The sequence below is a fragment of the Salmo salar genome, chromosome ssa03, assembly GCF_905237065.1.
Source record: "Salmo salar chromosome ssa03, Ssal_v3.1, whole genome shotgun sequence".
NCBI lineage: Eukaryota > Metazoa > Chordata > Actinopteri > Salmoniformes > Salmonidae > Salmo > Salmo salar.
The window spans coordinates 14,622,804-14,911,161 of record NC_059444.1 but is presented as its reverse complement, the minus strand read 5'-3'; the positions used below and the strand labels follow the sequence as shown (position 1 = coordinate 14,911,161).

Sequence of the window (288,358 nt, the reverse complement as noted above, 5' to 3'; positions counted from 1 at the left end):
TTCACTTAACACTGTCACCTTATCCAGCCGCGCTCATCAATACACAATGCAGGAGGAGCTGCTGCTGTGGTGTCATAGTAGGAGCCAGGGTCTGGGTCTTTGTCTTGGGCCTGACACTATGCTAATGCTGTGGTGTCATAGTAGGAGCCAGGGTCTGGGTCTTTGTCTGGGGCCTGACACTATGCTAATGCTGTGGTGTCATAGTAGGAGCCAGGGTCTGGGTCTTTGTCTGGGGCCTGACACTATGCTAATGCTGTGGTGTCATAGTAGGAGCCAGGGTCTGGGTCTTTGTCTGGGGCCTGACACTATGCTAATGCTGTGGTGTCATTGTAGGAGCCAGGGTCTGGGTCTTTGTCTGGGGCCTGACACTATGCTAATGCTGGCCTGCAGATGATGGGTGGCACGTATACTAAACGCAGGCTAGCGCAGCAAGGCCCAGCTTATCAGTTAATGCATTTCCCGCCTCTCTCAGCCAGCTCATTACCAGAAGCAGGTAATCTAATTAGCCAGCTGTCAGATCAAGGTAGTTAGTTTCAAATTCCATTGATTTACTAGCTTCTCCCTTTAGCTTCGTGGGAATACCATACCTTCTTTTACAATACAGTTTGACTGTAAGAATGATATATAAAAAACCCTTATCTCTATTCACTGAGAAACTCTTAACATTGGTTCTGGTCATGCCTTGTCTATGGGCTACTATGTGAACCTATCATATGAATATCAATGGTCTATTAAAGGGATAGTTCACCCCCAAATCAGAGTTTGGCAGAGGCTTTCATACCTTCACTGTGGTCTATGGGCAAGCTGAGTCCATACTCTGTGCCATCTGTTGTGTAGATTCTGCAAGCCTACATTATGCTAATTAGAAAGGGCCAATCTTTCCCATTATTTGGAAATGAGGACTGCAAATTTCTCCCTGTGCATTTAGCGGAATCTACACAACAGATGGCGTGGAATATGGACTCAGTTGGACTTTTGAGGTACTGAAACGCCTGAAACTCTGTAACCCTGTAATGATAATGCAATACAATGGAGAGATGAATACATTTCCCTACGACAAAGCGTAGCGCTCTTCTCTCATGGGGCAGAATGCTAACTTCAGTTAAACGTGCATAACTCACATTTTCCCACAAATTTCCCACTGACATCATTGCATGATTTATGGCTAAATCGGGGTTACGCACGATGTGCTGAAATTAGGATTCTGCCCATGAAGACAAAACCTAAGGAATGGGAACACCCCACACAAGGCTTTTGCTCCCTTTTCTACATTTCTATTAAAGGTCTGGAGAGATGCTATTTGAGTACTTGCATGTCAAACCTATGCTCAGCATTTCTTTCCCGTCCTCTTTTAGACACACCCAAACACACACACACACTCCGAATCTTTGATGCACAGCTTCCTTCTCTCGTCTCACAGAAGTACAATTTTAAGCCCTGAAATCCCTCTTTACGGCCGAGACTTTGCAATACAATCCTGCGCAGTTCATGATGAGAAGGCAATTGCTGTTAAATCCAATGGGAGGTTTCATGGAGATACAGATGAATACATCTCTCTTTCAGCCACATGACAGCCACCCACAATTATATCATGCAACACACGGTAAGGGAATACTTAACTGGCGGGGAATCTCTCTGTGGGCACACTTCACTGCTGAGAGTGCAACACCACCTGCCTTACTGCTTACTGCGGAACCTCCCTCGGTTGAGACTTTATCCGCTTCCTATGTAATATTTATTAGCTGCTGGGATATTCCTGACAACAAATCAATTTGATAGGCTAACAATACTCTGGGGATGGTTTGTGTGTATCTGACTGTGTGTGTGCATGCTTGGGTCTGAGCATGTGGCAGTTTTGATTTAAATGTATTTTTATTTGCATAAATTGCATGTAATAAATATCCCTCATCTTTAGATTTACACTCAATGGGCATAATGTTGCTGATACCTTGAGCAGAACACTGAATACCAGTAATGTTGTAAGTAACATACAGCCATACCATGAACCATCGGTGTGGTGCCATACCATGAACCATCGGTGTGGTGCCATACCATGAACCATCGGTGTGGTGCCATACCATGAACCATCGGTGTGGTGCCATACCATGAACCATCGGTGTGGTGCCATACCATGAACAGTATGGGAGCTTCTTTCCTAGAGACACAGTGATAGAGCACCGATGTCGTGACTGTGAGCAGACATTTCATAACACCTCTTAGTGTGTATGTGAAAGATAGTGTGTGTGAAAGAGAGAGAATTATTGAGTGAGAGAGAGAGAGTCTGTGAGAGAGAGTATTATAGAGTGAGAGAGAGAGACAGAGAGAGATAATGAGAGAGAGAGTGTGAGAGAGAGTATGAGAGAGAGAGAAAGAGTGTGAGAGAGTATGAGAGAGAGAGAGAGAGAAAGAGAGAAAGAAAGAGAGAGAGAGAGAGAGAGAGAGGTGGCAGAGATGCTGGCTACCAGCGTGAATCGACAGGGGACTCCTTTCTCACTCACATTCCCACAGTCTGTCATCCACACACAATGAGAAAACTCCCTCCCTCTCTCCATCTCCCTCTACCCCACTCACATCCATCACTGTCCATGTGGAATGGATAGTGAAACTAATTTCTTTCGCATACATTACGATTAAGAAAAGACTGGGTTTATACCGGGTTCGATTTTTATGTGGTGTTTCATAGTCACCCGTCATCGCACGGAGCACCACCCTTGTGCAGTGTGACCCCTGACAAGAGGTTGTCATGGTGCGCCATCAATCAACCATCAGTCCGGCAACACCGCCGAACTCTCATGCCCTGCCCGATACGCCACGGTGGGCATGGGCTGGATTCCCCTCGTACCTCCCCTTTACCTCCACAGAGGTGATGCAGACATAAACTACCATCCGTCATGTGAATGGTGTTGTGTAAGTGTTGTTTACTCAGTCATGTGAATGGTGTTGTGTAAGTGTTTACTCAGTCATGTGAATGGTGTTGTGTAAGTGTTTACTCAGTCATTTGAATGGTGTTGTGTAAGTGTTTACTCAGTCATGTGAATGGTGTTGTGTAAGTGTTTACTCAGTCATTTGAATGGTGTTGTGTAAGTGTTGTTTACTTAGTCATGTGAATGGTGTTGTGTAAGTGTTTACTCAGTCATGTGAATGGTGTTGTGTAAGTGTTTACTCAGTCATGTGAATGGTGTTGTGTAAGTGTTTACTCAGTCATGTGAATGGTGTTGTGTAAGTGTTTACTCAGTCATGTGAATGGTGTTGTGTAAGTGTTTACTCAGTCATGTGAATGGTGTTGTGTAAGTGTTTACTCAGTCATGTGAATGGTGTTGTGTAAGTGTTGTTTACTCAGTCATGTGAATGGTGTTGTGTAAGTGTTGTTTACTTAGATCAAAATGATCTCAGTAAAAGATCATTTAAAAAGAACCAAACTTCCCATCACTATTTGTGTACGGCTGGCTGGTTTTGTCTTCACTCACCTTGGGTCAGAGCCATTAAGAAAACATAGGGTCACCTCCTATGATATGGTATGTGTAAACCCCTACTGTATTGATATGGTATGTGTAAACCCCTACTGTATTGATATGGTATGTGTAAACCCCTACTGTATTGATATGGTATGTGTAAACCTCTACTGTATTGATATGGTATGTGTAAACCCCTACTGTATTGATATGGTATGTGTAAACCCCTACTGTATTGATATGGTATGTGTAAACCTCTACTGTATTGATATGGTATGTGTAAACCCCTACTGTATTGATATGGTATGTGTAAACTTCTACTGTATTGATATGGTATGTGTAAACCCCTACTGTATTGATATGGTATGTGTAAACCCCTACTGTATTGATATGGTATGTGTAAACCCCTACTGTATTGATATGGTATGTGTAAACCCCTACTGTATTGATATGGTATGTGTAAACCCCTACTGTATTGATATGGTATGTGTAAACCCCTACTGTATTGATATGGTATGTGTAAACCTCTACTGTATTGATATGGTATGTGTAAACCTCTACTGTATTGATATGGTATGTGTAAACCCCTACTGTATTGATATGGTATGTGTAAACCCCTACTGTATTGATATGGTATGTGTAAACCTCTACTGTATTGATATGGTATGTGTAAACCCCTACTGTATTGATATGGTATGTGTAAACCCCTACTGTATACAACAGGGGGCACAATGCCATTTGGTCCCATACAAAGGAGATGATACTAAATTGCACTATAGAATATTAAAGGTGAAATAAAAAAATTACAAATGTTTTAAAAAAGGATGGTACAGTACAGGCTCTTTGCCGTATGGACATATATTTTCGCCCACAAAGACAGAGGATATCGAAAGCTTATTTTACGAAACACTGTTGATGCTTGAATATTTCATTTATTTAACTAGGCAAGTCAGTTAAGAACAAATTATTATTTACAACGACGGCCTACCCCCTAACCTGGACGACGCTGGGCCAATTGTGTGCCACCCTATGGGACTCCCAATCACGGCTGGATGTGATACAGCCTGGAATGGAACCAGGGACTGTAGTGACACCTCTTGCACTGAGATGCAGTGCTTTAGACCGCTGCACCACTCGGAAGCCCATGGAATCTTTCAGAGTCTAAATCTGAGTAGAAATAGGGTTAAAGGGATACTTCTGGACTTTGGTAGTTTTGCGAGCCAATACTAACTAGCGTTAGCACAGTGACTGGAAGTCAATGGATATTTGCTAGCATGCTAGCAGATACCCATAGACTTCCAGTCATTGCTCTAAAGCTAGTTAACAATTGCACTAGCACTAGTTAGCAACTTCCTTAAAAATGCTCATAGAGACATCCGACTCTGGGGGAATAGATAAAGGGCCTCATTGCCAAAATCCAGAAGTATCCCTTTAAATAGACGCAAGAGGCAATGGGGGCCTGTGCATGGTCGCTCAGGGTAGCGCTCGATTAATCCCTTTTCTGCAAAAGTCAGGGGGATTATGATTTGAGAAACACTCCCTTTGCCCTTCACACTCGCAGGGAAAGTCACCAACATCTACAATTAGGCCAGATCAACCCCACTCCCACAGATCCCATCCACTTAATATCCTGTGAAATCATATTTGACTCCTCAGAGGTAAGGAGAGGAAAAAAACAGAAAATAAAATGAAGCCTTAGTTCTGTAATCAGATTTCCCCAAACCCCCAATCGCTAATTACCACACCACCCCTTCTTCTTTAAAAGCAGAACATATAAACTGTAAACCTGTGGACAGAACAGCAAGCACCTCTGATTGCAGTGCTGTGGAGTAAGGACTGAAGCGCAGAGGAGCCCAGTCAGTTTCTCAGGCGAACAGGAGACTAAGAAGACTAAGGAGAAGAGTTAGCTAATCCTCCACTGTGATTACTCAGCCAACCCCGTCAGGAGGAGCACACAGCAGCCTTACAATCTCTGCTACCACAGGGAGAGGATAAAACCATCCAGGGGCCAGATAGGATCTGGGGATTTTCATTAGGATGTAAGGCAGCATTATCGGCCACAACATCTGAATTTACCCCCCTCCTTTTCCACTTTCTATCGCTCTCCTCCCTCGTTTCTGATACAATCTGTTTTTCCCCCTCCCTCCTCAATATCAGGCTACCTCCTGTTTTTTATCCCTTACCTCATTGGACCTTTTCTTTCCCTCCCTCCATTTTCTTCTGTCCAAAAGTGTTTACCAACTGCAGGATTGGACCTTCATTTGGGGCTTGTGTGGAGAAAAAAACAAGGTTTAATTTGAATTTTGAGTCTCAGCTCTGCTTACAGACACAGTGATCCTGAAACTTGACTAAATAAACTAAGGTCTCCTATCGAGTGAGGTTGTTAAGAAATGACATCTGTTTAATTTTCATTAAGGTGTCCCTTTCACATTCAAGATACGTTATCATTACTGATCAATTGAAATCTATTAAAATGTGTAAACAATAAATTATAATAGTTTTGCACTGCGAATAGCCAAGTATGAATTATCTAGCTTTAAACAGGATAAATTAAAATCTAGGTACAACCATTCATAAGTTAGGCTATAATTTGGAAGGAAAAAGTCAATTCAGTATAGGTGAAAGTGTTTGAATTTTAGAAGGAAGTGAAAATTGCTACTTCCATGCAATTTAAAGATGTAGTCATCTTGTTGCCTACACATGCATGCATATGTAATTCAATCATGATGTATTTCATCTAAGATGAGTCACACAAACAATAACAACAACATGTGGTTAAATATAAGGCGTCGAAACCACAGTGCAATAAAGAGATAAACTGTATGGTGTGATGACAAATTGTCCTTGTTTGATTTTCTTGCTTTCTCTCACTTTATGGACGCCATCATTTTGGTTTCTTCAAACCGCTGTTGTCTTGTCACACACAATAAGTTCCCTAAAGCTGTCATTTGCTTGAGTTACATCCTGGTGGTTTGGCACACTTCCGATTATGTGCCTGATTGAATAATGAAGTTGGGTACTTATCTCCCACCTTTTATGATGTGCCGGGGAATCCCCCAGGGTCCTGACCCTGCATGTGACAGGGAAATCTGCGATGAGTCTGGCCTGAAAGCCTCGCAGCCAACACAGCAGCTGAGCTAAAAATAATCTGCTGGTGAGATCACCTCTCTATAAACCCTTCTCGTTGTCTCTCTCACACAGACAGAAGCGCAGTTTTTATTTTATTTTTGCAATTGGCAAAGCGAGAGTAAATCCTAGCTAGTGTAGTTTAGTTGGTGAGGATTTTGAATATGTATTTGTGCACTGGTCTGGTGTAGTTTGTTTTTGTCTGTCTTTTATTCCCCATGGCCATTTTTTCAAGACAGACCTGAGATGTGTCTTGTTTACCAGTGCACACAACCTTGGGAAGGAAGTGTGAGAAGTGATGCACTACCATGATTCTGGGTGGAATATTCAGATTTACAGTAGCCTAAATCAAATACAACTGATCTCGAGTAAGGACACACAAAAAAACATTTAATACTGTTTACTCAGTTGAAATTATATTTTAGGCAACCCTCACTGCTAAGTTTAGGTTAAGGTTATATCAATCTTCCGTCTACAATTCATATGCCATTGACTTCCAATCTGGTATTTTACTGTCTTGCGAAAAAGAGGCGTTGGCTATGCAAAGAAAACAAAACAATGGACAGCTATTATCAAAATACTATCTAGGCTTAAATTGCATGCATTCCGACATTTCAACGATGACCATATTTCAGAATTGTATCAAATGAATACCAGCAAAATGGCAACAATGTCAGCAGACGAAAGAGGCAAAAGCTCTCTGTGGAGAAAATGACACTGCACCCTTATCTGTTTTTCCATTCTGATCCAGTTGCCTGGTCACGATTCAAAGCCTCACGGTGGAGAGCTTAGTGTTCGTACAGCAGTGGGAGTCTGCCTGCATGGGAACCACCGCACCCCCTCCTCCACTGCCAACATCTAAAAATACAACCAGGAATCCCCACATCAATTTAGAAGAGAAACGTCACAAGATCATAAAACCCTCGCTGGTTGAATCAACGTTGTATATCAGCATGGATTGGTAAAATCAAAATGATACCGACCGTGTAAATCACACTGAACGCCCCATATCATTCATTTCATGTCAGGATTGTGGAAATAAGCTTTTTTAACGGACACACGCAAGCCCCACAATTAGGCAAATTAAAAAACATGTTTATGCTCTGGAAGCCTGTCCTTATCAAAGCACACACATCCCTGTGGACATAGACCTCATTTCAACTTCTAGTTGAGATTTTTGGTCGAGTTATCAAATAACGTGAATTCACCATAAAAATAAATAGAAATACTTCACGTCATTGGATTTAGGTTCAAAGTTGGGTGAAAAAAAATCGAAAATGAGGATTAGCAAATCCAATCAATTTTCCACGTTGATTCAACTTGAAATGAAGTGGAAGCAACGTAGATTCAACCATTTATTTGCCCAGTGTGATGCACGTGGCGCAACAATATGAGATAAAAAATGAACACCCATGGTCGGAATAATTAGACATAATAACGCTGCACTTCCAATGTTACAGTGAAACATACTTGGCAGCACAATTTAACCGGGTTCTTTCCCCAGAGCTCATTAGCACAGGCGACAAGAGACTGTCAGTGGGAGAGCCTATTCACCCAAAGTGTCTAGCTGGGTAAGAGTATTGATTTTCTTCCTGTCGTTTATAAGCTCCGTTGATGTGTCTTCCTCCAGGAAAAGCCTTCCCAACCCACAGACGAATCAGGTAGGATTTTTCTCTCACATTCTATTGAGAGAAATTATATTATTTTTACTAGAGTAACAGTAGAGTAAAGTAAAGTTGGGGCGGCAGCATAGCCTAGTGGTTAGGACTAGTAACCGAAAGGTTGCAAGTTCGAATCCCCGAGCTGACAAGGTACAAATCTGTCGTTCTGCCCCTGAACAAGGCAGTTAACCCACTGTTCCTAGGCCGTCATTGAAAATAAGAGTTTGTTCTTAACTGACTTGCCTAGTTAAATAAAGGTAATATATGAAGAAAATGCATGATAAACTGAATCTGAATAGAGGAGAAAATGTGTGATAGCAGTTACAAAGTACATTTTTAGCCCTCAAGGCTTGGCATATCATTTTGGATTAAGGGCTAAATTTGTAGCACTTAAGGCAGGAAGGCTGTTGTTTACTTTCAATGGCCAAGCTGATTATATGGCTCCATGGTTCTAAGTGCTTGCTTGCTGCGGTCAGTTCCGTCCTTTGTGTGTTGCTGTTGCTGCTGTGGCTCAGAAGGGATGAGAGGGTCGGGGTAAGTCTTTGAACCTCACATGAATGATTAGTTTCTCTTCTACCTCATCTCCATATTCCGCCCAGATAGTCTCTATCGCACACAGACCTCTCCACCAACACACACTTTGAAAGCAGTATTGTGTACAGAGCTTGGTCATGGCCATCTCTGACATCACAAGCCTTAGACCCCCATCAGAGTGGCCTTCTCTTTCATTGTCCTTGTCCCATTTAACGTCTCCACTCTCCTGTCTTTGACTATTCCTCCAATCTGCTTCCTCTGGGACCACAATTGGCTCAGTGGAGGGAATCTGATGATTCAGCCCAGTGGGGGGAAATCAAATCATAAGCAACGAGCATCAGGGAGCTTCTTCCTTTGTCGTTCACTGTACATTTTGGTTTGTTGACAGGAATCCCACTGCATTGCTTTATAACTATAATCCGCCCCTCATCCGCACTTCATCAATCCATCCACTCATTCAAAACTTCATACCTCATATCAGCACAGGGGACACCGACCCCGCACCCCGTCCCTAACAAGAAGACATGATCACGATCAGGAAGCGTATTGGCAAGGATGCGATCCCTTGGCCATGGTGACTAATTGGTTATTGGTTCCTTATGCCGCGTTCAAGACAACTCGGAACTCGGAAAAGTCAGACATATTTTACTTGGAAACTTGTTGTAAAAGGTTTCCCACTTGGTATTAGAATCAACCAACAGGAAGATCTACGCAAAAAAACAAATGTTAATTTTAACTCGGAGGTTCCGAGTTTCCGAGTTGCCTTGAACGCACCATTATCTTTGCACTGGCGTGTGACGTCATCCTCGTCACTTACAGGAGTAGGCTTCCTCTATCACATGTACCTGCCTCGCCCTGAATGATGGCGAGATGCTTCGTTATTTGAGTAGCCTTAGCAAATCTAACTGATGATCTAGCTGTCGGAGATCAATTATTTCCAACCATTGGGTGGTCGGCTGCCAGTGCTGCTGCCTGATGATATCTGCCTGGCCGACGATGCCTATGCCTGTCTCTCGCTCGCTCTCTCCCTCTCTCTCTCTCTTTCTCTCTGTCTCTTTCACTCTTTCTCCGCTGTCTGTCTGTCTGTCTGTCTGTCTGTCTGTCTGTCTGTCTGTCTGTCTGTCTGTCTGTCTGTCTGTCTGTCTGTCTGTCTGTCTGTCTGTCTGTCTGTCTGTCTGTCTCTCGCTCGCTCGCTCTCACTCTCTCTCTCTCTTTCTCTCTGTCTCTTTCACTCTTTCTCTCTTTCTCTCTGTCCCTCTCTCTCACTAGAGGTGTGGTGTGTGATGCTCTACCAATGCTCTACAAATGCATTACTTACACTGGATGTCACCTCGTCTGTGTGTCATAAAATTGTGCCAAGGACCCTCACCCCCTCACTGCTCATAACAATTACCGTTGTTAGTCATCGCACTCGAGTGAAGTCGTACAAATGGACCGAAGTCTATTTTAATCGGCAGAGAGCAATCCAAGATGGCTATCGCTCCTATCCATAACATTATTGTTAGTGCTACAGCCCCGTCGCTGTGAATGGGGGCATTCTGTAGTCCACGATCATCTCCTTTGTCTTGCTGACGTTAAGGGAGAGGTTGTTGTCCTGGCACCACACTGCCAGGTCTCTGACCTCCTCCCTACAGGCTGTCTCATCGTAGTCACTGATCAGGCCTACCACCAATGTGTTGTTGCCTACACTCAACACCTGGGGGCGGCCCATCAGGAAGTCCAGGATCCAGTTGCAGAGGGAGGTGTTCAGTCCCAGGGTCCTCAGCTTAGTGATGAGCATGGAGGGTATAGTGTTGAACGCTGAGCTGCAGTCAGTTAACAGCATTGTCATGTAGGTGTTCCTCTTGTCCAGGTGGAAGAGGGCAGTGTGGAGTGCAATAGAGATTGCGTCATCTGTGGATCTATTGGGGCGGTATGCGAATTGGAGTGGGTACAGGGTGAAAAGATTTGTCATGGGCCATCAGATCCTCAAAAAGTTCTACAGCTGCACCATTGAGAGCATCTTGACTGGCTGCATCACCGCTTGGTATGGCAACTGCTTGGCATTCGGCCGCAAGGCTACAGAGGGTAGTGTGTATGGCCCAGAACATCACTGGGTCCACGCTCCTTGATATCCAGGACCTTGATACGAGACTGTGTGAGAGGAAGGCCCTAAAATTGTCAAAGACTCCAGCCACCCAAGTCATAGACTGTTCTCTCTGCAACTGCACGGCAAGCGGTACCGATGCACCAAGTCTGGAATCAACTGGACCATGAACAGCTTCTACCCCCAAGCCTTAAGAAGGCTAAATAGTTAGTTAAATAGTTAACCAAATAGCTACCCGGACTATCTGCATTGACCCTTTTTGCACTAACTTTTTTGACTCATCACATATGCTGCTGTTACTGTTTATTATCTATCCTGTTGCCTAGTCACGTTGCCTACCTCAATTACCTCGTACCCTGGTACATCGACTCGGTACTGGTACCCTGTGTATATAGCCAAGTTATCGTCAATCATGCATTTATTATTACTTTTATTATTACGTGTTTTACTTTTCTATTATTTCTCTATTTACTTTCTCTCTGCATTGTTGGGAAGAGTCCGTAAGTAAGCATTTCACTGTTAGTCTACACCTGTTGTTTACGAAGCACGTGACGAATAAAATTGTATTTGATGGATTTATCTGGGATCCTTTGGATGTCCCTACCCTAAACCCTAACCCTCACCCCTACCCTAACCCTAACCTTAACCCTTACCTAACCCTAACCCTAACCCTAAACCTTACCCTTACCTTAACCATTTGAAATGTCAACTTCAATGGGGTAGGGACGTCCCAAGGATTCCAGACAGCCAGGACCAAAAGTCTTCGAAAGCCAAGTTAATAAACAGATCACTGACCATTTCCAATCCCACCGTACCTTCTCCGCTGTGCAATCTGGTTTCCGAGCTGGTCACGGGTGCACCTCAGCCACGCTCAAGGTATTAAACGATATCATAACCGCCATCGATAAAAGACAGTACTGTGCAGCCGTCTTCATCAACCTGGCCAAGGCTTTCGGCTCTGTCAATCACCGTATTCTTATCGGCAGACTCAACAGCCTTGGTTTCTAAAATGACTGCCTCGCCTGGTTCACCAACTACTTCTCAGATAGAGTTCAGTGTGTCAAATCAGAGGGCCTGTTGTCCAGACCTCTGGCAGTCTCTATGGGGGTACCACAGGGTTCAATTCTCGGGCTGACTCTTTCTCTGTATATATCAACAATGTTGCTCTTGCTGCGGGTGATTCCCTGATCCACCTCTACGCAGACGACCCCATTCTGCATACATCTGGCCCTTCTTTGGACACTGTGTTAACAAACCTCCAAATGAGCTTCAATGCCTCCAACTGCTCTTAAACGCTAGTAAAACAAAATGCATGCTTTTCAACCGATCGCTGCCCGCACCCGCCCCCCCCGCCTAGCATCACTACTCTGGACGGTTCTGACTTAGAATATGTGGACAACTACAAATACCTAGGTGTCTGGCTAGACTGTAAACTCTCCTTCCAGACTCATATTAAACATCTCCAATCCAAAATTAAATCTATAATCGGCTTCCTATTTGGCAAACAAAGCCTCCTTCACTCATGCCGCCAAACACACTCTCGTAAAACTGACTGTCCTACCGATCCTCGACTTCGGCGATGCCATTTACAAAATAGCCTCCAACACTCTACTCATCAAACTGGATGCAGTCTATCACAGTGCCATCCGTTTTGTGCCCAAAGCCCCATATACCACCCACCACTGCGACCTGTATGCTCTCGTCGGCTGGCCCTCGCTACGTATTCGTCGCCAGACCCACTGGCTCCAGGTCATCTATAAGTCTATGCTAGGTAAAGCTCCGCCTTATCTCAGCTCACTGGTCACGATAACAACACCCACACGTAGCACACGCTACAGCAGGTATATCTCACTGGTCATCCCCAAAGCCAACACCTCCTTTGGCCGCCTTTCCTTCCAGTTCTCTGGTGCCAATGACTGGAACGAATTGCAAAAATCGCTGAAGTTGGAGACTTATATCTCCCTCACTAACTTTAAACATCAGCTATCTGAGCAGCTAACCGATCGCTGCAGCTGTACACAACCCATCTGCAAATAGCCCACCCAATCTACCTACCTCATCCCCATATTGTTTTTATTTACTTTTTAAGCTCTTTTGCACACCAGTATTTCTACTTGCACATCATCATCTGCACATCTATCACTCCAGTGTTAACTTGCTAAATTGTAATTACTTCGCTACAATGGCCTATTTATTACCTTACCTCCTCACGCCATTTTCACACACTGTATATAGACTTTTTTTCTATTGTGTTATTGATTGTACGTTTGTTTATTCCATGTGTAACTCTGTGTTGTTGTTTGTGTCGAACTGCTGTGCTTTATCTTGGCCAGGTCGCAGTTGTAAATGAGAACTTGTTCTCAACTGGTCTACCTGGTTAAATAAAGGTGAAATAAAACACGATAGCAGAACCTTGAAAGAGAACTCCCTTCCATATAAGGTGATGAGCAGCGATATCTTTGAAACCTGGCGTCTCTTTAAAACCTCGAAAAGTCTAAGCCGTTATTTGATATGGAATTTTAGGACCCCGTTAGGTATAGCCCAGAGAAACACATTGAAATAAATGGCAAAAAAGACAGTCAAAACACATCATAAGGAATAAGGTTTCAGGACTTTAACCCCTTATTTTGTTGGCACAAAATTACCTCCCATACTTCCATTAATTTGTATTGGTTACCTTCAGACGAGTTCCATGACTCGTAGAGAAACAACGGAAAACACCATCACGTTCATGAGAGTCTCCCCTCCCCTTTCTAATAGTTTGTAGCCCAAACGGTTCGGATGCTACAGACAGCGTTACCGACTTCAGATGAGTCCCGTGGGGTTTGTGGGGGTCAGAGAACAAAACTGTCACGTCCTGGCCAGTATAAGGGTGAATTGTCATTGTAGTTTGGTCAGGACGTGGCAGAGGGTATTCGTTTTATGTGGTTCGGGGTGGTGTGTTTGTTGAAGGGGCATTTGATTTAAGTATTCCGGGGGTTTTTGGGCACTGTTTGATTTTCATGTATTCTATGTTTAGTCTAGTGTGTCTATTTCTATGTTTGGTTAATTGGGGTTGGGACTCTCAGTTGAAGGCAGGTGTTGTCTATTTGCCTTTGATTGAGAGTCCCATATATTAGGGTGTGTTTGTCATTGGTGGGAGATTGTTCTGTGTTTAGCCTTGTGCCTTGCCAGACTGTTTTGTTGATCGTTCGTTCTTTTGTTATTTTTGTACGTTCATTCTGAGTTAATAAACGTCAAGATGAGCATAAACATACCTGCTGCATTTTGGTCTCATCACTACGACAACTGTGACAACTGTGACAAAAACGGAGAACCATTCGGACGCTACAGACGTTTTCGTGAGAGACTGATTTTCGGGATGTCTCATGGTTTGACAAACACTGCTGTAGCTCAACCACCTTCCACCGCAGATGCAGAAGGCTGACATAGGAGGATGTGGTGGATTGAGACGCAGCCCATGCAAAACAAATATCTCTACCATAAGCTGACGGATTTTGATGGGAATTGTTTTATAATGTTATGCACGTGTGCATCAATAGACTCTTACGGTTTATTTAAATGTAAAAAGCACAGCCTCCCAGCACAGCCCCTAATCTCTCTCTTCTTTGCTGTTTCCACAACAGCTCTCGGCTCGACCGTCTCACACAGTGAGTATAAAGAGAATACGAGGGAGAGGGCAACTCTCATTACAAATGGATAGATTTACACAGAGCCTGTTGGACTCAGAGAACAGACAGACACTGTTTAACAGAATCATGTCATGATGCTACGCTGTCAGAAAAGAAGGTTCCAGAAGGGTTCTGCGGCTGTCCCCATAGGAGAACCCTTTTTGGTTCCAGGTAGAACCCTTTTTGGGTCCAGGTAGAACCCTATTTGGTTCCAGGTAGAACTATTGGGTTACATGTAGAACCCTCTGTGGAAAGGGTTCTACATGGAACCCAAAATGGTTCTACCTGGAACCAAAAGGAGATATTCAAAGGGTTCTCCTATGGGGACAGCAAAATAACCCTTTTTGGTTCTAGATAGAAAAAAAGGTGCTAAGATTGTACATATGCATAGGTATTGAGTCTGACGAGACATGGTGGGTTGTGGTTGGGGCGGGGGGCATACCTTTCACCTTCTTAAGCCCAGGTGATTCCTCCTCAACTCATATTGATTGTGAGATCCAGGCAGTGGATTTACATACCAAGTCAGAAGTGTTTAGCTTTACCACAGGATTTGTTATTACACCCTTGTTCATTTGTAATTACATGTAGTAGGAATTCTACTACTCTTCTCTCCTGATTCTACTACTCTCCTCTCCTGATTCTACTACTCTTCTCCCCTGATTCTACTACTCTCCTCTCCTGATTCTACTACTCTTCTCTCCTGATTCTACTACTCTCCTCCCCTGATTCTACTACTCTCCTCTCCTGATTCTATTACTCTCCTCCCCTGATTCTACTACTCTCCTCCCCTGATTCTACTACTCTCCTCCCCTGATTCTACTACTCTCCTCTCCTGATTCTACTACTCTCTACTACTCTCCTCCCCTGATTCTACTACTCTCCTCTCCTGATTCTACTACTCTCCTCTCCTGATTCTACTACTCTCCTCTCCTGATTCTACTACTCTCCCTCTCTCTCCTGATTCTACCTCTCCTACTCTCCTCCCCTGATTCTACTACTCTCCTCTCCTGATTCTACTACTCTCCTCCCCTGATTCTACTACTCTCCTCTCCTGATTCTACTACTCTCCTCTCCTGATTCTACTACTCTCCTCCCTGATTCTACTACTCTCCTCTCCTGATTCTACTACTCTCCTCTCCCTGATTCTACTACTCTCCTCCTGATTCTACTCTCCTCCCTGATTCTACTACTCTCCTCTCCTGATTCTACTACTCTCCTCTCCTGATTCTACTACTCTCCTCTCCTGATTCTTCTACTCCCCTCTCCTGATTCTACTACTCTCCTCCCCTGATTCTACTACTCTCCTCTCCTGGATTCTACTACTCTCCTCTCCTGATTCTACATACTCTCCTCTCCTGATTCCTACTACTCTCCTGTACTAGATTCTACTACTCTCCTCTCCTGATTCTACTACTCTCCTCTACTGATTCTACTACTCTCCTGTAGTAGAGATTCTACTACTCTCCTCTACTGATTCTACTACTCTCCTGTAGTAGAGATTCTACTACTCTCCTCTCCTGATTCTACTACTCTCTACTACTCTCCTCACCTGATTCTACTACTCTCCTCTCCTGATTCTACTACTCTCCTCTCCTGATTCTACTACTCTCCTCTCCTGATTCTACAACTCTCTACTACTCTCCTCTCCTGATTTCACTACTCTCTACTACTCTCCTCTCCTGATTCTACTACTCTCCTCTACTGATTCTACTACTCTCCTCTCCTGATTCTACTACTCTCCTCTACTGATTCTACTACTCTCCTGTAGTAGAGATTCTACTACTCTCCTCTACTGATTCTACTACTCTCCTGTAGTAGAGATTCTACTACTCTCCTCTCCTGATTCTACTACTCTCTACTACTCTCCTCCCCTGATTCTACTACTCTCCTCTCCTGATTCTACTACTCTCCTCTCCTGATTCTACTACTCTCCTCTCCTGATTCTACTACTCTCCTCTCCTGATTCTACTACTCTCCTCTCCTGATTCTACTACTCTCCTCTCCTGATTCTACTACTCTCCTCCCCTGATTCTACTACTCTCCTCTCCTGATTCTACTACTCTCCTCTCCTGATTCTACTACTCTCCTCCCCTGATTCTACTACTCTCCTGATTCTACTACTCTCCTCCCCTGATTCTACTACTCTCCTGATTCTACTACTCTCCTCTCCTGATTCTACTACTCTCTACTACTCTCCTCACCTGATTCTACTACTCTCCTCTCCTGATTCTACTACTCTCTACTACTCTCCTCTCCTGATTCTACTACTCTCCTCCCCTGATTCTACTACTCTCCTCTCCTGATTCTACTACTCTCCTCCCCTGATTCTACTACTCTCCTCCCCTGATTCTACTACTCTCCTCCCCTGATTCTACTACTCTCCTCCCCTGATTCTACTACTCTCCTCCCCTGATTCTACTACTCTCCTCTCCTGATTCTACTACTCTCCTCTCCTGATTCTACTACTCTCCTCTCCTGATTCTACTACTCTCTACTACTCTCCTCTCCTGATTCTACTACTCTCCTCTACTGATTCTACTACTCTCCTGTAGTAGAGATTCTACTACTCTCCTCTACTGATTCTACTACTCTCCTGTAGTAGAGATTCTACTACTCTCCTCTCCTGATTCTACTACTCTCTACTACTCTCCTCCCCTGATTCTACTACTCTCCTCTCCTGATTCTACTACTCTCCTCTCCTGATTCTACTATTCTCCTCTCCTGATTCTACTACTCTTCTCTCCTGATTCTACTACTCTCCTCTCCTGATTCTACTACTCTCCTCCCCTGATTCTACTACTCTCCTGATTCTACTACTCTCCTCCCCTGATTCTACTACTCTCCTGATTCTACTACTCTCCTCTCCTGATTCTACTACTCTCCTCTCCTGATTCTACTACTCTCTACTACTCTCCTCACCTGATTCTACTACTCTCCTCTCCTGATTCTACTACTCTCTACTACTCTCCTCACCTGATTCTACTACTCTCCTCCCCTGATTCTACTACTCTCCTCTCCTGATTCTACTACTCTCCTCTCCTGATTCTACTACTCTCCTCTCCTGATTCTACTACTCTCCTCTCCTGATTCTACTACTCTCTACTACTCTCCTCTCCTGATTCTACTACTCTCCTCTCCTGATTCTACTACTCTCCTCTCCTGATTCTACTACTCTCCTCTCCTGATTCTACTACTCTCCTCTCCTGATTTTACTACTCTCTACTACTCTCCTCTCCTGATTCTACTACTCTCTACTACTCTCCTCACCTGATTCTACTACTCTCTACTACTCTCCTCACCTGATTCTACTACTCTCTACTACTCTCCTCTCCTGATTCTACTACTCTCCTCTCCTGATTCTACTACTCTCCTCACCTGATTCTACTACTCTCTACTACTCTCCTCACCTGATTCTACTACTCTCCTCTCCTGATTCTACTACTCTCCTCTCCTGATTCTACTACTCTCTACTACTCTCCTCTCCTGATTCTAATACTCTCCTCTACTGATTCTAATACTCTCCTCTACTACTCTCCTCTCCTGATTCTACTACTCTCCTCTCCTGATTCTACTACTCTCTACTACTCTCCTCTCCTGATTCTACTACTCTCTACTACTTTCCTCTCCTGATTCTACTACTCTCTACTACTCTCCTCTCCTGATTCTAATACTCTCCTCTACTGATTCTAATACTCTCCTCTACTACTCTCCTCTACTGATTCTACTACTCTCCTCTACTACTCTCCTCTACTGATTCTACTACTCTCCTCTACTACTCTCCTCTCCTGATTCTACTACTCTCTACTACTCTCCTCTCTTGATTCTACTACTCTCCTCTACTACTCTCCTCTACTGATTCTACTACTCTCCTCTACTACTCTCCTCTCCTGATTCTACTACTCTCTACTACTCTCCTCTCCTGATTCTACTACTCTCCTCTCCTGATTCTACTACTCTCCTCTCCTGATTCTACTACTCTCCTCTCCTGATTCTACTATTCTCCTCTCCTGATTCTACTACTCTCCTCTCCTGATTCTACTACTCTCCTGTAGTAGAGATTCTACTACTCTCCTCTACTGATTCTACTACTCTCCTGTAGTAGAGATTCTACTACTCTCCTCTACTGATTCTACTACTCTCCTGTAGTAGAGATTCTACTACTCTCTACTACTCTCCTCTTCTGATTCTACTACTCTCCTCTTCTGATTCTACTACTCTCCTGTAGTAGAGATTCTACTACTCTCTACTACTCTCCTCTTCTGATTCTACTACTCTCCTGGTGCTCGTTGTTTTTTAATAGTGTGATCTTACACAGGCAGGAGACCAAGTCTTAAGAGCACTCTGATTTCAAATGCAATCTTTATTACAGAATGCAGTAGCATAGCTACAGTACAGGTTATACACATATATGATGTGAATTGATAGATCAATACAAAGTTACAATTTCCTCTGTATCCTTGTAGTTTTATCCTATACCGTACATCATGAGGTGCTTCATTTTCTTGTCTTTGACTACATCACAAGATATTTTCTATCTCGCTACTGTTCAATAGAATCTTTTAATTTTTGTGGTTGTTTCTTACCCCCCTTTTTCTCCCCAATTTCTTAATCTTTTCTCAATCCTGCACCTGCTCTTATTACGTACAACGTCATCACTCTCTCACGGAGAAATCTTTGTCGCTGCATTGCTCTGGCTTCGTCTTTCTTCTTCTTTCACTGTAATTACAGTCTTCTTATCTGCTTCCTGTGTTACATGTAACCCCTTCACTTCCCCTCATCCATGTTCTCTACACTACCATTTATGTGTTATTGGGCTTCCGCAGTATTTCTTACGGGATGTCACACAATATACTTCCTAACGCAAATGGCCAAGCTAAAAGGGATGGGTATCGGTATGTGGGCTCAATCCAAGAGGAATTAAATAGGCATGCCAATCTTTTGTTTTGCTGGAGAGAGAGAGGGTGGGAGGAGTGGAGTGTGTGAGTGAGTGTGTGTGCATGTTTGGGTATGCGCACGCTTCTGCTTGTGCTTGTGCGTGTGTGTGTGCGCTCATGTTCATGGACGTTTGAGTTTGTGTAAGAGTTGTAAAGTTTGATTTCATTATTTATGTGGCAGCAGTAACATTGCTTCCCAAACCAACAAATGAAACTCCATCTTGCCAAGGAACCCACACAGGTCACAACGACCAATTACTTAATGAGAATGGTCAGGTTTCTAATGTTCCTCTGGCCGGGACTACTCCGAATTCCTGCAGTCTTTCACAGGAGCGATAAAACAGTGTAGGCAAGCCTTCCCTCAACTACTGAAGGAAAGGATCCACATCTGCAGTCTGAGCCCCATCAAAACTCAAAATGGTTGAGCCAGCTTTGGAAAGTATTACTTATTAAGAAGTACTCCTAATGTACGATGAAAAAAGTTGTCTCCTTCTCTCTTGCCCACCCACTCCAGCTTCTACATAAACTGTCAAAATGTCATTTTTGAGTATTATGGTCAGTTAGGCCTATAGGCTATGGTCAGTTTTATTTTGAAATGTGTTTTTCCCTTTCAAAATAGATAGTGAACAACAACCCCATCCTTTTCTGTCGTATCACTGGTCATTCACAGACCATTTGGGGTTTCAGCCTCCCCCTTTCCACCCTCCTTGAGTGCTGTCCTTCAGCTAGTTGACATTGTCTATTTTTGTCGCGCGCTCATAGCTAACTCTCAGAACCCTGGACAGCGCTCCCCCTGTCTCTACCCCGCCTCGCTCTTTCCCTCCCTCTGATCTGTCAGCAGGTTGTCTCATAACGGCATACACAACACATCCTACCATGCTACCAGACAACAAAATGATTTTATATCATTATGCTTTGTGTGTAACGCAATACGAAGGTGTTTTATAAAGCCGCTGTGACCATCTCTGGTTACACATTTTGTTGTGTTCGACTATGCAGGCTGCGCGTGCTAGATCATGACACATTTTTCTGCCTGGTAATCCAAAACCATGTCTAGTCTTGATTAAATATTGAACACTGAACTGCAATTCTCAGGTATTATAACAAAGGATTTTTGACGATTATTTAAAACAATTTGTCGAAATGACTATGTGGACCTTGTGTAAATAAAGATGATGGTGCGTAAAGTCGGGTTAGCTGTCATGGGTTTTATTAACGGCTATTATTAGGCCTTTCATTTCCTGCTTATGTTGAATGATTGAATGTAGGGATTTATAGAAAACTCGTATTATAGACCTATAAACTATCTTAGTGATACAACCGAGTAAGTAGTAATGGTACGATATTTAAGGGTCACATTTGGTAGACACTATAAAAGGAGATTCAATTGGAGAGAAAGTGATTGTCTCCATGGTTGTTGTGGCAACAGTGGAAAGTCAATAGTGAAGATCCAATACGTTTAGATTGGTCTTATACTGTCTAGATCACTTTCATCCCTATTTCACAATCGCATCAAATATGAGAAATCTATTGCGCGTATTGTTTTCGTTAAGAATATCCTCTAACCTGTGTGCATATTTGGTTACCAATATTCTAACGAAGGCGGTGTTTTGTCCGTAAGGTGGCGTTTTAATGCAGGTCCTGGTCAAACCTACCAATGAGACGAGTCGGCTCTATTCTGCTGGGACTGATCGCAATGAACGGGTGTCGGAGCTATACAAGGCAAACGAGCAACCACAGCAAGACTCGGCTTTCAAGGGGATGCGGCATCGATACGCGGGAGCTGTCTATCAGCACCAAATCCCCGACGAAGAGCAAGGCAGCGCGCAGAGCCGAGACCCAAACCCAGTCTCTCCAGTTTTCAGTCTGCCGCCCCCTCCTCCGTCTTTCAGAGAGCGTTCAACTACCACCTCACACTACCAGAACCACGAACTGCCTTGTCTGAGCCAACCCTCTCGGAGAGGTATCCATGCCTGTCAGCCGCAGCACGGCGAACCCCCACCTCTGACAAACTACGACATCGCCCAGCGACCGTCACCAGGGGTCTGTGAACCCGACGGGCAGCCAGCGCACCTGAAGCAGAACCTTTGGGCCGCAGTCGGCTCGCAGCCGCAGTCGGAACAGCCTGTTAGTCAGAGCTGCCACTGCAGTTTTTCCGAGAAGGCGAACCTTTCTCACCAGCGCCAGCCCCTCACTCACCCGCCGCAGCCCCTCATTCACCCGCCGCAGCCCCTCACTCACCCGCCGCAGCCCCTCACTCACCCGCCGCAGCCCTCCCTATCTTTGCCGCCGCCGCCAACGTCGTCCTCTTTGCTGTTTTTGCAGGAATCTAATCGCGGGGAACATTTCCAAAGCAGTGCCAATTACCAACAGGCGAGCATCGTGGAACACTGCAGGGGAGGAGGAGGAGGAGGAGGGTACCGAGACCAGAAGCAGTTGTTGCAGCAACACAGTCAAAGACTCCGACACAGGGACCCCTCCCCTGAAGCAATCCGAGCAAACTCGCAGAAAGGGCGCACTGTAAATGTATGTGAGTCAATCGAGGCTAATCGGCGAGCATTCGAGTCCCAGACTCAGGACCTGCAGCAGCTACAGCAACAGCCACTATTGCGAGCTCAACAACAGCTACTGGTGGGGAGCAGCTTGCCTGTCTACTACTGCGCCAACGGCTCAGGAGAGCTATGTAGGAACAACCAGGCATCACTGCTGCAACAGCATCAGCAGCAGCAAGACGCACTGGGGCTATGTCCCCAGCGTCCGCAGCACTGTGACCAAGACTGCAATAAGCCGGGGCGAACGAACCAAGCCAATCAGTTGCAACAACATTGCCGCGACTCCCGTGTAAAGCCACCAACGCAGCCGTACGGGGGGAACTCGTCTGCGACTGGCAGTAGCAGTAAGAGCAGCCCTAACTACGGCTCCAGCTATCACCTGTGGCCCGAGAGCCCGCATAAAGGAGAAGAGCGGATACTAATCGATCATTATCAGGTACATTTCTAATTTGCTCATGCAACGTTGAGATTTAATAATTAGGGTCTGAGAAAGCTGTAACCTGTAAATTGACTTTAACCTATAACGTTTCTAGTCCATGGCCACGCCTGCCACATATTTTTTTTATATATATAACAGCGCTGTATGTGGGTTATTTGTATGGACGGAGACAGTAGTTATATGTTTCACAGATAATGTTTGTAAGGATCTATGTAACTGTGCTACTGCTTCTTCACAAATCACTCATATAACCTATGACACCCCTCGCGCGCACACACACACACACACACACACACACACACACACACACACACACACACACACACACACACACACACACACACACACACACACACACACACACACACACCTGTTCCATGTTGCAGGAACAGTGAGTCTTTTTTTTGCGTGTTGAAAAAATGTAATCTGTTCTCTCCCAGCCGGAGATAACTGTCTGTTGCATCTTCACAGTTGGCTTCTCTCTCCTGTTACACGTTTTGGCATAGTGCCACAGTTATGACAACACGTATTGTGCTTAAGCACCTTACCATAGTCCCGTTTTTCATTGGATGCTTTGTACTGCAATGTACAAACTAATGAAAGGTTTGGATACACATACTGTGAAAACACTAAGCGATGACATAACATACATGTAGCCTAACAGTAAATTCAGGGTGGAAAATAAATGCCCAAAATATCTTTGCATCAGAGATTGTGCTATTGTAAGTAATATAATTATTTTATTTAAATCTGGCTTTAAATCATAAAAAAAATGGCCCTCTTGTGAATTTCTATAGCTTTTACATTTTCAAATTGTGCATGCATTCTCACTCATCATAAAATGACCAGAACCAAAATCAATACAACTATTTTTGAATTACTTACATTATACAATCGTATTAAAAGCTTTTCTAGTCTATCAGACATGTTAACAACTACTGCAAGTATTCTGATAGACTCACATACTTATCTATTCATGTTTCCCTCGAGCTTCCTGCTTCAATCTTATTGACTTGCCCTTAATGAGGTTGGCTCCCCGTTTTGAAATCCCTTAAACAAAACAATTGTGACAGCGTGAGACAGATAGTGTATACAATTACAGTATCCTGCAACACACCCCGAAACTCAATATCTCCTCCATATTGATGGCAGTCTGATATTGTGTCCAGCCTCAATAACATTGGAGTTTTGAAAGGTACCTTGCTGGTCCCATTGTGAGCCTTGTGTAAGTACTCTTTCATTCTTTCTACTTACTGGTATAGAGGTGTCCCCTTGGACAGGACAGTGGCTCTGGCTGCTGACTGGCTCCTGTTGCCAGCCTGTATACCTCTAAAGGGAAGATGGGGTCACGTGTGTCATCAACAGGATGGATGGAGAGATGAAGGAGAAAGCTATTACACTATTACAGTAAAGCCTTTGTACTTCTCCTGACAAACTGGTTATAATCACCCTATATGTGCTATAGGAGGTCAATACTGTATATATCACTGTGCCACTGCCACCAACTTGATACCGTGTGACATATTGCTTGTATTTATATCAAGGCTGTGCTGCTGTGTTTGCACCCTTGTTGGCTTTCGCATTTTTGCTCAGTTTTTTTATGTGTTCTTTTGTAAAAAAACAGAAGCTTATCAAGACTAGTTGTTTTCCAAGAGTAGTCTAATCAAGTCTATCACTATTCGTGTTGTATTTCTGTTGGGTATGTGATTAGACTTAGTTAGTACTATTGTGTGATTCAAGAGCCTGTCATGTCGACAGATCCCCTATTTTGTTATGATTAGCGGTGCTGTTAAGGCTCCAACCTTTGCTAGAAGAAACGGATTTGTTGATTTAACTTCCTCTATCGGTCATCACCAGGCCTCTTGTATCGATCATCACCAGGCCTCTTGTATCGGTAATCACCAGGCCTCTTGTATCGGTCATCACCAGGCCTTTTGTATCGGTCATCACCAGGCCTCTTGTATCGATCATCACCAGGCCTCTTGTATCGGTAATCACCAGGCCTCTTGTATCGGTCATCACCAGGCCTCTTGTATCGATCATCACCAGGCCTCTTGTATCGGTAATCACCAGGCCTCTTGTATCGGTCATCACCAGGCCTCTTGTATCGATCATCACCAGGCCTCTTGTATCGGTAATCACCAGGCCTCTTGTATCGGTAATCACCAGGCCTCTTGTATCGGTCATCACCAGGCCTCTTGTATCGGTCATCACCAGGCCTTTTGTATCGGTCATCACCAGGCCTCTTGTATCGGTCATCACCAGGCCTCTTGTATCAGTGATCACCAGGCCTCTTGTATCGGTGATCACCAGGCCTCTTGTATCGGTGATCACCAGGCCTCTTGTATCGGTCATCACCAGGCCTCTTGTATCGATCATCACCAGGCCTCTTGTATAGGTAATCACCAGGCCTCTTGTATCGGTAATCACCAGGCCTCTTGTATCAGTCGGAGGGCCTGTTGTCCGGACCTCTGGCAGTCTCTATGGGGGTGCCACAGGGTTCAATTCTTGGGCCGACTCTCTTCTCTGTATACATCAATGATGTTGCTCTTGCTGCTGGTGATTCTCTGATCCACCTCTACGCAGACGACACCATTCTGTATACTTCTGGCCCCTCTTTGGACACTGTTAACTAACCTCCAGATGAGCTTCAATGCCATACAACTCTCTTTCCGTTGCCTCCAACTGCTCTTAAACGCAAGAAAACGAAATGCATGCTATTCAATCGATCATTGCCCACACCTGCTTGCCCGTCCAGCATCACTACTCTGGACGGCTCTGTCTTAGAATACGTGGACAACTACAAATACCTGGGTGTCTGGTTAGACTGTAAACTCTCCTTCCAGAATCACATTAAGCATCTCCAATCCAAAATTAAATCTAGAATCGGCTTCCTATATCGCAACAAAGCATCATTCACTCATGCTGCCAAACATACCCTCGTAAAACTGACCATCCTACCGATCCTCGACTTCGGTGATGTCATCTATAAAATAGCCTCCAACACTCTACTCAACAAACTGGATGCAGTCTATCACAGTGCCATCAGTTTTGTCACCAAAGCCCCATATACTACCCACCATTGCGACCTGTACGCTCTCGTTGGTTGGCCCTCGCTACATACTCGCCGCCAAACCCACTGGCTACAGGTTATCTACAAGACTCTGCTAGGTAAAGACCCGCCTTATCTCAGCTCACTGGTCACCATAGCAGCACCCACTCGTAGCACGCGCTCCAGCAGGTATATCTCACTGGTCACCCCCAAAGCCAATTCCTCCTTTGGTCATCTTTCCTTCCAGTTCTCTGCTGCCAATGACTGGAACGAACTGCAAAAATCTCTGAAGCTGGAGACTCATATCTCCCTCACTAGCTTTAAGCACCAGCTGTCAGAGCAGCTCACAGATCACTGCACCTGTACATAGCCCATCTATCTACCTACCTCATACCCATACTGTATTTATTTATTTATCTTGCTCCTTTGCACCCCAGTATCTCTACTTGCACATTCATCTTCTGCACATCTACCATTCCAGTGTTTAATTGCTATATTGTAATTACTTCGCCACCATGGCCTATTTATTGCCTTAACTTACCTCATTTGCACTCACTGTATATAGACTTTTTGTTTTCTTTTGTTCTACTGTATTATTGACTGTATGTTTTGTTTATTCCATGTGTAACACTGTGGTGTCGAATTGCTACGCTTTATCTTGGCCAGGTCGCATTTGCAAATGATAACTTGTTCTCAACTATCCTACCTGGTTAAATAAAGGTGAAATAAAAAAATAATAAAAAAAATCACCAGGCCTCTTGTATCAGTCATCACCAGGCCTCTTGTATCAGTCATCACCAGGCCTCTTGTATCAGTCATCACCAGGCCTCTTGTATCAGTCATCACCAGGCCTCTTGTATCAGTCATCACCAGGCCTCTTGTATCAGTCATCACCAGGCCTCTTGTATCAGTCATCACCAGGCCTCTTGTATCAGTCATCACCAGGCCTCTTGTATCAGTCATCACCAGGCCTCTTGTATCAGTCATCACCAGGCCCTTTGTTTTAGCTCCATTAGGCGTGCAGTGTCGTGCATGTTTCCATTGGTTACCTTCCAGTCCTCAAGCTCAGTGCAGCCAACACCTTGTAAGTAAACACACACCAATGAACAAGCATCACCCTCCTTCATTAACAGGGGTGGAACCCGGGCCACATCCTGTATGCTGGGAGTGAATGGCACGTTCTCTGATAACACATTCACATTGTATTGGGGAGGTGATGGGAAACACCATTTTCCTGTGCGTCCGGCATGAAGGAGGGAGTGAGTACTAACCCAAAGGCCTTCGCTAATTTATTGTGTTTTTTCCCATTTTTTTGTTCTGCATTTAAGTGCTGCTACTCTACGCTCGCTCACCGAAATAGATTTGTGTTTCCATATTTGTTGCTATGGTGAGGAAAACCTGGCATTGTATATCTAGGCCTCTCTATGGCATTGCCTGCGTACAGAGAATGAAGGGAAAAATGCCCTCCAAGGTTTGACATACATTGTACACTCACATTGGTCATACACACATTGCACACGCACGCACGCACGCACACACACACACACACACACTGGGCGACTGCTAGGGTCCTAATAGGAGATGGCTTCTTACCCTCTCAACAGTTCACATGGCTCTGTTGCGTTTCATCTGAGTGATTTTTGCACAAGAAGAGGTGTATTGAATTACGTGCAGAGTCCAGTTAGATACAAAGAGTGGGGGGTTTCCTCAATAGCCCAGAGCAGTACTGCCGTAGCCCGCCATCACTCTATATGTAAGATATTTTGCTCTGGTTACCCAAGTGCAATTTGTCTCGTGTATGTTTGACCTCTACTGCTTGTTCCGTGTATAGTTGACCTCTGCAGGTTATCCTGTGTATATTTGACCTCTGCTGCTTGTCTCATGTATATTTGACCTCTGATTCTTGTTTCCTGTTTTTAATACATGTTGTAACCTGACATCATTCTTTAGTTTCAATGTAGTATTTACATGTTTTACTGTGTCCACACAATCGCCATAGCACATTGCGTAACAAATGACCCAGGTTCATTTATGGTAATTTTTGTGCAATCGTAGCCAAGTTAAGTCAACCACATAATGTATCACAGCCATGCATATGCTTGGTGGCTAATTATGTAATTGATCTTGCCTACGTCCTGTGTTAGGGCCATGATCAGTGGTCAGGAACCCGGAGAGTATGAATAATGGCACTGCAATTTGATATTGATCATTCATCATGAGATAGAGACTGGAAAAACTTAACAGTGGGATGTGTTTCATTACACCTGCCATAGTGAAACCGTACCAGTTGGCAGGTGTTTCTGAAAAATTATTATAACACTAGTTAATTTTACAGCAAATTACAATTCACTGTAATACACTGTAAGATTGAATGAGATAGCCCTTACAGCAGAGATAGGATACTGTATGTCTCATTTCATACTACCGTGCCTCTTACACTAAATCAACTCACGGTTCCTTGACTGCACTAAAATATGCGTGTCTGAAAGCATCTCTCACCGTTGTGAATTACATTTAGCCCAGTTAGTGCATGTGTACTGTAGCGTGTTGCCATTGTGCGGCTACCCAGGCACTGTATTCCACCACTTTGGTTTGAAGTCTTAACCCCGGCTAAGGTCCTGGTGCCCTAAGGTTTGGATTTGACTGGAGACCACTTCATTTTCTTCCTATCAAACATAACGCTGCTGTTGTAAACCTCACCAAAAACCCTTGGGCAGATGAATACATATTCTGTGTAAAAACAAAAGGTGCAGTCGAGTTTTCATGCTCAAACTGCCTTGAACCACTGTTTACAAAGGATACGAATATGAGTTTGTAACATTTCCACAGAGACCTGTGGTAGTGGGAGGTTATTTAAACCCCTTTCACACTGAAATATGTATATTAGCTGTTTCTGCCATGGACTTACTATACAGACTGGACATGGTGTGGCATTTATTAGAATTTATAGAAAGCAAGGAGAAGTATTCAGAATGCAAAGAATAGTTACATATTTGTGTACCCATCATAGAACAAATGCACAATACATGCCATTGTAACGAGTATCACAATGGTGAATCATTGTTTGCATAGTGTTAAAACCGTTGTTCTTACTTGCACATAATTGGAATGGGACTCTGTCGATCCACAGTCTCAGTTGATCGAAGCATTGCAGTACAGTATGATTTCATTAGTGCCAGTATCTGTTTAGGAGATTGAATTGGATAGAGCATGGCGCTTGCAGTGCCAGGATAGTGGGTTCGATTCCCGGGACCACCCGTATGTAAATAAAAGGTATGCACGCATGACTGTAAGTCGCTTTTGATAAAAGCGTCTGCTAAATGGAACATGTTATGTTACGTATATAATTGTGTTTGTATGCGCCTGTGTGTGCATGCGAGATAGAGAAATACAGAGAGAGCGTGTAGGCTACTTATGTGTGTGGGAGGGTGTTAGAAGAGGTGCAAGTGCCCCCTCAGATTTGTCCTGTTTTTTTATTTTTCAGATGTTGAATTAATTACTAAACTTATTTTTTAGGCCCAGTTTTTATCATAATTATTAAAGAAAAATATCTGTCAGTGGTATTTTTTTGGAAGGGGCACACTGACTGGACAAGTAAGTGGTTCCTTCCAAAGTGCACCACAGAGCAAAGATATGCTAGATAGGACACTAGATACTCTAGTGCGCGCAGACTGTATTGTCACAGATAGTACAATGGGACAGATATTTTGGCCGACATTCTGAACATTCTCATCAATGGAACATTTGTTCTTAATCCAGTTTTCTGTTCCCAAAACTAGAATCTGTTATGAGTGGACAAAGTTTTGTAGGCTTTACCCTTTGCTAAAAAAAAAAAAAAAAATGCATTGCTTAGAAGGATTGCTAAGGCAAAATGAGTTATTGCACATGCTTACTTCACAGAGTAGGCGTTCTCAAACAGAAATATGTATGCTAGAACGTGCCATTAGGATCTCACTAGCTCGTGCTTGGCTCTGCCTAGCTCCTTGCTTGTTCTGCCCACTATTTGCTCCCATTGGAAACGACAGGCTGTGGTCAATCTTTGTCATAAAAATCTTTGGTATCGTCAGTGGAGGAGGAGAGAAAGTGTTGAGTTACACACAACGTTTGATTTGACTTTAGCTGCCAGTGTCACGGCCGTTGTATGAAGGAGACCAAGGCGTAGCGTGCGTATCGTTCCAGATCTTTATTATTTTGTGAAACTTAGCCAAACAAACAATAAACTATAAACAAAACACAAACCGTGATGACAGAGGTGCAACGTGCACTAACTCAAAATAATCTCCCACAAAACCAAGTGGGAAAAACAACTACTTAAATATGATCCCCAATTAGAGACAACGATGACCAGCTGCCTCTAATTGGGAATCATACAAAAACCCCAACTTAGAAAAAATAAACTAGAACACAACATAGAAAAATTAACCTAGATTTTAAAAAAACAGTCACGCCCTGACCTACTCTACCATAGAAAATAAGAGCACACTATGGTCAGGACGTGACAGCCAGTGATGGGCAGGCTTCACAGAAGGTATGTTTGTAAATTAAGCTATGTACCCTGTGATTCCTTCTTGATGAATAAATAAAACACTCATAACTAGCTACCGAGCATTTTCAGGTTTCAATCAAGTTAGAGTAGCTTGTCTAACTATCTTAGCTGGCATGCCTACTGGCAAGGTTGCTAGACTTTAGAAAATACTAATTGTCTTTAATTCTTGAGTTATGATCAATTTTAAACTGGGTGGTTCGAGCCCTGAATGCTGATTGTCTGACAGCCGTGGTATATCAGACCGTATACCACAGGTATGACAAAACATTTATTTTTTAAGTTGCTAACCAGTTTATAATAGCAATAAGGCACCTTGGGGGTTTGTGATATATGGCCAATATACCACGGCTAAGGGCTGTATCCAGGAATTCCGCATTGCATCGCACTTAAGAATAGCCCTTAGCCGTGGTATATTGGCCATATATCACACCCCCTCGGCCTTATTGCTTAACTATACCAGTGTATCAGTTGTACTAAACTCCTAAGGCATAATATATTCGACCTAGAATTAGGCATAAAGATTATAGCTCTAGGTTGCAGGAAAAATCTGTTTCCTACCTCTCGTACTTCATACATGGGTGCATGATGCCCCTGGGTGTTAGCATACCATTGTCCTCTCCATGCCACGATCTTCCCTTAAAAACGTTAAGGGCATATGGACTCTATTGCTCCCTACCGTCTGTTGAAATGCCCGTTTCCTCCACAACGATACTGGGATGCATTTCATTTGTCTTTGGGAAGATTCTCCCTCTGAGTTCTAACAACAACCTCCATATGCATCTCTGGCCATGTTGTCACAAAGAGGAGGGATTTCCAACACGATTCCTTGTGGTGATGTTAATAGCTACAGTGGCTTGCGAAAGTATTCACCCCCCTTGGCATTTTTCCTATTTTGTTGCCTTACAACCTGTAATTAAAATAGATTTTTGGGGGGTTTGTATCATTTGATTTACACAACATGCCTAACACTTTGAAGATGGAACATATGTTTTATTGTGAAACAAACAAGAAATAAGACAAAAAAACTGAACTTGAGCGTGCATAACTATTCACCCCCCCAAATTCAATACTTTGTAGAGCCACCTTTTGCAGCAATTACAGTTGCAAGTCTCTTGGGGTATGTCTCTATATGCTTGGCGCATCTAGCCACTGGGATTTTTGCCCATTCTTCAAGAAAAAACTGCTCCAGCTCCTTCAAGTTGGATGGGTTCCGCTGAAGTACAGCAATCTTTAAGCCATACCACAGATTCTCAATTGGATTGAGGTCTGGGCTTTGACAAGGCCATTCCCAGACATTTAAATGTTTCCCCTTAAACCACTCGAGTGTTGCTTTAGCATTATGCTTAGAGTCATTGTCCAGCTGGAAGTTGAACCTCCGTCCCAGTCTCAAATCTCTGGAAGACTGAAACAGGTTTCCCTCAAGAATTTCCCTTTATTTAGCGCCATCATTCCTTCAATTCTGACCAGTTTCCCAGCCCCTGCCAATGAAAAACATCCCCACAGCATGATGCTGCCACCACCATGCTTCACTGTAGGGATGGTGTTCTTGGGGTGATGTGAGGGGTTGGGTTTGCGCCAGACATAGCGTTTTCCTTGATGGCCAAAAAGCTACATTTTAGTCTCATCTGACCAGATTACCTTCTTCCATATGGTTGGGGAGTCTCCCACATGCCTTTTGGTGAACACCAAACATGTTTGCTTATTTTTTTCTTTAAGCAATGGCTTTTTTTCTGGCCACTCTTCCATAAAGCCCAGCTCTGTGGAGTGTACAGCTTAAAGTCGTCCTATGGACAGATACTCCAATCTCCACTGTGGAGTTTTATTTTTTTAAACAAGTTATTTTTTTCATTTCACTTCACCAATATGGACTATTTTGTGTATGTCCATTACATGAAATCCAAATAAAAATCCATTTAAATTACAGGTTGTAATGCAACAAAATAGGAAAAACGCAAGGGGATGAATACTTTTGCAAGGCACTGCATGTGGTTTGATATACAGTACAAGTCAAAAGTTTGGACACACCTACTCATTCAAGGGTTTTTTTCTTTATTTGTACTATTTTCTATATTGTAGAGTAGTGAAGACATCAAAACTATGAAATAACACATATGGAATCATGTAGTAACCAAAAACGTTTTAAACAAATCAAAATATATTTTAAATGTGAGATTCTTCAAAGTAGCCACCGTTTGCCTTGATGACAGCTTTGCACACTCTTGGCATTCTCTCAACCAGCTTTGTGAGGTAATCACCTGGAATACATTTCAACTAACAGGTGTGGCTTAATTTGTGGATTTTTTTGTGGAATTTCTTTCCTTCTTAATGCGTTTGAGACAATCACTTGTGTTGGAAGGGGTGGTATACAGAAGATAGCCCTATTTGGTAAAAGACCAAGTCCATATTATGGCAAGAACAGCTTAAATAAGCAAAGAGAAATGACAGTCCATCATTACTTTAAGACATGAAGGTCAGTCAGTGCCGAAAATTTAAAGAACATTGTAAGTTTCTTCAAATGCAGTCGCAAAAACTATCAAGCGCTATGATGAAACTGGCTCTCATGAGGACCGACCCCAAGGGAAAGGACAAACCAGAGTTATCTCTGCTGCAGAGGATAAGTTCATTAGAATAACTGCATCTCAGATTGCAGCCCCAAAAAATGCTTCACAGAGTTCAAGTAACAGACACATCTCAACATCAACTGTTCAGAGGAAACTGCGTGAATCAGGCCTTCATGGTCGAATTTCTGCAAAGAAACCACTACTAAAGGACACCAATAACAATAAGAGACTTGCTTGGGCCAAGAAACATGAGCAATGGACATTAGACCGGTGGCAATCTGTCCTTTGGTCTGATGAGTCCAAATTTGAGATTTTTGGTTCCAACCGCCATGTCTTTGTGAGACGCAGAGAAGGTGAACGGATGATCTCTGCATGCGTGGTTCCCACCATGAAGCATGGAGGAGGAGGTGTGATGGTACGGGGGGTGCTTTGCGGTTGACACTGTCATGAGTTATTTAGAATTCAAGGCACACTTAACCAGCATAGCTACCACAACGTTCTGCTACGATACGCCATCCCATCTGATTTGGGCATAGTGGGACTATCATTTGTTTTTCAACAGGACAATGACCCAACACACCTCCAGGCTGTGTAAGGGCTATTTGACCAAGAAAGAGAATGATGGAGTGCTGCATCAGATGACCTAGCCTCCACAATCACCTGACCTCAACCCAATTGAGATGGTTTGGGATGAGTTGGACCGTGAAGAAAGGAAAAGCAGCCAACAAGTGCTCAGCATTTGTGGGAACTTCAAGACTGTTGGAAAAGCATTCTTCATGAAGCTGGTTGAGAGATTGCTAAGAGTGTGCAAAGCTGTCATCAAGGCAAAGGGTGGATACTTTGAAGATTCTAAAATATAAGATATATTTTGATTTGTTTAACACTTTTTTGGGGGGTTACTACATGATTCCATATGTGTTATTTCATAGTTGTGATGTCTTCACTATTATTCTACAATGTAGAAATTGTCAAAATAAAGAAAAACCCTTGAATGAGTAGGTGTGTCCAAACCTTTGACTGGTACTGCGTGTTGTTATTATAAACACACACACACACACACACACACACACACACACACACACACACACACACACACACACACACTCAATGTTCAACACACAATGTTCATAGCTAGGTAGTTTGATATGCTGGTTTAAACACACACGACGTTGATGTTCATCGCTAAGTGGTCACTACGTGGTTTGATTATCACGGTGAGCAGTCAGTGTAGCTATAGACATTTCCATCTCTAAGGCCTTGTTGTGTTGTGCAACACTAAAACAAGTATAGATGAGAATAATATGGAACCTCCCCTCTCTGCGTTTCTAGATGAAGCCTCCATTGTGGTTCCATCCTGTGGTTCTGTGATACACCCCACTGGGCACAGACGCCAATTCAACGTCTATTCCATGTTGGTACAACGTCAGTTTTTTGAAATGCCGTGGAAACAGCGTTGATTCAGTGTGTGACCAGTGGGATACAGCTGCGCACCGCTCTGCATTAGGGCTTTCTGATTCTTAACCCCTTAGACTCCCTCACGAGTCCTTTTGTCACTGTGCCAGCTTGTTTTTGAACCCTTTCATGACCAGTTCCGGTGGTGTCCATTTTCTAACCGCCTCCATCCTATTTCTCTCTTTTCTCTTCTCAAGTGAAAAACCTTTTTAAATAATACATTTACACTAAAGGATCCCGAGGGCATTAAAAACAGCAGCAATTTATTTTATTACAATTAAAAACACATCATAGAAGCAAACTGTATCTGGGCACTGTGAGCGCAATTCCCAGAACTTTGTGGAATGTTGGACGTAATAGCCGGGCATTGGGAGAATGCTATGGAGAATATAGGGATTCTATTATATTTGGGCCTCCCAAAATCAAACAACACAGGTTGTGGAGTAGTATAGTGGGTTAGTGTACTGACTGTAAGTGTCTGGGGGGGGGAGGAGTCAGAGCCACATTACGTCACATGTCGTAAGGGCTTTCTCTTAGAATAGACCTGAAGGACAGATATCTTGTTTTGTCCTGTGTGTTTCTGTCATTTTCCATCTGGATTCTGAGGTATAGCGGCCATTGCCTGGGTAGGGTCTCGATGTACTATGAAGGTGGTTACAGTTGCACCAGGAACAAGGTTTGCAGCTGTCTTTTCCCCAAGAGAATTTAACATAAAGGTGAAAAGGGTAGAACTAATGTTACAAGGAGGAATAAAGCTTTAGGCTAAAGCCTACCACAAAAACAGGTGTGAAGCACTTAGTACAACCTGGGTCTAATCTCCATGTTAATCCATTGCTCTTTGCATTGCTGTCGCTCTCTCTTTTTCTCTCTCGCTCTCTCTCTTTCCCTCTCCAAACTAAAACTCTGTTTTCTTGTCCTTTTCATATCATAAATCTAAGGCTGGACGTATCCACAGAGTTCTCCAGTCAATCTTTTCTGAGTTTGTTATGGTATTGATCCATCCTATGCTATAGGTTGTTATGGTATTGATCCATCCATCCTATGCTATAGGTTGTTATGGTATTGATCCATCCATCCTATGCTATAGGTTGTTATGGTATTGATCCATCCTATGCTATAGGTTGTTATGGTACTGATCCATCCTATGCTATAGGTTGTTATGGTACTGATCCATCCTATGCTATAGGTTGTTATGGTATTGATCCATCCTATGCTATAGGTTGTTATGGTACTGATCCATCCTATGCTATAGGTTGTTATGGTACTGATCCATCCTATGCTATAGGTTGTTATGGTACTGATCCATCCTATGCTATAGGTTGTTATGGTATTGATCCATCCTATGCTATAGGTTGTTATGGTACTGATCCATCCTATGCTATAGGTTGTTATGGTACTGATCCATCCTATGCTATAGGTTGTTATGGTACTGATCCATCCTATGCTATAGGTTGTTATGGTACTGATCCATCCTATGCTATAGGTTGTTATGGTACTGATCCATCCTATGCTATAGGTTGTTATGGTACTGATCCATCCTATGCTATAGGTTGTTATGGTATTGATCCATCCAATGCTATAGGTTGTGCTGGGCACTCCCTGCTATTGATGTTTCGGCCTCTGTCGGACTTTAGTGGAGGCTCAAAATGACCACTGAAGTTGCGTTCCGAGACAGTAAGTTCAGCGCTGTGAGACAAAGTCGTGTGATTTCACCCAGTGCTTGACTTGTACTGAAATAGGTTCCGCTACTGTTTTATATACTGTTGAGCTAATATTCTATAAGAGGAATAGGAGCTTAAGCAGTAGAACATTTGAGGTGCCGGTACTCAGCTCCGGTGAGCTCCTGCCCAAGTCAAGCCCTGACTGCACCAATGAAAGGGTATTTATTGCCTGTTTTAATGACCTCAGAGTAGAATTTATGACTGTTTGTCCCTATGATGTCAAATAGTCATGAATAGTCAAAGGCTGCATAATAGGATGATGTAGTCTAATGAGTCGGCAAATGTTGTACATTTGAAAACAGAGGGGCCTTTACTGGTTTAAAGTGTGTGTGTGTGTGTTTGTGTGTGTGTGTGGAGGGGGGCCGGCTCATACTGCGAAAACAGAGGGACACGCTGGGAGAGACTGTTATTGTTCATGTGTGTCTATGTGTGTGTATTAGTAGGGTATTCCACCTAATCTAGAATATATATACAACAATCTAGCATCAATCAAGCAATCAAGCGGTAATTGGATTCTATGGAGGGGAATGGGCCAATAGCAAAGATTAGCAAAGAGGAACGTGCTGGAGAGGATAAGCAGAACATTAGAATGCTGGCCTCGTTGCATTTGCATATTCAACAGCAAGACTAAATTATACTAGGATTGGAGTCACACATCAATGTTTAGTTTGGTGAGAAAAGTCAGGATTTTTTATTTTTTTTGTCACATTCTGTCACATTAAAATTCCACATTTTGTGAGGACCATTGCAAATCTGCCAGCCAGTCTAGAGCTGTGAAGCATTATGTACTAATACCCGGGTAGCACCCACAACTAATACCCGGGTAGAACCCACAACTAATACCCGGGTAGCACACACAACTAATACCCGGGTAGCACACACAACTAATACCCGGGTAGGGCACACAACTAATACCAGGGTAGAACGCACAACTAATACCAGCACCCACAACTAATACCGTGTTAGCACGCATGACTAATACCGTGTTAGCACGCACGACTAATACCGTGTTAGCACGCACGACTAATACCGTGTTAGCACACACAACTAATACCGTGTTAGCACGCACGACTAATACCGTGTTAGCACGCACGACTAATACCGTGTTAGCACGCACGACTAATACCGTGTTAGCACGCACGACTAATACCGTGTTAGCACGCACGACTAATACCGTGTTAGCACGCACGACTAATACCGCGTTAGCACGCACGACTAATACCGCGTTAGCACGCACGACTAATACCTTGTAAGCACGCACAACTAATACCGTGTAAGCACGCACGACTAATACCGTGTTAGCACGCACGACTAATACCGTGTTAGCACGCACGACTAATACCGTGTTAGCACGCACGACTAATACCGTGTTAGCACGCACGACTAATACCGTGTTAGCACGCACGACTAATACCGTGTTAGCACGCACGACTAATACCGTGTAGGCACGCACGACTAATACCGCGTTAGCACGCACGACTAATACCGCGTTAGCACGCACGACTAATACCGCGTTGGCACGCACGACTAATACCGCGTTGGCACGCACGACTAATACCGCGTTGGCACGCACGACTAATACCGCGTTGGCACGCACGACTAATACCGCGTTGGCACGCACGACTAATACCGCGTTGGCACGCACGACTAATACCGCGTTGGCACGCACGACTAATACCGCGTTAGCACGCACGACTAATACCGTGTAAGCACGCACGACTAATACCGTGTAAGCACGCACGACTAATACCTTGTAAGCACGCACGACTAATACCGTGTTAGCACGCACGACTAATACCTTGTAAGCACGCACGACTAATACCGTGTAAGCACGCACGACTAATACCGTGTTAGCACGCACGACTAATACCGTGTTAGCACGCACGACTAATACCGTGTGCACGCACGACTAATACCGTGTTAGCACGCACTAATACCGCTAGCACGCACGACTAATACCGTGTAGGCACGCACGACTAATACCGTGTAAGCACGCACGACTAATACCGCTGTAAGCACGCACGACTAATACCGCTGTAAGCACGCACGACTAATACCGCGTTAGCACGCACGACTAATACCGTGTTAGCACGCACGACTAATACCTTGTAAGCACGCACGACTAATACCGTGTTAGCACGCACGACTAATACCGTGTTAGCACGCACGACTAATACCGCGTTGGCACGCACGACTAATACCGCGTTGGCACGCACGACTAATACCGCGTTAGCACGCACGACTAATACGGCGTTAGCACGCACGACTAATACCGCGTTAGCACGCACGACTAATACCGTGTAAGCACGCACGACTAATACCGTGTTAGCACGCACAACTAATACCGTGTTAGCACGCACAACTAATACCGCGTTAGCACGCACAACTAATACCCGGGTATTAGCACGCACGACTAATACCCAGGTAGTACACACTACTAATACCCGGGTATTAATACTTACTACTAATACGCACAACTAATTCCCAGGTAGTACACACAACTACTAATACCCGGGTACTAAACACTACTAATACCCGGGTAGTATGCACCAGGATTATCTATGTTTACATTTATCGTTGACTTGACTCCCTGAATGTGTTCAGCACATATGTCGTGATCAACTTATCAACACATTCAGGGAGTCAAGTCAATGATAACTTCCAGTAAATTACGTAATTACCTAAAATTTCAATTCATGACTTCATGAGAACACCTCATAGATCTATGGACAATTTTAGAAAACGAGAACTGAATTCCAAATCATTCTCTGAATTGTCTGGAATTGATAAAGTAAGACATGCTACTAATGAGTTCCTACTATATATTTCTCCCAAGAGAGTCCCACAACCTTTAGTTTGAACACTCTGATCACTCTTAGAAGAAAGGGTTCTATCTGGAACCAAAAAGGTTCTTCAAAGGCTTCTCCTATGGGGACGGCCAAAGAACCCTTTTAGGTTCTAGATACTGTAGCACCTTTTTTTCTAAGAGTGTGTGTCTTCTTTCGAGGGGACAGCTTTGTGTGTCCTAATTAGTGCACTATTGTGATGCTGCTGAACGCCCAGTGCATTATTAGCCCGAACAATGACCCTTCAACACGGGCAATATACCTGTCTTGTCGTCTCTGTTGTTTTTTTTCCTTCTTGTTTTGGACATAATTAATTGTTCTTTTCATCTCAGAGGAGACAAGGGGGATGATAATGCCGCTTCAGGAAGCCTGTAATTGTGCCTGTTATCAAACTGCAGTCATTTTAACCACAGGATTTGCTCAAAGGATGACCCATACTGATTCCACTGAGGAAAACTCCTACTGGGTTGTCTCCTCCCTGGGGAAATGCACGCTGACTGTTGTACATGGGATTGTACTTTCTTAGAAAGATTACAAACATACTGAACTAACATATAAACGCGATGTGCAAGAATTTCAACTGTTTATCTGATTTACAGTTCATACGAGGAAATCAGTCAATTGATTTCACTTGACTGGGCTGTCATGCAATGGTGGGCCTGGGAGGGCATAGGCCCAACCGCTTGGGAGCCAGGCCCAGCCAATCAGAATGAGTTTTTCCCCACAAAAGGGCTTCATTAGGGACAAAAATACTCCTTGTAAGTATGGAACATTTCTGGGATCTTTTGTTTCAGCTCATGAAACATGGGACCAACACTGAACATGTTGTGTTTATATTTTTGTTCAGTGTATATTAGTAAACCATGAGGCTATGCTGTTTACTGTGTACGCTGTACATACAGTGTAGTACACAGGAAGGATTCTATAAGCAATTGGTCACACCGTTTGCATTGAAACGTCGTTGTTATACTGTCTATCAAAGTAGGTTAACACCTTTCCTTAGACCATTTTCAAAGCCACATAGACAGGCATAGTATGAATGGGTGGTGGTGTTTTACATGTTTACTAGTAAGACATACAGAGATCCTGGCTGGCCCTGTTGGTTGGGTTAGACAGCCCAGCCCTGGTGCCTACTAGCCTGTCACAGAAATATGACAACATGACAAACCGTCAGCTATAGCCTATAGCTCTCCGTCTCAACAGGGGCAGGCTGAGGAGGCCCCCAGGGGTCTGTCCTCTCTTTATTTCCTTCCCTCTCTCCACCCCCCCTCGTGTCCCTCCATTTTCTCTGTATGAGTTGGCCCCCTCCACACATGTGCCACATGTCCGAATACACATATTATGCAGCCACACACAGCAGGCAGGCACACACACACACACACGCACACACACACACCTCTCTCCCTCCCCACCATTGTCCAGTTGAGCTTTTCAGTTATCCCTGGCTACATTGCCAGGCCTGGTCCGATACTTGGCCAAGACACGCACGCACACACACACACATGCACGCACGCACGCGTATGCACACTCACACACACAAACCCACATACACACGGGTTGGCTGTACAGTGCACTTTTAAAATTTCAGGGGTTTGTGTGTGCATTAAAAACGGCGGTGCAGTAGCTCCTTCACGTCCAAACGGAGGAGGGTCTTCTATTAGATTGGAGCAGGTTAAAGGGACGAGTAAAGGAGGAGGGTCTTCTATTAGATTGGAGCAGGTTAAAGGGACGAGTAAAGGAGGAGGGTCTTCTATTAGATTGGAGCAGGTTAAAGGGACGAGTAAAGGAGGAGGGTCTTCTATTAGATTGGAGCAGGTTAAAGGGACGAGTAAAGGAGGAGGGTCTTCTATTAGATTGGAGCAGGTTAAAGGGACGAGTAAAGGAGGAGGGTCTTCTATTAGATTGGAGCAGGTTAAAGGGACGAGTAAAGGAGGAGGGTCTTCTATTAGATTGGAGCAGGTTAAAGGGACGAGTAAAGGAGGAGGGTCTTCTATTAGATTGGAGCAGGTTAAAGGGACGAGTAAAGGAGGAGGGTCTTCTATTAGATTGGAGCAGGTTAAAGGGACGAGTAAAGGAGGAGGGTCTTCTATTAGATTGGAGCAGGTTAAAGGGACGAGTAAAGGAGGAGGGTCTTCTATTAGATTGGAGCAGGTTAAAGGGACGAGTAAAGGAGGAGGGTCTTCTATTAGATTGGAGCAGGTTAAAGGGACGAGTAAAGGAGGAGGGTCTTCTATTAGATTGGAGCAGGTTAAAGGGACGAGTAAAGGAGGAGGGTCTTCTATTAGATTGGAGCAGGTTAAAGGGACGAGTAAAGGAGGAGGGTCTTCTATTAGATTGGAGCAGGTTAAAGGGACGAGTAAAGGAGGAGGGTCTTCTATTAGATTGGAGCAGGTTAAAGGGACGAGTAAAGGAGGAGGGTCTTCTATTAGATTGGAGCAGGTTAAAGGGACGAGTAAAGGAGGAGGGTCTTCTATTAGATTGGAGCAGGTTAAAGGGACGAGTAAAGGAGGAGGGTCTTCTATTAGATTGGAGCAGGTTAAAGGGACGAGTAAAGGAGGAGGGTCTTCTATTAGATTGGAGCAGGTTAAAGGGACGAGTAAAGGAGGAGGGTCTTCTATTAGATTGGAGCAGGTTAAAGGGACGAGTAAAGGAGGAGGGTCTTCTATTAGATTGGAGCAGGTTAAAGGGACGAGTAAAGGAGGAGGGTCTTCTATTAGATTGGAGCAGGTTAAAGGGACGAGTAAAGGAGGAGGGTCTTCTATTAGATTGGAGCAGGTTAAAGGGACGAGTAAAGGAGGAGGGTCTTCTATTAGATTGGAGCAGGTTAAAGGGACGAGTAAAGGAGGAGGGTCTTCTATTAGATTGGAGCAGGTTAAAGGGACGAGTAAAGGAGGAGGGTCTTCTATTAGATTGGAGCAGGTTAAAGGGACGAGTAAAGGAGGAGGGTCTTCTATTAGATTGGAGCAGGTTAAAGGGACGAGTAAAGGAGGAGGGTCTTCTATTAGATTGGAGCAGGTTAAAGGGACGAGTAAAGGAGGAGGGTCTTCTATTAGATTGGAGCAGGTTAAAGGGACGAGTAAAGGAGGAGGGTCTTCTATTAGATTGGAGCAGGTTAAAGGGACGAGTAAAGGAGGAGGGTCTTCTATTAGATTGGAGCAGGTTAAAGGGACGAGTAAAGGAGGAGGGTCTTCTATTAGATTGGAGCGGTTAAAGGGACGAGTAAAGGAGGAGGGTCTTCTATTAGATTGGAGCAGGTTAAAGGGACGAGTAAAGGAGGAGGGTCTTCTATTAGATTGGAGCAGGTTAAAGGGACGAGTAAAGGAGGAGGGTCTTCTATTAGATTGGAGCGGTTAAAGGGACGAGTAAAGGAGGAGGGTCTTCTATTAGATTGGAGCAGGTTAAAGGGACGAGTAAAGGAGGAGGGTCTTCTATTAGATTGGAGCAGGTTAAAGGGACGAGTAAAGGAGGAGGGTCTTCTATTAGATTGGAGCGGTTAAAGGGACGAGTAAAGGAGGAGGGTCTTCTATTAGATTGGAGCAGGTTAAAGGGACGAGTAAAGGAGGAGGGTCTTCTATTAGATTGGAGCAGGTTAAAGGGACGAGTAAAGGAGGAGGGTCTTCTATTAGATTGGAGCAGGTTAAAGGGACGAGTAAAGGAGGAGGGTCTTCTATTAGATTGGAGCAGGTTAAAGGGACGAGTAAAGGAGGAGGGTCTTCTATTAGATTGGAGCAGGTTAAAGGGACGAGTAAAGGAGGAGGGTCTTCTATTAGATTGGAGCAGGTTAAAGGGACGAGTAAAGGAGGAGGGTCTTCTATTAGATTGGAGCAGGTTAAAGGGACGAGTAAAGGAGGAGGGTCTTCTATTAGATTGGAGCGGTTAAAGGGACGAGTAAAGGAGGAGGGTCTTCTATTAGATTGGAGCAGGTTAAAGGGACGAGTAAAGGAGGAGGGTCTTCTATTAGATTGGAGCAGGTTAAAGGGACGAGTAAAGGAGGAGGGTCTTCTATTAGATTGGAGCAGGTTAAAGGGACGAGTAAAGGAGGAGGGTCTTCTATTAGATTGGAGCAGGTTAAAGGGACGAGTAAAGGAGGAGGGTCTTCTATTAGATTGGAGCAGGTTAAAGGGACGAGTAAAGGAGGAGGGTCTTCTATTAGATTGGAGCAGGTTAAAGGGACGAGTAAAGGAGGAGGGTCTTCTATTAGATTGGAGCGGTTAAAGGGACGAGTAAAGGAGGAGGGTCTTCTATTAGATTGGAGCGGTTAAAGGGACGAGTAAAGGAGGAGGGTCTTCTATTAGATTGGAGCAGGTTAAAGGGACGAGTAAAGGAGGAGGGTCTTCTATTAGATTGGAGCAGGTTAAAGGGACGAGTAAAGGAGGAGGGTCTTCTATTAGATTGGAGCAGGTTAAAGGGACGAGTAAAGGAGGAGGGTCTTCTATTAGATTGGAGCAGGTTAAAGGGACGAGTAAAGGAGGAGGGTCTTCTATTAGATTGGAGCGGTTAAAGGGACGAGTAAAGGAGGAGGGTCTTCTATTAGATTGGAGCGGTTAAAGGGACGAGTAAAGGAGGAGGGTCTTCTATTAGATTGGAGCAGGTTAAAGGGACGAGTAAAGGAGGAGGGTCTTCTATTAGATTGGAGCAGGTTAAAGGGACGAGTAAAGGAGGAGGGTCTTCTATTAGATTGGAGCGGTTAAAGGGACGAGTAAAGGAGGAGGGTCTTCTATTAGATTGGAGCAGGTTAAAGGGACGAGTAAAGGAGGAGGGTCTTCTATTAGATTGGAGCAGGTTAAAGGGACGAGTAAAGGAGGAGGGTCTTCTATTAGATTGGAGCGGTTAAAGGGACGAGTAAAGGAGGAGGGTCTTCTATTAGATTGGAGCAGGTTAAAGGGACGAGTAAAGGAGGAGGGTCTTCTATTAGATTGGAGCAGGTTAAAGGGACGAGTAAAGGAGGAGGGTCTTCTATTAGATTGGAGCAGGTTAAAGGGACGAGTAAAGGAGGAGGGTCTTCTATTAGATTGGAGCAGGTTAAAGGGACGAGTAAAGGAGGAGGGTCTTCTATTAGATTGGAGCGGTTAAAGGGACGAGTAAAGGAGGAGGGTCTTCTATTAGATTGGAGCAGGTTAAAGGGACGAGTAAAGGAGGAGGGTCTTCTATTAGATTGGAGCGGTTAAAGGGACGAGTAAAGGAGGAGGGTCTTCTATTAGATTGGAGCGGTTAAAGGGACGAGTAAAGGAGGAGGGTCTTCTATTAGATTGGAGCGGTTAAAGGGACGAGTAAAGGAGGAGGGTCTTCTATTAGATTGGAGCAGGTTAAAGGGACGAGTAAAGGAGGAGGGTCTTCTATTAGATTGGAGCAGGTTAAAGGGACGAGTAAAGGAGGAGGGTCTTCTATTAGATTGGAGCGGTTAAAGGGACGAGTAAAGGAGGAGGGTCTTCTATTAGATTGGAGCAGGTTAAAGGGACGAGTAAAGGAGGAGGGTCTTCTATTAGATTGGAGCAGGTTAAAGGGACGAGTAAAGGAGGAGGGTCTTCTATTAGATTGGAGCAGGTTAAAGGGACGAGTAAAGGAGGAGGGTCTTCTATTAGATTGGAGCGGTTAAAGGGACGAGTAAAGGAGGAGGGTCTTCTATTAGATTGGAGCAGGTTAAAGGGACGAGTAAAGGAGGAGGGTCTTCTATTAGATTGGAGCGGTTAAAGGGACGAGTAAAGGAGGAGGGTCTTCTATTAGATTGGAGCAGGTTAAAGGGACGAGTAAAGGAGGAGGGTCTTCTATTAGATTGGAGCGGTTAAAGGGACGAGTAAAGGAGGAGGGTCTTCTATTAGATTGGAGCGGTTAAAGGGACGAGTAAAGGAGGAGGGTCTTCTATTAGATTGGAGCGGTTAAAGGGACGAGTAAAGGAGGAGGGTCTTCTATTAGATTGGAGCAGGTTAAAGGGACGAGTAAAGGAGGAGGGTCTTCTATTAGATTGGAGCAGGTTAAAGGGACGAGTAAAGGAGGAGGGTCTTCTATTAGATTGGAGCGGTTAAAGGGACGAGTAAAGGAGGAGGGTCTTCTATTAGATTGGAGCGGTTAAAGGGACGAGTAAAGGAGGAGGGTCTTCTATTAGATTGGAGCAGGTTAAAGGGACGAGTAAAGGAGGAGGGTCTTCTATTAGATTGGAGCAGGTTAAAGGGACGAGTAAAGGAGGAGGGTCTTCTATTAGATTGGAGCAGGTTAAAGGGACGAGTAAAGGAGGAGGGTCTTCTATTAGATTGGAGCGGTTAAAGGGACGAGTAAAGGAGGAGGGTCTTCTATTAGATTGGAGCAGGTTAAAGGGACGAGTAAAGGAGGAGGGTCTTCTATTAGATTGGAGCGGTTAAAGGGACGAGTAAAGGAGGAGGGTCTTCTATTAGATTGGAGCAGGTTAAAGGGACGAGTAAAGGAGGAGGGTCTTCTATTAGATTGGAGCGGTTAAAGGGACGAGTAAAGGAGGAGGGTCTTCTATTAGATTGGAGCAGGTTAAAGGGACGAGTAAAGGAGGAGGGTCTTCTATTAGATTGGAGCGGTTAAAGGGACGAGTAAAGGAGGAGGGTCTTCTATTAGATTGGAGCAGGTTAAAGGGACGAGTAAAGGAGGAGGGTCTTCTATTAGATTGGAGCAGGTTAAAGGGACGAGTAAAGGAGGAGGGTCTTCTATTAGATTGGAGCAGGTTAAAGGGACGAGTAAAGGAGGAGGGTCTTCTATTAGATTGGAGCGGTTAAAGGGACGAGTAAAGGAGGAGGGTCTTCTATTAGATTGGAGCGGTTAAAGGGACGAGTAAAGGAGGAGGGTCTTCTATTAGATTGGAGCAGGTTAAAGGGACGAGTAAAGGAGGAGGGTCTTCTATTAGATTGGAGCAGGTTAAAGGGACGAGTAAAGGAGGAGGGTCTTCTATTAGATTGGAGCGGTTAAAGGGACGAGTAAAGGAGGAGGGTCTTCTATTAGATTGGAGCAGGTTAAAGGGACGAGTAAAGGAGGAGGGTCTTCTATTAGATTGGAGCGGTTAAAGGGACGAGTAAAGGAGGAGGGTCTTCTATTAGATTGGAGCAGGTTAAAGGGACGAGTAAAGGAGGAGGGTCTTCTATTAGATTGGAGGCGGTTAAAGGGACGAGTAAAGGAGGAGGGTCTTCTATTAGATTGGAGCAGGTTAAAGGGACGAGTAAAGGAGGAGGGTCTTCTATTAGATTGGAGCGGTTAAAGGGACGAGTAAAGGAGGAGGGTCTTCTATTAGATTGGAGCAGGTTAAAGGGACGAGTAAAGGAGGAGGGTCTTCTATTAGATTGGAGCGGTTAAAGGGACGAGTAAAGGAGGAGGGTCTTCTATTAGATTGGAGCAGGTTAAAGGGACGAGTAAAGGAGGAGGGTCTTCTATTAGATTGGAGCAGGTTAAAGGGACGAGTAAAGGAGGAGGGTCTTCTATTAGATTGGAGCAGGTTAAAGGGACGAGTAAAGGAGGAGGGTCTTCTATTAGATTGGAGCGGTTAAAGGGACGAGTAAAGGAGGAGGGTCTTCTATTAGATTGGAGCAGGTTAAAGGGACGAGTAAAGGAGGAGGGTCTTCTATTAGATTGGAGCAGGTTAAAGGGACGAGTAAAGGAGGAGGGTCTTCTATTAGATTGGAGCAGGTTAAAGGGACGAGTAAAGGAGGAGGGTCTTCTATTAGATTGGAGCGGTTAAAGGGACGAGTAAAGGAGGAGGGTCTTCTATTAGATTGGAGCGGTTAAAGGGACGAGTAAAGGAGGAGGGTCTTCTATTAGATTGGAGCGGTTAAAGGGACGAGTAAAGGAGGAGGGTCTTCTATTAGATTGGAGCAGGTTAAAGGGACGAGTAAAGGAGGAGGGTCTTCTATTAGATTGGAGCGGTTAAAGGGACGAGTAAAGGAGGAGGGTCTTCTATTAGATTGGAGCGGTTAAAGGGACGAGTAAAGGAGGAGGGTCTTCTATTAGATTGGAGCAGGTTAAAGGGACGAGTAAAGGAGGAGGGTCTTCTATTAGATTGGAGCAGGTTAAAGGGACGAGTAAAGGAGGAGGGTCTTCTATTAGATTGGAGCAGGTTAAAGGGACGAGTAAAGGAGGAGGGTCTTCTATTAGATTGGAGCGGTTAAAGGGACGAGTAAAGGAGGAGGGTCTTCTATTAGATTGGAGCAGGTTAAAGGGACGAGTAAAGGAGGAGGGTCTTCTATTAGATTGGAGCAGGTTAAAGGGACGAGTAAAGGAGGAGGGTCTTCTATTAGATTGGAGCAGGTTAAAGGGACGAGTAAAGGAGGAGGGTCTTCTATTAGATTGGAGCGGTTAAAGGGACGAGTAAAGGAGGAGGGTCTTCTATTAGATTGGAGCAGGTTAAAGGGACGAGTAAAGGAGGAGGGTCTTCTATTAGATTGGAGCGGTTAAAGGGACGAGTAAAGGAGGAGGGTCTTCTATTAGATTGGAGCAGGTTAAAGGGACGAGTAAAGGAGGAGGGTCTTCTATTAGATTGGAGCAGGTTAAAGGGACGAGTAAAGGAGGAGGGTCTTCTATTAGATTGGAGCAGGTTAAAGGGACGAGTAAAGGAGGAGGGTCTTCTATTAGATTGGAGCAGGTTAAAGGGACGAGTAAAGGAGGAGGGTCTTCTATTAGATTGGAGCGGTTAAAGGGACGAGTAAAGGAGGAGGGTCTTCTATTAGATTGGAGCGGTTAAAGGGACGAGTAAAGGAGGAGGGTCTTCTATTAGATTGGAGCAGGTTAAAGGGACGAGTAAAGGAGGAGGGTCTTCTATTAGATTGGAGCAGGTTAAAGGGACGAGTAAAGGAGGAGGGTCTTCTATTAGATTGGAGCAGGTTAAAGGGACGAGTAAAGGAGGAGGGTCTTCTATTAGATTGGAGCGGTTAAAGGGACGAGTAAAGGAGGAGGGTCTTCTATTAGATTGGAGCAGGTTAAAGGGACGAGTAAAGGAGGAGGGTCTTCTATTAGATTGGAGCAGGTTAAAGGGACGAGTAAAGGAGGAGGGTCTTCTATTAGATTGGAGCAGGTTAAAGGGACGAGTAAAGGAGGAGGGTCTTCTATTAGATTGGAGCAGGTTAAAGGGACGAGTAAAGGAGGAGGGTCTTCTATTAGATTGGAGCGGTTAAAGGGACGAGTAAAGGAGGAGGGTCTTCTATTAGATTGGAGCAGGTTAAAGGGACGAGTAAAGGAGGAGGGTCTTCTATTAGATTGGAGCAGGTTAAAGGGACGAGTAAAGGAGGAGGGTCTTCTATTAGATTGGAGCAGGTTAAAGGGACGAGTAAAGGAGGAGGGTCTTCTATTAGATTGGAGCAGGTTAAAGGGACGAGTAAAGGAGGAGGGTCTTCTATTAGATTGGAGCAGGTTAAAGGGACGAGTAAAGGAGGAGGGTCTTCTATTAGATTGGAGCAGGTTAAAGGGACGAGTAAAGGAGGAGGGTCTTCTATTAGATTGGAGCAGGTTAAAGGGACGAGTAAAGGAGGAGGGTCTTCTATTAGATTGGAGCGGTTAAAGGGACGAGTAAAGGAGGAGGGTCTTCTATTAGATTGGAGCAGGTTAAAGGGACGAGTAAAGGAGGAGGGTCTTCTATTAGATTGGAGCAGGTTAAAGGGACGAGTAAAGGAGGAGGGTCTTCTATTAGATTGGAGCAGGTTAAAGGGACGAGTAAAGGAGGAGGGTCTTCTATTAGATTGGAGCGGTTAAAGGGACGAGTAAAGGAGGAGGGTCTTCTATTAGATTGGAGCAGGTTAAAGGGACGAGTAAAGGAGGAGGGTCTTCTATTAGATTGGAGCGGTTAAAGGGACGAGTAAAGGAGGAGGGTCTTCTATTAGATTGGAGCAGGTTAAAGGGACGAGTAAAGGAGGAGGGTCTTCTATTAGATTGGAGCGGTTAAAGGGACGAGTAAAGGAGGAGGGTCTTCTATTAGATTGGAGCAGGTTAAAGGGACGAGTAAAGGAGGAGGGTCTTCTATTAGATTGGAGCGGTTAAAGGGACGAGTAAAGGAGGAGGGTCTTCTATTAGATTGGAGCGGTTAAAGGGACGAGTAAAGGAGGAGGGTCTTCTATTAGATTGGAGCAGGTTAAAGGGACGAGTAAAGGAGGAGGGTCTTCTATTAGATTGGAGCAGGTTAAAGGGACGAGTAAAGGAGGAGGGTCTTCTATTAGATTGGAGCAGGTTAAAGGGACGAGTAAAGGAGGAGGGTCTTCTATTAGATTGGAGCGGTTAAAGGGACGAGTAAAGGAGGAGGGTCTTCTATTAGATTGGAGCGGTTAAAGGGACGAGTAAAGGAGGAGGGTCTTCTATTAGATTGGAGCGGTTAAAGGGACGAGTAAAGGAGGAGGGTCTTCTATTAGATTGGAGCAGGTTAAAGGGACGAGTAAAGGAGGAGGGTCTTCTATTAGATTGGAGCAGGTTAAAGGGACGAGTAAAGGAGGAGGGTCTTCTATTAGATTGGAGCAGGTTAAAGGGACGAGTAAAGGAGGAGGGTCTTCTATTAGATTGGAGCAGGTTAAAGGGACGAGTAAAGGAGGAGGGTCTTCTATTAGATTGGAGCGGTTAAAGGGACGAGTAAAGGAGGAGGGTCTTCTATTAGATTGGAGCAGGTTAAAGGGACGAGTAAAGGAGGAGGGTCTTCTATTAGATTGGAGCGGTTAAAGGGACGAGTAAAGGAGGAGGGTCTTCTATTAGATTGGAGCAGGTTAAAGGGACGAGTAAAGGAGGAGGGTCTTCTATTAGATTGGAGGCGGTTAAAGGGACGAGTAAAGGAGGAGGGTCTTCTATTAGATTGGAGCGGTTAAAGGGACGAGTAAAGGAGGAGGGTCTTCTATTAGATTGGAGCGGTTAAAGGGACGAGTAAAGGAGGAGGGTCTTCTATTAGATTGGAGCAGGTTAAAGGGACGAGTAAAGGAGGAGGGTCTTCTATTAGATTGGAGCGGTTAAAGGGACGAGTAAAGGAGGAGGGTCTTCTATTAGATTGGAGCAGGTTAAAGGGACGAGTAAAGGAGGAGGGTCTTCTATTAGATTGGAGGCGGTTAAAGGGACGAGTAAAGGAGGAGGGTCTTCTATTAGATTGGAGCAGGTTAAAGGGACGAGTAAAGGAGGAGGGTCTTCTATTAGATTGGAGCGGTTAAAGGGACGAGTAAAGGAGGAGGGTCTTCTATTAGATTGGAGCGGTTAAAGGGACGAGTAAAGGAGGAGGGTCTTCTATTAGATTGGAGCAGGTTAAAGGGACGAGTAAAGGAGGAGGGTCTTCTATTAGATTGGAGCGGTTAAAGGGACGAGTAAAGGAGGAGGGTCTTCTATTAGATTGGAGCAGGTTAAAGGGACGAGTAAAGGAGGAGGGTCTTCTATTAGATTGGAGCAGGTTAAAGGGACGAGTAAAGGAGGAGGGTCTTCTATTAGATTGGAGCAGGTTAAAGGGACGAGTAAAGGAGGAGGGTCTTCTATTAGATTGGAGCAGGTTAAAGGGACGAGTAAAGGAGGAGGGTCTTCTATTAGATTGGAGCGGTTAAAGGGACGAGTAAAGGAGGAGGGTCTTCTATTAGATTGGAGCGGTTAAAGGGACGAGTAAAGGAGGAGGGTCTTCTATTAGATTGGAGCGGTTAAAGGGACGAGTAAAGGAGGAGGGTCTTCTATTAGATTGGAGCGGTTAAAGGGACGAGTAAAGGAGGAGGGTCTTCTATTAGATTGGAGCGGTTAAAGGGACGAGTAAAGGAGGAGGGTCTTCTATTAGATTGGAGCAGGTTAAAGGGACGAGTAAAGGAGGAGGGTCTTCTATTAGATTGGAGCAGGTTAAAGGGACGAGTAAAGGAGGAGGGTCTTCTATTAGATTGGAGCAGGTTAAAGGGACGAGTAAAGGAGGAGGGTCTTCTATTAGATTGGAGCGGTTAAAGGGACGAGTAAAGGAGGAGGGTCTTCTATTAGATTGGAGCAGGTTAAAGGGACGAGTAAAGGAGGAGGGTCTTCTATTAGATTGGAGCAGGTTAAAGGGACGAGTAAAGGAGGAGGGTCTTCTATTAGATTGGAGCAGGTTAAAGGGACGAGTAAAGGAGGAGGGTCTTCTATTAGATTGGAGCAGGTTAAAGGGACGAGTAAAGGAGGAGGGTCTTCTATTAGATTGGAGCAGGTTAAAGGGACGAGTAAAGGAGGAGGGTCTTCTATTAGATTGGAGCAGGTTAAAGGGACGAGTAAAGGAGGAGGGTCTTCTATTAGATTGGAGCGGTTAAAGGGACGAGTAAAGGAGGAGGGTCTTCTATTAGATTGGAGGCGGTTAAAGGGACGAGTAAAGGAGGAGGGTCTTCTATTAGATTGGAGCAGGTTAAAGGGACGAGTAAAGGAGGAGGGTCTTCTATTAGATTGGAGCAGGTTAAAGGGACGAGTAAAGGAGGAGGGTCTTCTATTAGATTGGAGCAGGTTAAAGGGACGAGTAAAGGAGGAGGGTCTTCTATTAGATTGGAGCGGTTAAAGGGACGAGTAAAGGAGGAGGGTCTTCTATTAGATTGGAGCAGGTTAAAGGGACGAGTAAAGGAGGAGGGTCTTCTATTAGATTGGAGCAGGTTAAAGGGACGAGTAAAGGAGGAGGGTCTTCTATTAGATTGGAGCAGGTTAAAGGGACGAGTAAAGGAGGAGGGTCTTCTATTAGATTGGAGCAGGTTAAAGGGACGAGTAAAGGAGGAGGGTCTTCTATTAGATTGGAGCGGTTAAAGGGACGAGTAAAGGAGGAGGGTCTTCTATTAGATTGGAGCGGTTAAAGGGACGAGTAAAGGAGGAGGGTCTTCTATTAGATTGGAGCGGTTAAAGGGACGAGTAAAGGAGGAGGGTCTTCTATTAGATTGGAGCAGGTTAAAGGGACGAGTAAAGGAGGAGGGTCTTCTATTAGATTGGAGCAGGTTAAAGGGACGAGTAAAGGAGGAGGGTCTTCTATTAGATTGGAGCGGTTAAAGGGACGAGTAAAGGAGGAGGGTCTTCTATTAGATTGGAGGCGGTTAAAGGGACGAGTAAAGGAGGAGGGTCTTCTATTAGATTGGAGCAGGTTAAAGGGACGAGTAAAGGAGGAGGGTCTTCTATTAGATTGGAGCAGGTTAAAGGGACGAGTAAAGGAGGAGGGTCTTCTATTAGATTGGAGCAGGTTAAAGGGACGAGTAAAGGAGGAGGGTCTTCTATTAGATTGGAGCGGTTAAAGGGACGAGTAAAGGAGGAGGGTCTTCTATTAGATTGGAGCAGGTTAAAGGGACGAGTAAAGGAGGAGGGTCTTCTATTAGATTGGAGCGGTTAAAGGGACGAGTAAAGGAGGAGGGTCTTCTATTAGATTGGAGCAGGTTAAAGGGACGAGTAAAGGAGGAGGGTCTTCTATTAGATTGGAGCAGGTTAAAGGGACGAGTAAAGGAGGAGGGTCTTCTATTAGATTGGAGCAGGTTAAAGGGACGAGTAAAGGAGGAGGGTCTTCTATTAGATTGGAGCGGTTAAAGGGACGAGTAAAGGAGGAGGGTCTTCTATTAGATTGGAGCAGGTTAAAGGGACGAGTAAAGGAGGAGGGTCTTCTATTAGATTGGAGCAGGTTAAAGGGACGAGTAAAGGAGGAGGGTCTTCTATTAGATTGGAGCAGGTTAAAGGGACGAGTAAAGGAGGAGGGTCTTCTATTAGATTGGAGCAGGTTAAAGGGACGAGTAAAGGAGGAGGGTCTTCTATTAGATTGGAGCGGTTAAAGGGACGAGTAAAGGAGGAGGGTCTTCTATTAGATTGGAGCAGGTTAAAGGGACGAGTAAAGGAGGAGGGTCTTCTATTAGATTGGAGCAGGTTAAAGGGACGAGTAAAGGAGGAGGGTCTTCTATTAGATTGGAGCGGTTAAAGGGACGAGTAAAGGAGGAGGGTCTTCTATTAGATTGGAGCAGGTTAAAGGGACGAGTAAAGGAGGAGGGTCTTCTATTAGATTGGAGCAGGTTAAAGGGACGAGTAAAGGAGGAGGGTCTTCTATTAGATTGGAGCAGGTTAAAGGGACGAGTAAAGGAGGAGGGTCTTCTATTAGATTGGAGCAGGTTAAAGGGACGAGTAAAGGAGGAGGGTCTTCTATTAGATTGGAGCAGGTTAAAGGGACGAGTAAAGGAGGAGGGTCTTCTATTAGATTGGAGCAGGTTAAAGGGACGAGTAAAGGAGGAGGGTCTTCTATTAGATTGGAGCAGGTTAAAGGGACGAGTAAAGGAGGAGGGTCTTCTATTAGATTGGAGCAGGTTAAAGGGACGAGTAAAGGAGGAGGGTCTTCTATTAGATTGGAGCAGGTTAAAGGGACGAGTAAAGGAGGAGGGTCTTCTATTAGATTGGAGCAGGTTAAAGGGACGAGTAAAGGAGGAGGGTCTTCTATTAGATTGGAGCAGGTTAAAGGGACGAGTAAAGGAGGAGGGTCTTCTATTAGATTGGAGCAGGTTAAAGGGACGAGTAAAGGAGGAGGGTCTTCTATTAGATTGGAGCAGGTTAAAGGGACGAGTAAAGGAGGAGGGTCTTCTATTAGATTGGAGCAGGTTAAAGGGACGAGTAAAGGAGGAGGGTCTTCTATTAGATTGGAGCAGGTTAAAGGGACGAGTAAAGGAGGAGGGTCTTCTATTAGATTGGAGCAGGTTAAAGGGACGAGTAAAGGAGGAGGGTCTTCTATTAGATTGGAGCGGTTAAAGGGACGAGTAAAGGAGGAGGGTCTTCTATTAGATTGGAGCAGGTTAAAGGGACGAGTAAAGGAGGAGGGTCTTCTATTAGATTGGAGCAGGTTAAAGGGACGAGTAAAGGAGGAGGGTCTTCTATTAGATTGGAGCAGGTTAAAGGGACGAGTAAAGGAGGAGGGTCTTCTATTAGATTGGAGCGGTTAAAGGGACGAGTAAAGGAGGAGGGTCTTCTATTAGATTGGAGCGGTTAAAGGGACGAGTAAAGGAGGAGGGTCTTCTATTAGATTAGAGCAGGTTAAAGGGACGAGTAAAGGAGGAGGGTCTTCTATTAGATTGGAGCAGGTTAAAGGGACGAGTAAAGGAGGAGGGTCTTCTATTAGATTGGAGCAGGTTAAAGGGACGAGTAAAGGAGGAGGGTCTTCTATTAGATTGGAGCAGGTTAAAGGGACGAGTAAAGGAGGAGGGTCTTCTATTAGATTGGAGCAGGTTAAAGGGACGAGTAAAGGAGGAGGGTCTTCTATTAGATTGGAGCAGGTTAAAGGGACGAGTAAAGGAGGAGGGTCTTCTATTAGATTGGAGCAGGTTAAAGGGACGAGTAAAGGAGGAGGGTCTTCTATTAGATTGGAGCGGTTAAAGGGACGAGTAAAGGAGGAGGGTCTTCTATTAGATTGGAGCAGGTTAAAGGGACGAGTAAAGGAGGAGGGTCTTCTATTAGATTGGAGCAGGTTAAAGGGACGAGTAAAGGAGGAGGGTCTTCTATTAGATTGGAGCAGGTTAAAGGGACGAGTAAAGGAGGAGGGTCTTCTATTAGATTGGAGCAGGTTAAAGGGACGAGTAAAGGAGGAGGGTCTTCTATTAGATTGGAGCGGTTAAAGGGACGAGTAAAGGAGGAGGGTCTTCTATTAGATTGGAGCAGGTTAAAGGGACGAGTAAAGGAGGAGGGTCTTCTATTAGATTGGAGCAGGTTAAAGGGACGAGTAAAGGAGGAGGGTCTTCTATTAGATTGGAGGCGGTTAAAGGGACGAGTAAAGGAGGGAGGGATGGAGGAAGGGAGAGAGAGAGAGAGGGAGCTAGAGGAGGAGATAGGCAGAGAGTTGCAGTGCTTCATCTAAACTGTTCTGCACTGAGGCTTTTCAATTTGATTAGGAGGCTCCGTTTCATACGGGATGGATGCTGTGTGCCATTCAGAATGAAATTGAAGCGTTCGCCGGGGCAGACAGCCATCCTGTGTCTCCTTCTGAAGGAGGATCAGCGGACAAGGTCAACCGCGGCCTGTTGTGTCCCAATGGCACCCTATTCCTCATTCAGTCCACTATACAGGGTATAGGGTGCCATTGGGACGCAGCATTATTGTCGTGGGTTAGAAACAGGAAAGAGCACCCTCAGCAAGGCAAAGAGTGTGGTTTTAAGTGGATATTATTAAATGCATCATATGTTTTGTTTATTCTGTTTGGAAGTCAAATACGATTAACTGAAATGCATGGGAATTCACCAAAATGAAACGCATCACAATAGAGAATCAGTAGTTAAAATGTAAAACTGTATATTATGTGTTGTGAGGAAGGTACAGTGTGAGCTCTTTTGGGATATCCATGTGAGATTTGCCTGCAGAAAAAGGTTATGTATTACTGTACCTCCATCTTACCTTCTTGTATTTCTCTTGTGCTGTCTCCTAGACGATATGGACACCCCCATCTAGCAGTCAGTCAGTCAGTCAGTCAGTCAGTCAGTCAGTGGTATATTTTCAATCACCAAGAGAGTCTACAGCATAATGGTCAGAAATGGAGACTGAAGCCAAGGGCAGAAGCGCATTCTTCCATCTCTCATCTCTCTCCATCAATCCTGTTCATTATGTTATTGGAATAACCTGCCATGGCTGCTTTTAGTTGACTTCCCTTGGTCTGATACGGCAGTCAAGTCATGTCTATTTGCTTTGATCGATTGCTTTGTTCAGTGATTAAATGACAATCTTTGTCATTGTGTTTTATTTTCATTAAATAAAACACATGAATGGTAATTTTACTGGGGGAATTAATGATGACAAATAGCCGTCGCTAGGGAACTGTAATTGTCCCACCTTTGTAAGCGAAAGGAGAGGTGCTAATATCAAATGAAGTTTAAGATCTTTCAAGCAACCTTTATTGGTGCTGCGTTTATAGTAGGAATGCGCCACTATCTGAGATATGTTTCATAGAGAGAGTCTTAATGGCTCCGATGATGAAGCTATTTAAAAGAGTAAAGGAGATTAGAACACTATGGTTCCCTCTAATCCTTAACCTTTAGTCTGGTCTGGTCTGTGTCAGCAGATAGCGTCAGTGGGCCGGACTTACTGTAGTACATTTCCATTATGGGGAATCAGAGTTTATTTCCGAACACATTTAGAGGCATTAGGGAGCTCACTCAAGCCAAATGAAAGGCAGTGTTGTCAAACACCCCCCATTATTTCAGAAAATGCACTGTTCCATGTGAAGTTTAACAAGCCATTATGATAATCTAAGTGAAGTCCCAGAAGATGCCACTGGAATGCACACTCAACTACCATTGTACATGCCTCTACACTTCCAAGGTCTGTGGAACTCCTCCGCTCCTCTGCTTTCCCACCAAATTTAATTTTCACCTCTCCTTGAACCTGCGCTGCAATACAATCTGGATCAAAGATTTACATTTTAATCATTTAGCAGACACTCTTATCCAGAGTGATTTACAGTAGTGTGAGTGCATACATTTTCATACTTTCTCTTATAGGTCCCCCGTGGGAATCAAACCCAGAATTCTGGAGTGGCAAATGTCATGCTTTATCAACTGAGCCACACGGGACGGCACAGAAAGAGCTGAGCAGGATCCCTCTTCGATTTAGATGCAGTTTTTGATATACAGAGAGGAGACGAAGACACATCTTTGAGTAAAGAATGCTCTTGTTTTCCCCTTGCAGAAACTCTTGATTCAGTTTTTCCTGCGTCTCTGATTATAGAAGCACCACTCATTCAGTCACTCAGTCTTTTTGGACACCACCATCTCTGGGCTCTGCAGGAAAGAGTGTTTCTTTAACAGGAAACAAGGTCACGCAGCACATTAATCTTTCATGACTAAATTTGTGCTGCGCATAGAGGACATTTTCTGCACTTTGTAGGGTCCACTATTAGTTATATGGCTTTATTTATACATTCATCTCCATTCATTATTCATGTGCTTTTGCCCTGCAGATCTGGATGCGCTTTTCTTGAGGGACAGCTGATATGAGTGCAATGTACAACAGAACACAGAATACAGAGATTGCACTGATTTAGTGCAGGGCAGTGTTTCTGGTTCGTGCTTCTGGGTTGTGGACCGGCTCCGGTCCATGGGACATTAGTCAAATTGAAGTTATAAAGGAAAGTTGCTCCTCCCATTCTCTGACACCAGACTGATTGGTGGTTTGTTTCTCTAACAACCTCTTGTGTTTTTGTTGCCAGGCAACCACTGAGCAGAAGAAGCTGAGCCATGCTGGATCCAAGCTCTGCCTCTCCGAGAGCAGCGGCCAACTCCCTCAGATAGCCATGAACACCTGCAAGTACAATGGCGGCGTAGTGAGACCACTGGGCAGCCTGGCGTCGTCGCGGCGCAACCTAGCAGAGCTCGACTCGGAGACGCAGCCCCTCCAGACGTTGCACAGCTCCGGCCTGGAGGTGGTGGTATCCAAGGGCAACGGCGAGGACCCCAGCAAGGCGTCCAACGAGAGCCTGGTCAGGGACGGAAATGGTGCTCCTGTGAAGAAGAAACAAGGACATTGGCTATAGGCTCGGCCACCGGAGGGCGCTCTTTGAGAAGCGGAAGAGACTCAGTGACTACGCCCTCATCTTTGGAATGTTCGGGATCGTCGTCATGGTGACTGAGACTGAGCTGTCCTGGGGAGTTTACGGCAAGGTAATTAGTGTGGGTGGTCTTTTTGTTTGTTGAATTCCTCTAATGCTGCAATTCTCTGAGTCGCTATACACAATTTCCTCACTGTGGGGGAAAACACGAGGGAGTTCTCATAGACCGGTAGCAAAAAAAGCCTCATGTTGCTTATGAATGCATTTCACACTACTTTTGAATTATAATTGGATTGTAAGGCTCGTATGAATGTCCTGCTTAATATATTGTTTGTGTCATCCTCACAAATCAACTGCATTACACTTAAAAACTTCAAATTCGACTAGTAAAATGTCAATGAGCATTAGCATTCTAGCTAACTGCTGCATCCAAAAATAGGATTTTTGCAACTATCACAACCAAATGTAATCTTAGCAACTGTTCAAGCAATAATCAAAACAACATTGTAATCCTATGAGAGCTCCCCCAAAAATGATTTAGTTTTGAAGTTGTAACTACGTAAATCTAGGATATGTTTAATGGCTGCAGATGGCAAACGGCAATTGTTTTCCCCCATACTTGTTTATGACGTGAATAACGACTCGGAGTATGCTATGTTTAGATAGGATGTCATGTTAAACATGGTGAACACATAGTGAACTTCAGAGGTATTTGTGTAAGTAGAATGACAATGCTTGCGATTCAAAAAAGGTCAGAGCTTGGCCAAAGGACTGTTTTCACTAGGCTGCTGCTGGTATTTTGAGAGTCACTTTGAAGCCTGCCCTGCAGCCAAACAACGCTGTCCAATCAGAATAGAGAGAGCTGCTTCAAAGTGACTGACATTATCTCGAACCAGCACGTGGGAGTGTCAGGACAACCCAACATGGCGGCAGGCTGTTGTCATTTCAGGGTCGCCATGACCTGGTCACGACTCCCTGACCTATCATTAGCTCCGTCAACCAATCAATTTGGATTTGGGCAGTGCTTTCTGTACCAAACATTTGTCACAGTGCACTTAGGGAAAGGTTTGGCCCCAATGTTTACAAGACTGCACTGTTGGCTAGCGTCACCACATAGTCAATGCAACGAGCCAGCATTGATTGGCCTAAGTAATAGCTGGAACAGCTACTGAATTTTTTACAACTGCATGAGGTAAAGTAAGATTGAGCAGCAATGTTTTGGTTAAGTCCAGCCAATTCTACACATTTATTTGAATTGTTAAATTCAATATTGCATATAGGTGTCTATAAGGTTTCTATTAACCAATTTTTGTAGTAAATTTAGATTAATTGTCGAGTTGGTCTGAGTTTAAACTGAGCTGATCCTATCCCTGAGTGACACAGCACTCCTACCATATAGAATGCGCTACAATAAGGACGAATCATTTTTCATCTTGCATGTCACATCACATGGACATGTGAGTCAGTCAAGATTTTTCCCAACCCTTAAAGAGGTGTGGTGGGGGGTTGATGTGTTAAAGGGAGTGAGCTTTTGGGGACTGAAAAACCCTTATACTTCTGTCAGGTGGATGAATTGGTTTTACTCAATGTTATTTCACTGGGGACTTCTCAAAACAATTTGAGACATTATAGGGTCGAGAGGTGCCAGAGACCTAAGGGGCAAAGCAATCTAGTTGATTGCTAAAAATACATTCGCTAATTTTCTCCCTGCCTGTTACTATGTCTTGTGGCGGCATGATCAGTGTAATGGCTCATATTCTAATGCATGCTTACTTGACCCCACCCCAAGAGAGCATATCAATATCCATTTACAACGACTTGGACGTCCGCGGGCCTTGACAACATAGCAATGGGCAGCTTTTACAATCGCCCCTGACGATTATTTACAATGATTCCTATTGTTGTTTTTGTCACTGTTGTCAGGATTGTGATTACAACATGTTTTAGTCCCCACCATTACAGCTGATTCATCAAATCACTTTTTACCCACAGTGGGAAGTCTAGTAGTGCAGGTCCTTATTCCAAAGATCTATGACCCTTTATAGGCGTTGCAGCTCTAGCGTCCAAACGATCAATTCATCACTCGCACCGCTCACGGTGGGTTGCTTCCTGCTAACGCTACTGTAGAAGATGCACAACGTAACTGCTCTGTTTCTGCATCTAGGCTACTATTAGATTGAAAATACCTAGTGGTGGGTTTGATGAATAAATCGTTTGTGTACTGTTTAGAGCCAATGTTTGACCTTTACTTCCTGCTACTGTCATTGTTTTGAGACAACACTTTGTGGTGCTGTTGTTTTTAGTTCAAACCCCTTTCCTCAGCTCTCTCGTTTTAAGCTAACAATATGTGGTGTTTTCATTGTCAGTGTTCCTCTCCTTACTACTAGTTACATTCACTCCAGAGGGAAACCTTTATGGAAGATAGAAGTTAGATGGATTTATTTTGGTCTTGTTAGCTCCATCCAACAATATTTCAAAAATCAACATGTTTTGCCCACCATGAAGACTGCCTAAATTATTTCACACAACAACAAAATAATCTAAGTTGAAGATTTCTTATATTAATGCTTTTACATTTACAGTTCGGAGGTGAAGCCTAGGTATGACCACTCCTCTGAAAGTCAACATAGGTTGCACATGCTATGTAATCGTCAATAAATATTCTTAATTTATTTTATATATTTATATTTCTCCTCAATATCACTGTATCTCTAAACTATATTTATTGTGTGTCTGTCTCTCACTACAGGAATCTTCGTACTCATTTGCACTGAAATGCCTTATCAGCCTTTCCACTGTTATATTGCTTGGTCTTATAATAATGTACCATGCCCGGGAAATCCAGGTGAGTCGAAATAATGCAACAATTTGGCAGGAAATACCATTTCATTGTTATAATTTATGGGCTGGTGTGGTGATTGCCTGAATTGCTTGAAAATTGAGTTTGATTATTGAGTGTGATGATGCCTATTATTGATGAATTGTTTTAAGTATTCAACATTTAAACAGGTCAACATAATTGGGTATGTTAGATACTTTACAGTCCTAATTCAGCTGATTTATATTATGATATTTACAGAAAATGACTGAAATAACTGGTACTTTTTTTAAGGCTCTTTAAAATGTGAAGAGTGGCATCTATTAAATCTGTAATCCACAGCGGTGAAACTGCCACGTCTGTTTGCAATATTACAACAACAAACAGGTTACTTCAAACAACCAACACTGTTTTTTCTCTCTGACATCTTGAACATCATTACACACGAGATAGAACAGCAGAGTATGTACTACGGACTGTAAAATAAAGTATATAACTACTGTAAAATAAAGTATATAAAGACTGAAAAATAAAGTATATAACTACTGTAAAATAAAGTATACAAAGACTGTAAAATAAAGTATATAACTACTGTAAAATAAAGTATATAAAGACTGAAAAATAAAGTATATAACTACTGTAAAATAAAGTATATAAAGACTGTAAAATAAAGTATATAACTACTGTAAAATAAAGTATACAAAGACTGTAAAATAAAGTATATAACTACTGTAAAATAAAGTATACAAAGACTGTAAAATAAAGTATATAACTACTGTAAAATAAAGTATACAAAGACTGTAAAATAAAGTATATAACTACTGTAAAATAAAGTATATAAAGACTGAAAAATAAAGTTTGTAACTACTGTAAAATAAAGGAGGTAAAGTCTGTAAAATAACGCATAACTAAGCTACTTTTTGCTTTTCCTGCAGCTGTTTATGGTGGACAATGGGGCGGACGACTGGAGGATAGCCATGACGTACGAGCGCATCTTCTTCATCGTGCTGGAGCTGCTGGTGTGCGCCATCCACCCCATCCCGGGCCATTACCGCTTCACTTGGACGGCACGGATCGCCTTCACCTACACTCCGTCGACGGCCAACGCCGACGTGGACATCATCCTCTCCATCCCCATGTTCCTCAGGCTCTACCTGATCGGCCGTGTCATGCTGCTGCACAGCAAGCTCTTCACGGACGCCTCGTCACGCAGCATTGGCGCCCTCAACAAGATCAACTTCAACACACGCTTCGTCATGAAGACGCTCATGACCATCTGCCCCGGGACCGTGCTGCTGGTCTTCAGCATCTCCTCCTGGATCATCGCCGCCTGGACGGTGCGAGTCTGCGAGAGGTAAACGGCTAGGGAGTTCCCTAAAGAGGGAAAGACCCAGCCAAGCACCACAGAAACACACGCCCCCATCATTGTGCACTGTGTGTGTCGGCACTCCCCCTTCTCTCTCTCTCTTCCTCCTTCTCTCTCTCTCCCTCCTTCCGCCTTCTCTCTCTCTCTCTCCCTCCTTCCCCCTTCTCTCTCTCCCTCCTACCCCTTCTCTCTCTCTCCCTCCTTCCCCCTTCTCTCTCTCTCTCTCCCTCCTACCCCTTCTCTCTCTCTCCCTCCTTCCCCCTTCTCTCTCTCTCCTTCCTTTCCCCTTCTCTCTCTCTCCCTCCTTCCCCCTTCTCTCTCTCTCTCCCTCCTTCCCCCTTCTCTCTCTCTCTCCCTCCTTCCCCCCTTCTCTCTCTCCCTCCTTCCCCCTTCTCTCTCTCCCTCCTTCCCCCTTCTCTCTCCCTCTCTCTCCCTCCTTCCCCCCTTCTCTCTCTCTCCCTCCTTCCAACTTCTCTCTCTCTCCCTCCTTCCCCCTTCTCTCTCTCTCCCTCCCTCCCCTTCTCTCTCCCTCCTCTCTCTCTCCCTCCTTCCCCCTTCTCTCTCCCTCTCTCTCCCTCCTTCTCTCTCTCTCCCTCCTTCCCCCTTCTCTCTCTCTCCCTCCTTCCCCCTTCTCTCTCTCTCTCTCCCTCCCTCCCCTTCTCTCTCCCTCTCTCCCTCCTTCCCCCTTCTCTCTCTCTCCCTCTCTCTCCCTCCCTCCCCTTCTCTCTCCCTCTCTCCCTCCTTCCCCCTTCTCTCTCCCTCTCTCTCCCTCCTTCCCCCTTCTCTCTCTCTCCCTCCTTCCCCCTTCTCTCTCTCTCTCCCTCCTTCCCCCTTCTCTCTCTCTCTCCCTCCTTCCCCCCTTCTCTCCCTCCTTCCCCCCTTCTCTCTCTCCCTCCTTCCCTCTCCCTCTCTCTCCCTCCTTCCCCCTTCTCTCTCTCTCCCTCCTTCCCCCCTTCTCTCTCTCTCCCTCCTTCCCCCTTCTCTCTCTCTCCCTCCTTCCCCCTTCTCTCTCTCTCTCTCCCTCCCTCCCCCTTCTCTCTCCCTCCTCTCTCTCTCCCTCCCCCACTTCTCTCTCTCTCCTTCCTTTCCCCTTCTCTCTCTCCCTCCTTCCCCCTTCTCTCTCTCTCTCCCTCCTTCCCCCCTTCTCTCCCTCCTTCCCCCTTCTCTCTCTCCCTCCTTCCCCCTTCTCTCTCCCTCTCTCTCCCTCCTTCCCCCTTCTCTCTCTCTCCCTCCTTCCCCCTTCTCTCTCTCTCTCCCTCCTTCCCCCCTTCTCTCCCTCCTTCCCCCCTTCTCTCTCTCTCCCTCCTTCCCCCTTCTCTCTCTCCCTCCTTCCCCCTTCTCTCTCTCTCTCTCTCTCCCTCCCTCCCCCTTCTCTCTCCCTCCTCTCTCTCTCCCTCCTTCCCCCTTCTCTCTCTCCCTCCTTCCCTCCTTCTCCTCCACTTCTCCCTCTCTCTCCCTCCCCCCCTTCTCTCTCTCTCCCTCCTTCCCCCTTCTCTCTCTCCCTCCTTCCCCCTTCTCTCTCGGTCTCCCTCCTTCCCCCCCTTCTCTCTCTCCCCTCCTTCCCCCTTCTCTCTCTCTCTCCCTCCTTCCCCCCTTCTCTCCCTCCTTCCCCCCTTCTCTCTCTCTCCCTCCTTCCCCCTTCTCTCTCTCCCTCCTTCCCCCTTCTCTCTCTCTCTCTCTCTCCCTCCCTCCCCCTTCTCTCTCCCTCCTCTCTCTCTCCCTCCTTCCCCCTTCTCTCTCTCCCTCCTTCCCTCCTTCTCCCTCCGCCACTTCTCCCTCTCTCTCCCTCCCCCACTTCTCTCTCTCTCCCTCCTTCCCCCTTCTCTCTCGGTCTCCCTCCTTCCCCCTTCTCTCTCGGTCTCCCTCCTTCCCCCTTCTCTCTCTCCCTCCTTCCCCCTCTTCTCTCCCTCTCTCTCTCTCCCCTTCGCTCTCGCTCCATCCTTCCCTCCTCTCTCTCTCCCTCCCCCACTTCTCTCTCTCTCCTTCCCCCCCTCTCTCTCCCTCCCTCCCCCACTTCTCTCTCTTTCCCCCCTCCGTACCCCCCCTTTCTCTCTCTCTCTCCCTCCCCCACTTCTCTCTCTCTCCCTCACTACTTTCTCTCTCCCTCCCTTCCCCACTTCTGTCTCTCTCCTTCCCCACTTCTGTCTCTCTCCTTCCCCCTTCTCTCTCTCTCTCTCTCTCTCCCTCCTTCCTGCTTTCTGTTCTCTGTGTCCAGTTGTGTTGTGGTGTTCTGTTCATGCTCACTAGCCCAAAGTAATGTCTTGATGTGTCGTACCCCCACACACACCACTGCCTGGGTAAAAAAAAGAAGGGGGTTTCATTAGCTCAGCGATCACTCCACGAGTCCCTACTCCTTGTTTTAACGCTATTTTAGCAGATTTTCCATAATTCATGAGTGTCTAATTGTTTGTTTGCTGAATGGTTTGTTTTGGTAATACTGAGCAGCCCCAAGGATCCCCGTTCACATCAGGCTTTTTCTCAAGGGGGCGGTGGGGATTCTCACAGATCTCTGAGTAAAGGGAGGAGGCAGGGAAGAGCACGCTTTTTCAGACCAATTAGAAGTTTATCATTACTTTGATGTTAAGTTGTCTTCCTTGGTGTGTAGGGGCTGAGGGAGGTGGGATGGGTTGACGTCAGCTCCTGTAACACTTCCTTATGACAAAAGGGCTGTAAGTCAAAAAGTCAAATCAGTCAACAGGAACACTCGCTGCCAATCTTTCAGTCAGTCAGACAGTGAGTTGCTCTCCTACGTTTTGCTTGCTTTTTATTTCCTCCCTTTCCATCCCATACTTCCTTGCTCTCTTAACCCCTCACTAACCACTTCCCCCTGCACCCTGGAGCCACGTAAGGACCAGCAGAGAAAACAGTGTTTGACCTTTGGCTCCACCTCCACATGAAACCGAAAAGAAGTAGCGTGAGGTGCAACTCGAATCCAACTTCACCAAATAGTTTGTTGGCACATATTCAAAAGAACACTCTGTTCATCAAGCCTACAGGAATGAATAGTGTATTGCTGAATGTACTTGCATAAAGCCTTAAAGTGATACCATCACATGGATGGACACACTGTTTTTTTCCTGTCTTAGATTTAACCATGAAAGATACAGGTGTTGCCAAATACTGTGAAAAGCATGAATAGAACGTATGGATGACATTGTTGATGGTGTTGTATCTGTCTGGTAATCTATCAACATTACAAAGGAAAACCATAGAACCACAGGGAAATGTAACCAAGCTCTACAGTCGGATGTCTATGGTACTTGGACGCAAAATGCGGCTGGAGTCAACACCATGAAATATCTAGAGTGGCTAATGGGGTCAGGATAGATGATATGCCCACCACACGCTCCGTGCCAAACTAGTCCGCAGCAGTGCATGCAATATAAGGCAGTCCAGTTATGGTTTCAATTTGAAAATAACATGTTTCCGTGTGTTTGGGTGTGTGTGTGTGTGTTTTGTGTGTGTGTGTGTGTGTGAGTGTCTATAATGTTATGTTGTACTTTCTATTTCCCTACTATGCTGCTCCATAGGGATACCATGTGAGTCCTCGCTCTCTAGCCGTGGAAAACCTATCATTTTGCACCGAGCTGGCGCCACTGCTGCCCTGAGTGGGTGAGGGATGGGGGTGGGATTGGGCGAGGGGCAGCCCCCCCAAAAAAACTGCTATCCTTTCCAAACAGAGTAAGGCAAAGGGGGACTAGGTATTCCCCCCTTAGTCGGCATGAATGTGTCACCCATCCTCAAAAACCCAAAAATATATCAACAAAGAAAAATACATTCAGTGGCTAGGAGCATAGGCGAAACCTATGATTTGAGCAGCACTTTGAACCAAGCGTCTCTTCTAAACTGTTTTGTGGTAGCGAGGAGGAGGAGGAGGAGGAGGAGGAGAAGGAGGAGGAGGGAGTTTGTGCTAAAATGGAGCAGCTCCTTCAAGTCACCTTCACCAGCAAGCCTGAGGGCAATTGTCTTTTTTCATTCCTCTTCCTTATGTAATTGTTATAGATCCATAATGTGCCCACTCTTTTCAGCATCTACTTCCAAGATTTGCTGAGGAACAAAAGCTTTTTAGTCCTTTGTGTTCTCGCACATTACCATTCCATTATGTGTCTCCTCTCGAATAATTGATTGAATGATGTCGTAATCGTTAGGTATTCTACAGGCTTTTGTCACTTCTGCCAGATGATTCAGTTTGCTCAAGACGTGGCAAAGGAATTTAATCTGAGATACATATTCATACAAAACATCCGTGCTTATTTGAGGAGAAAACAAATATCAAGTCATTTGTCTGGTACAAAGTCGTTAATGTGGATTTAAGCTCGATTTAGATTTTTTTTTAACCAAAGTTCTAACATTTAACCATATTATAATAACCCCATTAACCCGGAAGTGTTTCACAAAAAGCTCTTCAGCTAGGATGATGAATAGTGAGGGTGTTGCTATCCGTTCTAGCACAGTTTCCAAAATTGAGTCATGAGGAGTTTGTTTCTTCAAGGCAAATGCAGTGTCTCCAGTTTGAAGTTTCATAACATGGACTGAGTTCTCACCCGTGGTAAACAATGAAACAGCATGGGAGTCTTCATGTTTACTGCTCTCGATCCCATCACTCCAACCCACTCAGAAAAAGAGGCGCTTGTTTTCCAAAGTGCTGTGCGTGAGTTTGGAAATGAATCTGCTGATGCACTGTTACATTGACCACGCTCCTGAGCCAAAGGGCAGAACGGTGTGAGATTGGACGAGCACGGAGTCTGTCTGGAATAGACGGGTGAATGAAAGATACATGGTGGGTGGAGGGGACAGGAGGGGTGGTTGGCTGAGTGGCGGTGTTGGCAGGAACCATGATGGTACAGTAGAGGGAAGCAATGCTGGTCACTGCCCCCCTTGATACAGCTCCAGAGCTCCCCTACTTTATTTAAGATTCTCAGTCTTTTGGCGTTCTTATCAAACTCCTCCTCTTTTGCATCATGATCCTTTGCATATTTCCTACTACTGTACCCATCTAACGTGGCATGCTTGCAGTTTTTCCTCATCCCCTCCCCCACTTATTTATCTTTCCTTATTCATAACCAGCAGGCCTAATCCAGTCAGAACTCAGATACACTTGCATGCCTTGCCTGTCCCCCCTCCGGTCCTATCTCCTCTCTCTAACTCTCTCTCTCTCTGAAACTAAACACTTTTTTTCCCGAGGTTACATGAGACGGTCGTTTCTCACCCCGGTCTTCCTGGGGACCTCTGGCCATGTAACAAGCTTTGGAAAGTTAAGAGACTTTCCCTCACCACAGATTAACAGGGTTGAGTTACTGGCCGGTTACTGACCGATATCATGTGTGTGTTGTCACTCGACCTGAAGTCACAGTACACAGCTTCATGTCCAGCGGAATCCTAGCCAGAGATACTTGTGCGCTTGAACTTTCACCACAACTAAAAGTTTTGTGTAAATCACACATTAGTGTCCGTGTGAAAGTTCTGTGTGCTTTTCTCAGGTTCGGATTTAGCTGCTAATGAACTGCAGGCCATATCGTGACATGAGAGATGTGTGTAAAACCTTGAAATTCCAAGGAATGATTATATGAAGGAATGAATTGCCTAGACATTCATAAACTTGCAAAATAATCTTTCTCATTATGTTGTGATATAGAATGATCTGTACACACACTAACTGTACACACTGAATGTTGTGTGACAGATGGTCCAGGTAGACTTTCAAGCAGAGTTTGAGTTGTATTTTGTGTACCATTGGAGTATACCTCCACACTGTGTTCTTCATGCCTGTTGATATTCCATGCAGTAGTTATTACTGACAATGGACAAGCATGACCTAACAAAGTTCCGGAACACGACGATGTTGACGTTCATCAAAGAAAGCTTTTGAGGCTGTAAGGCTATACAAAAGAGTTTTAGCTTTGCTCTTAAGACCACAATGGCTGTTTGAAGGAGATATCCTGTAGGGAAGTTCTGTGTTGTTATGTCTTCTGATACTTTTACTTTTGCTATTTTTAGTTGTGTTGGCTGTGCTACGGCTTGTATCGCTTGCGTCATATTGTGAGACTTAGATTCAAATACATTTTATTACCATTTTGTTCTGTAAATGATAATGAAAAGAGACTTTCATCTTGACTCGACATGTTTGCTAGAATCCATTTGGAATGCTTGCTTTGCATTTTGGCTGGATGATGCGAGCACAATTAGGTCTGCAGTTTTTTTAATTAGGTCATCCCCAGTTGAGTTTAATCCTATCTGTATGTTTACCGCCTCTGACACCCTCCCCTCTTACATTTCAACAAATTTGTCCCAAAATAATCTCTGCCACTGCTCAAATTCTCATTTAAATCAAGGAGACTTGTTAAAATTCTTTTAATGTGCTACGATGAGTTTGCTTGATATGATGAATTCCTGTAGAAAAGACTGTTGTTAGTACATGGACAAGCTAAGGCATATAAAAGTCCCCTTTTAATGTTCTTTCCACTGCAGTGGCTTATATTAGGAGCAAATTAGCCTGTCCAACCATTTGCCTGCTCAGGGTAATACTAATAAAAATACTGCTTGCTGCTCAATATACAGTATTGCGTTCTCAATAACTGGTTAAACCAGTTTTTCTCAATTTCAGGTTTAATCTGACTTGCATGCCATACAAGGAACAAATAATAATTTATTTGGCATTATGGTCTACTCCTGTATAATGTTATCTTTATAGGTAACAGTTATTGATATCTCAAACAATTATTTCCAACCAATGTTTTTGGCAAATGTTTCTATGTTACTTTTTAGTACTACAACTAACAACAGGGTTTGGAAGATTCAGAATACTCATGTCATTTTGATTTCATTCCTCAAATAGCTTAGATCAGGGTTTCCCAAACTCGGTCCTTCCCAAAATCTAAAGCTTAAGCTTCAACCTATAATATACAGCATAGACCCGGGTATTCAAATCTATGTCGTGCTAGGGCAAAAAACAAAACATGTACCCAGGACCGAGTTTGCGAAACCCTGGTTTAGAAGGCACATTGTCAGGCATTGCCACTGTATGTCCCTGGGACAAACCATCTGTTTCTTTCATGAGCTCATCCACATACGGTAAGAGATGGAGATAAAGAATTCTGGGGGAGATGGCCAGGGTTAACAGACCAAATTACATGAAGAGATGGCCAGGGTTAACAGACCAGATGACATGAAGAGATGGCCAGGGTTAACAGACCAGATGACATGAAGAGATGGCCAGTGTTAACAGACCAGATGACATGAAGAGATGGCCAGGGTTAACAGACCAGATGACATGAAGAGATGGCCAGGGTTAAAAGACCAGATGACATGAAGAGATGGCCAGGGTTAACAGACCAAATGACATGAAGAAATGGCCAGGGTTAAAAGACTAAATGACATGAAGAGATGGCCAGGGTTAACAGACCAGATGACATGAAGAGATGGCCAGTGTTAACAGACCAGATGACATGAAGAGATGGCCAGGGTTAACAGACCAGATGACATGAAGAGATGGCCAGGGTTAAAAGACCAGATGACATGAAGAGATGGCCAAGGTTAAAAGACCAGATGACATGAAGAGATGGCCAGGGTTAAAAGACCAGATGACATGAAGAGATGGCCAGGGTTAAAAGACCAGATGACATGAAGAGATGGCCAGGGTTAACAGACCAGATGACATGAAGAGATGGCCAGGGTTAAAAGACCAGATGACATGAAGAGATGGCCAGGGTTAACAGACCAGATGACATGAAGAGATGGCCAGGGTTAAAAGACCAGATGACATGAAGAGATGGCCAAGGTTAAAAGACCAGATGACATGAAGAGATGGCCAGGGTTAACAGACCAGATGACATGAAGAGATGGCCAGGGTTAAAAGACCAGATGACATGAAGAGATGGCCAGGGTTAACAGACCAGATGACATGAAGAGATGGCCAGGGTTAACAGACCAGATGACATGAAGAGATGGCCAGGGTTAACAGACCAAATGACATGAAGAGATGGCCAGGGTTAACAGACCAGATGACATGAAGAGATGGCCAGGGTTTAATGAAGAGGAAAAAGCATCACTGCATCCATTTTAATCAATTTCCATTACATTTTAGCAGACACTTTTATCCAGAGTGACAGTAGTGAGTGCATATATTTTCATGCTGGTCCTCCATGGGAATCAAACCCACAACCTTGGCTTTGCAAGCACCATGCTCTAGCAACTGAGCCACACGGGACATACAGGGGTGAGTTGTGTACTTCAATACCACCCAGAACAGTGACTTGTTTATGATGTTGACATTCTTCAATGGTCTCTCTTGTGTTGGCTGATGCGGTAGATAGATTGCAATGTGTCACCGGTTAGGTTGTTTTCAACACTGTGAATCAAGTGGTATTCCTGTAGTCTAACACACATTAAAGCCCTTTCTGGAAGGAATCGTTTAGGTCTAGTGCTCTCATATGTGCGTACTTGCAAATAGAGTTGCTGACAAAGTAAGGGAACACAGAGTTTTTTGAGGGAGCGATCTTACAAACAATGACATGTCTACAACACGAAGCCTACTTCTATGGGATGTTTTGCAAGGGTGGGAGACATTTTATTTCAGACAATTCCTCTGGTCTCACAATAGGTCGAAAGTGGTGCCAGCTCTTGTCCATGCTATGCCAACACTCTACACAGTATATTGAGAGCTTCAAAATGCCATCGACTGGTTCTGCATCCGTAGCTTCTAGTGCCCATATCACTGTAGTCTATGGACATTTGTCTGAGTCCTCTTCAAGATTCAAGGATTTGGGGGAAAACCTATCTACAGTTTTGTACGCATCTAAAAACAAAAATTCCACATCAAAGCATGTCCAGTCATAAATGTAGAGATCCACAATAAGAGTATTCTTAAAGCAAATACATCGTGATACAGGGAAACCATACACTGTGCAATGTTACACCATTGCGGAAATGGAAAACAAACCTCTAGCATTGTCGTGCTCTAATCGCTTTCACCAGCCTAAAATAATTTGGACACTACGGCACTTAAAGTACTCCTCCTACAAAGGCGTAATTGGTGCCGTCAAGAGCATCCATGCAATTTGAGACAGTTCCAGTGTGTAAACCAGATATTTACCCAACCCTGATGAAGCCAGTGATTGAGTGGAACTCGTCATGATACAATAAACAATTAACACAACTGTAGAAGAAAATAACTTTCAGGACATATTTCACCTCTTTCTTTACAACTTAAGTTCACATGAATCACATGAATCAGAGGACAAAATAAGAAGCAATGTAATATGTTGACAGACACGACTTCCACCAGGTTCTGTCACAGAGTTAGTGATCTGGAATGACTCATGTATTTGCCTGTTTTAGTCACAGAATGTCTAAAATGAGCGAATTAGTCACTATAGTGTTGTCCCCCTTGCTCTAAGCCTTGTCAGAGAGGATGCTATTGAAGGCTAACGTTGCTGGATTCAATGCGTATCGCAGAAGTATCACGTTATAGCTCGATTGAAATTTAAAGGCAATGTTCCCTCCTTCGTGGAGACTGCATTCATGGTAAACGCTGCATATGTCGGGCTTTACATTTACATTTTAACACAATTTTTCCTCCATACTTCCACGATACGGATTGAATCCAGCCCTAACAATCCAGGTGAAAGAGACAGGGAAGTCAAAAACATTGAGCTTATTAATGCGTTTTTACTGGTCTCCAGCGTACAGATAAGAGACTGGCTATATAAATATTCAACCCCCATCCACTTGACAATATTGTGATATTTGTCAAGGATGGTTTTCACTTTGTCGTCTTTTGCTCTCAATATACTGGCTTTTCAGCATGCAGGATGCAAACATCTTTTTAATGCCTGCATGGTATTGTATCGACGTGCTTTTTTGCATGCCATACAGTCAGTCGCTTGAACCCACACTATTGACTCTGAGGAAAAAAGGATCATGTTGTTTTTCCTGACATTGAGCATGAAAGCAGAGTTGACGTAAAGGAAAAATCCACTCAAAAACCATCCTTCTGTATTTCTTTAATTAATTCTTTAATCCACTGTTGATACAGTCCCAAAATGTTTTGGATGTCAACAGTCATGTTTTCAAGATGCTGGACTTTCAAGAAGCAAAGTGTCACCGGCCACATCATCATATAATGCATTTTGGATCATCATGATTGGGGTGGCAGGGAGCCTAGTGGTTAGAGCGTTGGACTTGTAACCGAAAGGTTGCAAGATCAAATCCCTGTGCTGACAAGGTATAAATCTGTCGTTCTGAACAAAGCAGTTAACCCACTGTTCCTAGGCTGTCAATGAAAATAAGAATTTGTTCTTAACTGACTTGCCTAGTTAAATAAAGGAAACATATATGATATGGCTGGTGACACACTGTGAATTCAGCAACTTGACATGCAAAATATTTTGCGACAGTATCATCAGTGGACTAATGATAGAAATACCAAAAGATAGTTTTTGAACTGAGTTTTCTTTTAAGGAGATCAGAGTTCAGCAACACCTGCTGAATGCATGGTTAGTTCCTTAATGAAAGTGAACTGTCTAGGAGGAGATTTTCAAGAATTTTCAAGAGTTCCAAACTTGGTTCATCTGCACCAGGTGTTACAAACTGTATTTCTGCATTGATTAGATTAAATTGTTCCAGCCATTTTAATTCCACATGCTGGGTTACTGCTGGATAATCAAGTCATTAGCATATTCCTAATTGTTTTAACAAGGATCCCTTTCGAAGAAAATCTCTGGGAGCAGAAATGTCATCCTCTTTATCCTTAATAGTCATCCTGTGTACTTTTGAGAGCTGTTAGTAATCCAGCTGAACAATGAGCCTCAGTATTATGACTCCTCCTAGACAGCACCTTAGCCAATCAGGGATGTAGTATGTAAAGAATGGTAGGGTTGGGCTGGATGGGTTAATTTTGGGACTTTATCCCACAATGCAAAGGGGATGGTAATGTCATCATCAATGTTGACATTTGTGGTGGTCTTTTTTATCTATCTGCTGTGGTTTTAGGGTTAGTGCTATCATGGATCCTTGGAATGTCCCTACCCTAAACCCTAACCTTAACCCTTACCTAACCCTAACCTTAACCCTTACCTTAACCGTTTTAAATGTCAACTTCAATGGGGTGAAGTCAGTTGGGACGTCCCAAGGGTCCCGTTTAGACGTTGTGTTTTAAGGGGCATTGGCTATCGCATGGTTTTCTGCCATTTTCAGTAAACAGAATGATGAAATGAAGTGATACATTTTGAAGGGATGATGTTCATAACCAAACCTTTTTTGGGGTAGTTCAAACTCTTCACATTACAGATCCAAAGTAGTTTTTCCCCCATTATGTTGTAAGAAATGAGAATTGACACTCTCCTTTCTTTAAACAAAATGATGTCGATGGTCAAATATATTTTCCTCTCTTGTAGAGCAAATGCAAATTATTTGGGTGCATTGATTTAGAATTTGTTGGGGATGAGTGCTGATCAAAGTGGTTATAGTATTTTAGATTTCCAGTGGTTAGTTTGGATTCAAATCCTGTAAGACTCAAACTTAAAAGATCAATTGCCTGCGGTTCTCATAACGCTTAAATGCATAGCTGCATAACTTAATGTATGTCACTTTCTTTATTCCAATCATCTGCCATAATAGTTTAATTTCTCTGCTAATGAGTAGCAGATGTATGTCTGGATTCATGTCTATTTTTAAATGCTTCTCAATTGATATCATCCATCGTCTCAAGTTGTTTAATAGACACTGATACATACAGTAAATGTTCAGTGTTTTGCTGTGGAGAATTCTCAAACCGCCATCAGCATTTAATTAGATTCTTTAAAAGGATTATTGAAATCAATTATGTTTTCCCTTCCATATCATTTTAATTTGGCTACTCATTGAATGATTGAATGTGCATCTTAATTTACCACAGAGCATTGACTGAACAGCTACAGTATATTGGAATGTGACGGCACAACTTCATAACGTTTCACCATTTTGTTTCCAACATGGATTGGTTGCTTTTTAGATGTGTAGTGCAGGCATGACAAAAGGTGAAACACTATGCACATGTCATTTCTTGCTTCTTCAACCACCTCTGTTAGTTCACGACCTCTCCAGCATGCTCAGGTTTCCTTTACAGTATCGGATGTCACTGATGGGTATCTTCCTCTGTTTCTCTCTTCCTTACTTTAGGTATCATGACACACAGGAAGTGACCAGTAACTTCCTGGGAGCCATGTGGCTGATCTCTATTACCTTCCTCTCCATTGGCTACGGAGACATGGTACCTAACACGTACTGTGGGAAAGGCGTATGTCTGCTTACAGGGATCATGGTATGTTACTTGTCATTGGAAATTCATTTTTTGGTGTGTGTTTCATGCAATATTGCAGGACTAATAGACATATTATTCCCACGAAACAGCCATGTTTTAAATCTGACATGATGTATTTCTTCAACTTGTTGCTTTATTCTAGAGCAGCTCAACATCTTGAAATGTTTCCCTCCAAGCAGTCACCTCACTATTAATACAATAACTCAACAGTCACCCTTCACATTATTTCATTTCTGGGCCTGACTATGTTTCTGACCAATAGGGAGCTGGCTGCACTGCGCTGGTGGTCGCCGTGGTAGCCAGGAAGTTGGAGTTGACCAAGGCTGAGAAGCATGTCCACAACTTCATGATGGACACACAACTCTGCAAACGAGTGAGTCACTCACACTCTCATTCTAGTGGCATCTTTGATCTTCCACCACTGAGCACTACTGTAAATGTCACATCCCTTACTGTACGGGAGGTTATATTACAATAATACAATAACTGTCGTTTATGGTTCCTGATGGAACAGGGTAAAACAAATTCATGTCCCTGGTAAGAAGTTTTTTTTCATCGGTTTACTATTCTCAATTCCCTACAAGTTTACCTTTCTCAATTCAGTTTACCTTTCTCAATTCAGTTTACCTTTCTCAATTCAGTTTACCTTTCTCAATTCAGTTTACCTTTCTCAATTCCCTAAAAGTAAATCCACATAGAGTATTATGTTATGAACAGGCAGTTGTTCGGGACGCCCTGCCTTTCCCGAGGGTTCACATGCGTTTCCTCATTGGTCGGCAGGTAAAGAACACAGCTGCCAATGTACTCAGGGAAACATGGCTCATCTACAAACACACTAAGTTGGTCAAGAAGATTGATCACGCCAAGGTGCGGAAACACCAGCGCAAGTTTCTACAGGCCATCCATCAGTAAGTGTTGTTTCCCAAAGATCATGACTCCATCGTAAGCATTGTCTGAAGCCTACATGGACACATAGTTGTTTTTACCACCTGTTGTTAAGTTGTTAAATACATGTTATTGTCTTTATTGCTCTTTGTTGTAGAGCTAGTAACAGTAGTAGTGGTTTTAGTTGCACTGCTAACAGTATTTTTGTGTAGATGTGCATCAGTGGAGGCTGCTGAGGGGAGGATGGCTCATAATAATGTCTGGAATGGAGTCAATGGAAGGGTATCAACCGCACGGAAACCACGTGATTGATGTGTTTGATAGCATTCCATTGACCCCATTCCAGACATTATTATGAGCCATCCTCCCCTCAGCAGACTCCACTCTTGTGTATTCTTAACAACACTCTTACTCAGCGGTGTCACTGGTGGTCTTTGTTATAATGTCCTTCCTTTCCTACTCTCAGCCATTTCCTGTGACGATATTCTGTGTGTTCGGTTAGCTAGATGTGTTATTTAGTTGTGTACTAAAACACACACACACACACACACACACACACACTGGATACCGCACCTAACAAATGCTATGTACACACGCACACCCTAAAACACACACCCTGTAATGTAATGGTCCTCCTCCCCCTGCCCTGCCCTTCCCCTCCTCAATCCTTACCCTGTGCTTACAGTGAGAAGTGTAATGGTCCCCCTGCCCTGCCCTTCCCCTCCTCATTCCTTACCCTGTGCTTACAGTGAGAAGTGTAATGGTCCCCCTGCCCTGCCCTTCCCCTCCTCAACCCTTACCATGTGCTTACAGTGAGAAGTGTAATGGTCCCCCTGCCCTGCCCTTCCCCTCCTCAACCCTTACCCTGTGCTTACAGTGAGAAGTGTAATGGTCCCCCTGCCCTGCCCTTCCCTCCTCAACCCTTACCCTGTGCTTACAGTGAGAAGTGTAATGGTCCCCCTGCCCTGCCCTTCCCTCCTCAACCCTTACCCTGTGCTTACAGTGAGAAGTGTAATGGTCCCCCTGCCCTGCCCTTCCCCTCCTCAACCCTTACCCTGTGCTTACAGTGAGAAGTGTAATGGTCCCCCTGCCCTGCCCTTCCCCTCCTCAACCCTTACCCTGTGCTTACAGTGAGAAGTGTAATGGTCCCCCTGCCCTGCCCTTCCCCTCCTCAACCCTTACCCTGTGCTTACAGTGAGAAGTGTAATGGTTCCCCTGCCCTGCCCTTCCCCTCCTCAACCCTTACCCTGTGCTTACAGTGAGAAGTGTAATGGTCCCCCTGCCCTGCCCTTCCCTCCTCAACCCTTACCCTGTGCTTACAGTGAGAAGTGTAATGGTCCCCCTGCCCTGCCCTTCCCCTCCTCAACCCTTACCCTGTGCTTACAGTGAGAAGTGTAATGGTCCCCCTGCCCTGCCCTTCCCCTCCTCAACCCTTACCCTGTGCTTACAGTGAGAAGTGTAATGGTCCCCCTGCCCTGCCCTTCCCCTCCTCAACCCTTACCCTGTGCTTACAGTGAGAAGTGTAATGGTCCCCCTGCCCTGCCCTTCCCCTCCTCAACCCTTACCCTGTGCTTACAGTGAGAAGTGTAATGGTCCCCCTGCCCTGCCCTTCCCCTCCTCAACCCTTACCCTGTGCTTACAGTGAGAAGTGTAATGGTCCCCCTGCCCTGCCCTTCCCCTCCTCAACCCTTACCCTGTGCTTACAGTGAGAAGTGTAATGGTCCCCCTGCCCTGCCCTTCCCCTCCTCAACCCTTACCCTGTGCTTACAGTGAGAAGTGTAATGGTCCCCCTGCCCTGCCCTTCCCCTCCTCAACCCTTACCCTGTGCTTACAGTGAGAAGTGTAATGGTTCACTTGTTTCGTGGATGTTGTGGGGTTTAAAACTTTGTACTGTGTTCTGTCTTTGTTTTGCTCTATCACTGCAGAGCTCAGAAGTAAGTTGAGTCTTCTATGTTTCTCCTCCTGTTTCCTCTACATTCCTCTCTCTCCATGTCTGCGTTTTGACATGCATGAACCTTCAAATGCTGGATGCCGGTTGTTTTGGTTTTCTTTTAATGTTCCATTTACCCCCATCCTCTGAATGGAATGACAAAAAGCATCAACATTACCACTGATGATGACATGGTAGTGGGGTGTCTGAAGAAAGTCAGAGGCATCTGGCAGTATGAGCTTGTTGGGGCTTGTTGGCTAGGCCGGAGTCCATTCATCAATGAAGTCGCCATCTATGATGTTACCATGATTAATATAGATACAATATGTAGGCTATATTAACCTGCATTGGCAGACCCATCCTTGCTCCTGATTTTGTGGTTAACAGTTATCTCAAGGGTTTGAAGTCTGTTTTTGTTTTGAGGTTATTTTTATTTTTTATTGCCATCAACACTCAGACATATCAGACACTCACAATAAAGAACACAACTGCAGGGGCCTAGTATCTTAACTCACCCTAGCAGGAAGTACCCTGGAAATCAGTTTTAGAGTCATTTTTGTACCCAACTCAGATGCCTTTCCTTCACAGACGCTAGGTAGGAAAGAACGGGCCGTGCTGGTAACCTCGTAGTTAGATGAAGCTGAAAACAGAGCCTTTGCTGTGATCTCCTCAATTGCACATCAACGAATGTCCTTGCCTCAGAATTAGCACTTTGGGGAACTTTCTGCCTGATCAAGTCACCAGGATGTCGATCCATTTTTATTTGTATTTCTTTTTTATTTCACCTTTATTTAACCAGGTAGGCTAGTTGAGAACAAGTTCTCATTTACAAGATAAAGCAAAGCAGTTCGACACATGTAACAACACAGAGTTACACATGGAATAAACAAACATGCAGTCAATAATACAGTAGGAAAAAAAGTATATATACAGTGTGTGCAAATGAGATAAGGGAGGTAAGGCAATAAAATAGGCCATAGTGGCGAGGTAATAACGATATAGCAATTAAACGCTTGAGTGATAGATGTGCAGAAGATGAATGTGCAAGTAGAGATACTGGGGTGCAAAGGAGCAAAATAAATAAATAAATACAGTATGGGGATGAGGTAGTTGGATGGGCTATTTACAGATGGGCTATGTACAGGTGCAGTGATCTGTGAGCTGCTCTGACCCATTTGATTGACTGGTGTGATGTCATCACTGACGTCATTACTTTAAACCAATGCACAAATATCCTCCCAAGGTATTTAAATATTAATTGAAAGTGATAAAAAAAAAAATCTTTAACCTTTATTTACCTAATCCGATATAAGTACTTTTCCAAGGGCGACCAGATCAAGAATGCAGATGCGGTGTTTAGGAAGTGTAGTACAGTACATAAATATCATAAATCAGTCATTTAAAGTAATCACTTTTTTCAGTGTTTTTTTATCGGCCATTGTCATAGAAAAGTGCCACTGGTATAGATACTGTAAGCCACATTCACAGAGTATGGCCCTTCCCTCACATACACCCTCCACACCATAAGTGCACTTCACTCACAAGTCACTGCAAGCTCACCCAATGACTGACGTTTCTCTGACGGCCTGCTGTAAGGGTGTGACAGCTGGGAGCACACATAAAGGCATGTCACCTTTATGAAAGGCTCTATTTTTGATAATATTTACATTTATTGTATTTTTTTAGGGGGGGGGGGGTATTTTGTTTGGACTTTTATTTGACTCATAGATTTTATTTGCGTTTTTGCATGTATTGGTTTGGCGATGATCAGGATTGGGAATGCTTGTATATGCATGCAGGCTGCTCTCTCTCCTCAACATCCTACCAGAGAGTTCTTCTGACAAACATGTGTTGCTCTTCCCCCCTCCACCTTAATGACCCACCCACCTACCACCCCCCTGCCTCTGCCCCCTATCCCCACTCTCTACCCTCTTGCCCCCCTGCCTCTGCCCCTATCCCCACTCTCTACCCTCTTCCCCCCCCCTGCCTCTGCCCCCTATCCCCACTCTCTACCCTCTCCACCTCCCCTGCCCCCCTATCCCCACTCTCTACCCTCTCCACCTCCCCTGCCCCCTATCCCCACTCTCTACCCTCTCCACCTCCCCTGCCCCCTATCCCCACTCTCTACCCTCTCCACCTACTCTGCCCCCTATCCCCACTCTCTACCCTCTCCACCTCCCCTGCCCCCCTATCCCCACTCTCTACCCTCTCCACCTCCCCTGCCCCCTATCCCCACTCTCTACCCTCTCCACCTACTCTGCCCCCTATCCCCACTCTCTACCCTCTTCACCCCCCCCCCTGCCTCTGCCCAGACTGCGCAGTGTGAAGATGGAGCAGAGGAAACTCAATGATCAGGCCAACACGCTAGTGGACCTGGCTAAGGTAAGAAGACCCAGATACAGGCTCCGATCCAGGCCACTGCCCTGGCTTATAAAGGCCATGCGGCAGGGTTTTTCAAAGGTTCGCAGCTGGACGCCGGCCGCAGCATTGATGTGTGTGGCATTTGCACTCCAGGTTTCTATTTTAAAATGTTCAGAAGCTGGTGCTTTAATGTGTGTTTGCACTGCCAGACCCCCACTGGTCTCTCTTCACCTGCGGTTAAAGCAGCCTGTCTTAGGGAATAGAGCATTGGATAGCCATGTAAATAACACCTAAACTCTGCTATTTTATGTTCGTTATTCACCTTCTCGGTAGTAGTCATTAGTAGCCAGTTCAGTTGAACAACCAGCAGGGCTTTGTTTGTCCATGAAGTCATTTGTAGATTATCTCCTCAGTTTATGACTCAGCTAATGACAGATATATGATGATGAAAAATGACCAATTAGCCCAGAGAAATGCATTCTCTTGTTAACTTAATTGAGGGGCTAGAGTCCTGTGGTATTAGTCAACATCCTGACAAGACATCCTTGATCCTGAATTGTCCTGCTATTATGACCGGTGGAATATAAGGTGGTAGAACACTGCCAAAACACAAACTGTATTATTGTGGGGGCGATAGCCCCTAACAGTATATGCATTGGTTGAAGCGCAATGTTAAATTCAAATCTCCCTAACATAATATCTATGCCAATATGACACCAAAGTCGATGAAAATTCACAAATCATTTTGACTGGAGGGCCACAACACAACTCTTGTCATGAGCCGTCCGAGAACCACATACCGTATTTTTAAGACAATTTCTTGCCCTGAACGACAGCGTCCATAAAGTGACCATTAGACTTTCACTGAATACGTTAGTTTTTATTAAATGTGTAATTTATCGCTCTCACATGCTCATTTATGTCCATTAATTCTATGTTTTCTAGCATTTCTGACTATGCTAACATCTTTTCAGCCAAATCTCAGTTCTAAAATAGGACCAAAGCACTTAGGCAACAGCGCTAGCAGCTAGCTAACACCATTCGGATGCGAGGAAAGCTACAAGAAAAGGAAGCTAGCTATATTTTTCTATCGAAAGTTTTTCACATGGCTAAAGCCATCTGTTGGCCTTGGCACTTGCATGCAATCACAGCACAAACAAATAAGCACAATTTAGTTAGCTGCCATTGCCAGTTAGCTAACCAACTACCAATAGCCAGTAATGTTAGCTAACTAGTTACAAGCCAACATGGCTGTAACTTTAGCTGTATGGACAATTAGCGATGCACCGGCACAACAATATATCCCACATTCTTCCACAATGCACAGCTAGCTAGCCAAGTAAAGTTCATAGTCAACACTAAACTTTGGGAAACTGCCATGTTGCTAATGTATAATACATGCAATGAGTATTGCTCATCTGCTGTTAACGTTAGCTAACGTTACTGGCTTGCTTCGCAATGTAGCTAGATAACGTTACAGCCCTTACCGTATGCCTTTAATCAATACTCCCTCCTCTGTCAATGCAATTTTCTTATTGTCATTATAATCCAAATTTGCGCTGACTGACTAACACAGTGTCAAGTTACTTTTCAATGTATTCCCAAAAACCTGAAGTCGCCATCCATGTAAAAACTTGCCAGGGGGTGCGGGTGCACCCAAGTTAAACAACACCAATATACTGTAATTGCTTGCTTGCATGACCTTTGGGCAGTCAAAAGAAAATGCCATGCTTGTTAACTTAGTTAGCTATGTGGCTGTTTTCAACACATCAACTGTTTTAGAATTATTATTTTTTTAACCAAGCAATACAAATAAACGTTCAATCAGTAATGAGTGAATGAACAACAACAAAAGCTTCCTGTCATCACCAGACTGTCCATTTAAATAGTGTCAAGATAACGCGTTCATGACAGGTTCGTAGCATCAGCGCGTCACCGCCATGGGAAGTGAAGGTCCCAGCCCACGCACAGTGTTGGGTGGCTCTTAAAACAGCGTCGTTGAGTTGCAATGGCCAGGGACTGTGGTGTGTGTATTAATGCGCACGTCTTGACAATAGTGTGTGAATACCGCCCGCAATTCAGGGCGGTATTCCCCTTGTGTGACACTTTTGATATTCTGGATTTCCCTTTATTGTCTATGCGATTTAAAATGTGTCTCAAAAGAAAAGGTAAACAAAAGTAGTATCTGATTTATTCGGGGGCGAAGCACACTGTCTACCTGTGTCCTAACTAGCTACCGGTGTTGCCCCCACCTCCCACCTGCTGTGTAATAGAGTCCTCCTAGCTAGCTAACTAGCTAGCACACAGTGGGGCAACAGGCGGGGGCGAAGTACACCGTCTACCGGTGTGTTAGCTAGCTACCCATCCCGCCTGCTGACTACCGGAGTCCTAGTTGGCTAGCTAACTAGCTAGCTAGCACCCAGTGTCCTTCTCTAACGCTTGCCAGAACACCTGCCTTCACCGTCATTAACAGAACTGCGGAAACAGTGCCGACAGTCGGGGGTGAAGGACACTGTCTACCGTTGTCCCTAGGTAGCTACCGGCATTGTCACCCCAGCCTCTTTTTCTGTGGAGTTTGTCAGCGGTTAGCATCCAACATAATTTTTTATCTTATCCATATTGGCTTAAATGGGTTTCTGGTTTTTCGCTTCCCTCTGGAAAATCAGCTGCTAATATTAAATAAATAATCATAACTACATTATTTCTGTTGAAGTTTGTCATTATTTTGTATTTTTACTTTAGTTGTATTGCTGTGTTATGCTGTATAATAATGTTACATAATCACCTTCCAGTGTAAAAAAAAACAAAAAATACAGTTGAATTTATTGAGTGTTCAAAAGCTGTGGTGATATTGATAAGATCCCTACCAATTAGTTTTTTCCCTAGTTGCTACCCCTCTAACCCAGATAGTTCTCTTTCCTGTCAACTCTCATATTGACATCCATAGATTCAGATTCCAGTTAGTTGTTTACTCTAGCATGATTTATTTATTCATTCATTTGTTCATTATTATTACCTCTTAAGGGGTCATTTGCAACTGATGTGAGTTCAAAGCTACCAGTCTAATATGCACCATATAGTGATAATGATACCATACAGAATTTACATGCATGATTTGAGAGCAATTTATGGCAAGTGTCAAATGACTACATTTCATATACACAATAAATACACTTAGCATATACCATAATAGATCCATCACCTCGTCTCTCTCCTCCTCCTCCTGCAGACCCAGAACGTGATGTATGACCTGGTGTCGGAGCTGCAGGAGCGTAGCGAGGAACTGGACAAGCGGATCGGCATGCTGGAGGAAAAGCTGGACTCGGTGACGGGCAGCCTACAGGCTCTGCCCTGCCTCATCTCCCAAGCCATAAACCAGCAGCAGCAGGAATTCCTGGACGGCTTCCTGCACCGCTTCCGGCCCACCTCGCTGGGCTCAGAGCGCTCAGAACGTTCGGAGCGTTCCTGGACCTCCACCGCCCGCCGGCGTCGCTCGCCCTCAACGGCGCCGCACACCTCCTCTGACAGCGGCTAGCCCCCGCCCTCGGAACCGCCCAAAATGACCCTAAACCGCACTACCCCCGATGACGACCCATAACATTCCCCTAACCCCCCTAAGCCCCCCTCTACGTCACATCCAAAAACCAACACCGCTATGACTGAACTTCCAGCGTGGGACTGAACTAGAAACTGCTCCAATGCAAACCATTAAAAACTTTAACACATTTACTAAACAACAACCTAAACGACTTAAACCGAGACAAGTAGAGATATGGTTTATGTTTTAGCCATTGTATGGCTGTTCAAGTTAGCTTTTTTTGTAAAAGCCCTTGTATAGTTAAACTGACTGAGTTCAGGGTTGCTGGGGTGAGAGCTGGCTATCACACCGGAGCGTCCTTAACCCAGTGAGGAGTGGGGGATGGGGGATAGGGGTTGTCCGTCCGTGGAGGGTCTGCCTGGACTTGCCTGGCCTGGTCAGATCAGTCTACGGGGTCCGAGGAGGATAGATGACACCTTTGTCCACATGGAGGGACACGTCAAACTGGTGGACTTCCCTTTTACAAGACAGGTGTCATGGTTTTTCCCCGTAAGCCAAGGTGACGGTTTAAGAGGGCCTCTGAAAGCTCTGACGTCAGTTCATTGTTGAATCGCACTTAAGGTGGGGGTGGGGGGGTCACACAAAAGGAGAGCAAGGGGAATGCACATGACATTACTACTGAGTAGGAAAATGTACACGAATGCCAATTTCGAAGTTTCCGTTTCCTTGTTCTTACCAAGGGAAAGTTGACAGCGACTATCTTTTTTAGTTACATATTGACATGTGATTTTTCAGTGCCTGAATGTACAAATAGTAGAGGATTATTTAATTACTAATTTCAGAGCAAGTTTTTTACGATGTTAACACTGAATACAAGCATTGCATTCCTTTTTCAGATACATTCCTCTTCAAAAACTCATAGAAATTGTCTTAATGTAATGCATAACATTGCCTCCATTACACAATATCTCTTAATGTTTGGAAAACGTTTTTTTTTTTAAACTTATGCTAACCACTAAAAACGGAATAGGTCAGAAAGAGAGAGAGTGAGAGAGAGAAAAAAAGAGAATGTGTTTGAGGGAGAGAGTTCACTTCCAGCTCGATGCTGCGCACTCATACTCACACAAAATTATGAAATGGAGTCTACCTTTTCCATATACTCTTACAAAAAAGGGTTTCAAAAGGGTTCTACAGCTGTCCCCATTGGATAACCCTTTTTGCTCCCAGGTAGAACCCTTTTGGGTTCCATGTAGAACCCTCTGTGGAGAGGGTTCTACATAAAACCCAAAAGGGTTCTATCTGGAACCAAAAAGGGTTTATCAAAGGGTTCTTCTATGGGGACAGCCGAAGAACCCTTTTAGGTTCTAGATAGCACATTTTTTTTCTAAGAGTGTACAAATCAGAGCTTCCACAGGTATTCAGATAATGGCATGGCTTGAAGTCTGCTGTGAAACGGTGCCCGGCACACAATACCGACCGAACTGAGAAACCAACCCTGTCCCTTGCATGGTTCTGTGCAAAAATGAGGATGGAGCAAAACCTTTTGGATGGCTTGACGATTTGCATTTAGATTTATGTTACTTTTGTTGTTGTTACTTCGGTTTCTTTTTTTTGGGGGGGGAACCTAGGATTTCTAGAGTTGAAAATCTAGAGAGTTGCAGTAATGTGTTACAGTATAACAAATGCATTCCCTGTTTGAAATTGGCGTGAAGAAAAATCTTTAACAAAAAAAAAATCCTGAAAGAATACAAATAAAGTACTTAGCTACTTGGATGGCTAGAGACAGTAAATTAGTTCACAGTACCACAAGGTGTCCAAATTACTTATTACCTTGACCTCCTTCAAAAGGGTAATGGATCTCCCATTTAAAAAATAATAAGTGAACGTTATCAATCAAGAAAACACTGCATTACGATATGATTTTAGTAAGGAGAACAAACCTTATCACAAAGTCAGTTAGACATGTTGTAGTCTGTCGTCCACCAAACAGTCGACCAAGTCTACCTGTAAGCATCCACTAATGGTCAGGCTGTCCAGAGAGAGAGCTCTTGGTTTAATAACATGTTCAGCTTGCTGTGAAAGGGACTTAATCAAGCATGACTCTTCACTGCCCCTCTACACACTAACCATCCACTCCAACTGAGGGATATCACTCCATTACTGTATAGTTAGGGGCGGACTGGGACCAGAAATCGTCTCTGCCATTTCTAACACAACGGCCCTTGAGGCCCCCATTATAAGCCAGATAATTGTCATTTTGCACAAAAAACGAAGTTGGACAGGCCCACTGTGCTAAAAATGGACCAGTCCACCTGGAAAGTCCGCCACTGCTTATAGTCTCTCTTTAAAATCAGCTTTTACACCTTTGAGTTGATTGGAGGGTTACTCGATTGTGCTCTCACCTGTTCTAGGCATACCAGCGTTAACCTCTTCATATGTTTGAGATTTAACTCCTTCATCTGTCATCACCAAAAACTAAAGCTCCATACCCAATTATATGTTTTACTATATTTTTGTTCCAACAACCATTTTGATGGTAGGAAAATTTGGTCAAAAGATGGGGGAACCCCCATGTCCCTCTTCAGATTGCATTTAGTGCATGATACTTAGTATAGCACCAGTAAACAGACATCACAGGTGCTTGAATGTCCTCTCCAGAGAGTAGAGGTACTTCAGCTGGCAGAGAGGAAGCAAAGAAAGAGAGCGAGAGAGAGAGATTAGAGCCATACCTCATTTACTGACAGATGTCCGTTTTGCCCCATGGGGTTTAGAAGCAGCAAGAGTGGGTGTCCCGTGAATATGACCTCATTGTGGATGTCACAGAACAAATGGGACAAATGTAATAACGAAGGGGCAGATGCAGCGGGGCGCAACTTTCAGGATATTACAGAAATATAAATAGAAAAGTAATGTATAGAGAGGGTATTGCTCTCTGTATTTCACATTATGATAGAGAATTTCAGTTCTAGACATATTTCTTTATGACATGCCCCAGGGTTTTTCTACACGTTAACTGCCCAAACATCATTCCAATAGCTGTTACAGCAAAATAGAGTCCTCGTTTTCTGAAAATAGTCCTTGCCAAAAATGCCACAATTTTTCAAAGAGAGAGAGGGAAATTCATATCAATATGCTGATAATATCTGGTGAGGAAAATAATCTGAATACAATCATTCTTACTTCTATCTAAAAGAACAGGCAAAGCTGGCATCTGATTGTGTTTAGACTAGATAAAACAGGATGAAAACTAAGTAATGTATACCATTGTTATGTGTACACTGCCACAGAATGCATTTGTAGTAGCGGAATAAACCAATTTTAATGGCTGGCATTCGGTGATGGTATGTTCTCTGTATGTGTTGTTGTTTATTTTGCAGGTGACAGTTGTACCAAAAAGAGGAGAACGTCTGGTCATTAAATACTATCTTCAGCTATGATTTCGCTCTCCATTTTTTGTCATCAATGGGATAACTAATATTTTGACTTTAAGTACTGTAAATACCTGTAGGTTAAACAAGTAGGTGTAACTGATCACCCTCACTTCATCTGCAACCACACCTACAGTAGGGCCTACATCGATAGAATAAGGTATCTTAACACAATTTCATGTGGTAAATGTAACGGAGTGTGTTTTTGGCATCAGTTCTGAGTAATAATGGCATGTCTTGAAGTTTTCTGGGAGACGGCGACCTGCACACGATAACGACCGAACTGAGAAACCAACCCTGTCCCTTGCATGGTTCTGTGCAAAAATGACGATTGAGCAAAACCTTTTGGATGGCTTGACAATTTGCATTTAGATTTGTCACTTTTGTTTGTTTTTTTTTACTTTGATTTCTTTTTTATTAGGAACCTCTGTAAATCCTACTACAGTATTTTACAGTTTCCCCAACTTTTCATGAGCAATTTTGTTTTTGAGGGGAGCCTCCATGTCACGGCTGTCAAAAGGAGAGGACCAAGGTGCAGCGTGTGTGTAGTTCCACATCTTATTTACTCTGTGAAACTATGCAATACATCAAATTACTGAATAGACAAAACAAACCGTGACGCAGAGGAGAAACAAACACTACTCAAAAATAATCTACTTAAGTATGATCTCCAATTAGCGACAACGAGGACCAGCTGCCTCTAATTGGAGATCATCCCAAACAAACCAACATAGAAATACAAAAAACTAGAACCTAAGAGCATAGAAATAGAAGACATAGAATAAACCCCCCATCACGCTCTGACCTACTCTACCATAGAAAATAACTGCTTACCATGGTCAGGACGTGACAGTCCAGGAGCAGAGAAACTGGAACATACTGTGCCAAGTGCCGACAGAGAGCCAGAATGGTCCCATGTAAGCCACAGACAACTTGCGCTACTCCCGTAAATAAACAGTGTGGAAGGGAACGTCCTAAAACATGATCACAAAGTCCTTATTGATAGAAACATAAACACAGTGTTCTGGGGGACATCCGACATCTTAGGCCCGGTTCCAAGGTTAAGTATGAGCTGTCGTCACAAATGCAAGGCTACGGGGCCACACCCATTAATGTACGGGCCCGGCTTAACGAGGCTATTTATGTCTACATGTATAAAATGATCCTTCGACGCTAATTATACAGAGTGGCCGATGGGAGAAATTATGACACGCCTCTTTTCCAATAAGTGTCACCCCTCTGTATTATGTAACCCTCACCGAGAACTTGGAGTGTGAAAAGGTCCCTATGGGACGTCAGCGCTGGCAGAGGGAGGCATTTATTGAATTATGTTCCCACTGCCTCTCCCTGACTGCCCCGGAGGTTACTACCAGCTGAAATATGCTAATGCTGCTCCAATCACTTTCGGCTAATGTGGTTGGGCATACACTTAGGGGATATCAAAGAGGATAGGAATTGATCCACATTTTCAGTCTTTTTTTTGATGGACAGTGGTGAGGAGAAGAGGGAGGAGTATAGGGGCTTTCTGTGGAGATGTTTCTTGGAGTGAGCGTCTCCCATTTCTGCATCCATCATCCTGCTCGCCCGGAGAAGGTCTGAGGGAAACAGGATGAAATGTTACAAATTAGCTTGTCTGTCTGTGGCAGGCTGCCGTGGCTTCTCTGCTTAATTTAGCTGTGAAGGGAGAGACGCCCATTCAGGCGCCCCGAGCCATGCGTCAGGACCTGATCTGTGAAGCAGTGTGTGTTGGACATATCTTCCATCTCACACGATCACTTCAACCAAGGCTATAAATTCAGATCTATGATCATATCTCACTTCTTGTTCAGAAAGCCTCGCATAAAATGTTTTACATTTTGCAAATTGGTTTTCAGAACATGTACATCTACGGTAATATCGAACACTGACATCACCTGGCAACACTCTGACATCCCATAATACATCAACCTCTATTCAGTGATCAAAGTCACCGAAACCAATAAATTACATTTAATAAACAGGGAAGATCACTTAGAATAAAAACAATATTTGTTACGAAGAAACGTAATGTATTAAACAGATGAGATAGGCTGTCGTGCGGAAAAGAGTTCCCATCTGTTCATTCTCTATCTATGTTACATTTCTATCTGCAGTGCTCTGGACATTGTTCTCAACTGAACAAGTGGCCTTCACCATTCACAAGAACACAACATCAACACAACAGCAGCTGAATAGAGGAATATTGTACAGAACACACTTCAGATGTCCTTGCCTTGAGGTTTCTCCCCATATCAATGTGCACACTGTGCACACATGTACAATACTGTTGACTGTGGAGGAAAAGCTAGCTGGATGATTAAACAATGTCATTGCACAGTGCACTCTCCTACCCACACTCATGATAGTGCCAGATGTTAGTGAGTTCCACAGAATTGAATTGCTCTAAGTGCAAAGTTGAGAGAAGACAGGAATGATATCTTGATATCATTAGGTTTTGAAATCTTATTTCATACGGAAATGGTGTGGAATGTAACATAAACCTCTGTGAGTGGTGTAAGATTGAGTCAAATTGATTGACTGATGGCTGGATGGCTGCATCAAGTCAATACAGGTAGCGCTGGCCATTGTTTTGACTAATGTTACAGTCGTGGCAGATTCTGAAGAAAATACACACAAAGAGACAAGCATAAGGCACCAATGTCATACCTTACACTCTATAGCAGCTCTATATCAATGTAGGGAAGCAAGCTCTAGTTAGCTTAGTGTCAGCAGCTCCTCGATCCTTCTAACCCTGGAGGGAAACACCTCACTACAGGTGAGGTTTTACTAGCTGCCGGTTTGATTCAGGCCCTGCATCGTTCCACTGAACCTGACGAAGCTGAGACTCAGTAAAGACAGCCCTGTAATCCAGCCATGTCCAAGCAGGTGGGGAGGAATCAGGCCCAAAGCCTTTTTACACATGACTGAGGAAACACAGTCATGAGAGGCAAGAACGTTGCTGCTGGGGTTGTGCTCTCTGTGCAAGAGTGGGAGTGAGAAATGGAGAGAGTGGAGAAAGAAAGGGAAAGAGAGAGTGAGAGAGAGAGAGAGAGAGAGAGAGAGAGAGAGAGAGAGAGAGAGAGAGAGAACAGAGAGAGAGAGACCAAGAGAGTGAGAGAGAGAGACAGAGAGAGAGAGAGACAGAGACAGAGAGAGTGAGAGAGAGAGAGAGAGAGAGAGAGAGAGAGAGTGAGGGAGGGAGAGAGAGAGAGAGACAGAGAGAGAGAGCGAGAGAGACAGAGAGAGAGAGACAGAGAGAAAAAGACAGAGAGAAAAAGACAGAGAGAGAGACAGAGAGAGAGACAGAGAGAGAGAGACAGAGAGAGAGAGAGACAGAGAGAGACAGAGAGACAGAGAGAGAGAGAGAGAGAGAGAGAAGCCTAATAACTGGAGTATGCTGGCCTCTAGTGCCAGACTTAGGCTATGTTTATGGTTATGAGAATATAATTGAATTATAGATAATGGGATAAGCTATTTTGCAGATCTTAGATAGTGGTTGTAATATGATTAATAGGGTAGGATTGATATCAAACTGGAGAGATGCCCCTGATGAATTCACAGAACAGATTTGGTATTAACGGAGATAACCTTTTTCAGAATAACCATAATTCTTTAATAGGGAAGTATTTTCTTTTCCAAAACACATTCAAAACACCTGTTGAGTTAAATTACTATTCTCTTCCAAAACATTTTCAAAACACCTGTTGAGGTCAAATACTATTCTCTTCCAAAACACATTCAAAACACCTGTTGAGGTAAAATACTATTCTCTTCCAAAACACATTCAAAACACCTGCCGAGGTCAAATACAGTGAGCGTCAGAGAAGTTTGAGCAGTGTTCTCTCTGAGTTGTCACTATCTAGGTTTTGGATGTAAATATTTATAGCCGTTCTCCCACAGAGATTAGCCTAGCGGTGCCAGCCACCCGGCAGCACCAACACAAGGGCTGTTCAGGTTTAATATTTAAGCTCTGCTTCCCTCTCAGCTCGACCGCCTGCGATAACACAGCTGAGTCACCTGAGAGGAGCTGGCTGGGCCTGCTGTAGGGGCAGCCATTTTGAGAACAGTTTCTGCATCACAGCATTTTGAGAACAGTTTCTGCATCACAGTTGTGCTACTCAGAACTGGCCAGTGTGGAACTTGTCCTTAGCAACAACAAGGTAAGCTGCCTACATTTTAAAGGAAGTTTCTAACTTCCACATCACATATAAACCTGACTTTCCATGTAAAGAAAATCATAGAGGGATTTAATTAGGACTTTATTTGAAGTTATAGTTTGATCATTTGTGTAGACGTTAAGCCAAAGTGTCAGTTTATTGTGAGCCAAAGGTAAGTTTTAAGCCTCTTTTGTCTTGTGAGTTGTAGCAGGTAGAAATGTAGAAATGCACGGTTTAAACCAGAAAGCAATTTTGTTTTCTCCTTTCTTGAGTTGGAAGCGAGGAGCTGGAAACAGCATGCTCCCGCTGAGAACCTGAACTGTTTCTGACATTGACTGCACAATGTGATAAATTAGTTTTCCTCAGACTTCTGTGAGGGAGAGGCTATTGTATGTCCTGTAAAGAAAAAAAGTGTTTCACAAACATTCCGCCACGGTAATTTTCTTTCTCAAGATCAAACATTCTTGTGGACCTCTATTTTTAGCTGAGCTATAGTAACATATCTGTGCCACATCATTCTAATAAAGGGGGGGGAGTAGAAAATGATGTCATATAGAGAAAAATAAGAGATAAAAAACAATTAACACCCATTTTCTTGCACTAACACTCACACTTTTTTCTACACTTTTAGCAAAGGGTTCAAAAGGGTTATTCGGTTGGCCCCATAGTAGAACCCTTTTTGATTCCAGTTAGAGCTCTTTTGGGATCCATGTAGAGCCCTCTGTGTAAGGGGTTGTACATAGAACTCAAAAGGGTTCTACCTGGAACCAAAAAGGGTTCTTCAAAGGGTTCTCCTATAGTCCCAGTTAGTATTAAATAGAATGTTGCAGCCCCACCTGCCTGTGGGGAAAACAAGCTGTGGTTACCTAGGTTACCTCATTGGCTCACAGCAAAAACTTGACCTTTTTCAAACACTATTTTCTTGTTGTCTGCTTGTTTTAGTCAATTACAAAGCTACATTTAAGAAAAGTACATCTAAAGATTACTTTTCAACATTGCCTGTTCTCAAGCGTTCTCTTAGAAAAACGAAATCTTGTAGGGCTTCCTTCATGACCCTTTTCATGATGATGCTAGCAGCCACGTGAGTGAGTGAGTGTGTGAGTGAGTGAGTGAGTGAGTGAGTGAGTGAGTGAGTGAGTGAGTGAGTGAGTGAGTGAGTGATAACTATCTACCGACTGGAACATTAAGCTAGCCAAGACCAACAACACAAACAAATGGACTATACAGCCAAGCAAAAAATCATTAAAAGTAATTCTTAAGTAGTTTTTTGGGGTATCTGTATTTTACTTTACTATTTATATTTTTTTAAACTTTTACTTCTCTACATTCTTAAATAAAATAGTGTACTTTTTACTCCATACAGTTCCCTGACACCCAAAAGTACTCGTTACATTTTGAATGCTTAGCAGGACAGGAAAATTGTCCAACTCATACACTTATCAAGAGAACATCCCTGGTCATCTCTACTGCCTCTGATCTGGCGGACTCACTAAACACAAATTATTAGTTTGTAAATTATGTGTTGGAGTGTGCATCTGGCTAGCCATAAATAAAATTAAACAAAAAGTGTGTCTTCTGGTTTGCTTAATATAAGGAATTTTAAATGATTTATACTTTTACTTTTGATACTTAAATATATTTTAGCAATTACATTTACTTTAGAAACTTAAGTATATATTTTTAACTTTACTTACAGCAAGTAGTATTTTACTGGGTGACTTTTACTTGAGTCATTTTCTAATAAGGTAACTTTACTTTTACTCAAGTATGACAATTGGGTACTTTTCCCACCACTGTATACAGTTGCAACTAGTGAGTGGAGTTACAAACAGACTATACTAAACAAGTTAAATGTCTTACCTGTGATGAAATGTTTTCCACACACATAGCTACGTGTAGCCTACTTGGACACTAGGTCCCCACATTTACCACGCCGAATAGCCTGAAGCCACAGGGCTCTTCTCGCAATATCTATTTCCCTATGTGGGAGCGTTGCGAACCGTAGGTCGAGATTTTTGACCTGGTTACATTGAACAACACAGCAGCTTTTCGGCATGTTTTGTTATTTCTGTAGAACAAAAAATTGACAACGAAGTTGTCTCTTTTACAATGGCGGTCAATGGGAAATAATGTTTATTTTCCCAATTTTTTGGTTGTGGTTGAGGGGAATTCCTTCTTAGGACATGAATATCGACTTGGACTATCGGGACACCTGAATAACTATTTTAGGTTCTAGATAGCACCTTTTTTTTGAAGAGTGTCGCACTGCTTTGCTGATAGCTACTTTATTGAGGAAAAATGTACTTACTATGACTTTGATAGGTGGTTGTCTCAACCAAGCTATCTTAAGATGAATGCACTCACTGTAAGTCGCTCTGGACAAGAGCGTCTACAAAATGATTAAAATTAAAATGTAAATATAGGATTAATTGGTCAAAATGTTAGTTAATATAAACAATTATTACAAGTGAAAAAATACACAGCATACACATTGAAAAATGCTAAATCCCTATTACAGTAGGCCTAAGCCTGTTTTGTTTTTGTTCCTTTTTGATTCACACAGTTCCTCTACGACAAGAAAATTAACTTCATCTTTCTTCATCTTTCTTCTATCCTCAATGATTAAATAAACCCACTTACTGTATATCAGCCCATAGCATGAAAAACTGGAGTAAGATATTCAAGAGCGGAGACCCTGAGAGTGTGGATGGGAACTCCTCTTCGAAGAGGATCTCCTCGAACAATTACCCAGCAGAGCTAACACCTCAGAGAAACTTTGAGGATAACCTTTCACATGATGCAAACTCCACTGCCCACTCATCCATCACTCCTCCACATGTACAAGGAGAGGGTGATGGTGGGGACAAGGGGACCCTAAAGGGCAGGTTGAGAACCCTCCTCCCCCAATCATGGGGCAGTATTCTCCACAAATTGGGGAAAGGTGATGCAGACTCTGATCTGAGCTCCAATGGGGTCAAGATTGTGCCCAATGGGACCAGGGTGAGTCCACCTGTCAGCCCAATAATAGAGAGGAGGTACTGGGACACTAAGGACTCACTGGGGACCTCCAGCAAGAGTTCCCGTAGGCCCTTGTTGAGGGACAGTCCCATAGACAATGACCAACTACATTATCTTCCAGAGGAATCAGAGTTGACCAGTATCCATCCAGCTGAGTACTATGCGGAGAAGGTGGAAGTCTACAAACTTAAGTACTCCTATATGAAATCCTGGCCTGGGTTACTTAGACTCCTGGCTGGGTTTGAACTTCTCTTTGGGGGTATGGTCCTTGCCTGTGTCTGTGCCTACATCTATAAGGACAGTGAGTGGTCAAACGCCTATGGACTGTATAACAATAGTTATGGCACGTCGGGGTACTCCTATAATGGACCCATGACTCCATTCGTGATGGCGGTGGTTGGGGTGACGTGGATTGTAACCATCCTCCTACTGGTGATAGGGCTGACCATGTACTACCGTACCATTCTCCTGGACTCCCCCTGGTGGCCACTCACAGAAGGCATCATCAACGTCGCCCTGTTCCTCCTCTACATGGCGGCTGGTATCGTGTACCTGAATGACCTCAAACGTGGGGGGTTGTGTTACATGACCATTGGCATTAACCCCATAATGTCCAGCCTATGTCGGGTTGACGGAGGACAGATGGCTGGCACGGCTTTCATCTTCATCAACATGCTGCTGTACCTCATCAGCTTCCTGGTGTGTCTGAAGATGTGGAGGCATGAGGCCACCCGCAGGGAGATGGAGTTCTTTGAGAACCAGGTAGGTGGTTGACTTATGGCATTTCCCATTGGCAATAGAATGGGCAATAGAATGGGCACTCTTGAGAGGCACATTGGTTTAAGGCACTGCATCTCAGTGCTAGAGGTGTCACTACAGACCCTGGTTCGATTCCAGGCTGTATCACAACCATCTGTGATTGAGAGTTCCATAGGGCGGTGCACAATTGCACCAGCGTCGTCCTTTTTAGGGTTTGGCCGGGGTAGGCCGTCATTGTAAATAAGAATTTGTTCATAATTAGCTGACTTGCCTCGTTAAATGAAAAAATGTAATAAAAAAAATTGTCATCTGGAAGTTGTTATGGGAATGGTGCCAGATCAAGCAGTTCTTAGAGGAATGAGTAGAACAATGCCATAGATCTCAAAACAACAGCAGCAAAACAACCCATGTGGATGACATCATTGTTTCATATAGTCCTGCAGCTCAAGTCTATAACTGTTAGTAAATTGAGTCCATCTTATCAGTTCTCACAGCAACCACCTACGGGTAAAAAGCCACAGAGCTAATGTATTTGATGTCAGATAAACAAGGGCGGAAGTCGAGGAGTAGCCAATGTAGCCAAGTAAGTTTAGTTTTTTAATTGAAAACAACATATAGGAAAATTATGATTCTCTACCATATGTGTTTCATCTCTGTAGGAAGACGAAATACATATGATTGATCAAAGTTGAACAATACAGTTAAATATATACAGTACCAGTCAAAAGTTTGGACACACCTACTCATTCAAGGGTTTTTCTTTATTTTCTACATTGTAGAATAATAGTGAAGACATCAAAACTATAAAATAACACATATGGAATCATGTAGTAACCAAAATAGATTTTAGATTTTAGATTCTTCAAAGTAGCCACCCTTTTCCTTGATGACAGCTTTGCCTTGATGACAGCTTTGCACACGCTTGGCATTCTCTCAACCAGCTTCACCTGGAATGCTTTTCCAACAGTCTTCAAGGAGTTCCTACATATACTGAGCACTTGTTGGCTGCTTTTCCTTCACTCTGCGGTCCAACTCATCCCAAACCATCTCAATTGGGTTGAGGTCGGGTGATTATGGAGGCCAGGTCATCTGATGCAGCACTCCATCACTCTCCTTCTTGGTCAAATTGCCCTTACACAGCCTGGAGGTGTGTTGGGTCATTATCCTGGTGAAAAACAAATGATAGTCCCACTGATCGCAAAACAGATGGGATGGCGTATCGCTGCAGAATGCTGTGGTAGCCATGCTGGTTAAGTGTGCCTTGAATTCTAAATAAATCACGACAGTGTCACCAACAAAGCACCCCCCATACCATCCCACCTCCTCCTCCATGCTTCACGGTGGGAACCACACATGCCGAGATCATCCGTTCACCTACTCTGCGTCTCACAAAGACACGGCGGTTGGAACCAAAAATCTCAAATTTGGACTCATCAGACCAAAGGACAGATTTCCACCAGTCTAATGTCCATTGCTCATGTTTCTTGGCCCAAGCACGTCTCTTTTTCTTATTGGTGTCCTTCAGTAGTTGTTAATTTGCAGCAATTCGACAATGAAGGCCTGATTCACGCAGTCTCCTCTGAACAGTTGATGTTGAGATGTGTCTGTTACTTGAACTCTGTGAGGTGCAATTAATTGCTGATTTCTAAGGCTGGTAACTCTAAGGAACAATTTTTTTTATTTAACCCTTATTTTACCAGGTAAGTTGACTGAAAACACATTCTCATTTACAGCAACAGCATGGGGAATAGTTACAGGGGAGAGGATGAATCTACCAATTGTAAACTGGGGGATGATTAAGTGGCCATGAAGGTATGAGGGCCAGATTGGGAATTTTGCCAGGACACCAGGGTTAACACCCCTACACTTACGATAAGTGCCATGGGATCTTTAGTGACCACAGAGAGTCGGGAAACCTGTTGAACGTCCCATCCGAAAGACGGCAATGTCCACAATCACTGCCCTGGGGAATTGGGATATTTTATTTAGACCAAAGGAAAGGGTGCCTCCTACTGGCTCTCCAACACCACTTCCAGCAGCATCTGGTCTCCCATCCACGACCAACCCTGCTTGGCTTTAGAAGCAAGCCAGCAGTGGGATGCAGGGTGGTATGCTGCTGCTGGCTAGCTTATCCTCTGCACCAGAGGTAACTCTGGGTCTTCCATTCCTCATGAGAGCCAGTTTCATCATAGCGCTTGATGGTTTTTGCGACTGCACTTGAAGAAACTTTCAAATGTTCCGCATTGACTGACCTCCATGTCTGAAAGTAATGATGGATTGTCGTTTCTCTTTGCTTATTTGAGCTGTTCTTGCCATAATATGGACTTGGTCTTTTACCAAATAGGGCAATTGTCTGTATACCACCCTTACCTTGTTACATACAACTGATTGGCTCAAACGCATTAAGAAGGAAATAAATTCCACAAATTAACTTTTAACAAGGCACACCTGTTAATTGAAATGCATTCCAGGTGACTACCTCATGAAGCTGGTTGAGAGAATGCCAAGAGTGTGCAAAGCTGTCATCAAGGCAAAGGGTGGCTACTTTGACGAATCTCAAATAGGAAACATATTTTGATTTGTTTAACACTTTTTTGGTTACTACATGATTCCCTATGTGTTATTTCATAGTTTTAACGTCTTCACTATTATTATACAATGTAGAAAATAGTAAAAATAAAGAAAAACCCTGGAATGAGCAGGTGTCCAAACTTTTGACTGGTACTGTACATAACTTCACACAGTTGCAATCATCATATGAGGCAACATGAGGCAGGTTGTTTTCACCCTTTCAGCACAGTGTACATGTGTCATTGGATGCTTTGGTATCTAATATACTTTGAGTTGTTGCATGATACATAATTCTTCAACTTTGGCTTCAGGAGCATCTGAGGTCCATCTCTGTTGCCCAGACCAAACCTCCTAATCCCCAGACCAAGAGGATTGTGTTTGAGGATGAAATGGACAGCTCAGTAAGGGCGAACAAACGCCTGCACATCACAGATTCCCATCAGGAGGAGCCAGGCAGCTGGAACAGAGCCAACCTCACAGGGTATGCCCAGAAGCCCAGAGTCATCGCAGACTATATAATGTGAGTGAGAGGATTTGCCTAATATCCTGACACTGATTTTGTGTAAGGATGTGAGGCTCTCGTGCTGAGGTACACATGGAGCAACAGGAAGTGCTCATATTTGGTTAAATTGCACTAGGTGTAATAGTGATATGTAATAAGACATTATCTAACATAGCCTTGTGTCTTACCCTATCCCTTCAGTAAATATCCAGAAATCTTCTCTATGGAAGAAAGGGAAAAATACAAAGCTGTTTTTAACGACCAGTATCAGGAGTACAAGGACCTTCACAAAGATATCAGTACCACCTTCATGAAGTTCAGAGAGCTGGATGCCATGATGGGAAAACTCCTCAAAGATGGCAATAGTCATGAGGTGAGTGATTTCATCTAACTCTGCAAATCTGGGCTTGAGCCTCGAGGGTGTTTTCGATCTCACTATGATACAATACACCTTTCCTTTTTTCTGGAACTACGCTTGAACTGAATATATTTTTGTTATCTCATTGTCACTGTCACTGAGCAATGAGGCTTCCACTAAAAATAGCATGTGACATCTGCATAATATTATTTTTAAACATGAATATCTTTCATCCTTTTAACCAATTTAATTGTGGGTGTTTGTTCTGTCCATTATGTAGGAGCAGAAGAGAATCCAGCGGATTTTGAAGAAGTATGAGCAAAACAAAAGTGTATGTGGTGAATGGAGAGCCCTAACATTCCTCTCACGTTTCCTCACTCACGCTGAAACAATTCCAAAAATCGTTCAGCAATCATTTTAACGTTCAACTGAGATGTAGTAGAATTGATACTGTTGTGTAAACAACCAGGTAATATTTGCTTTTTCAATAAAGCTGCCCATTCATGTGAATAATATTGCTGCTACTTTGAAACGGGGCCTCTAGATTTCTCATTTAACACCGCTTACATTACAAAAAGAATCAGGCTGTGGGGAAAGATGTGAAGTGATGGAGCTGCAGTCGACACGATGTGTGTTTCTTTTTGACTTCACAGGACCCTGCCTTCCTGGAGAAGAAGGGACGCTGTGACTATCTGAAAGCTAAATTAAGCCACATCAAGAACAGGATCCGCAATTTCGACCAGGACAGCTTGGCAAAGGGTCGGGCCTGAAGAAATAGCACACAGAGGGAACAAAAGATCCATCATTATTCTGTTCCTGTCACGCCTTTGATTGTTTTGTTATTTAAGCACCATTTGTTTTTTTGGTGTGTTGTTTATTTGGATTTCAGTAAATGTCTCTACAAACCAGTAACTGTGTGTTGTTCCATTATAGTCTACAACATGTTTTGTGCTACTGTAAAGATTACTTGGCCAGAAATATTGTGAGTGAGTTTCAGTCATGGAGTGAATGAACTCGTAAACCAACCCAGAGCTCGACTGTGTACCTTTGGACTTTTGTGGACAATGCTAACAGGGTCAATTCACATTTCATTGACTAGCATTGCATTTGCAGGGCTATACATATACACTACATAACATGGAGAGTTTTTTTGTATTTTCTTTATATGAATTGTTAAATATGAAATGTTAAAAGGGCAGTAGGGAACCAACAATCCACTTGAATCTATAACACAGTAATGACATATGCATTTTTTTTTAAGAATCCATAAGAATACAAAAAAAAACATTTGTTTTAGTAACTTATATATATGTATTTATAACAATCTATTCCTGTCAAGAGTTATGCAGGTAAGCCTATACAGCAGATGTATATTCTTCCAGATGTGTTGTATCTCCCCTCTACCTTTATATTACTGATCTGGAAAAACGCGATAAGCGACATACAGTTTAAGGTAGGCTCTCTCTCTTTCCAGTCTCCACATTTTGAAGGAGAGCGCGATAGTTTTTGAAAAGTCTACTGTGTTGAGACCTTGCGCACCGCCATGCGCATTGGAGCAGCCAAGAGAACAGCCAGTGCACACCTTTTAATCGTTTCAGGAGATGTAGCCTACATGCGTGAAAAAGCTTCGAAAAGTAGGCCTATATTCGAAGTGCTAATAGCTGTAATGTTAAACTTTTTTTTTTGCACAATGACCGTTTTTCAATAACATTAGCCTACAGACGTTTCAGGTAAGTGAACGTTATCAGTTGCTACTACAATTATGTTTGACAGGCTGTGTTGGTGACACGGAATTTGGAATGTAATGTAATGACTCCATCTGATAAACCCTGGAAAATTAAAGTAGCATATAGGATAAAATTCTTTGTTTTTTGTTTGTGTGAGCAGAAAAGCTGCTAAACGTTTAAGGGTTGCGTTTTTTTAGTCTTTCTCTTGTTAATTTATATTATTTCACCGTTATTTATACAGGTAAGTAAATTAAGAACAAATTGTTATTTATTTACAATGACGACCTGTCTAACACATTAATAAACAACACATCAACAAACAACAATTACACTACATATCTATTACACATCATTTACACAGTACATGAAAAGCAAACACAAAAATAAACACAATCCTATAAAACGAACACATTCTTCAGTAAAAAGGCCCTCTAACATCAGCCTGAATCGCTCTAGAGTAGGGATGGGCAATTTATGTAGGCCCGCATATCCTTTCCCCCAAAAAACTTTTTTTTGTAGAAATTGCTCCTTGTGTATTCTACTATTCAACTCTCAACAGTCTCAACTGTACAATTACACAAGGTGCCATTTCGAATGTTTGATGTGCATCAGCAGGTTATCTCTTGTTATGTCAGTCACTGACTGCACTTAATTAGCCTATGTCACCTGACTTTTTCAAATATATATATATATATATAAAAAATAAAAAACGTTTTTTATCCTTTATTTTGTACTTTTTAACACTTTTTCGTGATATCCAATTGGTAGTTACAGTCTTATCCCATCACTGAAATGGTGGCCCCCACATCCATCAGTAGACCATCCCTGCCCTAAAGGTACCAAATCCACCAACTTTAAGGCCTTTTGGAGATCATTCCACACAAGAGGCACAAAAAAACTAGACCTTCATGTTTATATTTATAGGCCTGCATGTTTGTTGGTTGGGCAAATATTCTTGTGCTTTTACTGTGGTGTGCAGGCCTATTTTTAGAATTGTATGCAAAAACATTTTTTAATTAGTTTTCACCATTAGTAATAATAATTTCATACAGGATATGGACTGTGGCCAGTGAATATAGCAGTATCGTGTATTTTGGATGACTGAAGCCTTGAACTTGCTTGCTTTGATGCCTGTCAGCCTTTCATGAGTTCAGCTCTTGAATTATTTACTGTATCCTGCCTATCAGAGACCACAGATGTGTGTTCTAACTTTACTATCCTTCTGAGTTCCAAAAGTTCTCACAAGGATAGTAAAACAAGGAACATTTGACAAGTGGAGTCATTTCACTGTCCCCAAAAGAGAAATGCTATTTTAGGCTTAGGGGTTAGGTTTAGGGTTAGAGTTAGAATTAGGGTTAGAGTTAGAATTAGGGTTAGGAGTTAGGATTAGGTTCATGGTTATGGTTAGGGGTTTGGGTTTAAGGTTAGGGTTAGGGTTAAGGTTAGGGAAAATAGTAGTTTGAATGGGAATAAATGTTTTGGTCCCCACTTGGATAGTAAAACCAACGTGTGCGTGTGTGTATGTGCGTGTGTGTGTGTGGGTGTAGACCTAAACATAGCTCAGGTTAGAGTGGTGACAGTCAGATGTAACCGTGAGGGCATAGTCACTATCATCATTACATGCCTTATATTGCACCCTCCCCTTGTATATTCATCACATGCGGACAGGACACATGACACCTGGACTTAAGCAGCTGAGAGGTAGAGAGCACAGTGGAAAACAGCACGCATCACCGCACACACTGCTGCTGCTGGCTGTCTAAATTATTGAGGTCCACTGGGTTGAGTTGCAGTGGACTGATGAGTTGTGCTGTTCACTGAGGGAGAGGGAGCGTTGTTGGCAACAAAACGAATGAGAATACTGTCGGTTGGGCAAACAGACAGAGAGAAGAGAGACTCTAAATCTATCCAATGTGTCGTTCCAATGCGACGTAAAGGCACCTGATGTCATTTGATATCATGATATGATTTATATAATTTGCAATAAGATGTGATTTGTTATGATAGTACATTAGTATGACATATTCAAATGTATGTCTTGTTTTGCAGGCTTCCCTTCTCTCTGAATCATGTATGAGCCGCGGCACTATGACAACCCACCCATCTATAGTCCTCCCTACACTGCTACCTCCAATGGATTCTACACCCACAGAAGTGTGCACTCCCCAAGGAGCAACTTTGACCCCTACCCTCCTCCCCCTGACTCATTCTATATGGAAGATAGGCCTCAACACTTCTACAAATGGTTCTCTGCTCCTGGGCTTGTCAAAACCATGGAAGGAGCGACAGTCATCTTCTGTTTCCTCATTTTTGCCTGTGTAGCCTCCACGTTGGTCTGGGACATGCACGGAGCAGGAATAGGAATGGGGGGCTATGGAACAGGGTCTATGGGGGTTGGCAGTGGCACTGGTGGCTATTACGGAGGCAGCTATGGCTATTCCAGCTCCTACATGACCCCCTATTCGGCCAAGTCGGCCATGATATCCATGGCGGCCATTAACTTCCTGGTTTCTCTGGGCTTCCTTGTGGGGAGTTTTTCTCGGTCGCCTGCTATGCGCGGTCGGAGGTTTTACCTGACAGTGTTAGTCTGTGACGTTGTCCTGGCGGTGCTGCAGGGCATCATTGACATTGTGTTCGTGATCGGTGTCAACCCCATGTCGCAGAGCTCTCAGAGCATGCTCTATAACCCCATGCTTATGATGTGCCAGAACATGCAGGGAAGCCCCAGTCTAAGTGGGAGTGTGGGAGCGGGGTTCCCTGGGGGTTTCCCCATGTACAACCAGTATCTCCAACACTACTGCTACATGGACCCTGAAGAGGTGGGTCAAAGCTTTACTCCAATGCCCTTCGTAATTATTGGAAGCATTTTTTATTCTTATGGCTCTATACTCCAAAAGTTTGGATTTGAAATCAAACAATGACTATGAGGTTAAAGTGCAGACTGAAGAAAAATGCTTCACTGTCCCAATAATTACGGAGAGCACTGTACATCTTCACTATATAAACCTTAACAGTTTACTACTACAGTACATGCTATGAAATACTTTTGACCCCTTTTTGTTTTCTCAGTTGGATAGCTGTTGTAATTAATGGCAATCATTGTGGCGAATCATATTACATTTAATTATAGATACTCTTTCATTCACCTAAAGAAATGAATCGTATGTAGTGATGAGGACACATTTAATTTACCCTCTGTTTCAGGCTGTGGCGTTGGTGCTTGGGTTCTTAGTAGTGGTGGCGCTGTGTGTAGCTGCATACTACGCCTACAAAACCCGCAGTAAGATCTGGCGCCACGGCAAACCCAACATTATCTGGGACCGACCTCTGCTCAGACCACCTGAACGAAATGATGTACAGGACTGGGTAAGTGGAGCGTTTGATTTCTTGCGGTACAAAAATGGACAGGAATTCACTGCAGTAGTCCTATCCTACTCACGTTGGCCAAGAACATCCATAATGTGGTTGGTTACATCACAAACAGTTCACATGTTTGACCCAGTGCGTTACAATGAATTCCTTTGTGTCCCAACCTGTCACCTGGATAACTAGATCAATAGCAAAGGTGGACGTCACTGTTGGGGGACAGCATAAAGGTGATATAAGCTCTCAAGATTGTTGTTGGAAGAATAAACATTGTGTTGTGGTGTGGTGATATCTAAGCAATAACGCCTGAGGAGGTGTTGCGTCGTGGCTATGAACAGCCCTTAGCCGTGGTATATTGGCCATATACCAGAAACCCCCGAGGTGCCTTATTGCTATTATAAACTGGTTACCAATGTAATTAGGTCAGTAAAAATAACGGTTTTGTCATACCTGTGGTATACGGTCTGATGTACCACGGCTGTCAGCCAATCAGCATTCAGGGCTCAAACCACCCAGTTTATAAAAGCTCTCAACATAGTGGTTGGAAGAATAAACATGGCATTGTGGTGTGATCATTAGGTGGCTGTGGTCACAGATTATCCATTATATTGACCAAATACTCAAGTGGCCTCTCTAACAATGAAAACAAATGTCTTTAAAAAATGGAAGGCAGTTGGGAGGAGGCAAGGTCAGGTTGGACCATTCTAGCCAATGAGAGGGGGTATATGTGTGTAAACACCAGGCACAACACTAAAAATGAAGTGCTTTGTAACACTAAAACTAGTGGCAACTGAGCTGCTACCACCTTAAAGGAGATGAAACGTTAACTTTGCTGGAGTATTGAAACACATGGTTCTGAGGGTATTGAGACAGATTTAAGGTGGACTGAAACATTCATCCTGAGGTGATCTGAAACATGACGGTGTGATGTAACACCACATAATCAAGAGTTGTGCAACACCTTGCCAGAGATTGGGAGCGCTAACTAGAGCCCTGCACAGGCATGAATTTTACGCCTGAGTCCTTCCCATGCCTGTGACGTTCAGGCTCAACCCTACCCAGGCCCGATTGCTTCTGCCAAATTTAAGGCCCTGTCCGAAGACCTGAAATCCTCTTTGTCTGTCACTCTATCACTCCCTGCGCTCAGGCAGCTCGCTCTGCGCTCAGGCAGCTCGCTCTGCGCTCAGGCAGCTCGCTCTGCGCTCAGGCAGCTCGCTCTGCATGCACTCTGCTCATGGCGGCTCTGTGTATACATAGCAATGGCTCCGCTTGGGCTGCTCTGCCAGAGATATTAGAGAAAGGAGGAGATAGGAATCCCATTGGGCAATGAATGGAGGAATGTATAACGCCCAGCAGACCGTCGAACAATTGCGTTCACGTTGTCATAATCCCTTCTCAAAGTTAGGGTATGAGTCGAGAAACGTGCCTATTTTCCTTGAAAGTACCTTAATGTCACGATGCCAAAGCTAGACAATATTACATATAGCAAGTTAATTATCTCACATCTTGGAAAATATTTGTAATGTTGTACTTTTTGTTGACGAAATTCATGCTAATGTTGGGTTTTTGACCTAGCGCCCAATTGACTCATTCAAATAAAATGAAATGAAATCAAATGTAATTTATCACATGCGCCCGAATACTGTGAAATGCTTAGCGACAAGCCCTTAACCAACAATGTAGTTCACTCCTTGAAGGAGAGCTCTCCTATCCCAGAATGCACCTTGCAGCTCATTGACGTAGCATGGGCAACGTACACAATACGATTACAATGGAGTTTCCCCATCTCCTCAAAAGTATTTCTGGCTCTGCTCAATGAAGGAAGAGACATGAGAGTCCAGTTAGCTGTTAGCTACTTTTGATCAGTCTAAACTCTAAAGTCAAAGGAACATCTCTCCTGTTTTATATTTGACAAGGTCTAATTACTTCCGACACCATGATCTTAGTCAGATATGACTGTACTGCTCAGCAGAGTACGTGCAAATGGCTCAGCTTCAAAATGTTACTGATAAATTTAGTGATACCCGAGCCCTGCCGTACCCTAGTTATTGAGGGAAAAACATGCCCTTCCCGGCCCTAACCCGATGTATAACGTTGGCGCCCGTTGGGCTCAGATCAGGTAGCAGAGCTCTAGCCCTAACCCGGTAAAGCTTGAAAACATTATTACAGTGTTTCGAGTCCTGTGTAGTGCAGAATTAAATCCCTTCTCTTTTGGTGTTGTTTCCTCTCTCTAAAGCTCCTAAACACTATGATGGTTTTCTGAATCCTGTCTAGTGCAGAATTAGATCTCTTCTTCTGGAGTTTCCAAGTACTGTAAATGGGAGTCCCTCTTATTGTACACTGAGTATACAAAACATTAGGAACACCTGCCATTTCCATGACAGACTGTCCAGGTGAATCCAGATGATAGTTATGACCCCTTAGTGATGTCACTTGTTAATCCTTCAGAGTCTATTGACACAAACGTCAATGCGTCAATCTCCATCAAAATCTGTCAGTTTAAGATAGAGATATCAGTTTTTTTGCGTGGGCTGCATTTCTATTCACCGCATCTGCCTATGTCGGCCTTCCACATCTGCAGTGGATGGTGGCCGAGCTAAAGTGGTGTTTGTCAGACCATGAGAAATCCTGAAAATCGGAATTCTCACAAACGTCTGTAGTGTCCAAACGGTTTGGCCTACAACAGGGATCATCAACTGCAAATTGTCCACAACAAGCACAAACAGATATAACGTTTGACTAAAACAATCATTTCAAATCTTGCTCACATTTGTTTACGATCACGTGTCTCTCTATTATGTGTGAGAATACTTGGGAACAGATTTCTTAAATTAAAATCACTTGGAGCTGATATCCTGGTGTTTTCACAGTCTTTTATGTCACAAAAAGTTGATTTATTATATTTTTTTTGCTCAGAAAGATTGGTGGCCGAATAAGTTGGGGAACCCTGGCCTACAAACCTCTCCACTCTATGGAAAGGGGAGACTCTTACGAACACAATGGTGCTCTCCCTTGTATCACAGGTCTTGTCTGAATGGAACCCAGTGTCACAGGACTCGTCTGAATGTAACCCATACAAACGAATGGATGTATGGGGGTAGTTTTGTGCCAACAAAAATAAGGGGTTAAATATGTGTCCACAAAAAAATAAAACATTTCTTGAGCTTTCTTATATCTCCTTGATATAGGACAGACACTTCAAAACCTTATGATTTATTTTTTGACTGTCTTTTTTGGCATTTATGAATGCATTATTCAGTGCATTTCCTTGGGGCTAGTAGTAAAGGCCAAATTCAATCATTTCAAATGATTATTTTATACCTAAAGGGGTCCTAACATTCAAAATCAAATAGCTAAACGAACGATGGTATGACCATCTTATTAAAACAACTCCATATGTACTTTTAAAGGTTAAATCCACGTAAGTCAGTATAGATGAAGGGGAGGAGACAGGTTAAATAATTATTTTTAAGATGAGACATGGATTGTGTATGTGTGCCATTCAGAGGGTGAACAGACAAAGGTAGTAGAATGGTAGTAGGTGCCAGGCGCACCGGTTTGTGTTAAGAACTGCAACGCTGCTGGGTTTTTCACACTCAACAGTTTCCCGTATGGATCAAGAATGGTCCACCACCCTTAGGACATCCAACCAACTTGACAGATGTAGGATCTTAATTTCATGATTTTTGTTGCTGAGAATTTTCCTGCACAGCAGAAAAGGCTAACTTTTAGTGTATTCTATGTTTAAAAAGGCTTCTAAAGTTTGTAATTTACACTTTAAAATGTCAGACTTGATTTGCCCTAATGAAATATATCAAACTCTACAAAACAATGTCTTAATTATAATCCACAAAATAATTCACATTTGCTGTTGCTGCAGGATTATTTTCCTGCTGTAGCAAACTGGCTCAAATTAAGATCCTACACCTGTAGAGTCCATTCCCCGATGAAATGAGGACGTTCTGGAGGGCAAAAAGCACTTGTAAAAAAACTTCAGCCCAGGGCTCAATGCGATCCACCAGTCATCCATTATGCTAATGTCCTGACCTGAGTCTTTAAATTCAGATGATGTTACATGGTATGGAAGGTTGTTCAGATTAATTGAGTCACAGTACAGTTGAGTTAGATGATATGATTGACAGTTGACAGTTCAGCTGACATTAGTCTTTGATGCTGGTCTTGATTGGCCAGCCGGTGGGTAACGTTGTGTGTATATATACACATACACGTGTCTGATTTTCTGCAGGGAGACAGAAATAGCAAAAAAATAACAAGTAATAATGATAGTGTATGAATGTAAAATGAGGTTATCACATGCTATAATAGTAATAAATTGCAATATGAATACAATTATTAAACATAATAACATGCATAAAGCAAATACTTGATTAAGCTATGCAAATATAGCAACAAGATAACAATATGAATGTCAAAAGTGGGATGAAATAACACGTGGTGTAGTAGGCCAAAGCTAGAGCAGGCTAACATAGCAGTGGCTGTTAAAACCTGTTGGGGCTAGGGGGCAGTATTGAGAATTTTGAAAAAAATATGTGCCCATTTTTAACTGCCACCTACACCAACTCAGAAGCTAGGATATGCATATTATTACCAGATTTGGATAGAAAACACTCTGAATTTTCTAAAACTGTTTGAATGGTGTCTGTAAGTATAACAAAACTCATATGGCAGGCAAAAACCTGAGAAAACCTGAGAGAAAAAAAGAATTTTGTGGCTGTACTATTTTTTTTAATCATTGTTTAATAGATACCACAGTGAGAAAGGATTCATTTCGCAACTCCTACGGCTTCCACTAGATGTCAGCGATCTTTATAACATTGTTTGAAGCGTCTATGATCAACAGAGACCGGATGACAAGGAAGGGAAGTTGACCTCCCTGGGATGTCGTCACTTCCATTATTGCCTGCACCTGCTCAATCATGTGACGCGAGACAATTTTCAAATACGTTTTTCAAGACACAGGAGAGGTCGGGTTGAAACATTACTGATGTTTCACGTTAAAAATGGCTCTAAAGATTGATGCTAAACAACGTTTGACATGTTTGAACTAACATAAATAGATTCTTTTATAACATTTCGCCGTGACTTCCCACCCCCCCGCCCGCGCTACTTTTGAGTGGCCACCGAAGCGCTAACAACATGGAACAACTTGGAGTTATTTGGACATCAATTATGAACTTTGTCAAAAGAAACCACATTTGTAGTGGACCTGGGATTCCTGGAAGTGCCAATGGATGAAGATAATCAAAGGTAAGGGATTATTGACGATAGTATTATTGAAATTAGATGGTTACAAGATGATGCTAACCTATATAGCCTAGCCTATTGTTCTTAGCACAGCACCCGGTTTATTGCAACTTGTGATTTCCCAGTAAAGTTATTTTGAAATCTGGCAATACAGTAGCATTTACGAAATGTTAAAATATAATTATTTGAATGACAATATTATAATTTACCGATGTTTTCGAATAGTAATTTTGTAAATTGTAACGTTGTTCACCGGAAGCATTTCAGAGAAGGAAAAAATCTGAATTTCACCGCTACTGTAAAATGCTGTTTTTGGATATAAATATGAACTTGATGGAACAAAAAATGCATGTATTGTATAACATAATGTCCTAGGAGTGTCATCTGATGGAGATTGCCAAAGGTTAGTGCATAATTTTAGCTGGTTTCTGCTTTTGGTGACGCCTGACCTTGAATTGAAAATGGATGTTTGTACTTTTGTGGCTATGTACTGTCCTAACATAATCTAACTTCATGCTTTTGCCGTAAAGCCTCTTTGAAAATCGAACAATGTGGTTAGATTAAGGAGATGTTTATCTTTTAAATTGTGTAAAATAGTTGATTGTTTGAGAAATTGAAATTATTAGATTTTTGATGTTTTGAATTTCCAGCCTTGTTAGCAATCCCGTCTCGGGGTTCATTGCTAACCTGTAGCCCCAACAGGTTTTAAGTGTAGCATATAGCATGTGGGGTATACATCAAACAGTAGATAAAACTCATAAAGCTAGTAGGCAAACAAGCCAGCTGTCACGTCCTGACCAGCAGAGGGCGCTGCCCGCCAGTCAAGAGTCGCCAGAGCTGCCCGCCAGTCAAGAGTCGCCAGAGCTGCCCGCCAGTCAAGAGTCGCCAGAGCCGCCCGCCAGTCAAGAGTCGCCAGAGCCGCCCGCCAGTCAAGAGTCGCCAGAGCCGCCCGCCAGTCAAGAGTCGCCAGAGCCGCCCGCCAGTCAAGAGTCGCCAGAGCCGCCCGCCAGTCAAGAGTCGCCAGAGCCGCCCGCCAGTCAAGAGTCGCCAGAGCCGCCCGCCAGTCAAGAGTCGCCAGAGCCGCCCGCCAGTCAAGAGTCGCCAGAGCCGCCCGCCAGTCAAGAGTCGCCAGAGCCGCCCGCCAGTCAAGAGTCGCCAGAGCCGCCCGCCAGTCAAGAGTCGCCAGAGCCGCCCGCCAGTCAAGAGTCGCCAGAGCCGCCCGCCAGTCAAGAGTCGCCAGAGCCGCCCGCCAGTCAAGAGTCGCCAGAGCCGCCCGCCAGTCAAGAGTCGCCAGAGCCGCCCGCCAGTCAAGAGTCGCCAGAGCCGCCCGCCAGTCAAGAGTCGCCAGAGCCGCCCGCCAGTCAAGTCGCCCGAGCCGCCCGCCAGTCATGCGAGCCGCCCGAGCCGCCCGCCAGTCACGAGCCGCCCGAGCCGCCCGCCAGTCATGAGCCGCCCGAGCCGCCCGCCAGTCATGAGCCGCCCGAGCCGCCCGCCAGTCATGAGCCGCCCGAGCCGCCCGCCAGTCATGAGCCGCCCGAGCCGCCCGCCAGTCATGAGCCGCCCGAGCCGCCCGCCAGTCATGAGCCGCCCGAGCCGCCCGCCAGTCATGAGCCGCCCGAGCCGCCCGCCAGTCATGAGCCGCCCGAGCCGCCCGCCTGTCCTCCGGCCCAGCCCGAGCGGCCCGCCTGTCCTCCGGCCCAGCCCGAGCGGCCCGCATGTCTTCCGGCCCAGCCCGAGTGGCCAGTCTGCCCGGCGCAGCTATCGGCGCCACCGAAGTGGGCGACGCCGAAGGTGGAGCGAGGTCCACGTCCTGCACCTGAGCCACCTCCAGGATAGGTGGGTTGGGGAGGGAGGGTGTAGCACAGTGCCGTCGTTGACGGCAGCCACCCTCCCTTCCCTCCCTTATTGTTTAGGGGGATATTTTTTGTTGTTTGGGCGTTTGTTTTTTCTTTTAGGTGCTTTCCGGGGTCTGCACCTTGAGGGGGGGGTACTGTCACGTCCTGACCAGCAGAGGGCGTAATGGTGTTAGTTTTGGTCAGGATGTGGCAGGGGTTTTGTGTGTGTGAATGGTTGTGTTGGTGATTGGGACTCCCAATTGAAGGCAGGTGTGTTGAGTTGCCTTTGATTGGGAGTCCTATATAGGAGTGTGTGTTTTTCTTTGGGGTTGTGGGTAGTTGTTTTTGCACTGCGTTTGATAGCCTGAAACTGTTGCTGTCGTGTATTGTTTTTGTCCGGTGGATGCTTTACTCCTTTTTTTAAAATATGAGTATCCACATTCCCGCTGCGCCTTGGTCCATTCTTGAAGACAGCTGTTACACCAGCAGTATTATCTCAAAAGCTGGCCTTCATTTGCATATAAAACAAGTGCACGAAAGGTGCAAACAATGACGTGTCAATTAACTACATGTAGAATCAAGAAAACTGATCAATGAAACAAAATGTCTGTTTTACTTGGACAATTAGCATCCAAACTGCTACACAAAATAAATGTTCTTGGTGCTCTCCGTTGGAGTTTGTGAAGGACCCGAATACAGGGAAGGTGCCTGCAAACTTGCCTGTTTTTATACTTGACCATAGAGTTTTGAATGCCCTCCCTCCACCGCTGTGCTTCAGACTGGGGGAATTCTGAACATTACAGAGGCACGATGTTTGAAGTTCACATTTTGCCTTTAATCTAAACATTCATCTTCTGATATGAAGGTATGAAAAAAATAAAGGTGGAATTTCACCAAAAAACATTCTCCTTAGGCCCTATTCAGACTTGAGATAAGTTGATTTAACGTGCACTTTAAAAAATGGGACTTCAGTAAAGTTTTTATTGAGTCCATGTTAAGCCTGAATCAGGCCCCATGTGATCAGTGTAACAAAGGTGGTTCAGCACAACAGTTTCCTTCTGAAGACTGGCTGAGTGGCCTAAGGTGGTGTTTTGACAAGCAGGGGACCTGGGTTCACATCCACTTTCTCACATGAATACCAGCGATGAAGGCTCACTTTATACATGTCATTTAACTTTTAGATGTGTGTATTGTTAGATATTACTGCACTATTGGAGCTAGGAACACAAGCATTTCGCTACACCTGCAATAACATCTGCTAAATATGTTAATGAAACCAATAACATTTTATTTGACCTTGTTACTTCCGCTATAACTTACATAGCCCTAAACATTTTGATTGTACAATTATTTATAATCTCACAAAGTTCCCTGGCAACTGTAGCCTATAATCAGTGCCAAAGTCTACCCTAGGAAAGTATTCAATTCCCAGTGTCTTCTTTAAATGTTTTATTAAAATATTGACAGAAAATTCTATCAAAATGTATAATCAATATTTATGCAATTTAAAAACATTTTATTATATGAAAGACAGTCTGCCAAAACATTTACATGCACTGAAACACCAACAATTGTTTTCAAAACACAATTATTCATACTGAAGAACCACTTTGGGTGGCTCCGAGTACTTGTTTTGAAATACAGTACATTTAGAAAGTATTCAGACCCCTTTACTTTTTCCACATATTGGTAGGTCACAGCCTTATTCTAAAATTGATTAAACAGTTTTTTCCCCCCTCATCAATCTACACACAGTAACGCATAATGACGAAGCAAAAGCAGGTTTAGATTTCTTTAGCAAATTTATCGAAATAAAAAATATGAAAAATCTGAAGTATTCAGACCCTTTACTCAGTAAAGGACATTCAGAGACTTGTTCCAAAGCCACTCCTGCGTTGTCTTGGCTGTGTGTTTAGGGTCGTTGTCCTGTTGGAAGGTGAACCTTCGCCCCAGTCTGAGGTCCTGAGCACTCTGGAGCAGGTTTTCATCAAAGATCTGTTCATCGCTCCGTTCATCTTTCCTTTGATCCTGACTAGTCTCCCAGTCCCTGAGACTGAAAAACATCCCCACTGCATGATGCTGCCACCACCATACTTCACCGTAAGGATGGTGACAGATTTTTTTCCAGACGTGACGCTTGGCATTCAGCGGGCTGTCATGTGTCTTTTAATGAGGAGTGGCTCCATCTGGCCACTCTACCACAAAGGCCTGATTAGTGGAGTGCTGCAGATATGGTTGTCCTTCTGGAAGGTTCTCCCATCTCCACAGAGGAACTGGAGCTCTGTCAGAGTGACCCTCGGGGTCTTGATCACCTCCCTGACCAAGTACCTTCTCCCCTGATTGCTCAGTTTGGCCGGGCAGCCAGCTCTAGGAAGAGTCTTGGTCGTTCCAAACTTCTTCCATGTAAGAATGATGGAGGCCAATGTGTTCTTGGGGACCTTCAATGATGCAGAAATGTTTTGGTACCCTTCCCCAGATTTGTGCCTCGACACAATCCTGTCTCGGAGCTCTACGGACAATTCCTTCGACCTCATGGTTTGGTTTTTGCTCTGACATGCACTGTCATCTGTGGAACTTTATATAGACAGGTGTGTGCCTTTCCAAATCATTTACAATCAATTGAATTTACCACAGATTTACCGCAGGACTCCAATCAAGTTGTAGAACCAACTCAAGGATGATCAATGGAAACAGGATGCACCTGCGCTCAATTTCGAGTCTTATAGCAAAGGGTCTGAATATTTATGTAAATAAGGAATTTCTGGTTTTTTATTTGTAATAAATGTGCAAAATGTCTAAAACCTGTTTTTGCTTTGTCTTTATGGGGTATTGTGTGTAGATTGGTGAGGAAAACAAATAATTTAATCCGTTTTAGAATAAGGCTGTAACGTAACAAAATGTGTAAAAAGTGAATGGGTTTACATTCAAACTGTCACACCCTGATCTGTGTCACCTGTTCCTGTGATTGTCTCCACCCCCTCCAGGTGTTGCTTATTTTCCCTGGTGTATTTATCCCTGTGTTTCCCGTCTCTCTGTGCCAGTTTGTCTTGTATGTCTTTCAAGTCAACCAGCGTGTTTTTCCGTACTCCTGCTTCTATTCTCTTTTTGCTAGTCCTCCCGGTTTTGACCCTTGCCTGTTTTCGGGACTCCGTACCCACCTGCCTGACCATTCTGCCTGCCCTGACCTCGAGCCTGCCTGCTACTCTGTATCTCCTGAACTGGTTTTGACCTTTTGCCTGTCCACGACCATTCTCTTGCCTACCCCTTTTGGATTGATTAATAAATATCAAAGACAAACCATCTGCCTCCCGTGTCTGCATCTGGGTCTCGCCTTGTGCCCTGATACAAACACCAGATCTCACCTTAGGTGCACTACTTTTCATGGTTTTACTGTACAATGATGGTGTTTTGAGTATTTCTATTTTAACAGTGAATGGTTTCCACTAGTTGCCACAAAGGTTTTTTTCTCTTTGTCGCTGTGGTAACTAATGATGACCAGGCACAACACCGATATAACGTTTTTTTTTAAAATTGCTGGGATGTCACGTGTACTACTTATATCAGGTCATTCGTAACAACCTAATCATTAAGACATTTCTATTTGATCAAATAAGCCATTCAATGTTTTGTTTACCAAATTCGACACTCTCTCATTGACCTCCATACAAAAACTCCACCTGCTGGAGAACAGATTTGGGGCCCAGTTATCCGCTTCGCCACTTCCTCTCTGCTGTAGTTTATAGAGTAACATTACCTCTTCTCACTGGCTGTCAGGTGCTTGTTTATGGCACACCTGGTTTCACTCAGACTGATCATTAGCCAGCCAGGTGATAACAGGCATTGTGAGGACCCAGATAAGGTAATGGTATCACGACTGTGTATTTACTCAAAATGGTTTCGGCCAATCCAGGCCCTGAGTTGTTTAAGCAGGTATATGGCACACATTGGCCATTTGGACATGTTTTTTTAGTTTATCACAAAAAACATTACATTGAAAGAGCAATTAGACCGCTTGTAAAACATGAATCCAAAAATAAATATGACTTAGCAAATAAATATATTTGTTTTCCCTTATTCAGAAATGATATTTCCCAGCACAAACAATTCACTAAAATATTATAACCTCGTAATAGAGCATACAGTAGTATTGACTTCCTGTGAGGAGCTGGTTTCATACATGACCTGTCTGGGTCCCTGGAGAATTCATTACGTTGAATTATTATAGACAGTGAGAATATCAGTGCGATCAGAGCACTGATAGTGATAGACTCTTCACTCTGGTGCCCACGTAATTCATTTACTCCGTAGTAGCCCCACTTCCTCCATTTCCTCTGGTAGAATGTATTACGTCCCGTGCTATAGATCTCAAACTGTTAGAAAACGTATTCGCAATCAATTATTCCACAGTGGCCTATATCTTATCCCAAGTATCTGGCAGCTTCTTGTGTGGTGCTAACCCGATGCACCTTCATTGCAATGAGCTGCTTGCCTTGCAGGGAAGCATATATAATGCAAATGTCATGTATAATGTATTAAAGCAGTGAGTTGCCTTGGTGTTGCTGCAAACCTCTACAGTATACGCTTCTTAATCAGTCTGTCTGCAAGGCGCAATAGTACCGCTTCATTTCACAGAAATGGTGTCGGTGAAAATAAGCTTCTTTTTTTGTTCATTTTAGTTTTAAAAAATGAATTAGCCCCATATTGAAAGAACATTGTGGTTATATTAAAATAAACCATATTAATGTAAAAAATGTTACTTCTACTTGCTGACTGTGCAGGGATTTCGCTAGACAGTGCCTTTGAGGTTTTACACGTATTCCAGCTGGGAACAGTAATGGCGTGCAGCCCATCTGATCCATGTCACAGACTTCTAGTCTCGACAGACTGTTCAGTCTATCTGCTCCTAATGATGTTGTAGATCATTGCTGGAAGTGCTTGATGTTGGGTTATGCCATCCGAGGATAACTATGGTGTGTATTATGAATACATTTGCAGCCTTTATGAATGCATTAAAGGTTTTCTATATAAGAGCCTTGACCATCAGCTGTTATGACTGCTTATAACAATTCTTAAAAGGCACTATCTATAATGCTACGCTGGTGGTTCGAAAAAGGGTTCCCAGAAAGTCCTGTTGTATTTGTTAGCTAGTCTTTTTGGGGTCCACACAAAACATGAAACGTGACACAATAGAGATCATTAATAGACAAGAACAGCTCAAGGACAGAACTACATCAATTGAATAAACACTACATGACCAAAAGTATGTGGACACCTGCTCGTCGAAAATCTCATTCCAAAATCATGGGCATTAATATGGAGTTGGTCCCACCTTTGCTGCTACAGCAGCCTACACTCTTCTGGGAAGTCTTTCCCATAGATGTTGGAACTTTGCTGCAGGGACTTGCTTCCATTCAGCCACAAGAGCATTAGTGATGTCGGGCACTGAATTTTTATTTTTTATTTTTTATAAATGATGTTGGGAGATTTCCCTTCACTGGAACTAAGGGGCGTAGACCGAACCATGAAAAACAGCCCCAGACCACTATTCTTCTTTCACCAAACTTTACAGTTGGCACTATGCATTCGGGCAGGTAGCATTCTACTGGCACCCGCCAAACCCAGATTTGTCCGTCGGACTGCCAGATGGTGAAGCGTGATTCATCACTCTAGAGAACGTGTTTCCACTGTTCCAGAGTCCAATGGCCGCAAGCTTTACACCACTCCAGCCGACACTTTACATCGCGTATGGTGATCTTAGGCTTGTGTGCGGCTGTTCTGCCATGGAAACCCATTTCATGAAGCTCCCAACGAATACTTATTGTGCTAACGTTGCTTCCAGAGGCAGTTTGGAAGTCGGTAGGGAGTGTTGCAACTGAGGACAGATGCTTTTTACGCCCTACGCACTTCAGCACTAGGCGGTCCCGTTCTGTGAGCTTGTGTGACCTACCAGTTCGCGGCTGAGCCGTTGTTGCCCCTAGATGGTTCAACTTCACAATAGCAGCACTTACAGCTGACCGGGGCAGCTCTAGCAGGGCAGAAATTTGACGAACTGACTCGTTGGAAAGGTGGCGTCCTACGACGATGCCATGTTGAATGTCACTGAGTGCTTCAGTAAAGCCATTCTACTGCCAATGTTTATCTATGGAGATTGCATGGCTGTGTGCTCGATTTTATACACCTGTCAGCAACTGGTGTGGCTGAAATAGCCTAATCAACAATTTGAAAGGGTGTAAACATACTGGTGTATACAGCGCCTTGCAAAAGTATTCACCCCTTAGCATTTTTCCTATTTTGTTGCATTACAACCTGTAATTTAAATGGATTTTTATTTGGATTTCATGTAATGGACATACACAAAATAGTCAAAATTGGTGAAGTGAAATGAAAAAAATTACTTGTTTAAAAAAATTCAAAAAAAATGGACAAATGGTGCGTGCATATGTATTCACCCCCTTTGCTATGATCTGGTGCAACCAATTACCTTCATAAGTCACATAATTAGTTAAATAAAGTTCACCTGTGTGCAATCTAAGTGTCACATGATCTGTCACATGATCTCAGTATATATACACCTGTTCTGAAAGGCCCCAGAGTCTGCAATACCACTAAGCAAGGGACACCACCAAGCAAGCGGCACTATGAAGACCAAGGAGCTCTCCAAACAGGTCAGGGACAAAGTTGTGGAGAAGTACAGATCAGGGTTGTGAAGTTGAACCGTCTAGGAGCAACAACGGCTCAGCCGCGAACTGGTAGGTCACACAAGCGCACAGAACGGGACCGCCTAGAGCTGAAGTGCGTAGGGCGTAAAAATCATCTCTCCTCAGTTGCAACACTCACTACCGACTTCCAAACTGCCTCTGGAAGCAACGTCAGCACAGTAAGTATTTGTTGGGAGCTTCATGAAATGGGTTTCCATGGCAGAACAGCCGCACACAAGCCTAAGATCACCATACGCGATGCCAAGTGTCGTACATATCAGGGTTGGGTTATAAAAAAATATCTGAAACTTTGAACATCCCACGGAGTAGCATTAAATCCATTATTAAAAAATGGAAAGAATATGGCATCACAACAAACCTGCCAAGAGAGGGCCGCCCACCAAAACTCACGGACCAGGCAAGGAGGGCATTGATCAGAGAGGCAACAAAGAGACCAAAGATAACCCTGAAGGAGCTGCAAAGCTTGACAGTGGAGATTGGAGTATCTGTCCATAGGACCACTTTAAGCCGTACACTCCACGGAGCTGGGCTTTATGGAAGAGTGTCCAGAAAAAAGACATTGCTTAAAGAAAGAAATGCATGTGGGATGTGGGAGACTCCCCAAACATATGGAAGAAGGTACTCTGGTCAGATGAGACTAAAATGTAGCTTTTTGGCCATCAAGGAAAACGCTATGTCTGGCACAAACCTAACACCTCCCATCACCCCGAGAACACCATCTCCACAGTGAAGCATGGTGGTGGCAGCGTCATGCTGTGGGGATGTTTTTCATCAGCAGGGACTGGGAAACTGGTCAAAAATTGAAGGAATGATGGGTGGCGCTAAATACAGGCAAATTCTTGAGTTAAACCTGTTTCAGTCTTCCAGAGATTTGAGAGTGGGACGGAGGTTCACCTTCCAGCAGGACAATGACCCTAAGAATACTGCTGAAGCAACATTTGAGTTGTTTAAGGGGAAACATTTAAATGGCCTAGTCAAAGTCCAGACCTCAATCCAATTGAAAATCTGTGGTATGACTTAAAGATTGCAGTACACCAGCGGAACCCATCCAACTTGAAGGAGCTGGAGCAGTTCTGCCTTGAAGAATGGGCAAAATCCCAGTGGCTAGATGTGCCAAGCTTATAGAGACATACCCCAAGAGACTTGCAGCTGTAATTGCTGCAAAAGGTGGATCTACAAAGTATTGACTTTGGGGGGGTGAATAGTTATGCACGCTCAAGTTTTCCGTTTTTTTGTCTTATTACTTGTTTGTTTCACAGTAAAAAATATTTTGCATCTTCAAAGTGGTAGGCATGTTGTGTAAATCAAATGATACAAACCCCCAAAAATCTATTTTAATTCCAGGTTGTAAGGCAACAAAATAGGAAAAATGCCAAGGGGGGTGAATACTTTCACAAGCCACTGTATATAGTGTAGGTAGTATAAGTGGTCTACAGGGTAAGACCGGTATAATTATGAGAATGTCCTTGACATTCTGGTTAAGATGCATGAGACTTTCTGGTTCATAGCGTTCGAGGCAGGACACAGCAAAACACCCTCAAAAACACTATCATACCAAATCCATATGAAATATTTAGGCTAATAGCAATGTTTTTACATTGTTTCAGGTGGACTATGTTGCAGAGGGGCAGAGCACTCAGCGGGCCCCTACTGTGATCTTATCAGAGAAGACCGTTCCTGATCTCAGGACAGAGAACAGTGTTGTCTCAGACGGAGCCGGAACAGTCAGCATCTACAGTGAGGAGACCTACAATGGCAATGTGTGAGTAATAGGGCTTGATATTGTCTAAAAGTTTGGACATACCTACTCATTCAAGGGTTTTTCTTTATTTTTAATATTTTCTACATTGTAGAATAATAGTGAAGACATAACTATAAAATAACACATATGGAATCATGTGGTAACCAAAAAAGTGTTAAACAAATCAAAATACATTTTATATTCTTCAAAGTAGCCACCCTTTGCCTTGATGACAGCTTTGCACACTCTTGGCATTCTCTCAACCAGCTTCACCTGGAATGCTTTTCCAACAGTCTTCAAGGAGTTCCCACATTTGCTGAGCACTTGTTGGCTGCTTAAACTTCACTCTGTGGTCCAACTCATCACAAACCATCTCAATTGGGTTGAGGTTGGGTGATTGTGGAGGCTAGGGAATCTGATGCAGCACTCCATCACTCTCCTTCTTGGTCAAATAGCCCTTACACAGCCTGGAGGTGTGTTTGGGTCATTGTCCTGTTGAAAAACAAATGCTAGTCTCACTAAGCACAAACCAGATGGGATGGCATATCATGCTGGTTAAGTATGCCTTGAATTCTAAATAAATCACAGACTGTCACCAGCAAAGCACCCCCACACCATCACACCTCCTCCTCCGTGCTTCACGGTGGGAACCACACATGCGGAGATCATCCGTTCACCTACTCTGCATCTCACAAAGACATGGTGGTTGGAATCAAAAATCTCAAATTTGGACTCATCAGACCAAAGGACAGATTTCCCCCAGTCTAATGTCCATTGCTCGTGTTTCTTGGCCCAAGCAAGTCTCTTCTAATTATTGGTATCCTTAAGTAGTGGTTTCTTTGCAGCAATTTGACAATGAAGGCCTGATTCACGCAGTCTCCTCTGAACATTTGATGCTGAGATGTGTCTTTTACTTGAACTCTGAAGCATTTATTTGGGCTGCAATTTCTGAGGCTGGTAACTGTCATGCCCTGATCTGTTTCACCTGTCTTTGTGCTTGTCTCCACCCCCTCCAGGTGTCGCCCATCTTCCCCATTATCCCCTGTGTATTTATACCTGTGTTCTCTGTTTATCTGTTGCCAGTTCGTTTTGTTCGTTGAACCTACCAGTATTTTGTTTCCCTGCTCCCACCTTTTTCTTGCTCCTGTTTACGAGTTTTCTGGTTGACCGTTCTGCCTGACCTGACTCTGAGACTGCCTGCTGTCCTGTACCTTTACACCCTCTCTGGATTATTGACCCCTTCCTGCCTTGACCTGTCATTTGCCTGCCCCTGTTGTAATAAACTTTGTTACTTCGACACAGTCTGCATCTGGGTCTTACCTTCAAGCGTGATAGTAACTCTAATGAACTTATCCTCTGCAGCAGAGGTAACTCTGGGTCTTCCTTTCCTGTGGCGGTCCTCATGAGAGCCAGTTTCATCATAGCGCTTGATGGTTTTTGTGACTGCACTTGAAGAAGCTTTCAAAGTTCTTGAAATTTTCCGTATTGACTGACCTTCATGTCTTAAAGTAATGATGGACAGTCATTTCTCTTTGCTTATTTGAGCTGTTCTTGCCATAATATGGTCTTGGTATTTTACCAAATAGGGCTATCTTCTGTATACCACCCCTACCTTGTCACAACACAACTGATTGGCTCAAACGGATTAAGAAGTAATGAAATTCCACACATTAACTTTTAACAAGGCACACCTGTTAATTGACATGTATTCCAGGTCACTACCTCATGAAGCTGGTTGAGAGAATGCCAAGAGTGTGCAAAGCTGTCAAGGCAAAGGGTGGCTACTTTGAAGAATCTCAAATATGAAATATATTTTGATTTGTTTAACACTTTTTTTGGTTACTACATGATTCCATATGTGTTATTTCATAGTTTTGGTGTATTCACTATTATTCCTCAATGTATAAAATAGTAAAAATAAAGAAAAACCCTTGAATGAGTAGGTGTGTCCAAACTTTTGACTGGTACTGTAAATGTAATAGTCCAGTCTAGGTAAATAGGCCAGTCTGGGGAGGATTGTCTCAGCCTGGAGTGGATAGCCTTAACCCATAGTGAGTTTCCATAGTCTCTCCCTGGAGTGAATAGTCTCTCCCTGGAGTGAATAGTCTCTCCCTGGAGTGAGTAGTCTCCACCTAGAGTGAGTAGCCTCGCCCGGGAGTGAGTAGCCTCGACCGGGAGTGAGTAGCCTCGACCGGGAGTGAGTAGCCTCGACCGGGAGTGAGTAGCCTCGACCGGGAGTGAGTAGCCTCGACCGGGAGTGAGTAGCCTCGACCTAGAGTGAATAGTCTTAGGGATGTATTCAATCAGATCCGCTTTAGCCAACATCTGCATAGTGGTTGTTTTGGCGACGTCGGAGGTGGAACTGTGTTAGAGCTGTCAAATCCACAAGCGGCTCCTGGCATTATAACTAAAGTGGGCATTGCCATTGGCTGCACGGAGTGCATTAAGAGAAATCCCATGCAGCCTTGTTTACACGTTCGAGCACTGGAATGTGAGATATAATCTATACCTCGATTAGGCTAACAAAATCCTCATTCTTTTCTTTAATTATTTTCAATTTTAGCGTAATTATGTCTATATAGCCTACACTTTCTCGTTCTGAACTTCTAACGTGAGTGGGACGGATGTGGCTTCGTGACAATGGTCAAGAGCAGCTGCTCACTGATTTGATGACTTCAACGCAGTTCTGCATTTATTTAAACATTTTTCCTTAACCTTTATTTAACTAGGCAAGTCAGTTAAGAACAAATTCTTATTTACAATAACAACCTACCCTGGCCAAACCCTAACCTGGACGACGCTGGGCCAATTGTGTGCCGCTCTATGGGACTCACAATCACGGCTGGTTGTGATACAGCCTGGAATCGAACCAGGGTCCGTGCATTAGGGCATTAGACGGCTGTGCCACTCGGGGCATCCGACACCGCCAAAACATCCGCTATGTGGGTGTTGGCTATCGCCGGTTAAAGTTTGATCTGATTTAATCCAGGCCTTGTCCTAGCCGAATAGACCAAAGTTGTATAATAGTCACAGTATTGTTATTGGTAACAATAAAATTACCAGAACCCTACGACTCACCCCTGGCTGTAAAGCCTGGTTAGACACAGGAAAACGATATTAAAATAGTTCATAACAGTATGAAAATGAATAAACTATTTTTTATTAAAATTTGATTTTCTCTGCCTGCTGGTTATCAATTTGCCACCTTCCACTTCTGCTTTGCTGTCAATACAGATACATTATTTTCCCAGTGTTCATGCTGTATTGACTGAATGGTCCAAAGAATAACACCATAATGTAATCATGTAGTTATAAAGGTTAACTAGCTTTATTGACAGTTTGATATTATCTCCAGTTACTATGACAACACCAATGGGCGTGTGCCTGAGCCCCTGTCCCGGCACACCAGGGTCAGCTCCAGCCCCTCTGTGGAGGCAGAGAGCCTGAAGAAGTACCCCATTCACAGGGAAAGGGAACGGGATCCTACCCCCCCTTCCCAGGAGGAGACCCAGCGTGAGACCGGCTACACCGCTGGTGAACTGGACCAAGACCAAAGTGACCACATGCATAGGTGGGCTGTATTTGTTGAGAAGATGGATTGATGGATGAATGGATGGAACGAGGGATGGCGTGATAGATTAAACATTCAAACAAACAGACAGTATCCAACCGTTATCTGCTGTGTGTGCTGTGTCAGATATGCTAGTGGGAAAGCATGACAGAAAGCCATTTTGTTCCAAAGCTCTCTACATTCAAGAAAGCGCTCAAGAAAATTGCAGCATTGATCTAAATGGAATTACCTGTGTCTCCTTTATTCCTGTGTAATGTGTCTCTTCAGCATGTACCCTGAGATAACATCAGACAGGCAACGACGACAGTATAAGAAAGAGTTTGACTCCAACCTGGCGAGCTACAAAAGCCTGTGTGTCGAGATGGATGACATCAGTGAACAGATGCACAAGCTGAGCCGAGAGCTGGATACCCTGGAGGAGGGGACTGCGAAGTACCAGGTGAAGAAAACATATTCTGTTACATTTTCTGGCAAAAAACAATATGGCTATGTTTTCTTTACGGTCTAATATTCTCCTGATATTTCGCGTAGAAATGTATAATTGGCAACTACATTGTTATTATCTCATAATTTAAGTTTTGCTAATTTATTGAAACAAGCACCATTACAGCACACACACACACACACACACACACACACACACACACACACACAAGCTTACTTTAAATAAATACATTTATAACAACTTTTTGAGAACAAAATCAGATGAAGGGGAAGACTCGGCTCTCCCAGTAAAAGGAGTCAAGCATTCGATAATTTCACCTCAAATCTGTACTACTAAGGAGTAGGTGGTATTTTAACCTTTGCTGTTTAGTTGAATGAATCAGTTAAATGATACACAAATAATAAAAAAAGGTTTAAAATGGAAATGCGGCGGCAACTAGCCTTATGCGTTGGAAAAGGAATTTGTGTGTTTTTTGCCTCATCGTTGCGCATAAACTGACTTTAATGAATAATCCCCCTTTGAGCAGTAATGTTTTTGAGAGTTATCCTTTATATCTTAGGGAGTGGCTGATGAATACAACCTTCTCAAGGGCCTGAAGCGGGTGAGTTATAATCGCTCAAGTTACTGTTCATCAATAATTAATCACTCCCTATATGTTTCCTTTCTCCATTCTTTTTTAGGAACAATTATTGAATTTTGGGAGGTATTAACTTTATAATATTATGTAATTTATAAATATATTATAATTGAATATATTATATAATGTGTATTATGTAATGATATTATTCACTGACCAATTGATATATCATTGTAAATGTTTGATATCTAAGGTCTGTAGTGTGGCATTTCTCCTCTGCAGACAGCAGACTATCATGCCAAGAAGCAGCGAAGCAAAGAGCTGAGACAGAACCTATTCCACATCAAGCGCCTAGTGAAGAACTATGACAATGGCCTTTGTTGAAGCAGCCTGGGTCTGCTGTACCATCCACAACTACTCCATACAGCAGACTATATGGTACCAGTCCAGCAGTTCTCAACAGAAGACACCAACACATTTTTAACCTCTATTTAACTAGGCAAGTAGTTAAAAACTAATTCTTATTTTCAATAATGGCCTAGGGTTAACTGCCTGTTCAGAACAACAGATTTGTACCTTGTCAGCTCGGGGATTTGAACTTGCAACCTTTCAGTTACTAGGCCAACACTCTAACCACTAGGCTACCCTACCATGCTCTTATGGGATAATGTTTGATGGTGAACAATAGTAACTTTGACTGATGCCGCTTCACACAGGTTCAAAAGGAAACAGTTGAATGGTTCTTTCTCCCGAAAATGACTTACAATAGGTAGATGTAGATTATGAGGTTGAAACAACCATATTGAACGTGTATGTTAAGGGAAACCTTTGACTTGAGGTGAATGTTTGTTGTAGGGTATGATTGAGACATTTTCGTGATTCATTCTGTTACATTTTTACTATGGATTCTTATGCTTTGTAAGAGATGTAATATTCCTGTGTAATTTTTTTCTGTTTTGTTATTTTATAAATGTTGTACTGATCTGTTCTTGTCTCTTTTGTCTGCTCTGTGCAACATTGCAAAAGTATGTTTTCACCGATTACTAACTACAAAAAAGTATGCATTCTAATATTCTATCTTTAATGTATTTAATGACGAATAACAACTTACATATTTTATAATGAAATATACAATTATTGTAGAATATTATGTCTTGCAATGTGATCATGCAGTACATTAATTCCAGACATTCCTTAAAAATGTTTACAGTAGTTTCTTTGAAGAGAGTCTGATGCAAATTCAACAGGTTTGTTGATCAATTAGTCTTCCCGTGGTTTATACATTGTTCAGACATTAATAAAGATGTAATGCAATGTATTACATCTCTTAAGGGTGTACTTTACAGTCGAAATTTCTGAGTACAAAAATATTGCCCAGATCTAACTGACGTTCTTATGGATGTAACTAACTAGGGAAAGAAACCACAGACTCACCATGTCATTTTGGCCTTTTAATAATGCTTTCATACACAAACAATTCCGAAACTAAAGAACTCAGCAACAACAGTAAAAGATAGTAAAACATGAATAATAGTACATTTATCTTTTGTCATTTTTCTGGGTGATATGGTGTTTGAGTGAGTCAGTGGGTGAGTAAGGATATGCCACATCTTTTTGAAAGGCATGAGGTAATTCCTAGTCACCGATAGGCTATTGGACCTATTTTCAGTCTCTCACAGGTAGTGGGATGTTTTGGGATCGTAGCCTCCAAGCGCAGTCCCATTGCCATACAGCCATGACAATAAAGTCCCATATCACCTAAGTGTTGTACAGTTAGCTCCTAGGATGCATTGCTTTGTGATGGGAACAGAATATGCTCAGGAGTAGCCTCTTGTTCTGCACCAGTGTTATTTTCACCACCATGGAGACTCATGTCTTTTTTAACACATCTCAAGGGATGGTAGAGGTATTTTTACATAAAATATTAAGGTTTTAAAAAAAGAACCTGTGAACTCAACATTTCAAAAAAAAAAATACTTTACTCTCCAATCCCATTTGGTAGAGATGAAACACCTCTTAAAACGTTTAACAGAGCAAAAACAACATTGTGACATGCAGCAAGACAACATGGTCTCTAAAAATTATACCATCAACACCATTTAAGCCTTTGGTTCCCTACATTTACAATATGTACACTTCTTATAGCTTGTAAAGTAAAATAGGTTTTGATGTGATTTATTTTTAAAGTACCAACAGCATTTGCTCTTTGTTTTCAGTATGGTCATAGGTCATAGGTGAACTATTTGGCCACAACGTTTTTGATTACATACTTTGTTTCAACAATCAGCCTGTCACTCATATCAGCTGCATTCGTCCTCTGTTGTAGTTAAAATATCAGTCCGTATTGAAAAAACAGTGTTGATTTGAAAGAATATGTCCAGATGAATGATCTACTCTTACTGCAGCGTCCTAATTCATACTGAATATTGAAAAAGCAGTCATTGAAAAGAAGGCGGTTTGTGGTGAACAACAATGACAGAGGTTGCCTTAAGAAGAAACCAATCAATAGCATTCTGTTGTCTTGTGCGGTATCAATCCATATTCATTTAACTGTGGCTTTTTAAAAGTTGCCCAATGCAACAATTAAGATCCCTATGAGTGATACATGGAAACAGTCATTGAGTCCATCTGTACGTCTCTCCACTTCATCTGCCTGACTGATCTACTAGTTCAAATATCAAATCTAGAACCTCTTTAAGGACATAGACGTTTTTGGTGAAATGTCTGTGGACGATAAAGATTTTGGTGTAATTCCTTGTTCTAGCACCTTCCCATTTCCTCCTATCAAGTTTGTGTTCGCATATCTGAAGGGATAGGACTGCGAAATATGGTGGAGGACCCTCTAAGTTAGGTGAAGACCCTTCAGTGAAGAGGCTTGTTTATAGTCCTTCTATCGACATGTCTGTATAAAGTTGTCGCAGTGACATCATGAACATTCTATTGTCGTCCGACATCAAACTTGTCATTGCCGACAACGTCTTAACTTTAGCAAATTTGTATTAATTATTACAGGAAAATAAACTCAACAAGATGATTATTTACAAGGTAATTGAAAGCTAGCTAGCTAATTACAGAAAATAGCTTATGGTTGTTAGTGTGACGAAATAAAAGCAGGGCATTCTACCAAAGAATTGGAGAACTTGTGCACTGCCTTGTTGCTGTCTCAGTCAGGTAACCATGATAACGGATGCTGCGACAGGGTCAAAGTTGAACTTTAATGCGTCTCCGACAAGGAAACCAACAGCCGCAGCAACAAGTCTATAACACCGAGTATAAATGAAATGTTGTTTTGACCAGAGACACTTGTCGCATTCTGTCTATAGACATGTCGTTAGACCCAGTATAAACCAGCCTTCAGGATCAGAATGGAACAGACTAATAGCTCCATAATACAGGTTTTCTACCAGAATTCCAATGTCTGATGTAGACGTCGACAGTCATTGCACCGAAGGCAATGAGATGTGGAAAATGAGACAAGGTTCCAGTGACCTCTATTGGCAGGACAGTAATGTCTGTATGTAAGGTGTCCCTAGTCACTATGGCATGCGGATGGCATGGGTGACTCAGGTCGCCATAACGGGGCACAGCAGGTGTGCTGGCACCAGTGTGCTGGCAATAGACCCAGCTGGCACTAGGCTGGTATGGAGAGCTCAGTTCATGGAGACAGTACAGTATGTATGATGTCCAGCTGGCGCTAGCATAGGATCACACAGATGGATCATGATGATTCAGAGGAACCTGCGGTCCTTGTCGTCACTGCCCAGAAGGAGACCTACATTTTGGGGGTTACTGACCAGGGACGTAGGGCCAGCTGATGGAGCTTCCGGAGAGCTGCATGTCGCGGATGAGCGTCTCAATGGGTGTCTTGCCCACCAGACGCATGAAGAAGAGCTGGGAGATGAGGTTGGCGGGCACCGCACGGAGGGCGGGCAGGCGGAGGAGCAAGCGGCCGAAGCGCTGCGGCTGACCTGGGTACTGCATCCGCTCGTATTCTGTCAGAGCCACCTGGGCCTTCTCCTGCAGAGACTCCACGTGGACCGGGTCTGTCAGCCCACACGCATCTGAGAGGGAAGGAGGGAGTGACAGAGACTTGAGGTGAGTAGAGTGGGAGGGAGCAGTACTGAGACGGGAACCTACATACAGAATTCTGTTTGGCACCAACACATTTTAAAAAACTCTGACCAAAAACTAAAAAAATGTCAGGTTGTACCTTCTCTGTTCTCCTGTTTTCTACACATTCTATCATCTGTATGTTTTGTTGATGTAGTCTTGATTTAGGTCAATGAAGCAAAATAATGCACACAACTGTTGACATTCAATTACAATATCTACTACAACACATTTTGGCCTGTGATTACACTCTGCACTTGTACTGTCATGCCAGGAGAGGGCACCACTCTCCTCAAATCTACCAGTACACCTGTGTTCAGGTTTTGTCATTTGACCAGCAGGTGCTTTGGTATCCTTAGATAACATCAAGAGAAACACTGAGTGAACAAAACATTAGGATAATAATATTGAGTTGCACCTCGTTTTGTCCAGCCTCAATTCGTTGGGGCATGGACTACAAGGTGTCAAAAGCGTTCCACAGGGATGCTGGCCCATGTTGACTCCAATGCTTCCCACAATTGTGTCAAGTTGGCTGGATGTCCTTTCGGTGGTGGACCATTTTTGATACAGCGTGAAAAACCCAGCAGCGGTGGGCCTGGAACCTACTACCATACCCCGTTCAAAGGCACTTCAATCTCTTGTCTAGTCCATTTACCCTCTGAATGACACACACACAATCCATGTCTCAGTTGTCTCAAGGCTTGAAAATCCTTCTTTAACCTGTCTCCTCCCCTTCATCTACACAGATTGAAGTGGATTTAACAAGTGACATCAATAAGGGATCATAGCTTTCACCTGGTTAGTCTATGCCATGGAAAGAGCAGGTGTTCCTAATGTTTTGTACACTCAGTGTATGTTTTCCTATTAGAAATGTTAAAGTCTCAGCATGTTAGTAAAAAAAAGAAGAAAAGTATTGATGTAGGGTTACAAAGCTAATATAAATTTAACAAACTTTGGTAATTAACAGGTAATCTATGGTAATTTAGGTCATTTATACTTGAATAACTGTTACAAAAATGAATACTATATATGAATACATTTTCTATGTGTCAATTTTGTCCATGAGTTTCTAGTGGATAGACCATATGGTTCAAGAGAAAAATAAATCAACAATGGCATTATTTTCAATTAACTGCAATAACGTTTCACAACCGTTTTCACAACTGGTACCAGTTTGGTAGCCTTGCAGATGTGACCCACGTGACTCACAGCGCAGGGAGAGCTGTGACCAAACTGGTCTGGAAAGGAGGCCGTTTATTAATGCAATATTGTAATATATTAGCACACTGAGGCAGGGATGAGGGTAGAAGAACAATCTTTATCAGAGGTCATGGGTCAAGTGCAAGTACAGATGATCACATGTACTAATTAGTAACAGCGCCACCCTCAGGCATTCCAGATACGTACATTTTCTTTACTCAAGGAGAGCTATGTAAGGATCTCCGTTGCTATCTCGTGCTTTTTTCAACAGGTTCTTCACAGTGTGAACTGCTGTCTCAGCTTGGCCGTTTGACTGTGGACATCTAGGCCTCAACGTGACATGTTTGAACTTCCTCTTGGTAGAGAACTCTGACATTTCTTGACTCACCAACTGTCTTCCATTGTCGGAGCACAAAACGATGGGCAACCCATGCATTTTACATTTACATTTTTAGTCATTTAGCAGACGCTCTTATCCAGAGCGACTTACAGTAGTGAGTGCATACATTTCATTTCATGCATTTAAAAAAAATAATAATAATTGTACTGCCTTGCAAAGATCGACTTTAGTGCTGTAATGATGTGTTTACTTGTTGTCCCACTGAGCTTGGAGATTTCTGGGTATTTTGAGTAGTAATCCACAAATAGTAGATATTCTGTGTCATTGTAATGGAAGAGGTCCACTCCAACTTTGGCCGAACTCTCTGGAACTGGATGAGACATGAGCAGCTCTCTTTGGTTGTTGTTTTTGTGTGAGTTGCAGACTGCACATTTTGTTACAACATCTTCAATCTGTTTAGACATGCCTGGCCAGAACAGAACATCCTTTCTCGTTCCTTACATTTGACGACTCCCATGTGTGCTTCAGGATTTAAAAAATAATTTCTTCTGTCATTTTCTGAGGAACGACACATTTTGAACTTCTGAACAGCAGCCCATCTGAGTATGTCAAGTCCTCTCTGAAGGTCCAGTAGTGCTGGATTTTCTTTGCAACTTTCCCCCTCTTGTCTGGCCATCCTTTTTTAACTGTTTCTGTGACCAGTCTTAACTCTTCATCTTCTGCTGTTGCTGTTTTGAATTGCTGCAGTTTCTCTTCTGAAACAGGAAGTTGATGAGCAATGTAGTTAACATCCAGCTCACCATCCAGCAATTTCTTTATCTGTTCCTTCAGGTATGCTCGTCTCAGTGCATCTCCTTCCCTGGTTTGTCTGTCACATGTAGACTGTATCTCTGTAGTCTCATCAGCATTCTCTGCAGTCTGCCTGGTGCTTTCTGGAGCGACTTCTTGAAGATTGTTTCCAATGGCTTGTCATCTGACTCCACCTGGATCTGGTTTCCATACAGGTGTTGATGAAACTTCTCGTAGCCATACACTAATCGCCAGTAGCTCTTTTTCAATTGGAGCGTATCTCTTTTGACAGTCTGAGGGATCTTGACCCGTATGCGATTGGCTGACCATCTTCCAGGATCACAGCTCCCAAGCCTTATGAACTTGCATCCACAGATAGTGTCACTGTGTTTTTTACATTGTAGTACTTCAACACTGGTGCATTACTGACAAGTGTTTTCAAGCTTTTGAAGGTTTGTTCCTGCGAAGACTCCCAGTGCCACTGAACGTCTCCTTCCAGCAGTTGTCTCAGTGGTGCGCTGACATGAGAGAGATTTGGGATGAACTTTGCGAGATACTTCAACATTCCCATGAACCTCTGAAGCACTGCTTTGTCCTCTGGCTCTGGAATGTATTGTATTGCTCTGTCCTTTTTGGAGTCTGGTTTCAGGCCTTCTTTGCTTAACACATGTCCAATGTAGTGAATTTCTGTCATTCTTATTTTTCACTTGTCCTTATTCAGTTTCAAGTTGATGCTTCTCAGTCTGTCTAGTAGCTGTCTCAGTCTCCGGTCGTGCTGCTCTGTGTCATCACCCCAGACAAGAATGTCATCCATGACGTTTACAACACCTTCCAGTCGTTAAAAATGCTGGGAGAGGCACCTCTGGAACACCGCTGGAGACGACACGATTCCAAACGGCAGTCTCTTGAATGAAAACCTCCCAAACGGCGTATTGAACGTGCAGAGTCGGGAGCTCTCTTCATCCAGTTGGATTTGCCAGAATCCTTGGTTTGCATCAACTACTGAAAATACCTTGGCGATAGGCATTTCAGCAACTAGCACTTCAATGGTACGTAAAGGATAATGTTCTCTCTTGATGGCTTTGTTTAGATCCTGTGGGTCCATGCATACCCGTATTTTGTTTGGCTTCACGATTGTCACCAAGCTGTTTACCCATTCAGTAGGCTCAGTTTGCCTGACGACAACATCCATGTTTTCCATGCGGTTCTGTGCTACAGGTACTTTTCTTGGTGAGTGAACCATTGGTGTGATTTCTGGGTCTATTTGTATGTGATGAACTCCTGGAACACATCCAAGACATGTGAATACATCTTCATATTAAAAATATCCATCTCTGTCCTTTGTTCAAGCTTGAATATTCTCTGTATTAAGCCCATTTGCAGAGAAGCTGATCTTCCAAGTATTGCAGGTGCATCTTGTTCTAACACTTGAAATTCCAGTTCAAACACTTTCTCTTTGTATTGACATTTGAGTGTATTCTTGCTTTTGGCTCCATCTGGTGGCCAGAATACGTCACTAGCTTGCAGTTGGATTTTTGCATGGAATCGCCCTTCACTTTCAGTGTTTTCAAGTCTCTCACCGACAGACATTACACTCAGCTCCTGTATCCAGTTTAACAGTAAGCTTATGGTTGTTTATTTACAGTGTTTCTGTTCACCGCTCTTTCTCAGTATTTTTCTCATTGATATTCACTAGCTGAGAAACAAATTGTACTTCACTCTGTTTCACTTCAATTGTCCCAATGAACATGTCCTAATTCCCTGCTGTCATCTCCCTGTAAATCCCGTGAATCCTCCGGTGCGCGAGGAGCACATTTTGGCGTAATGGATTTTTTCTGTGATATGCTTTGCATATCTGACCCTTATGCTGGACACTTTTTTTGGTTCATATTTGTACCCTCAACGTGAGCATGTCCCTGCAACCTCTCTTTTACTAGCTGGGCACTTTTTTCCAATTCTGTGTTTTCTTTTGTTTATGCACCTTAAGAACGGGCACCCCGACTTCATCATGAAGCATTTTCAGCTGGCTCTGGCTCACTTCACTAGCACGGCAAGTAATCTGCCTCGCACTTGGCCATTTGTGATTCCACACACAATTCTGTCCCGTATCAGTGACTCGGTAAATTGTTGAAACTTATTTTTTTTAGATGAGTCAGAAAGCATCAATTGACTCTGTTTGTCCTTGCACTCTCGTGAAAAAGATATGCCTCAGGTACATTAGATTTGTTCTTGGTTCACAGTATTTTCGGAAAAGCGCTTTTAATACATCCAAGTCATCTACATCATCTTCAAAATCAAAAGTATTGTAATGAAACAGGCAGGGAGCAGGTCTCGAACCCTCGACCTTCCAGCACGCTCTCGACAGTGCCGCAAAAGCATGCTTAAGCGGCAGAGTCGATATCCACACCTATAAACCCAGGGTCGTTACAGTATTGAATACCTTGATTGCATCTGTAACCGATGTGAAATGGCTAGTTAGTTAGCGGTGGTGCGCGCTAATAGCGGTTCAATCAGTGACGTCACTCGCTCTGAGACTTGAAGTAGGGTTTCTCCTTGCGTTGCAAGGGCCGCGGCTTTTGTGGCGCGATGGGTAACGATGCTTCGTGGGGTGTCAGTTGTTGATGTGTGCAAGGGTCCCTGGTTCGAGCCCAGGTTGGGGCGAAGAGAGGGACGGAACCTACACTGTTACACATCATCTCTGGCTACGTGCAGGAATGTGGCACATTTCACTGTTTCGGATTTCACAGGCGATTATATATAGGCTGGATCCACACGCTCCAATTTTCAGGTAGATTTCCCTCTAGGTTCAGTTAGTGTTCCATGTTTCAGAATGATAAGCTTTCCTTTTAACACCACTGAGGCAGGGATGAGGGTAGAAGAACAATCTTTATCAGAGGTCATGGGTCAGGTGCAAGTACAGATGATCACTGCATGTTTTTTTATTTAACTAAGCAAGTCAGTTAAGAACAAATTCTTATTTACAGTGATGGCCAACCCCAGCAAAACCCCTAACCTGGACACACTGGGTCAATGGTGCGCCGCCTCATGGGACTCCGAATCATGGCTGGTTGTGATACAGCCTGGAATACAAACCAGTGTCTGTAGTGACTGAGATGCAGTGCCTTAGACCGGTGCGCCACTCGGGAGCCACATGTATATACAGGACAGCTCCGAAAGTGTGCATTGGGTTTAATTGGTTCTCTTGATTGAGACCTCTCTCCTTGTTTGGATTTGAAAGTTATTTGTTTTGGGTAAGATTGTATATATTATTTTTAAATAATACAAAACATACACATACAAACGACAGTATACAGACCCACACAAACCTCAGCTACATCACACCTGCCCAGACCCACATCACTCTCTGCCACATGGCCTCAAACTGCACCATTTTGTTTCTCTCAGTCTCCCATGCACTTTCAACATTTAGTTAATAAAGCATTTGACCTTTCCATTGTGTTAAAGATGGAGGATTGGTTGATTTCCAGTTTAAGTATACGTTTTTCCAAGATGATTGACGAGAAATGTATCGTCCAACCCATCTGGTATCTCACTGAACCCTCATGCGCCATGTCTTGAAATATGCAGACAGACGGATTAAATGTACATTCACATTGTAATACTTCTGACAGCCAACTTTCTTTTTAAGTCTTGATTCCAATAGTTGATATATTTTTCTGAGATTGTCCGTTGGATAGGCTCTCTGCAAGGTTATGTATATCTTACCTATCATATGAGTAAAAAATCGAAGTTGGTCAGTCCAAAATTGCTTTTGAATTCTGCCGTTGAAATAAATGTATTTCATATTACCAAGTCATTTACGGTTTCTATGCCTTTAGTTTTCAGGGATTTAAATCCAACCATTGAAATGGAAAGGGGTGGCGCTCGGGGATGTGTGTGGCTGTACATGTGGGTGTTTGACTGAGAAAGACACAGAGACGAGACAACCAGTAAAAGCACAGCCCCCTTGGTTATCAAAGCATTGTGCCGACAACATCAAAGAGGAATTTTGTGTTAGCCAGACTACCAGTTTGGCACCAAAACATTTACAACAAAGAGATATTGACATAGTCAAATAAGTGTGTACAAAAATATATAAAGGATATGTCATTCTGAAACCCTTATATTAAACACCAATGGTATTTATAAAGTTGATGGTTTATATTTTGGATAATGTTTTACCGTTTGTCAATCAATTTTTTTTTTAATTCTATTTTGTATTAAATATTATTTGATTATGTTATATATTTTACATGCGAAAAAGCCACACAGAGGGCCAGAAATAATTGCAGACAATAATCTAAATTGCCCAAAAGGCCACTCATTGACATCTGATAAAATTACAAAGAACTTTGAGTTTCCAGTAATATACCCTCCCCTTGCAACCATATATGCAAGTCAAACGTCCCATCATGCAAATCAAATGTTTGAATATCTAAGTATGCACAGTAGCCAAAAGTCTCAACATGTAGCAGGTCGAAAAGTCAGGAATGTAGGCTGAAAAGTCAGGAATGTAGGCTGAAAAGTCTGACATGCATGTTGTAAAGTTTCAACGTGTCCCAAAAAAAATCTGAAAACTAAATGATCTCAATCCACAGTGAGAATAAAATGAAAAAGACAACTCACCTGGTGAGAAGAGGACGATGGCCTTGAGGCAGCTGTACTCGGCCGAGTCCACCTGGAGCCGGGTCAACTTGTCCACTTGGTTCTGGAACACCCTCACCTGGTCCATGAAGGACACCACTCGCTCGGCCGACATGGGCGAAGAGTGGAAGCCCGCCGCGGCCAGCAGCGGGGCCATGTGGAGGGGCAGGGCGGACTGGGCTGCGTTCAGAATGAACAACTCGCTCCAACTCAACCTGAGCAGAGCCACCTGCTCTGACACGGGCAGCTCTGGGAAGTAGGGGATGTTCCTGGCCCACTCGATGGTGCTGAAGAGCAGTCTGGCTGCCAGCTCGCAGATGTTGTCGATGCCCATAACGGCCCCGCCTGCACCGGTGGCCTGGCCCTGTTGGTTGTACTGGTGGCCGTAGCGGCTGCTGGGGTAGGGCTCGGCACGCAGCAGCTGGGAGATGAGCTCCGAAACGGGCTGCCCGCCGTTGTTGTTGTAAAACTCTGCCACTCCGACGCCGCTACCACCACCTACTGGGGTGCCCGTGGGGCTGAGGCTGGAGTGTGAGGGGGGGATACGTCCGCGCTGAACTGCTGGGGTGGGGATGGAGGCACAAAGGGGGAGGGGTTGGGGTTGGAGTTAAGAAGGTGCAGGGAGATGGAGAGGACGGAAGTGATTAGGATTTGGGGTGAAAAGTAGGGAGGGCAGGGGGGAGAAGTTGAAAATGAGTCAGGCATGCTCTTTCGCAGTAGGGGCAGATTATCAACAGACGGTCTTGACCAGATTAACACCATATAATTCCAGATTAAAGTGGCCACCATGGGGCAGAGACAGATACCTAAATAACAAAGGGCGAAACAGAGGACTCACATTATTTGAGAATTCTCCAAGTTAACTCGAGGAATAAAACAAAGACAGCAGAATTCTACATTAAAATATATTTTCCTCAAAGATTAATATTCCTCAGGAGGTGTTCATCTTTTACTATGCAAATATTTGTATTACCAAAAGTGGGATAAATGATGACTCTGGCCTTTGTGTTCATATTTATTGCTCTTAGAAAGAAAATGAAATAATTTCCCCTCATTGTGAGGATGAGAGTGTGGCTGTATCAAATACTGCTATGATGCTTCCGGCCATAGTTAACGTATGAAATGCTTCCAGCCATAGTTAACGTATGAAATGCTTCCAGCCATAGTTAACGTATGAAATGCTTCCGGCCATAGTTAACCCCCTAACTGCTTCTAGCCATAGTTAACGTATGAAATGCTTCCGGCCATAGTTAACGTATGAAATGCTTCCGGCCATAGTTAACGTATGAAATGCTTCCGGCCATAGTTAACCCCCTAACTGCTTCCAGCCATAGTTAACCTCCTAACTGCTTCCAGCCATAGTTAACCTCCTAACTGCTTCCAGCCATAGTTAACCTCCTAACTGCTTCCAGCCATAGTTAACGTGTGAAATGCTTCCGGCCATAGTTAACCCCCTAACTGCTTCTAGCCGTATTAACGTATGAAAGGCTTCCGGCCATAGTTAACGTATGCAATGCTTCCGGCCATAGTTAACGTATGAAATTCTTCCGGCCATAGTTAACGTATGCAATGCTTCTAGCCATAGTTAACGTATGAAATGCTTCCGGCCATAGTTAACGTATGAAATGCTTCCGGCCATAGTTAACCCCCTAACTGCTTCCAGCCATAGTTAACCTCGTAACTGCTTCCAGCCATAGTTAACCTCCTAACTGCTTCCAGCCATAGTTAACCTCCTAACTGCTTCCAGCCATAGTTAACGTGTGAAATGCTTCCGGCCATAGTTAACCCCCTAACTGCTTCTAGCCGTATTAACGTATGAAATGCTTCCGGCCATAGTTAACGTATGCAATGCTTCCGGCCATAGTTAACGTATGAAATGCTTCCGGCCATAGTTAACGTATGAAATGCTTCCGGCCATAGTTAACGTATGAAATGCTTCCGGCCATAGTTAACGTATGAAATGCTTCCGGCCATAGTTAACGTATGAAATGCTTCCGCCATAGTTAACGTATGAAATGCTTCCGGCCATAGTTAGCGTATGAAATGCTTCCGGCCATAGTTAGCGTATGAAATGCTTCCGGCCATAGTTAACGTATGAAATGCTTCCGGCCATAGTTAACGTATGAAATGCTTTCGGCCATAGTTAACGTATGCAATGCTTCCGGCCATAGTTAACGTATGCAATGCTTCCGGCCATAGTTAATGTATGAAATGCTTCCAGCCATAGTTAACGTATGAAATGCTTCCGGCCATAGTTAATGTATGAAATGCTTCCGGCCATAGTTAACGTATGAAATGCTTCCGGCCATAGTTAACGAATGAAATGCTTCCGGCCATAGTTAACGTATGAAATGCTTCCGGCCATAGTTAACGTATGAAATGCTTCCGGCCATAGTTAATGTATGAAATGCTTCCAGCCATAGTTAACGTATGAAATGCTTCCGGCCATAGTTAACCCCCTAACTGCTTCCAGCCATAGTTAACCTCCTAACTGCTTCCAGCCATAGTTAACGTGTGAAATGCTTCCGGCCATAGTTAACCCCCTAACTGCTTCCAGCCATAGTTAACCTCCTAACTGCTTCCGGCCATAGTTAACGTGTGAAATGCTTCCGGCCATAGTTAACCCCCTAACTGCTTCTAGCCGTATTAACGTATGAAATGCTTCCGGCCATAGTTAACCCCCTAACTGCTTCCAGCCATTGTTAACCTATTAAATGCTTCCAGCCATAGTTAACCTCTTAAATGCTTCTAGCCATAGTTAAACTATTAAATGCTTCCAGCCATAGTTAACCTATTAAATGCTTCCAGCCATAGTTAACCCATTAAATGCTTCCAGCCATAGTTAAGGTATTAAATATTCCCAGCCAGAGTTAATGTATTAAATGCTTCCAGCCATAGTTAAGGTATTAAATGCTTCCAGCCATAGTTCAGGTATTAAACATACCCAACTATACAGTTGAAGTCGAAAGTTTACATACACTTAGGTTGGAGTCATTAAAACTCATTTTTCAACCACTCCACACATTTCTTGTTAACAAATCATAGTTTTGGCTAGTCGGTTAGGACATCTACTTTGAGCATGACAAGTAATTTTTCAACAATTGTTTACAGACAGATTATTTCACTTATAATTCACTGTATCAGAATTCCAGTGGGTCAGAAGTTTACATACACGAAGTTGACTGTGCCTTTAAACAACTTGGAAAAATGCAGAAAATTATGTCATGGCTTTAGAAGCTTCTGATAGGCTAATTGACATCATTTGAGTCAATTGGAGGTATACCTGTGGATGTATTTCAAGGCCTACCTTCAAACTCAGTGCCTCTTTGCCTGACATCATGGGAAAATCAAAAGAAATCTCAGAAAAAAAGACAAGTCTGGATCATCCTTGGGAGGAATTTCCAAATGCCTGAAGGTACCACGTTCATCTGTATAAACAATAGTACGCAAGTATAAACAACATGGGACCACGCAGCTGTCATACCGCTCAGGAAGGAGACGCGTTCTGTCTCCTAGAGATTAACTTACTTTGGTGTGAAAAGTGCAAATCAATCCCAGAACAACGGCAAAGGACCTTGTGAAGATGCTGGAGGAAACAGGTACAAAGTATCTATATCCACAGTTAAACGAGTCCTATATCGACATAACCTGAAAGGCCGCTCAGCAAGGAAGAAGCCACTGCTCCAAAAACACCATAAAAAAGCCAGACTACGGTTTGCAACTGCACATGGGGACAAACTTTTTGGAGAAATGTCCTCTGGTCTGATGAAACAAAAATAGAACTGTTTGCCCATAATGACCATTGTTATGTTTGGAGGAAAAAGGGGGAGGCTTGCAAGCCAAAGAACACCATCCCAACCGTGAAGCGCAGGGGTGGCAGCATCATGTTTATGGGGGTGCTTTGCTGCAGGAAGGACTGGTGCACTTCACAAAAGGAAGGAAAATTATGAGGAAGGAAAATTATGTGGATATATTGAAGCAACATCTCAAGACATCAGTCAGGAAGTTAAAGCTTGGTCGCAAATGGGTCTTCCAAATGGACAATGACGCGAAGTATACTTCCAAAATTGTGGCAAAATGGCTTAAGGACAACAAAGTCAAGGTATTGGAGTAGCCATCACAAAGCCCTGACCTCAATCCCATAAAAAAGTTGTGGGCAGAACTGAAACTGAAAGCGTGTGCGAGCAAGGAGGCCTACAAACCTGACTCAGTTACACCAGCTTTGTCAGGAGGAATGGGACAAAATTCACCCAACTTATTGTGGGAAGCTCGTGGAAAGCTACCCGAAATGTTTGACCCAAGTTAAACAATTTAAAGGCAATGCTACCAAATACTATTTGAGTGTATGTAAACTTCTGACCCACTGGGAATGTGATGAAAGAAATAAAAGCTGAAATAAATAATTCTCTCTACTATTATTCTGACATGTCACATTCTTAAAATAAAGTGGTGATCCAAACTGACCTAAGACAGGGAGTTTTTACAAGGATTAAATGTCAGGAGTTTTAAAAAACTGAGTTTAAATGTATTTGGCTAACTGTAGTTAACGTAGTTTAACTGTAGTTAACGTATTAAGCCATTGGGTGAGTAATTTGACCTTGAAAGGGAAAGAGTCATCAATATTAGACTGAAGAGGCAGCATTCAGAGTTCCTCTAGTTTTCTGCAACTGCCCAAATAAGTAATTGTGGGCTATACTCATTGTGGAACTTCAGGCTACAGCCTCTTTATCATACAATAATGCCTCATATCAATGGCATAGGGATACTATATTTTACTTAGGTCTTCAATAGGCCTACAGTGTAAGATGACATTGCAACCAGGGTAACGGTGGAACCACTATTATACAGATGGTATGTAATATTTCTAATCAAAGGCCTATGGAAAAACAACTAGCCAACCACTGCATATACAGGGCTTCATCACCTGGGACTTCAGACTACAGTTGAGGTATAGACTGAGATGTGTGTGAAAGACTGGTGCACAGGGCCGCAGATGGCTTGTTCCTTGTATCCCAGCCGCTCACGCAGGCACTAGATTAGATGACAAAGGACACGGCATGGAGCCTGCATTGATGGCAAGCCATGATACGGCCAGTGTAGTTGTATGTGACAACACTATGGGTCAATGTAATGGTAAAAAAAAAAAAAATCTAAAACAATTTTTTTTTTTAGAACATACATTTAACTATGGACACAGTCTATTGACTGGAATTCATGTCTTTGAACATCCATGTCAAAATAACCTGATATTCTGCATAGAATACATACAAATATAGCTAAAGGAAGGTCCTACTGTATGTGGACTGGATAAGTATATAGCTAAAGGTCCTACTGTATGTGGACAGGATAAGTACATAGCTAAAGGAAGGTCCTACTGTATGTGGACTGGATAAGTATATAGCTAAAGGTCCTACTGTATGTGGACAGGATAAGTACATTGCTAAAGGAAGGTCCTCCTGTATGTGGACAGGTTAAGTACATAGCTAAAGGAAGGTCCTCCTGTATGTGGACAGGATAAGTACATAGCTAAAGGAAGGTCCTACTGTATGTGGACAGGATAAGTACATAGATAAAGGAAGGTCCTACTGTATGTGGACAGGATAAGTACATAGCTAAAGGAAGGTCCTACTGTATGTAGCAGGATAAGTACACAGCTAAAGGAAGGTCCTACTGTATGTGGACAGGATAAGTACATAGCTAAAGGAAGGTCCTACTGTATGTGGACAGGATAAGTACATAGCTAAAGGAAGGTCCTACTGTATGTGGACAGGATAAGTACATAGCTAAAGGAAGGTCCTACTGTATGTGGACAGGATAAGTACATAGCTAAAGGAAGGTCCTACTGTATGTGGACAGGATAAGTACATAGCTAAAGGAAGGTCCTACTGTATGTAGCAGGATAAGTACACAGCTAAAGGAAGGTCCTACTGTATGTGGACAGGATAAGTACATAGCTAAAGGAAGGTCCTACTGTATGTGGACAGGATAAGTACATAGCTAAAGGAAGGTCCTACTGTATGTGGACAGGATAAGTACATAGCTAAAGGAAGGTCCTACTGTATGTGGACAGGATAAGTACATAGCTAAAGGAAGGTCCTACTGTATGTGGACAGGATAAGTACATAGATAAAGGAAGGTCCTACTGTATGTGGACAGGATAAGTACATAGCTAAAGGAAGGTCCTACTGTATGTGGACAGGATAAGTACCTTCTTTGCGCATGCCAACGCGAAAGCACTTTTCAAGGCGGCAGTACTGGCACTGGTTGCGGTGATGTTGGTCGATCTGGCACTCTCGATTCGACCTGAAATATAGATCATAACATGTTATGCCAATCAACACAGCAATGATAATGACATTTAACTTTGCTGACACTTGTTACAGCTACAAACCCTTGGCAAAATCTATAGTAGTGTATGTGTACTGCTATCACTTTAATGGAGAAAGGTCACCTTAATATGATAGAAAACATTTGCAGGCAGTTGTTACCAGACTGCATGGTTGCATAATGCATCTAGAGGGTAGATGTAGAAAGCTGAAGCATAAAACATGATGTGAGACAAAATAAGCTTCTATTTAAATATATTATAGGTATCTGCTGGTTTACAGAACCCGATTATATAAGTGTGTATGGCCCAATCACTGTCTTTCCTTAGATGATCCATGGCATTAATATTGCATCATGCTCATGGATTTTTTAATATGGGCAGAGTGGCTGATGTAGGGATGACTAGACCACAGTGGGGAAACTCAATTATCTCACTTCGAGGACAGTTTTGTACAAGAAAACGTATGCATTTGTATGACATCTTCTTGGACATGGAGGAAACAATGTAAATCAATAAATATCACAACACAATACAATACTAAATATCACAATACAGAGTTGAACAATACAATGAAATACAATAGAGGTGTCTATTCAACCCCATATTGTTGTCAACTAATAATATTGACAATCAAGATGTCTGCCAATAAGCAATGATGGAGTGTCATACAATTTTTAAGTCAGCTATTCTCTTCAGATACCTTTTATATCATGAAAGGCAAACAGTTAAAGAAAAAATCCACTCAAAAACAATGTTTTGGTTAAAAAAAATCACTGTTGATACAGTCGCAAAATGTTTTGGATGTCAGCAGTCAAGTTGTCAAGATACTGGACTTTCAAGAAGCAAAGTGTCACCGGCCACATCATGATGATGACGCACAATGCATTATATGATGATGTGGCCGGTGACACTTTGCTTCTTGAAAGTCCAGTATCTTGACAACTTGACTGCTGACATCCAAAACATTTTGGGACTGTATCAACAGTGGACTAATTAAAGAAATACAGAAAGATCGTTTTTTTGTGGATTTTTCCTTTAAGTGAGTGATGACTCACATCCAGTAAACACACTGCTGTGGGGATTGTAACAGCTCTGCACAGAGTCAACTATGTATTAATGCATGACTCACTCTAGCTATTTGCATCCATTTGCCTGTACAGATGGGATATTGATAACAGACAAACTAAGGAATCAGAAATAAAGACTATTCATAAGAATTACCCAGACGGGTGTTACAGTTTGGTGGAGGAAGAGGTGAATTCCGGCGTTACAATGTAAATCGCTTATTATAATTATCCATCCATTTTGAGAATCCATCACATCATGATCACAATTATCCATTCAGTCTCACCTGCAGGTATAGTTGAGGTTGCGGCGGATGCTCCTCTTGAAGAAGCTCTTGCAGCCCTCGCAGGTGAACACACCGTAGTGCTTCCCGCTGGACTTGTCCCCACACACCACACAGTCCACCACACATGCCTTGTCCTCGTCCCCGACCTCCATGTCGCTGCCCCCGGCCTGGGGCGAACCGTCCTCCTCCTCTCCCCTCAGATAGCCCTTCTCCCCCAGCCCGTTGGTGCCCCCATTGGGATCTCCCCAGCCCCCACTCACCATGGCCATCGCTTGGTTAGCAGACCACAGAAGGAATGGGAGACGGCCAACGATTTTGTTTGCTGCTGTCTAAACTTTTTGATTTCCTTTGTGCACCTCTGTTCAGAGTTCAAGATTTGGAGATTCTCTGCCTTTTCATAAAATTTTATCTTTTGGCTTTTTGGTCCTCAAAGTGGGTCGGAAACTAAATAGTCAAAGGTAGAAAATTACCCACACCCTCTTTTAATGTAGAGTATAAATGGGTTTAAAAACTTTATGGTGTAGAATGTTTGTTCCAAAAAACCCACTAGAGTTGTTTTGTCTCCTCCCCTTCCACTATGACCTGGAAATTGTTTCGCCTTTCACTCTAGAAACTTTTGTTTTTCCCCATGCCCACTTTTCTTCTTTCTCCTTATTCAATTAATCACTCTTTTTGTGTTTTTTGTTATGTATTTATTTGGCCCCAAGTCCTTCGACGGCTGTCTTTTAGAGGAGCTTGCTGTTCAGTCGAATGGTTTACACTTCAGCCAAGACACAGAACCTTTCACAGGAAACAATTAATCAAACACACATTTTCAAAAAGAGACCAAAACACAACCCATTCACTCGCACATGATTACAGAGGGAAATCCTCTCTCACTCGATTCTCTCTCTAGCAACAATAATGGCTGAAAAAGGACCTCGCTAGCCCTGGAGCAGTGGCCACCCCTCGTAAAACTGTCATGCAGTTTACCTTCATTATAGTGTATGTTGAGTCCTGCTGCCTTTCTGCAATATCTTACTTATGTCCTGGCATTAGAGAGAAATAAAAGCCTTGTATTGAATGCTTACCGTTGCAAGTATATTCATATAATATGTCAACGTCTTCTTTCAGCTATATCACCCTTACAGCCATGGAGAGGGAGGGTACAGACAGAGTGAGGCAAGAGACAGGTTTTCCAGCAATCCTCTGAGCACCAGCAACATTCTGGTTGACAAAAAGAGCTCTTCCAGGTCACCACTAGCAAAACAACTTGATGTTTCACAGCACACTGTATGGCTATATCCTCAAGGCACACAGAGAACAACTATCAAGTCTTAACCGTGGCTACGGTCTACCCCTCTGTTTTACAAAATCAACCAGTCTTTCTGGCTCTCTTTAAAATGATCTTCAACTCAAGGAAGTGCCCTCTCTTCCTTGTTTGTTGTTCCAGAGGGAGGCAAGAGACAGGCTGTTGCAATATCCTCTGTGGTAGTGGCTAGACCAGTCTCTGTTTCAGTCCCTCCAAAAATAGACAGCACAGATTAGGTTAGAAATCCTAAAAGCGTCCTTTCCACCCTTCAGAAGTCAGAGAAGCTGCTTTCTAAGCATCCGTGTTAGCCTCTCCCTCCAGTCTTTTGTCAGTGCTTGCCCACCGAGCACTAACGACTTGCGGCCTAGCCCTGTGCTCCGACCGTGTGGGTGCTTGCCGTGGCTGAGGCAGGCGAGGGGGAAGGGACGGGGCTTTCTCTCCTCAGAGTCCACAAAATTGAATTGAGATTTAAAAAGAAGACTAGGCTCTAGACAGATTGGCTTTTGTAAGGCACCACACAGACCGTCCTCTCTCTCTGTGTCTATGGGTTTCTCCCTCCGTTTTCCTCAGCTTGTGTGTGTGTGAGCTAGCAGAGCAAGAGAGCAAGCAAGAGAGAGAGAGAGATAGAGAGAGAGGGAGGGAGTATGCAGGGAGGGGGATGGGGGCATGTGTGTGCTCAGGGATTTGACACTGCTATTCAAGCCCTGTGGTTGCCATGGCACCAGCTGCCTTATATGGACATTGAAGTCAAAGAGCAGAGAGTGGGCTGTGGGGCTTGTCACACACAGAGAAAAAGAATGTGGAGGTTCGCTCTCCTCGGAGAGAGGCATGACCCCAAGGCCTGACTAAGCACACGGCCAGACCTACCCCCGACCATGGCAAACAACTCAAAGCCCTCCAGGAAATACACAAGACATGGTGCTGTCTCAGCTCCCAACACATTGGGTGGGCTTTCTATGGCAAATTGTCAAGTTACTTGTTTATTTACTCTGTTCCTACAGACAAGTTACGCAATAGACTACTTGAAATCGTAACATTTCATACCTGAATCCCTCCCAAATGTCAATAACAAAGCACAGATTACTCTACAACCTTTGACCTCAGTAATATGAAGTATGCCTACAGATGTTTTCTCAGTGTAATGCATTAATCCTGCAAATCATAACCTGCACTTTGATCTTAGCTCCTGGCCAATGAATAGACAGCTTAACTTCTCTAGGCTAGGGGGCGGTATTTTCACGTCCGGATGAAAAGCATGCCCAAAGTAAACTGTCTGCTACTCAGGCCCAGAAGCCAGGACATGCATATTATTAGTAAGTTTGGATAGAAAACATTATGAAGTTTCTAAAACTGTTTCAATGATGTCTGTGAGTATAACAGAACTTATTTGGCAGGCGAAACCCCGAGGACAAACCATCCAGGCAACAAAAAAAATTGAGGTCACTCTCTTTTCAATGGGATTTCAATGGGAATCTAGAATTCTAAGGCAGTTGCTTGCAGTTCCTATTGCTTCCACTGGATGTCAACAGTCTTTGGAAATTGGTTGATGTTTTTCCTTTGTGTAATGAAGAAGTAGCCCTGTTCAGAACGAGGGTCGGGTAAAGTGTACTGTTGTGGTTGAGGCGCGTGACCTGAAAGCACGCTCCACTTTGTTTTCCTCCGGTATTGAACACAGTTTATCCCGTCTTAAATTGTATTGATTATTTACGTAAAAAAAAACTAAAGTTGTATTAGGAAAGTTGTTTGAAATGTTTGGACAAAGATTACAGGTAACTTATGAGATATTTTGTAGTCATGTTGCGCGAGTTGGAACCAGTGTTTTTCTGGATCAAACGCGCCAAATAAATGGACATTTTGGATATATAACGATGGAATTAATCTAAGAAAAGGACCATTTGTGATGTTTATGGGAGATATTGGAGTGCCAACAGAAGAAGCTCGTCAAAGGTAAGGAATGAATTATATCTTTATTTCTGAGTTTCGTGTCACACCTGGTGGGTTGAATTATGATTGTATGTGTTTGTTTGGTGGGGTGCTATCCTCAGATAATCGCATGGTTTGATTTCGCTGTAAAGCCTTTTTGAAATCTGACAAGGTGGCTGGATTAACAACAAGTGTAGCTTTAATTTGGTGTATTGCATGTGTGATTTCATGAAAGTTTAATATATATAGTATTTTAATTTGAATTTGGTGCTCTGCCATTTCACCGGATGTTGTCAAATCGATCCTGTTAACGGGATTTGAGCCATAAGAAGTTTTAAGACCCATCTCATTGTGCTAAAAGAAAATGCCACGTTTTGGTCATCACCATTTCACAAAGGTCCTCTATCCCCTTGCTTTGTGGAGCACATGGTGATTCGTGTCCAAGGTTAACCCCAAAGGTCACGCAGACTTACTCACCCCTGCCTCGCTAAGCCCAGGGTCATCCTAGATCAGAGTTCCCCAACTGGAGGCCGTAATTATGTTCCGGCACCCCGACCATTCACTCAAGAAACAAATCGGCCTGCGTCTGAATCTAGTTGATGATGCCTGTCCTAGACTGTTGGTCTTTGTGGGTCTGCCTCTCCAGGATGGTCTAGTAGATGATGCCTGTCCTAAACTGTGGGTCTTTGTGGGTCTGCCTCTCCAGGATGGTCTAGTAGATGATGCCTGTCCTAAACTGTGGGTCTTTGTGGGTCTGCCTCTCCAGGATGGTCTAGTAGATGATGCCTGTCCTAAACTGTGGGTCTTTGTGGATCTGCCTCTCCAGGATGGTCTAGTTGATGATGCCTGTCCTAAACTGTGGGTCTTTGTGGGTCTGCCTCTCCAGGATGGTCTAGTAGATGATGCCTGTCCTAAACTGTTAGTCTTTGTGGGTCTGCCTCTCCAGGATGGTCTAGTAGATGATGCCTGTCCTAAACTGTTGGTCTTTGTGGGTCTGCCTCTCCAGGATGGTCTAGTAGATGATGCCTGTCCTAAACTGTTGGTTTTTGTGGGTCTGCTTCTCCAGGATGGTCTAGTAGATGATGCCTGTCCTAAACTGTTAGTCTTTGTGGGTCTGCCTCTCCAGGATGGTCTAGTAGATGATGCCTGTCCTAAACTGTTGGTCTTTGTGGGTCTGCCTCTCCAGGATGGTCTAGTTGATGATGCCTGTCCTAAACTGTTGGTCTTTGTGGGTCTGCCTCTCCAGGATGGTCTAGTAGATGATGCCTGTCCTAAACTGTTGGTCTTTGTGGGTCTGCCTCTCCAGGATGGTCTAGTTGATGATGCCTGTCCTAGACTGTTGGTCTTTGTGGGTCTGCCTCTCCAGGATGGTCTAGTTGATGATGCCTGTCCTAAACTGTTAGTCTTTGTGGGTCTGCCTCTCCAGGATGGTCTAGTAGATGATGCCTGTCCTAAACTGTTAGTCTTTGTGGGTCTGCCTCTCCAGGATGGTCTAGTTGATGATGCCTGTCCTAAACTGTTAGTCTTTGTGGGTCTGCCTCTCCAGGATGGTCTAGTTGATGATGCCTGTCCTAAACTGTTAGTCTTTGTGGGTCTTTGTGGGTCTGCCTCTCCAGGATGGTCTAGTAGATGATGCCTGTCCTAAACTGTTAGTCTTTGTGGGTCTGCCTCTCCAGGATGGTCTAGTAGATGATGCCTGTCCTAAACTGTTGGTCTTTGTGGGTCTGCCTCTCCAGGATGGTCTAGTTGATGATGCCTGTCCTAAACTGTTGGTCTTTGTGGGTCTGCCTCTCCAGGATGGTTTAGTAGATGATGCCTGTCCTAAACTGTTGGTCTTTGTGGGTCTGCCTCTCCAGGATGGTTTAGTTGATGATGCCTGTCCTAAACTGTTGATCTTTGTGGGTCTGCCTCTCCAGGATGGTCTAGTTGATGATGCCTGTCCTAAACTGTTAGTCTTTGTGGGTCTGCCTCTCCAGGATGGTCTAGTTGATGATGCCTGTCCTAAACTGTTAGTCTTTGTGGGTCTGCCTCTCCAGGATGGTTTAGTAGATGATGCCTGTCCTAAACTGTTGGTCTTTGTGGGTCTGCCTCTCCAGGATGGTCTAGTTGATGATGCCTGTCCTAAACTGTTAGTCTTTGTGGGTCTGCCTCTCCAGGATGGTCTAGTTGATGATGCCTGTCCTAAACTGTTAGTCTTTGTGGGTCTGCCTCTCCAGGATGGTCTAGTTGATGATGCCTGTCCTAAACTGTTAGTCTTTGTGGGTCTGCCTCTCCAGGATGGTTTAGTAGATGATGCCTGTCCTAGATAAAGAAACAAAGGCAGGGAGAAGAAAAACAATCCTGGCTAAAAGTGCAGAGAAACGTCATGAATCTATGATACATTTTTAACTGACACAGAAAGACGTTGTACCTACAAAAGTGTAATTAACACCAACTTATCTTTTTTCTTTGTCTAGATCTAGAACATACAGATAATTCTAAGAAATTCCTGAGCCCAAACCCTTCCCCCTGGCTGTGTGCGTGTGTGTATGTGTGTCACCGGGAAAGTTTAGCATTGTCCTGGTCACTGTGTGGCTAATGGGTCATCAGAGGTGTGTGTTAATCTGAATGAAAGTCCCATTAAAGGAGACAATGTGTCTGTTGATTGGCACCTCTATTGTTGGTCAAGATAAGCCAAATAATGGCTTCTTGTGTGTGGGAGTGGCTGTGTGTGTTTGTGTGGCTGGGAGTGGCTGGGAGTGGCTGTGTGTGTGTGTGGCTGTGTGTGTGTGTGGCTGTGTGTGTGTGTGTGTGTGTGTGTGTGTGTGTGTGTGTGTGTGTGTGTGTGTGTGTGTGTGTGTGTGTGTGTGTTTAGGAGTGGCTTTGTGGGAGTGACTGTGTGTGTGGGAGTGGCTGTGTGTCTGGTCTGGGGGGGTGGCTGTGTGGGAGTGACTGTGTGTGTGTGTTGGGGGGTGACTGTGTGTGTGTGTGTGTGAGTGTCTGTGTGTGTGGGGGGGGAGTGGCTGTGCGTGGGAGTGACTGTGTGTGTGGGGGGGAGTGACTGTGTGTGTGGGGGTGGCTGTGTGTGTGTATGTGGGGGGTGACTGTGTGTGTGTGTGTGTGTGTGTGTGTGTGTGTGTGTGTGTGTGTGTGTGTGTGTGTGTGTGTGTGTGTGTGTGTGTGTGTGGGGGGAGTGGCTGTGTGTGTGTGGGGGGGGGTGGCTGTGTGTGTGGGAGTGACTGTGTGGGGGTGGCTGTGTGTGTGTGTGTGTGTGTGAGGGGGATGGGGGCACAGAAGATATTGAAACTGTTGACCTTTTCTTCATGACCAATCCTTTTGAGACGAGTTACATACATTACATACATAATTACATACATAATTACATACATAATTACATAATTACATACATAATTACATACATACATTACATACATAATTACATAATTACATACATAATTACATACATAATTACATACATAATTACATACATACATTACATACATAATTACATACATACATTACATACATAATTACATGCATAATTACATGCATAATTACATACGTAATTACATACATAATTACATACATAAATTGCGTCATGAAATAACAATAATTTCTTAAAATCCGACATTAGCATTACATTAGCTAAAGTCTGTTAAACTACTCCTGGCTTCAACCGCCGCAGCAGCAGTTTGCCAAGCTAAATTACTACTAATTAACATGCTGCTACCATAGCAAGGACTCGGTACATTCCTGAGAGTCTACTTGTTCAACCGTCACACCAACTTAGGCCTCTCACTTCAACCTCCCTCTGTTATAGCTCCTGTAGATCAAACCCATGATGCAGTAACTGTTTGGCATGCCGCTGATGTCTGATTTAGTATAACACAATTTGTGTGTATCTGTTTAATGCTCACATGCTTTGTGTGTGCCTCTGCGTGCGTGTGTGTGTGTGTGTGTGCATTGAGGGTGTGTGTGTATTGAGGGTGTGGTGCCTTGGTCTTTGAACCGCCAATCAGAAACATGGTTACTCTCTGCGAGCGGTCCAGTAAGGCAAGACTGCAAATGACACACACACACACACACACACACACACACACACACACACACACACACACACACACACACACACACACACACACACACACACACACACACACACACACACACACACAGTGGTAGTAGCATGGCATAATTACATACTACAAGGCTTTCCAACTAAGTGTAACCTAATACTAGTTCATTATTACTAAGAGATACATCCCCTAAAAGACATCAATTAGATCTCTGTCATTTGAGATCCAGATTCCATGGCGGCTTCATTCCATTACTGCAGGTCCAACCAGCCGGCTGATCCTTGGCTGACGACAGAGGACAGAACTGGACAGTTTCCTTCCAGAAATAGTTTGCTCCATTTTTTGTGAGGCTTTATTTTGTTTTGACATGATGAACCCTCCACACAAAATATCTTGTTGTTGTTGTTGTTGTTGTGGGTTATGTGGGTGCTGGGTAATCCAACAACAAACCAGGACACTCCTGTAAACATTAGAAATCGCAACACTGGTCCAGCCTAAGGTACTCCCAATAGTCAATGTGTTATTCGAACCCTGGGTGTTGACGAATGTGTACTCAAGCATAGCGGCATATGGAAAGTAGCCTAGGTTTTCAACACAAACTGATAATGGTCGTTTACACGAGGGGGACATTTCATCGCGCTCCAATGACTGTCAAACTGTTTGACCTGCAGGGACAGCTTCTCTCCGAGACCGGCTTCACCTTTGACCCCACAGGAATGGGCAAGCCTGGTAATAAAAACAAAGTCCTTTGTCCAAGTCAAAGGAAAACATCTGCTGGACTGAGGAGGGATTAACGTCGGGGATTCATCAGTCTTTTTTTCCACAGAAGACCCTCTGATGAGAGTTGAGGTGTTTGGAGGAAACCAATCCTTACATTACAGAGTTCCCAATCCCATGGTTTAAAAGGCATGGTTTGAAATATGGAATATGCATAACAGAGGAGGCTGGTGGGATGAGCTATAGGAGGATGGGTTCATCGTAAAGACTGGAATGAAATCAATGGAAACACATGGAAACCCCACGTTTGACTCGGTTCCATTTATTCCATTCCAGCCGTCCTACTATAGCTCCTCCCACCAGCCTCCTCTGATGCATACAGTATTCAAAATACCAGAGTCTTATCACAAACCATGCCATCTACTGTCAAATTCTTTTTAATCCTTGTCATATGAAGATAAATATTGAAAATAAATTATAGATCGGACATAAACATTACACAACAAGTTGGAAATCGCAAAGTGGTTTGGAAGGAATCAGTGACAGTGGCTGTGTGGTCCCAAATCTGGGATTAAGGGGCTCTTTTCCTAGTTATAAATGATAAACATTTAACATTGGCCATGATGTCAATGAAGTACGATTTGTGCCGCGCTCAAAACAATTGTTAACTCGGAGGACCGCCGCGCCACCTTCCTCTTCAAGTGAGCCGAGCACAACAATGTGAGTCCAAAAATGTATTGTATGCTGCTTCATAAATGTTGTAATATGCCTGGGAGATATGTATACTGCAGCTAAGAAAGTAATACTAAGTGTATGTTGTGTAGTAAGATGTTAGTAGCCCATGTCCCTCACCCTAATAATTTGGTCTATTTACCCCTCTTAATTTTGCCGACTGTTCTGACTGTTCAACTGTAGCCTATAACCTGTTTTAGAGAAATGTAATCATTGAATATTGTAAGACCGTTCATTGTCTGCTTAGATGCCCCCTTTATTTATCCTACGGTTCTGACTTGGTGTACAGGGAGAACACTGTAAGAATGGCACATGTTCTGAATTCTGTCGCTGTACATTTCAAAAGTGCTAAACAAATATACTGCTCAAAAAAATAAAGGGAACACTTAAACAACACAATGTAACTCCAAGTCAATCACACTTCTGTGAAATCAAACTGTCCACTTAGGAAGCAACACTGATTGACACTGATTGTGCAAATGGAATAGACAACAGGTGGAAATTATAGGCAATTAGCAAGACACCCCCAATAAAGGAGTGGTTTTGCAGGTGGTAACCACAGACCACTTCTCAGTTCCTATGCTTCCTGGCTGATGTTTTGGTCACTTTTGAATGCTGGTGGTGCTTTCACTCTAGTGGTAGCATGAGATTGAGTCTACAACCCACACAAGTGGCTCAGGTAGTGCAGCTCATCCAGGATGGCACATCAATGCGAGCTGTGGCAAGAAGGTTTGCTGTGTCTGTCAGCGTAGTGTCCAGAGCATGGAGGCGCTACCAGGAGACAGGCCAGTACATCAGGAGACGTGGAGGAGGCCGTAGGAGGGCAACAACCCAGCAGCAGGACCGCTACCTCCGCCTTTGTGCAAGGAGGAGCAGGAGGAGCACTGCCAGAGCCCTGCAAAATGACCTCCAGCAGGCCACAAATGTGCATGTGTCTGCTCAAACGGTCAGAAACAGACTCCATGAGGGTGGTATGAGGACCCGATGTCCACAGGTGGGGGTTGTGCTTACAGCCATCCGCCACCTCATCAGGAGCATGCCCAGGCGTTGTAGGGAGGTCATACAGGCACGTGGAGGCCACACACACTACTGAGCCTCATTTTGACTTGTTTTAAGGACATTACATAAAAGTTGGATCAGCCTGTAGTGTGGTTTTCCACTTTAATTTTGAGTGTGACTCCAAATCCAGACCTCCATGGGTTGATAAATTGGATTTCCATTGATTATTTTTGTGTGATTTTGTTGTCAGCACATTCAACTATGTAAAGAAAAAAGTATTTAATAAGATTATTTCATTCATTCAGATCTAGGATGTGTTATTTTAGTGTTCCCTTTATTTTTTTGAGCAGTGTAGTTATAAACACTAACGTTACGTCCGTCCTAGCTTGCTCATTGTCTTAATCGAAATTACTGATTGCCTCTTATCCGCTTGTCGTCCCCTTATGCCATAGTTTGTCCATCTCAATTGTCATTAGAAACCACATTTGTTTAAGCAAGTCAGGCATATCAGCAGTGTTTTTTTAAAAGGCAGTAAATGAGGCTGAATGAACTCCTTCGCTACCAGACAAGGCTCAGCTGATAGCCAGGTGTAGCAGTGGTAAGGTGTTGGGACAGCTTTATGTAGGCCCTAACAGTTTGGAGGCACCGTTTGTCACCTCTGTAGTGCAATTAATGTATTGTTTAGTGTTGTGTAGTGGCTTTGCTGGAATGCATTTCACTTTTTTTTTTGCCCCATCAAGATTTACATGCTAAAATCTTTTGAAGAGGAGAATCACACCATCATTGTGGAGGAAAACTTTCTGAGTTTACTAGGTCTCGGGAACACAGTAACTCAAGCTACATTTATTGTTTGTCTACATTTTTTATGTTTTGAGGGCAAGTTCTGGTAAATAATGCACTGCTGTAGAAAATCTAAGTGGTTCAAGCCATGATTAATTAAAGACAAATAATCTGATCTAAACAAGCCCAACCATGAATAAGTAAATGCAACCTTTTTACTGGGACGTTCTGTGATGTTTTTCCGCCTCGACGGAATACCATCTTTATGTATATCCTTGAAATTTGTTGATATTTACTTATTTCTTCTCCAAGAAGCCCGTTCATTCCATCCTTCCATGACACATCCATTTCTAAAATTCTCTCTGATGTACGTTGGTTGGAGGGAAAATTGGTTGCAGGAGTTACAGTTAACACTAGGTGGCAGTATGTGTTATGGACACGAATAAAGTTATTCTAATCTAATCTATGAATTGCAAATACCTGATACATGAAAAAAAAAAGAGGTCAAATTCTAATTCAATAACAATCCATGTTTATGATCCTGCCTTGTAGACTCTCCCTCAGATCTGAAAGTGTTAGATATGGTGGAAACTAAAAGTAGTATATTGTTTTGTGATATTCCTAAACGGCCGTCTACAAGATTACAGTGAAGGAGCTGATAGATTTCTAGGAGGTAGGTACACTCAGGGAAACGTTTAAATACACAACGTTCCAACACCTGGTCCCCAAAAAGATCAGTTGTTTATATTAATACCAGTTGTTTATGCTCCAGATAAACAGCCCATTTCATTCTCAATATTCAACATTTGGTGTGTACTTCTGTGTTTGTCCCTGATGTCCTGCTTTTGTTCACAAGCTTTATCTGTGATCTGTCCCGATGGTAACAACTCAGATGAGATGGCCAATTCCTTGGTGAATTATTGCTTCCTCTGAAGACAGGGTTGACACGGCAACAATGGCTGGCAGGCAGGCAGGACAAGTTCTGGCTTTCATTCTGCTGCTGTGTTTGGGGTGTCCTGAGAGACTGACTGTCAGCTGCCCACGTCAGCAAGTTGGGTTGAGATGCAGAGCATCAAAGGGCCGCTGGCTCCTATACTTAATGAGAATGTCTGTGGAACAACATGTGCTATGGTCCTGACACTTAACTTCTGGTGCCGTGCACCGGAAACCATGTTCATAATGCCGTAAAACAGTTGGGTTTTTTCTTGGAAATTACAGTAGGTCTTCACAATGTGCCATTTTGAGTTATGGAGGAAGATAATATAGACAGATCAAATCTTCAGAACAGATAATATCTTCAGAACAATGGTCAGAACGAACATTAATGGAGCATTTACCTGTCAAGAGGGTGAAGATTCATGTACCTAACCACCCCACATACTAGTTAACAGTGGCCTTTCCTGACCTTACAGCTAATCAGAGAGAAGGTAAAGGTTGGTGTAGTGTTTAGATCAAGAAAAATTGAAGACCATCATATATGACACACAAAACATCAAATGTAAGTGTCCCTAATACCTAGGCATAAAAATACATCTTAGTTACGTAGACTGGTAAAGTGTTAGTAAAGTATAGGCACACCTTGTTAAATAGGACTGTTACACCTGAAGACTTTTCCTAAAATGTACCTAAGATTATAATCTCCTTCAAAGCAGGTAATTTCAGAACCACTATCTCTTGTCACATGTGCTGACATTTACATTTTAGTCATTTAGCAGATGCTCTTATCCAGAGTGACTTACAGCAGCAATTAGGGTTAAGTGCCTTGTTCAAGAGCACATCACCAGATTTAAATACACAACAAAATCACCAGCTCCGGGATTCAAACCAGCAACCTTTCGTTTACTGGCCCAACGCCCTTAACTGCTAGGCTACCTGTCAAACAAAGGGGCAACTGGCACCGCATGGGGCTAGGGTTGTGTGAATGTGGTCTGAATCACCTCGTGTGTGTGTGTGTGTGTGTGTGTGTGTGTGTGTGTGTGTGTGTGTGTGTGTGTGTGTGTGTGTGTGTGTGTGTGTGTGTGTGTGTGTGTGTGTGTGTGTGTGTGTGTGTGTGTGTGTGTGTGTCTGCGTGTGTGTGCGTGATGTTGTGTTTGTGTGATGTTATATACACGTGTGCGTGCGTGCGTGTGTGTGTGTGTGTGTGTGTGCATGCGTGCTTATGTATATGTGTGTGTGCGTATGTGTGTGTGTGTGTGTGTGTGTGATGTTATCCTAACCCCTGACATGAAGTCAAGGAAGGAGTTCCCAGAGTGGGAAGTGTGGTGAGGCGGTTCTAAACTCCTGACCATGTTTACACCTCAGACATAATCCTGTCTTCTCACTTTCACACCATATTACGCTCAGGAGAGAAAACGTCTGGAACTTTACTATTTGGGCTGTCAATGTGTGCTACCTTAGCTCAGAAGCGGGATACTATCTTCACTACCACTGCCTCCGATATCTCCACTACCAGGGTTTGCCTCAGATATCTCCACTACTAGGGTCTGCCTAAGATATCTCCACTACCAGGGTCTGCCTAAGATATCTCCACTACCAGGGCCTGCCTAAAATATCTCCACTACCAGGGTCTGCCTAAGATATCTCCACTACCAGGGTCTGCCTAAGATATCTCCACTACCAGGGTCTGCCTAAGATGCCTAAGATATCTCCACTACCAGGGTCTGCCTAAGATATCTCCACTACCAGGGTCTGCCTAAGATATCTCCACTACCAGGGTCTGCCTAAGATATCTCCACTACCAGGGTCTGCCTAAGATATCTCCACTACCAGGGTCTGCCTAAGATATCTCCACTACCAGGGTCTGCCTAAGATATCTCTACTACCAGGGTCTGCCTAAGATATCTCCACTACCAGGGTCTGCCTAAGATATCTCCACTACCAGGGTCTGCCTAAGATATCTCCACTACCAGGCTCTGCCTAAGATATCTCCACTACCAGGGTCTGCCTAAGATATCTCCACTACCAGGGTCTGCCTAAGATATCTCCACTACCAGGGTCTGCCTAAGATATCTCCACTACCAGGGTCTGCCTAAAATATCTCACATCTTATCTATTTTTCTGGCTTTTTGTTTGGGAAAGAAGAGTTCAGTGCTTGGGGTTTAACGCTCTCTACTTGGTCCTCAAGAAGTGGACCCCATTTGAACCATCTAAATTGGTCTGGGCTTGGCTGTTTCTCCGTAAGGGTGTTCTGTTCTGTACTGTACTGTGTCTCAGAGGCTAAACAGCCATGTACAAAAGCAGTTACTCCCAGGCCAAGTTTGGCTTGGAGGCCAGGAGGAAGATCCAGAAGCCCAGAGGGAAGAGCTGTGGCTACTACATGAGGGTTGTCTTCTTCTTCTCCTCTCTGATCCAGTCACTCATCATTGTCAGCCTGGTGCTCTTCCTGGTCTATGGGATCTCCCCAGACGCGGCGGCCGAGATCCGGGTCCAGGACCTGGAGAACAGCTTCAGCCGCCTCTCCATTGACAACATCAACCTCCGGCAGCAGGGAAAGAACCTGACGAAGCTCCTGAACGCCACCCTGACTGACAAGATGCGCAACGACAGGTATATGATGAGTCTGCGCCATGTGGCAAACGGGTCTGGCATGTTCATCGCCAATCTCAAAGAACTAGTGGTAAGAACTGAGACTGGTTTTGTCATCAATGTTCATAGGACAATGCTAGAGAGAATTTGTGAGGTTGTGTTGGATTTTTAGGCATGCATATTTTGAAAAACATTGGTGGATTTTCAATATGTCGATTTTGAATATTCATTACAATGACAGCAGTACATTATATACAGTCGGATCTCAGTGACTGGTTTACTGAATATTAAAATGCCAGTTTAGCTGTATTAGTGGATATGAAAACAAAACATGTGCTACATGATTTTAATTTGAGTGTAATTTAACATAAAACAATATTACATTTACGTCTATTATACATGTCATATATCATACCAATCATTTCAGATCCTTTCAGCAAGTATAACTGAAAAGGTTAAAACAGTGGTCCTACAGTCATAAACATTAACAATCACTAATCACTGTATATTCAGATTTAAGCTTGACTGTTCATCATTTCTATAGATATTATTATTATAATATCTTCTTTTCATTTCTATAGATATTATTATTATAATATCTTCTTTTGCAACATTGTCAACAATAATGTGCATGTACTGATGCCGTATCTTAATTTGATCATCCTGTTGTTGCAGAAAATTCAAAAGTGTAGTATGTTCAATTTATTGAACTAGGCAAGCCATTTAAGAACAACTTCTTATTTTCAATGACGTCCTGGGAACAGTGGGTTAACTGCCTTGTTCAGGGGTAGAACAACAGATTTTTACCTTTGGGATTTGATCTTGCAACCTTTTGGTTAATAGTCCAACACTCTATCAACTAGGCTACCTGCCACCCAAGGTTTAAAAAGGTTTAAAAAGGACACTTAAAAATGTCAGTCTTGATTTGCCCTAATGAAAAATGGATCAACCTCTACAAAACCTGTCCATAATAAAAAAAGATGTCTATAATCCACATAATAATTCACATTTTCTGTTGCTGCAGATCCTAAATCTGTAGGTGAAATGTTCACTCAAATTATTATTGGTAGACAAAATGTGGTGCTGATGCATGTCTGTTATTAATATCCACAGACTCAGTGTGAGAACGATAAGGGAAGATGTCAGATTCAACTTAGAATGAACCAATGCTCCGGGGACATGCCACCAAATGGTAAGAGAGCAGTAAGACAAACAATGCTTTATTGCTCTGCTCTGCACTAGTGTTACATACAGAATTCATGTTCAATCGTCCACTCGGAATCTCATTCTAATAATTCACAGCTAAGCTTTTCTAAACCTATTATCTTTCCACTGGGCACACACTGATTGAATCAACATTATTTCCACGTCATGTAAAGGAAATTGCGTTGAACAAACGTGGAATAGATGTTAAATTGACATCTGTGCCCAGTGGGTTTCCTAACTGGTACTTCTTTGGACAAGAATAAGCATGGTGCAAATTACAACTTTGCAATGATCTTTTGTCTTCACTGTTGTTGTTGTTGTTACCGAAGTGAGAATACAAATAGTGAAATTATAATAAAAGTTATTTATTCGCCATTCTGAATTGACTTAAAACCAACGCAGTGCCGGGATTCAATCCAAGCTGCATTGTAGCGAGCTTGATTTAAAGGTTCATTTCTATTGAGCCCACATCTGCACTGTGAATGCAATCTCCGCAAACGCAGGAACATTGCCTTTAAAAGATGCAATGTCGACAGTGCTCCTCGGATTGAATCCCGGACAAAATCTGATCTTGGTTCCGAAGTATTAACATAAAAGTTTTTTCTTTCTTGTTTTTGTTCTTCAAAAACGTTTATATGCAACAACAATAATATGCAAGAAAACCAGGTCCAGCAGCTGGAGCAGTTGCTACAGCTAGTGAGCACCAACTTCAGTCAGACGGTGCAGTTCATGAGGATGGAGATGGAGAACACAGCCATGGACCGGGACACCCTGACCCTGGAGGTCATCTCCCTCAGCAGGGACAAGACCTTCCTGCAGAGACAACTGGAGGGCTACAGGAAAAAGTGCAAGGAGGACTTTGTCCAATCCCTGGCCGGCATCTCCGACGTCTCTAAAGCCTTCCTGTTGAAGATCGACAACCTTCTGCCCAATGTCAGCCCCTTCCTGCTCACCTGCGAGAAGCAGCTCCACCACCTGGACCAGATCCGCAACAACTGCACCGGTCTGTCCCGCGAGGTGGAGAACAAGTTCCAGCAATACCTGAACAAGGTGGGCTCTCAGATGTCGGAGATTGAGGGCTGCAGTGCCAGGCTGCAGGTGGATAAAGACCAGCTGAAGGAGGTCTACGACTGGTGCAGCTACAACCGCAGTGCCATGGCCCTGGAGCACCGCAAGAAACTTCAGAAAACCCAGGAGAAATATGACCGAGAGACGGAGAGGCTGCTGACGGACAGCAGAAGGCTGCAGGGGGACATGGAGCTACAGGAGACGGTGACGAAGGTGAAGGAGGGCGAGATCAGCATTCTCAAGGACAAGATCAATAACCTCAACACCTCACTGGTCAACTGTGGCTCCAGGGTAAGGGAAGCTCTATCACGTGGTATTACACCAGGCTTTCATCCAACTCAGTGATAAGTGGCGGTAGATAACAACAGAAATGATTTAGAAGTCAAACTGAGGCCAGAAATGGCTTCCGTCATTGGTGTGAAGCTATAGAGTTGGGACGCTGGTCAAAAGATCTAACCATCTAAATGAGAGCTGCAGGAGCTCCTCATGAGACTTTTTATGACAATTAGCTCTAATAAAATACATTAGTGGAAAATGTAAGCAATGATTGATAGGTTGTTGTCGTGCTTTACGGTGGACTACATTAAACTGGGGGGCTCCCGAGTGGCGCAGCATAAGGCACTGCATCTCAGTGCTTGAGGTGTCAACACAGACACCCTGGTTCAAATCCAGGCTGTATCACAACCAGCCGTGATTGTAAGTCCCATAGGGCGTCACACAATTGGTCCAGGTTTGGCCGGTGTAGGCTGTCATTGTAAATAAGGATTTAACTTGCCTGTTTTTGGGGGGGGGTTTATTGTCAAAACCTGCACTGTATGTACAGGCATGAGTTTGTATCAATTAAAGTAATGGGCACATTCAAACATGATATTTTCTTTCTTCAAATAAAATAAATCATCATGCTTTCATAATGCTCTCTGAAGTAAATACGCCTTGCACGCCTTGCACTGTTTTGGACCATAGAGATGTTTTATTTTTGGTATCTTATTAGGATCCCAATTAGCTACTACTAAAGCAGCAGCTACTCTTCATGGGGTCCATAGAAACTATGGGACTGGAGGAAGTGTCAATCTCATCAATTTAGCAGGAGTCCCACTATGGGACTGGAGGAAGTGTCAATCTCATCAATTTAGCAGGGGTCCCACTAGGGGACTGGAGGAAGTGTCAATCTCATCAATTTAGCAGGGGTCCCGTGATGGGACTGGAGGAAGTGTCAATCTCATCAATTTAGCAGGGGTCCCGTGATGGGACTGGAGGAAGTGTCAATCTCATCAATTTAGCAGGAGTCCCACTATGGGACTGGAGGAAGTGTCAATCTCATCAATTTAGCAGATGTCCCACTATGGTACTGCAGAAAGTGTCAATCTCATTCCAAAAAAAAATGCAGTGAACTCGAGGATAGGAATAGGCCCCACTGGCTGGTAAAGTGCCACAGTCTATAAGATACAATTGGTGGTCATGTAATAATAAACATGATATGTTTGTGCTATTATTATCTTTGAATATGCTAGATAAACAGCATGATTCATTGTTATATGTTGAAGTATTTTCACATACCGGTACTAACTAAACATTATTTTCTTTGTCTTATTATGTTTCAGACCGGAATGGGTAACCCAGGGATGTCCGGACCAAATCATACTGGACCCTGGGGTAGCAGGCATGGGATGGGTGATCCTGGCTCAACTGGGAATGGATTTGGCGGGGCAGGGGCAAGCTCAAGAGGGTTTGAGTCCACTGGGATGGGTTCGAATGGTTACAGTTTAGGTAAGATATAAAAATCACTTCTTATAAACACTGTGATATACTATGGACAACGGCTTATGTTGTTGTTCTGTTGTTTCCACAGCACATATCAATCAACACTTACGAGAGCTGCAGCAGAATTCTAATGCCGACTCCGGCTCAGAGTGAGTTCATATACCCTCTGGGTATTTAAGTAAATCTTAAATAAATGTATTAAGTTCTGTTGCTAAGAATGCCAAGATTAACTTCTTACTGGAACTTTTAATTCAACATGGCTGAGACAAATGTTTATTATGACATTAGAATGTCATCTAAATGTGACAAAGCAAATGTTGATTTGTAATGAGTCATAGAGCGTCTACTTCAGAGATTCGTTTTTGCTCCATATTAAGTAGTGAAATTGGTTAAAAAAATCATAACATGCACTTAAAATTGACCTTACAAATAGCAGTGCTGGGCGATTTGGAAAGCCAGTCAGTCAATAAATAATATAATAATACTCGTAGGAAAGGTTTTCATCTTTAGCTCACAATCTGTGGATAATATACCATTAAGAAAGGTTAAAAAATTATGTAAAACATCACAGCAAAATTGAAAAATATATGGCACATGGAAACCAAACAAGGGTGGTCTATGGTGATAAGTGGGATGGGCTGAGAGTGGCTGAGGGGTGGGATTAAAGAGTTTGTTTGGTAATGTATTATTGTTATGTGACTGCTTTATAGAAAAGTACCACGTATGTAAAATGTGTATGCAAAATGTATACGTCAAATGTATTTGTAAAATGTATGTAGTTGAAGTCTGATGTTTACAAACACCTTAGCCAAATACATTTAAATACATTTTTCACAATTCCTGACATTTAATCCTAGTAAAAATTCCCTGTCTTAGGTCAGTTAGTATCACCACATTATTTTAAGAATGTGAAATGTCAGAATAATAGTAGAGAGAATGATTTATTTCAACTTTTATTTCTTTCATCACATTCCCAGTGGGTCAGAAGTTTACATAACACTCAATTAGTATTTGGTAGCGTTGCCTTTAAATTGTTTAACTTGGGTCAAACGTTTCGGGTAGCCTTCCACGAGCTTCCCACAATAAGTTGGGTGAATTTTGTCCCATTCCTCCTGACAGAGCTGGTGTAACTGAGTCAGGTTTGTAGACCTGCTTGCTTGCACACGCTTTTTCAGTTCTGCCCACAAATGTTTGATGGGATTGAGGTCAGGGCTTTGTGATGGCCACTCCAATACCTTGACTTTGTTGTCCTTAAGCCATTTTGCCACAACTTTGGAAGTATGCTTGGGGTCATTGTCCATTTAGAAGACCCATTTGCGACCAGGCTTTAATTTCCTGACTGATGTCTTGAGATGTTGCATCAATATATCCACGTAATTTTTCTCCCTCATGATGCCATCTATTTTGTGAAGTGCACCAGTCCCTCCTGCAGCAAAGCACCCCCACAACATGATGTTGCCACCCCCGTGCTTCACGGTTGGGATGGTGTTCTTCGGCTTGCAAGCCTCCCCCTTTTTCCTCCAAATGTAAAGATAGTCATTATGGCCAAACAGTTCTATTTTTGTTTCATCAGACCAGAAGACATTTCTCCAAAAGTACAATCTTTGTCCCCATGTGCAGTTGCAAACCGTAGTCTGGCTTTTTTATTGTGGTTTTGGAGCAGTGGCTTCTTCCTTGCTGAGCGGCCTTTCAGGTTATGTCGATATAGGACTTGTTTTACTGTGGATATAGGTACTTTTGTACCTGTTTCCTCCAGCATCTTCACAAGGGCCTTTGCTGTTGTTCTGGGATTGATTTGCACTTTTCACACCAAAGTACGTTCATCTCTAGGAGACAGAACGCATCTCCTTCCTGAGCGGTATGACGGCTGCGTGGTCCTATGGTGTTTATACTTGCATACTATTGTTTGTACAGATGAACGTGGTACCTTCAGGCATTTGGAAATTGCTCCCAAGGATGAACCAGACTTGTGGAGGTCTACAATTTATTTTCTGAGGTCTTGGCTGATTTATTTTGATTTTCCCATGATGTCAAGCAAAGAGGCACTGAGTTTGAAGGTAGGCCTTGAAATACATCCACAGGTACACCTCCAATTGACTCAAATGATGTCAATTAGCCTATCAGAAGCTTCTAAAGCCATGACATCATTTTCTGGAATTTTCCAAGCTGTTTAAAAGGCACATTAAACTTAGTGTATGTAAACTTCTGACCCACTGGAATTGTGATACAGTGAATTATAAGTGAAATAATCTGTCGGTAAATAATTGTTGGAAAAAAATGTGTGAAGTGGTTGAAAAAACGAGTTTTAATGACTCCAACCTAAGTGTATGTAAACTTCCGACTTCAACTGTATATGTAGCAGAAAAGCTATAAAAAAACAAAGATATTTGTCCTCTGAAGAGGGTGGATGAGTTAATAAATAAAACATTTGTTAAAAAAATTAAAAAGAAAAGGAGTTAAGATATAGAAACTTCAATTCTGTGGTAAATCTGTTGATTGTAAAGATTCCCTAAACATCTTAATAGGGGGTTAAGTTTATGAATTGTAAATTATGAATTGTAAATTAAATTATGTAAGGGAGCAAGCCATTGAGGCATGGATATGAGAGAAATGTTTAACAAAAAGCTTGCTGCCTGCAGTCGATGCAATTAACTGAAAAGGGATCTCTGTTATTTTTTCTTGTCTGCAGAGTATCTGGGTAATCCATGAAATTTCACAGAGGAAAATGGAGGAAAACCTATAAAACCCAGTCACCTCATATTGAATTCTGGTTTGTCAATATACAGTACCAATCAAAAGTTTAGACACACCTACTCATTCCAGGGGTTTTCTTTATTTATTTTTTTACTATTTTCTATGTTGTAGAATAATAGCGAAGACATCAAACTATGAAATAACACATATGTAATCATGTAGTAACCATTTTTTTTTAACAAATCAAAATATATTTTAGATTATTCAAAGTAGCCACCCTTTGCCTTGATGACAGCTTTGCACACTCTTGGCATTCTCTCAACCAGCTTCATGAGGCAGTCACCTGGAATGCCTTCATTTGTGGAATTTCTTTCCTTCTTCATGCGTTTGAGCCAGTCAGTTGTGTTGTGACAAGGTAGGGGTGGTATACAGAAGATAGCCCTATTTGGTAAAAGACCAGGTCCATATTATGGCAAGAACAGCTCAAATAAGCAAAGAGAAACAACAGTCCTTCATTACTTTAAGACATGAAGGTCAGTCAATGTGGAACATTTCAAGAACTTCATTAGAGTTACCAGCCTCAGAAATTGCAGCCCAAATAAATTGACGTAACAGACACATCTCAACATCAACTGTTCAGAGGAGACTGTGTGAATCAGGCCTTCCTGGTCAAATTGCTGCAAAGAAACCATTACTAAAGGACACCAATAATAAGAAGAGACTTGCTTGGACCAAGAAACACAAGCAATGGACATTAGACTGGTGGAAATTTGTTCTTTGGTCTGATGAGTCCAAATTTTAGATTTTTTTTCCAACCGCCATGCTTTGTGAGACGCAGAGTAGGTGAACGGATGATCTCTGCATGTGTGGTTTCCACCGTGAAGCATGGAGGAGGAGGTGTGATGGTGTGGGGGTGCTTTGCTGGTGACACTGTCAGTGATTTATTTAGAATTCATGCACACTTGACCAGCATGGCTACTATAGCATTCTGCAGCGATACACCATCCCATCTGGTTTGCACTTAGACTATTTGTTTTTCAACAGGACAATGACCCAACACACCTCCAGGCTGTGTAAGGGCAATTTTACCAATAAGGAGAGTGATGGAGTGCTGCATCAGATGACCTGGCCTCCACAATCACCCGACCTCAACACAATTGTGATGGTTTGGGATGTTCGCCCGCAGAGTGAAAGAAAAGCAGCCAACAAGTACTCACCAAATATGGGAACTCCTTCAAGACTGTTGGAAAAGCATTCCAGGTGAAGCTGGTTGAGAGAATGCCAAGAGTGTGCAACGCTGTTATCAAGGCAAAGGGTTTGAAGAATCTCAAATCTCAAATGTATTTTGATTTGTTTAATACTTTTTTGGTTACTACATGATTCCATATGTGTTATTTCATAGTTTTGATGTCTTCACTATTATTCTACAATGTAGAAAATAGTAAAATAAAATAAAAACTTGAATGAGTAGGTGTGTCCAAACTTTTGACTGGTACTATATGTATGATATCATTTCTACCGACAGCAGCTGCATTGTAATATATCATAAAAGAATATCTGCTGCTTCATGTATTCCATTTTTTTTTAATGTTCTTGATAACCAGCCACAAATGTATGTTATTTGAATATGTTTATTTAGTCAGGAGAAAGGCATAAAAGTAGTAAATAAGCTGTTTTTAATGTACTGTATATACTTTTATTAAAAACTAAGGAGTACTTCTTGCAAACCTGGTTCTATGAATTAAGTGTGCTGACTTCCATGTTTAAGGTCGGGGAGAGCGAGGTATGTTGTCACACTTTTCATGCTGTCTAACATTTACTGTGCACAATACATCACAATGGTATAAATGTCATATCAAACGAAAGAAGGAAGTCTTGGAAACATGTTATGTATTCATTACATCTTCATATTTTATTTCAGTAGGAAATTGTAGACAGTTAAATAGAGAGTGTGTACTTGTGACAAATTGCCCCATGTCAGGGTTTTCGCTGCTGGTCATTTGAGTCAAGTGCAGGAGAGCAGAGAATAGGTGACCAGGTGTCTTTATTAGCCAAGAGCAACAAACAGACGGGCGCAAACAGCTACAACTCAAGCCAACCGGCAAAAGTGACAAGCGCAAAATACCGTCAATAATAGAACAATAAGGTTCACCAATAATTCCCCACATAGGGTACAGGCAAAGCCCAGGGTGATAAACCAGACTAGTGCGATACAACAAACACAAAACAAAAACAATTCCACACAAAGACAAGGGGGGAACAGAGGAATATATATATGCAGTGTGATAGGGAATGTAAACCAGGTGTGTGGGGAACAAGACAAAACAAATGGAACAATGAAAAAAGGAGCGGCGATGGCTAGAAGGCCGGTGACGCCAAACGCCGCCCGAGCAAGGAGGGGAGCCGACTTCGGCGGAAGTCGTGACACCCCATCAGCAGGTAAATTGTCACACTACGTCGGGTAAGTTGTCACACTACGTCGGGTAAATTGTCACACTACGTCGGGTAAGTTGTCACATTGGATTATCAACAAATAAGAACAACTAATTAATTGTGAATATTAATTATTAATTGTGAATATTGATTTTAATTTTAAATTCAAACCCAAATTCAACTTCATTAAAGAACTCAAAATAAAAACAATCATGCTTAGAGAATCTGTCAAATCATGCCTTTCAATCAAAACAATAATGCTGGCAGAGCACACATTAATTAAGTGGCACGATCACTTTACTTTGAACTCGAATGTTCTCTGGCATGCACATAGATCCACGGTAATTATTGGAATCGGAATGTAATGTAATGCTGCAGATAACTTGCTTAAATGTTTAAAGTCTTAACAAAACAGAACATTGCTGTTTTGTGCCGTTATCTTCCTTCGCAAGCTGGTTTTCGGGGGCCAGCTTTTGGATATGTCCGGATGTCCTGTGCAGTTGGTAGTCCGCTGTCAGCAATGGCATTGCTGGGTAAGGATAAGCTGGTGCTAGCATAAGAACTGGGCAGGTCTGTGTCTGAGCTCGTGCTAGGCAGGGCTGGAATAGTGCTGGGGCCTGGCAGGTTAGTGCTGGGGCCTGGCAGGTTGGTGCAGGGGCCTGGCAGGTTGGTGCTGGTCCTGGCAGGGCTGGAATAGTGCTGGGGCCTGGCAGGTTAGTGCTGGGGCCTGGCAGGTTAGTGCTGGGGCCTGGCAGGTTGGTGCTGGGACCTGGCAGGTTGGTGCAGGGACCTGGCAGGGCTGGAATAGTGCTGGGGCCTGGCAGGTTGGTGCTGGGGCCTGGCAGGGATAGAATAGTGCTGGGGCCTGGCAGGTTGGTGCTGGTCCTGGCAGGGCTGGAATAGTGCTGGGGCCTGGCAGGTTGGTGCTGGGGCCTGGCAGGTTGGTGCTGGGGCCTGGCAGGGCTGGAATAGTGCTGGGGCCTGGCAGGTTGGTGCTGGGGCCTGGCAGGGCTGAAATGGTGCTGGGGCCTGGCAGGTTGGTGCTGGGGCCTGGCAGGGCTGAAATGGTGCTGTGGCCTGGCAGGTTGGTGCTGGCGCCTGGCAGGGCTGAAATGGTGCTGGGGCCTGGCAGGTTGGTGCTGGGCCTGGCAGGTTGGTGCTGGGGCCTGGCAGGGCTGGAATATTGCTGGGGCCTGGCCGGTTGGTGCTGGAGCCTGGCAGGGCTAGAATATTGCTGGGGCCTGGCAGATTGGTACTGGGGCCTGGCAGGGATGGAATAGTGCTGGGGCCTGGCAGGTTGGTGGTGCTGGGGTCTGGCAGGGCTGAAATGGTGCTGAGGCCTGGCAGGTTGGTGGTGCTGGGGCCTGGCAGGGCTGAAATGGTGCTGGGGCCTGGCAGGTTGGTGCTGGGGCCTGGCAGGGCTGGAATATTGCTGGGGCCTGGTCGGTTGGTGCTGGAGCCTGGCAAGGCTGGAATATTGCTGGGGCCTGGCAGGTTGGTGCTGGGGACTGGCAGGGCAGGGTTGGTGCTGGGGCCTGGCAGGGATGGGTTCTAAATGGGGTGATCTGTAACGTAGGATGGCTCAAACTCGGTTTCCAAAAATACATTCCTGTTTTAAGGTTGTACTCCAGCCACCCTAAAGCCAGCCTGAATGTTCAAGGGGGTTGTAGCCAGAGGATAGGTGATTGCCACAATCCCAGGAATGTCATAAATTGCCATTGTCTTCCCGGGATTGTTCCTCATCCAGGTATCACACTGTGTTGATGTGCCTATTTAGCGGCCCGTAGACAAACCTGTCTAAGGGTTGAAGCCGATGAGAGCAAAGGGGTGGGAATGACAGCATAATTATGCCATTTTATTTGGCATAATTGAGTCCATCAATGGACAGATAAGACTCGTGGTTTTGTCCAAAAGGAGTAAACAGAGCTTCTCCTTTGAGCATTTCGTATGCTCGACAAAATGTTTCAGGAAGTCAACAAAGTGCACATCTTTCATCCACCCGGAGCGATTTTCCCCTCTTTTGCTGCCAGGTGGCCCGTTGATCAGGAAATGATTGCGGAAGTTGACACAGGGGGAATAAAAAATATGGAGATATACTATTCCCTGTGTCTGAGACAGCACAGGCCAGTGTGACGAGGGTTTCCCTTTCAGCGGAGGTCAGTGACCCTACTTTCACGTCCGCCCACCACTTTGTCAGGTTTATGTACAGTGGTCACCTCAGTTTCATCGACATTCCATATGTCTCCTGGTCCAAATTGATATCTCTGTAGCACCTCTGCTACATTGTCGAAGAAAACATTAACATTTTCACTGTTGAAGCTACTTGCCCTGGCAAGGCTAGTTGCCTCTGGCTTGCTCAGCGACAGAGTTGGGTGCCGTTTTAAGAAGCCTGTAAACCACTCCGAGCTGGCCTTTTCTTTTTCTGCCCACATTGGCACGAACTTCAGCTGGTGTGCCACAGCAAACTGGTAGGCAAGTCTTCTGATCTCACTTGGCGACAGACCAAAATAAATGTCAGCTGGCCTAGTAATATACTGAACAAGCTGCATCTCCAAATCAGGTGGAAGAAACCTGCCGTGGCTTTGTATAGCCAACTACTGTTGTTGGCATGGCTGTCTGACTTTCAACTTCTTCTCTGGTAACATTTTGACAATACCGAGTCAGAGTACGGTCATTTATGTCAAAATCCTTCGCTGTACTCCTGATTGATTTGTTCTGCAACTTCATCTACCTCACTGCCTTTAACATTATGGCAGGTGGTGTGCCTTTCTTTTATAACTTCTAACCATCTTTCTTTCCTTCCCCTCTTTCTTTCCTTCCTTCCTTTCTTCTTTCCTTCAAAAACACATTTCCTCATTGCAATTACATATTCATTACAGGCTTATTACACCCACCTCTCTGTCTACTGTCCTTGTTGCCACAATGCAATTCATAACACCACACTAAATTCATCACACTGTATGAAGTAGTGTGTGTATGAGTGTGTGTGTGTGTGGATATACTGTCTCATACAGTAGGCGTGTAGTGTGTTAGTAGACACACACACACACACGCCAGAGCCTGTCTTGTGTAGTCCAGGGATATGTCTGCTGCTTTAAACTATACATATATATAATAATCAATTTAGTAACATTTAATACTATTATCAGAGCTGATTACACAATATAACAATGTTTTTTGAGCATGTTCTATGTGTCTATGTATACTGGGACAAGTTATCACATGTGAAGACTTGCCCCAAGGTTATTGAGACAACTTGCACCAAACTGACATGTGTGCTAATGTTGGCTAAATCTCAAGGTTAGCTCAACATAGGACTGCAGCTAAAGATCAAAAGACACGTTATTGTCTCCTCTACTCAATGCAAAATTATAATTTTGAACATTCATACCTAATAAAGTTTTATTGTATAAAATGTAAAGTGCCAATTGTTTACTTTTGAAGGGGAAAAATAAGAAACTTGTGCTCACCTCAGATTAGAGTGGCCTTGACCACGTGAACAGGAAGTTGACCATAGAACATGTAGTCACACAAAGTAGCTATCTGATTTTTGAGATAGCGCCTCTAGTGTTGGAGGTATGAACAGTTTGACAACTTACCCATGTGACAACTTACCTCACTGTCCCCTACTACTTTGAATGCCACACCTCAGATTTCAGAAAACAAAACATGTAACCCATCCAAGACGGATATTATTTGTTTGTCCCCATTTGCGTCACCCATTGTGAGTATAATAACGTTACTGACATTACTGGAAGACCATTTGCATGTTTATGTTTATCTGCCAACCTGTCAGACCAATTGGGGCAGATGAGAGGGAAAGGTACAGATGTGGGATCTTCATTTGAGACACTTTGCTAAAGCAAGAAAATAATCCTGCAACAACGGGAAATGTGACATTTTATGTGGATTATAATTACATTTTTCATTAGGGCAAATCAAGTCTGAAATTCCAAGTGGAAATGGCAAACTTTAGAAGCGTTTTTAAAATTAAAATACGCTACAAGTTTGCATTTCCTGCTGTGCTGAGTGATCAAATTAAGATCATACATCTGTACAAACACCGGTGTATACAAAACCCAACATTAACAATACCCCTTGGGTTGGCTACAGACCACAACTTTCCATACACTTAATGAGAACATGAAACAACTCTTACAAAAACATTGTGAGGCGGAAGAATGAATAATCCATCAAGTCTTCAGTATGTCCTGTCCTTTACCAAAAAAACATCCCCTGAAATAGCCTTGAACACCAAACAATGTTTTCTTTTGTTATCGTCTATGGGATATATAAACAATTGGAAATAGCATCCCAGCAATCCCAACTTTATCAGTCTAAAACAGCATTGTTACCTCAATGGGAAAATTCCATAACATGCTTGAATGACATCTAGGGACATGCAGAACCTGTCACGCCCTGACCTTAAGAGATCCTTTTATGTCTCTATTTTGGTTGGTCAGGGCGTGAGTTGGGGTGGGCATTCTATATCCTTTTTTCTATGCTTTGTGTTTCTTTGTTTTGGCCTGGTGTGGCTCTCAATCAGGGACAGCTGTACTTCGTTGTCGCTGATTGGGAGTCATACTTAGGCAGCCTGTTTTCCTTTGGGGTTTGTGGGTAGATAATTTCTGTTTAGTGTTTTGCACCTGACGGGACTGTTCGGTTGTTCTTTTGTTTTGCTTGTCGGAGTTAGTGTTCAGTTTTATCATAAAAAATGACGAACACTTACCACGCTGCATTTTGGTCTGATTTCTCTTCATCTGAGGACGACGAAGACCGTTACAGAACCAGATATATTGCGTATGAGAATACTACGTGACTGTGACTTGTGCTAGGCTAAGGTTAGGGTCAGTTCCACTTAAATCTGTTTCAAAGGAAACTCCAAAATGACCCATAATCAATTTAATCAGCATTATTCTATTCAATTAGCACAAATTATATCTGGCACACCATCTAGCCTTTTACATTGAGAACAATTATAGTAGAACAGTAGAAAGACAAATAATGTTTGGTAACAAAGATCCCGTTAGAAAGAATGCCAATGTGGAACTCCCGAGTGGCACAACGGTCTTGATGCGTCACTACACCTGGGTTTGTTCCCAGTCTGTGTCATAACCAGCCGTGACCAGGAGTCCCATAGGGCGGCGCACAATTGGCCCAGTGTCGTCTGGGTTAGGGGAGGGTCTGGCGGGGGGGGCTTCACTTGGCTCATTGCGCTCTAGCGGCTCCTTGTGGCGGGCCGGGTGCCTGCAGTCTGACTTCAGTTGTCAGTTGAACGGCTGGCTTCCAGGTTAAGCAGGCAGGTGTTAAAGAGTGCGGTTTGGCGGGTCATGATTCCGAGGACACATGACTCAACCTTCGCCTCTCCCGAGCCCGTTAGGGAGTTGCAGCCATGAGACAAGATCGTAATTGAATATCACGAAATTGGGAATATAAAGGGGGTAAATAACTAAGAAAGAATGTCAATGGGAGCAAACTATTTTCAGTGGGGACAGATCAGCTATGAAATTAGCAGATCGAATTGGGGAAAGATTAGATATGAAATTAGCAGATCGAATCGGGGGATAGATCAAATATACTTGAAATCTATCAAATAACATTACCTGCATAATTTCTAACCCCTATTTTTTATGTATATTTGTTTATTTGTATTTATTTGTTATTACGCCTTTACCCCCCTCTCCCCTGGTTGGAGGACTTGGTGGAAAACATTCAAATGTAATATACTGTATATAAACAGTACCAGTCAAAAGTTACGACACACCTACTCATTCCAGGGTTTTTCTTTATTTTTACTATTTTATACATTGCAGAATAATAGTGAAGACATCAAAACTATGAAACAACACATATGGAATCATCTACTAACCAAAAAAGTGTTAAACAAATCAAAATATATATTATTTTTGAGATCATTCAAAGTAGCCACCCTTTACCTTGATGACAGCTTTGCACACTCTTGGCATTCTCTCAGCCAGCTTCATGAGGTAGTCACCTGGAATGCATTTCAATTAACAGGTGTGCCTTGTTAAAAGTTCATATGTGAAATGTCTTTCCTTCTTAATGTGTTTGAGCCAGTCAGTTGTATTGTGACAAGGTAGGGGTGGTATACAGAAGATAGCCCTATTTGGTAAAAGACCAAGTCCATATTATGGCAAGGACAGCTCAAATCAGCAAAAAGAAATGACAGTCCATCATTACTTTAAGACATGAAGGTCAGTCAATGTGGAAAATTTCAAGAACTTTGCAACTTTCTTCAAGTGCAGTCGCAAAAACTATCAAGCGCTATGATGAAACTGGCTCTCATGAGGACCGCCACAGGAAAGTAAGACACAGAGTTACCTCTGCTGCAGAGGATAAGTTCATTAAAATTACCATCATCAGAAATGTTTGCCCAAATAAATGCTTCCCGGACTTCAAGTAACAGACACATCTCAACATCAACTGTTCAAAGGAGACTGTGTCAATCAGGCCTTCGTGGTCGAATTGCTGCAAAGAAACCATTACTAAAGGACACAAATAATAAGAAGAGGCTTGCTTGGGCCAAGAAACATGAGCAATGAACATTAGACCGGTGGAAATCTGTCCTTTGGTCTGATGAGTCCAAATTTGAGATTTTTGGTTCCAACCGCCATGTCTTTGTGAGACATAGAGTAGATGAAAGGATGATCTACGTATATGTGGTTCCACCGTGAAGCATGGAGGAGGAGGTATGATGGTGTGGGGGTGCTTTGCTGGTGATTTATTTAGAACTCCTAGCACAGTTAACCAGCATGCAACCACAGCATTCTGCAGCGATACGCCATCCCATCTGGTTTGTGTTTAGTGGGACCATCATTTGTTTTTCAACAGGACAATAAGCCAACACACCTCCAGATTGTATAAGGGCTATTTGACCAAGAATGAGAGTGATGGAGTGCTGCATCAGATTACCTGTCCTCCACAATCACTCAACCTCAACCCAATTGAGATGGTTTGGGATGAGTTGGACCACAAAATGAATGAAAAGCAGCCAACAAGTGCTTAGCATATGTAGGAACTCCTTCAAGACTGTTGGAAAAGCATTCCAGGTGAAGCTGGTTGAGAGAATGCCAAGACTGTGCAAAGCTGTCATCAAGGCAAAGGCTGGCTACTTTGAAGAATGTAAAATATAAAATATATTTTGATTTGTTGAACACTTTTTTGGTTACTACATGATTCCATATGTGTTGTTTCATAGTTTTGATGGCTTCACTATTATTCGACAATGTAGAAAATAGTAAAAATAAAGAAAAACCCTTGAATGAGTAGATGTGTCCAACCTTTTGACTGGTACTGTAAATATATACCACAGGATTTGTTTGGAAAACATTAACTTTTCTTTCCTAATCACACTGGACTCCCAACTGTATTGGCTAATCAATTGCTCCAATCTTAATTTCAATCCTCAAATGTCCACAGACTAACCCATCTTTCCCAGTACACTACCATTTTACTATTTCCTTTTGCAATACATAAATCTATTTTACTGTGACGTCTTACGAGGGTCTTGACTCTCTATTTGTACCATTTCTACTGAGATTGCTGAAAAAATTCTAACTTTACCTAAGCGTGTGTCACGTCCTGACCAGTAAAAGGGGTTATTTGTCATTGTAGATTGGTCAGGGCGTGGCAGGGGGTGTTTGTTTTGTGTGTTTCGGTGTTTTGGGGTTTAGGTTGTATGTTCTCTATTTCTATGTTTATATCTAGTTTTCTATTTCTATGTTGGGTTTTTGGCAATGACCTCCAATTAAAGGAAGCTGGTTGTCGTTGTCTCTAATTGGAGGCCATATTTAGTGGTGTTTGTTTCACTTGTGTTTTGTGGGTGGTTATTTTCTGTATAGCCTGGGAGCCTTATGGGACTGTTTTTTTGTCGTTTGTTTATTTTGTTTAAGTGGTTTCTTTAAATAAATTAAGAAGATGAGCACTTTACCCGCTGTGCCTTGGTCCAATCCTTACGACGCCCATGACAGCGTGTAATCATATTTTCCATTGATTGATCGTGGTTTTTCAGATCGCCTAACAGTATTGTTTGTAGGTCCATCTGAACACAGACATTTTGAATGAACAACTCCTGGACCTGACTCCAAAAGCATGCCACCGAAGGACAGTACCAGAACAGATGATCTATTGATTCTGTTTCCACGTGGCAGAGTCTGCCTAAGGCTGAGTGTTCAATGTACCATATATTGAGCATTATTTTTGTGGCAACATTTTTATATAATAGTTTAAATTCAAAAGAACGGATTGACGCGTCAATTTGTTTGTATATCAGTTCATCAACCTGATGCCATGGTATTGGGACAATAGAATTAGGAATTAGAATAATTTGAGTAATTTAATAGGATCTCTATGATTGGGACATCAAAAATCTGTTCCCAACTACCTTGGATTTTTGCGGCATAGTTGTCAATGCCGCATAAAATTCAAGATAGGGAACAAACCATTAATTGAAAAGCTTAAAGTGGTTTGACTGGGTGACAATTGATAAATGATAAAATTCAGTAAGTGAGACCTCCTTCCTGTCTAAATGAAAAAGGAAATCCTTTGTTTAACATTGTGTTATTCCAGTCAGAACCGTTGGACCTCCAGTTCACCATGAGAGAAGCCAAGAGGAGATTGTAGGTCTGTGTTCTGGTCTGATTCCATTTTGGCACACTCCGCCACACTGGACAACAGTCTCTTTCGATGGAAAATGCCTGAGATAGAGACATCAAAACTGCTGACATTACTGGCAAACCACTGCAATTTCATACTATCACAATCCTGACTTTATAAAAAAATAACTGAAACTCTTCAACAGTACTGCAACTTTAATGTCCATGTGATAGAGTTCACACAGGCGTATGCATGATTGTGCAAATTGCACTGCAGGTTAGCACAAAGCAGGCCTGAATGCCCTATTAAGTGGATGTGTCACAATCAACTAAATGTAAAGATTTTGGAAGCATGAAGCGGTGTTTTCGGTAGTTAGCAAAACTATGAGTGTAGGAGTGGTATCTAACTAGGCTAACTGTAAAAATAACTATAGCCAGCTAACTTGGCTAACTGTGGGTTGGAAATATCCCGTTGATATTATCCCTCTATCGTGTTGTAGGTTCAGCGTGATGGGTGCTATTCGCAATAACCTTTTTAGGTAATCTCAGCTTGTCATCTCTGCCACCGGTCATTTGCTATTGAGCGTCCTCGGGTATCTGAGGCCAATTAGGTAAACAAAAAAAAATCTGATTTGAGCCACAATGGTGTCTGAGAATGCTGGGTTTGCTCTGGTCTGGGTGTCTTTAGTGACAATTTGAGATCCAGAAAGGCAAGGGGGCCACATCTCCCCACTCCACCCAAACTGCAAGAATGGAATGGCCGCTTATTATTTCTACCTCCTTCCTACCCGGGGTTGCAGAACTCTGACCCCTTTTGTCTCTGGCTACTAACGTTGCCTTTTGACCATGAATGCTAATTACACTTCCTATTTGCCTGGCCCCTTTCAGTCCCATGGCCACCTGACTAGTAAACACATTAGAGGGCAAAACTTCTCTCTTGCTGATAGTTGAGGGTGAGGTTAAGAGTGGAAGCAGCAGCAGGTGGATGGAAACAATGGGCCTCAATGGTGTCCCTGGATCTGTCAAACACAACCTGAGCTCAATTGGCCTCTCATGTCAGGTCAATCACTTGTCATTGCATTACTATCAATCACATCTGTAAATGTGTGTCACACCCTGATCTGTTTCACCTGTCTTTGTGATTGTCTCCACCCCCCTCCAGGTGTCGCCCATCTTCCCCATTATCCCCTGTATATTTATACCTGTGTTCTCTGTTAGTCTGTTGCCAGTTCGTCTTCGTTGTCAAGTCAACCAGGTTTTTTGTCTCAGCTCCTGTTTTTCACAGTCTCTTTTTTTCTAGCCTTCCTGGTTTTGACCCTTGCCTGTCCTGACTCTGAGCCCGCCTGTCTGCCGACCTGTACCTTTGACCCACCTCTGGATTATTGACCTCTGTCTGCCTGCCTGGTACTGTTGCCCCACTTCTGGTTTACTGACCCCTGCCTGCCTTGACCTGTCTATTGCCTGCCCCTGTTGGATTATTAAACCATTGTTATTTTGACATTGTCTGCATCTGGGTCTTACCTTCTTACCTGATTAATTTGAGATGACCCAGTCATCTACAAGTTTAGTACTGCTCAGAAGCCTGGTATCTTTTCATATTTAATCGTCAAGTTATTGTAGGCAATTTAAAAAGTATACTGAATTCCTCACTTGCATTGCAAAATGAATGTTACAATCCTATTTAAATGAAGACTAAACCAACATTTACAATGAATACTTAATACAAAAGCTTTTTCCTTTACATAGACCAATGGCCTCTCCCCAACAAGATTATCAATCATTCTCAACGGCAATCCAGTTGGATTTTAGCATGTCACCAGACTAGATTTACTGTACTCAAGCCCATTGATTAGCCATCAACCAGAAAGCCCCAATGCCTATGGTATTCTGCCAGAGTAGGAAGAGACAGAGCATTTACTCTGCTCAGCAGCAGCACTGCTACCTGGGCCCATATTCATAAAGCATCTCAGAGTAGGCGGGTGCTGATTTAGGATCAGTTTTGCCTTTAAGATCATAATGAATATGATTATATGGACAGGCGGGACCTTAACACTCTGACTCTGAGACACTTTATGAATACGGGCCCAGATCCTTTACCCAGTGTTCCCTGTAGGAGTTTAGTTACGGCTTAAAGGTAGCAAGCAGGCTGGCACCTCATCGGGATGTCCTGTCTCTTCCCCTTTATACCAACAAGAAGCGTCTGTCTTTCTCACACTTTAACACGACTGCTCTCTAGCGGCCATGACATTGTACTGCAGGATCTGAAAGTATAACGGCATTGAGAAGTATCTCCTATAAATCGGTGCCCCCAGGGGGGCTTTTTAAACCCTATGAACTATATTTATTGCAAATAGGGGTTTCTCATAGGTCTTTCCAAAGAGACTCTTCGTGAGCATCTATAATAATGACTTGCAGATCACATCATTTTGATGAGAGGTAAAGGGTCCTTTTGAGATAAAAGTACTCAATCGTTTGTTATTTTGGCTCTACAATACAATCAGGGCCCGTATTCATAGTGTCTCAGAGTAGGAGTGCTAATCTAGGATCAGTTCTGTATTTTAAATCATATTAATGAATGAGTTACATGGAAATGGGGGACCTGATCATAGATCAGCATTCCTAATCTGAGACTATTTATGAATACAGGGCCAGACCTTCTCCATATGAACGAGAGAGAGAGAGAGAGAGAGAGAGAGAACCTGTTACAACCAAACACTTTCTGCCAGGTTCAGGTCATAGCACGAACAGGTAGGGTAGGCGGGAATCACCAACCCTGTTCATACAATGCTCATACAACATCACCTTCCATAGTTGCAGCGCTGTCTTTTAATGCACCATGATCGTGACGATTGGGGCACCTGATCCCACCGCGTCTGTAAACAGCACCGCGGACGACGACAGGGTAGGGGCGAGGATGGTGCCCACTGAAGACAACAAGATAACTAAGCAAAAACAGACATATTCAATGTCGTTCGGTGTCCTGGGTGAGTGTCTTGAGGAATAGAGTATTTGTCGTCGTGAGGTGCGTGAATTCAAGTTAGATGGTTGTAGGGAGGAAAAATGATCAATGCTATTTGCGGTGGTACTAGACTATGATGCAGTATTCTCAAACATTCACGCAAAATGCCATTTACCCCAGTACTTGAGGTTAATCACATACACCGTTCATATTAGACTACATGCCACGTTTGTTTTTGTTTTTGGTGCGTCGCGTCCGGTAGCATTGTGCGCATTCCGATGAGCAGGGCCGAATGTGGCAGCTGTCTTCTGTGGTCCCACAGGTGTAGCCTAGCCTATGGGTCCAAGGCATTTCAGTCAATTATATTGTTATGATATCGGCTATGTATTGTAATAAATAATGGATTACATTATTTATTTCAGTAGTCTAGCAGTCAAACAAGGGGGTTTAAACGGAAACTGTACGATTAAAAGCTAAATATTTCATGTTGGATTTGAGTAGCCAAAAGTGGCTATTTTATTACAACTTTGTCCTGAAAAAACTGGATTGCGCAATGTGCATACATTAAGCAATCACACACATGTCTTACACGTCCACACTTCTTACGCAAATAATCCGTACACAGTATCACAATATCACAGCTAGCCAGCCAGCAGTTATCAGAACCATCACGGACGCGTTTTACCGCACTTCCTTTTGTTTTTGAAAATTCTGTCACAACGTGGTGGAGGCGAGAGCTAACTGACTGGTATGTTTTGCAATGGTTGAAGAAAGTCATCGAAGAGCAGTAGTGCCAAAAAACTGTATGGCACAGGACATGGCTTTATTATAAATTTGGAGATGGAGATCAACCTGGTCTCAGAGCATTTGGTATTATTCTATATGTAAATCCGAGACACTCTATTTAGACCATTTGTGGATGACCATCACACATTTCGTATGATATGTTTAGAATTACGATTTGTGTTATATAGATAATGAAGTGGCAAAACTCAGAATATGTTGCAAAACTCAGAATATGTTACAAATTCTCAAAACGTACAATATGGTACGAAATTTTCTGAACGTATGCTATGTTACGAATTCTAGCTAGGTGGCTAAGTGGCTAACGTTAGCTAGCTCGCTAACATTAGCAAGGGGTTAGGGTTAAGTTTAAGAGTTAGGTTAAAGGGTTAGGGTAAAGGGAAGGGTTAGCTAACATGCTAAGTAGTTGGAAAGTAGCAAGTAGTTGAAAAGTTGCTAATTAGCAGAAATGCTAAAGTTGTCCGTGATGGGGGATAATGACTCAATGCTCAGGGCCTGTATTCATAAAGCATCTGAGAGTACAGTGATGATCTAGGATCAGTTTGGCCTTTTCGATTATAAATCAGCTCTGCTACTCTGAGACGCTTAATGAACACAGGCCCAGATATGCTATTGGATGAGGGGACATGGGGATAACCCACATTCAGTAGGCTTTGGACTGCATTTCTACAATTTTTACTGTCAGAGTATTATCCGCCATTCAGTACACACACACACACACACAAAAAATTGGCCTGTAATTTATATTGGGTAAATTGTGTTGATCATAAAGTAAAAGTGTTGTTTAGGAAAAGAGCACCACAGTAAAGTCAGTAGGTACAATCAAAGGAACATGACCCCATTTCCTATATCTGCTGATAGATGGCTTTTGACACGTTGCTACTAGTAGACCTAGCAGTCCCAGCACTATAGCAGTACCTAGTATAGCGCTGTCATAGGTTTAAACGGTGTTGGCAGTGAAGATAAAAGTATACAATTTAGTTGTGTAAGAATGGGGAAGGATAGAGTAGTTAATGCTGTTCATAACAAAAGCCCTACAGTGGCACCTGGTTAGAATGACAAGATTAATTTCACTTCACAATCTAGACATGGCTCACACGTTAGGGGAGGGAAAGAGGATACCTAGTCAGTTGCACAACCGAATGCGTCCACCGAAATGTGTCTTCTGTATTTAACCCAACCCCTCAATCAGCTTAGTGGTGTGTGTGTGGGTGTAAATGTGTAAGAGAGAGAAAGAGAGCAAAAGAAAGTGAGACAGAGACAGAGTAAGTGAAAGAGAGAGAGACAGAGAGATGGCAGGGAATTTTAGAGGACAGGACAGGACATGTCAGTAACAGAACATTTATGGGATTGCCAGTCAACAATTCTCATTCTTATTTTGTGTCATATGGTTTGACTGGATTAAGTTGGACACTTTAAAATCGGCAGATCCTGTGTTTAGTACCTCCCATGTAGTGGTTGGTTTTCAATTGCAGTGCTCCAAAGCTACCATACAAGTACTGCAGCTTAGTAGAGTAAATACTGTGAGCCTAATGTTCTGTTGTACAAACAACTTAAATACACAGACCCTGTGTTGTAGAAGAGGAGCCAAACTCTTTTTCAATCATGCCAATGTAGAAAATGATCATGTTGAATACTTTCTGATTTGGGTTGATCTGTGTCCATTTCTAACTTTCAGACAGCGGAATACAGTAACAAACTGCTTTGGCCTTGTTGATGGGCAGAAGAGTGGGGAAGCTGACAATGAGGATTTGGCATTTTGGCAGAATCCTCCCTCTCTCCATCTGTCACCACCCATGTCAATCAATCAATCAATCAATCAATCAATCAATCAATCAATCAATCAATCAATCAATCAAATGTATTTATAAAGCCCTTTTTACATCAGCTGATGTCACAAAGTGCTGTACAGAAACCCAGCCTAAAACCCCAAACAACAAGCAATGCAGGTATACAAGCACGGTGGCTAGGAAAAACTCCCTAGAAAGGCCGGAGCCTAGGAAGAAACCAGGCTATGAGGGGTGGCCAGTCCTCTTCTGGCTGTGCCGGGTGGAGATTATAACAGAACATGGCCAAGATGTTCAAATGTTCATAGATGACCAGCAGGGTCAAATAATAATAATCACAGTGGTTGTAGAGGGTGCAACACGTCAGCACCTCAGGAGTAAATGTCAGTTGGCTTTTCATAGCCGATCATACAGAGTATCTCTACCGCTCTTGATGTCTCTAGAGAGTTGAAAACAGCAGGTCTGGGACAAGGTAGCACGCCCGGTGAACAGGTCAGGGTTCCATAGCCACAGGCAGAACAGTTGAAACTGGAGTAGCAGCACAACCAGATGGACTGGGGACAGCAAGGAGTCATCAGGCCAGGTAGTCCTGAGGCATGGTCCAAGGGCTCAGGTCCTCTGAGAGAAAGAAAGAAAGAAAAAGAGAGAGCATGCTTAAATTCACACAGGACACCGGATAAGACAGGAGAAATACTCCTGATATAACAGACTGACCCTAGCCCCCCGACACAAACTTTTGCAGCATAAATACTGGAGGCTGAGACAGAAGTGGTCGGGAGACACTGGCCCGTCCGACGATACCCCCAGACAGGGCCAAACAGGCAGGATATAACTCCACCCACTTTGCCAAAGCACAGCCCCCACACCACTAGAGGGATATCTTCAACCACCAGAGGGATATCTTCAACCACCAACTTATTATCCTGAGACAAGGCCGAGTATAGCCCACAAAGATCTCCCCCACAGCACGAACCCAAAGGGGGGCGCCAACTCGGACAGGAAGATCACGTCAGTGACTCAACCGACTCAAGTGACGCACCCCCCCTAGGGACGGCATGGAAGAGCACCAGTAAGCCAGTGACTCAGCCTGTGTAATAGGGTTTGAGGCAGAGAATCCCAGTGGAGAGAGGGGAACCGGCCAGGCAGAGACAGCAATGGCGATTCGTTGCTCCAGTGCCTTTCCATTCACCTGGGCCAGACTACACTCAATCATAGGACCTACTGAAGAGATGAGTCTTCAATAAAGACTTAAAGGTCGAAACCGAGTCTGCGTCTCTCACATGGATAGGCAGACCATTCCATAAAAATGGAGCTCTATAGGAGAAAGCCCTGCCTCCAGCTGTTTGCTAAGAAATTCTAGGGACAGTAAGGAAGCCTGCGTCTTGTGACCGTAGCGTATGTGTTAATATGTACGGCAGGACCAAATCAGAAAGACAGGTAGGAGCAAGCCCATGTAGCTTTGTAGGTTAGCAGTAAAACCTTGAAATAGCCTTAACAGGAAGCCAGTGTAGAGAGGCTAGCACTTGGGTAATATGATCAAATTTTTTGGTTCTAGTCTAGATTCTAGCAGCCATGTTTAGCACTAACTGAAGTTTATTTAGTACTTTATCCGCGTAGCATGGATTAATTTTTCAGCATAATTTTTGGACAGGAAGTTTCTGATTTTTGCAATGTTACGTAGATGGAAAAAAGCTGTCCTTGAAACAGTCTTGATATGTTCGTCTAAAGAGAGATCAGGGTCCAGAGTAACGCAGAGGTCCTTCACAGATTTATTTGAGATGACTGTACAACCATCAAGATTAATTGTCAGATTCAACAGAAGATCTCTTTGTTTCTTGGGACCTGGAACTAGCATTTCTGTTTTGTCCGAGTTTAAAAGTAGAACATTTGCCGCCATCCATTTCCTTATGTCTGAATCACAGGCTTCCAGGGTGGGAAATTTTGGGGCTTCACCATGTTTCATCGAAATGTACAGCTGTGTGTTGTCCGCATAGCTGTGAAAGTTAACATTATGTTTCCGAATGACATCACCAAGAGGTAAAATATATAGTGAAAACAATAGTGGTCCTAAAACAGGGCCTTGAGGAACACCAAAATGTACAGTTGATTTGTCAGAGGACAAAACATCTACAGAAACAAACTGATATCTTTGCAATAGATAAGATCTTAACCAGGCCAGAACTTGTCCGTGTAGACCAATTTGGGTTTCCAATCTCTCCAAAAGAATGTGGTGATCGATGGTATCAAAAGCAGCACTAAGGTCTAGGAGCACGAGGACAGATGCAGAGTCTCGGTCTGACGCCATTTAAAGGTCATTTACCACCTTCACAAGTGCAGTCTTAGTGCTATGATGGGGTCTAAAACCAGACTGAAGCGTTTCGTATACATTGTTTGTCTTCAGGAAGGCAGTGAGTTGCTGTGCAACAGCTTTTTCAAAATATTTTGAGAGGAATGGGAGATTCGATATAGGCCGATAGTTTTTTATATCTTCTGGTTCAAGGTTTGGCTTTTTCAAGAGAGGCTTTATTATTGCCACTTTGTGTGTTTGGTACACATCCGGTGGATAGAGAGCCGTTTATTATGTTCAACATAGGAGGGCCAAGCACAGGAAGCAGCTCTTTCAGTAGTTTAGTTGGAATAGGGTCCAGTATGCATCTTGAAGGTTTAGAGGCCATGATTATTTTCATCAATGTGTCAAGAGATATAGTATTAAAAAACTTGAGTGTCTCCCTTGATCCTAGGTCCTGGCAGTGTTGTGCAGACTCAGGACAACTGAGCTTTGGAGGAATACACTGCTGCTGCTTTTTAGTTAGCTTTGCAACAGTATCAAAAATACATTTTGGATTGTTCTTAATTTCCTCAATTAAGTTGGAAAAATATGATGATCGAGCAGCAGTGAGGGCTCTTTGATAATGCACGATACTGTCTTTCCAAGCTGGTCGGAAGACTTCCAGTTTGGTGTAGCGACATTTCCGTTCCAATTTTCTGGAAGCTTGTTTCAGAGCTCGGGTATTTTCTGTATAGCAGGGAGCTAGTTTCTTATGACAAATGTTTTTTTTTATGGGTGCAACTGCATCTAGGGTTTTATGCAAGGTTAAATTGAGTTCCTCAGTTAGGTGCTAACTAATTTTTGTACTCTGACGTCCTTGGGAAGGTGGTGAGAGTCTGGAAAGGCGTCTAGGAATCTTTGGGTTGTCTGAGAATTTATAGCATGGCTTTTGATGATCTTTGGTTGGGGTCTGAGCAGATTATTTGTTGTGATTGCAAACATAATAAAATGGTGGTCCGATAGTCCAGGATTATGAGGAAAAACATTAAGATCCACAACATTTATTCCACTGGACAAAACTAGGTCCAGAGTATGAATGTGGCAGTGAGTAGGTTCGGAGACATGTTGGACAAAACCCACTGAGTCGATGATGGCTCCGAAAGCCTTTGAGTTTTTCTGTGGACTTTTCCATGTGAATATTAAATTCACCAAAAATTTGAATATTATCTGCCATGTCTTCAAGGTCCGATAGGAATTCAGGGATCTCAGTGAGGAACGCTGTATATGGCCCAGGAGGCCTGTAAACAGTAGCTATAAAAAGTGATTGAGTAGTCTGCATAGATTTCATGACTAGAAGCTCAAAAGACGAAAACGCAGTCGTTTTTTTTATTTGATTGAAATTTGCTATCGTAAATGTTAGCAACATATGGTCACATATGGTCACTAGTATAACCAGGAGGTGAGGCCTCATTTAACACAGTAAATTCATCAGGCTTAAGCCATGTTTCAGTCAGGCCAATCACATCGATTATGATCAGTGATTGACTATAACTGCCTTGGAAGTGAGGGATCTAACATTAAGTAGCCCTATGTTGAGATATCACAATATCTTTCAGTAATGACAGGAATGGAGGAGGTCTTTATTCCAGTGAGATTGCTAAAGCGAACACCGCCATGTTTAGTTTTGCCCAACCTAGATCGAGTTACAGACACGGTCTCAATGGGGATAGCTGAGCTAACTGTCTAACAGCCTGCTGTCTGGCCTGCACCCTATCTCATTGTGGAGCTAGGGGAGTTAGAGCCCTGTCTATGGTCGTAGATAAGATGAGCACACCTCCAGCTAGGATGGAGTCCGTCACTCCTCAACAGGCCAGACTTGGTCCTGTTTGTGGGTGAGTCTCAGAAAGAGGGCCAGTTATCTACAAATTATATATTTTGGGAGGGGCAGAAAACAGTTTTCAACCAGTGATTGAGTTGTGAGACTCTGCTGTAGAGCTCATCACTCCCCCTAACTGGGAGGGGGCCAGAGACAATTACTCGATGCCGACACATCTTTCTAGCTGATTTACACACTGAAGCTATGTTGCGCTTGGTGACCTCTGACTGTTTCATCCTAACATCGTTGGTGCCGACATGGATAACAATATCCCTATACTCTCTATACTCGCCAGTTTTAGCTTTAGCCAGCACCATCTTCAGATTAGCCTTAACGTCGGTAGCCCTGCCCCCTGGTAAACAGTGTATGATCGCTGGATGATTCGCCTTAAGTCTAATACTGCGGGTAATGGAGTCGCAAATGACTAGGGTTTTCAATTTGTCAGAGCTAATGGTGGGAGGCCAGACCCCGTAACGGGAGGAGTAGAGACCAGAGAAGGCTCGGCCTCTGACTCCGACTCGTTGCTTAATGGGGAGAACCGGTTTAAAGTTTCTGTCGGCTGAATGAGCGACACCGGTTGAGCATTCCTACAGCATTTCCTTCCAGAAACCATGAGAAAATTGTCAGGCTGCGGGGACTTTGCTAGGGGATTTATACTACTATCTATACTTATTTGTGGCACAGACGCTGTTTCATCCTTTCCTACACTTAAATTACCCATGCCTAATGATTGTGTCTGAAGCTGGGCTTGCAACACAGCTATCCTCGCCATAAGGCGTTCTCCTTTATATTATGAGTACAGCGATTGCAATTGGAAGGTTCATGTTACTACTTGGCTTCGGCTGGTGGAAGTCCTGACGATAAAGCTTCCGTGTGAAAAAGTTGAATGAAAAAAGTTGAGCGAAGAAAAAAATTAAAATATGAAACGTTAATTAAAAAGTAAAAACCGTAAAGTTGTCAGGTAGCAAAGTAAGGTTAGCAACAAACCGCACAGCAGCACGTAAACAAGTCTACAAATTAGGACCGGAAATGATGTCCCCATTACACTGCACTGACTGATGTGGGCTATTCTTACCCTCCATCTGTCTCTCTTTCTCTCTCTCCTCCCCTCTACCTCTTCCCCTTTAGATAAATTGTTTGGGAAACGCCTCTCGCAGGCCAGACAGTACATCATGTCCCATAAATCCTGGCTGAAAATGGTGCCCACGGAAGACTGTGATATCCTAATGACATTCTCAGGTACGCTAAATCACCACCTTCACCTTCCACGGTTCAGTCCCCTCAATCATGATGGGAAACTTCGAGGGGAGTCTTATTGGCCGATGTGGGCAATGAGCCAATCACTCGTTGATGTGACACAGAACAGTCTGCAGGGACTATTGAATAATATCCATTACTTGTATGTTTGTTTCAGAGTTAGGCACTCTATGGGTTTACACAAATGGATCTCATTAGTCAAAGCAAGTTTCCCACATGGATCCCAAATAGGGTTGGATATGAATCATTGCTCTCATTCTTGCAGGATGGGATGAAATGAATACCCCATACCCCTAGGGCGGTTGCCTCATTTGATTGTATTGACCTTTTCATGGGTCCACCCTCCCACGGTTACCATTGCTACCTCTGTCAAGCATTGAAGAATGTTGTTGTTGCAGCCTCCTTATTTGAATGTTCCAAGAGTCTGTGATCAGTCTGATGAATGACTAGAATGTCAAGTGTTAAAAAATGTCAAGAATCGAATGACTGCGACAGAGGTTCAGTCCTAATTCATGGCAATTGGGCTGTGGCTGTATATAGATTTAAATAAATGAAATACAAATGCTGACATCGAAACTGCTAATTTACTCCTTTCTAGACACCATAGACGACCACACCTTGCTATGGCTGCTGAACCACATCCGACTGGGAATCCCACAAGTTACAATCCAGATCCGACAGCATCAACACACACAGGGCTACGCATTCTTTATTACAACCACATTTGAGAAGTAAGACACTCCACTTCTTACATGACATTTATGTCGGAAATGTAATGGTTAAATGTTAATTATATGGTCGTTACCTAATATTGTTACCACATCATTCGTAAACATCACATTCATAAATAGCGGCCTGGTTCCAGATCTGTTTGTGCTCTGTTGAAATGGTTGGTTTGACAATGACCATAGGAGGAGTTGACAAGACAGAACAGTCAGATATGGGACCAGGTAAATAGCGTCTGAAACAGGACTGTCAAATAAAGCTTGTGTCCTACTCCCCTCTTCTCTTCCTCTCCTCAGCTTGCTGCGTGGTGCAGAGCTGACGGGGATGCGCAAAGTGGTCAAACCACAGTATGGAGGTGGAACACATAGGTTTTCCTGTGCAGAGGACAATATATACGAGAACATAGAGAGCGAGCTGTGCTTTTTCACCTCCCAGGTTCGTATCAGTTATGGCTATGATCTCCAAACATATTTAAACAGCTCTGATATATGTCCTGTTGCTGATTTTGACCTTGTTCCCTCAAACTCTGTGGTTGTGTTCGATCTTTTCTTCAGGAGCGTCAGAGCATCATCAAGTACTGGCTGGACAACCTGCGAGCCAAACAAGGAGAAGTCCTTCACAACTTCCACTTCCTGGAGGGACAACCAATCAGTAAACAGTTGTTTTTGTATTTCATCATCGCCTGACTCTACAGCATCACAATAAAATCTGAGACAGCTTTGTTATTGACTGATAACTATGTGTTCATCTCAGTTCCAGAGCTGATGGCCAGAGGAGTAATCTATCAAGTGTTTCCTCTACACGAGCAACGGATCCTCAGTCAGCTGATGACGTCATGGGTCCAAGCTGTCTGTGAGAGACAGCCTTTGGGTGAGCAGCACCTGTTGAGACAATATAGCATGCTTAATTGTTACAATTAATTGATCATTCTATCATAGAATAAAATAATATCATTTGCACTATAAATACAATATCAATGGAAAGATACACATTTCTTAAAAATATAATTTACTAACTGAAGCCAATAACCCATTGTGTCTGTCTTTGTCTGTCATGTTGTTGGTGTCATGTCTGTGTGTCAGATGACATCTGTGATTACTTTGGGGTGAAGATTGGCATGTACTTTGCCTGGCTGGGTTTCTACACCAACTCCATGCTGTACCCTGCAGTCATTGGCTTCCTGCTGTGGATCCTGGCTGAGGCTGACCAGGTAGGTGGTGCAGCATCACATTACCTAATGGAGATCTCACACTGGTCAATATACACTACCGGCCAAAAGTTTTAGAACACCTACTCATTCAAGGGTTTTTCTTTATTTTTCTATTTCCTACATTGTAGAATAATAGTGAAGAAATCAAAACTATGAAATAACACATATGGAATCATGTACTCTAGTAACCAAAAAAGTGTTAAAGAAATCAAAATATATTTGAGATTCTTCAAATAGCCACCCTTTGCCTTGATGACAGCTTTGCACACTCTTAACCAGCTTCATGAGGTAGTCACCTGGAATGCATTTCAATTAACAGGTGTGTCTTCTTAAAAGTTCATTTGTGGAATTTCTTTACTTCTTAATGCGTTTGAGCCAGTCAGTTGTGTTGTGACAAGGTAGGGGGGTATACAGAGGATAGCCCTATTTGCTTCTTACCATGTTATGAACAGCGCAAATAAGCAAAAATAAATGACAATCCATCATTACTTTAAGACATGAAGGTCAGTCAATACGGAACATTTCAAGAACTTTGACATTTTCTTCAAGTGCAGTCGAAAAAACCATCAAGCGCAATGATGAAACTGGCTCTCATGAGGACCGCCACAGGACAGGAAGATCCAGAGTTACCTCTGGTGCAGAGGATGTTCATTAGAGTTACCAGCCTCAGAAATTGCAGCCCAAACAAATGCTTCACAGACTTCAAGTAACAGATACATCTCAACATCAACTGTTCAGAGGAGACCGCGTGAATCAGGCCTTCATGGTCGAATTGCTGCCAAGAAACCACTACTAAAGGACACCAATAAGAATGAGAGACTTGCTTGGGACAAGAAACCTGAGCAATGGACATTAGACCGGTGGAAATTTGTCCTTTGGTCTGGAGTCCAAATTTGATATTTTTTATTCCAACCGCCGTATCTTTGTGAGACGCAGTGTGAGTGAAAGGATGATCTCTGCATGTGTATTTCCCACCGTAAAGCATGGAGGAGGAGGTGTTATGTTGTGGGGGTGCTTTGCTGGTGACACTGTCTTTGATTTATTTACAATTCAAGGCACACTTAACCAGTATGGTTACCAAAGCATTCTGCAGTGATACGCCATCCCATCTAGTTTGGGCTTAGTCGGACTATCATTTGTTTTTCAACATGGACAATGACCCAACACACCTCAAGGCTGTGTAAGGGCTATTTTACCAAGAAAGAGAATGATGGAGTGCTGCATCAGATGACCTGGCCTCCACAATCCCCTGACCTTAATTAAATTGAGATGGTTTGGGATGAGTCGGACCGCAGAGTGAAGGAAAAGCAACCAACAAGTGCTCAGCATATGTGGGAACTCCTTCAAGACTGTTGGAAAAGCATTCCAGGTGAAGCTGGTTGAGAGAATGCCAAGAGTGTGCAAAGCTGTCATCAAGGCAAAGGGTGGCTATTTGAAGAATCTCAAATATAAAATATATTTAGATTTGTTAAACACTTTTTTGGTTACTACATGATTCCATGTGTGTTATTTTATAGTTTTGATGTCTTCACTATTATTCTACAATGAAGAAAATAGTAAAAATTAAGAAAAACCCTTGAATGAGTAGGTGTTCTAAAATTTTTGACCGGTAGTATACCTGTCAATAGTGCAGTCTTAGAAAAAAGGGTTCCAAAAAGGTTCTTCAGCTGTCCCCATAGGTGAACCTTTTTCGTTCCAGGTACAAGCCTTTTTGGTTCCAGGTATAACCCTTTTGGGTTCCATGTAGAGCCCTTTGTGGAAATGGTTCTACATGGAACCCAAAATGGTTCTGCCTGGAGCAAAAAGGGATATCCCTGGAAACTAATTTGGTTCTTTAACCCTTTTAGGTTCTAAGTAGCACCTTTTTTTCTAAGACTGTATCATACACAATGTAGTTTAGCCTAGTCCATAATCTGACAATGACATAGTGTAGGAGTTTGCAAGATAGCACAAACAGATCTAGAACTAGGCTACATGTAGCTACCATACACAGTAGGAATTCACAGTTTTACATTACAAATGGCTCACTTGTTGGAATCTATTTGTATGTGTTTTCTCTCCTAATCACCACATAAAAATTCATGTGAAAAAATATGGATGTGTTGGCCTAGACTACAAAACTGTATTTCACCCACCATAGCACCATCTCTGTGCTCTTTGATACATGTCCAGTGTTATTATTTGTTGATATTTAGTAGAAAGATTCCCCTAATCTGTTGTATCTCATGTGGCTCACCCACTTCTCTACTCCCCCACAGACCAGCCAGGACATCTGCTGTGTGGTGTTTGCCCTCTTCAACGTGGTGTGGGCGACACTCTTCCTGGAGAGGTGGAAGCGGAGAGAAGCCGAGCTAGCATACAGGTGGGGGACACTGGACACTCCTGCCGAATCCCTTGAAGATCCTAGACCCCAGTTTCGGGTGAGCGTCCTGTTATTGCATCCTATTCATTCAGAGTTAGGCCGAGATTCAATCTGGGCACGTTGTAGAGCACTTGACATTTAAAGATACTTTCTGATTGAGCTGAAATCTGCCCTGTTTACCATGAATGTCTGCAAGCGTTGAGAACATTGCCTTTAAAAGACACATTGTTGACAGCGCTCTACAACGCATCATAGATTGAATCCCGATCTTAGATTACTACCAGTGCTGTTTGGTTCCTTCAGGACAATGGCCAAAGTACAAATTCCATCAGCAACCTCATACAGCTGTCACAGGGCCAGAGTTTAGGGGTCTACAGGGCCAGAGTTTAGGGGTCTACAGGGCCAGAGTTTAGGGGTCTACAGGGCCAGAGTTTAGGGGTCTACAGGGCCAGAGTTTAGGGGTCTACAGGGCCAGAGTTTAGGGGTCTACAGGGCCAGAGTTTAGGGGTCTACAGGGCCAGAGTTTAGGGGTCTACAGGGCCAGAGTTTAGGGGTCTACAGGGCCAGAGTTTAGGGGTCTACAGGGCCAGCGTTTAGGGGTCTACAGGGCCAGAGTTTACGGGTCTACAGGGATAAGTAATATGAGATATAGGTTTGGAGAGTGTTGTGTGAATTCCAAGGGTTAGAGGCAGGGTTCATGCCTCCTGGGGTTTCTAAAGGGGCAGTTGTCTCTGTCCTCCTCAGGCCCGGCTAACTCAGTTGGTAGCGTGTGAAACTCTGGGTCGTGGGTTCGAGCCCCACTTTGGGAGCTAGCATTTTAGTTGGTGTGTGTCTGACTGTGTGTTTCTGTTTTTCAGGGTGTAAAGCGGTGTAGCCCCATAACAGACTGTGAGGAGTTTTACTACCCACCCTGGAAGAGGACGATTTTCAGGTGGATGGTCAGCCTCCCCATCTGTCTCCTCTGTCTCTGCTTTGTCTTCCTGGCCATGCTCGTCTGTCTGGAGATGCAGGTAAGAGACATAAATCAACAGAAAATAGCTATATTGACATTTAAAGGCATTGGTAAACGCTGCATATGTCAGCACAGTAGGAAATTACCTTTAAATTTAAACCGTGCTACAGATTGAAGCAAGCCCTTAACCATCGGAATCAAACATGGTCCACTATTGAAGTATTGAAAGAAGGTTGAGGACTGCAACTTAATTCTCTTTAATAATATTTATTGTTGACACGTTTCAAAGGAGCTCCTTTGTCAAAAAACACTAAGTATCATTAGGGCTCGATTCAATCCATATCGCAGAAGTTCAGCAGTACAGTATAGCGCCAAAAAAATGTACATGTAATTTCCGATTGAGCCGACATACTGTACAGTGCATTCAAGACCCCTTGACTTTTTCCACATTTTGTTACGTTACAGCCTTATTCTAAAATGGATAAAAACGTTTTTTTTTTCCCTCATCAAATCTACAGACACTACCCCATAATGACAAAGCGAAAACAGGTTTTTAGAAATGTTTTGCAAATATATTAAAAATAAAAAACAGAAATACATTATTTACATAAGTATTCAGACCCTTTGCTATGCGACTCGAAATTGAGCTCAGGTGCATCCTGTTTCCATTGATCATCCTTAAGATGTTTCTACAATTTGATTGGAGTCCACCTGTGTTAAATTCAATTGATTGGACATGATTTGGAAAGGCACATGTGCAATGAAATCTAATTTTATTTGTCACATGAGCCGAATACAACAGGTGTAGACCTTACAGTGAAATGCTTACTTACAAGCCCTTAACCAACAATGCAGTTTTAAGAAAAATACCTAGAAAAATAAGAACTAAAGTAACAAATAATTAAGGAGCAGCAGTAAACCTATCTATATAAGGTTCCACAGTTGACAGTGCATGTCAGAGCAAACACCAAGCCATGAGGTAGAGCTCCGAGACAGTATTGTGTCGAGGCACAGATCTGGTAATGGTGACCCAAACATTTCTGCTGCATTGAAGTTCCCCAAGAACACATTGGCCTCTTATCATTCTTAAATGGAAAAAGTTTGGAACTACCAAGACTCTTCCTAGAGCTGGCCGCCCGGACAAACAATTGGAGAAGATGGGGCTTGGTCAGGGAGGTGACCAAGAATGTGATGGTCACTCGGACAGAACTCTAGAGTTCCTCTGTGGAGATGGGAGAACCTTCCAGAAGGACAACCATCTCTGCAGCACTCCACCAATCAGACCTTTATGGTAGAGTGGCCAGCCGGAAGCCACTCCTCAGTAAAAGGCACATGAAATCCCGCTTGGAGTTTGCCAAAAGACACCTAAAGGACTCTCAGACCATGACAAACAAGATTCTCTGGTCTGATGAAACCAAGATTGAACTCTTTGGCCTGAATGCCAAGCGTCACGCCTGGAGGAAACCTGTCACCATCCCTACGGTGAAGCATGGTGGTGGCAGCATCAGAGTTTTTCAGCACCAGGGACTGGGAGACTAGTTATAAAATGTGTGAAAAGTTAAGGGGTCTGAATACTTTCTGAATGCACTGTATGCAACTTTTGCCGTAAATGCAGTCTCGACTAACGTGGGAATATGTCCATTAAATTACAATCGCTCTATAGGATCCCTTAGTGTCAGTTATGATGAGTGTGTACTGCCGTTTAAATCACTAGGAACCTAATTAACTTTTCAGCGATAAGCGCTTTTAAGATCAAAGATAATGGCTCAAGGGTTAATTAACCTGTCTTTAAAAAATATATATATATTTTAAGGGGTGGGTCAGCTTAATATTGCAGAAAGAATATTGCTTCCATCAATGTAATTGTCTGCATCATTTCCAATCCCCCATATATTTTTTGGGGTAAATATATATATCCATACACGCATGCATACATATACACATATATACATACACATACCTATATAGCCTCTCTGGGCTAGGCGGGACGAATTCGTCTCACCTATGTAACAGCCAGTTGAATCCTGTGGCGCGATTTTCAAAATCTTTGAAATGCTATTACTTCAATTTCTCAAACATATGACTATTTTACAGCTATTTAAAGACAAGACTCTCGTTAATCTAACCACACTGTCCGATTTCAAAAAGGCTTTACAACGAAAGCAAAACATTAGATTATGTCAGCAGAGTACCAAGCCAGAAATAATCAGACACCCATTTTTCAAGCTAACATATAATGTCACAAAAACCCAGAAGACAGCTAAATGCAGCACTAACCTTTGATGATCTTCATCAGATGACAACCCTAGGACATTATGTTATACAATACATGCATGTTTTGTTCAATCAAGTTCATATTTATATCAAAAACCAGCTTTTTACATTAGCATGTGACGTTCAGAACTAGCATACCCCCCGCAAACTTCCGGGGAATTCGCTAACAATTTATTAAATTACTCACGATAAACGTTCACAAAAAGCATAACAATTATTTTAAGAATTATAGATACAGAACTCCTCTATGCACTCGATATGTCCGATTTTAAAATAGCTTTTTGGTGAAAGCACATTTTGCAATATTCTAAGTACATAGCCCAGGCATCACGGGCTAGCTATTTAGATACCCGGCAAGTTTAGCACTCACCAATATCAGCTTTACTATTATAAAAGTTTGATTACCTTTTGTTGTCTTCGTCAGAATGCACTCCCAGGACTGCTACTTCAATAACAAATGTTGGTTTGGTCCAAAATAATCCATCGTTATATCCGAATAGCGGCGTTTTGTTCGTGCGTCCCAGACACTATCTGAAATGGTAAATCAGGGTCGCGCGCATAGCGCAATTCGTGACCAAAAAAATCTAAATATTCCATTACCGTACTTCGAAGCATGTCAACCGCTGTTTAAAATCCATTTTTATGCCATTTTTCTCGTAAAAAAGCGATAATATTCCGACCGGGAATGTCCATTTAGCTAAACAGAGGAAAGTAAACAAAGCTTTCGGTCGACGCGGGCACGAGCCTGAGTCTCACAGTACTGTAACCAGCCACTACCCAAACGCGCTACTTTTTTTCAGCCAGAGCCTGCAAAGCCACGATTCAGCTTTTTACCGCCTTCTGAGACCCTATGGCAGCCGTAGGAAGTGTCACGGGACAGCTAAGATCCTCACTCTTCAATAAACAGAGACAAGAAGAACGACACCTTGTCAGACAGGCCACTTCCTGAATGAAACCTTCTCAGATTTTTGCCTGCCAAATGAGTTCTGTTATACTCACAGACACCATTCAAACAGTTTTAGAAACTTTAGGGTGTTTTCTATCCATATGTAATAAGTATATGCATATTCTAGTTACTGGGTAGGAGTGGTAACCAGATTAAATCGGGTACGTTTTTTATCCGGCGGTGTAAATACTGCCCCCTAGCCCTAACAGGATAGACATACATACTTTTTTAAAGAATATACCTTTATTATTCCCCGCAAACCCTACCACCGATCCCCCAATTGGAGTAAACTAATAAACACTTCGGCTTTTACTTTCAATTTATTCATCTTATACACATTTTACAGACACAGTCTATTTTACAATAGTTCTTTTTTTGTTTGTTTTTAGTCCTTCCTCTATTTCTGATGTCCATCCAGTTTGATTTCTATTTGTAACTGTGCTATTTCACAAAAGTTCTGAACCTATATACATTTTACAGACTCCGTATGTTTACTATGTTTATCTTGTTAATAGTCCCACCCTTCAGCTCCATTCAACCCCTCCCATCTATCTCTCAACACCATACATTTCGGATTTCTATTTGCCATATATTTTTCAACTGTGCTGTGATGCTTCACAAAACAATTGAACCTTTCTATTCTCATAGCTTCCACAGATTGCAAATCAAAAATAAACATTTTTGCTAAAATAATTGTTATATTATTGATTGATTGACTATGGCTTTTCAAATCACCCAGTATTGCTATTTGCAGCGTTAGTTCTAGGAAAATGTTGCAATTCTTCAGCCATTCCTGGACCTGTGACCAAAAACGATCTACATATGGACAATACCAAAATAAATGATCTAATGACTCTGCCTCCTCACAGCAAAATCTGCAGAGCTGGGAAGATTGTATCCCCCATATATATAACATTCTATTAGTTGCAAGAATTTTGGATAGTAATTTAAATTGAAAAGTTTGAAGTTTTGATTCCGGCTTTGTTTTGCGTATCAATTCATAAACCATGTGCCATGGAATGGGTACATCGAAAATTTCCTCCCAACCATTCTGCAATTTTATATGGCACAGCTGTCAGTTTGGTCCTTAAATGAAATTGGTATATGTTTTTATTTATCACACTTTGCTTTAACCATTTATGTTCTTTAATACAGGGCTGACATACAAGTTCCTTACTTTTTTCCCCTTCTACTTGCGTCTTCCATTTTTGTGGTAATGCTGCAATTAATTGGTTGTAATTTTGGATAGAGCAGACATTTCCATAAGTCTGTGTTAGCTGCATGTGTGACATCACTCCACCAGTCCTATTTATAATATCATTCACTAAAATTATACATTTTTTAAACATTTCTTCGAAAAATACCATTTTTTTTATCAATTACTATATTTGAATTTAACCACAATATTTGTTGTATTATTTGTTCTGTCTTTTCAGGTGGATTAAACTGAAATTGCAACCAACTTTCTAAGGCTTGTTTAAAAAATAAAGATATTTTGGAGATTATTTCCTTTTCAAACAACCGAAAGTGGGCAGGTGTAATCTGAATAAATGGAAAAGGGCCCTTCTTGAACATAGGATGAGACATTCATACCAATTTACCAGTTTGGATTTAAGTATAACTTTTGTATGACTGATGCCTTTAGTGAGAAGTCTAATGCTTTAATATTTAATCATTTCTGCCCTCTGAATTCATATTCGTTATATAAATAGGCCCTTTTAATTTTATCTGGCTTGCCGTTCCAAATAAAATTGAATATTTTTTGTTCATATCATTTAAAAAGCAGGTCACTAGGTGTAGGCAAAACCAAAAGCAAATGGGTAAACTGTGATATGACTAAAGAGTTAATCAGGGTGATTTTTCCACAAATAGACAGGTATTTTCCTTTCCATGGTAGCAAGATCTTATCTATTTTTGCTAACTTTCTATAAATATTTATTGGAGTGAGATCATTTCTTTCTTTTGGGATTTGTATACCGAGTATGTCCACATCTCCATCAGACCATTTAATTGGTAAACTACATGGTAATGTAAAATTAGCATTTTTTTGTGATCCAATACGTAAAACCACATCATAATTTGGTTTTAATCCAGAGAGGATAGCAAAAGTATCTAGATCATCTATGAGGCCGTGGAGAGACTCTAATTGTGGTTTAAGAAGAAAACATGAATCATCGGCGTACAATGACACCTTAGTTTTTAAGCCACGGATTTCTAATCCCTTAATATTATTGTTTGATCTAATCTTAACAGCTAACATTTCGATGGCAATAATAAATAAATATGCCGATAGTGGACAACCTTGTTTTACTCCTCTAAATAGTTTAAAACTTTCAGAGATGTAGCCATTATTTACTATTTTACACCTAGGGTTACTATACATAACTTTAACCCATTTTATAAGAGATTCCCCAAAATTGAAATATTCTAGGCATTTATATATAAACTCCAGTCGTACTTTATCAAAAGCCTTTTCAAAATCAGCTATAAAAACCAGGCCTGGTGTCCCTGATATTTCATAATAGTCTATTGTTTCCAGTACTCGTCCAGGTAAAAACCTGTCTGATTAGGATGAATAATATCTGACAATACTTTTTTAATTCTATGCGCCAAGCATTTTGCTAGGATTTTTGCATCACAACACTGAAGTGTAAGAGGTCTCCAATTTTTTAAATGGACTGGATCTTTATATATACCATTTGGGTCCTGTTTCAGTAATAATGATATCAGACCTTCTTGTTGCATGTCTGATAATCTACCATTTTATATAGGAGTGGTTAAAACATGCTAATAATGGTCCTTTGAGTATATCAAAAAAAGTTTTGGCTACTTCCACTGGTATGCCATCCAGCCCTGGAGGTTTCCCATCCTTAAAGGCCCCAATTGCATCAAGCCATTCCTCCTCTGTAATTTGGCCTTCACATGAGTCTTTCTGTACAGATGTTAATTTTACATTATTATTAGGAAAAAAATCCTTACAATTAGTTTCAGGTTGTGGAGATGGAGGAGCCTGAAATGAAAATATATTCTTAAAGTACTTTACTTCCTCTTTCAAAATATAATTTGGTGAATCATACGTGACTCCTTCATCTGTAACAAGTTTTAATCCATTTTTTTTGTAGCATTTTTATATTGAAGATTGAAAAATTATTTGGTGCATTTTTCCCCATATTCCATCCAGTTCGCTTTATTTTTATAATATATTGCACTGGATCTTTCTTGAATAAGTTCCTTTCTTTTTGTTTTTCCTCTAACTTATTCTGTGCCTCTATGGTACCGTTTTTATTGCTATCTAACTGTACTGTTAGTCCTTCAATTTCCTTTGTTAATATGGATTCTTTTGATCTAAATTGCTTTTGTTTTATAGATGAGTACTGAATTGCATGACCTCTAAAGGCACACTTAAAAGTGTCCCATACAATTAGGGGATCTGCTGTACGTATGTTATGTCTGAAAAAGTCAGTTATAAATTCTTCTGTCCTAGTTCTAAACAATTGATCATCTAGTAGGCTTTGATTAAATTTCCAATATCTAATTAACCTGTCTTGCTGTAATTAAATACATCTATTTTTTTGGTTGATCTCTTCTTTCTTTTTATAGGAGTTTGTGATGGAAATTAAGGAATTACCCAGTATCACAAGATTCATTCCTAAAATTTTTCTGGCCGTCGTTGTGACTATATGTGGTGAGGTGTATAGGAAGATCGCCCATTGGCTCAATGATATGGGTAAGCCGTTCAGCTGAGATTCACTAATATGAGCAACAGGTGAGGAATGATCGGCGCAATGAGGTAGTCTCAAAAACCCGACTTAGGCAACAGCGACTAGGATCTGGTTTCAATGATGGACTCTTTATGACATAGATGAACTACATCACTGCCTACATCGCTACTTTATCCGCTTAAATAAAATACTAAATAGTAGCTAGCAAGATTGAGATCACAGAGGTTATTTTTAGAGTGCATTTCACAAGTGGCTAGTTTACATCAACTACCTTCACTAAAACAACTGTAACAGTTTAGCCTGCAAACTTTGGTTTTGAATTGCCACATTCTGGCATGTCTGCCTCGTGGTTTGATGGGAGTCTCCGGAATATTTTCCCCTGAACGACGTAGGCAGTGATATAGTTCCTCTATGCCAAAGATTCCATCATTGAAACCAGACCCTGTGTGTTGCCTAGGGTCAGGTTTTCCAGACTAGCAGTGAGGGCCCGACTCAGAGTAGAAATACTGATCTGGGATCAGGTCCCTCCCTGTCCATGTCATCTACAAGGCAAACGCTTTACGAATACTGTCTCTGATCTCTTCAGGTTTAGTACAAAGTGATCATACAGGTTTGTTCAGTAATCAGTATCAAATGGAGCGATGTATTTTAATGATTCTTATCACTTTGTTACAGAGAACTACAGACTTCAGAGTGCCTATGAGAATAATCTCATCATTAAAATGTTTTTTGTAAGTTAGACTTTTCATGTTTATTTTATTCCTACTGTTCTCTATTATCCAAAGGGTGTATTATTGACTAACACTGTTGTATATATGTTTAGAAATGTCATGTCTCATTCAGACTCCTTCTCTTCATTTTGCAGTTTGAGTTTATAAATTCTTACCTTAGCCTTTTCTACATCGGATTCTACCTCAAGGACATGGAGCGACTAAAGGAGGTAAAATCTGTCAATTAGGTTTGAATAATGGAAAACATGATTGAACAAAATTATTCTCGCTTAAGAACAGCAATAACAGAATCACTCAAACGGTCTCTTCACAGATGTTAGCCACTCTCCTGATCTTCCGCCAGTTTCTCCAGAACATCAAGGAGGTGCTCCAGCCTTATCTGTACGAGCACCACAAACTAGGAGTATTTACCCCCAAGGTCGTGTGGGAGGTTCTCCAGGCCATAGTGATCAAGTACAGCCGCCTGGCTCTAGGAAAGGCCCAGGCTTCATGGACTATCCAATCCCTGCTAGGCCCCAAAGGCCTTGCCACACATCCTGTGAATGGACAGACAGAACAGAACAAGAGAGGAGATCTAAAGGCTGGCTACAGGTTCACAGAGGAAGAGTGGGACATAAATGACACACTGAGGCAGCGGAAGATTAGCTTCAATGAGAAGGTGGACGTTGCCAGGGACGTTGCCATGGCGACCCAGCCTGAGGACAGCTTCCCGGAAGACAGTCCCACGATGGTGGAGGAGGGCATGGATCCTTCCAGCATCTTTGAGATGGGCGACGATGACAGTGACTATGAGTTATCTGAGACCAAGGAGACCAAGGAGACTAGTGTCTCCCCACCAAGTGGCTATGACACGGTAGTATGTCAGAGACGGAAAAATCCAATCCCAGAGAAAGAATCCACAAAGTCCTGGATTGACCCTCCTGAGGAGCCCAAGTCTGTCATCCTCACCCAAGCAGAGATGGAGAGCTGCATGCAGACATATGAGGTATGGCTTAGTTGTCAGATCTGTTCTTGTGAACTGGATCTGCTGTCTGTGTATCAATGCAACACAGTGCATTAGTTTTATATTGTACACATGTTTAGTTGCATTTGAATGGACTTGAGTTAGTATTTGGTGCATACGAAGCCCGGCGTACAGTGCATTCAGATTTGAAGTGAAAAGTGATTTAAACACAAATGCAATTCAATGACAGCCCATGCAGTTATATGACTTAGATTTTTTACCTCTGACCCAACAGGACACCCTGCAGGACTACCAGGAGATGTTCATCCAGTTTGGCTACGTCGTGCTCTTCTCCTCTGCCTTCCCATTAGCTGCCATGTGCGCACTCATCAACAACATTATTGAGATCCGGAGTGACGCCTTGAAGCTCTGTACTGGCCTGCAGAGGCCCTTTGGCCAGAGGGTGGAGAGCATCGGACAGTGGCAGGTTAGTGGTCGCTCACATCTGGTCTCGTATTCAAAAGACATCTCTGAGTAGGAGTGCTGATCTAGGATCACCTGTAATCTTATTCATTATGATCTAAAAGGCAAGAATCATCATAGATCAGCACTCCTATTCTCCAAGTATGAGTTTATCCTGGTACAGTATGTCCCAGGGCATATATTCAAATACATATTTACCTCACCTGCAATTAAGCTTAAACTTAGAGAACCATTTTAAAATCATGCAATTCTTCAAAAAAGCAAGACAACAGCTATTTCTTTCATAAAGATAATTTCCCTCTGAAATATTTTAATCTCTTCTCTTTCTGTGTGCAGACTGCAATGGAGGCCATGGGCTTGATAGCCATCATGGTGAACTGTTACCTCATTGGCCAGTGTGGTCAGCTGCAGCGTCTCTTCCCCTGGCTGAGCCCAGAGATGGTCATCATCTCCATCGTGGTACTGGAGGTAAAACACAATGCAGTGGACATTGTGTTTTAGCACCTTTCTCAAAACCAAGGAGGCTGTATATAAATCACACAGAGTACTGACTATAAAACAATGCGGGGGGGGCTGCTGTCTAAGCACAAGTCAACAGCCTTCACTCAAATAGGGCATTTCGTTTTGAAAATCAATTTCAGCGTTGTACAATAATGTAGATGCATATTGTGCTGTCTTTTAAACTTGAAAAAGACTTGACAGGTAATTGAGGAACAAGAGCTGCTGAAAGGCATGCGCCCAACGTGGGGCTCGTACCCACAACCCTGTGATTAAGAGTCTTAGGCTACACCAACTGAGCTAGCCGGCTTGAAAAGATCAAGCAGCTCCCTCTACACATCACACACACAGCATGGCATCATCACACTCTTTCCACTCTGGTATAGATAAATTACACTTTTCTGGGTTTTTATGTCACTGTTTGCTCAGTCTGTCCTTTGTTGTTTTGGGACTGACAGCATTTTGCCATCCTCCTCAAATACGTCATCCATGTGGCCATCCCTGATATCCCTGGATGGGTCGCAGACCAGATGGCCAAACTGGAGTACCGTCGAAGGGAGGCTTTCAAGGTACAGTTGCATAGGTTGAAACACTTTTGGCTAAATCCACAGAGCAAGCTGTTATATACTGTCCGTGTCTATCACTATCATCCTCCAAGTTTGTGTCCTTTATGTGTCTTTTCTTAGCGTTTTTAAAAAATCTTTGAATCGTGTATGCCAGCATTAGGCTTCATACAGACACTGTAGTATGTTTGAGTCCATCAGGGCATCCTTTTGTACTGAATGTATCAAAAGGATATGCCTCTGACACTTCACTTGAACTCTCCAGTAACGTTGGCCTACATAACGATGTCATTATAATTTAATTACTTAACAGATTTCATACAGTCATGAAAGATGATGTCAGCATATGGTGTTTAACTTTACACAGTCATGACACAAACTAAAGCTGGTCATAGAAAGTGTCTGCTCTCTTTATGCCACATATTGTATATTACCTTGTTCCTATGCAGAAGCACGAGCATCAGGCCCAGCAGCACTTCCAGCAGCAGCTGAGGAGGCGGCGTGAGGAGGAGGAGCTGCAGCGTCAGGCTGAGCTCCAGGCCGAGGCCCGGCAGGAGAGCGAGTACCAAAAGGCTGACCACCAGCACCACCACGACAAGACCCAGGGCAAGCCTGGGGACAAGCCCAAGAGACCCAGCTCTCTGCTGGGCAACAACAACGTGATGAAGCTCAAGCAGATTTTCCCCCAGCAGGGGAAGTTCTCTACGGGCACAGCCCGATCCCCTCAGTCCCCAACCGGGGCAGAAGCAAAACTACCAGGTTTCCTCAGCTTCAAGTTCCGGAAGTCTCCGGAGTTGAAGAAGGAGCCGTTGTCAGTAACACCAGCGCCGGGGACCGTGGTGACGACTGCTTCCGTGAACCAGGAGAGGTCTCAATCCCCCAGCAGGACCTTCAGCCCAGGGAAGCTGTTCAGCTTCAGCAGGTCAGAGGGCGCAGTGGTGTGTGCGAACGGGGCTCAGCTGTCCAAACCAGGTGATTCTGGCCCCCAAGCCGCTCCTAACACCCAGCCCACCAGGCAGGACTTGAACACAACTCCGTCAGGCGAGGAGCTACCCTCGTCTGAGAGCGAGAAGGGAGAAACGAGACTATCTAGCGATACTGACAACTCTGGCTCCAAGTGTTAGTCCATCGTCATGGCAACATGGAACGTTTAAGAAAGGGAAGCAGAGTACGATACATTTTTATCCTTGTTAAAATGTCACCATGTTAGATTCAGAGTACGATAAAATTGTTATACTTGTTAAAATGTCACCGTGGTAAATGCACTTCCTGTAGGTCATCCTGAACAAGCTAAATTATGAAATGTAAGGTCAGAATGCAGCTGGTTTTGGGATAATTCTCCACAATCCAAATGACAGTAAATATAGGCTATATCTGTTCTATATACTGACTGTATAAGTGGATACTATGTACAAATTGTAACAGTTTAACCCCTTGAATGAAGCCCAAGTACCGTCATTAAATACAGTTATAAGACTGCATGACCTGTGGTTCTGATAATCATAAAGCATTCCTGTAAGATCTGGATGGCAGTTTCCATTAAAGATTTTGTCTATCCATTCATCAGATTTGATGTCTTAAAAGCATGGTGAATCATCTGCATGCCTGAAATAAATGTCTTCAATTATTCAGCACCTTCTAAACCAAGCCATCATATATTCCTGCAATAGGACAGAATAAGTACATTCACTGTGACTGTAAGAGATATTCTATTTTTCTTGACTTTGTTTTTCTATGAATTATTTTATTACATGAAGTAGTGAATGTACCTCAATGATGCAAAACACACTTCAATAAACTTCATCATGAGACCACAGAAAATGTAACGCATCACTTTTTTAACACAGCTGCCATGGCAACTTTACCACGTAGCCTGCCAATTCCTGTCGTCTGTAGTTATATTAATTTACTAGCCACCTTTGCGTGTATGCAAAATATGTTTTGGTGAATTCCAATATTAGAAGAAGGAAACACAAACCTCATGGACAGTAGACAGTACAAACAAACGTTCATCAGCAACTTGACACTTCCTAGATCACTTTATTGAGACCAATGATCCAAAGTATTGAAACATAAAGTACTCTTGAAAGCACATCTTTGCAGAGGGTCATTGCCATATGAGATCAACCGGAAAATGTGCTGTTTTTTTAGCTTGCAGCTGTTGGTTTTAAAGAGAAACAATCAACAAACTTTTGCCCATTTGAAAAGTCAATGGTCAGAAAATGACCTCAAAATTTCATGGGCAAATATTTAAAGCATTTTCATTGAAATCAACAGGAGTAAGGTCCCAAGACAAGTGCTTTTATATGGCATGGCCCCACATTCACACAGTTTAAATCACAGCACACAATGTCTATACTGGTCATCACACAGTTTACTGTTGAGAACTGAATGAGGGAGGGAGTGCATCATCTTCAAAACGTGTCTACCTGTGGAAAGAAGTCTCAACATTAACACATGTAGACAGCTAGCTTCACCAAGGAACATAATGGTATCTGATCGTCAGCCAGCCTCAAGATCAACTCAAACAAGATGAGTTGACACCACCTTAAACATATGGCCTGCAGAGTTTAAACTGTACATGCATTCAAACAGGTAAGATACAAGGATCCAATGATCTAAAGGTTCTGGACCCTGCAAGTCCTTGAACTATTACTTGATAATGGTCTGAAGAAGCAAACCATATACACACAAACTTTATAACCCATAGTTTGGACAGGATTAACGACTCACTAGACAATACCAGATCTTTGTAAGTAGCAGCAGAAGGATAGAGAGAGCGGATCAGGAACAATACTCTCCGCTTGTGTATTTACAGCTGTCGATAATGTTACAAACACAACTAGGCCCCACATTAACAGTTTAACAGCACGCCTTATACGGCAGACCACTTTGAGACAAGGTTCTATACACCTGAATTGCACATGTATCCCACATATTGACTAAAGCAAGACATATACTATAGGTTCACACAGATCGATTATGCCAAGTTGCAACTTAGCAGCTATGGTTTTACTTGTGGAGCCATCAAAGTACCTGAGCCAAGTTTAGTCTTGGCAGCTAGCTATATGTTTACTTGTGGAGCCATACCATGTTAACAGTAATAAGTGTTATAATATCCACAAACACTTATCTGTTTCAAGATAATTCTAGATGTGATGGCAATCCAGCTGTTAGAGTCTAGGGGGAAACAAAGTTTTGACAAACACATTGAGCATCATTTGTTATGTGTTGCTACAACATTGGTCTGTTTTTATACTGTATAAGAGAGCAATAGTAATGGCGTCTTTTTGTAGGCACTAACTCAGTCATGTCTCGTTGGCCAAAGCCTATGGAAAAATGAATACGGTTATGGGAGGGGTTTTGGATAAATGCCGAAAATAAGGTCGGTGGTAAACACAGGATTAAATCTTATACGTTTTGTTCAATGAAATAATATTAATCAGCTAACGTCACTTTTTGTGAATTTTGAAGCATTTATGTAATTAAAACAAGGACAAAGGCTTCATAATTCATAAAGGTCATGTTAACTTACTCATTATCTCATTGAACAAAACAGTTAAGATGTCCTAAGCCTGTGTTTACCCCAAAACCCCATTATTTCTCCCATAGGAATGTAACAGTTTTGGGGCTCAGTTTTTTAGGACTACAAGGTGGTGAGCTCTAAAGGTTTGCATTTGGTATGCCTTTAAATGAGCCCCAATATGACCCCGTGGCAGCATTCTCCAAATCCACACCCCCTCATTAACAGTGTGTATTTCCTCCAATGACATCACAATGTAAACAGAGGGAGGGTCCTTAAATGACCAAGAAACACATTTCCATTAAGGCAATTAATCACTCAAACCAGGAGAGACATCAACACCTTCACGGATACAGCCTTTTGAGACAGCATTCCCCATAATAACCTGAGACTAATTCAATCTAAAGTCTAAACACTGTCGTCATTTTCCAGTCACCGTAATAATTGTTGGGGATCTCTCACACATCCTTCAGTGTAACAGTATAATCACAAACTTAAACTGAGGCAACGGAGACCATATTCTATTCACTCCAAGCCCAGAAGGATATATATAAATGGCATGCAATTTAATTGATTAAATGGACATGACTTTAAAAAAAAAAAAAAATTAAAACAGGTCAAAGTACAAATGAAGTACAAGTAAATTAATAAAAGCAAACAGAGCAATAGAAATGTAGAAACATGGTCAAGCAAAAATGAATTTGAGGGGGAGGAGATAATGTTATTGTGCCTTTTGTTATCAAGGCAGAGCTTTTCAGCTATGTGCCAATCGAAGTCAAGGGAAAAGAAAAATACAAAAGGAAATAAAATACAAAGAGACAAAACTGTCAGCATCCCAAGATCATGTTGAACAATGTAGGCAGTGGTCTGTCCTGTCTGTCAAATGCACTTTGCTTGTGTGCTTCTTTATCCATAATTGTGTGTGTGTTGCATGTTGATGACACAGCACTCTACGAGTCCTCATTCAACTCCTGACTGTCCGTTCTGGCAATTTTCCGCGGAGGTGCAGTGTTCTCCCCCTCACTGTGCTCCTGCTCCCGCTTTTTGGCTGCATTCTGTTAAGACAAAAGACATGGAGGGGTTGGAAAACTAGCTAACATACATTAAACAATACAGTGCCCATATTGTGTAAAGGAACAATACATTATGACTTTCCAAGGTATCAACTTTCCCATAACTTTACCTTTTTGTCCCACTGTTGGTGAAGGTATCTCAATAGAATATTTGTCTTCTCTGTGACAATGACTTGAAGGAAATATATATCAGATCAAAACCAATATAAATCACAAATAATGCATTAATGTTGTAAATATAGAGCAATAATGTGTAACCTTTATTACTCAAACTTCACACTATTCTCATCCAAAGTACACATCAGCACAGATACTGTGGCAACAGAGTACCAATTGAATCAGAGGGGACACTCACTCTGTTCTGATGGATACTCCCGAATTGGAAGATACACAGAGGGCCTCCGGTTCTGAAACAAATACAGAAATCAGTGACAAGAGTTTAAATCAAGTATGAGTCCACTAACTGAAAGTCTCAAACATCAAGAAATATAACAAAGATCAACTAAATGATGGCATTGTTTGGCACAATATCTATTTTGGACTTTAGCAATTCATGATCTCCAATACAGGTGAAATGCCAAACAATCCCATTCATTTCAGATATCATTGACGTACAGAAATTATATGGCAGGATGACACTTACTGAAGTTTTGCAGACAGAGTCTGCATGAAATCTGCTGAAATTGCTTTTGTTGAAGACAGGTAGTCCTTTTAAAAAATCTGCCTGTTTAAGAAAAGTGGCAAGTGTGAGAAATGACCCAGGCTGACAGACTATTCAAACTTTTAGGATACTTCAAGTCTGAACAGTAGGATTGGGAAACATGTTCCTGGATAGCCAACTGAGAAATTACTGTACCTACACAAATGACATAGCTAGTTAGCGAGCTAATACATAAGATGAGTAGTTAGTGAGGGACAATATATTGGGCCTATATCATGAAACATGTCTCTTTTCTAACAGTCATATCCAGTTAGTTAGCTAAGTCAGTTGAGGACCCAAAAGTAAACACATTGTCTAACTACGTTAGCGAGTTCAAACTAAAAACGTGGTAGCCAACTAACGTTAGTTAGCAGTCAACTGTCCCCCCCCCATAGCGTAACTGTTACATGTTTAGCTTGATAACTACCTAAAAGAAAAGAAAGAGACGTTACCTTATCCATGGTGGCTTTTCACCCCAGAAAGACAACACACAGACAAAAAAGTTGCTAGCTAACGTTAGCTGATGCGCGTGGAAGATCTACTAGCAACAACACGAACCTGCTTAGCTAGTTAGCGAAATGTGATATTTAGCCTTGGCTTTCTCAAATATTCAAGATTACACAAAGTACAACGAATGTGTGCATCAATTCCAAGTCATTTCCAAGTATTTCATAAACTAGCAAAGACCACCAGCTAGCTAACTAGCCAAGCTTGTCTATCCAGCTAGCAACTCGCTAACGTTAGCTAGCTACTATTATAGCCAGTGTTTTGTCGTAACTAAGAAATCACTGGTTGTTTACAAATTCGTATAGAATATGCTACAATCCAATAAAGATGGGTTATTTGTAAAATTAGGTTTGACTTAAACGCTAATAAAACTGTGTTGCATTGAATTACAAAGCATATTGTACTTCATTGAATGCTAGCTTAGCACGCAACTTAGCGTAACAAGAGCTGAGGTATAAGAAAACAAGTCCATCTACTCTATTTCTGTTCCTAGTCCGTGTGTGGGCGTTCCTCGTCTTCTTGCCTGATGCTCCATTGGCTACAGGAGAAGATGGACAATCGTAGAATGACACAGCACAATGCTCATTGGGTCATTAATGTTTCCGTGAGAAACCAGCCCGCCAATGGGAAGAGGCGCTTTGACCCTTACTGCAGATGCCTTCACATGTAACGTGACGGCAACAAGGCGGTCAGAAACATGCGCAGTAGCAACAAATTCATTATTTTTTTTATTTCAAATATCATTTCAAATTGGTAATTTCCTAACAAGTTGATATTATTCACAGAAATGTAGATATTTAATTTGTTGCATCATCTCAAACCCCACTGACTTGTACCAACTGCACACGCTCATGCAACAAAACAACGTTTATTTATTCAGAAACTCAGAGAGCTTTTATTTGAGCAAGACAAAGACTTGAATGACAAATGTGTATTAGCTTTAAAATTGATGAAGGTCAGAAGGTCTATCTATTTTAGCAGCAACTGAATAGCACAGATGCTTATAGCCCAGCACCCATTTATTAAATGACAATATTCAAATTCTGGACCTAGTTCAACCCCACCACTGTATGTTGACATGTACAACTTCGGGTCTTTTATCACAACTTTCATCCTGCATGAATTAACAAGGTCATATTCCATTTCAAATTCACTGATTGCAACAGCAAGGCTCTGCACTACTTCTAAGCCTCTACAAGATAGTTGCTGAAATACATGATGGGAAAACATTTGTCGAAGTGTGTAAAATATATATCTATTTACATGGACAAACATCTGCCTTCACATATCCAATAACTGACATTCAGCTCTACACAAAACTGGGCCAGTAAGTCTTGAAGTTGTTATGCATTTTCTCAAGAGTTGGCAAAACCTGGGTACTTCAATAAGTTCACCAAAAAACGTTTGTCCATTGGGTGCTTAGTGTGACAGGGATTTTCGCCCTTTCAGCATTCTACGGAGAATCACCTCGATGCCACCCTGAGTGCTGATCCTCTTGATCCAGCCATGGGTCCTCTTACGCTTTATATTCTTGGGCTGATACTCTGTGCCCCGCTTCCCTGTGCGAATCTGCTGGTGGTGCCAGGGGAGTTGCTGCAACACCCCTGACCCCTCTGCCTGCGATGTGAGAGGTCCACACCGAGAGGTCTGGGGAGGTACACTGGCCCGGGACAGCACCCAACCACTCAGTGTTCGTGGCTGGTGGCCACTGGATGCTGGAAGCTGTGGTGCAACAATCCTGTTTGATAATAAACGTACGGGACGTTATTAGTTTTATGATTTAACCATGCAAATTATTCAGCAGAATGCGAACGCATTCAAGCTTTAGGAAAATATGGCTGTTGGTTTGTGAAAATGTATAGCTAGTTTAGTTTTTTAAAGCAGACTTTGTCATGAGAGTTAGTTAGCATCAGTTCATGGATAGCTAGTTCACTTAACATTCAAACATTATTTAAAGTAAATCCAAGCATGTAAGCAACACATTTGATGTTGTAAGACGTGGAGGGTGGCATCAAACGTGCAAAGAAAGCCGACAACACTGAGGGCGGCAGAAAGTTAGCCTGCGTACGTTAGCTAAACAACAGTAGCTAGCTACCTAGTATACGTGGAACCTGAACATTTCATACCATGAGGACTTCTAAAACATACACTTTTCATATTCATTTGAAGATCGTAGCTAATTTACCTGGTGGAGCATATCACTCCATGAAACCGGGAAAATGACGACCTGATAATATTCATTTTAGACAATATTTTAGAGGGTTTTATCACTGACTTAGCTAGCTAGCTAGGCCACTGGTGAATGCGCTAAGCACAACATGAATGTCATCGAATTGGAAAATCACCCTCGTTCCATTCAGAGCTACGATTGGCTCTCGTTTTTCATCCAATCGAAGTGCAGGTCACAAGCGTTTGAACGCAAAGATGTTGATTTGAAATGGAGATAATCCACTTAAAGTCTGTAGATTTTAGACAAATACATGCGTATTTAAGTACTTGTATTTTAACGTTTTAAAAAACATTTCACATATTACAACATATATTTAAATACATGTTTTATTTACCACCATGTATTTAGATATATTACTTATAGTAACTTATAGTAACATATTTTCTACAGCCTGTTATCGCTTATAGCCAGAGATTCAAATATGATTGTATTGCACACGTGGGAGAGTAGTTGTTTTGTGCTTTTATGCTAAATTAATTACAACTTTATGTGCCATTTCTTTGATAATTCAGATGATAATTAAGTTGTGAAACTTCAGGGTGTTGCAGGTAACCTTTTTCATGGCCCCTAAGCACCATCTTGCCATGCAGATGCTTTTCTAATTCTCTTAAATGTCTTTCATGGTCCATTTCTGCCTTGGAACAGGAAGAATAACGCAATTCCACCTGTAGCAGTGCAGAGGCTGGTGGAGGTCAGTTATTTCTCTGATTCCGCTGTGACCTCTTGAAGAAGGCTGCAGGATGCTACAGGACTCCCCTTGATGGAGCGTAGTGTTCTCGGTGGTCAGTGCAGCGTGCCATCCAGAAGGGCCACAGAGCTCACTGGCAGCTCTCTGGAGGAGATGGAGGGAACCCCAGAAATGTTCTCTGTGTTGGAGAGGTTCAGTCCCTTTAGAAGAATTTAAATAGCTGCCTTATCAAGAAGGACCTGGCCAATGATCTGGTTGACCAGACAGATGAAGGAGTCATGTAGAGTCCCAGATGCTGCAGTGTTGATGCTGCTTATCTCACTCACATCTTTTTCCACATGTATTCTACATTTCTATTTCATGTGTATGGGTTCATCCATCCATTCACCCATATAACTACATGTCACATTGACTTATATAAATATCAAGACACACATCCACATATACACATACACCATACACATACACATACACGCACGCACGCACACACACACACACACACACACACACACACACACACACACACACACACACACACACACACGCCTATGGTATGTGAATCTCTTGATTTGATCATTTCCCCACCCGGCCTTAGCAACAGGAATACAAGACATCCTATTGGCTTTACTAGAACCAATGTTTGTGGCCTATTCGCTATATTTCTTGTCATTCAACAGCAGAAGGAAGCTGAGAGGAGAATTCCGTGGATGCGGAAAACAACAAGGGTAAAAGGGTTGGTAGAATCTAGCCCGTGTGCGCAGCGCCGAAGGATGCTTATTGAAAAAGCATTGCTATCTGTCATTACTATGGTCATTTTAAAATTGCAATTGGCACACCTTCCTAGTGTGCATTACTTCGATTTAAAGCCTTATTCCATTTGTTTGATTAGTAAGATGTAAACCATCTCTAGATAAAGCCAATTATCAACTTCTCCATCTTGCAGATTGCTTTTGAATTATACTAATATTGCAACCAATGCAACAGATTTTTCAGCTGCAGTTAATTATAAACAACCTATTGACTATCGTCTTATGGCAGAGGAGCATCATATTCCTCATCACCCTTAATCATCATCAGTAAGGTAAGAATTTCGTTTAAAAATAGGCATACGCACCAGTAAACGTTATTACTATATGTTGTTTCAAATTGATACCATATCTGAAACAGTGTATTTTATGTTTCATAATGGGAATTCAGATAAATAGATGTCAATCATGATGCATTAATGCGCAACACACCAACTCAATATTGATTTGTGTTGTATGTTGTTGGTATATACTGTATCTTGCTCATGGTCCTCTTACCATATATATATAGGCTACTGTAGTGGCTATTTGGCAAATGGTTAAATATTTCATAATAGTTTTGAACAAATTATTAAAACAATTATTATCGTATGCTCAATTGTCTTACCTGAATTTGACTGCGCTCTGTGGTACATTATATGTTTATAGGTAGTACAAACATAACTAGTTATAAATTGTACATTTGCATTTCTTTACAGACTTGATACATTATTGTAATCGTAGATTCAGTGGTCCTCCAAACCAGGTATTTTGAATACTGTACCTATGCATCAGAATGTATTAGGCTACTGGAGGCCTAGTGTGTGGGTGGAAAACTAGAGCACATAGCGTACCAAATGTGTGTTAAACATGACGCTTGAATAATCAACCTAATTCTGCAATGCAGATCAAATAGTAAAATGGCTGAGTAACATGGGTGAGAGAATTTAGAGGCAGTCCACTTGGAAACTCATTTAATTTACATTTTAGTCATTTAGCAGACGCTCTTATGCAGAGCGATTTACAGTAGTGAGTGCATACATTTTCGTATTTTTTTGTTACAGTTCTGGGCCCCTACGGGAATCGAACCCACAACCCTAGCATTGCAAGCGCCATGCTCGAGAATTCATATTCAAATCTCACTTTAATTTTCGACCTTAATACGTGGGATTAAATGTCAGGGAACGTTGAGTCGAATGGTCCTTTGCATTTTAGGTCGTTTTCACGCATAGTTTTGAGCTATAGTTCAAATCAGAGTTCGACTATTGTTATTATCGTTTTAATTTTTAATCATTTGGTCCGGTTGGTTTCAAATTGCCAAATGTAAACGAACTACAATTCCTAAACAAAACCACGTGTCCCTGCAAGTCATTTGTTTATTAGACAAAAATGCTCACGTTAAAACCGTTTGGGATTATCATGAAGCATCACTTGTCCCAATCTTCATATTACTGTCGCTTTGGGCTGACGGGAGGAAACAGCACTGCGACGTGAATTCAGTAGCCTATATCCTTGGTAGAGCCCCGGTATCCCCTAATCTTCATCGGATGCGCTCTTAAATGCGCTGCTACTCACCGAACGTTTCAGAGATCTCAGGTTATGATGCTGCGTGTATTTCATCAAATGCTCGCAGTCAAACAAACAATAACAATAATACTTTCCTTTGTACGGACTGCGTTCTCACCAGCAGCGAACCGCACCACGTCACGAATTGAATCAGACCGAGACTCCCCTTTTTTAGCGAACCACGGTGCGTTGTTTAGTGCGCTACGGTGTGCGGATAGAGTATTCACAGGAGTGTAGTGCAAGTCTCTTCGCAGTTTATCAATCATCACCTCATCCCCTGGGGGGAAGTCCACCTCCAACATACTTTCTGTTCAGTCTTATATCATGCCTGATACATCAGATGATATAATAACCTCAATATGATGTTATTATATAAGGGAGCTGCAGTATATGCCTATATGTCATGGCTTTCACAGTGCTAATACACATATTATCCACTATCCTGAACCCTAAGCTTAATGTAATGATTTAGAGGTCATCATGTTAAATAAATACACATTTAGATGTGTCTATTGAATGTTGTGATGGTAGCAGATGTTCATATGATTAATGACTGACTCACTGCTTGTAGCAGCTCACCATATTGACCCACCAAGGAAAGGTAGTCACACATTTCACTTGGCTCCTAGATGAAACAGGATAGTACAGGATGCATCAACCTTCACAACACTCTCGATAAATTCCCTCTGTCTTTCTCACTCTATTTCTCTCTCCTTCCTTCTTTCTCGCACCCTCTCCGTCCCTGCTTCCCTCTCCTTACCCACATTCCCTCTCCTTCACACTCTCTTTCTCATCTCACTCACTCTCTCCATCCCTCTCCCCCTCAGCCAAACATTGATCCCTGTGTGCCACTTCAATACATTAATGAACTCCCCTGTGTGTGTGGAGGCAGGGATAGAGTGAGCAATAAGCTGCACCTCATGCAGAGGTGTCATTTACCGGGGTCAATGGCCCCTCCTCTCTCCCCATGACCTGCTTCCTGATGTCCCATCTGTATATTCAACCGAACATCATTAACTTGCCTTCGCCAAACCTGCACTCTCAAAATCGTTACGCTAAACAAAACTTGTTTTTGGCATAAGAAGCCTCTCATTTCCCAGTGCACCTCATTTTCTTAATAAACTTCGCTAGGTCAGCGTCAGCGATTAGCATACACATCTGGGTCGGGAATTGGAATGTACGTACACAGCAGTTTCATCTGCTGCTATTCAGCATTTTAATGGCAAGCATTACACAGATGGACTTTTCAATTACATGTAATAGTAAAGCGATAGAACAATGAGACTTAGTCTGTTTAAAATGCACCAGCGAGTATTAATAATGTCGACACATCTCCCCCTATTGTGAATAAATCATGTATAAAGCTAGAATATGAATCCGGGGTTGAAGGTGATTAAAGGTGGGTAGTGAGTGAGAGAAGGGTGAACTTGAGTCATATCACCCTTCCCCTCAGAGCTCTGCCATTATTATTGTGTGTGTGTGTGTGCGTGCGCGTGTGTGTGGCTTGACATTTATATAAGTCAATGGTGTGACCTTGGTGTGAATAACAGGAGCGAAATATAAATGTTGATTAAAGCCAGTGTGTCAGGTCAGCTTTTATAGGAAGGGTTTCCACAAACTCATAATTAGAAAAGCCTCCCTGTTGTGTAGGCAACACTTTTCTGAGAATTGAAAATGGCTGTGGTAGTTTTCCCCAGACCTCACTGACTGTAGCTATGAGCAGGATTTAATAATATCGGTGAACGTTATTGACTGGAAGTGTAACTCAAATCAAATGTCTTGCATGGCCGGGATCATCATTTGTAAGCATAAATAGATCATAAACTCCAGCTTTACATAAGATAATTGAACGATAGACCAACAGTTACTGTACATAGGAAACAATGAAGTCTGGATCCAAGTTCCAACACATATTGTAGATATGCCACTTCCGTTCTGCTTCCCGTTGATAGTCTATGTGTCTATATTTGAACAGTGTGATATAAAATACTCCAATACCCGACTGCCAAAAACCTCTTGAGCCATTATTGGACATAACTGTCTTCGGAAAGACCATTGTCTGCTGGTGTACTGAAAACCAAACCCCATTGGCACATGGAATACATACAGTCAGTGAGCAGTTGGCATGAACCCAGCTGTGCCATTGCTAACATTCTATTTATACCCTAGGGTCCAGGGGCCATTTTGGAAGAGCCTTGTCTATTCTTAGTTTGTGTCTAGGTCATTATGTGAATTGATTCTGCTTCTCCACACTGAGACGAAGTGGGTATTGTTTTTACTGTTATCTATGGACTGACGTTGAACCCAGTGTGAAACTGGTACTTTTTAAATTGAAAGCTTAATGATTGAGAAACCCTAGGGTGTTTATCATGGAGCAAATGTCATGTGCAAACAACTGTCGTTTTCTGTGTGGTGAATTGTTGTGGTGAGAGCCAGGGGGAACTTTTAGCTCAAAGATCTTTGTTGACAGTTGATCTTTGTTGTCTGTTAAGCCTACCAGATCCTTCCTATTATGTGTTTTGACCAGTGGAGGTTGCTGAGGGGAGGACGGCTCATAATAATGGCTTGAACGGAGCAAATGGAATGGCATCAAACACATGGAAACCATGTTTGATGTATTTGATACCATTCCACTCATTCCGTTCCAGCCATTACCACGAGCCCATTCTCCCCAATTGAGGTGACACCAGCCTCCTGTGATTACCTCATGTTCTTACCACAGTACCTACTCCCTATCCGTTTGAAAATGTCAAATTTTTCAATGAAAAGATAGCTCGTTGGCATTTCTCATGGATGTGTCTCTGCAGGCAGGCACCATGCTGACCAGCATTACAGACGGGATCCTGTGCTGTCTGACTGGGAAGGCTGCCAGCCTGGTGATGCCCGTCGACTCCTCTGAGCCAGCTGACACCTTCGAGTTTGTAGAAGTGAAGCCTGGGAGAGTCCTCAGGGTTCGCCACATCATGCCCGAGCGCCGGGCGTCAGTAGTGACGGAGGAGGACCAAGTAAAGGAGCCAGAGCAAGAGAAGGGCAGTGGAAACAGCAACAACAGTAGCAGTGTGCACTGCAAGCGCAAGATCACTGTCTACCGCAACGGCCAGCTAGTCATTGAGAACCTTGGTGACGTGCTGCACTCGGAGATCGTCCAGTGCCAGGATGGAGACCTGGAGCCCTGCAGCACCGTGGAGGTGGAACTAGCCGACTATAAGGAAGTACCCACATCTCCTGAACCCAAACCCGCGCCTCCCCTGTCCATGGTCGGGGAGCAGAAACCCGCGCCCCCGCCTCGCCGGCGCCGCCGAAAGCCCAAGCGCATGGTGATGATTGACTCGGAGAGGGAGATCTCCAGCTGCAAGGGGACGCACTCGGACGTGGCGCTCTTTTTCGTGCACGGGGTCGGCGGCTCGCTGGACATCTGGGGCAGCCAGCTGGACTTCTTCTCGCGGCTAGGGTATGAGGTCATCGCACCTGACTTGGCAGGCCACGGGGCCAGCACGGCCCCCCACATCGCGGCGGCCTACACCTTCTACGCCCTGGCCGAAGACATGCGTGCCATCTTCAAGAAATACGCCCGTAAACGCAACATCCTCATTGGGCACTCCTATGGGTCAGTATGCTTGCTTCTCTGTTAAAAATGAATGGTCAATTGATTACCAAGTATCATCTTATGTCTTAGGTCAATTAACAGATGGAATATCATGATAGTAAATGAATAACAGTATTTGAACATGCCTTGAAACACATAATAAACTGGTGCTGACAATGACTGATGAAGAAGAACCAATCAAAGAGCAGCATTATGATGATGTCACAATTAAGGGACCAATTAGAGAGCAGGGTTATGACGATGTCATGATTAAGGGACCAATCAAAGAACAGGGTTATGACGATGTCACGATGAAGGGACGAATCAGAGGGAAGGGTTATTACAATGTGATGATGATGGAACCAATTAGACAGCAGGTTCCCAATAGATTGTTTTTACACGTTTGATTATATCCCTTTCAGGGTATCGTTCTGTACCTTCCTGGCCCATGAGTATCCAGACCAGGTTCACAAGGTAGTGATGATCAATGGAGGGGGGCCCACAGCTCTGGAGCCCAGCCTGTGTTCCATCTTCCAGCTGCCTCCCTGTGTGCTGCACTGCCTGTCTCCCTGCCTGGCCTGGAGCTTTCTCAAGTAAGGAAATCATCTCATCTATTTGTAGACAAAACAATATTGAAGTGCAGACAAATCAACAACACATTGCCAGACAAAACACCATTTGTAGACAAAATGACAACACATCGCTTTACAAATAGAACAACAACCTATTGCTGTAGACAAAAGAAAACCAAGATACTCTTCATACAGAAAGTATACTGTAGTGTACAGTGTCAATGCTTAGCTACTACTGCGTACAAAGAGTAAGAGGAATTTACTGTAACACATAATTTCGAATGTCAAGTAATACTGATGGCTATGAGTCTTTCCAACATGTTCAGGGCTGGGTTTGCCCATCAGGGAGCCAAAGAGAAGCAGCTGCTGAAGCAGGGCAATGCCTTCAACGTGAATCCGTTTGTGCTGCGTGCCATGATGAGCGGGCAGTACTGGCCCGAGGGGGATGAGGTGTACCACGCTGAGCTAACCGTGCCCATCCTGTTGGTGCATGGCATGTACGACAAGTTTGTGCCCATTGATGAGGACCAACGCATGGCCGAGGTAAGGAGACACACATTTATGAATACCAATCCATGTCAATTGAGTTAGGAAGCTCTACTACCCATATATAAAATATACATTATATCAATTCAATTTGAAGTTGTTATGAAAGAAGAATTAAATAAAATTATGATATGAATTATGAACAGTCCCTATATCAAGCCCATCATATTCAATGACTAGTATCGTATTGTAAAAAATTATATATCTTGACTGTAACTATTATCCTTTTAATTTCAGATCCTTCTGTTTGCTTTTCTGAAAGTCATCGAGGAGGGCAGTCACATGGTGATGATGGAGTGCCCTGACACAGTCAACACCCTCCTGCACGAGTTTTTCCTATGGGAGCCTGACATGTCCAAAAAGAACGCCGCCAAGACTGATCCTGACAAGACTGTTATAGTCAATGGTGTTGTCGCCCAGACACCAAAACCGAACAAGCCCATGGACAAATAACCAATAATGAGTCTCATTTTACATGAGCAAACCCAATCCGAGGGCCTGTCTTTGGCAGGTGGCACGTGGTCTTAAGGCTGCTCGCAGGCTGAGAGCTGTTATTAACAGGGCCAGAGTTTGTTGTGGAAGTGGAGGGGAGGCACCTGGTGCTCCAAGCTAGAGTTGACATTTGAATAGGACTGTGGCAAGAAGAATGAAGAAAAGGATGGAAAGAAGAGGAATCTGACAGAGATGCGTGTTTCTCTTTCCCCTTTGACAGCTGTCTGTGCTTCATCATGTGGTGTATGTAATCAGACAGACCTCGGGTCCAGAGGATGTTATTAAAACACAATATCCATTTGTAATTCTCTCGAGTACCAAACTTGGTTGGTGAGTGGACCATTGTGAACCAAAGCGAGGAAGGCATGACCATTAAATGGTGTGTGGATCGCGTTGCTACCTATCATCCATTATCTTGTGAGTAATAATATATCCTGACAAAATGATGATCTTATAAAACTGGGTTCATATTATGGATTCACTTCAAAGGGGAAAATAATTCACTTGGAAAACTGTGAAACTATCCAGACAATACGGCACGTAGCCTAGTGGTTAGAGGGTTGGGCCAGTAACCGAAAGGTTGCTAGATCAAATCCCCGAACTGAGAAGATAAAAATATGTCCTTCTGCCCCTGAACAAGGCAGTTAGCCCACTGTTCCTAGGCCGTCATTGAAAATAAGAATGTGTTCTTAACTGACTTGCCTAGTTTAATAAATGTTTTCCAAAAAATGACAATTATAAAATACAAGTCAATGAGTGACTGTTGTGTATTATGGGAGTAAGAGTTCTCATGCCACATTGCGATCCAGTTTGCATGAGGTCATCACCGTAATCATCCCCTACTAAGCAGGTTATAGACTAAAGTGTTGACTGGATGGAAGTGGTGGATGGATTGGTAATTGTTATGGCAACAAGTTACTACAAGACATACACCACACATCTAAACAAATGGGCCATACAAGTTCAGCAACCTCATAAAATATAATCAAGCCAAAGTAAAGCTGTTACAACATATCCTTAAGCAAACTAAATATCTGTCAGTTGCAGTCAGTATCAACACATTCATCTATACCCAACATGGAGCATTTTGCCTCAAGAACATTTTGCGGTGTTGTCTGATATTATGCATTTAGAAACCTATGCTTACTGTGTGACGTTATGAATTATCTAACCTAACTGGACTATTTGAAGTTGCTGCATGAATAGGCTTTTAAGATATTAGAGATCTTTCTTGTCAATATACTTTGACAGTTGAGAAATCCAAAAACCTTCTCTGTCCTCTGAGAGTATAATCTAAGCGGCATTATGGACAGAGGAGAAATTGGACCAAAGCTTTGGTGATAGGCAATCCAAATAATGTAAGAGTAGTCCATAACAATTATTTTAAAATACTGATGCTAGTTATTCAGCTAACAATAGGGCAACTCATTTTGCCTCTGAATTTGATGTAACACCATTAAGAATGATGTCGTTCTTCTGTCTACCAGATAGTATAGCAAAGCATTGTCCTCCACTACCCTCCAGTCAATCTGTTTGTGCTTGCAATGTCAATGGTCGTCCATGATAATAAGCTAAAGGACATACGTTTTCAGGTGCTCATTTGTGAACGTTTTCTTGTCTCATAATGAGAGTGTGTGATTTGATCTGTGATTAAGAAGTAGGAAGCACAGTAACACATCTATCTGGTTCAATCTCTCTGACTGTTAACATGCTTTATCCACATATGCATTATTCTGAGAAAGGATGAGAGATGATTATGCAATTTCAAAGGAGATGAGCAATGAACAGTACAGAAAGATAATGCATAAGTAATGGAAACAAGTAGGTTGAGGAACAAATTAGTTTGACCTAGCTGTTGAAAAGAAGATGTATTCATGTAGACTGTCTAAAATACCATGAAGTGCTGCTGATCCACTCTGCTTAGGCACTGTATAGATTGTTCCGACAGCTATATGGATTGCAGGGCGCACATTTGCTTCCTCCGCTAAATGTCTAAAAAACCAGTCTGTCCTATCCAGTGCGCTATCATTTGTGGTTCAAAATGTGTAAATGTCATTAATGCATTTATTCCTAGACATCAGAACTCATGCACTGCCTGAATGTAGGTGCATATACAGTTCTGATATATGGACATGTTCAGTTGAGTGTATGAATGTGCCTTTCCTGGCATGAAATAAAACAAATGTTTACATTATATGGTCGTTTTTGTTCTTCTGTGAATTAATGACTGAATGAATGAAAATGAATGTGTGAATTAATGAATTAGGACCATTTTGTTGTGACAGACAAAAGTAGCAATGGCTTTGAGTGTACATTACTGGCTCTGAAGCCTGGGGGGGGGGCACCCACCCCTGTTAGGCTTGTGATTCTATCTTATATCATAACATTTTTGACTATGGCGGGCTCAGTGTTTATTATTTTGCCCCATCATATAGACTAAAGGAGATGTCCTTGTCCATCATAAGAAACAAGCCTTTTCACCTCTGTCGTTAAAACTGAAGACATATTTATCAAATAACTCTCTGTAATTATTATTACGCGATTAACCTGATTAATCATGTAACTGTAATTAACTGGGAAGTCGGGGCACCAAGAAATATATTCAGATTACAAAGTTATAATTTTCCTAATATAACTTTCAAATATTTTGATATCTGATCAATTAGTCTTCGAATTAATGATTTATTATTTACCTCACGCCAGTCTCATTCCAAACGTCGTAAATTGTTGGTTATCTGCACGAACCCAGTCTTCACTATGAGTCATCCATACATCAATTGTCTTAAAATCATTTATTTACTAACTAGGTAATTCACAGAAATGCATAACAAACAGTAGATATCGTTACAAAGAAATGATAGAGGAATGTGCCCTAGTGGGCTAAACCGGCATGGCGGCTTGTTAGACAAAAGGGGAGTGGGGGGGTCAACTGAGAAGGCACTACAGAGTTGATAATTATAACAATTGAAATGCTAATCCTTTGCACATGAACGCTCACTCATTTGGGAATACTTGCAATCAATATATATATTTACGCTCAGTGTGTCTTCGGGATCTCTGTTGAAAAGTTAGTTTCTGTTGGAGAGTCTGTCCGCCCTCTCTCTCTCTGTCGTGGTTAGAATGGATAGTTCAGAGTGACATTCATTCATGTCGTTATAGAATAGCTGTTTTCGGCGTTTGTCGGTCTTCACGTTCAATGATACCGAATTCCTAGCTGCAGACTAGTAATTAACATCAAAGACTTGTTCTTATTCTATAGGTATCGATAGTCTAAGAGTTTAACCATGTGGTATGGTTAAAAGTTCAGCAAGATGTAAGCTGGTCTCCAACCTTTAGCCATCTCGTAATTGAGGTAAGCTCGGTCTGGTGATAGAAAACCAAGGTGGGGGTTTTATTCGGAAGAGCAGAAAAAGGCTGTCTCATGACGCCAGGTCCTGTCTGTGTCCCTAGGGGCGTGCCAAGGACTTAGTTAAGACTCCAAAGGGAATTGGAGTTTCCTTCATTAAACAGTCCAAAATCACATTACACAATTTCACAAACAGTTTCATCCTTATTCATTCATTTTATACAACCTTTTAGATGTAAGTCTCATAGCTGAGGCTATTGTATAAACATGATTATGGTAATTTGGCGGTATTGTCTCTCATGAGTTTCACAAAATTGGACCAAATGGACCATTTCATAGCTGGATTCTTCACCTATCATTTATACCTTCTCCAGAACCTGAATATCGTTCGGTTCTCCAGTTCTGTGAGGTGGAAGAACTCCTTTGTTCTCTCTATACTGGGGCCATGAGGAGAGGGTCTCCTCGTAGGAATTTACGACCGCTCTTACAGAGCCTGGTGTCAGAAGTATAGAGGTCGGGGGATGGTGCTCGCAGTGTCCAAAGAGGGCAACGTCATGACACCTCCTCACAGAAAGATGCCACCAAATCAAATCATATCAAGTCAAATTTTATTTGCGCCGAATACAACCGTAACCAACAATGCAGTTTTAAGAAAATAGAATTAAGACAATAGTTACTAAATAAACTTAAGCAAAAAAAATAACGAGGCTACATATAGGGGGTAACAGTGCCGAGTCAATGTGTGGAGGTACAGGTTAGTCAAGGTAATTGAGGTCATTTGTACATGTACACTACCGGTCAAAAGTTTTAGAACAACCTACTCATTCAAGGGTTTTTCTTTATTTGTATTATTATTTTCTACATTGTAGAATAATAGTGAAGACATCAAAACTATGAAATAACACATATGGAATCATGTAGTAACCAAAAAAGTGTTAAACAAATCAAAATAAATTTGAGATTTTTCAAATAGCCACCCTTTACCTTGATGACAGCTTGGCATTCTCTCAACCAGTTTCACCTAGAATGCTTTTCTAACAGTCTTGAAGGAGTTCCCACATATACTGAGCACTTGTTGGCTGCTTTTCCTTCACTCTGCGGTCCGACTCATCCCAAACCATCTCAATTTGGTTGAGGTCGGGGGAATGTGGAGGCCAGGTCATCTGATGCAGCACTCCATCATTCTCCTTCTTGGTAAAATTGCCATTACACAGCCTGGAGGTGTGTTGGGTCATTGTCCTGTTGAAAAACAAATGATAGTCCCACTAAGTGCAAACCAGATGGGATGGTGTATCACTGCAGAATGCTGTGGTAGCCATGCTGGTTAAGTGTGCCTTGAATTCTAAATAAATCACAGACAGTGTAAGCAACAAAGCACCTCCACACCATAACACCTCCTCCTCCATGCTTTACGTTGGGAAAGACACATGCGGAGATCATCCGTTCATCCACACAGCATCTCACAAAGACACGGCGGTTAGAACCAAAACTCTCCAATTTGGACTCCAGACCAAAGGACAAATTTCCACCGGTCTAATTTCCATTGCTCGTTTCCATTGCTTGGCACAAGCATGTCTCTTCTTCTTATTGGTGTCCTTTAGTAGTGGTTTCTTTGCAGGAATTCGACCATGAAGGCCTGATTCACACAGTTCCCTCTGAACAGTTGATGTTGAGATGTGTCTGTTACTTGAACTCTGTGAAGCATTTATTTGGGCTGCCTTTTCTGAGGCTGGTAACTCTAATGAACTTATCCTCCGCAGCAGAGGTAACTCTGGGTCTTCCATTCCTGTGGCGGTCCTCATGAGAGCCAGTTTCATCATTGCGCTTGACGTTTTTTGCGATTGCACTTAGAGAATATTTCAAAGTTCTTGACATTTTCCGTATTGACTGACCTTCATGTCTTAAAGTAATGATGAACTGTCATTTCTCTTTGCTTATTTGAGCTGTTCTTGCTGTAACAGTGTAGGTTCCGTCCCTCTCTTCGCCCCAACCTGGGCTCGAACCAGGGACCCTTGCACACATCAACAACTGACACCCCACGAAGCATCGTTACCCATCGCGCCACAAAAGCCGCGGCCCTTGCAACACAAGGGGCAACCCTACTTCAAGTCTCAGAGCGAGTGACGTCACCGATTGAAACGCTATTAGCGCACACCACCGCTAACTAACTAGCCATTTCACATCGGTTACATTGCCATAATATGGACTTGGTATTTTACCAAATAGGGCTATCTTCTGTATAGCCTCACTACCTTGTCACAACACAACTGATTAGCTCAAACGCATTAAGAAGGAATGAAATTCCACAAATTAACTTTTAACAAGGCACACCTGTTAACTGAAATGCATTCCTCATGAAGCTGGTTGAGAGAATGCCAATAGTGAGCAAAGCTGTCATCAAGGCAAAGGGTGGCTATTTGAAGAATCTCAAATATGAAATATATTTTGATTTGTTTAATTATTCTACAATGTAGAAAACAGTAAAAAATTAAGAAAAACCCTTGAATGAGTAGGTAGGGGTAAAGTGACTATACATAGATAAACAACGAGTAGCAGCAGAGTAAAATAATGCAAATGTATAATAATTATGTAAATAATGCAAATAGTCCCGGTGCCCATTTAATTAATTGTTCAGCAGTCTTATGGCTTGGGGTAGAAGCTGTTAAGGAGCCTTTTGGACCTAGACTTGGTGCTCCGGTACCGCTTGCCGTGTGGTAGCAGAGAGCACAGTCTATGAGTTGGGTGACTGGAGTCTTTGACAATTTTTTGGGCATTCCTCTGACACCGCCTACTATAGAAGTCCTGGATGACAGGAAGCTTGGTCCCAGTGATTTACTGGGCCATACGCACCACCCTCTGTAGCGCCTTATGGTCGGATGCCAAGCAGTTGCCATACCAGGCGGTGATGCAACTGGTCAGGATGCTCTCGGTGGTGCATCTGTAGAACTTTTTGAGAATCTGGGGACCCATGCATGCCAAATCTTTTCAGTCTCCTGAGAATAGGTGTTGTCGTGAATAGGTGTTGTTGTGTCCTCTTCACGACGGTCTTGGTGTGTTTGGACCATAGTTTGTTGGTGATGTGGACACCAAGGAACTTGAAGCTCTCGATCCACTCCACTACAGCCCCGTCAATGTGAATGGGGGCATGTTCGGCCTTCCTTTTCCTGTAGTCCACGTTCAGCTCCTTTGTTCTGCTCACGTTGAGGGAGAGGTTGTTTTCCTGGCATCACACTGCCAGGTCTCTGACCTCCTCCCTGTAGGCTGTCTCATCATTGTCTATGATCATGCATCAACCAACGATAATCTAGTTTTAACCAAGTGTCTCTTACAGTGCCTTCAGAAAGTATTCACACCCCTTGACTTTTTCCACATTTTGTTGTGTTACACCAGCATTTCAAATAGATACAATTGAGATTTTTTTGTCACTGGCCAACACACAATACCCCATAATGTCAAAGTGGAATTATGTTTTTATGTTTAGAAATTCATTAAAAATGAAAAGCTGAAATGTCTTGAGTCATTAAGTATTCATCCCCTTTGTTATGGCAAGCCTAAATAAATTCAGGAATAAAAATGTGCATAATCATAATAAGTTGCATCGACTTACTCTGTGTGCAATAGTGTTTAACATGATTTTTGAATGAGTACCTCATCTCTGTACCCCACAAATACAGATAATTGTAAGGTCACTCAGTTGAGCATTCAATTTCAAACGCAGATTCAACCACAAAGACCAGGGAGGTTTTCTAATGCCTCGCAAAGGCCACCTTCTGTATTGGTAGATTGGTACAAATAAAAAAAGCAGACACTGAATATCCCTTTGAGCATGGTGAAGTTATTAATTCCACTTTGGAATGTTTGTCACGGTTGTTGTAGGAATGAGCGGACCAAAGTGCAGCATGTGTGTCGTTCCACATTTTATTTATACTGTGAACCTATGCAATACATAAATAAACTGAATGACAAAAAACAACAAACCATGACGCAAAGGTGAAACATACACAACTCAAAATCAATCTCCCACAAACCCAGGTGGGAAAAAACCCTACTTAAGTATGATCTCCAATTAGAGACAATGAGGACCAGCTGCCTCTAATTGGAGATCATCCCAAAAAACAACAACATAGAAATACAAAACTAGAACATGAACATAGAAATACAAAACATAAAAAAACACCCCGTCACGCCCTGACCTACTCTACCATAGAAAATAACATCTTACTATGGTCAGGATGTGACAGTACACCCCCCCCAAAGGTTCGGACTCCAACCGCACCTAAACAAAAACAGGTTTGGGGTGTATCTCCCGCTCCGCCCGCTGATCCCTTTGCTTCTGTGTCACCGGACCGTGGATCATCGCCGGAGGTTCCGGGCTGCAGGTCGCCGCCGGAGACTCCGGGCTGGAGGCCGTTGCCGGAAGCTCCGGACTGGGAACTGTCGCCGGAAGCTCCGGACTGGGAACTGTCGCCGGAAGCTCCGGACTGGGAATGCGCACTGGAGGCCTGATGCGTGGGGCTGGCATAGGTGGCGCCAGACTGGTAACACGCACCTCAGGGCGAGTGCGGGGAGCAGGAACAGGACACCCCGGACTGGAGGCCTGATGCGTGGGGCTGGCATAGGCGGCGCCAGACTGGTAACACGCACCTCAGGGCAAGTGCGGGGAGCAGGAACAGGGCGTACCAGACTATATAGACTCACTGGAGGCCGGGTACGTGGGGCAGGCACAGGATATACTGGACCATGAAGGCGCACTGGAGATCTCGAGCGTAGAGATGGCACAACCCGTCCTGGCTGGATGCTTACTTTCGCCCGGCAAACATGGGGCGCGGGCACAGATCGCACCAGGCTGTGAATGCGCACTGGCGACACAGTGCGCATCACCGCATAACACAGTGCTTGCTTCTTCACTCGCTCCCCATGGTAAGCACGGGGAGTTGGCTCAGGTCTCCACCTTGACTCTGCCAATCTCCCCGTGTGCCCCCCCCAAAAAACAAAAAATACATATTTTCCCTTTGTCATTATGGGGTATTGTGTGTAGATTGGTGAGAAAAAAATCTATTTAAACCATTTTTAATTCAGGCTGTAACACAACAAAATGTGGAATAAGTCAAGGATGTATAAATACTTTCTGAAGGCACTGTGTATATTTTTTTGTGGTATAATCTAATTTATTTGGACAAAAGGGATACAGCTAATTCAACTTAGCTTCCTTTTCCGCTGAAAACCGGTTGTGGGAACTCCACTCAGGTATTTATTTCTACGCCTGCTACGTTAGGTTAGATATTGCACGTCTAGTGGAATAGGGTGCTGTTTATTAAATGATTTATTTCTTCATAAGTAATGTAGTCCTTATTTGTATATACACTGAGTGTACAAAACATTAGGAACACTTTCACCCCCTTTTGCCCTCAGAACAGCCTCAATTAGTTGGGGCATGGACTCTATAAGCTGTCGAAAGGTGACTATGTTAACTCCAATGCCTCCCACAGTCATGTCAAGTTGGCTGGATGTCCTTTGGGTGGTGGACCATTCTTGATACACATGGGAAACTGTTGAGCGTGAAAAACTCAGCAGCTTTGCAGTTCTTGACACACTCAAACCGGTGCACCTGGCCCCTACTACCATACCTCGTTCAAAGGCACTTCAATCTTTTGACATGCCCATTCACCCAATGAATGGCCCACACACAATCCATGTCTCAAAGCATACAAATCCTTCTTTAACCTGTCTCCTCCCCTTCATCTACACTAATTGAAGTGACATCAATAAGGGATCATACCTTTCACCTGGATTTACCATTTCATGGAAAGAGCAGGTGTTCCTAATGTTTTGTAAACTCAGTGTGTGTGTGTATATATATACTGCTCAAGAAAATAAAGGGAACACTTAAACAACACATCCTAGATCTGAATGAAAGAAATAATCTTATTAAATACTTTTTTCTTTACATAGTTGAATGTGCTGACAACAAAATCTCACAAAAATAATCAATGGAAATGCAATTTATCAACCCATGGAGGTCTGGATTTGGAGTCACACTCAAAATTAAAGTGGAAAACCACACTACAGGCTGATCCAACTTTGATGTAATGTCCTTAAAACAAGTCAAAATGAGGCTCAGTAGTGTGTGTGGCCTCCACGTGCCTGTATGACCTCCCTACAACGCCTGGGCATGCTCCTGATGAGGTGGCGGATGGTCTCCTGAGGGATCTCCTCCCAGACCTGGACTAAAGCATCCGCCAACTCCTGGACAGTCTGTGGTGCAACGTGGCGTTGGTGAATGGAGCGAGACATGATGTTCCAGATGTGCTCAATTGGATTCATGTCTGGGGAATGGGCGGGCCAGTCCAGAGCATCAATGCCTTCCTCTTGCAGGAACTGCTGACACCCTCCAGCCACATGAGGTCTAGCATTGTCTTGCATTAGGAGGAACCCAGGGCCAACCGCACCAGCATATGGTCTCACAAGGGGTCTGAGGATCTCATCTCGGTACCTAATGGCAGTCAGACTACCTCTGGCGAGCACATGGAGGGCTGTGCGGCCCCCCAAAGAAATGCCACCCCACACCATGACGGACCCACCGCCAAACCGGTCATGCTGGAGGATGTTACAGGCAGCAGAACGTTCTCCACGGTGTCTCCAGACTCTGTCACGTCTGTCACATGTGCTCAGTGTGAACCTGCTTTCATCTGTGAAGAGCACAGGGCGCCAGTGGCGAATTTTCCAATCTTGGTGTTCTCTGGCAAATGCCAAACGTCCTGCACGGTGTTGGGCTGTAAGCACAACCCCCACCTGTGGACGTCGAGCCCTCATACCACCCTCATGGAGTCTGTTTCTGACCGTTTGAGCAGACACATGCACATTTGTGGCCTGCTGGAGGTCATTTTGCAGGGCTCTGGCAGTGCTTCTCCTGCCCCTCCTTGCACAAAGGCGGAGGTAGCGGTCCTGCTGCTGGGTAGTTGCCCTCCTACGGCCTCCTCCACGTCTCCTGATGTACTGGCCTGTCTCCTGGTAGCGCCTCCATGCTCTGGACACTACGCTGACAGACTCAGCAAACCTTCTTGCCACAGCTCGCATTGATGTGCCATCCTGGATGAGCTGCACTACCTGAGCCACTTGTGTGGGTTGTAGACTCCGTCTCATGCTACCACTAGAGTGAAAGCACCGCCAGCATTCAAAAGTGACCAAAACATCAGCCAGGAAGCATCGGAACTGAGAAGTGGTCTGTGGTCCCCACCTGCAGAACCACTCCTTTATTGGGGGTGTCTTGCTAATTGCCTATAATTTCCACCTGTTGTCTATTCCATTTGCACAACAGCATGTGAAATTTATTGTCAATCAGTGTTGCTTCCTAAGTGGACAGTTTGATTTCACAGAAGTGTGATTGACTTGGAGTTACATTGTGTTGTTTAAGTGTTCCCTTTATTTTTTTGAGCAGTATATATATATATATATATATATATATATATATATATATATATATATATATATATATATATTTTATTATTTTTTATTTAAATTTTTTATTTTTTTTTAAATACATTTGTATAATTATTTTATGAAATAGTGGTACATAGGTGTAGGGCTAGGTGGTGGGGCCCCTTTACATTTTCAAAATACAAAATATCACGTGCTCGACTTCACACTCCCGCACAGTAGGTGGCGACATGCACAAAACAAACGTGCGAACGCCATGATACCAAAGAAGAAAGTGCACGTCGTCAAAATCATTCATTGATTGGCTACGTCTGATCCTGTGCACTAGTAGTAATGGAGAACAAATCCTCTTCGGGGTAAAATCGGAATTAAGTGCTGTCGATATCAAGTCACCAACTGCGCAAGATTTATCAGTGTTGGTATGGGATCTTGTTTTAAAGGTGTAATTTTACACCATATTTGGATTGTTTATCATGAATACGTCGTTGACAATGGCTAGCTAGTAGCAATAATAAGATGGCTTGCTAGCTAGCTATGTCATGTAACTAGCTAGCTATCCATGAATCATGCAGACATTAATTTAACTAAATACCTAGCTAGTTATTTTTTATCATACATTCTCATTCCTTATGGACGTGTTATTATTTAGCTTGCTTATGTTATGGCACGCATAACATTCGGCTACAACATTTGCTAATTACAAGTTGATAGTTGCAGTACTTATCTGAGGTAGTTAGCTAACTAGCTACACTTCAGGGTAGGCCGGACAAACTTTAAATAGATGCTACTCTTGACCAATCAGGTTGCTGCTTTTCTTTTTGTCGAAGGCGTGTCACACGTTCACAGCAGAAAGTCATCTTCGACCGAACTGTTTCATCGTCTTGTTTACAAAGCTACTCTTATCTTATTTACAATCGACCAACACTTTGTAAACACGCTGTAGCCATAACAGTGAGGTGTCACTGGGTGTGTCCAAATAAACCTGTCACGCTGTCCAGTCATGAACCAACATGACTGAACAACCCCTCCCACCTCACAGATGTCCGTTGTATTAGCTTCCTAACACATCACTGTCTATTGTTGAAACCTGTTTAATTCTGATCTGCAGGGCTTTCTATTTAGTATGTCTTCTGATTCGGGGTCCCAGACTCCTGGCTCCAAGGGGATCATGACCTTTCACCCCACTGCTGAGGAGTTCCAGAACTTCAGCCGCTACATTGCCTACATGGAGTACCAGGGAGCACACCAAGCCGGCCTGGCTAAAGTGAGCATTGACACAAACCCTTCTGCCATGTGAAGATTATTTTCTGATTTCTATTACCAGGCCTCCAGTTAGGCAAAGCTGCAATGCACAGAAATACACACATTGTGAATATTTTTTTTAATACAAATGACCCAAGTTTTTGTGAGTGAAATACTTTACAGTAACTGATACTAAAACGGACTGTTTTTACAGGTCGTGCCACCAAAGGATTGGAAGCCCAGGAAGTCCTATGACGATATAGATGATCTGGTGATCCCGGCTCCCATCCAGCAGGTAATGACGGGCCAGTCAGGCCTGTTCACCCAGTACAACATCCAGAAGAAGCCCATGACCGTCCGAGAATTCCGTAAGACGGCCAACAGTGACAAGTGAGTCTGACTGCACCAAAACTGGAACAGCTATAACAAAGTTTCATAACATATTACACAGTCTATGAATGAGCTATACTGTATGTTTCCTCTTGTATGAAGAATTTGTTGACTTGGTCTGCGATTGGGGAAAAGTCACTCCGTACATGCTATTTGTCTAAGGAAATGATACAGCGAACAAAGTTAATAACATGATTTAAAACAGAGGGTTTGTATGATTAGCTTTGTTAGTAATTCATGTGTTTCTCAAGATCTCCTGGGATTTTGAAAGGCTCTGGCTCACAGGCACTGATTTGAAAAGTTTATAGTTTCTAGTCAGCCGTACTGATCGACCCTGTAACCCCCCCATCATAGGTTCTGCAGTCCTCGCTACGCCAACTTTGAGGAGCTGGAGAGGAAGTACTGGAAGAAGGTGACCAATAACCCGCCCATCTACGGTGCAGATGTGAACGGAACACTTTACGACCCTGTGAGTCATTACGAATCCCCCACAGGGGTGTTTTTTTACTATTCTATGGTGTTTACAATGTTAACATGTTGTTCCTGGTTATAAGGATGCTGGCTGGTGAGAGTGATGTATTTTGTGGTTGTGTAGACAAAGGTTATGTAAATTACTTGTACGTGTTTCTCTCAGAATCATGTGTTACACCCACAATTTAAATTCACAACCAGTCTAGAAGGATGCAGTGGTTATGTTTCACTACAGTGGTTATGTTTCACTACAGTGGTTTTGTTTCACTATAGTGGTTATGTTTCGCTACAGTGGTTTTGTTTCACTACAGTGGTTATGTTTCACTACAGTGGTTTTGTTTCACTACAGTGGTTATGTTTCACTACAGTGGTTTTGTTTCACTACAGTGGTTTTGTTTCACTACAGTGGTTATGTTTCACTACAGTGGTTATGTTTCACTACAGTGGTTTTGTTTCACTACAGTGGTTTTGTTTCACTACAGTGGTTATGTTTCACTACAGTGGTTTTGTTTCACTACAGTGGTTTTGTTTCACTACAGTGGTTATGTTTCACTACAGTGGTTTTGTTTCACTACAGTGGTTTTGTTTCACTACAGTGGTTTTGTTTCACTACAGTGGTTTTGTTTCACTACAGTGGTTTTGTTTCACTACAGTGGTTTTGTTTCACTACAGTGGTTATGTTTCACTACAGTGGTTTTGTTTCACTACAGTGGTTTTGTTTCACTACAGTGGTTTTGTTTCACTACAGTGGTTATGTTTCACTACAGTGGTTTTGTTTCACTACAGTGGTTATGTTTCACTACAGTGGTTATGTTTCACTACAGTGGTTTTGTTTCACTACAGTGGTTATGTTTCACTACAGTGGTTATGTTTCACTACAGTGGTTATGTTTCACTACAGTGGTTATGTTTCACTACAGTGGTTTTGTTTCACTACAGTGGTTTTGTTTCACTACAGTGGTTTTGTTTCACTACAGTGGTTATGTTTCACTACAGTGGTTATGTTTCACTACAGTGGTTATGTTTCACTACAGTGGTTATGTTTCACTACAGTGGTTATGTTTCACTACAGTGGTTATGTTTCACTACAGTGGTTATGTTTCACTACAGTGGTTATGTTTCACTACAGTGGTTATGTTTCACTACAGTGGTTATGTTTCACTACAGTGGTTATGTTTCACTACAGTGGTTTTGTTTCACTACAGTGGTTTTGTTTCACTACAGTGGTTATGTTTCACTACAGTGGTTATGTTTCACTACAGTGGTTATGTTTCACTACAGTGGTTATGTTTCACTACAGTGGTTATGTTTCACTACAGTGGTTATGTTTCACTACAGTGGTTTTGTTTCACTACAGTGGTTATGTTTCACTACAGCGCTGAAGAAGATAATGATCTCCAGCAACAATAGTTACATTATTCTGTCGTTCTCTCCAGGATGTGACTGATTGGAACATCGGCAAACTGAATACCATCCTGGACACGGTGGAGCATGCGAATGGCATCACCATCGAGGGGGTGAACACACCCTACCTGTACTTTGGCATGTGGAAGACCACTTTCGCCTGGCACACTGAAGACATGGATCTCTACAGTATCAACTACCTCCACTTTGGAGCGCCCAAGTCCTGGTAAGTAGCTACACTATTAGTCACATACCGGTAGTAGATGTATTGGTAGTTGTGTGTGTATAAGAGCCAAGTTTTTAAGCATCAACATGCTGATGATGGTTATGTAAGTGTAGTTTGAGGACTCGTTGTTACGATTGAAAACAACACTCGCCAAGTAATAGAAATGGCAACAATTTGAACGTCAGCGTTATAACAGAAGATAATTGATTGATGTTCTGATACCCTCACAGGTACTGTGTTCCTCCAGAGCAGGGGAAAAAAATGGAACGCTTGGCTCAAGGTGAGAGGGATGATAATGTGTGTGACACATGTTTTTGCCTAATTAGAAAACAACTGTTTTTTAACTAGTTTTAATCCAACACACTGTTTCCTTTTAGGATTTTTTCCTGGTAGCCACCAAAATTGCGAAGCCTTCCTGAGGCACAAGATGACCCTCATCTCACCCTCCATATTAAGGAAATATGGAATTCCATTTGAGAAGGTAAGCTCTCATGAATAGTGATGATTTTCTACTTTTTTTTAACTGCGTTTATTGTATACTGACCTAAGACCACGTAGGATTTTATAAACGTATGTTGATCACTTGTATAAAGCCCTATACAGTGTACAGTATATCATTGTTTTTTCCTGTCCGTGTTTCAGATCACTCAGGAGCCCGGTGAGTTCATGGTGACATTTCCCTATAGTTACCACGCCGGATTCAACCATGGCTTCAACTGTGCCGAGTCCACCAACTTTGCCACCGAAAGGTGGATTGAGTATGGAAAGCAAGCCATGCTGGTAAGGAAGAGTTACATTTTCTTTAAGTGCTCCTCGTTTAAACCATGTACATTAGGGATGTTAATCGGTTAGCTGCCGAAAGCATGACGGGTCAAATGTATTTATTGGTCTATAGGTTCATTTGCATAATTTAGTCGAATGAATTTGGCGAGTGTGTATTTTTCATTAGTCATCATGTATCTTATCACACGCACAGCGTACAGAGCCTAGTTTGAGGAGAGGAATATCCTGTCAGACAGAATGAGAGCAGCTCCTCAGGAAGCTGCTACTGGAGTGAAACAGGCTTTTAGAAGGCCAGTCATTGCGCAACAAATAACAATTTTTAAATGCAATCACATGTTAACTGTTTTGATGAACACAATTAAAAAGAGCTACACTACCAGTGAAAAGTTTTAGAACACCTACTCATTCAAGGGTTTTCCTTTATTTTTACTATTTTCTACATTGTAGAATAATAGTGAAGACATCAACACTATGAAATAACACACATGGACTCATGTAGTAACCAAAAAAGTGTTCAACAAATCCAAATATATTTATATTTGATTCTTCAAATAGCCACCCTTTGCCTTGATGACAGCTTTGCACACTCTCGGCATTCTCTCAACCAGCTTCACCTGGAATGCTGAGCACTTGTTGGCTGCTTTTAGTTCACTCTGCGGTCCAACTCGTCCCAAACCATCTCAATTTGGTTGAGGTCGGGGGATTGTGGAGGACAGGTCATCTGATGCAGCACTCCATCACTCTCCTTCTTGGTAAAATGCCCTTACACAGCCTGGAGGTGTGTTGGGTCATTGTCCTGTTGAAAAACAAATGTATTCCCACTAAGCGCAAACCAGATGGGATGGCATATCGCTTTGGTAGCCATGCTGGTTAAGTGTGCTTTGAATTGTAAATAAATCACAGACAGTGTCACCAGCAAAGCACACCCACACCATAACACCTCCTCCTCCATGCTTTACGGTGGGAAATACACATGCGGAGATCATCTGTTCACCCACACCGCATCTCTCAAAGACACGGCGGTTGGAACCAAAAATCTCAAATTTGGACTCCAGACCAAAGGAGAAATTTCCACCAGTCTAATGTCCATTGCTCGTGTTTCTTGGCCCAAGCAAGTCTCTTCTTCTTATTGGTGTTGATGTTGAGATGTGTCTGTTACTTGAACTCTGAAGCATTTATTCGGCTGCCTTTTCTGAGGCTGGTAACTCTAATGAACTTATCCTCTGCAGCAGAGGTAACTCTGGGTCTTCCTTTCCTGTGGCGGAATGAGAGTCAGTTTCATCATAGCGCTTGATGGTTTTTGTGACTGCACTTGAAGAAACGTTTCAATATTCTTGAAATGTTCCATATTGACTGATCTTCATGTCTTAATTAAAGTAATGATGGACTGTTGTTTCTCTTTGCTTATTTGAGCTGTTCTTGCCATGATATGGACTTGGTCTTTTACCAAATAGGGCTATTTTCTGTATACCCCCTTGTCACAACACAACTGATTGGCTCAAAAACATTAAGAAGGAAAGAAATTCCATAAATGTATCACCTGTTAATGAACACCTGTTAATTGAAATGCATTCCAGGTGACTACCCCTCATGAAGCTGGTTGAGAGTGTGCAAAGCTGTCAAGGCAAAGGGTGGCTAGTTGAAGAATCTGAAATATCAAATGTATTTTGATTTGTTTAACACATTTTTGATTACTACATGATTCCATATGTGTTATTTCATAATGTTGATGTCTTCACTATTATCCTACGATGTAGATAAATAGCAAAAATAAAGAAAAACCCTTAAATGAGTAGGTGTTCTAAAACTTTTGACTGGTAGTGTGTTTTATTTCCTAATCTTTACTCGTAATCAAAGTGCACATCTAATTCGCCATTCAAGTGCGTAGGCTATAGTCAACAGTAGGCAGGGTATCAACACGTAACACTGCTTTACAATGTGAGCTTGAGGCAGCAGTATAATTGTTTGAAACCTAAACGTTTTACTTTACTTCAAATAATGAGGCATGTCTTACCTTGCTTCAAAGTAGCCTAGCCAAATCCAACCATAGAAACGTAGAGGCAATTATTTTATGCAGACTTCCTCATGCTAATAACCATAGTTTCTCTCCTGTTCTATTGGTTTTCATATCTACATTATTTCGTTGTCCAGAAGCCAAAGGAACAATCCTAGTCATATTGGTAACCCATTCTAGTTGTTGCTGTTAGATTCCCCTGCTTTCTAACAGAGATTTTCATCTCCGTCACATATAGAACAGATCCCACTAGGTGTTTTAGAACAGTGTTTTCCCGCAAATTTCAATTTACCAAATGTTTTATTAGCTGCTTCATTACAGCAGTTGCATGTTCAATATAAAGGCTATTAGCCCTTTGACTGTAAAATGATGGGCTTGCTATTGTTGCATGTGTCCATTTTAAGATCTTAATGAAAAATGTCTTCCTTGTATGCATGTGTAATATTTTCTGTTGGTCACATCATTTTACTTTTTGGGGAAAAATATAACCATTGTTGACCAGTTAATGGGGGTTGGTTAGTCTGCAGAAAGAGGGAAACTGGGAAAAGACTATACTTAGTATTAATAACAATCTCGTATGACTCTCTATTAGACTGACCTTGGTTTATTTACCTCTGGGAGCATTAGTACATCCCTAGAACTTGTTCTCCCTACCTCTTGTACCTCTTGTCTCCAGTGTACGTGCAGGAAGGACATGGTGAAGATCTCCATGGATCTGTTTGTGAAGAACTACCAGCCGGACCGCTACGAGCAGTGGCTCGCGGGGCGGGACACAGGCCCCATCGACCACTCACGGCCCACCCCAGAGGCCAAGGAGTTCCTGGGGGAGGAGCAGGGGAAGGACTGCATTTCCAAGGAGCCCTATGGAGCGGAGCTCAACACACAGGTGGAGCGAAAGAGGTCAGAAAATATGTTAATTTTTATGTTGGTAGAGGGTGCTATAGAGCAGATTTAACAGTATATGGATGGAAATTCCCTTTATTTTTTTATATATATTTTTTTAAAATAAATGCTTGACATAAAAAAATTGTTCAACTTGAATGTTTTATGGCTCACCAGCCCAACACCGAGGATAGGGACCAAGAGGCACTGGGTGTGTCTGGATGTACCTGACAAGGTGGTCCCTAAAGATGAAGAAGAAGAGGAGTATGAAAAGAAGGCCAGACTAGGCCTCACCACGCTGGACACGGGAGCAGAGGACTGCACAGATACAGGTACCTTCACTGACAGTAAGGCTGTGACTACCTACCTTATTTTCACTATTTAAAACCTTTAAAATTACATGCAAAATCAGCACAGAGGATGCATGATACATTTGTAAAATTAGGGGGTAACAAAATATCAGACTGACACTTGTGACTGGATTTAAACCTGGAATCCGCATTATGGGAAACAGCGTCAGTGTTTGTGTCCCCAGCACATTTGTTATTGTTTTTGTTTTGTTTATGAAAGGAAAGAGAGGAGCGTCCAGCATCGTAGTAAATACTCTGCTGTTCCATCGCACGTGCAATGATGTCTCCGGGGGAAAAAAGTGTTCTTTGTTTTGAAGTTATTTCTTTGTTGTTGTAATATCGCAAACTGCCATGGTGGATTCCAGCTAGCTAAGCTCCAGTGTCTTTGGAGATGTGGGCTCCAATCCCACCACAGCCATCAAATGTAAATGGTTTGAATACAGGCCACTTGTCAAATCAGTTTATTGGTTGCGTACACAGGTAAGTAGGTGTTGTAGTGGTTGCAGTGAAATGCTTATGTTACTAGCTGCTAACAAGTCAGTAAACTACAAACAACTTGTGTAGTATTGTAGTAAATGGGTATCGATCTTCTGCCTGGCTGCCCAGACTCCTTGTTCCAAGAAAACACTACGTCATGCCCCCAGATGTTAGTTTCAGTGGAGGCTGGTGGGAAGAGCTATAGGAGGACGGTCTCATTGTAATGGCTGGAATGGAAAAACATGGAACGGAGTCGACCATGTGGTTTCCATATTTTTGATTCCATTCCACATTCCACAGTCTCCACATTGACTTTGGATCTGCGAACACATTCAAGGCTGTCTGATTAGTCCATAAACCGATTGGTTGGGCCAGAGCCAGAACACACGTGGTTAGAGCGTTGGACTAGTAACCGAAAGGTTGCACGATCGAATCCCCGAGCTGAAGGTAAAAATCTGTCGTTCTGCCCCTGAACAAGGCAGTTAACCCACAGTTCCTAGGCCGTCATTGAAAATAAGAATTTGTTCTTATCTGACTTGCCTAGTTAAATAAAGGTAAGATAAATAAATGGAAAAAAAGCGTTGGTTTGAAAATTAATTGGCTTTGATACTCTGATTGGTTAGAGACTATCCAATCGCTGACTTTTTGTACAATAGCCCTCGTCACCACAAAGGACTTCAACGATGGCAGTCTCAGACTGAAGTATGTAGTGACAGAGCAGCGGAAGTCGTCATGATAATCGATCTGCGTCACTAATCCACTATGGGACTCAGTAGATATTTGGAAATGGTACCCCTGTTGCTTCTCTCTCCTGATACAAATGTTTATATTTCAGACACACCAGTGAAGCTCACCCCGAGGGAACTGCCTAATTTAAAGACGGACCCTACGAAGGGCAACAGCAGTACAAGCCCGGCTCCACAAAAAGTCACCATCCCCTCCACCAGCAATCACGCAGCGACCATTTTGGCTCAACCCCAGTCGCACAGAAACGGCCACCTCCCAGTAGTGGCTCCCCCGGCCAGGACCGGTCCTTCCGCTCAGCCTGTCCGAAAGCTGGGGGTGGCCAGCCTCCTCTTCCACAAGACCCAGAGCCCCAAGGAGAACCTGCAGGTCCACAGCTACGCCCGTGAGAACCAGCAGCCGATTCACCACACCCAGCTCCACGTGCACAGTTACGCCAGGGAGCATCTGCCACGGCACCTCCAACCCCACCTTCAACTCAAGGCCCAGCTCCAGTCCCAAGTCAAAGCCGGGCAGCAGGAGTCCCAGGTCCCATTCACCAAAGATGAGCATATCCAGGCCGAAGCACAGAGTCCCAGTAAGGGAGAACAGGTTGAAACCAAGGCCCAGACCCAAGGCCTCAGTAAGTGGCAGCAGCCAGGCGAGGCCCAGGCTCGGGAGGAGAAGTCTGAAGCTAAGGCCCCTAGCAGCCCGGAGCCTGTCCAGACCCACGCACACACCAGGCCAACCAAGAGGGCAGAGGTCAGGAGGGACAGTTGGAAGGTTAGTTTACCCTCTTTCATGATTCTATCTTTAGAAGTTATTCATGTTTGGTTATGGGTTTGTGATGATAGTAGAGACTGATATTAGAGGCGAATATGTTAAAGATTAAAATGACATTGATGTTTTCACACTTGCCATACAATAGAAAAAGGCATTAGATGTGGAAACGACTCATGAGCCAGCTGATGGTCACTCATCCTCTTCCTGTCTCTTTCCTCAGCGATGTCTTTCCCCCGTGCAGGCGGAGTTAACTTTAATCAAGCAGACAAACTTCAACTTAAGTAAGCCGATGATTTTACATCCAAGTAAACTGACTAACTCAAGTCCAAGTAAGCAGACGGACGGCAAGCGCGTGAAGAGCAAACAATGTCCTCTCCTCCGCCAGCTGCCCAAACAGCACCCACTCCTCAGCTCCAGTGAAAGCCACAGTGATGATGGTGAGCACCTGCTTGTGGTGCGTTAGAACAGTATCCCATCATGGACTTCTATAACCAGCAACCGTTTCAACACAAGTACATATTCACAGTGATAGAACAGGGCCCTAGTCTTTCTTTCTCCTCTCTTCTAACCTCCTCCGTTACTCTCTCCCACCTCTATCTTGTAGATGAGCTGTATGTGGATATGAAGGATGAACCAGAGGAGATGGAGGAGTGGGCCAAGCCCCTGGCCCAGCTGTGGCAGAGCCGACCTTACAACCCCCAGGCGGAGAGATCGTACAACCAGCGCATGGGCCTGCAGGCCCCCTACTGCTCCATCTGCCTGCTCTTCCACACATACGACCAGGTAGAGTGGAGAGGTCCTTGGTCTTATACTGTAGCTGTTGTTAATGGGCCCTCAATACAGCTGTTAATTAGGTTTTTTTTATTAAAAAAAAAAAAGTTTTACTTTGAATTATCAATTTGTTTTTATGTACCTTCTAAAGATATTTGGGCAACAGAAAAGCAATTCAGCCACCAAGCCAGCTGTGCACAATAGTAGTCGTAGAAATTACAATTTGACCTTTAATAATACGCATCCCTCTCCAGTCGCAGTCTAGCAGCAACCCCAGCTACACTGTAAAAGGCCGGCGCGGGGGCAGACAGAGGTCCAAGCCCCTGATCCCGGAGATGTGTTTCAGCACCACCAATGACAAGACCAACAGCAGCAGCGCCCAGGGCCAACTCTACACCCCTCACCTGGAGGAGGACGGCACCAGCCTGCTGGTCAGCTGTTCCCAGTGCTGCGTCCGCATCCACGCCAGTCAGTAGCTACTGTCTCATTCACAATCCCCAAGTTTGAAGCCTGTTCCATGTGTTTCATTTGTAATTTACTGTAGTACTCCAGATTTCAATGAATAGTAGTTCATTCACATCCGTTGTTAGACAGCACGTGTCCATTGATAATCACTAATATGCTCTTGCTGAATTCCATTTAATTCACATCAACAGTCTAACACCAATGTTTAGAGCATTTAATTTATTTTAGAATTATTTTCTCAATCGTCATTGAAATGACTAACAACAAATTGAAACTAGTGTAGAACAAATATAAATAATGTTGTTTATTATTATTACATTGAGTCTCTTGACTCTGTCCCTCTTGCTAACAGTCATCAACTAAAGCTAGACAGTCTCGGAGCATTGGAAATTCCGTTTGATAGAGGACTATTTTTTGCAAATTATGACGGCGAGGAAATCTAATCAGTTTTAAGTGCGGTGAAGACTGAATGTGGCCCCGCGGGGCAAAATGAGTTTGACACCCCTGTGCTTAATGTGTTCCATATGTTTCATGTAATCAATGAGATGCTCTCAAGGAATACCAGTTCATGTCAGAGTTCAGTAATCAATCCAGAATGTCCATTCTCATTTATTAACAATGATTTACTGCAATGACGTGCACTTTAATCAATTGATTTGCATGACAAATAAATGCTAAGTGCCTGTGGAACTTGTCATTCACATCAGTGCCTTTTGTCACCTCTGTCAATAGAAAATGGCTTCTAATGTTTTCCTTGACCTTGTTTCCCTGGTGTCCCTCAGGTTGCTATGGAGTGTCTGTTGACCAAGTGTCAGACGATTGGATGTGTGCCCGCTGTGAAGCCAACGCTTTGACTGAGGTCAGTACTGCAATGAAGTACAAGTGAAACCATATCACTACACAAGCTTATCAACACTACATGATCTTAGTTCTACGTCACACACATACTAGCACCCTACTGACAATGGCGTGGGATAGGATAATGTTGTAACTCATGTGCATTCAAACTCTTCAGAGATTCTAGAACTAAGAATATTGAAGGAAGAAGGCTGACAACAAGAAAGGATAGGATTACAGTGCTTTCAGAAAGTATTCACACCGCTTGCGTTTTTACACATTTTGTTACAGCCTGAATATAAAATGAATTAAATTGAGATTTTTTTTTTGTCCCTGGCTTACACACAATTTAATTTCTCCCTTAATGTTAGTGGAATGATGTTTTTTTAAAATGTTTACAAATTAATTAAAAATCCAAAGCTGAAAAATGTGTTGCATCTAAGTATTTAACCCTTTTGTTATGGCAACCCTAAATAAGCTCAGGAGTAAAACTGTGCTTAACAATTCACATAAGTTGCATAAACTCACTGTGTGCAATAGTGTTTAACATGCTTTTTGAATGACTACCTCATCTCTGTACCCTACACATATAAAATGACCTGTAAGGTCCCACAGTCGAGCAGTGAATTTCCAACATAGATTCAACCACAAAGACCAGGGAGGTTTTCCAATGCCTCGCAAAGAAGGGCATCTATTGGTAGATGTGTAAAAAAAATATAAAAAGCAGACATTGAATATCCCTTTGAACATAGGGAATTTATTAATTACAATACACCCAGTCTCTACAAAGATACAGGCGTCCTTCCTAACACCGTTGCCGTTTTTTGTATGTTTATTCCAAAACATGCATCCTGTTTACAACAAGGCACTGAAGTAATACTGGGGGGAAAAAATGGCAAAGCAATTCACTTTTTGCTCTGAATACAAAGTGTTAAATTTGGAGCAAATCCAATATAACACATTACTGAGTACCACTCTCTATTTTTTCAAGCATACTGGTGGCTGCATCATGTTATGGGTATGCTTGTAATCATTAAGGACTGGGTAGTTTTTCAGGATAAAAAAGAAACGAAATGGAGCTAAGCATAGGCAAAGTCCTAGAGGAAAATCTGCTTCAGTCTGCTTTGCACCAGACACAGGGAGATTAATTCACCTTTCAGTAGAACAATAACCTAAAACACTTTTGACTTAAATCTGCTTGAAAACCTGAAACTGGTTGTCTGGTAATGGTCAGCAACCAATTTGACAGAGCTTGAAGAATTTTGAAAAGCTTAATAATGGGCAAATGTTGCACAATCCAGGTGTGGAAAGCTCTCAGAGATTTAGAGACCCAGAAGGACTGTAATCACTGCCAAAGGTGATTCTAACATGTATTGACTCAGTGATGAATACTTATCTAATCAAGAGATATTAGAGTTTTATTTCTCATGATTCTTTTACAAATGTAAACATTTTTCTTCCACTTCGACATTAGAGTATTTTCTCGATCGTTGACAAAAAATGACAATCAAATCCATTTTAATCCCACTTCATAACCTAACAAAATGAGGAAAGTTGAGGGGTGTGAATACTTTCTGAAGGCACTGTAGATAACAGCAGAGACAAACGTATACATATGTGTATGTTAATCCTAGAATTAAGCCTTGAAAGTGGAGGATTCATGTTCAATTAACAATACACTTCTGTAGATGTAGGACCAATATTGTCAGAAAATAAAAATGGTTAGAATGACTGAAGCTAGCACCTTCTCCAGTTATTGCTCAATGACTCTGCTTTCCCTCTGGGATGACTTCAACAGAAGCCAGAGTTTTTAATTGCAAAATACAGAATAACAAACCGTTAAATAATTCCTCAGCTGCGCACCACAAGTTCTATCCTGTACCGAGTCTCACACACCAAGTCATGAATCATATTTACATTTACATTTAACATTTAAGTCATTTAGCAGACGCTCTTATCCAGAGCGACTTACAAATTGGTGCATTCACCTTATAATATCCAGTGGAACAACCACTTTACAATAGTGCATCTAAATATTTTACGGGGGGGTTAGAAGGATTACTTTATCCTATCCCAGGTATTCCTTAAAGAGGTGGGGTTTCAGGTGTCTCCGGAAGGTGGTGATTGACTCCGCTGTCCTGGCGTCGTGAGGGAGCTTGTTCCACCATTGGGGTGCCAGAGCAGCGAACAGTTTTGACTGGGCTGAGCGGGAACTGTGCTTCCTCAGAGGTAGGGAGGCGAGCAGGCCAGAGGTGGATGAACGCAGTGCCCTTGTTTGGGTGTAGGGCCTGATCAGAGCCTGAAGGTACGGAGGTGCCGTTCCCCTCACAGCTCCGTAGGCAAGCACCATGGTCTTGTAGCGGATGCGAGCTTCGACTGGAAGCCAGTGGAGAGAGCGGAGGAGCGGGGTGACATGAGAGAACTTGGGAAGGTTGAACACCAGACGGGCTGCGGCGTTCTGGATGAGTTGTAGGGGTTTAATGGCACAGGCAGGGAGCCCAGCCAACAACGAGTTGCAGTAATCCAGACGGGAGATGACAAGTGCCTGGATTAGGACCTGCGCCGCTTCCTGTGTGAGGCAGGGTCGTACTCTGCGAATGTTGTAGAGCATGAACCTACAGGATCGGGTCACCGCCTTGATGTTAGTGGAGAACGACAGGGTGTTGTCCAGGGTCACGCCGAGGCTCTTAGCACTCTGGGAGGAGGACACAAGGGAGTTGTCAACCGTGATGGCGAGATCATGGAACGGGCAGTCCTTCCCCGGGAGGAAGAGCAGCTCCGTCTTGCCGAGGTTCAGCTTGAGGTGGTGATCCGTCATCCACACTGATATGTCTGCCAGACATGCAGAGATGCGATTCGCCACCTGGTTGTCAGAAGGGGGAAAGGAGAAGATTAATTGTGTGTCATCTGCATAGCAACGATATGAGAGACCATGTGAGGATATGACAGAGCCAAGTGACTTGGTGTATAGCGAGAATAGGAGTGGGCCTAGAACAGAGCCCTGGGGGACACCAGTGGTGAGAGCACGTGGTGCGGATACAGATTCTCGCCACGCCACCTGGTAGGAGCGACCTGTCAGGTAGGACGCAATCCAAGCGTGGGCCGCGCCGGAGATGCCCAGCTCGGAGAGGGTGGAGAGGAGGATCTGATGGTTCACGGTATCAAAGGCAGCAGATAGATCTAGAAGGATGAGAGCAGAGGAGAGAGAGTTAGCTTTAGCAGTGCGGAGAGCCTCCGTGACACAGAGAAGAGCAGTCTCAGTTGAATGCCCAGTCTTGAAACCTGACTGATTAGGATCAAGAAGGTCATTCTGAGAGAGATAGCAAGAGAGCTGGCCAAGGACGGCACGTTCAAGAGTTTTGGAAAGAAAGGAGAGAAGGGATACTGGTCTGTAGTTGTTGACATCGGAGGGATCGAGTGTAGGTTTTTTCAGAAGGGGTGCAACTCTCGCTCTCTTGAAGACGGAAGGGACGTAGCCAGCGGTCAACGATGAGTTGATGAGCGAGGTGAGGTAGGGGAGAAGGTCTCCGGAAATGGTCTGGAGAAGAGAGGAGGGGATAGGGTCAAGTGGGCAGGTTGTTGGGCGGCCGGCCGTCACAAGACGCGAGATTTCATCTGGAGAGAGAGGGGAGAAAGAGGTCAAAGCACAGGGTAGGGCAGTGTGAGCAGGACCAGCGGTGTCGTTTGACTTAGCAAACGAGGATCGGATGTCGTCAACCTTCTTTTCAAAATGGTTGACGAAGTCATCCGCAGAGAGGGAGGAGGGGGGGGAGGGGGAGGAGGATTCAGGAGGGAGGAGAAGGTAGCAAAGAGCTTCCTAGGGTTAGAGGCAGATGCTTGGAGTTTAGAGTGGTAGAAAGTGGCTTTAGCAGCAGAGACAGAAGAGGAAAATGTAGAGAGGAGGGAGTGAAAGGATGCCAGGTCCGCAGGAAGGCGAGTTTTCCTCCATTTCCGCTCGGCTGCCCGGAGCCCTGTTCTGTGAGCTTGCAGTGAGTCGTCGAGCCACGGAGCAGGAGGGGAGGACCGAGCCGGCCTGGAGGATAGGGGACAGAGGAAATCAAAGGATGCAGAGAGGGAGGAGAGGAGGGTTGAGGAGGCAGAATCAGGAGATAGGTTGGAGAAGGTTTGAGCAGAGGGAAGAGATGATAGGATGGAAGAGGAGAGAGTAGTGGGAGAGAGAGAGCGAAGGTTGGGACGGCGCAATACCATCCGAGTAGGGGCAGAGTGAGAAGTGTTGGATGAGAGGGAAAAGGATACAAGGTAGTGGTCGGAGATTTGGAGGGGAGTTGCAATGAGATTAGTGGAAGAACAGCATCTAGTAAAGATGAGGTCAAGCGTATTGCCTGCCTTGTGAGTAGGGGGGGAAGGTGAGAGGGTGAGGTCGAAAGAGGAGAGGAGTGGAAAGAAGGAGGCAGAGAGGAATGAGTCGAAGGTAGACGTGGGGAGGTTAAAGTCACCCAGAACTGTGAGAGGTGAGCCATCCTCAGGAAAGGAACTTATCAAGGCGTCAAGCTCATTGATGAACTCTCCAAGGGAACCTGGAGGGCGATAAATGATAAGGATGTTAAGCTTGAAAGGGCTGGTAACTGTGACAGCATGGAATTCAAATGAGGAGATAGACAGATGGGTCAGGGGAGAAAGAGAGAATGTCCACTTATGTCCACTTATATTTTGGACGTATGATTCTTGATTAATTAATGGACTATTTAGTGAATTTAATTTCTCCCTCTGAATACGGCTACCTGTCAAGCCGTGAAATATGTCTCTTTTCGATGACCTCCCAACTTGATATAACCAAGTTTATCCACTAGATGACAGTGTTGTCTAAGGGAACGGTCATGAACATTCCTACTTTTAACTCTGTGGTACCCAGTGTGTTTGAGCAAAACCAGGAGCAGAATCGCTGATCTTTATCACTTCAGTAATTATTTGGGATGCAAGGTGATTTGTAGATCAGTGATTCTGTGCAGTCCAACTAAGTTAATTATAAACCATGCATTGTACCTAAACTGTATGTGTAAACATGTATATGCAGGGCCCAGCTGTAAAAGAGAACTTGGTCTCAGTCTGTGTTCCTTGTTGAAATAAATGTATAATAAATTGCCGTAGCTCTTACTTGTGGACATGCACATGTCTGGCTTACCCCCGCCACTAACTGTAAAGTTACTGATTGACCAGAGTTAGCTTAACGTCCTACGTCCACAAGAGTTACCCATTACAAGATGCTGGAAAACCCACTGCCAGGCAGCCCAGCGAGGAATGTACATCGCAGTACTCTGGACAGCTTTCTTTATGAAGGGCATTGCCACAGACAACGTGGAGAAAAGTTTCACATGAATAAATAGAACATTCAGCTAATTAATTTTTGTCGGTTAGTATTTGGTATTTTATTAGGATCTCCATTAGCTGCTGCAAAAGCAGCAGCTACTCTTCCTGGGGTCCACACAAAGCATGAAACATGACATAATACAGAACATTAATAAACAACAACAGCTCAAGGATGGAACTACATAATTTATTAACTCACTGGCACCAAGTGGCAAGAACTGGGTATGTTTTAATGATTACCAATTAAATAAAATACTATATAATTACCATTTTACTATGTCATTTACTGTATACAGTTGAAGTGTATGTATACTTCCGACTAAGGTTGGAGTCATTAAAACTCGTTTTTCAACAACTCCACAAACTATAGTTTTGGCAAGTCGGTTAGGACATCTACTTGGTGCATGACACAAGTAATTTTTCCAACAATTGTTTACAGACAGATTATTTCACTTTTAATTCACTATCACAATTCCAGTGGGTCAGAAGTTTACATACACTAAGTTGACTGTGCCTTTAAAACAGCATGGAAAATTCCGGAAAATGATGTCATGGCTTTAGAAGCTTCTGATAGGCTAATTGACATAATTTGAGTCAATTGGAGGTGTACCTGTGGATGTTTTTCAAGGCCTACTTCCAAACTCAGTGCCTCTTTGCTTGACATCATGGGAAAATCAAAAGAAATCAGCCACGACCTCAGAAAATAAATTGTAGACCTCCACAAGTCTGGTTCATCCTTGGGAGCAATTTCCAAACGCCTGAAGATACCACGTTCATCTGTACAAACAATAGTACGCAAGTATAAACACCATGGGACCACGCAGCCGTCATAGCGCTCAGGAAGGAGACGCGTTCTGTCTCCGAGAGATGAACGTACTTTAGTGCAAAAAGTGCAAATCAATCCCAGAACAACAGCAAAGGACCTTGTGACGATGCTGGAGGAAACCGGTACAAAAGTATCTATATCCACAGTAAAACGAGTCCTATATCGACATAACCCGAATGGCCGCTCAGCAAGGAAGAAGCCACTGCTCCAAAAACTCTATAAAAAAGCCAGACTACAGTTTGCAACTGCACATGGGGACAAAGATCATACTTTTTGGAGAAATATCCTCTGGTCTGATGAAACAAAAATAGAACTGTTTGGCCATTATGACCATTGTCATGTTTGGAGGAAAAAGGGGGACGCTTGCAAGCCGAAGAACACCATCCCAACCGTGAAGCGCAGGGGTGGCAGCATCATGTTGTGGGGGTGCTTTGCTGCAGGAGGGACTGGTGCACTTCACAAAAGGAAGTACAATTTTGTGGATATAGTGAAGCAACTTCTCAAGACATCAGTCAGGAAGTTTAAGCTTGGTCGCAAATGGGTCTTCCAAATGGACAAGTCAAGGTATTGGAGTGGCCATCACAAAGCCCTGACCTCAATCCCATAGAAAATGTGTGGGCAGAACTGTGTGTGTGTGTGTGTGTGTGTGTGAGCAAGGATGCCTACAAACCTGACTCAGTTACACCAGCTCTGTCAGGAGGAATGGGCCAAAATTCACCCAACTTATTGTGGGAAGCTTGTGGAAGGCTACCTGAAACGTTTGACCCAAGTTAAACAATTTAAAGGCAATGCTACCACATACTAATTGAGTGCATGTAAACTTCTGACCCACTGGGAATGTGATGAAAGAAATAAAAGCTGAAATAAATAATTCTCTACTATTATTCTGACATTTCACATTCTTAAAATGAAGTGGTGATCCTAACTGATCTAAGACAGGGAATTTTTACTAGGATTAAATGTCAGGAATTGTGAAAAACTGAGTTTAAATGTATTTGGCTAAGGTGTCTGTAATCTTCTGACTTCAGCTGTACATACCACATAAATGACTATAACATTAAGTGTATCCAAAATGTGATGTTAAACACTAGGTCAGAGGTCATCTGTGTGCGTCTTTTGCTCCCTCAGGACTGCTGCCTGTGTTCACTGCGAGGGGGAGCTCTACAGAGAGCCAACAATGACAAGTGAGTATAGTACAGCGATTTGAGGAGCTACCCATTTAATGGAGGCCTCAAGCTCTAGGCTAAATACATTTTGTTTCACCGACGCTACAACCACTCTAGTCTGGTGTTTGGTATTTTATTAGGATCCCCAGTCTGTAGCCAGTGGTCACACTTTACCCTCCCCGCTGAATCTAGGACACTTCAGTCAATGAAAAAGGCAGGGAATGCCTGTAGACCAAGCTAGCCTTCTCCTCTATCTAGTCAAGTCTCTGTAATGGCTTGTGACAGTGAGGAGCCTGTGCTAGTCTACAGTAAGATTGTATTATATATTGAAGGATGATGTCCTCAATAGCATAACGATATATAATAGAAACGTGTTTTTGTCTAGGCCACATGTGATGCTAACATTTTTGTATGTTAACAAAATAAATGTTTAATATAGCCTACCCTTAAAAAAAAATATTGTTTTTGTCCATATTAGTAATAAATAACATCATTATGTTGTAATTTCCTTGAATTGGGAATGAAGGCTCAGTGGACACTTTCTCCTGATGTGTCACACACCTATAGTCTGTTTATTGTGCTGATCTGTTTCCTGTGACACACACACAGGTGGGTGCACGTGCTGTGTTCACTCGTGGTCCTGGAGGCGCGCTTCGTGAACATCGCCGAACGCAGTCCCGTGGACCTCAGTTACATCCCTCTTGCCAGGTTCCAGCTGGTGAGCTCCTGTTCCTCAATGGTCACAGTCAGGACCACAACACTACTTCTGTGCAGGGCCTAAAATGTGTTTAGATTTTGGCATTGGTGGTTAAGATGTCTATTTCAACAGCCGCGTTGGTGGGTGGTCAGGGCTCCACAGTGCGAGCATTTCACTCGTATTTGTGAATGAAAATAGTCAAGGATGATCACATTTATAGTAAAATAAATGCTGTATTAGCTGGGGGTTTTTCTAAGTATTTCTGCTGTTTTGTTTCATAGCTGGTACATTTTATTGCACAAAGTCAAAGAACTACGAATCCTATATAGCCTATTCCACCTCGCGCTGCGATACTGTCTGGCTGGGGGTATAACAAAAGTGAGAATTTGTGTTTCTTGGCTATTTACATTTGTTTTGTTCACAAGCTAGGTTGTTTTTCTATGTTTGAGTTTCATTTGCTCGGGAAGACGACACTTTTACTAGTCAGATTCAATCTCAGACACCTTATCACAGTAACATCTGGCCCTTAAAGAGGCAGGTGAACATTTCTCTCATCTATGATATTTTGGTTAAAAGACAGGTCACAAAATGTTTTATTATACAATATACTACATTACTACTTACTAGTAATACATTTGTTTTTAGAAACATTACAAAGCATGCTCATCTGTTTTTGTGTGTTATGTTGGTTTAAAGTTAGCTAAAAAACAATATTTTGGTTGGTAAACACTGAGTCATGGGAGATTTTGAAATCTACCTTCCACAGTGGCTGGTGGGGAGAAGTTATTTTAGGCCCTGCTTCTGTGTATCGACTTGCTGTCATTTAATTCTCACGGTTGTCATTTAACAGTGGTTTTCTCAACTGCTGAGAGATACAGAATTCAAGTTCCCCATAGTCCTAAACTCAAATGAGAAAAGTCTAACTATTTTCCATATGATGGGTATTGTTCCATTTTCCATATAAATATTTGCCTATGCTGGTGCCATTTGGTAATTTTTTAAATTTTATTAGGACCCCCATTAGCTACTGCTAAAGCAGCAGTTATTCTTCCTGGGGTTCACACAAAACATGAAACATGACATCATACAGAACATTGATAGACAAGTACACACACCTGTTCAACAGTTTTGGGTCACTTAGAAATGTCCGTGTTTTGAAAGAAAAACACTTTTTTTTTTGTTAATTAGAATAACATCAAATTGATCAGAAATACAGTGTAGACATTGTTAATGTTGTAAATGACTGTTGTAGCTGGAAACGGCAGATTAAAAAAAAAAAATTCAATACAGAGGCGTACAGAGGCCCATTATCAGCAACCATCATTCCTGTGTTCCAATGGCACGTTGTGTTAGTTAATCCAAGTTTATCATTTTAAAAGGTTAATTGATCATTAGAAAAACCTATTGCAAATATGTTAGTACAGCTGAAAACTGTTCTGATTTAAAGAAGCAACAAAACTGGCCTTTAGACTTGTTGAGTATCTGGAGCATCAGCATTTGTTGGTTCGATTACAGGATCAAAATGGCCAGAAACAAAGAACTTTCTTCTGAAACTCGTCAGTATATTCTTGTTCAATTAAAAATCTGCCGTTTCCAGCTACAATAGTCATTTACAACATTATCAATGTCTACACTGTATTTCTGATCAATTTTATGTTATTTTAATGGACAAAAAATGTGCTTTTCTAAGTGACCCCAAACTTTTGAACAGTTGTGGACAGAATTACATACATTCATGCCTGAACATTCCATGCTCCTAATCATCATCATCATCATCAATGTTAATATCTATACTGCAGCCATTCATGTTTTCTCATACGTTCTCTACTGCTTCCTCTAAGCCGGCCCTGATATCCTGATCCCACAGCCACCAGTGTTCTGTAAACACAAGAGGGAATCAAACTTGTTTAACAAGGTCCGTGTCCTTGGTCTTTCAGTCTGACATCAATACTGTGTCTAATCATGTGGCGTTCCACCGAGGTCGTTGACTCCTGCTCAGTTCCCCTGATGTGAACAAAGCCACACATCATGCAATCACACATACAACCTGCTCATGCATACAGTTTCACTATCCTGCTAATATGTAACCTTTTATTTAACAAGGCAAGTCAGTTAAGAACAAAGTCTTATTTACAGTGGGTTAAGAATAACGGCCTACCGGGGAACAGTGGGTTAACTGCCTTGTTCAGGGGCAAAACGACAGATTTTTACCTTGTCAGCTCGGGGATTCGATCCCGCAACCTTTCGGTTACTGGCCCAACGCTGTAACCACTAGGCTACCTGCCGTCCCTGAATATGAAACAAACAAACATGGAGCTTCTCCAAGGGTCCTTCACTCCCATTCAGTTCACGAAATGAACATAATAATTTGTCATATGGGCCTTCACCGGAGTCCTTCAGCCCCTGCTCATATGAAATGAGCCAAATAGGCCTCTCAAAAGGAGTTTCCAGCTAAGGCTTCTCCTCAGCAACCATGAACAGTGCCTCATATGGAGCTTCACCAAGGGTTCATGTTGGTGGGCCAGTCTGTTTTCATGGCTGTCACTTCTTACTCTGACCCAGACCACTTCAGTGTGATTGCTTTGTTTGTCCAGTTTGGTCTACAGTGAGGAAGTGGACTGTATGTATTTATTGGAGTCATATTCTAAACTGGACTGGGAACAACAGACAATGGGTCATCTGGGAGCTTGTAATGGTGAGAAAGGAAACGTAATTTCCTATGTCCTCGTCTCCTTCCCCCTCCCCTGTTTCTTTCCCTTTATCCCACCTTCCATCTGGCCCTCTCCTCCTACTCCTCCCACTGGTGATCCTCCTCTACTTCCTCGCCCTCCCTCCCTCCTTATTCTCATCTCCCCCTCTTTCTTGTCACTGACTCTTCCCTACAACCTTTTCAACTCCCACTGCACTTCTCCTCCCCCTCTTCCACTTTCCTCACCCCCCTGCAGAAGTGTTTCTACTGTAAGCGGCGGGTGAAGAGGGATGTTGGCTGCTGTGTTCAGTGTTCCCATGGCCGCTGCACCACTGCCTTCCACCCCACCTGCGCCCAGGCGGCTGGCCAGCTCATGCAGCCTGATGACTGGCCCTTCATCGTCCACGTCACCTGCTACAGGCACAAGTCACCCGTCCTACCAGAGGTAGCTTCTACGGGGGTGGGGGTAAACCATTGGTTCAGGGAAGCATTGCATCATGTTTGTAAATGGTCAGAAGTGTCTTCTGACTCTTTTTGTCCCAAAAGCAACAATTTTCATAGAAATAACTCCTGCACATAGGTTTACCTCTGCATATTTAATTTCTTGGCTTTTGTTATTGCCGCCACCATCAATTGGTTAATAGATATTATTTGTATAGCAGAAATGACATGTATCTTAGTTGTCAGGTTGGAAACCAGTTTGACGCCAGACTAGGTGAAACAACAGGTCAAATCATTCTTCCCTAATAAAATATTGAGCAGCAACAGAAACCAGAGACCATGTGGCCATAGGAACATTGCTTCCCTTCCCCTAGAGTGAGAACTGGCAAGCCCAAGCACGTACAGATATTTTGTCATGCGACATGAAGGATCACGTTTACCCTTTGTCCTGATTCCTGCTGTGAGCATTGTGTCAGCAAGTCAGAACACATTGCAGATTCAATCAATGACATACAATCCCCTGGTGTAGAGTTACTGTTGTGGGTTAGCCTATCAATCATTCTCGACTCTGATTTAGATTTCTTGTCTTTCTATACAGCTATGTAGCCTAGGCCAGTGTTTCCCAACTCCAGTCCTTGAGTATCCCCAACAGCAGACATTTTTCTGCGTGTGGGCGTCTGGCAGCGTGTGGGCGTCTGGCAGCGTGTGGCAGCGTGTGGGCGTCTGGCTGCGTGTGGGCGTCTGGCACATGACTAAGTCGCTTTTTGTAAAACTGCTAAAAGGCATTTATTATTATTCAACTTGTCAGCTAATCATCAGGCCCTCAATGAGTTGAATCGGGTGAGTTTGTCTGGGGCAACAACACAATGTGTGCTGTTGAGGGACTGGAGTTGGAGACACTGCCATTGGTTGAATCATCTGCAGCACGTGTTCAACTCATTCCACAGAGAGCCGAGTGTCTGCGGGTTTTCGCTCCACCCTTGCACTTGATTAATTACCTGGTTGTCTTGGTCTTAATTGAAAGGAAAAAACAAAAACCCGCAGATACGCGGCTCTTCGTGGAATGAGTTGGACACCCTATGATCTATGGCCCTTCTGCTCTACACTGTATTCAACTGGGTTTTTCGCCTCTGGGGCAGTACGAAAGGCAAGTCAGGTTCCAAATATCAATCCTCCACATAACGTAGTATACAGACAACACATTCTGATTCCCAAACATTATACAGACATCACAATGTGTGTGTGAGTACTATATAAAAAGCTATATCTATAAACGATTGCATGTTGCAGACGGATTGTTTCTTTTATACTAATACTCCCGTAATTGGCAACGGTTGGAACAGAGCGAAGATCAACGCTTCTGTCTCTGAAGTAGTCAGTCAGTGCCGCAGGCTGCACAATATTTCCTCTAACGTGCTGCAGGCTCTCTAGCTTTTGTCGAAGCTCAGTGCTTTAAATAGCTAGTTGGGCAGGGGAAGTTATGCTATAGTTGAACCGAAGACGTGTGCAGAGATCAAGCTAATGTTCAGTGAAATACAAATGAATCTTCTCGGAACTTTTTTTTTCTTCACCGATGGCGTATGCATTGTCTAGATTTAAATACCTCTGCTGAATGAACTTTAAAATAAGCTGTTAGATGTCTCACGTGACCAGAACAATTAACCACTACTGAAATAGCTTTTATGAATCCTCTTTAGTTTATTTCCTCTTACCAAATGTAATATATTCATCAACTGGAAATATACGCTGTGTGTTATCTTTATGGTATAACAATTGTAGGCTAACTCTTTAATCTCCCAGTGTAATAAGGCAGCCATGCAAGATTTTATTTCTAAACTGAGTTAACCGAGGGCTAAGGCATTGTCTGGTTTTTAATACTTTAGCTGAGTTCAAAAGCATACAGTGGGTATAGAAAGTCACCACCCCCTTTAAAATTGTTCACCTTTTGTTGCCTTACAGCCTGAAATGAAAACGCATCAAATCAGACTTTTTCAGCTTTATTAACACACAGTAACCCACGTGATTTGCTGACAGAGGTAAAATCGAGCACACATCCATGCAATCTCCATAGACAAACATTGGGAGTTGAATGGCCTTACTGAAGAGTTGAGTGACTTTCAACATGGCACCGTCATAGGATGCCACCTTTGCAACAAGTCAGTTCATCAAATGTCTGCCCTGCTAGAGCTGCCCCGGTCCACTATAAGTGCTGTTATTGGGAAGTGGAAATGTCTAGGCGCAACAATGGCTAAGCTGCGAAGTGGTAGGCCACACAAGCTCACAGAATGGGACCGCCGAGTGCTGAAGCGCGTACAAATCGTCTGTCCTTGGTTGCAACACTCACTACCTAGCTCCAACCTGCCTCTGGAAGCAATGTCGGCACAAGAACTGTTCGTCGGGAGCTTCATGAAATGGGTTTCCATGGCCGAGCAGCCGAACACAAGCCTAAGATCACCATGCGCAATGCCAAGCGTCGGCTGGAGTGGTGTAAAGCTCGCCGCCATTGGACTCTGGAGCAGTGGAATTGTGTTCTCTGGAATGATGAATCACGCTTCTCCATCTGGCAGTCCGACGGACGAATCTGGGTTTGGCGGATGCCAGGAGAACACTACCTGTAAATAATGGTCTGTGGCTGTGTTTCATGGTTCGGGCTAGGCCCCTTAGTTCCATTGAAGGGAAATCTTAATGCTACAGCATAGTGACATTCTAGATGATTCTGTGCTTTCAACTTTGTGGCAACAGTTTGGGGAAGGCAGTTTCCTGTTTCAGCATGACAATACCTTCCGTGCACAAAGTGACTTCCATACAGAAATGTTTTGTCAAGATTGGTGTGGAAGAACTTGAATGACCTGAGCCCTGACCTCAACCCCTTCGGGATTAATTGGAACGCCGACTGCGAGCCATGTCTAATCGCCCAACATCAGTAACCGACCTCACTAATGCTCTTGTGGCTGAATGGAAGCAAGTCCCTGCAGCAATGTTCCCACATCTAGTGCAAAGCCTTCCCAGAAGAGTGGAGGCTGTTATAGCAGCAAAGGGGGGGACCAAATCATTAGTGCCCATGATTTTGGAGTGAGATGTTCAACGAGCAAGTGTCCACATACTAAATATTACATTTTATTTATCTAAATGTATGGCTCTTAAAAGAAGAAATTGTTAGATGTTAACAAACGAGTAGCTTTTATGGATCCACATTCCTTAATTTGTTTCCACTTACCAAATGTCATATTCGTTTAACGGTGTCTGGTCTTTATGGTCCTCTGTTTATGGTGCTATATGGAGTGCTTGATCTTTGACCTCATGTCCTCCTAGCGTAATAAGGCGGCCATGCAAGAGCTTGAGGTCGGCCAGCAGGTTATCTGTAAGCATAAAAATGGGCGCTACTACCAGTGTGAGGTGCTGGAGCTGACCACCGCCACCTTCTACGAGGTCGTCTTCGACGACGGCTCCTACAGCGACAACCTCTTCCCTGAGGACATTGAGGTGAGGAAACTATACCTTTATCGTTGGATGCATGCGACAGCCACAAGTTCTGAAGCTTTATCTGGGGGTGTTGAGAAACATCAGAAGACATCTGTGTTGTTTGCTGTAACAAATAGACAATGCAGTTGTATTGACATTTAAATATATTCTAAGCAAACTAATCACTATGGCAACAAATGAAACTAAGTTTTGCCTGAAACATTTCCTTTCTAAATGTTGTATTACAATGAGGAGCCCTAATGCACCAGTGTCAATAGATCAGTCTGCTTTTATCAGTGCAAGCCGTGGCATTCAGTGGTATGGCAAACGCAGTGGTAGTATTGGTCATAGAAATTGACCAATCCTAAAAAGTGGAAACAAATCAATCCAGTTGTGATGTGGGCTATATTGACTTGATTTAATGGTCCTGGCATATTTAACTGTGGCTCACTGAACTAATACGATGGCTCTTGTCTACGGTTTGGTTTCAGAACCGGGACTGCGTCAAGCTGGGCCCGCCAGCAGTGGGCGACGTGGTGCAGGTGCGCTGGACGGACAATCTGCTGTACGGGGCCAAGTTTGTCGCATCGCACTCCATCCTTATGTACCAGGTAATAGGGACCACATTCACTTATTTACCTTTATTTTAACTAGGCAAGTCAGTTAAGCACACATTCTTATTTACAATGACAGCCTACCCTGCCAAATTAACTTCCTCATTTCAACCACATTCAGGCTGTGCGCCATAGTGATGCGCAGGTTGACTCGTAACCTGCAGTTATATCCGCGGGGCGGGCGAGTTTAGGGTCATGAAATATTGTGTGGATGAATGGCTGATGGATGGGTGGCGGACAGGGTGAATATAAATAAGAAATTGTACAAAAATCCGTAATTGTATATAATTCTTGTGCAATTCATATCTAGAAGAACTACATTGAGGTTTTTCTTTAATTATTTGTATCTGGCATTAGTGCTTACGTTTTAGGGCCTAACTGTACGCGCGCCAAATAGGCTACACAAATGTTTTTGTTTCAACTACTCTTAAGATATCACGGGATCTGTCAGTCTAATTGAGGAGGGTTTGAGCACAAGAGAACAACCAGAGATTAAAAATACTGTGCAAAAATAAGGTTTTATTTACACGTTTACTCCAGTGAAAATAGTGTAGGTGAATATTTACAGAAGTGGCTTAGAATTGTTCCAAAAGTAACTTTCTGGTAGCTTGTTGCAGTCGACAAAAAGGACAAAATGTCAAAATAAAGAACAATAGCACGCAGTAGTAACCAACAGCTATGAAAGGCAAAACGCATTTAAGCAGGCCAAGAACTCACGCAACACATATTGCCTTAACAGCAGCTTGTAACCCAGCACACCCAATTGGAGAGAAACCATACCAATGCGTACTTTAAGTGGATCCATTGATAGATCATCATTCTAGACACTAAAAGGAAACAGACATTTTAGTAATTTAGCAGAAGCTCTTATCCAGAGCGACTTACAGGAGGAATTAGGGTTATTAAGGGACTTCTTCAAGGTCACATTTTTTTTTCACCTAGTCGGCTCAAATTCCAACCAGCGCTCTTAGCCGCTAGGCTACGAATGTTAACACCTACAGATGTCGCCACAATAAACTTAAAGCTACAATATGTAACTTTTTGGGTGACCTGACCAAATTCACATAAAATGTGACTTATAGAAATTTTATTCCCATAGAAAGCAAGTCTAAAAAGCGGTAGATCTGTGCTATTTCTAAGCTTCCCATTTGACGTTTCGTTTCTATTTTTTTACTTTCGGTTTTGTACACCTGCTTCAAATAGCTGAAAGTAAAAAATAAAATAAAAATTAGAACTGGTTATGGAAAATATATTTCAGTGGTTTAGATGGTACAGTGATTCTCTACACATTGACTGCTTGTTTTGTCACAAATTGAAATGGGGCAAACAATTAGAATTTTAGAAACCAGGAAATGTCGCTGCCATTTCTGCATAGTGCACCTTTTGAGGATTACTTGCTACAGTTACTGGTTAAGCAATACAATGGATAATTGTCCTAATATAGTATGAATCCCAAACGGGACTAACCAATGCAATGACAGATTGCGTGAAATACAGAGAGGTGTGGCGTACGCGCACTAGTAACACTGCACTCCTGACACCGCTGGAGCTCTCAAACCAACATGTGGCATATTACAATGAGTGAAACTCCAAAAATAAATGGATAAACAAATGAAATGTGTTAGCTCTAATGGCACAAATGAATGGTGCACTCACAAGTTTAATGCAACTTATAGAAATGGAAATGTTTGTAGACTACTTGGCGCACATGGGGAATGGTGGTTCGACGTGATGAGAGCAGTAGAGCTTGCATCGTCACATACTGATCAATAGGCCATAATGTCCAATAAATAAACAAAATAGCCAAAATGTTGAAGAAAAAAACATAATTATGTAATACATTTAAGAGGAAAAAAAGGGAACCATACAGAGCATTTTTTTATATTTGTGGGTTGGAGTCTGGTGTAGGTGTCAACTTTATTCTGCGGTTGCGGACAGTTTATAAGCAATTGCAGGTGGCCGAACAAACAGCTGGCCTGTACACAACTAGGGCTCCTACCACGTTCAGCCCATACCAACAGATTCAGGGGGCTGACTTTTATAGAGAAATTGTGAGTGGGTTTGTGTAATTGGGTTGGCAAGTACAACGGTTCTGAAAACACATCAAACAATCATGTGGTCCTCCTCTGTACGGATTTGCGTAAATGTTTTTTTTTTTTTTCTTTAAAACATTTTTCCTTCTTGCTACTCTTTTCACATACTACAGTGCCTTGCAAAAGTATTCACCCCCTTGGCGTTTTTCCTATTTTGTTGCATCACAACCTGTAATGCACAAAATAGTCCAAATTGGTGAAGTGAAATTAAGAATTACTTGTTTCAAAAAATCGAAAAAATGGAGCGTGCATACAGTTGAAGTGGGAAGTTTACATACACCTTAACCAAATACATTTAAACTCAGTTTTTCACAATTCCTGACATTTAATCCTAGTAAAAATTCCCTGTCTTAGGTCAGTTAGGATCACCACTTTATTTTAAGAATGTGAAATGTCAGAATAATAGTAGTGATTTTATTTCAGCTTTTATTTCTTTCATCACATTCCCAGTGGGTCAGAAGTTTACATACACTCAATTAGTATTTGGTAGCATTGCCTTTAAATTGATTAACTTGGGTCAAACGTTTCGGGTAACCTTCCACAAGCTTCCCACAATAAGTTGGGTGAATTTTGTCCCATTCCTCCTGACAGAGCTGATGTAACTGAGTCAGGTTTGTAGGCCTCCTTGCTCGCACACGCTTTTTCAGTTCTGCCCACAAATTTTCTATGGGATTGAGGTCAGGGCTTTATGATGGCCACTCCAATACCTTGACTTTGTTGTCCTTAAGCCATTTTGCCAAAACTTTGGAAGTATGCTTGGGGTCATTGTCCATTTGGAAGACCCATTTACAACTGAACTTTAACTTCCTGACTGATGTCTTGAGATGTTGCTTCAATATATCCACATAATTTTCTTACCTCATGATGCCATCTATTTTGTGAAGTGCACCAGTCCCTCCTGCATCAAAGCGCCCCCACAACATGCTGCCACCTGCGTGCTTCACGGTTAGGATGGTGTTTTTCGGCTTGCAAGCCTCCACCTTTTTCCTCCAAACATAATGATGGTCATTATGGCCAAACAGTTCTATTTTTGTTTCATCAGACCAGAGGACATTTCTCCAAAAAGTACGATCTTTGTCCCCTTGTGCAGTTGCAAACCGTAGTCTGGATTTTTTTATGGTGGTTTTGGAGCAGTGGCTTCTTCCTTGCTGAGTGGCCTTTCAGGTTATATCGATATAGGACTCGTTTTACTGTGGATATAAATACTTTTACCTGTTTCCTCCAGCATCTTCACAAGGGCCTTTGCTGTTGTTCTGGGATTGATTTGCACTTTTCGCACCAAAGTACGTTAATCTCTAGGAGACAGAACGCATCTCCTTCCTGAGCGGTATGACGGCTGTGTGGTCCCATGGTGTTTATACTTGCGTACTATTGTTTGTACAGATGAACGTGGTATCTTCAGGCATTAGGAAATTGCTCCCAAGGATGAACCAGACTTGTGGAGGTCTCCAATTTCTTTTCTGAGGTCTTGGCTGATTTATTTTGATTTTCCCATCATGTCAAGCAAATAGGCACTGAGTTTGAAGGTAGGCCTTGAAATACATCCACAGGTACACCTCCAATTGACTCAAATGATGTCAATTAGCCTGTCAGAAGCTTTTAAAGCCATGACATAATTTTCAGGAATTTTCCAAGCTGTTTGAAGGCACAGTCAACTTAGTGTATGTAAACTTCACTTGAATTGTGATTAAGTGAAATAATCTGTCTGTAAACAATTGTTGGAAAAATGACAAATGTCAAAACTATAGTTTGTTAACAAGACATTTGTGGAGTGCTTGAAAAACAAGTTTTAATGACTTCAACCTAAGTGTATGTATTCACCCCCTTTTGCTATGAAGCCCCCATATAAGATCTAGTGCAATCAGTTACCTTCAGAAGTCACATAATTAGTTAGATTGCACACAGGTAGACTTTATTTAAGTGTCACATGATCTCAGTATATATACACACACCTGTTCTGAAAGGCCCCAGAGTCTGCAACACCACTAAGCAAGGGGCGCCACCTAGCAAGCGACACCATGAAAACCAAGGAGCTAACTAAACAGAACTGGGCTTTACAGAACAGTGCCTCAAAAAAATACATTGCTTAAAGAAAACAATAAGCAAACACATTTGGTGTTTGCCAAAAGGCATGTGGGAGACTCCCCAAACATATGGAAGAAGGTAGTCTGGTTAGATGAGACTAAAATTGCGCTTTTTGGCCATCAAGGAAAAAGCTATTTCTGGCGCAAACCCAACATCTCATCACCCCGAGAACACCATCCCCACATTGAAGCATGGTGGTAGCATCAGGCTCCGGGTATGTTTTTCATCGGCAGGGACTGGGGAAACTGGTCAGAATTGAAGGAATGATGGATGGCGTTAAATACAGGGATATTCTTGAGGGAAACCTGTTTGTCTTCCAGAGATTTGAGACTGGGACAGAGGTTCACCTTCCAGCAGGACAATGACCCTAAGCATACTGCTAAAGCAACACTCGAGTGGTTTAAGGGGAGACATTTAAATGTCTTGGAATGGCCTAGTCAAAGCCCAGACCTCAATCCAATAGAGAATCTGTGGTATGACATAATGATTGCTGTACACCAGCAGAACCCATCCAACTTGAAGGAGCTGGCAAAGTTTTGCCTTGAAGAGTGGGCAAAAATCCCAGTGGCTAGATGTGCCAAACTTATAGCGACATACCCCAAGAGACTTGAAGCTGTAATTGCTGCAAAAGGTGGCTCTACAAAGTATTGACTTTGGGGGGGTGAATAGTTATGCACGCTCAAGTTCAGTTTTTTTGTCTTATTTCTTGTTTGTTTCACAATAAAACATATTTTGCATCTTCAAAGTGGTAGGCATGATGTGTAAATCAAATGATACAAAAAAAATGAATTTTCATTCCAGGTTGTAAGGCTACAATATAGGAAAAATGCCAAGGGGGTTGAATACTTTCTCAAGCCATCGTAGTTAACATATTTTACACTTCATACTGCTGCATACACTTTGTTCCTTGTGACCAGGACAAATTCCAGGCCCTAATTTGGGTGCTGTTAACTGGTGTTTTTGATATACGGTGACTGAAGTACCCTCTTAAGTAACGTTGGATGGAAGCCTGTTTTTGCGTGACTTGTCATTGTTTTTTTGTGCTGACCTCAGATGGAGTTTGAGGACGGGTCGTCGTTGTCTGCCAAGAGGGAAGATGTCTACAGTCTAGACGAGGAGCTGCCCAAACGAGTCAAGTCCCGAATGGTGAGACGCGTCTCTCGCAATGTTCCTTAATCCAAACTGATTTATATCAGATTAGGTGATATGAAATCACGCATTTTTATGAGTTTTGATGAAAATTGGATTCGGTCCATGTTTATAATGCCAATCTATGTAAATGTATTTCTTAAATTCTATTCATAATAAACTCAGCAAAAAAAAGAAACATCCTCTCACTGACAACTGCGTTTATTTTCAGCAAACTTAACATGTGTAAATATTTGTATGAATCTAACAAGATTCAACAACTGAGACAAACCGAACAAGTTCCACAGACATGTGACTAACAGAAATTGAATGTGTCCCTGAACAAAGGGGGGGTCAAAATCAAAAGTAACAGTCAGCATCAGTCAGCATGGCCACCAGCTGCATTAGGTACCGCAGTGCATTTCCTCCTCATGGACTGCACCAAATTTGCCAGTTCTTGTTGTGAGATGTTATCCCACTCTTCCACCAAGGCACCTGCAAGTTCCCGGACATTTCTGGGGGGAATGGTCCTAGCCCTCACCCTCCGATCCAACAGGTCCCAGACGTGCTCAATAGGATTGAGATCCGGGCTCTTCGCTGGCCATGGCAGAACACTGACATTCCTGTCTTGCAGGAAATCACACACAGAATGAGCAGTATGGCTGGTGGCATTGTCATGCAGGAGGGTCATGTCAGGATGAGCCTTCAGGAAGGGTACCACATGAGGGAGGAGGTCTTCCCTGTAACGCACAGCGTTGATTGCCTGCAATGACAACAAGCTCAGTCCGATGATGCTGTGACACACAGCCCCAGACCATGACGGACCCTCCACCTCGATCCCGCTCCAGAGTACAGGCCTCGGTGTAACGCTCATTCCTTCGACGATAATCCGACCATCACCCACGGTGAGACAAAACTGCGACTCGTCAGTGAAGAGCACTTTTTGCCAGTCCTGTCTGGTCCAGCGACGGTGGGTTTGTGCCCATAGGCGACGTTGTTGCCGGTGATGTCTGGCAATGACCTGCCTTACAACAGGCCTACAAGCCCTCAGTCCAGCCTCTCTCAGCCTATTGCAGACAGTCTGAGCACTGATGGAGGGATTGTGCGTTCCTGGTGTAACTCGGGCAGTTGTTGTTGCCATCCGGTACCTGTCCCGCAGGTGTGATGTTCGGATGTACCGATCCTGTGCAGGTGTTGTTACACGTGGTCTGCCACTGCGAGGACGATCAGCTGTCCGTCCTGTCTCCCTGTAACGCTGTCTTAGGCCTCTCCCAGTACAGACATTGCAATTTATTGCCCTGGCCAATTCTTTGAAAGACAGGGTCCTGAAAAAGGGAAGTTTATTTTTTGCTGAGTTTACTATGTTAATGGCTCTTAACTCCTAGATAACTGGATGCTAATTTACTCATGGCCTCTCTCTCTCTTTCAGTCCAAGGCGTCAGACATGCGCTTCGACGGGATATTCACAGAGAAGGAGGTCAAGCAGGGCTCCAAGAGACAGCGAGTCATCAACTCCCGTTACAGAGAGGACTACATCGAGCCTCTCCTATACAGAGTTATGATGGAGTAACCCTCCTCTACTTTATGAACTCACCACACACCCAGAGAGGGGGGCATCTTTGGGGCACCCACAGCCTGGACAAGTGGCTCCAAACCTGGGTACTATTAGGAACAAACTCCCTCTCTGGGTGTGTAAGGCTTCCATGCCCCTGGGGCATTTTTTTAAACCACGGCTGGGATTTTAGGGGAGTTTTGGTTCTTTATGAAACTCCCGTATTTCTGTGAATTGTTTCTTCTTCCTCCTTCACTGTCTGTTAATGACAATAGGAACCATCAATGAATTAAGGTGGAATAGGAACATGCTGGGCATTTGTTTTGCGTTGCATTATATCATCTGACAACTTGCTGAGTCGGCATTCTAACCTCTAGCATTACCCATCCAAAAGCATTAATTTGACATTTTTACATAAGATGGTATTTCATAGTGCAGGTCATAATTCAATACGATTTTCAATAACATGCTGTTAACTGATTACAAAAAATCTGAAGTGCTTTGCAATACATTTTATGGACTTCATATTATCTCCAATAGGAATGTGCAGGTTTGATTGTGTTTACTGTGACAGTAGGAGGATGATCGAAGTTAGCAGGCCAAGCCTTAAGGGCAGTGTTTTCTTGTTGGGTTCAGTTTAGCTATACAACTTTAAAGCTTTGGATTTATTGCATTTACATTTGTCAGTTGTGCATGTTTGAGGACAACTGTTTTACCACAGCTCACTGCACTTACAATCTCCAAAAAATCCCCAAGATGTATTTATGTGGATAGGTGTTTATGTGCACATTTGTTCTCGTTTCTTGAATTGTTTAAAAAATATATATTGCCATCCCATGTTGAATTGGTAGTGTGTATTTGCCAAGGTTAGTCAAGTTACTCGTTCTGCTAAAAAGCACTTTTTACAATACCCCGTTCAAAGGCACTCGCATTTTTTTTGTCTTGCCCATTCATCCATGTCTCAAGGCTTAAAAATCCTTCTTTAACCAGTCTCCTCCCCTTCATCTACACTGACATCAATAAGGGATCATAGCATTCACCTGGTCAGTCTGTATATTTCTTTGCTTGCGGTAGCTGAAGTTTGCAATGGCTGTTTTTTAAAGAACTGAACCATGGATTACAGTTTATCCTGGTCCATAGACTATTTTCAGGGTAAGGAACCATCCGTTAAATAGTGAACGTCTCCTTTTAAAAGGGCAATTCTGTCACTTCATCTCCAGCACCAAACCAGCGTCTCCATGTGAAAACAGCGCGTTTTTAATACAATTTAATACAGGGTAGGAGTGAAAGTGATTTTTAAAACCTGCATCAAGTTTATTTTTCTTGCTACCCATCACCGCAAATCTCTGTTTGAAAATCAGTTTAACTTTAGATGATGTAGTGTTCTGCCCGACGACAAAAATTTGAGATGCGCCGTTTTCACATGTTGACACTGGTATTGTGCTGGAGATTATGAAAATAAGGTTGAAAAGCGGTGGAGTTGCCCATTAAGTTCATAAAATGAACGTTGTGCAAGAAAAATGAAAACGGCAGCAGCGTTGATGAACATCAATTTCACAGACTTGTCTGTAGTTCCTGGTCAGGCAAAGACAAACAAATGGCATCAGAAACTAAAGTCCTCTAGTCTGGTTCTCTTCACCATCTTCGCACAAATACTGTATCTGGTTGGATAGTAGGCTGTTACGTACGCCTCTTGGAGGAGCGAACGTAACACCCCGCTACATCAACTCCCCGTGGAGTGAAAAAGTATGTGATTGTAGGTACGGGAAAGGACGACAGAGTCAGAGAAAAATACCGTTTACAGGGAATTCATTATTCCTTAACACTGTAAAGTGGGGAAAAGGGGCTGGACGGAACCAAAGCAAAGACAGTAAAAGTTGAGTCCCCTCCTACCTTACCTGCCTTCCCACTACTTACCTAACCTTTAGCACCACCAGACGCGCTAACCAAAATACAGGTGGTTGTCCGCCCAGGTCTTAGATTAAATACTACGGGTTATGTATGCCCGCTGGCCTAAACACTCCCAAGGTGTGTTCCGCTCCCCCCCCCCCGGGAACAAATTAACAGAACAATTTCAATAACCAAAAACACTAAGTCCTATAGGCATACACATACCTCGGAAGGAGTGGCTACAAAATAATATCCACAAAACTTTTCATGACCGCCACAACAATCAACACAGGACATTAAAAGAAGCTCTGTTCCTCGGGCAGGAACACTGGCTTTTATCAAGCTGGAGTAGGAGTTGGTAATGAAGAGACAGCTGTATCCTCTGACAAGAGAGAGGGATCTGAACTCCAATCTGCGATGGGGCAGACCAATCAGCTGCTTAGAATCCAGGAAGCCATTTCCTGAAATACACACACATACAAACCCACAACAACACAGAAATTGGGGAACGTAAAACATAGGTAATAGCCTATATTCAATCACTGGGATTCAATGAGAGGGAACGTTCCTTTTGTAACATACAGTCCAGTCTGAAAGTATTAAGACCCTTTGACTTTTTCCACATTTTGTTACATTACAGCCTTATTCTAAAATTGATTAAATCGTTTTTTCCCTTCATCAATCTACACACAATACCCCATAGTGACAAAGCAAAACTAGGTTTTTAAAAAAATCTGCAAATTTATTAAAAATAATAAACTGATATCAAATTTACTTAAGTATTCAGACCCTTTACTCAGTACTTTGTTGAAGCACCTTTGGCAGCGATTACAGCATTGAGTCTTCTTGGGTATGACGCTACAAGCTTGGCACACCGGTATTTGGGGAGTTTCTCTCATTCTTCTCTGCAGATCCTCAAGCTCTGTCAGGTTGGATGGGGAGCGTTGCTGCAAGCTATTTTCAGGTCTCTCCAGATATGTATATATTTTTTTTTATGTATTATTTCTTACATTGTGTTAGCCCAGAATCTTAAGTGTTATTACATACAGCCAGGAAGAACTATTGGATATCAGAGTGACGTCAACTTACCAGCACTACGACCAGGAATATGACTTTCCCGAAGCGGATCCTTTGTCCGCACGACCGAGGGCATTTGAACTGATTCCAGAGGCCGACCCGCAACAATACGGCCGGAGGAGAGGGAGCCGGAGCAGCCTTCTAGTGAGACTTGAGGCGCGCACACCACCCATTTCGCTACACTCACAATACCATCTGCTAATGTTCGATCAGGTTCAAGTCCGTGCTCTGGCTGGGCCACTCAAGGACATTCAGAGACTTGTCCCGAAGTCACTCCTGCGTTGTCTTAACTGTGTGCTTAGGGTCAGGGTCATTGTCCTGTTGAAAGGTGAACATTCGCCCCAGTCTGAGAACCTGCTCCAGAGCGCTCAGGACTTCATCAAGGATCTCTCTGTACATCTTTCTCTCGATCCTGACTAGTCTCCCAGTCCCTGCCGCTGAAAAACATCCCCACAGCATGATGCTGCCACCACCATGCTTCACCATAGAGATGGTGCCAGGTTCCCTCCAGACATGACGCTTGGCATTCAGGCCAAAGAGTTCAATCTCGGTTTCATCAGACCAGAGAATCTTGTTTCTTATGGTCAGAGTCCTTTAGGTGCCTTTTGGCAAACTCCAAGCGGGATTCCATGTGCCTTTTACTGAGGAGTGGCTTCCGGCTGGCCACTCTACCATAAAGGCCTGATTGGTGGAGTGCTGCAGAGATGGTTGTCCTTCTAGAAGGTTCTCCCATCTCCACAGAGGAACTCTGGCGCTCTGTCAGTGACCATCGGGTTCTTGGTCACCTCCCTAACCAAGGCCCTTCTCCCCCGATTGCTCAGTTTGGCCGGGTGGCCAGCTCTAGGAAGACTCTTGGTGGTTCCAAACTTCTTCCATTTGATGGAGGCCACTGTGTTCTTGGACCTTCAAAGCGGCAGAATTGTTTTGGTACACGTCACAAGAGCTGTGCCTTGACACAATCTACGGACAATTCCTTCGACCTCATGGCTTGGTTTTTGCTCTGACATGCACTGTCAACTGTGGGACCTTAAATAGACAGGAGTGTGCCGTTCCAAATCATGTCCAATCAATTTAATTTACCACAGGTGATTTACCAATCAAGTTGTAGAAACATCTCAAGGATGATCAATGGAAACAGGATGCATCTTAGGTCAATTTTGAGTCTCATAACAAAGGGTCTGAATACTTATGTAAATAAGGTATTTCTGTTTTTCATTTTTTATAAATTTGCTCAATTTCTAAATGTTTTGTCATTATGGGGTATTGTGTGTAGATTGAGGGGAAAAAACAATTTAATCAATTTTAGAATAAGGCTGTAGCGCAACAAAATGTGGAAAAAGTCAAGGCGTCTGAATACTTTCAGAATGCACTGTAAATATAACCATAGAACATACCATTACATGCATGATTGTGGCACATAGTGCACGATCTGGTCTTCATATGGTATTTCTACCACATGAAGAGCATTGCATCCTAATGCTGTTTACACCCCAGGGGGATCTGCTATTTTCCCCTGGTTTCTGCTGTTGGCATCAGATTGCATCTTTCCCCGCTTTACGGGTGCACAGAATGGCTTGTGGAGTGGGAGACCTGTGAGGTGTGGAGAGCTCCACTGCAATTTGGTGAGTGTTGGCCCCTGGCACTCTGTGCACTTCTACTCCTTATGGGATTAATTAACACAAACAAACATTACAATAATTCACTGTGGTAATTCTTCTTCCGGTGTTTTCTGCAGTGCGTATCGCATAAAGAGTCAAAATGTATGTATGTGTGTGTGTGTGTGTGTGTGTGTGTGTGTGTGTGTGTGTAATATATAAAAAAATGTTTTTATAATCAAATAAAAATACATAAATAGTAAATAAGGTTATCCAAACAATAATTATAAATACAGAAATACAGTCTGGCACAAAGAGAAGATTAATGTGAGAGACAGGTCTCTCATGTGAGACAGAGTTATGACTGGGCACCATTGGATATATGGGTTTATCAGTTCAGAGGTTGTCAGAGGAGAACACCAGTTACATTCATGCAGTTATTTAACAATGTTGTTTGGATCGAAAGTATTTGACATTGGTTTCAATAATGGATCCTGAAAATCAATAGTCTATAGGACATTTTTACAGGACTATGGGAAGCTTGCACAGAGACAATGTAGTTGTCTTTCCTACTATAACAGAATAGTTAGAAATTAGATGATGACAATCATTAACACACAATAGGCCTACTGTACATGGAGACAACACATTCACTATACTGAAAGGCAATAAGTGACCAAAATGTAAAGGTCCAATGCAGACAATCTCAATATCAAATCAGTTCTGAGTAACAATTAAGTACCTTTACTGTGATTGTTTTCAATTAAATTGTTTTCATCGTATTATTCCAACCTCATAGTGTGGAAATGTATATAAAACACGGAACATCATGTTTTGACTGCACTGGGCTCTTAAATTTTCAAGCAATTAGGAAGTAAGGAAATTAAACAATGTTTTTTCCTGTAACTGAAGACGAGTTCTTAGGTTCTTGTCTTTGGTGGAAATCAAGATGACGAAGTCTGGTGGTCAAAGACCACAATGTTGCTATTTTCTGCAACGTTTCTCATCCTGTTCAATGATCAGTACACAAGGTGCCTTCGGAAAGTATTCACACCCCTTGACTTTTTCCATATTTTGTTGTGTTACAGCCTGAATTTTTTTATTGATTGAATTGAGATTTTGTCACTGATCTAAACACAATACCCCATCATGTCAAAGTGGAATTTTATGTTTTACAAATGTTTACAAATTAAGTAAAAATGAAAAGCTGAAATGTCTTGAGTCAAGTATTCAACTCCTTTGGTATGGAATGCCTAAATAATTGCATAACAAGTCACATAATGTTGCATGGACTCACTGTGTGCAATATTATTTAACATCATTTTTAAATGACTACCTCATCTCTGTACCCCACACATACAATTATCTGTAAGGTCCGTCAAGTCGCGCAGTGAATTTCAAACCACAAAGACCAGGGAGGTTGTTCAATGCCTCGCAAAGAAGGGCACCTATTGGTAGATTTAAAAAAAGCAGGCATTAAATATCCCTTTGAGCATAGTGTAGTTAACAATTACACTTTGGACGGTGTATCAATACATCCAGTCACTACAAAGATACAGGCATCCTTCCTAACTCAGTTGCCAGAAAAGAAGGAAACCGCTCAGGGATTTCACCATGCAGCAAATGGTGACTTTTTAAAACAACATTATTTCAAACATGCATCCTGTTTGAAATATGGCACTAAAGTAAAACTACAAAACATTTGGCAAACAAATTAACTTCATGTCCTGAATACAAAGCGTTATGTTTGGGGCAAATCCAACGCAACACATCACTGAGTACCACTCTTATTTTTTTTTTCAAGCATTGTGGTGGTTGCATCATGTTATGGGTATGCTTGTCATTGGCATGGGCTAGGGAGTTTTTGGGGATAAAAAGAAACAGAAGAAAGCTAAGCACAGGTGAAATCCTCGAGGAAAACCTGGTTGTCTGCTTTCCAACAGACACTGGGGGACAATTTCACCTTTCAGCAGGACAATAACCTAAAACACAAGGCCAAATATTTTTTTTTATTTCACCTTTATTTAACCAGGTAAGCTAGTTGAGAACAAGTTCTCATTTACAACTGCGACCTGGCCAAGATAAAGCAAAGCAGTGCAACAGAAACAACAACACTGGAGTTGCTTACCAAGATGACATTGAATGTTCCTGAGTGGCCAGGTTTTGACTTGAATAGTCTTGAAAATCTATGGCAAGACTTGAAAATGGCTGTCTGGCAATGATCAACAACACGCCTGACAGAGCTTGAAGAATTTTCTAAATAATAATTTGCAAATGTTGCACAATCCAGGTGTGGAAATCTCTTAGATTTATCCAGAAAGACTCACAGCTGTAAAAGTTGCCAAAGGTGATTTTAACATGTATTGACTCAGGAGTGTGAATACTTATGTAAATGCATTTATGTAAATGATTTTTTTAATGTAAATTAATTGTTTTATTGATTGAATTGAGATATTTAATTTTCAATACATCTGCAAAAATGTTTTTTACTTTGTCTTTATAGGTTATTGTGTGTAAATGGGTAAGAAATGTTGAATTCAGGCTGTTACACAACAAAATGTGGAATAGGTCAAGGGGTATGTATACTTTCTGAAGGCACTGTACGCTCTCTAGAAGGCCTGCCAGCAACTGTGCTGAGTGTGTGATGGCACTGTGCCAGTTAAAGTGGGGTAATTTCTTTTGGCAGCCATTGACAAACTGTGTGTGTATGTAAAGGAAATTACTAAAGGGAGTGACAAACTCCTACAGAGTTACATCACTGGACTCGTTCTGTAATTGGTTCATTCAGTGGGCACTTCTACAAGCAGAGGATGCTAAAGGATATGTAGTAATCTAGAGGCGAAAGAAACGCACACCTATTTAGGCGAGGTGCTGGCTAGCGGAGTAGAACACTTGAAACATTTGAGAGCTGCACACTCTAGGAGCTCAGATGCAATAATGTAATAACCTAATATCCAACGTTTCAACAGACAAGCTGTCTTCATCAGGGTGTAATGACAAACGCTGCGGGGTGACTAGTTTATATAGTGTCAAAGGACACACAGGTGTCTGTAATCATGGCCGGGTGTGGCCTGATCATTGGTTAATTGTCATATATTAAAATTGCATACAAAAAACACAAATGGATAGCATACGATCACAGATACAATTTGGCTTCATAAGCCTACAAACATTTACAATGAATAGCAAAATCACAATAATCACAAGAATGGCTTCAGATCATGGTCTACGTTGAGACCGAAGGGACAAAATCTGTAATTTAAAGACCCTTGCTCCCTTCGGTCTCAAAGTAGACTTTGATCTGAAGCCATTCTTGTAGCCAAATTGTATCTATGATCGTATGCTATCCATTTGTGTTTTTTTGTATGCAATTTTAATATATGACAATTAACCAATGATCAGGCCACACCCGGCCATGATTACAGACACCTGTGTGTCCTTTGACACTATATAAACTAGTCACCCCGCAGCGTTTGTCATTATACCCTGATGAAGACAGCTTGTCTGTTGAAACGTTGGATATAAGGTTATTGCATCTGAGCTCCTAGAGTGTGCGGCTCTCCTTTAAATGTTTTAAGATATGTAGTAATCATATTCATTACATGTCATTATGTACATTGTGTTGAGAGGATGAAATAACATATGCCCTTACTGATTTATGTCCTGGGTCGACCTCTGACTGTTTCCCAGGTAATGTGGGTTCTGCTAGCTCTAGTTTAACCATAGTAGTCATGCCTCGAGCTCATGCACCATACTTCCTGAGCTCACCATACTAGGCCATTGTGCTCTGACATGTACAGGCATTGACATGTACAGGCATTGCTTAAACCAACTCCAGAGAGAGTTCTGCCAGGTTTCTGTCCCTGTAGGGCAGAGAGAGACTTGCTGTGAGGAGAGTGCCTGTGTTCAGGTGGCAGGGTTGGTTCATCGACTCTGTTCAGCTCTATCTCCCCCGGGGGCCTGGGAGACTTACAGAGAGCCACCTGTAACCACATGACTGGCTAATGAGCATTGCCGCTGGGCTGCGTGCCCTCGCACCCCACCCTTCCTCGGGCCCTGGCAGAGGTTCATATCAACATCTGCTGATGGACAGGCAGAAATGCCGAGCCTTGAACTGAGCAGTTTTGTTTGCCTTTTCCATGTGCCTCTGCTAGATGGAGAAATCAATGGTCGCTGACAACAACAACAAAAAAACGAGGCAAACCACAATACTGTATATCCATATGAAAATACTTTTCTAACTAAATGATGTTTGAATTGAATTATGTTTCAGTAGAATGAATATCAAAACTCCCCAAAAGTGTATGACTTGAAAATGTTTTATGACTTGGGCCTACACTTGCATGAAAGCAAGTTTTATATGTGACATATTCATAGTAACTTTTCTATATTTCCTTAGGCAACGTTTTTTAGGTGATTCAGAGCTGACAGTACACCGCAAACAAAGACGTTTTGTTTACTCAAAATCGCAAAGTCCTTTTGGAGAATAGAGGAAACAGACCCTCAATAGATATCAAACTGTTTCTGTTCCCCAGGTTTTCAATGTAGTTCATCTCTAATAGTGATGCCATTGTGGTGTGAAATGTTACTCAGAACCGGAGGTCTGTAAAAGCGTAGTGTATAATATCCTTTGTCTGAGCAGCAGTGCTGGTTGAACTCTGGGAAGAGAGGTGGTTACTCACTGCTCCCCATTGTGCTGGTTGCGTAACACCAGTGGAGTTGTCATCATCCCAAAATGTACATATTATATTGGAAAACGTTTTTGAACTGTGACACATTTTATTATGATATATTGTTGCAATGAGAAAAAGAAGTAGGGCAAGTTGCTAAGTGTATGTTTTCTACTTATACTGTAGCCTGTATGCATTTCTATGTTATTTAGTTATTATTTTAGTGGTTCTCTTTTTTTCAGAACTTTGTTGTTGCTCAATCCCACTGAATGAGTTATTTATTACACCGCTTACATTAAGTTATACTAACATGAACCAGTCATTGATGAAGAGATCTGTCAAAGGGAAGAAAGGCCCTTCTCTTTTCCACTGACACTGACTTTGCAGATAAATGCTTTGTTGAGGAAAAATGCACTTGATTGTGATGTGTTGTTGTCTCACTTAGCCATCTTAAGATCAATGCACTAATTGTACGTCAAATCAAATTTTATTAGTCACGTGCTGAATACAACAGGTGTAGACCTTACAGTGAAATTCTTACTTAAGTGCCCCTAAACAACAATGCAGTTAAAAAGATTACGGATAAGAATAAGAAATAAAAGTAACAAGTAATTAGAGAGCAGCAGTAAAATAACAATAGCAAGACTATATTCAGGGGCGTGCTGGTACAGAGTCAATGGGCAGGGGCACCGGTTAGTTGAGGTAATATGTACATGTAGGTAGAGTTATTAAAGTGACTATACATAGATGATAACAACAGAGAGTAGCAGTGGTGTAAAAGAGGGGGGGAATGCAAATATGTTGGGTAGCCATCTGATTAGATGTTCAGGAGTCTTATGGCTTGGGGGTAGAAGCTGTTTAGAAGCCTCTTGGACCTAGACTTGGCGCTCCGGTACCGCTTGCCGTGCGGTAGCAGAGAGAACAGTCTATGACTGGGGTGTCTGGAGTCTTTGACCATAAGTCACTCTGGATAAGAGCGTCTGCTAAATAACTAAAATGTAAAAATGCATAATAAAACATTTCTTATGACCTTTAATGCCCAGTTTCGTGTTTCACACACAGTTAATATTTGTATGATTTACAATAAATGCAATACCCTGTATTTGAAGTAAATATTTTTAATCAAAAGGACCTTTGCTCATAAAGTATAAGAGAAATCAGAACCATACAATATATAATCGTTTCAGTTGAAACCTCAACGGCTATATTAGGTTCTGAGAAAAACCAAGCGGTTCATTTGGCTTCATTGGTTCTGTAGATCCACTGTGATTGGCTGCCTGGTGTCAAAGCATGTGGGTGTGTTGGATAGGTCCTCAGGCCCCACAATGAATAGGAGAGCCATACTGAGGCTATGAATTACCCAATGACAAACCAAGACAGAAGCGCTGAAGTGGGTCACTAAGAATAATTGGATTTAATACAGCCAATGTGAAAGTGTGGGAGATCGGTAATGGGGGTAAGGCAATGGGGAATGTGTGAGTTATTTCGAGAGGTGTGAGTTTCTAAATGAAAGGTGAAAGAAGTCAACAGTAATCAGTAGGGTCTCGCCTTTCATACCACCATGGATGTGATGGCTTTCGCCATTAACAGTAAACCATCGGAAATGCAGAAAATCAGATCAATTGTGCCTCTTTATTTTCATCCACCATTCTCTCACCCAAACCCCCATTCTCTCACCCAAACCCCCATTCTCTCACTCTCACTCCATAATCCCGCTTTTTCCTCCTTATGCCCTATTTTCTCTCCTTCTGCCTCTCTGTCTATCTTTCTTTCTCTCGGTCTATCTCTCTCTGCGTCTCTCTCTTTCTTTTTTCTTTCATAAGGAATGCAAAAGTTAGGCAGTACACATGGCTAAACGTTAATGAAGGTGGTGTCAGTGCAGCAAGGTTAGACAGGTTGTATGTATCTGATCACTACTGTAGTAGGGTTGGAAGGTTAGACAGGTGGTATGCATCTGATCACTACTGTAGTAGGGTTGGAAGGTTAGACAGGTTGTATGCATCTGATCACTACTGTAGTAGGGTTGGAAGGTTAGACAGGTGGTATGTATCTGATCACTACTGTAGTAGGGTTGGAAGGTTAGACAGGTTGTATGTATCTGATCACTACTGTAGTAGGGTTGGAAGGTTAGACAGGTTGTATGTATCTGATCACTACTGTAGTAGGGTTAGACAGGTTGTATGTATCTGATCACTACTGTAGTAGGGTTGGAAGGTTAGACAGGTTGTATGTATCTGATCACTACTGTAGTAGGGTTGGAAGGTTAGACAGGTTGTATGTATCTGATCACTACTGTAGTAGGGTTGGAAGGTTAGACAGGTTGTATGCATCTGATCACTACTGTAGTAGGGTTGGAAGGTTAGACAGGTTGTATGCATCTGATCTCTACTGTAGTAGGGTTGGAAGGTTAGACAGGTTGTATGTATCTGATCACTACTGTAGTAGGGTTGGAAGGTTAGACAGGTTGTATGTATCTGATCACTACTGTAGTAGGGTTGGAAGGTTAGACAGGTTGTATGTATTTGATCTCTACTGTAGTAGGGTTGGAAGGTTAGACAGGTATCTGATCACTACTGTAGTAGGGTTGGAAGGTTAGACAGGTTGTATGTATCTGATCACTACTGTAGTAGGGTTGGAAGGTTAGACAGGTTGTATGTATTTGATCTCTACTGTAGTAGGGTTGGAAGGTTAGACAGGTATCTGATCACTACTGTAGTAGGGTTGGAAGGTTAGACAGGTTGTATGTATCTGATCTCTACTGTAGTAGGGTTGGATGGTTAGACAGGTTGTATGTATCTGATCTCTACTGTAGTAGGGTTGGAAGGTGTGACATTACTCCTGTGGGTTTTTCTGATCACCATAATGTGACTGTTGATATTCACTTGAACTGAGGTTTGTTTCTACATGAAAGAGTGAAGGGTGCCTTGATTAGGACTCGCTTTGGTACCCTCAAGGAAATGAATGCTCCTTGCATTTTTTTTTTACCACTAGGACAGTCGACATTACAACGCAAACAGATGGTCTGCCTTCGTCTCCCTGATGGGAAGGTGACCACGGATGACGGTGAGACGCATCAACATGTCGTGGATTTCTACTCTGCCCTCTACAAGGCGGAAGATTGTGATCCTCTGTGTGCTGAACAGTTGTTTCATGGACTTCCTCAATTGGGCCCTGAGCAGAGAGATGCTTTGGACTCTGACTTTACTCTGCAGAGCTGCCCACTGCAGTTATGCAGCTCTCATCAGGCCGAATCCCTAGCATTGATGGTTTACCATCTGACTTCTACAAGCACTTTTGGGGGTCTATTGGGGGGTTATGAAGTGGTGTGTGAATCTTTTCATGAGGGTTCTCTTCATGTATCTTGTCAACGTGCTTCAAGGTGCCAAAAAAACTGATTTAACATTTAAGTCATTTAGCAGACGCTCTTATCCAGAGCGACTTACAAATTGGTGCATTCACCTTATGATATCCAGTGGAACAACCACTTTACAATAGTACATCTAAATCTTTTAGGGGGGGGTTAGAAGGATTACTTTGTCCTATCCCAGGTATTCCTTAAAGAGGTGGGGTTTCAGGTGTCTCCGGAAGGTGGTGATTGACTCCGCTGTCCTGGCGTCGTGAGGGAGCTTGTTCCACCATAGGGGTGCCAGAGCAGCGAACAGTTTTGACTGGGCTGAGCGGGAACTGTGCTTCCTCAGAGGTAGGGGGGCCAGCAGGCCAGAGGTGGATGAGCGCAGTGCCCTCGTTTGGGTGTAGGGACTGATCAGAGCCTGAAGGTACGGAGGTGCCGTTCCCCTCACGGCTCCGTAGGCAAGCACCATGGTCTTGTAGCGGATGCGAGCTTCAACTGGAAGCCAGTGGAGAGAGCGGAGGAGCGGGGTGACATGAGAGAACTTGGGAAGGTTGAACACCAGACGGGCTGCGGCGTTCTGGATGAGTTGTAGGGGTTTAATGGCACAGGCAGGGAGCCCAGCCAACATCGAGTTGCAGTAATCCAGACGGGAGATGACAAGTGCCTGGATTAGGACCTGCGCCGCTTCCTGTGTGAGGCAGGGTCGTACTCTGCGAATGTTGTAGAGCATGAACCTACAGGATCGGGTCACCGCCTTGATGTTAGTGGAGAACGACAGGGTGTTGTCCAGGGTCACGCCAAGGTTCTTAGCACTCTGGGAGGAGGACACAATGGAGTTGTCAACCGTGATGGCGAGATCATGGAACGGGCAGTCCTTCCCCGGGAGGAAAAGCAGCTCCGTCTTGCCGGGGTTCAGCTTGAGGTGGTGATCCGTCATCCACACTGATATGTCTGCCAGACATGCAGAGATGCGATTCGCCACCTGGTTATCAGAAGGGGGAAAGGAGAAGATTAATTGAGTGTCGTCTGCATAGCAGAGACCATGTGAGGATATGACAGAGCCAAGTGACTTGGTGTATAGCGAGAATAGGAGAGGGCCTAGAACTGAGCCCTGGGGGACACCAGTGGTGAGAGCACGTGGTGCGGAGACAGATTCTCGCCACGCCACCTGGTAGGAGCGACCTGTCAGGTAGGACGCAATCCAAGCGTGGGCCGCACCGGAGATGCCCAGCTCGGAGAGGGTGGAGAGGAGGATCTGGTGGTTCACAGTATCAAAGGCAGCAGATAGGTCTAGAAGGATGAGAGCAGAGGAGAGAGAGTTAGCTTTAGCAGTGCGGAGAGCCTCCGTGACACAGAGAAGAGCAGTCTCAGTTGAGTGACCAGTCTTAACCTGACTGATTTGGGTCAAGAAGGTCATTCTGAGAGAGATAGCAAGAGAGCTGGCCAAGGACGACACGTTCAAGAGTTTTGGAGAGAAAAGAAAGAAGTTGTTGACATCGGAGGGATCGAGTGTAGGTTTTTTCAGAAGGGGTGCAACTCTCGCTCTCTTGAAGACGGAAGGGACGTAGCCAGCGGTCAAGGATGAGTTGATGAGCGAGGTGAGGTAAGGGAGAAGGTCTCCGGAAATGGTCTGGAGAAGAGAGGAGGGGATAGGGTCAAGCGGGCAGGTTGTTGGGCAGCCGGCCGTCACAAGACGCGAGATTTCATCTGGAGAGAGGGGGGAGAAAGAGGTCAAAGCACAGGGTAGGACAGTGTGAGCAGGACCAGCGGTGTCGTTTGACTTGACAAACGAGGATCGGATGTCGTCGACCTTCTTTTCAAAATGGTTGACGAAGTCATCCGCAGAGAGGGAGGAGGGGGGGAGGGGGAGGAGGATTCAGGAGGGAGGAGAAGGTAGCAAAGAGCTTCCTAGGGTTAGAGGCAGCTGCTTGGAATTTAGAGTGGTAGAAAGTGGCTTTAGCAGCAGAAACAGAAGAGGAAAATGTAGAGAGGAGGGAGTGAAAGGATGCCAGGTCCGCAGGGAGGCGAGTTTTCCTCCATTTCCGCTCGGCTGCCCGGAGCCCTGTTTTGTGAGCTTGCAATGAGTCGTCGAGCCACGGAGCAGGAGGGGAGGACCGAGCCGGCCTGGAGGATAGGGGACATAGAGAGTCAAAGGATGCAGAAAGGGAGGAGAGGAGGGTTGAGGAGGCAGAATCAGGAGATAGGTTGGAGAAGGTTTGAGCAGAGGGAAGAGATGATAGGATGGAAGAGGAGAGAGTAGCGGGGCGAGAGAGCGAAGGTTGCGACGGCGCAATACCATCCGAGTAGGGGCAGAGTGAGAAGTGTTGGAGGAGAGCGAGAGGGAAAAGGATACAAGGTAGTGGTCGGAGACTTGGAGGGGAGTTGCAATGAGATTAGTGGAAGAACAGCATCTAGTAAAGATGAGGTCAAGCGTATTGCCTGCCTTGTGAGTGGGGGGGAAGGTGAGAGGGTGAGGTCAAAAGAGGAGAGGAGTGGAAAGAAGGAGGCAGAGAGGAATGAGTCAAAGGTAGACGTGGGGAGGTTAAAGTCACCCAGAACTGTGAGAGGTGAGCCATCCTCAGGAAAGGAACTTATCAAGGCGTCAAGCTCATTGATGAACTCTCCAAGGGGACCTGGAGGGCGATAAATGATAAGGATGTTAAGCTTGAAAGGGCTGGTAACTGTGACAGCATGGAATTCAAAGGATGCGATAGACAGATGGGTCAGGGGAGAAAGAGAGAATGTCCACTTGGGAGAGATGAGGATTCCAGTGCCACCACCCCGCTGACCAGATGCTCTCGGGGTGTGCGAGAACACGTGGGCAGATGAGGAGAGAGCAGTAGGAGTAGCAGTGTTATCTGTGGTAATCCATGTTTCCGTCAGCGCCAAGAAGTCGAGGGACTGGAGGGTAGCATAGGCTGAGATGAACTCTGCCTTGTTGGCCGCAGACCGGCAGTTCCAGAGGCTGCGAACTCCACGTGGGTTGTGCGCGCTGGGACCACCAGGTTAGAGTGGCAGCGGCCACGCGGTGTGAAGCGTTTGTATGGCCTGTGCAGAGGGGAGAGAACAGGGATAGACAGACACATAGTTGACAAGCTACAGAAGAGGCTACGCTAATGCAAAGGAGATTGGAATGACAAGTGGACTACACGTCTCGAATGTTCAGAAAGTTAAGCTTACGTTGCAAAAATCTTATTGACTAAAATGATACAGTGCTGCTGGCTGGTGAAGTAGGCTAGCTAGCAGTGGCTGCGTTGTTGACTTTGTTTGAAAGTGTAGCTGGCTAGGTAACCTCGATAGTTTCAGTACTACACCATTATCATGATACAAAGGCTCTTCTAAAAAATTGGCGACTTGTTGCATTGCTGTGTGCGGAATATAAAATTGGATCTAAATGTCTCTCAAACAGGTTGAAATAATATCTGGGGCTGTTGGTCCACAAGGACCAGTCTTACTGTGTACCTGACCGGTCTATTGTTGAGAACTTGTTTCTGATAAGAGATGTTTTAGACATTTGTAAACTGTCTGATGTAAATGTGGGTTTACTTTCTTTGGATCAGGAGAAGGCTTTTGACCGTGTGGACCACCAGTACTTGTTCAAAACAATGAAAGCCTTGGAGTTTGGGGATGTTTTTTTTGTTGTCTTGGATGAGTTTACTGTATGCTGGGGCCTCATGTATGGTGAAGGTGGGGGGTGGTTTGAGCTGCCCCATCCCTGTCCAAAGGGGTATCAGGCAGGGATCCCCAATTTCAGGACAGTGATATTGTCTGGCAATTGAACCAATGCTTTGTTTTTTTAAGAGCGAGTCTTTCTGGTTTCTCTGTGCCAGGTGTAATGAAGAGTCCCATGACAGCACTGTCTGCGTATGCAGATGATGTGACAGTTTTAATTACAAGGAGTGAGGATGTTAAGGTTCTCTCAAAAGCTTTAAAGGTGTGTGAGGGGGCCTCCTCAGCTAGAGTCAATTGGGAAAAGAGTGAATCGCTGTGGGCAGGTCAGCTTCAGATGGGGTCCGCTCCACGGTTACCAGGGGGGCTTCAGATGGGGTCTGCTCCACGGTTACCAGGGGGGCTTCAGATGGGGTCTGCTCCACGGTTACCAGGGGGGCTTCAGATGGGGTCTGCTCCACGGTTACCAGGGGGGCTTCAGATGGGGTCTGCTCCACGGTTACCAGAGGGGCTTCAGATGGGGTCTGCTCCACGGTTACCAGGGGGGCTTCAGATGGGGTCTGCTCCATGGTTACCAGGGGGGGCTTCAGATGGGGTCTGCTCCACGGTTACCAGGGGGGATTCAGATGGGGTCTGCTCCACGGTTACCAGGGGGGCTTCAGATGGGGTCCGCTCCACGGTTACCAGGTGGGCTTCAGATGGGGTCCGCTCCACGGTTACCAGGGGGGCTTCAGATGGGGTCCGCTCCACGGTTACCAGGGGGGCTTCAGATGGGGTCCGCTCCACGGTTACCAGGGGGGCTTCAGATGGGGTCCGCTCCACGGTTACCAGGGGGGATTCAGATGGGGTCTGCTCCACGGTTACCAGGGGGGCTTCAGATGGGGTTCGCTCCACGGTTACCAGGGGGGATTCAGATGGGGTCCGCTCCATCGAGGAGGATGGAGGGTCTGGATGATGTGTTCCCTGTGCTGAATGTTAGTGTTGCGGTGGGGGCATTAGAGGAGGATGGAGGGTCTGGATGGTGTGTTCCCTGTGCTGAATGTTAGTGCTGCTGGGGCATTAGAGGAGGATGGAGGGTCTGGATGATGTGTTCCCTGTGCTGAATGTTAGTGCTGCGGTGGGGGCATTAGAGGAGGACGAGGGTCTGGATGATGTGTTCCCTGTGCTGAATGTTAGTGCTGCTGCTGGGGCATTAGAGGAGGATGGAGGGTCTGGATGATGTGTTCCCTGTGCTGAATGTTAGTGCTGCTGGGGCATTAGAGGAGGATGGAGGTTCTGGATGATGTGTTCCCTGTGCTGAATGTTAGTGCTGCTGCTGGGGCATTAGAGGAGGATGGAGGGTCTGGATGATGTGTTCCCTGTGCTGAATGTTAGTGCTGCGGTGGGAGGCATTAGAGGAGGACGAGGGTCTGGATGATGTGTTCCCTGTGCAGAATGTTAGTGCTGCGGTGGGGGGTATTAGAGGAGGATGGAGGGTCTGGATGATGTGTTCCCTGTGCTGAATGTTAGTGCTGCTGCTGGGGCATTAGAGGAGGATGGAGGGTCTGGATGATGTGTTCCCTGTGCTGAATGTTAGTGCTGCTGGGGCATTAGAGGAGGATGGAGGGTCTGGATGATGTGTTCCCTGTGCTGAATGTTAGGGCTGCGGTGGGGGGCATTAGAGGAGGATAGAGGGTCTGGATGATGTGTTCCCTGTGCTGAATGTTAGTGCTGCGGTGGGGGGCATTAGAGGAGGAAGGAGGGTCTGGATGATGTGTTCCCTGTGCTGAATGTTAGAGCTGCTGCTGGGGCATTAGAGGAGGATGGAGGGTCTGGATGATGTGTTCCCTGTGCTGAATGTTAGTGCTGCTGGGGGCATTAGAGGAGGATGGAGGGTCTGGATGATGTGTTCCCTGTGCTGAATGTTAGTGCTGCTGGGGGCATTAGAGGAGGATGGAGGGTCTGGATGATGTGTTCCCTGTGCTGAATGTTACTGCTGCGGTGGGGGCATTAGAGGAGGAAGGAGGGTCTGGATGATGTGTTCCCTGTGCTGAATGTTAGTGCTGCTGCTGGGGCATTAGAGGAGGATGGAGGGTCTGGATGATGTGTTCCCTGTGCTGAATGTTAGTGCTGCGGTGGGGGCGTTAGAGGAGGATGGAGGGTCTGGATGATGTGTTCCCTGTGCTGAATGTTAGTGCTGCGGTGGGGGCGTTAGAGGAGGATGGAGGGTCTGGATGATGTGTTCCCTGTGCTGAATGTTAGTGCTGCGGTGGGGGGCATTAGAGGAGGAAGGAGGGTCTGGATGATGTGTTCCCTGTGCTGAATGTTAGTGCTGCGGTGGGGGGGGTTAGAGGAGGATGGAGGGTCTGGATGATGTGTTCCCTGTGCTGAATGTTAGTGCTGCGGTGGGGGCGTTAGAGGAGGATGGAGGGTCTGGATGATGTGTTCCCTGTGCTGAATGTTAGTGCTGCTGCTGGGGCATTAGAGGAGGATGGAGGGTCTGGATGATGTGTTCCCTGTGCTGAATGTTAGTGCTGCGGTGGGGGCGTTAGAGGAGGATGGAGGGTCTGGATGATGTGTTCCCTGTGCTGAATGTTAGTGCTGCTGCTGGGGTATTAGAGGAGGACGAGGGTCTGGATGATGTGTTCCCTGTGCTGAATGTTAGTGCTGCGGTGGGGGGCATTAGAGGAGGAAGGAGGGTCTGGATGATGTGTTCCCTGTGCTGAATGTTAGTGCTGTGGTGGGGGGCATTAGAGGAGGATGGAGGGTCTGGATGATGTGTTCCCTGTGCTGAATGTTAGTGCTGCTGGGGGCATTAGAGGAGGATGGAGGGTCTGGATGATGTGTTCCCTGTGCTGAATGTTAGTGCTGCGGTGGGGGCATTAGAGGAGGATGGAGGGTCTGGATGATGTGTTCCCTGTGCTGAATGTTAGTGCTGCTGGGGGCATTAGAGGAGGATGGAGGGTCTGGATGATGTGTTCCCTGTGCTGAATGTTAGTGCTGCGGTGGGGGGGTTAGAGGAGGATGGAGGGTCTGGATGATGTGTTCCCTGTGCTGAATGTTAGTGCTGCTGCTGGGGCATTAGAGGAGGACGTGGGGATGCTGCTTTCCTTCCATACCCTGGAGGGGTCAAATGGACGAGTTGGGCGAGTGTGTTTGGTCCAGGTCCCTCCCCAAAAGGTTGTTGGTGGTATTTATATAAACTGCCTATTGAAAAGAGGATACCTGACCTCCAATGGAGGATAATACATGAAGCCATAGCCACCAACATGCATCTGGTACACCTGGATCCTACTGTTGGGGAGGGGTGTCCAGTCTGAAACTCTGGCACATCTGTTCTTACAGTGTCCCAAGTTGGTGGGGATGATTGACCTGATCACTAGCTGGTTCTTAGCTCTGGGAGAGGTTTTCTCTTCCCAACAGTTTATATTTGGGCTAAAGTACAGGTTTAGTTATCTTGATTAACTTTGTCAGGCGCAGCTAAATTAGCAATTTGTTAGACATGAAAGAACAGTATTCGGGGACAGGGGTCTGTGGATGTGGTGGGAATGCGGGGGGGATGTTGGCAGCGAGACTGGGGGTTGAGTTTGCCTATTACAAACTGGTTAACAATATTGGGCTGTTTATGAGTATTCAGAGGCTGTTTAGTTAGGGTGGAGGAAGATTTGGTGTTGTGTTTTTAATTGATGTGTAACCATGGTTTTGTTTGAGTGTTGTGTTGTGGCTTCCCAGACCAATAAAGGATATAAAAAAACTATATTTTTCTCTTTCTGTCTCTATTTCTTTTTTTCTCTCTCTCTCTTTTCTATCTCTCTCTCTCTTTCTCTTTCATGTCTCTCGCTCTGTCTCGTTCTGTCTCGCTCTCTTTCTGTCTTTCCGGTCTCTCTGTCGCTGTCTCTTTTTCTGTCTCTTTCGCTCTCTGTCTCTCTCTGTGTCTCTCACTCTGTCTCGCTCTCTTTCTGTCTCTCTCTTTCTGTCTGTGTCTCTCACTCTGTCTCGCTTTGTCTCCCTCTCTTTCTGTCTCTCTCTCTCTTTCTGTCTCTCTCTCTTTCTGTCTCTCTCCGACTGTCACTCTCTCTTTCCTATCTCTGTCTCTCTCTTTCCTATCTCTCTCTGTCTCTCTCTCTTTCATGTCTCTTATTCTGTTTGGAATGTCTCACCACCACTATTTGGAATGATAATCACAACAACAATAATAATAGTCATAACAATAATAGTAATAATAACTATGTTACTGTTTACTATGCAGATATTATTCAGTGTCCCTCAGGCTATGGCAGGAAAATACATATTTGGCTGCAAGAGGAGCCATTGCTCCTTCGCCCATGAGTATTTTTAGTTTTTCCTCTGGGTTTAATAAGTTAAAGTTTGTAATAAATGTAGTCATTTCTGTGAATAATGAATCTCTTGGTGAGGAATATTTCTCACAGTAAAGGAGAAAGTGCATCTCTGTTTCTACCTCCCCTGTCGTGCAGTGACCACATACACGCTCCTCTTTGGGTAGCCATGTCTTTTTATGTCTGCCGGTTTCTATTGCCAATCGGTGGTCACTCAGCCTGTACTTGGTAAGGATCTGTCTCTGCTTCGTATCTCTGACAGAGTAGAGATAATCAGCCAATTCATATTCTCTGTTTAGGGACAGATGGCTATGTAGTCGGCTTTGGGATTTTGTTCAGTTTTTCCAATGTTGTAAATATGAGTCCTTTGATTGGTTCATGATTTTGTTTATTGGAATTCTTTCTTTTGAAGCAGTGCCAGTGTCAGGTTGGTTGGTTGGTGAGGTCCAACACCTAACCAACCAAGTTTGAAGTGCTTTAAATTGCAGACTTGAATTTGGACTTGAATTTAGATGTAGCCAACATTTTAATGATCTTTTCTGTATTTTAATTACCTCTGGAAAGCGGCCCAATTCTGCCCTACATGCATTAGTTGGTGTATTTCTCTGGTGTATTTCTCTGTAGAATTTTCCAACAGAATTCTGCATGTAGGGCTTCATTTGGATGTTTGTCCCACATTATAAAGTCCAGTTTATTGAGTGGCCCCCAAACCTCACTTCTGTAAAGAGCTATTGGTAGGATTACACTGTCAAATATCTTTGAATATTTTCGATTTTGAATAATTTCATTTTTATTGCATACGATGCTCTGCAGGCTTTTTCTTTGAGCGCATTCACTGCCATATTAAAGTTTCCTGATGCAGATATGGTCAGACCAAGGTACGAGTAATTTTTAGTGTGTTCAATTATTGTCACGCCCTGACCTAAGAGAGCTGGTTTTTCTCTGTTTAGTTTGGTCAGGGTGTGATATGGGGTGGGCATTTTATGTGTTGTGTGTCTGTTTTGGCCAGGTATGGTTTCCAATCAGAGGCAGCTGTCTATCGTTGTCTCTGATTGGGAGCCATACTTAGGCAGCCTGTTTCCACCTGGTTTGTGTGGGTAGTTGTTTTCTGTTTCGTTAATGTAACCTGACAGAACTGTTGGCTGTCGTTTTGTTTATTTTGTCAAAGTGTTCGTTTTCATTAAAATACAATTATGAGCACTCAACACGCTGCGCCTTGGTCCCCTCTATACGATGCCCGTTACAATTATGGTGTTGTTCAGGGTGAATTTTTTTTTGTGTTTCTGACATCAGTTTTTTTAGGGTGAACTTTTTTAAATTGACTGCCAGGGCCCAATTATGGCAATATTTCTCTAGAATGTTAAGGTTCTGTTGAAGACCTTCTTTGGTTGGTGATAGAAGTACCAAATCAGCATATAGCAGGTATTTTACCTCTGTGTCAAATAGTGTGAGTCCTGGGGCTGGAGAATGGTCCAACATGTCTGCTAATTAATTTATATAAATATTGAAAAGATTTGGACTCAAACTACAGCCTTGTCTCACACCTCGACATTGTGAAAATAATTCTGTTCTTTGGTTTTAGATTTTTATTGCACATTTATTTTCTTTGTGCATACATTTCATTAACTCATACACCTACCACCAAGCCCACTTTGGAGAATTTTGTAAATTAGCCCTTTGTGCCAAATAGAATCACATGCTTTTTTAAAGTCAATAAAGCAAGCAAAGATTTTGCCCTCTTTTTTTGGGTGGAAGTGTTTATTAATTAGTGTGTGTAAGGTGTATATATGGTCAGTAGTGCGACGGTTGGGGAGAAAGACAATTTGACATTAACATATTACATTTTTTTTTCTTGAAGAAAGGTTTGAATTCTTGAATTCAAAATGCTACAGAAAACCTGTCCCAAGTTGCTGTTTACGCAAATTCCCCTGTAATTATTGGGGTCTGATTTGTCTCCACTTCTGTGGATAGGGGAGATGAGCCCCTGGTTCAAGACATCAGGAAAGCAGCCAGAAGTTAATACCATGTTGAACAATTTAAGCACATCATTTTGCAACTCAGGTGTGTTGTTTTTCAGCATTTCATTTCTGATGTTATCTAGACCACAAGCTTTCTTTGATTTTATAGATTTGAGCTTTTCATTTAGTTCTTGTTGGGTTATTGGGTAATCTAATGGATTTTGGTTATTTTTAATGACTGATTCAAGGATGTTCAATTTTTCTAGAAATTTTAATTGGTTATTTTTGTAAGTCTTTTTGTGGGATGTTTTTGTATAGATTATCTTGTATGGCTAATTCTTGTAGCTTTGTCATGCTTAAACTGTTCCACATGTTCCAGAACTGATTTTGGTCAATTGCGTTTTCAATTTCATCAAGTGTCTTATTGGTATAATTAAATTTCTTGCATTTCAGTATATGTTTCTACTGTTTCAGAGTTTCTAAGTATTCATAGCGTAGCTCTGGGTTGTTTTACTGCTTATGTTCTTCATTTGACATTTGTCTTAGGTGTTTTGTAATTGTTTTACATTCGTTGTCAAACCATTTTTCAGAAACATTTAGTTTCTGTTGTTCAATTTCTGTGGATTTCTCAAATTTGCTTTGGATGCTGCTTTTTGGAATATGCAATTGATGTTTTGAGTAGCCGAATTGACACCTTTATTGTTTTGTTATTGTGAGTTATTGAAAAACTGTATAGGATTCATCATTTCATTTGAGTTCAATGTTTCAATGAATCTCTCTGCACTGTTTTAAGCCCATCTGTATGATTGGTTTATGTTGTAGAGTTTATTTGGCTGTTTTTTTTAATGAATATTGCCGGTTAATTTCTTCAGAAACACATTGATCTGACAATGGTGTCTGTGGTCTGACAGTGAATGCACTAATGGAGGAGGGGTCAATGTCAGTGATGGCATAATCGACTACAGTTGTCCCAAGAGCTGAGCAGGAAGTAAACTGACCTAAAGAGTCCCTTCTGATTGTACCATTAAGCATGTACAGGCCTAAGGCTCGACAGAGATGCACTAACTCCTTCCCATTTTTGTTCAGTATTTGGTCAGGACTGTTTCTATTATTTATAATAGGGCTACTGTACAAGGAGGGGTCTCCACATATGTGGTGGTTACCTCCCGTATCAGTGTAGTTAGGCTCAGAACCTGTTCTTGCATTGAAATCTCCACAAAGAAGCACTTTACCCTCTGCCTGAAATTGAATGATTTCTGTATGGAGATTGAAAGAGGAGCATAAGCTGCACATATGTATACATCATTGTCACAATAGATGTTAAACTTTGTTAAGTTTTAGCCAAATGTGATTAGTACCTTTTTTCATTTAATTCAGTGCTAAGTCCTGCTTATGCCAAATGATGATTCCACCTGAGTCCCGGCTCAATTTAACATTTTTATGTTTGATTGATGGTAGTAAACTTTCTTTATAGCCTGAGGGACACTGCGTATCTACGACACCATGTTTCCAGTAGGATTATGATGTCCTGTCCCTTGATGTTTTTAATCAATTCCGGATTTGTTGTTTTATCTCTCTCTCTCTCTTTGCCTTTGTCTCTCTCTACCTGTCTCGCTCTGTCTCTGTGTGTCTCTCTCTCTCTCTGTCTCCCTCTTTCCCTCTCTCTCTCTCTGTCTGTCTGTTTGTCTCTCTCCGTGTCTGTCTCTCTCTCTCTTTCTTCTCGTCTGTCTGTCTGTCTGTCTGTCTGTCTGTCTGTCTGTCTGTCTGTCTGTCTGTCTGTCTGTCTGTCTGTCTGTCTGTCTGTCTGTCTGTCTGTCTGTCGCTTTCTCTCACTTTCTCTGCCTGTCTGTCTCTTGCTTTCTCTGTCTCTCGCTCTCTCTATGTGTCTCTTTCCCTTTGTCTCTCTCTCCGTCTGTCTGTTTCGCTCTCTGTCTCGCACTCTGTCGATCTGTCTCGCACTCTGTCGATCTGTCTCGCACTCTGTCGATCTGTCTCGCACTCTGTCGATCTGTCTCGCACTCTGTCTGTATGTCTGTCTCTCGCTTTCTTTGTCTCTCGCTCTCCCTGTCTCTCGCTCTCTCTATCTCTCTGCTTCTCTCTCTCCTCTCTGCTTCTCTCTGTATAGAATAACTATCTTCAAAGTAATGACTCGGGATGTCGGGTTTGAAATGAAAGCTTCTTTTAGTAATACTACTTGTTCACGTTACATTTAACAACTTTAGATTCTACAAAACAATAAAAGAAAGTTGCTAGCAAAAGTCAGGATAATCGCTTGTCACTTGTACATAATTGGCGCGTTCTCTCTCTACTTCCTGTCGCAAGGCATTCTGGAACTTGCAGTCAAAAGCGTAATCCAATACTAACCAATACAACAAAAATATGTATGTAATTCTCTCAATCTCCAACACACGAATTCTAATACAATTACATATGTAAATAACTGTAAAGAAAATATCTTTAGATACAGCTCAATGAATTAACTGTAAACATTAACTCTGTAACCCATTAAAGTTACAACACTCTGTCTCAGTATCTCTCTTTCAGTGTGTCACTGTCTCTCTCTCTGTTTCTGTCTCTTTCCCTTTGTCTCTCGCTCTCTTTCTCTGTCTCTCGCTCTCTGTCTCTCGCTCTCTCTCTCTCTCTCTCTCTCTCTCTCTCTCTCTCTCTCTTCTCGCTCTCTCTCTCTCTCTCCTCGCTCTCTCACCATCTGCTTCTCTCTCTTGCTCTCTCTGCTTCTCTGTGCCTTTCTCTCTGTTGCTGTCTCTCTCTTTCTGTCTCTTTCCCTTTGCATCTCTCTCTCTGTCTCGCTCTGTCTGTGTGCTTCTATGCTTCTCTCTTTCTGCTTCTCTCTTTTTCTTTCTGCTACTCTCTCTTTTCCTTTGTTTCTCTGTTTCTGTCTCTCGCTCTCTCTCTCTCTCTTCTCGCTCTCTCTCTCTCTCTCTCTGTCTCTTCCTCTCTGTCTCTTCTTCTCTCTGTCTCTCGCTATCTCTGTCTCTCACTCTTTGTCTCTCGCTATCTCTGTCTCTCTGTCTCTGTCTCTTTTTCTGTCTCTCTTGGTCTCTGTCTCTCTCTTGGTCTCTCTTTCTCTCTTGTCCCCAGAGCTCTCCTTCATCTCAGAGGGTATTAGTTGCTTGGTGGCTATGTGCCAATCACATGGTGGTCAGGTGGTAGAGCTCAGGTTACCTCATACTTTTTAACAACTAATTTAGGATCAGCCTGAACTTACCCTAAACCATGTTCTGCTACACAACAAAAGCAGCCCTGGAACACTGGTTAACTTCACTAGGGTTGGGGGCAGTATTTTCACGGCCGGATGAAAAACGTACCCAAATTAAACGGCCTACTACTCGGGCCCAGGAACTGGAATATGCATATTATTAGTAGATTTGGATAGAAAACACTCTGAAGTTTCTAAAACTGTTTGAATGATGTCTGTGAGTATAACAGAACTCATATGGCAGGAAAAAAAATGAGAACAATCTAAGCAGGAAGTGAGAATTCTGGTGCTTGTAGTCCTTTCAAGTCTTGCCAATCAAACACACAGTGACTAAGGATTCATTTTGCACTTCCTAAGGCTTCCACTAGATGTCAACAGTCTTTAGAACCTTGTTTGAGGCGTCTACGATGAACAGAGACCCGACTGGAAGGCTGGGAAGTTGGTAACCCAAGGAATGACATCACTTCATTGGTGCGCGTTCATGAGAGTGTTAGCTCTGTTCCAAAACCTTTTTCAAGACACAGGAACCGTCTGGTTGAAATATTACTGAATCTTCACGTTCTATAGGCCCTAAAGATTGATGTTTTACAACGTTTGACATGTTTGAACGAACGTAAATACAATTTTTTTAAACTTTTCGTCGTGACATTTCCCTCGCGTGCCCTACATTTGGAGTACCTTACAACATGGAGGGTCAACATGAAAGTTCTTGGGGTCAACAACATGGAGTTATTTGGACATAAATTATGGATTTTATCGAACAAAACAACATTTGTTGAGTACCTGGGAGTGCCTTCTGATGATCATCAAAGGTAAGTGAATATTTCTAATACTATTTATTAATTTAGATGACTCCAACATGGCGGCTTATTTTGAAATCTGGCAATGCGGTTGCATTCAGGAGATGTTAATCTATAATTCTTTGAATGACAGTTCAATATTTTATCAATGTTTTTGACGAGTATTTTTGTAGATTGTGGTGCTGATTCACTGGCAGTATTGGAGGCAAAATATTTTCTGAACGTCACGCGGCAATGTAAAATGCTGTTTTTATATATAAATATTAACTTTATCGAACAAAAAAATGCATGTATTTTATAACATAATGTCCTAGGAGTGTCATCTGATGAAGATCGTCAAAGGTTAGTGCTTCATTTAGCTGTGTTTTGTGTATTTGTGATGCATGCTAGTTGCTTAGAAAATGGCTGTGTGGTTATTGTGTCGATGTACTCTCCTAACATAATCTAATGTTTTGCTTTCGCTGTAAAGCCTTTTGGAAATCGGACAACGTGGTTCGATTCAGGAGAAGTGTATCTATAAAATGGTGTAACATAGTCCTATGTTTGAGAACTTTGAATTATGACATTTTGTGGTTTTAAATCTGGCGCTCTGATTTTTCACTGGCTGTTAGAGAGGTTAAAGGTTTAAAATAACCAGACATGGTGAAAGAGTGTAAGGCTGAACTGTCAAAGAATTTCCCCATTATAAGGCTGTTGGTGACTAATAAGGAAGTTAGCAGAGGTCATGTTATTAAGAGGAACTTACTACTATATACAGTGAGGGAAAAAAGTATTTGATCCCCTGCTGATTTTGTACGTTTGCCCACTGACAAAGAAATTATCTGTCTATAATTTTACTGGTAGGTTTATTTGAACAGTGAGAGACAGAATAACAACAAAAAAATCCAGAAAAACACATGTCAAAAATGTTATAAAATGATTTGCATTTTAATGAGGGAAATAAGTATTTGACCCCTCTGCAAAACATGACTTAGTACTTGGTGGCAACTCTAACCTTCAGCTCCCTCCACAGATTTCCTATGGGATTAAGGTCTGGAGACTGGCTAGGCCACTCCAGGACCTTAATGTGCTTCTTCTTGAGCCTCTACTTTGTTGCCTTGGCCGTGTGTTTTGGGTCATTGTCATGCTGGAATACCCATCCACGACCCATTTTCAATGCCCTGGCTGAGGGAAGGAGGTTCTCACCCAAGATTTGACGGTACATGGCCCCGTCCATCGTCCCTTTGATGCGGTGAAGTTGTCCTGTCCCCTTAGTAGAAAAACACCCCCAAAGCATAATGTTTCCACCTCCATATTTGACGGTGGGGATGGTGTTCTTGGGGTCATAGGCAGCATTCCTCCTCCTCCAAACACGGCGAGTTGAATTGATGCCAAAGAGCTCCATTTTGGTCTCATCTGACCACAACACTTTCACCCAGTTGTCCTCTGAATCATTCAGATGTTCATTGGCAAACTTCAGATGGGCATGTATATGTGCTTTCTTGAGCAGGGGGACCTTGCAGGCGCTGCAGGATTTCAGTCCTTCACGGCGTAGTGTGTTACCAATTGTTTTCTTGGGGACTATGGTTCCAGCTGCCTTGAGATCATTGACAAGATCCTCCTGTGTAGTTCTGGGCTGATTCCTCA

The 288,358-nt window shown here is 43.1% G+C and overlaps 9 protein-coding genes across 13 annotated transcripts; 6 read left to right on the top strand and 3 right to left on the bottom strand.

Annotated features, from left to right (window-relative positions):
* The first annotated feature begins 20,940 nt into the window (after positions 1 to 20,940).
* kcnn1a (potassium intermediate/small conductance calcium-activated channel, subfamily N, member 1a) lies at positions 20,941 to 85,696 on the top strand. The gene is given in 10 exon segments (XM_014190005.2): positions 20,941 to 22,452; positions 56,725 to 57,027; positions 57,029 to 57,175; positions 59,813 to 59,908; positions 60,817 to 61,235; positions 73,404 to 73,545; positions 73,808 to 73,918; positions 74,326 to 74,453; positions 78,673 to 78,742; positions 81,951 to 85,696. Coding segments are annotated over 10 exon segments (3,078 nt in total). The 5' UTR covers positions 20,941 to 21,096; the 3' UTR covers positions 82,257 to 85,696.
* Positions 85,697 to 89,608: 3,912 nt separating this feature from the next.
* On the top strand, positions 89,609 to 123,303 carry LOC106598968 (uncharacterized). Its single transcript, XM_045715672.1, has 13 exons — positions 89,609 to 89,865; positions 92,426 to 93,642; positions 96,522 to 96,730; positions 96,914 to 97,085; positions 97,351 to 97,401; positions 97,724 to 97,834; positions 100,864 to 101,616; positions 102,002 to 102,163; positions 117,590 to 117,744; positions 121,079 to 121,294; positions 121,562 to 121,733; positions 122,299 to 122,340; positions 122,599 to 123,303. The coding sequence occupies exons 2-13, from the start codon at positions 92,521 to 92,523 to the stop codon at positions 122,698 to 122,700; spliced, it is 3,267 nt and encodes a 1,088-aa protein (XP_045571628.1). The 5' UTR covers positions 89,609 to 89,865; positions 92,426 to 92,520; the 3' UTR covers positions 122,701 to 123,303.
* Positions 123,304 to 123,754: 451 nt separating this feature from the next.
* On the bottom strand, positions 123,755 to 142,988 carry nr2f6a (nuclear receptor subfamily 2, group F, member 6a). 2 transcript variants are annotated; one of them, XM_014190002.2, is made up of 5 exons: positions 142,149 to 142,988; positions 141,079 to 141,858; positions 139,608 to 139,702; positions 133,382 to 133,960; positions 123,755 to 126,377 (listed from the first exon to the last, which is right to left on the bottom strand). In XM_014190002.2, the coding sequence occupies exons 2-5, from the start codon at positions 141,345 to 141,347 to the stop codon at positions 126,103 to 126,105; spliced, it is 1,218 nt and encodes a 405-aa protein (XP_014045477.1). In that variant the 5' UTR covers positions 141,348 to 141,858; positions 142,149 to 142,988; the 3' UTR covers positions 123,755 to 126,102. The 2 variants fall into 2 exon arrangements, with proteins under 2 accessions (XP_014045477.1, XP_014045478.1); XM_014190003.2 differs by having other exon boundaries at positions 133,382 to 133,957.
* Positions 142,989 to 153,759: 10,771 nt separating this feature from the next.
* On the top strand, positions 153,760 to 162,126 carry LOC106598970 (plasmalemma vesicle-associated protein). The gene is made up of 6 exons (XM_014190001.2): positions 153,760 to 155,191; positions 156,214 to 156,292; positions 156,965 to 157,665; positions 158,976 to 159,141; positions 159,224 to 159,284; positions 161,825 to 162,126. The coding sequence occupies exons 1-6, from the start codon at positions 154,802 to 154,804 to the stop codon at positions 161,835 to 161,837; spliced, it is 1,410 nt and encodes a 469-aa protein (XP_014045476.1). The 5' UTR covers positions 153,760 to 154,801; the 3' UTR covers positions 161,838 to 162,126.
* Positions 162,127 to 175,714: 13,588 nt separating this feature from the next.
* tm16h (Transmembrane protein 16H) lies at positions 175,715 to 201,055 on the top strand. Of its 2 annotated transcripts, none has more exons than NM_001165326.1 (17): positions 175,715 to 175,861; positions 183,701 to 183,811; positions 184,428 to 184,560; positions 184,852 to 184,990; positions 185,110 to 185,206; positions 185,309 to 185,425; positions 185,638 to 185,765; positions 188,024 to 188,185; positions 188,985 to 189,137; positions 195,900 to 196,026; positions 196,697 to 196,752; positions 196,887 to 196,961; positions 197,066 to 197,737; positions 197,991 to 198,182; positions 198,515 to 198,646; positions 199,135 to 199,245; positions 199,689 to 201,055. In NM_001165326.1, exons 1-17 carry the CDS (start codon positions 175,792 to 175,794, stop codon positions 200,361 to 200,363), a joined length of 3,150 nt encoding a protein of 1,049 aa, NP_001158798.1. In that variant the 5' UTR covers positions 175,715 to 175,791; the 3' UTR covers positions 200,364 to 201,055. The 2 variants fall into 2 exon arrangements, with proteins under 2 accessions (NP_001158798.1, XP_014045200.1); XM_014189725.2 differs by lacking the exon at positions 175,715 to 175,861 and adding an exon at positions 176,414 to 176,584.
* Positions 201,056 to 201,263: 208 nt separating this feature from the next.
* On the bottom strand, positions 201,264 to 205,518 carry LOC106598960 (DET1- and DDB1-associated protein 1). The gene is made up of 5 exons (XM_014189990.2): positions 204,988 to 205,518; positions 204,479 to 204,559; positions 204,191 to 204,242; positions 203,946 to 204,007; positions 201,264 to 203,817 (listed from the first exon to the last, which is right to left on the bottom strand). Exons 1-5 carry the CDS (start codon positions 204,994 to 204,996, stop codon positions 203,713 to 203,715), a joined length of 309 nt encoding a protein of 102 aa, XP_014045465.1. The 5' UTR covers positions 204,997 to 205,518; the 3' UTR covers positions 201,264 to 203,712.
* Positions 205,519 to 205,894: 376 nt separating this feature from the next.
* LOC106598958 (54S ribosomal protein L34, mitochondrial) lies at positions 205,895 to 207,375 on the bottom strand. The gene is given in 3 exon segments (XM_014189988.2): positions 205,895 to 206,662; positions 206,664 to 206,780; positions 207,228 to 207,375. Coding segments are annotated over 3 exon segments (330 nt in total). The 5' UTR covers positions 207,240 to 207,375; the 3' UTR covers positions 205,895 to 206,461.
* Positions 207,376 to 208,642: 1,267 nt separating this feature from the next.
* LOC106598953 (protein ABHD8) lies at positions 208,643 to 217,701 on the top strand. Its single transcript, XM_014189985.2, has 5 exons — positions 208,643 to 209,041; positions 213,119 to 213,918; positions 214,320 to 214,490; positions 214,796 to 215,012; positions 215,253 to 217,701. Exons 2-5 carry the CDS (start codon positions 213,128 to 213,130, stop codon positions 215,466 to 215,468), a joined length of 1,395 nt encoding a protein of 464 aa, XP_014045460.2. The 5' UTR covers positions 208,643 to 209,041; positions 213,119 to 213,127; the 3' UTR covers positions 215,469 to 217,701.
* An 8,857-nt stretch (positions 217,702 to 226,558) lies between these two features.
* LOC106598949 (lysine-specific demethylase 4A) lies at positions 226,559 to 261,032 on the top strand. 3 transcript variants are annotated; one of them, XM_014189982.1, is made up of 22 exons: positions 226,559 to 226,709; positions 227,399 to 227,554; positions 227,747 to 227,922; positions 228,277 to 228,391; positions 229,829 to 230,022; positions 230,253 to 230,302; positions 230,400 to 230,503; positions 230,665 to 230,802; positions 233,496 to 233,719; positions 233,879 to 234,033; positions 235,364 to 236,034; positions 236,255 to 236,471; positions 236,639 to 236,817; positions 237,060 to 237,273; positions 238,053 to 238,129; positions 245,390 to 245,445; positions 246,037 to 246,145; positions 249,070 to 249,258; positions 252,567 to 252,737; positions 253,208 to 253,327; positions 258,562 to 258,654; positions 260,066 to 261,032. In XM_014189982.1, exons 2-22 carry the CDS (start codon positions 227,414 to 227,416, stop codon positions 260,204 to 260,206), a joined length of 3,534 nt encoding a protein of 1,177 aa, XP_014045457.1. In that variant the 5' UTR covers positions 226,559 to 226,709; positions 227,399 to 227,413; the 3' UTR covers positions 260,207 to 261,032. The 3 variants fall into 3 exon arrangements, with proteins under 3 accessions (XP_014045457.1, XP_014045456.1, XP_045570491.1); XM_014189981.1 differs by having other exon boundaries at positions 233,879 to 234,048; XM_045714535.1 differs by lacking the exon at positions 249,070 to 249,258 and having other exon boundaries at positions 233,879 to 234,048.
* Positions 261,033 to 288,358: the final 27,326 nt, after the last annotated feature.

What these genes read in the sequence shown, in the direction of transcription:
- LOC106598968 (XM_045715672.1), top strand. Translation starts at nt 92,521, where the DNA reads ATGAAAAACTGGAGTAAGATATTCAAGAGCGGAGACCCTGAGAGTGTG. An exon ending in AAGATGGCAATAGTCATGAG is followed by an intron (nt 97,086 to 97,350) that starts GTGAGTGATTTC and finishes TCCATTATGTAG; the next exon opens with GAGCAGAAGAGAATCCAGCG. An exon ending in ACAGCTTGGCAAAGGGTCGG is followed by an intron (nt 97,835 to 100,863) that starts GCCTGAAGAAAT and finishes CCTTCTCTCTGA; the next exon opens with ATCATGTATGAGCCGCGGCA.
- nr2f6a (XM_014190002.2), bottom strand. Translation starts at nt 141,347, where the DNA reads ATGGCCATGGTGAGTGGGGGCTGGGGAGATCCCAATGGGGGCACCAAC. An exon ending in AACCTCAACTATACCTGCAG is followed by an intron (nt 139,703 to 141,078) that starts GTGAGACTGAAT and finishes TCTATATTTCAG; the next exon opens with GTCGAATCGAGAGTGCCAGA. An exon ending in CGTTGGCATGCGCAAAGAAG is followed by an intron (nt 133,961 to 139,607) that starts GTACTTATCCTG and finishes TCCCCACCCCAG; the next exon opens with CAGTTCAGCGCGGACGTATC.
- LOC106598970 (XM_014190001.2), top strand. Translation starts at nt 154,802, where the DNA reads ATGTACAAAAGCAGTTACTCCCAGGCCAAGTTTGGCTTGGAGGCCAGG. An exon ending in CCAATCTCAAAGAACTAGTG is followed by an intron (nt 155,192 to 156,213) that starts GTAAGAACTGAG and finishes TAATATCCACAG; the next exon opens with ACTCAGTGTGAGAACGATAA. An exon ending in TGGTCAACTGTGGCTCCAGG is followed by an intron (nt 157,666 to 158,975) that starts GTAAGGGAAGCT and finishes ATTATGTTTCAG; the next exon opens with ACCGGAATGGGTAACCCAGG.
- tm16h (NM_001165326.1), top strand. Translation starts at nt 175,792, where the DNA reads ATGGTGCCCACTGAAGACAACAAGATAACTAAGCAAAAACAGACATAT. An exon ending in ATCCTAGACCCCAGTTTCGG is followed by an intron (nt 188,186 to 188,984) that starts GTGAGCGTCCTG and finishes TCTGTTTTTCAG; the next exon opens with GGTGTAAAGCGGTGTAGCCC. An exon ending in AGAGCATCGGACAGTGGCAG is followed by an intron (nt 198,183 to 198,514) that starts GTTAGTGGTCGC and finishes TTCTGTGTGCAG; the next exon opens with ACTGCAATGGAGGCCATGGG.
- LOC106598960 (XM_014189990.2), bottom strand. An exon ending in GGAGTATCCATCAGAACAGA is followed by an intron (nt 204,008 to 204,190) that starts GTGAGTGTCCCC and finishes ATTTCCTTCAAG; the next exon opens with TCATTGTCACAGAGAAGACA. An exon ending in ACCAACAGTGGGACAAAAAG is followed by an intron (nt 203,818 to 203,945) that starts GTAAAGTTATGG and finishes TTGTCTTAACAG; the next exon opens with AATGCAGCCAAAAAGCGGGA.
- LOC106598953 (XM_014189985.2), top strand. Translation starts at nt 213,128, where the DNA reads ATGCTGACCAGCATTACAGACGGGATCCTGTGCTGTCTGACTGGGAAG. An exon ending in CTGGCCTGGAGCTTTCTCAA is followed by an intron (nt 214,491 to 214,795) that starts GTAAGGAAATCA and finishes CAACATGTTCAG; the next exon opens with GGCTGGGTTTGCCCATCAGG. An exon ending in AGGACCAACGCATGGCCGAG is followed by an intron (nt 215,013 to 215,252) that starts GTAAGGAGACAC and finishes TTTTAATTTCAG; the next exon opens with ATCCTTCTGTTTGCTTTTCT.
- LOC106598949 (XM_014189981.1), top strand. Translation starts at nt 227,414, where the DNA reads ATGTCTTCTGATTCGGGGTCCCAGACTCCTGGCTCCAAGGGGATCATG. An exon ending in ACCAAGCCGGCCTGGCTAAA is followed by an intron (nt 227,555 to 227,746) that starts GTGAGCATTGAC and finishes CTGTTTTTACAG; the next exon opens with GTCGTGCCACCAAAGGATTG. An exon ending in AACGAGTCAAGTCCCGAATG is followed by an intron (nt 258,655 to 260,065) that starts GTGAGACGCGTC and finishes TCTCTCTTTCAG; the next exon opens with TCCAAGGCGTCAGACATGCG.